We start from the raw sequence: 288,358 nt of genomic DNA on the forward strand, positions 1-288,358 counted from the left end.
GCGCTATGTGACTCCAGCTTAAATAGAGGCTGGGTCACATGGTGCTCTGGCCAATCACAGCCATGCCAATAGTAGGCATGGCTGTGATGGCCTCTTGGGGCAAGTAGTATGACGCTTGTTGATTGGCTGCTTTGCAGCCTTTCAAAAAGCGCCAAGAAAGCGTCACAAAAGCGCCAAGAAAGCGACGAACACCGAACCCGAACCCGGACTTTTACGAAAATGTCCGGGTTCGGGTCCGTGTCACGGACACCCCAAAATTCGGTACGAACCCGAACTATACAGTTCGAGTTCGCTCATCCCTACTCACTACATACAGATTATACAGCCACCACTAGAGGGAGCTCACTACATACAGATTATACAGCCACCACTAGAGGGAGCTCACTACATACAGATTATACAGTCACCACTAGGGGGAGCTCACTACATACAGATTATACAGTCACCACTAGAGGGAGCTCACTACATACAGATTGTACAGCCACCACTAGAGGGAGCTCACTACATACAGATTAATTATACAGCCACCACCAGAGGGAGCGCACTACATACAGATTATACAGCCACCACTAGAGGGAGCTCGCTGCATACAGATTATACAGTCACCACTAGGGGGAGCTCGCTGCATACAGATTATACAGTCACCACTAGGGGGAGCTCACTGCATACAGATTATACAGTCACCACTAGGGGGAGCTCACTGCATACAGATTATACAGTCACCACTAGAGAGAGCTCACTGCATACAGATTATACAGCCACCACTAGATGTACCTCACTACATACAGATTATACAGCCACCACTAGGGGGAGCTCTCCGCAGACAGACATTTAATGACTCCATAGCTTTAAGTCATTGCCGGTAGTGCTGTATCCACTATTGAGGCTCTTTTTTGGCTGCAGCGGTCACATGTTGACACCATCCCTGGACGCAGAATGTGGGATCAGCAGGGGATCAGTGCGGAGGGTTCTCTGCTTTAGAGATAGAAAATATTCCAAGCAGTGTTTTTAAAACTGTAGAATATTGAAGACCGCTAGTTAGCAATAATCATGACATTTGGCCGATTCTGCAGGAGTTTGGGGTAAATTCTGTCATTTCTTGTTGTTTATGCGCTAATTGATCGCTGGGGGGGCTCCGGTCGTGTCGCGGGGTCTCCATGTCTCCTGTTATTCTCTCTTTTTGGTGATTTTCGCTCAGGATTCTCAGTTCTTGTTTTTCTCACATGTTTTTGGCTTTGGTGCAGGAAGGGTTGATGGATCAATGTCTGGCGGAGCTGACGAGACGCGTTTCCTGCGCTGCTCACCTCTGACCAGGAAACCCTGTGTGCGGCCGCCATGGACCCCGCGATTAGCACAGTTCACATTTATAATGTCCTATTCCCAGGGCTGCGGAGACCTTAAACGCACAGTAACTGCTGTCACAACAGACAGGCTCCATTTGATTGTGACTAGCGCTGAGCATGTCCTGCTTCATGGACATTCACTGGGTCCCTATAAATCTGCTCAATACAAGGCCCTAGACAAATGGAGTGGTTGTCAGTTGTCACGGCCCCACCCCCTGTTAGTGACATCACTGAGTATAACCTTACGGGTTACATTGTATCACACGGATCTTCCTGCTTTTCTCATTTTTTCCGCTTTGTTGATGTCTGACCCTGATTCTGCGCCAGTTACAACCTTCTCCTTGATTCTCTGGATTAACCCATAGCGGTCTGCATCTCCCACACACAGTGCCCCCCTAGCACCTTGTAGAGATCAGACGTATACAGTGTTGATGTCGGCTCCCGTTCAGAGACTGAGAACGCAGCAGCGCCATTCATTTGTTTCAGGAAAAGCACCGATCGGGAGAGCGGCCATTAATGTCGCCGCCACCCGCGCGCTCTGACCTTTCAAATGTTTCGCGAAAAGCTCCGGCTATTTGTCGGCAGCAAATATTTTCATAGTTGAAAGTACATTAGGCCGAAAGTGTAAAGCGCCGCTATCCCCTGGAGACGCCGCGCGCTTCACAGATCTCCACATTAGCTTTACTCATTGTTTGCTCAGATCAGAAAAGGTCACGACGGATCAGAACCTCATCGAGAAGTCACCGACAACAGCGAGCAGCACCGAGCACTGGAGCGAGGCGGGAGAATCCAGAGCCCCTCATTAACTGGACGGGGGGCCTCTATATTAGGAGTGGGGGCCTCTATATTAGGAAAGGGGGCACTCCTAATATAGAGGTACTATCAGGGGCGGATTGGGAATTTAAAGTGGCCCTGAAAAAATAAAATAAGTGGCCCCATGTTGTAGGCGAGTCCAAAATCTGGGAGCATCAGATCTTTATGTACCTGGCTGGTGCATGAGCCCGCCGGGAAATCTCCCTGTAGGGTCTAAAGCCAGTCTGCCTATGGGTACTGTGACCCCATCCTCTATCACATGGAGATCTCCTATTGTATGAAATACATCTCTATAGTAGTTATATTCTTGTACATAGGAGGCAGTATTATAGTAGTTATATTCTTTTACATAGGAGCAGTATTATAGTAGTTATATTCTTTTACATAGGAGCAGTATTATAGTAGTTATATTCTTGTACATAGGAGCAGTATTATAGTAGTTATATTCTTTTACATAGGAGCAGTATTATAGTAGTTATATTCTTGTACATAGGAGGCAGTATTATAGTAGTTATATTCTTGTACATAGGAGCAGTATTATAGTAGTTATATTCTTGTACATAGGAGGCAGTATTATAGTAGTTATATTCTTGTACATAGGAGCAGTATTATAGTAGTTATATTCTTGTACATAGGAGCAGTATTATAGTAGTTATATTCTTGTATATAGGAGGCAGTATTATAGTAGTTATATTCTTGTACATAGGAGCAGTATTATAGTAGTTATATTCTTGTACATAGGAGGCAGTATTATAGTAGTTATATTCTGTACATAGGAGCAGTATTATAGTAGTTATATTCTTGTACATAGGAGCAGTATTATAGTAGTTATATTCTTGTACATAGGAGCAGTATTATAGTAGTTATATTCTTGTACATAGGAGCAGTATTATAGTAGTTATATTCTTGTACATAGGAGGCAGTATTATAGTAGTTATATTCTTGTACATAGGAGGCAGTATTATAGTAGTTATATTCTTGTACATAGGAGGCAGTATTATAGTAGTTATATTCTTGTACATAGGAGCAGTATTATAGTAGTTATATTCTTGTACATAGGAGCAGTATTATAGTAGTTATATTCTTGTACATAGGAGGCAGTATTATAGTAGTTATATTCTTGTACATAGGAGGCAGTATTATAGTAGTTATATTCTTGTACATAGGAGCAGTATTATAGTAGTTATATTCTTGTACATAGGAGGCAGTATTATAGTAGTTATATTCTTGTACATAGGAGCAGTATTATAGTAGTTATATTCTTGTACATAGGAGCAGTATTATAGTAGTTATATTCTTGTACATAGGAGGCAGTATTATAGTAGTTATATTCTTGTACATAGGAGGCAGTATTATAGTAGTTATATTCTTGTACATAGGAGGCAGTATTATAGTAGTTATATTCTTGTACATAGGAGCAGTATTATAGTAGTTATATTCTTGTACATAGGAGCAGTATTATAGTAGTTATATTCTTGTACATAGGAGCAGTATTATAGTAGTTATATTCTTGTACATAGGAGCAGTATTATAGTAGTTATATTCTTGTACATAGGAGCAGTATTATAGTAGTTATATTCTTGTACATAGGAGCAGTATTATAGTAAGTTATATTCTTGTACATAGAGCAGTATTATAGTAGGTTATATTCTTGTACATAGGAGCAGTATTATAGTAGTTATATTCTTGTACATAGGAGGCAGTATTATAGTAGTTATATTCTTGTACATAGGAGGCAGTATTATAGTAGTGTATTCTTGTACATAGGAGCAGTATTATAGCAGTTATATTCCCTGTACATAGGAGCAGTATTATAGCTAGTTATATTCCGTACATAGGAGCAGTATTATAGCAGTTATATTCTTGTACATAGGAGCAGTATTATAGTGGTTATATTCTTGTACATAGGAGGCAGTATTATAGTAGTTATATTCTTGTACATAGGAGGCAGTATTATAGTAGTTATATTCTTGTACATAGGAGCAGTATTAGAGTAGTTATATTCTTGTACATAGAAGGCAGCATTATAGTAGTTATATTTATGTATATAGGAGCAGTATTATAGTAGTTATATTCTTGTACATAGGGGCAGTATTATAGTAGTTATATTCTTGTACATAGCAGGCAGTATTATAGTAGTTATATTCTTGCACGCAGGAGGCAGTATTATAGTAGTTATATTCTTGCACATAGGGGCAGTATTATAGTAGTTATATTCTTGTACATAGGAGCAGTATTATAGTAGTTATAGTCTTGTACATAGGAGGCAGTATTATAGTAGTTATATTCTTGTACATAGGAGTAGTATTATAGTAGTTATATTCTTGTACATAGGAGCAGTATTAGAGTAGTTATATTCATGTACATAGGAGGCAGTATTATAGTAGTTCTATTCTTGTACATAGGAGGCAGTATTATAGTAGTTCTATTCTTGTACATAGGAGGCAGTATTATAGTAGTTATATTCTTGTACATAGGAGTAGTATTATAGTAGTTATATTCTTGTACATAGGAGCAGTATTAGAGTAGTTCTATTCTTGTACATAGGAGCAGTATTAGAGTAGTTATATTCATGTACATAGGAGGCAGTATTATAGTAGTTATATTCTTGTACATAGGAGCAGTATTATAGTAGTTATATTCTTGTACATAGGAGCAGTATTATAGTAGTTATATTCTTGTACATAGGAGCAGTATTATAGCAGTTATATTCTTGTACATAGGGGCAGTATTATAGTAGTAATATTCTTGTACATAGGAGTAGTATTATAGTAGTTATATTCTTGTACATAGGAGCAGTATTAGAGTAGTTATATTCATGTACATAGGAGGCAGTATTATAGTAGTTCTATTCTTGTACATAGGAGGCAGTATTATAGTAGTTATATTCTTGTACATAGGAGCAGTATTATAGTAGTTATATTCTTGTACATAGGAGTAGTATTATAGTAGTTATATTCTTGTACATAGGAGCAGTATTAGAGTAGTTATATTCATGTACATAGGAGGCAGTATTATAGTAGTTCTATTCTTGTACATAGGAGGCAGTATTATAGTAGTTCTATTCTTGTACATAGGAGGCAGTATTATAGTAGTTATATTCTTGTACATAGGAGTAGTATTATAGTAGTTATATTCTTGTACATAGGAGGCAGTATTATAGTAGTTCTATTCTTGTACATAGGAGGCAGTATTATAGTAGTTATATTCTTGTACATAGGAGCAGTATTATAGCAGTTATATTCTTGTATATAGGAGCAGTATTATAGTAGTTATATTCTGTTACATAGGAGCAGTATTATAGCAGTTATATTCTTGTACATAGGAGCAGTATTATAGTAGTTATATCCCTGTACATAGGAGGCAGTATTATAGTAGTTCTATTCTTGTACATAGGAGGCAGTATTATAGTAGTTATATTCTTGTACATAGGAGCAGTATTATAGTAGTTATATTCTTGTACATAGGAGTAGTATTATAGTAGTTATATTCTTGTACATAGGAGCAGTATTAGAGTAGTTATATTCATGTACATAGGAGGCAGTATTATAGTAGTTCTATTCTTGTACATAGGAGGCAGTATTATAGTAGTTCTATTCTTGTACATAGGAGGCAGTATTATAGTAGTTATATTCTTGTACATAGGAGTAGTATTATAGTAGTTATATTCTTGTACATAGGAGGCAGTATTATAGTAGTTCTATTCTTGTACATAGGAGGCAGTATTATAGTAGTTAGATTCTTGTACATAGGAGCAGTATTATAGCAGTTATATTCTTGTATATAGGAGCAGTATTATAGTAGTTATATTCTGTTACATAGGAGCAGTATTATAGCAGTTATATTCTTGTACATAGGAGCAGTATTATAGTAGTTATATCCCTGTACATAGGAGCAGTATTATAGTAGTTATATTCTGTTACATAGGGGCAGTATTTTATCATATTTTTATCCATATGTTGTAGTTTAACCTTTACTTCTTCCGCTTCTTACATTTCATTGCTCTGGACAGTTACTCGTTGAGTGTAGGGATCATTCCTCCTCCTCTGTAATCTCTGCTCTGTTCCGGGGTTTGATGACAGGGACATATATATTATCCATGATGATGGTTATAACTGGTCATGGTAGATTATACATTATTTTACTTTTATCATTATTTGTCTTATGTCCTTCTTGTTTATTACAGGATTTTAGGGTTTGCACCTCTGTATGTCACGTCTGCGGGGATCGTTCAGGCTTCGCTCCATATTATAATTCACTTTCTACTTATTAAATCACAGAATTGACAGATGTAAGTGGTGGACGTCTGTTCGCGCTGCGATTTGTCCTGTTGCGCTGACATTGTATTTATCATGTCCGTATTACTGGAAGGTCATAACGGCTGCAATCACTTTGCCTCCGGCGTCCATCTCTCTCCCTGTTATTTGTCTTGATAAGATATGATGATGGGGGTTTGAGAGGTGAATGGTTGGAGTGTTTGTCCAGTGCATTAAGAAAGAAATGACCTATCAGAAGACGGCTCCAATTTGCAGCGGTGACAGCCGGCCATGAAATGTAAGCTGCCGTTTGCCAATATCAGTTGGGTTTGTATGCAGCGTCCATTTTACACGGGGCCATTTATCCATTAACGTGAACAGCAATCACTAAATGTTCTCATTGAAATCCGCCCCTGCTAACTGGCAAGGAGGACGGGAGAATAATTAAAGCCATATTTTCCGAGCCATTCGTCTTATCTGTGTAATCTTCTCGCTCTTTGCCGTTTTGCCCTCCAGAAAGTCAGTGAATTAAGTATATGAGAATAAGAAAGTAAGATTTATCACCATTCCACATGGAGGCCTGGAGCCATAGATCAGCCGGATCGGGGCGCTCGTCACATGAAACCTGCATTATTCTCCGTGCCTAATATGAGGGAGCAGAGGGCCGCCCATATCTGGCAGGAGAAAACACCATTTGTTTGTGTCCTGGATTGGCCGACACATATGGATTGGACTCAATACAATATTTCATCTCTGGTCAATGGCTTCTTAATTCTGCCTCTTGGCTCCTCGATAGACACTGAGAAGAGGACTCCTCGGGAAAACTCCCATCAGATCTGTATTAAAGCCCCTTTATTGGGAGCATAAATCTCCAATTCTTCTGCTGAGTTACCGGAGGTTGAATTTCCAGCCTCCTTTGATATAAGATTCTCTGCCCCTATGACAACTCTTCCTGCTGCAGTGCCCTGTCAGATTTATGATAGGAATACTGGGCCTCCTGGTAACCAATCAAAATCCAGCTTTTATCTTGTTGCAAAGGAAATGGCGAAATGGATTTGATTGGTTGCAATGAAGCCCAATGCCCCTATGATAACACTTAAAGGGGTTGTACCCCCATTTTCAGCCAGGCAGCCCCCCTAATAGGAGTATCGCAGCATTTCCAATGCTCTCCTTTGCCCTGAGCTGAATCTTACATGGCAAAGTCTTTTTTTTTAGGAGATCTGGTGATGTACCAGCTCTCCATAAGGACTGCTAGGGGAAGGCTCCCGCCTAGCAGTGAGCCCGGTGACGTCTCCGGTACTAATTGGCGGCTTTAGCGCTGCCCTAGCCTATCAAACTTTTTTCTAAATTGTAACGTTTTGTAAATGTTCCAAAAATATTTATGTGAAAACTTCTTATATTTTTAACAAATTCCAAGTTGATATGTCTTGCTTTTGGTGACCCCGGGATGTCCCGCCTGGCTCGCCACTTCAGGCCTCTAGACGAGTCCGTTGGACTTCCCCGAGTAATATCGGTACCGCCATCACCAGTGGATCTGTATGTCCTGTCCACACAGGGGCCATAGATGGAGCGAGTGAATATTGCTTTGCTGCTCAGGGATTATGGGTTCCTTTCAATTCTTCTGGAAAAGAGATGAGCAAATCCTTCAAAATACTCCGATCCAGGGTTATTCCCCCTCCTTTAGTCCAGGACCCCGATACCTGTAAAGAACCACAACAGAAAAGTCATTTCTGCGGTGACAACCAAATCTGCAATCGCCCTGCTGCACACGTAGCGCTCACTCCAATCTCATAAGCCCCTTCTTGTTAGAATGACTTCTTCCCGCTTCCCTTTGTCGGGGTTCCGCTGATCTCACCCCTCCCCCGCTCCCCTTCTTGCTGATCTATTTCACCTTCTTCTATACAGTATTGAGAAGACACTTGAAATAAGCACGGCTTTGAATGTGACACGGATACACTGTATCCGTCCTCGCCGCCGCATTAAACACTTCTCGTCTCCATGCAGATAGAGAGTTTAATGTGTTCCTCAGGTTGAATAATTTCTTAAATTTCTTAAAAGCAAAATGAAAGCCATTGTGCGACTCCTGAGCAGCGAGTGTCAGACGCGGCACGATTTGTATTCATTCATCCTCCGTTCCGACCATTGAATTATTGCAGTGTTTTCAGATGGAAATTCAACGATATTCTTTTTCTGAGCGCGGGCGCATAATTCCTTCACGGTCAATACCGTGGCACGATATGAATTATTGTAACTGGATGGACTTGTGGCTGGGGCTGAGCGGAAGCTTTCCTGAAAGGAGCTTTGTGTGTGAGATAACAGAGAACCGCGGCCTGATGGCTTTACTATTCCCACCGGGGGCTGTGAAATCTCGCTCCCGGTCAAGGTTACTGCACGCTTTGAGCCGCAGCGACCATCTGGCGCTTTACGTTGACGCATAAACCTTTCCATTCAACTAAATTGTAGCACAAGTAACGTGGGATTTGGGGGTCCCACTGGGAACGTTCTTAATAGAAGGGGGGCAGTATTAATTGAAATTGTAACAGTTTACAATAAGGCTCCTGCCCTCGGCCCCGTCTATATTGTAACAATGTAACAGTTTACAATGAGGCTCCTGCACTCAGCTCCATCTATATTGTAACAATGTAACAGTTTACAATGAGGCTCCTGCCCTCGGCCCCGTCTATCTCGTGACAATGTAACAGTTTACAATAAGGCTCCTGCACTCAGCTCCGTCTATATTGTAACAATGTAACAGTTTACAATGAGGCTCCTGCACTCAGCTCCGTCTATATTGTAACAATGTAACAGTTTACAATGAGGCTCCTGCCCTCGGCCCCGTCTATCTCGTGACAATGTAACAGTTTACAATACGGCTCCTGCCCTCTGCACCGTCTGTATTGTAACAATGTAACAGTTTACAATAAGGTTTCTGTGTTTGGCTCTGTCTGTATTGTAACAATGTAACAGTTTACAATACGGCTCCTGCCCTCTGCACCGTCTGTATTGTAACAATGTAACGGTTTACAATAAGGCTCCTGCGCTCGGCCCTGTTTTGTTACAATGTAACAGTTTACAATGAGGCTCCTGAACTCGGCCCTTTCTGTTTTGTTACAATGTAACAGTTTACAATAAGGCTCCTGCCCTCGGCCCCGTCCCTCTCGTGACAATGTAACAGCTTACAATAAGGCTCCTGCATTCGGCTCCGTCTGTATTGTAACAATGTAACAGTTTACAATAAGGCTCTGGTGCTCAGCCCTGTCTGTTTTGTTACAATGTAACAGTTTACAATAAGGCTCCTGCCCTCGGCCCCGTCTTTCTCGTGACAATGTAACAGTTTACAATAAGGCTCCTGCCCTCGGCCCCGTCTTTCTCGTGACAATGTTACAGTTTACAATAAGGCTCCTGCGCTTGGCTCGTCTGTTTTGAGACAATGTTACAGTTTACAATAAGGCTCCTGCCCTCGGCCCCGTCTGTAATAAGACAATGTAACAGTTTACAATAAGGCTCCTGCACTCGGCCCTGTCTGTCTGTTTTGTTACAATGTATACCAAACAAGTAACCACGCATTGGTAAATAATAGTAAATATACACTCTTTATTCATTGCAAACATCACATAATATAATAACATCAATGCGGTTAAAAGCTGATCCTAAGTAGCAGCACATGGTAGGTCATGCACCAAAACAGCAGTACATACATATAACTATTATCATTGTAGCTCCACACAACCAACCAAAAGTACATCAATAGAACTAAGGTCCATTAGACAATGTCCAATGCAGTAATCAGACTGCAAAAGTGCAAAGTGGATAAAACATCAGACAAAGTATATAGTACCAACCGCAAGGTGGTGCAGCCTCCAATGACTAGGAGTGGAGTGGGTTGTTGTTCCCACACCTCTTTGGCCACGTCCAAGAGACCGCGAGGGTGTCTGCCATATAGCAGTTTGAAGGGCAAGAACCCAGTAGAGGCCTGGGGCACCTCTCGCACCGCGAACACGAAGTAGGGCAGAAGGAGGTCCCAGTCCTTCCCATCTTTAGACACCACCTTTTTCTTCATATTTTTTTATGTTTGGTTAAACTGTTCTACCAGACCGTCCGTTTGCGGATGGTAAACGGACGTCAATAGTTGTGTTATCTGCAGCAACTTACAGAGTTCCCTCATCACCTTGGACATAAACAGGGTCCCTTGGTCGGTCAGAACCTCCTTAGGTAGTCCTACTCGGGAAAATATATCCATTTAACTCCTTAGCTATGAGTTTGGCCGAGGTATGTCGCAGTGGCACCGCCTCCGGGTACCGAGTGGCGTAGTCTAGAATGACTAAGATGTGTTGATGCCCTCTGACAGACTTCGGTACTGGGCCTATGAGATCCTTAGCTATTCGGTCAATTGGTACTTTGATAATCGGGAGAGGCACTAGGGGACTACAGAAATTTGTCTGGAGCTAGCTATCTGGCAGGTCGGGAAAGACTTGCAAAACTCTTCCACTTTTTTGAATATGCTGGGCCAGTAAAACCGCTGCAGAATACGATCCTGAGTTTTCTGCAGCCCCAGGTGACCCCCGAGAACATGTTGGTGGGCTTGATCTAACACAAGCTTGCGATAAGCCTTGGGGACCACCAACTGTTCAATAGGCTCAACCCCGTAGTTGGTTTATCCGATACAACATATTCCTGATGAACCACAAAACGGGGAAACACTGACTCTGCCCCAGGTTGTTGTGGTTCACCATCTACTATTAACACATTTTCCCAGGCGTGGGGTAGGGTTGGGTCCCGACGTTGGGCGGTACCAAAATTATCCCCGGAGACATTGCGGTCTGACAATTCAGGACCCGGCGGCAAGTCCTCCATGTCTCCCACCATCACACTTAGCGCGGGTTGTCCCCCCCCTCTTCCACCAAAGTGGCGGTCACCCCTGCTGCTGGCCCTTCGGTCTCAGGTTCCTAGGGTCCTGGTCTCCCCCCTGAGTCAGGCAACTCTGCTAAGGTTACCCCTGTCTCATGGGTATCAGTCACTCTCATAGCAGACCACAGTGCTGGGAAGTCTCTCCCTATTATGAGTTCATAATGTAAATTGGTGGCGACGGCCAACTCATAGGTCCACCTGCTGGCCACCGTGGACAGAGACGCCAGGGCAGTGGGATAGTTCTTTAAGTCTCCATGGATGCACACAACCCGACTTTTAGCCAGTATACTCGGCGGGCTGCACCAGGGAAGCTCTTACCAGGAACACCAGACTCCCTGAGTCCAGCAGAGCTACCGCCAGAGTGTCTCCCACTTCCACCTGGCACAGGTGGCTATTGTCTCTAGTTTCCATGGGTTCGCCCCGATGGGGACAGTTGGCCCTTATGTGGCCAGGCTCCTGACACCGCCAGCAGACTATCGGAGCTAGGTCTGTAGGGGGTATATCCCGGGCGGGTTTTTCTGGCACCAGGCGCCGGGTCTGGGGTGGAGATTTCCGAGGTTTAACTGCCTCCCTCCCAAAAGAACTCCCCTGTAGATTTCTGGTGGTCTCATAGCGCTCCACAAGGTCAACCATCTCAAGGGCATTACCAGGAGACACCTGGCCGATACAGTGCTTGAGAGGGTACGGCAAAGCCCTCCAGAATACATCAGCCAATAGACCGTCCAGCATAGCAGTGGAACTCGGCACGTCAGGCTGCAGCCATTTTTGCAACCGGTGTAACAGATCATAATACTGAGGTCTCGCTGGCTCAGCCGGGTTAAACTCCCACTGATGAACCCGCTGGGCCAAGACCAACACATTCACCCCCAGTCTTGCCAGAATCTCACCCTTTACCATCGTTTAATCTGCTGCTTGATCATCTGGTAAGTCGAAAAACACTTGCTGGGTTCCGGATGCCAGGAATGGAGCAACGACTTCAACCCACTGATCTCGGGGTAGTCTCTCCCTCACTGCCACCTTCTCGAACACCGCCAGATAGGTCTCGACCTCGTCCAAGGGGGTCATCTTAGGGATTGCCGCACGGACCGCTTTTCGGGCATCGTGGACGTTCTGGGAAGTTCCTGCCGCTTATAAAGCCATCACATGTTGTAACGGCAGCTGGTTGGTTTCCTGCTGTTGCTTATTGGCCTCCCGCTGTTGCAGGTTAGCCTCCACGAGGGCTTTCACGACAGCTTCCATTTTGTCAAGAGACACGGGTTGTAATCTCGCTGGTTTGATGTAAGACATACAACCGTGCCCGGAAAAACAAAAATATTTTGGCCTTAACGCCAGCCTCACTGCTCTTGCCCGCATCCTCTACAAATTGTGGGGACTCGCTCTGGTAGACAGGATTAGCGGACACAGTATAGAGGCAACAACAAGTTCTTTGGATCAAAACAGTTCAGTGTTTTACTTACACTTCAGGCAAGTGACAAAACAAGCCGTCATTGTCAAGCAAAAAGTCACCTTGCTGTGTTGGTGGTAATTCACACCATGCGGCAATTCTGTCTCAAAGAGTTCCTGACCATAGCAGCACCAACCTGTTTTCACGCCAAACACAAGCCTTCATCCAGACACAAGGCTCCCAGATCCCAACACCGAGACCTGGCTTAGCAAGGTGCTACCAAAACCTGGACTGGCATTTAAAATCCGGTCCAGTATTTGACCTCACCTGGCTGTAAATCAGCCCAGCAGCACATGCTGGGAGGAAAATGCCCGTTTTCCCAAACAAAACCTCACTGAGTAACACAGTTTACAATAAAGCTCCTGCGCTTGGCTCCGTCTGTATTGAGACAATGTTACAGTTTACAATAAAGCTCCTGCGCTTGGCCCCGTCTGTATTGAGACAATGTTACAGTTTACAAACTACAAATTGGCGTGGTATTAAAAAGCAGGAAGTGCTCAGTGGTGCATCTATACTGGGGGGCAGATCCTGCACTTGCGGCCCGTTGCTAATGGCAATCCCCAGCAAAAATGCATACAATGGAGGATGCCTGCAGCGGACCACAAGTACCACAATGGACATCCTACACAGGATAGCAATTGTGTGGATGTGATAAGCAGTCAAAATAACATAACAAAAACAAAGACAGGTGCGCTCTGCGGTCTTACTAACCCTCGTACTGGTGTAAAATTGAGAATTAGCCAACATATCCTGCTTGGAGGACATGTCTGAGCCGGAGCACCGCGCCAAGGTTTCTCAAGTAGCTCGGGAACCTAACGCTAAACCTACCTGGGCTGTATGGGCAATACCAGGAGCCAGTGGGCGAATTACAGGTGCGCAAGGTCCGACTCAAAGCAATCTCACAGTAACCTCCAGCGTGTGACCATACATACAATGGGAAGAGGCAGAGAGCTCTGAGCCCCACCCAAGACTGGCTGATATAGCCCGGGCAGGATATGTTGGCTAATTCTCAATTTTATAACAAGACACGGAGGCTCGTATTGCATCACTCTTTTTCTTTACTGAAAATCCACAGCAGCAAAGAATTAACATAAAACCTTAAAGGGCCAACCCCCAGATAACCCCTCCCATAAACCAGTCCATAAATAGGTCCTCTCTATACAACTCTTCCTCTTTCTTTGCTGCTGCCCACAGCAGATAAGTGCCTATATTCTTGTCTTGTACATCGTGCCTTTTGTGTATTATATTGGGATTAACCTTATTATACCGTGGTTATTATTTTGTGATTAACCTTATTATAACATTCCTGAGTTGTTAATTGCCTGCTAGGGGCAACCTGTAGCTGTATACCCCTGTTTGCCTTCCTTTAGTGGTCACTGAGGACGCTTATTGTCTAACCCCCTTTATTTTAGGGTGTCGCTGTCTTTATTCTTGCGGCGAGGTGAACTCCTGTTTCGCCTTCACATCTCCGCTCCCTGTTGCGTTCGGCGCTCCCCCCCCCCCGTTTGCTTACTGTTCGGGCGCCATTTCTCCTTCCCCTTCCTTAGTTCGCGCCTTGCCGTCGGAAGTCTCGCGATTGCGAGACTTCGGCGCTCGCTTGCCTGGGGTGGGAGGAGCGCCGGGCCCGAGATTCTCGGGCGCCATCTTGGGACTCCCTTACCTACCACACGGCGGCCGGTTCAACGTTGCGGCCGCCATCTTACTCCTCCTGGTTTCCTGGGGGGGCGTTCCTCTACTCCGTTTCCGGTTGCCTCCGCCGCACGCATCGCCAGCTCCTGCGCTCGCCGGCTCTGTTACTGCGCCTCTGGTATTTCTCTCTCAGGAGTGACTAACTCCCTGCTATCATGTCTTCCCCCAGCGATATAGCCCCCCTGCCCTCTCCAATGGACGCCTCCACTAGCTCGGTGGCCCCCCCTGCTAGTACAATTCCCGCCCAAGCAGAATCACACGGGATGGATTTACAACAGTCCATTTCAGCTGCTATTGCACATGCTATGGGGAATATGTCATCGGTGATTTCGCAGTCTATATCACAAGCGCTTAGAGCGCAGACCCCTGCCCCTACTCCGGCTGTTACACCTACCCCTGTAACCTCCAGAAATGATTGTACAGATGGCTTAGCTCCATCAACAGACGACGTGCGTAGGTCACGTAAGAGAGCCTGCCCGCGCCAGGCGGAAAAAACGCGCGCGTGGAAGTCCGCTCGGGCCCGACCCGAACGCAGTTCTGACTCAGAGTTGGAGTCCGATGAGGAGGTTTTAGATGAGGATTACTATGCCTCTGACATGGACCTGGCCGGGGTCCGCGTAGCTGATGATTTTGACGGGTTCTCTCCACCTAGCCTACCCCCTTCTTCGACGGGTCCTGAGGCGAACACCCCGGGCCCTGACTCTGTCATTGATCCGCAGGGTGAACCTCTATTCGACCCGGACAGCCTGCACCATCCTAGGTCGGCTGAATGGTTACCTTTACCTCACGTGGCTCACTATTTGGAGAATAGGATCAGGAAGCCACTCTCCAAGGAGACCCGTAACAAATTAAAGGCTGAATGCCCCCGCCCCGTAATACCGAATAAGGTATGTGAGACACCAAACGTGGATCCGAAGATGATCCAATTCCTTTCGAAATCGGGGTTTAACCCCCGCAAGGGCCTGGATTCAGCCCTTAGGGCTTGTCAGGACAAGCTCTTAGACAGTCTAGGACCCCTGACAAAAAATTTTGAAATGGCTGAGACTGCCAGAACGGAGGGTACGGCCATAGACCCAGAAATCCTGAGTGGCTGGGCGCAGCGCGCCATTTGTTTGGTAGGGAATGTCAATTCCTCCCTCTCTATTGAACGTAGGAAAGCCCTTCTTATGAAAATTGAGCCCAAACTGTCCAATATGGCGCTTACCGAGACGGGTAAGGAGGCTCAAGGTCTTCTCTTTGGAGACAGTTTCATTAAGGACCTGGGCAAATTTGTGGGGGCTTTTACTACCCTTGATAAAGCGCAGAGCTCCATGCGCAGAGTATTCCACGGGCGTGTCTCTAACAGGGCCGGCAGCTTCAGGGGCCGTCTGTCCGGCCGTGTCCAGTTCCAGACGCGTGGAAACGCTCGAGGTCCCTACCAACAACGATCGGCAGCCCAGGACCAGAGGCCACAGTCCTCCTTCTTCCCATCCAGGGGCCAGTCGTTCCGCTCCAGAGGTTTCAGAGGCGGTGCTGGATCAAGACGCCCTCTCGGTAAGTCCACAACTCCATTGTCTTTCTTCCAGCCACTATATCGGGGGCAGACTCCGACATTTTTTGCCCGCTTGGAGCCAGGTCACCTCCGACCCATGGATACTGTCCACAATCCAAGGGTTTCAGATAGATCTCACGGTTTCTCATTTGTCTCTGCCAGACCCTCCTCCGCTGGAATTGCCAGAACCAGCTCGAGCTTGCATGGACCAAGAGCTTCACGCTCTGGTGGTCAAAGGAGCGATAGAAAGGGCTCCTCCCCACTCTGTCGGGGTTGTCAGCAATATCTTCCTGGTAGAAAAGAAAGGGGGTCAATTCCGACCAGTGATAAATTTAAGGAGTCTGAACAGATTTGTGTGCTACCGCCATTTCAAAATGGAGGGGATCCATTTACTCAGAGACCTTTTACTCCCGGGAGACTGGATGGGGAAGTTAGACCTGAAGGACGCCTACCTGACGGTTCCTGTCTCTCCCCTGTCCCGGTTACTCCTCCAGTTTCGTTGGCACAACCTCCTCTGGCAGTTCACGTGCCTACCGTTTGGCCTCTCATCAGCCCCTTGGTGCTTTACCAAGTTGATGAGACCTGTGGTAGCTTGGCTCCGCAGTCAGGGTATTCGTCTGGTGATTTATCTGGACGATATCCTGTTCATGGCTCAATCTCCATCGGAACTCCTAATACACCTGCATTCTGCGATGCCTCTTCTTACGGATCTTGGGTTCGTCATCAACACCGAGAAATCTTGTCTCCAGCCCTCCAGGTCGATAGAGTTTCTGGGGTTTGTGGTGAATTCCAGCGAACTAACTTTATACCTTCCAGGTGCCAAGGTCAGGTCCATACGCATGGAATTGCGTCGCTCGTTGAGACTTCCGGAGTTGTCTCTCCGTCATCTGGCGCGTATCATCGGGCTTCTCTCCTCCTCTATCCAAGCCATCTTCCCGGCTCCTCTGCACTATCGTGCTTTGCAGCGTCTCAAGATCGCCCATCTTCAAGCGGGAGCATCTTATGCGGATATGGTGACCCTGGACCGCGAGACGAGGGACGAGCTCAGGTGGTGGATCTCCAACCTGGATGCTTGGAATGGCAAAGCCATTGTGGGACCTCAGCCCGATCTCATCGTGGAATCAGACGCCAGTCTCTCCGGCTGGGGTGCGTACTGCAATGGGGTCTCCACCGGAGGTCCCTGGTCAGGCGACGAGTCTCACCTTCACATAAACGCTCTGGAGCTGCTAGCGGGATCCTTTGCCATTCGCAGCTTCACCAGGGACAGGATGTCAGCATGCATCAGACTCAGGATGGACAATGTCTCAGCCGTGCGTTATGTTAACGCCATGGGAGGCACTCATTCTTCGATCCTGACACACCTGGCGAAGGAATTTTGGGACTTTTGCCTCGACAACGGCTTCACAGTGGTTGCAGAATATATCCCAGGACTTCGCAATACTTTCGCGGACTGGAGCTCTCGCCATTCTTCGACTTCAGCGATTGGAGATTAGATCTGGCGGTATTCTCCTCTATCAGGTCGATTTGGGGACCTCTCTCTATGGACCTTTTTGCCTCACGTTGGAACGCCCAGCTTCCGCGTTTCTTCAGTTGGAGGCCGGACCCTCTATCGGAGGCTGTGGACGCCCTGCTGCAAGATTGGTCGGGGCTCCGAGCTTATGCTTTTCCACCGTTTGCGCTCATCCCACGAGTGCTGTCACAGGTACGGCTGCAGCTAGCGGAATTGGTGTTGGTAGTTCCCTTTTGGCAAGCCCAGTCGTGGTTCCCTCAACTCCTGGAGCTGTTGGTGGAGACTCCCCTTCTCCTTCCCTCGTTTCCGGATCTCCTTCGTGGACCCCTGGACCAACGTCATCCGCTGGTGGCAGACGGCTCTCTCCGTCTTCTTGCATGCAGAGTTTCGGGGAGCAGTGGACGACCCCAGGCTTATCGTCAACGACTCGTATCCTCTTGGAAAGCGCATGGGCCCCCGGCACCCGACGCGCCTATCAGTCAGCCTGGAAACGCTGGTCTGACTGGTGCATGGGGCGGAGTCTGGATCCCTTGGCAGCACCTGTGACGGATTTGCTCGAGTTTCTGTCGTCTCTCTTTGAGGAAGGTAAGGCCTATAGGTCCATTAACCTTTTTCGTTCGGCCATTTCGTCTCGACATAACGGATTCGCGGGCTGTCCAGCTGGTCAACATCCTTTGGTGTGCCGGCTTCTCAAAGGGTCTCGTTTGTCTCGCCCTCCTAGGCCTCGCTTCACTGGTTCCTGGGATGTAACGCTGGTCTTGCGTTTTCTCTCTGCTTGGCCCATCAATTCAGCCTTGTCTCTCCGCCAAATTTCAGCGAAGCTAGTCACTCTGTTTTGCTTGATCTCTTGCAAGAGGGTTTCAGATGTGCGGGCCTTGGATTTCGATGCCTTATCTTTCACTCCAAGTGGTGTTTCTTTCAACATCTCTCGACGCACAAAGACTAGTATTCGGTCGGTCTCCTATCCGGCCTTCCCAGATAATTCGTCCCTCTGCCCGGTGCTCTGTTTACGGGAGTATTTGAGCCGCACGTCTTCTCTACGGGATCCTGCGGCCCCGCAATTGTTTGTTTCCTTCCGCACGCCTTTTCGTCCGGTGTCCAGTGTCACCCTGTCCCGTTGGGTTAAGTGGATTTTGTCCCAAGCCGGAGTGGATACTTCTATTTTCACAGCTCATTCGGTTAGGGGAGCTTCGGCTACCTCCATGACGGTGGCTGGGGCTCGCCTGGAAGACGTGTTACGGGTGGCAGATTGGTCTAGGGCTTCTACGTTTCGGGAGTTTTATTTCAGGCCGCCTCCTCACGTTTTTTCCTCTGTAATATCGTCGCTTTAAACTTGCAATACGAGCCTCCGTGTCTTGTTATAAAATTGCATGATTTTCCTATTTTATGACGTAAAGTCATGATTTTATTAAAGACACGGAGGCGAGTATTGCCCCACCCTTATGCTGCCCTCCCTCCTGATGTGGGTGTTTTGTCATATGATTATTTAATTATGTGCATGACTGATAAGTAAAAATGTATACTGTTTGTACGCTTTATGATTGGACCGGTCGTTCATGTTCCGGGATTACCTGTGTTTGTTCTGTTTGTCTTCGTAGGTTGATTCCTGATGGGTCCCTGTGCGGTTTTTTCAAGGAGTTCTTAGTTCCGGTTGACCTCCGTTCCAGTTCCGCCATGGTTGCGCTTCCGGTTACACGTTCCCGGTTGGAGTTCGGTTGGAGAGTCCTCGGTCCGGTTTTTTCTCAAGTGGTTCGGCTTGTTGCATCAAAGAAAGAGGAAGAGTTGTATAGAGAGGACCTATTTATGGACTGGTTTATGGGAGGGGTTATCTGGGGGTTGGCCCTTTAAGGTTTTATGTTAATTCTTTGCTGCTGTGGATTTTCAGTAAAGAAAGAGTGATGCAATACTCGCCTCCGTGTCTTTAATAAAATCATGACTTTACGTCATAAAATAGGAAAATCATGCAATTTTACACCAGTACGAGGGTTAGTAAGACCGCAGAGTTCACCTGTCTTTGTTTTTGTAATGTTACAGTTTACAATAAGGCTCCTGCGCTTGGCCCCGTCTGTAATGAGACAATGTTACAGTTTACAATAAGGCTCCTGCGCTTGGCTCGTCTGTTTTGAGACAATGTTACAGTTTACAATAAGGCTCCTGCGCTTGGCCCCGTCTGTCTTGAGACAATGTTACAGTTTACAATAGGGCTCCTGCGCTTGGCCCTGTCTGTATTGAGACAATGTAACAGTTTACAATAAGGCTCCTGCGCTTGGCCCCATCTGTAATGAGACAATGTAACAGTTCACAATAAGGCTCCTGCGCTTGGCCCCGTCTGTATTGAGACAATGTAACAGTTCACAATAAGGCTCCTGCGCTTGGCCCCGTCTGTATTGAGACAATGTTACAGTTTACAATAAGGCTCCTGCGCTTGGCCCCGTCTGTATTGAGACAATGTTACAGTTTACAATAAGGCTCCTGTTCTCGGCCCCGTCTGTCTTGTGAATTGTTTAGGAGTTTTCACTTTCGTGGACACAGGAACATATAATCATTACATTCACATCACAGTTTTCAGTTTGCATCCCTCGAAATTTTATAACCTGCGCCAAAGCTAATAACTTATTTCACTGCAATTAGAATTATTAGGAAAATGAATTGAACGTTTCTTCAGATTTGTCTTTATTTTTCTCGGGTGTTTTGCTTTGGTCGGGAGCAGAGGTGACCCAGAGGACAGAAAACCTGGAATTCATTACTGATATTTTTATTACTTTTTGCTGGATTAAAAAATATGCTTTTATTGCGCCAAGTTGGATCGCCGGCGGTGGTAATGAATTAGCAAGTGGAATCTTGAAGCGGTGGTCATTCTATATAATGGAGGCTTTTATGGCAGAAAACAGGGGCTGCACTGAGGACAGAGGTTAGGAGCGCCCCCTGCTGGCTGTGGTTATAGCTTGTCATCCTGAACTTTCCCTTTATTTCTTGTTATAATCTTGGTTCCTTTAAGAAGCTCAGGACGGTCGTTATGTAGAACAGTGGTCCAACTTTTTTTGCACCAGGGACCATTTTCTTGCAAGACAAGAATCACGCACATAACAAAAGTGCATATTACAGAATACGTGGCCAACATTGCCATTAATAACACTTTATAAAGGCCAAATAATACCGCTACACCGTGACTAATTAATAATTCTCTTTAGGCCCCCACTCAGTGACTTACAGGTGATGTCTCCTCTGACTGGAATCATTCTCTTTCCTTTTTCTCGGTCCTGCACAGATCACCATGATGACGGCTCCTGAATACAACTTCCTCACCCAGGTTAGTTCTCAGTAAATATAATGCTACCACCTCAAATAGTGCCCTCTTCACATATAATGCCCCCCAGTAGTGGCCTCTTTACATATAAATAATAGTGCCCCCCAGTAGTGGCCTCTTTATATACAGTGCCCCCCAGTAGTGGTATCTTTACATGTAGTGCCCCCCAGTAGTGGCCTCTTTACATATAGTGCCCCCCAGTAGTGGTATCTTTACATATAGTGTCCCCCAGCAGTGGCCTATTTACATACAGTGCCCACAGTAGGCGCCTCTTTACATACAGTGCCCCCAGAAGTGGTATCTTTACATGTAGTGCCCCCCAGTAGTGACCTCTTTACATGTACTGCCCCCCAGTAGTGGCCTCTTTACATATCGTGCCCCCCAGTAGTGACCTCTTTACATATAGTGCCCCTCAGTAGTGGTATCTTTACATATAGTGCCCCCCAGTAGTGACCTCTTTACATACAGTGCCCACAGTAGGCGCCTCTTTATATACAGTGCCCCGCAGTAGTGGTATTTTCACATATAGTGCCCCCCCAGTAGGGACCTCTTTACATATAGTGCCCCCCAGAATTGGCCTCTTTACATATAGTGCCGCCCCAGTATTGGCCTCATTACATACAGTGCCCCCAGTAGTTTTTTGCATATAGTGCCCCCCAGTAGTGACTTTTTTGCATATAGTGCCCCTCGGTAGTGGCCTCTTTAAATATAGCGCCCCCTGTGTCTGGCGACAGGAGGTCGTGATGATGTCACCGTGACCTCCTGCATGTTAGCACTGCCTCATAGGTCTTAGGCCTAGCAGCCTTTGGCCTATGATGTTCCACTCCGGTGCTCCCTGCAGACCAGTTCCAGATGATTCCTAGCACTTTGCAGCTGATTCCTGTGAGTTTTTCCTGCAGAGCTTCGCTCTCAGTTCTCCGGGTTTCCATTGTAATAAATTCATTGTATGAAAAGAAATGCATTCAGTGGTTGACTCCCAACAGCCAGTGAGTGTCACTGCATGCTGGGAGTGGTAGTTTCACAGCAGTCATAATTCAGTGTCCAGCTTCTATTCTCTAAATGAGAGGGTACTTACCTGCCCCACTACTATCTCAGACATGTGGCTCTATGTAAGATTTTTTCCATGTTCTGTATTTTTCTAAGAATCTGATTACTAGAGCAGCCTGAGCAGAGTCTGGTCACTAGGGAAACATTGTAGCAGTTGTTTCAGTGGAATTGTCAGGTGGTTGTTCCCTAGCAACTCATGACATCAGCTAAAGGTCAAGCCCCACTGATGATGGTGAAGTCACCCACCCGGCTGCGCTCTCTCTTATAGCTGAATTAACCAGATTTATGGAAAATACATTTATGTAGATAACTACTGGGAGATTTCAGCTCTGAAGCTACAAACTTATGAATGCAGCTCTGGATGACTGGAAATCGATGAGAATGGAGAAATCCTTGTGTTTGATTTATAGTCACAGAAAGTTTTGAAACTAATATGGCTGACTTCACATGCGGCTTGTAGACCAAAAATCCATTCTATTCCATGGTGTGGATGGTTGACGGACATCTGCATGCCCCATTTAGATGAACAGGAGAATTGCAATAAATCTGCAGCGTGTGAATTGGCCCCAAGATGTGATGCCTTCATTGTCGGTACAGGTGGAGGATTAACACTCTCCTCTGCCGGGCTCGCGCTCCGCTCGGCGTGTTGGGCGCGTATCTCATGGTACCGGGGTGTAGGAACCTGGTCCTCGCTGCCGCGCTCAGGTACAGAAACATTCCCCACTTCTTCCATCACAGGTTTCATTAGTGCAAATCCCAGACGGACTTCGCCCGAGTGACCGAATTCTAACACGTGGGGCGAGCTGGCAGAGATAATGATATTTCGGGGCGAGGCAGACTCGGCTCCTGATTGGATAATGACTTTTGTGTTTTTATTCCTCTTTTTTCCTCATTATATTTAATTGAATAATGGTGCGCGGTTAAGTGCTGTGAACCGTTTGTTTTCGCAGCTGGACAATCTCAGGAATCGGAGTATGAGCGGCCGAGTTCTATTAACTGCTAATTGTCAGCTCTTGTGAGCCAATGAGTGACTGTGGCGTTAAGCAGCGGCTCGGAGCACTTGTTTTGATTAGAGCGGAGGCGATGGCGAGGTAGACATCATGTCATCTTCCTTCATTCCACTCAGCCATTACTGGTTAATTCATGGAGATCCCTGTATATAGGCAGCGTCCCCATCCTCCTCTGTTACTTTGTGTAGTGGAGTGCAAGCTCTGGGGACCAGTGACCTTACACCTGCCATCGTTACATCCATAATTAACCCCGTGTGCAAGAACGTTTTGCAACAAGATATCATATTGTAACTTACAACTTACAGTAAACATATACATAAATGCTGGCTGCTCCAGTCACATCTAGAGCTGCAGATGCCTTTCTGCTCTCGGGCTGCAGCTGGTTTAGTGTCTGTGTACGGCAGGCATGGCCAACCTGTGGCTCTCCACCTGCTGTAAAACTACAATTCCCACCATGCCCTGCTGTAGGCTGATAGCTGTTGGCAGTCCGGGCATGCTGGGAGTAGTAGTTTTGCAACATCTGGAGAGCCTCAAGTTGGCCATCCCTGGTGTACGGTTTTGCTGTGCTGCAGTTTTTATATTTTACAATTTGGTATAATGTATTATTGAACCAGCATAAAAATGATAGACTCTAGCGGCAGCAGAATTTTGATTGCAGCTCTGGAGATGAACTGGGTATGATGTGTATATGAAGTTGAGGTCCTTGAAGCAGTCACTGGTGGAAACATCAATTGTACCCCTTAATGCAACTTTCTAGAAGCAGTAGTGAGCCGGCAGGATTGTGAATGCAGCTCTGGAAGTGACTAGAACTCAAAACCAGCTGGGAGTGGCTGTGAGATGTTAGGTTATGCAGACTGGGTACGAACAGGAAGTAAGCAGAATTGTGAGTGCCGCTCTGGAGTGGACTCAAGTATATGAAACATAAATTAGTTCAGTCACTGAAACAGCAGGGAGTATCAGTGGAATGTTAATCCATGCAGACTGGGCGCTAACACAAAGTAAGCAGAATTATGAGTGCAGCTCTGGAGGTGACTGGAATATAAAACACAGTGCAATGGTGCAAGTAAAGGATTTACAAAGTTGCTGCTCATTAGCGGCGGATCTTCTGATCTGCGCTTGGAACCAGCTATTTCGCTGTGTCTTGCCGCATTGGTGTCGCCGGGATCACGGAGGTGCAGAATTAATAATCCATCTGACGTGTCAGATACAAATCTGTTTACAGCTGTTCTCAAGTCTCTGCTTTTGTAAAATCCTAACATCCTTCTGTAGGAAATCGCAAGTTCACGGCGGCTGATGAATTATTCAATGTCATGAACGCCGCCAAATCAATGTCTTCTGTCCCAGGAATGGCGCACTAAGCGCTCGCTGCTCCAGCGTCAGGCTCTAGGGACGTACGCACGGAGCAGGAGATTTATCCTAAGTCGCCGTTAAGGTCCGTGCACCCCCATCCCTCTATCTCTCACATCACTGACAGTCCGCACTTCCTCCTAGATTTTTGGGTTACCATTTTCAAGATCTTTGCTTGCAGTCAGTGAAGCTGAAACCCACCATAACCTTGTTCTTCTCACAGCTGAGGGTTTGTTGCAAGTATATCCAGTCTAAATCCTCCGTGAGCTTAACATCGTGGACTGCAGACTGATACATTTTACCTGCACTGATACATTGTAGCAGACTATCAGGACAGGAGAGATCAGTGGTGGGTTGTTGGTGTATGTACCCCGGTGGAGATGTCAGAGACACACAGGTCCTTATACTCTCAGTCAGTGCTAATTATGTGTAGATATGAATGGTGGAGGTCTCGCCGGGGCCCCTGCAGACAGATACAGACCCTGACTGACGGGGCCAAATAGCAGCATGATGTGGGTGAGACTCCTGAACACTGAGGTCAGCGAGACCTCCATAGATCTTTGTTATCTGTATCAACAAGTCTGAGGCTCCTTCCTGATGATGCTCCATCAGATGCTGCAGTGGCAACGGGAGGCCCAGAGGGTCATGAATTTAAAGGAGTCTGTTATCAGTTCAGACCAAGCTAAACTACTGACAGCACTAGGTAGGGGTTGGAGATAAGAGGACAAACACTTTTGGCGGAGCTTTTCTTATCAGGAGCAGTGTGAATATGAACTTTTATTCTGCCAGGATCTGCAGGCGGAGCTTCACTTTGAAGTGCTCTGTTCCTTGAGCTTCTTCACAGCACTTCCCCCTTTGCTCTGAATGACTGCGGTAGCATCCAACCAGAAGACCAATCAGAGCAAAGGGGCAGGGCTGTGAAGAAGGTCAATGCAGAGAGCACGTCACAGGGAAGTTCTGTCTCCTGGGCAATTCGCAGTGATGCTCCACCTTGGACACTGGCAGGAGGTGAACATGGCAGAATAAAAGTTCACATTCACACTGCTCCTGATGAGAAATGTTGATCTGTTTTGTTCTCTACTTCCCCTTCCTAGTGCTGTCAGCAGTTGAGCATGATTAAAACTGCTGATAGATGCCCCCAAAATACAAGTCCACCCCGTTAATGTGTCACTTCATAATACAGGTCGCAGGGCTCCTCTTATTTTCTTGGTGTTCTCATGTCCTTCTGATCACAGTTTCCCAAAACGGGGTCCGGGGATGAGTTGGGGGTTCTTATCAGTGGGAGAAGTTTCTTTGTTTCAGTGGGGGTGCCAGTTAGGAGTGGAGGACACAATGTAAAAGGCTTTGTCTAGAGCACAATGCTCTAATCTTATTTTGGAGTTGTCTTTGATATTTTACTCAAGTCATCTCCAGAGCTGTATTCACAATTCTGCCTTTTGCTGCACCTATCTGCTTTGCTAGCAGGCGGACCCCTCCCATCTTGCCTGAGATCCCATAAAGCAGTCTTTACCACTCTGGGCTCCATGGAAGGTCCTGGTCAGGGATTCCTTAGAGCGTAAGCATGTGAGATTGATGTGATTACTGTGGCATGCTCTTTGAAGACACTGAACCAGCAGGGAGTGTGAGTGCCAATATAAGCAGAATGATAGGTGCTGCTTTGGATGTGAGTGGAGTATAAGACCTGATGTACCTGCATAGTTTCTCCTGTTCTCTGCCACCCACCTAGCGCACCTTAGATGATTTGTGAGTGAGCGGAGTAGACCTGTAAGTGACGCTCCAACTGCAGAACGTCTCCTAAAATCCAGTCTGATTCCATCGCGCAGTGAACTCCTGATCTGCGTCCTCCTCCCCGAGAATCTAAGAATGTCCAAAAAGCCCAATTATTCTGACGGCCCTGACTCTCTGTGTTCCGGCTGCTTGTTGTGTTTGGCGTCGCCGGTTGAGGTTCCATTATTATTAGCGATCAATCACGCCGCTAATTCTTAATAACAGAGTCTAATTGCGCCCGTTTCCTTTGATTTGCGGCTGTGGCGATTTCGCGTCCCTGGTAGCCGTGTTATTCTTGCGCTCGGCCGCTGCGCTGGGATCTGTGATCTGATATTTTTATGAGGCATTGTTGGATTTATGGAGGGAGCGAGGTTTCCTGTCTGAGCGAATCCGCCGCGTCTCAGCTGCCGGGGTCACCGAGGTCCCCTCTAAAGGCGGTGAAAAAAATTACAACAACAGAAAGTAATCAGAACCAGGAATTCCGAAAACTGCATCGTGAACTCCTTACCTCAGGCTTCTCTACATACGAGTCCTGGCGTCACAAATCCAGCTTTTATCTGGATCTGGGAAAGCTGGGTGACAACCAATATAGACACAACATCACATAGGTTGTCACCCAGTATGGCTCCAGTAGAGGTTGTCACCCAGTATGGCTCCAGTAGAGGTTGTCACCCAGTATGGCTCCAGTAGAGGTTGTCACCCAGTATGGCTCCTGTAGAGGTTGTCACCCAGTATGGCTCCTGTAGAGGTTGTCACCCAGTATGGCTCCTGTAGAGGTTGTCACTCAGTATGGGTCCAGTAGAGGTTGTCACTCAGTATGGGTCCAGTAGAGGTTGTCACCCAGTATGGCTCCTGTAGAGGTTGTCACCCAGTATGGCTCCTGTAGAGGTGGATATAGTAGAAAATTCAGGCGGCACTGAAAGAGTCTCCAGCCAGCTCAGAAGTGGGAACTGTGTAGCTCAGACCTTGATTACTGATTAGCTCCAGCCTTGGAGACTGACCTTACTTGTTATAAGGGAGTATGCAGGTGATGTGATGAGGTCACAGGCCAGAGGAAGCGTGAGGTGCGCGAAACGGCCGTCGCCAGCTGACCACTCGGCACACACACGCCTGTATCCGCCCCAGCCTGCTGTAACCTTGTATACATTCTTCAAGGAATAAAGAAACTGTTTGCTACATTTGGTTGAGTGCCGCTATCATTTTCTTCCTCGCATACTTCATGTCTCCTGTAGAGATTGTCACCCAGTATGGCTCCTGTAGAGGTTGTCACCCAGTATGGCTCCTGTAGAGGTTGTCACCCAGTATGGCTCCTGTAGAGGTTGTCACCCAGTATGGCTCCTGTAGAGGTTGTCACCTAGTATGGTTCCTGGAGAGGTTGTCACTTAGTATGGTTCCTGTAACTTAGTATGGTTCCTGTAGAGGTTGTCACTTAGTATGGTTCCTGTAGAAGTTGTCACTTAGCATGTTTCCAGTAGAGGTTGTCACCCAGTATGGCTCCTGTCGAGGTTGTCACTTAGTATGGTTCCTGTAGAAGTTGTCACTTAGCATGGTTCCAGTAGAGGTTGTCACCCAGTATGGCTCCTGTCGAGGTTGTCACCCAGTATGGCTCCTGTCGAGGTTGTCACCCAGTATGGCTCCTGTCGAGGTTGTCACCCAGTATGGCTCCTGTAGAGGTTGTCACTTAGCATGGCTCCTGTAGAGGTTGTCACTTAGCATGGCTTCTGTAGAGGTTGTCGCCACGTATGGCTCCTGTAGAGGTTGTCACCCACGTATGGCTCCAGTAGAGGTTTTCACCCACCATGGCTGCTATAAAGTTAATCATGCAGTATGGTTCTTATAGTAATAAAGTTCTATCAATAATTTTAAGTTCTCGCTCTTCGAGTGTCAGTCTTTACTGCACATCAGATGTTTTGTTTGTGAACCAGGTGGCTCAGGATGAGCAGAGTTATAGGTTCTTTATATATGAAGTGTTCTGCTCATTAACATACGGCGGGTGAGAAACTATAAAAAGAGGGGAAGATGAGGAGAGTAGTTGGCACCTCACACAGACTGCCGCATAGATTTTCGCCATGACACGTTGGCTGCAAAGAAAGAAATGGCGCAGTCTGTAAATCCTGACTTTACACTTCACGTGAGAACGAACATCTAATGAGCAATCGTCACCGCAACGTGTAACAAGGGTGCAAAGTCTCCTCTTCCCCCGCAAACCTGACACGTGGGGCGACAAAGTCACAGGGAGAAAAAATGCTTAAAGGGCAAGACCACTAAATATCCTGTAAGGGATTAGGTAGCGGGGCTGTCGTCTCCTGGGTAGACAGGCACAGTTTAGCAGGCACACCGACGAAGTTACAGTCCACGCGGCAGGAACTTCGTTTAACTGACCTCAGCCAGTTTTATTGTCAGGTTGAGGTACAGAACATAAAACATAGCAAACAAAAATCCTAAGCCTGTCCGGCTCTAACTATACAGCATGAAACCTCCCTGACCAAGTGCCGGCCTAATACCAAGCACCTACACAAAATAGCAAAGTCCGTACCTCTTGTAGTGCTCTCACAGGCTCCATGCAGGTAACCTGTTCCCAGGCTGAGCGAGCTGTGTCTGCATTCTCAGCCTTATATCAGGCCAGCACACCTGAGGAGTAATTACCTGACAGCCCAAAAGCCGGACTGTCCGGATGGAGTGGGGCCCACCCTTCTCTCCCCACTCCAGCAACACAGGCCCTAAGAACAGGTTTTATGCAAACCCGAATTGCACAGACCTCTCCTGAACATTTCCCTGGTTGCTTTTAAATGACAGAAGTGAGAAATCTTGGGCACACATAGACCCCGTCCACTACTTCTCCAGACACTCTGTCACATATCCTCCCCCCCTGTTTCAGACCCGGGGCTGGAACACATCTGGACATCAGACAATGTACACGGGACAAGGCATCTGCATTTCCCATTTGGGTCCCTGGCCTGTGCTTTACGGTAAACTGGTACTCTTGCAGGGCTAAGAACCATCTTGTTACCCTCCTATTTTTTTCCTTATTCTCACACATCCATTTTAAGGGAGCATGATCCGTGACCAATTCAAAGTGACGGCCAAGCAAATAGTAGCGGAGTGCTTCCAGGGCCCATTTAATAGCGAGGCACTCTTTTTCCACAATTGCATATTTTTGCTCATGGTCATTAAGTTTCCTGCTCAGATACAGTACAGGGTGTTCCTCTCCATCCCTTACCTGTGACAGTACTGCCCCCAGTCCCACCTCAGACGCATCAGTCTGTAGGACAAACCCTTTCTTAAAATCTGGGGTTATCAGCACTGGCTGAGCGCACAGGAGGGTTTTTAAAGTCTGAAATGATTTTTCAGCCTCTTGTGACCACTTGACCATGACAGAGTCCTTCCCTTTTGTCAGGTCCGTTAATGGGGCTGCAAGGGAAGCAAAATTAGGTATAAATCGCCGGTAATAGCCTGTAATCCCCAAGAAGGCACGGACTTGCTTCTTGTTTACCGGTTGAGGCCACCTTTGTATGGCTTCGATTTTGTTTAACTGGGGCTTTACTAGGCCTCGGCCTATGATGTAACCTAGATACTTAGCATCTTCAAGACCAATGGCACATTTTTTGGGATTAGCTGTGAAGCCTGCCTCACACAGGGAATTGATAACCGCCTGCACCCTAGATAGATGGGATTCCCAGTCTGGACTTTGGATGATGATGTCATCCAGATATGCGGCTGCGTACTGTCTGTGGGGTCTTAAAATCTTATCCATCGCCCTCTGGAAGGTTGCAGGGGCTCCATGCAAACCAAACGGCAAGACCACATAATGAAACAACCCATCAGGAGTGGCAATGGCAGTTTTCTCTTTGGCCTCATTTGTCAGGGGAATTTGCCAGTATCCCTTGGTTAGGTCTAGAGTGGTTATATACCTGGCATTTCCGAGCCTGTCAATGAGCTCATCAACACGGGGCATTGGGTAAGCATCAAACTTAGATATGGTGTTCAACTTTCGGAAGTCATTGCAAAACCTCCAGCTGCCATCTGGTTTGGGGATCAGAACTATAGGGCTGGACCACTGGCTATGGGACTCTTCAATTACCCCAAGTTCCAACATTTTCCTCACCTCTTCAGAGATAAGCCCTCTCCTGGCCTCTGGTATTCTGTAGGGCCGCAGCTTAACCCTTTTCCCCGGTTCTGTAATGATGTCATGTTTTATGACAGAGGTGCGACCTGGGATCTCGGAGAAAAAATCCCTATTCTTAAAGAGGAATCCCTGCACTTCTACCTTTTGTGCCTTGGCCAGGGAGTCGGGAATTGTTACCTCTGGCAACAGGGGCTTCCCAGAGCACCGCTGCTCTGGTGGGAAGGAGGTGTCAGCTGCAAGTGATAGTCGATCTTTCCACGGTTTTATAAGATTAACGTGGTATATTTGCTCAGGCTTCCTCTTACCTGGTTGACGGATTTTATAGTTTACCTCATTTACTTTCTCTATCACCTCAAAGGGGCCTTGCCACTTAGCCAGGAACTTACTCTCTACTGTAGGGATCAGTACCAGAACCCGGTCACCTGGTGCAAAGGTACGTACTCTGGCACTGCGGTTATACACCCTTTGCTGTGCCCCCTGAGCCTGGGCCATATGTTCCCGTACAATAGGCATCACCGCAGATATACGGTCTTGCATTTGTACCACATGTTCTAGGACACTTCTATAGGGGGTAGCTTCTTCTTCCCAAGTTTCTTTTGCTATATCTAGCAGACCCCTAGGGTGGCGACCATATAGCAACTCAAATGGGGAGTAGCCTGTAGAGGACTGAGGCACCTCACGGATGGCAAACATGAGATAAGGGAGAAGGAAATCCCAGTTTTTCCCATCTTTGTCTACCACTTTTTTAAGCATGGCTTTTAGAGTTTTATTAAATCTCTCTACCAGTCCATCAGTCTGTGGATGGTAGACAGAGGTACGCAGCTGTTTAACTTTGAACAGTTTACATAACTCCTTCATGATGCGTGACATAAAGGGGGTACCCTGATCTGTTAGGATCTCTTTTGGTAGTCCCACGCGACTGAACACCTGCACCAACTCTTTAGCTATGGCCTTCGATGACGTATTACGTAAGGGTATAGCTTCCGGGTAACGAGTAGCGTAGTCCATGATTACGAGAATATGTTGGTGGCCTCGAGCAGATCTTACAAGGGGCCCCACCAGATCCATGGCTATTCTCTCAAAGGGTATTTCAATGATTGGTAGAGGTACCAGGGGACTACGATAGTGTGGCCTAGGAGCCGAAATTTGGCACTCGGGGCAGGTGTCACAATAGTCTTTAACATCTTTATGGACCCCAGGCCAAAAGAACCTTTGAAGGACTCTGTCTGTAGTCTTTTCAGCTCCCAAATGCCCCCCCCCATAAGGTGACCATGAGCAATGTCTAGTACCGTGCGTCGGTACACTTTAGGAACCACCAGTTGTTCCACCAGATCCTCTCCCCTTTTTACCACCTGGTACAACAAGTCATGTTTCACAGCCATATGCGGGAAACAAAGTCTGCCGTCCGGTTCCACCAGTTTACCATCAATAGACTTTACATTTTCCCTGGCTCTAGTAAGGGTGGGATCTTTTAATTGCTCAGCACCAAATTGCTCTTTCCGTACTGCCAGGTCTGGCAAATTGTCATTAAGTGAGTCTTCCCTCTCTGGACTGCTCTGACCCTCTTCTAACCTATCACTATGGTCAGAGACCTCAGGCTCCCCTACCATGACAGACAAGGGAAACGATTCACCATCAACAGAAGTCTCTCTTAAATACCCACACCTTTCGGTACCCTGTGGTAGGTCATCTCCTTCCTGACAGGCATTTGAAAGTTTATGTTCCCATAGCTGCCAGAAATGTGGAAAATCCCGCCCCATAATGACATCATGCATTAACTTAGGCACTAAACCAACCATAAATTTTTCTGCCCCGTATCGGGTATTTACATCTACCACAGCAGTGTGATAATTACGGGTGTCTCCATGTATGCAAGTTACCGCCATGGTTTTAGTTTGCCATTTCCTGGGGTTTACCAATTCTCCCCCGCAGTATTTAGTAATGCTACACACGCAGGCTGGGCATACAGTGATAAACGGCGGTTTATTTATGAGGCATCACATTGCATTGGTTCACCATACATTGGGCAATTGGCAACAACATGACCTGGCATTTGACATCTGAAACATTTTATTAAGTCCCTATTAAGTCTCTTATAGGCCACAGATCTCCCTGGCATGACTTGCCAGCTTCTAGAGCCTGGGCCTCCAGTCTCTCCACTTGCACCCACAGATACATCGCTTCTGCCAGCCCCCTTTTCCCTTAGAACAGTCTTACCAGGTAGTCCCGGAGATCTGCGCTGCAGGGCTGGGGGGCGCTGCGGCAGACTCAGTAGCTCCTCTGCGGATGTGTACCTCTCGACCATCTCCACCATCTGGTCAGCATTCTTGGGGTCACCGTGGCTCACCCACTTGCGCAAGGTAACGGGGAGGGCCCTTAAGTACCGGTCCATCACAACCCGTTCCACCATCTGAGGGCCTGTCAGGAACTCCGGCTGCAACCACTTCTTGGTCAGGTGTATGAGGTCGTGCATTTGGGAACGTGGAGGTTTATCCATACTGTAGTCCCAGTTGTGCACACGCTGAGCACGGACTGAAAGAGTAACCCCAAGGCGTGTAAGGATCTCCTTTTTTAGCATAACATAGTCCATAGCATCCTGATTCTCCAGGTCAAAATATGCCTTTTGGGGTTCACCTGAAAGGAAGGGGGCCAACAGTCCGGCCCACTGTGCCTTTGGCCAACCTTCTCGCTCGGCAGTCCTTTCGAAGGTGGTAAGGTAGGCCTCCACGTCATCTGCGGTTGTCATCTTTTGCAGAAAGTGACTAGCCCTTATGGCGGCATGAGGGGCCTCTGCCATCCCTGGGACCCGTCCAGCGACACTGGTCAGTTGCTGCACCACAACTGCTAAGGTCTCCCGATCTTTTCTTTGCGCCTCTTGTGCAGCCTCCAGTTGGGCCGTCAGCCTGCGGCTGGTTTCCTCAAGCGCATTTTGCTGTACTAGGGTAGCCTCCCGCTGCACTCGGGTAGCCTCCTGTTGAGATGCAACAGCTTGCAACATAGCTTTAACCACATCCTCCATTTTCCAAGAGGCAGAAAACAGTCTTTGGTGCACCACACAAAAATGGACTCTGTCCCTTTAAATGTTCAGTTTTTTTTTGTTTTTTTTCTTATGCCAGAATTTGGTGTGCGCGCATCCTCCACCACATGTAAGGGATTAGGTAGCGGGGCTGTCGTCTCCTGGGTAGACAGGCACAGTTTAGCAGGCACACCGACGAAGTTACAGTCCACGCGGCAGGAACTTCGTTTAACTGACCTCAGCCAGTTTTATTGTCAGGTTGAGGTACAGAACATAAAACATAGCAAACAAAAATCCTAAGCCTGTCCGGCTCTAACTATACAGCAGGAAACCTCCCTGACCAAGTGCCGGCCTAATACCAAGCACCTACACAAAATAGCAAAGTCCGTACCTCTTGTAGTGCTCTCACAGGCTCCATGCAGGTAACCTGTTCCCAGGCTGAGCGAGCTGTGTCTGCATTCTCAGCCTTATATCAGGTCAGCACACCTGAGGAGTAATTACCTGACAGCCCAAAAGCCGGACTGTCCGGATGGAGTGGGGCCCACCCTTCTCTCCCCACTCCAGCAACACAGGCCCTAAGAACAGGTTTTATGCAAACCCGAATTGCACAGACCTCTCCTGAACATTTCCCTGGTTGCTTTTAAATGACAGAAGTGAGAAATCTTGGGCACACAGACCCCGTCCACTACTTCTCCAGACACTCTGTCACAATCCAGAGACACACAATAAACGTCCGCTGCCACGAGGGCGGCTCCACAACAACCTGTCAGGACAGAAGTGGCGGGTGTGAAGGCCACAGTCTGATGACCTCATATAGTCCTGGCCCCAAACTGATGAATGATGAGAGGATTAGAACAAGGGTAAGGCTGGCCCCGCCACCCGTCACATGACTACACCCTGTGGTGCAGCCATTGAACTGAATGGGGTCACAGCGCGACTTGCAAATTATTGTAACCGCGACCCACGAATCGCAAAAAATGTCATTATAATCTCTGAATTCTCTGAGACGTCTGTGACGGTAACTATTAGCAACAAGGGCGTCGGCAGGTGTTACATTGTACCAGACCCTCAGCCTTTGCAGGCACGACAAACACATGTAAAGCTGAAAAAAGATATCCGTCCATCCAATTCAGCCTGTTATGGCTTGCAAAGGAACATGACAGGAAGCGGAGCTTTTGAAAAGGCTGATTAAAGAGGGGCGAAGGAAGTGAATAATTGTATAGAAGGGCCCACTGAAATCCGATGGGGATGAACCTCACCCCTGACTATCATGGTGGAGGGAGCTGACCCCTGACTACTATGATGGAGCTGTCCCTGACCCCTGACTATCATGATGGAGCTGACCCCTGACCCCTGGATATCATGATGGAGCATATTCTGACCCCTGACTGTTATGGTGGAGCTGACCCCTGACTATAATGATGGAGCTGACGCTGACCTCTATCATGATGGAGCTGACCCCTGACTATCATGGTGGAGCTGACCCCTAAATACTATAATGGAGCTGACCCCTAAATACTATGATGGAGCTGACCCCTAAATACTATGATGGAGCTGACCCCTAAATACTATGATGGAGCTGCCCCTGACCCCTGGCTATCATGATGGAGCATATTCTGACCCCTGACTGTTATGGTGGAGCTGACCCCTGACTATCATGATGGAGCTGACGCTGACCTATATCATGATGGAGCTGACGCTGACCTCTATCATGATGGAGCTGACCCCTGACTATAATGATGGAGCTGACGCTGACCTCTATCATGATGGAGCTGACCCCTGACTACTATGATGGAGCCGACTCCTGACTACTATGATGGAGCCGACTCCTGACTACTATGATGGAGCTGACCCCTGACTGTCATGATGGAGCATATTCTGACCACTGACTGTCATGATGGCGCTGACCTTGACCACTGCCGTGTCTGATCATTAGTCCATGCTGGGACTTGTAGTCCTCCTGCCGCAGGCCTCAGCTTTGTGGATCTCATTGTTTTCCTCGTCATGTTGGGTTTTTCTTTTGCTGATTTATTTGTCTCATTAAACCCTATTTATTAGCTTGGATTTCACATGAGATATCGCCGTCCGTAAATCCTCCGCTTTATGACAAATGTAGATTTTTATCTCTCGCTCCGCTCCCCGCTCGTTACCGCGCTTTTATGGCTCGGATTTTGGCTGATTTCCACCTTCTGTTCTAAGGCCCAACAAAGAGAAAAAATAAATGAGAAACAAATTGAAGGCAACAAAGTGACGACTGAGACGCTGAGCGCCTTCCCAGCTGGCTAGTCCAGGGGGCGTTACAATGTGTCAGTCCAGAGTCCTGCTGCTGACAGTTGTACCAAACCCTCAGCTGTGAGCAACAAAAACCGGAAGGTACTTTGTATTCCTTCCATTTCCGGATTTCCGTTTCTCCATTACGTTCAAAGATAGAACATGTCCTATTATTGTCCGCATAACGGACAAGGATAGGACTGTTCTATCAGGGGCCAGCTGTTCCGTTCCGCAAAAAACGGAATGCACACAGAGGTCATCTGTATTTTTTGCGGATCCGTATTTTGCTGACCACAAAATACTGAAAAAGCCATACGGTCGTGTGCAAGAGGCGTAAGTCTTTAGGCTCCCAGCCTGCCTTGGGGTGATGCCAGCATTCTTGTATCATCTAAACTTATGACATCATCAGATTGTCATAATGTGGACGCGTGACATCACGATGAAGGACTCATCGTGAACGCCTAATGTTCCCAGTGTCCGATGGTGGTTTCCCTCCATGGTACTGTTGATCCCATCATCTGTAAACATGGTGTGGTAGAGCGCCCCCGTCTGCCGGGTCTGGAGGGGCAGGCGTCTCTTCTCCTCCTCAGCAGTCACATTGTAGACTCCAGGGGAACAGACGTCTGTCTAAACATCTCGCGCCGTCTGATTTTTCCCGCAGATGGAACATTCCAGGCGGAAAAAAAAAGTTCTGTCCTATAAGAAACTGGATAGATTGGTTATTGTATGAGGGTCCGGGATGAGCAGCTACAAGGGGGGGCGCTATGTGAACAGCGACCGCAGGGAGGGCCCCATCTGCCAGCTTCTGTGGGGCCCATGTGTGCCGCCCTGTGGTGGAGAATGGGGGTCAACCAATGGGCCGTAATATATAGGAATTAGCTCCCGCAATTCTCTATTCTGATAAATCCATTAAAGAGGAAATTTTAGATGGAGTTGTCCTTTAAATTAGACTGTCTGTATCCATAAGCCCCCCCCCCAAGCTACATGACCCCCCCCCCAGCTACATGACCCCCCCCCCCAAGCTACATGACCCCCCCCCCATGAAATCAACTCAACGTCTCAGATACCTGTCATGAAAATGGGTTATCCGAACTTCACATATTACAGGGGCGGAGCTGTGACAACCTGCCGTTTCCTGTTGATAGAAGAATCTAATTTACTTTATGGGGTTGTGGGCGGGGCCTGTGTTACTATGTGGCCCTCAGTCTTTGGCGCGTTGTTACATTGTATCAGCAGCAGAGAATGAAGATACATCCCAGTATTCAGGAGCTCGTGTTCCTCCGTCGCCCCGAGAAGCGGTTTTCGCTCAGGTGTCATCAATCCTGGAGTGAGGATAATAACGCCTAATGAGGATAACTCCCCTCATCTTCTATTTTTCTGCTACAGAAGTAGTCTTATATCACAGCTAATCAGATCTTCTCGTCTGCTCAACAATGGCGCTAATCATGCTGAGCCGCGATAAGTGCTGTCTGCTCAGTGCAGGCGGTTCATCCAGGTGCCCGCTGCGCCAAAGATTTCTATCGGGAGAGTTGTGATCACAGAGTGGCACAGATAACAAACCGCAGACAAGTGATGGCACCCGAGCCCCCGCCGCTCCCTGCACCCCAAAACCTCGCCAGCCCCGAGGTTCAGCTGGTTCTTAGTTATATCTGTTTCTGGGGAAGCTGGGGGACAAGCGCCCATGGAATAGTGCCAAGCACAGCGCCCATGGAATAGTGCCAGGCACAGCGCCCATGGAATAGTGCCAGGCACAGCGCCCATGGAATAGTGCCAGGCACAGGGCTCAAATAATAGTGCCTAAAAAGTATGCATAGAATAGTGCCTGAAATGTGCTGATATAATAGTGCCACACAAAGTACTCTAATAATAATGCCTTAAAAGTGCTCATATAACGGTGCCAGACGCACAGTGCCCATGGAATAGTGCCAGACATAGGGCTCAAATAACAGTGCATGCAAAGTGCTCATATAATAGTGTCTGTAACAAAACCCCATACTAACCATACAGTGTAATATATAATGGTGACTAACCATACAGTGTATCTATTATTTACCATTCATCAGTATGTGTTCTAACATCAGTGCCGCCCACTTGAGTAACTAACCCTTGATTTGCATACATAATTGAAATGTACCACCCCTTATGGGCGGTGATGACACTGGGAGACTCCCTATCCTTAATCATTGATGCCTGTATATATATGTGCTTCTGATCATGTAAATTTACCTGTTGAAAAAGGCAGTTGCCGAAACGCGTCCTTGATGATGGGACATATTTGATTTGTGAAAATAAAACTCTTTGAAGACTAAAGTCACGTCTGCTGGGATTCTCTATTACAAGGCCTGTGTTAATAGCTTCATGCATTCCCCATGTAATAACCATTCTGGAGCCCCTATTCTTATGTCTCTATGTTGTGCCGTTCCCGTGTTATTTCTACTAGAAGTCATGAATGAATTGCCAGCAGTCTGCAGTAAGGGCACAGAGGGGCGGTAACCAGTTGGGGGCGTGTCTCTGCACAGTACGGATTGATGGATTGGATAGAGTGCAGGGACACGCCCCCAACTGGTTCCCTCCCCTCTGTACCCTTACTGCAGACTGCTGGCAATTCATTCATAACTTCTGGAAGGGGTTAATCTAGGGACTAACGAGGGCGAAAATATCCATCAATGGCAGAACGACGTGAAGACATGTCCCACAAATGCTGCATCGGAGCCGCTGTTTTCTGTCAGCGCAGCAATGCGTTGTAATCTCGGCGCACTGCTGTAATAAGTACCCTGCGCAGGTAATAATGGCGCTGTCATTCCCTCGCTGCTCCCTCCGTCACAAATGTCAGACGCTCCCAAGTACTCCATCAGAAAATAGGGAACACGTTGGGATGGTTTACTTAATCCCATCAAATACTGTTCGATGGGCGTAAAAAGCGCGCCTCCCCCCGACGCGTCCGTAACCCGTCATCGCGTTTGTCTGTAATTATCTCTGAGCGGCTCCATCCATTATGAAGATGAATATGAAATAACCTCCATTTATATGCAAAGTGCTTCCATTTACCCAGAAGGGTTACGCCGCGCCCCGAGGGCCACAGACCCCCCCCGCCCCATACCAGGGGGCACCGCTGGCACAAGTCAAGGGCGTCAAACTGACATGGCCCTAAACCTTGTGAACACGCGCCGAGAACAAAATCCGATCCCAGCCTTAAAATTATGTTTAATTCCTGGTGTGACAAGTGCCGGGGGCATCGGGGAGCTGAGGAGCAGCGGCAACATGCCACCGCTGAACAATGAGCCATTGTCTGCAGGGGGGGTGCTGGTATGAATAGAATGCCAGAGCTACAGTGAAGACTGACACAGGCAAAGAAAGGAGCAGAGCGGGAGGGGAATGTACTGGATATAAATGCAGATTTCTGTGCCATTCAGGACAATCCTTATGGGAGCGTTCCCCTTGTTTGTCACCCAGCTTCCCCAGAAACAGATATAACCAGTGTAGGGTTGTGTGTGCCTCTGGGGAGGGGGCCTTGTGCGGACCCCCTGCTCGACTCATGCGGCACATACTTATTTCATTTAGATAAATCTCCTTTTATAAACAGCGCCCCCCGCCGCCCCCGCGTCCTGCGCTGCCATCGCCTGGAATCTTCAGTGTTTAGCTTGAGCTTTGCGCGCCGCCCGCGCTGGGACTGCGGATGGAGACATCTCACGGACGGTTATTTTACCAAGTGTTAACAGCCGCATAAACCCACAACTCAAGTGTCACCGCGCCCTCCAAGAAATAATACAAGAGCGAAGCCCCCCCGGCTGGCAGCGCTCGCCATCATCTGGATATAATCGTCGTCTCTGACGCGCCCTGCGCTGTGGACGCCATCGCTGCTTTCATCTATCTCCTTCTAACATTTCACTCACAAACAAGCGGCTAATATCTGCAGACATTCCACAAGACGCCCCCCACCCCCACATCATTGTGCACCCAGAGATGATCACCGGCATCCAAAGCGACAGTAACCTTTCTGCTCTTACACCTATACTCCAGTCCTAGCCAAAGCTGCAGAGACACTTTATACTTTGGGCACATCCAAAGATTTCTTTCTGTGTAGAAGCATTGTATCCACCAAGATATTATTATTATTATTATTTTTTTTTTTACTGCTTCTGGAGCAACACAACCAGTGACTAGGAGGATGAACATTGCTAACCAAATTGGGGGTCATTTACAGAGCACGCCATGCCACTTATTGGTATAAAAAAAGTCAGAAGACCCTGTTTTGTGACTTTTTTAATTGCCTGTGCAAAAATATTTTGTCACATTGGCGTTTCTGCGCCATCCCCGCTTTTGTGAGTGGCAGGGGTACGGTGGGCCGGGACTTTAGACTAAATTTACCATCTTTTATGTCTTTGGGTAAAAGTGGAGTGAAAATTACTCGCTTCATGATAAATGAGTCGAATCCTTAGGCCTCATGCACATGACCGTTTTTGTTCCGTTTACGGGCCGTTTTTTGCATTCCGTATACGGAACCATTCATTCTAATGGGTCCGTCCAAAAAAACAGAATGTACTCCGTATGCCTTTTTGTTTCCGTTTTTCCGTTTCGTTGAAAGATACAACATGTCCTATTATTGCCCGCAAATCACATTCCATGGAAATGGAACACATATGGAAATGCATCCGTATGTCTTCCGTATCCATTCCATTTTTGCGGAACCATCTATTGAAAATTTTATGCCCAGCTCAATTTTTTCTATGTAATTACTGTATACTGTATATGCCATACGGAAAAACGGAACGGAAACGGAAAATCTGAACGGAAACAAAAAAACAGACCGCAAAACACTGAAAAAGCCATACGGTCGTGTGAAGTAGGCCTTAGAGGGGAAACAAAACCCAGTGTAAAACCAATCCCAACTGACCCCACTGTATCTAGGCAACAACAATATGTCAATGTTAAACTGCAACAATGTATCAATCTACCTCAATGTATCAGCATTCGATTGTAACAATGTATGTGGTGAAATAACATTCTAGTCTTGCTGGTTATAAAGCTGTGCAGGGCATGCTGGTCCTAGTAGTCCCCTGCCCCTCTCCCGGGACAGGCCTCGGCTGTAGTCAACGTCTGGCAGTATAAATGGCTTCCTCCGTGCGGGCGCATTAAGTGATATTATCCCCTCTCAGTTGTGTAATTGGTTGGTATATGGAGAGGGCAGCACAAGAGAGGAGCAGGAAATGAAGCAGCAAATGAGATTGTAATTTTCGATTCTTCTCCTTGTCTGAATATTGTACGAGAGGCGTCCCAGCTCCTATTAATATTACAGCGTCCTGGAGGCTCCATCCTCTGATCACACCGCTGGAGGTTAACGGGCTCTAAGTGCGCTCGGGAGACCGGAGACTGGGAAGGGGGGTCTGCGGAGCCGCAGTCAGGCTTAGTTCCCATCCATCCCTCGGTTGGGATATAATTCAGCTTCTGAATCTGCTGGCGGTTTCTTCTGCTTCCCCATTGACTTCAATGCAGAATCCAGTAACAACGCGCTTGTAAGAAGTATCGCGCCACTTCAGAAGCCGATCTCAGCGTAGGGGGCTTTCACACCGGCAGGGTTCAGCAACAACGCTTCCGTTACTGATAATACAGCCATCTGCATCCGTTATGAACGGGTCCGGTTGTATTAACATACCCAAGACGGATCCGTCATGAGCACCAGTGAAAGGCAATGGAGGACGGATCCGTTTTCTATTGTGTCAGATTTAACGAATACGTCCCCGTTGACTTGCATTGTGGGTCATGCCGGATCCGTTTTGCTCCGCATCCCATGACGGAAAGAAAACCGCAGTTTGCTCTCCGGTATGGGAGTTCAACTAAACAGAACGGAATGCATTTTGGAGCTCTCCGTTCTGTTCAGTTACGTTTTGTCCCCATTGACAATGAATGGGAACAAAAAGGAAGCGTCTTTCTCCGGTATTGAGATCTTCTGCCGGATATCCAAGAGATACGCAAGTGTGAAATAGCCTTAGAGGCTGAAAAAACGCCGGCATGGTGATGTTTTTTTTCAGTTGAAGTCAATGGAAAGCTGTTAGTGTTTTGTTGGCGGATTTTGGTGATTTGAAGCTGGGAATCTGATTCTGGCGGCTGGGAAAACCGTTTTCTGCAGCTGAACTGGAGGCTTTGACAGCTATGAGATATGACACTCGGCAGGGGTCGGCTCGGCGAGTCTGGGGCCTTGGTTCTGCTCCCAAATGATGAGTCCTCGATGGTGCGGTCATTAAAGCGTCACTAGTACCATGCCGGAGCCAGCAGGGCCCTTTACAGCGCACATCCGCCGCTGCGCGCCAGCATGTAGTGTATACGTACAGTATGAGGCCATTTATCAATCCCTGCACTCCCAAAAATGAGTGTTGAGCAAAGCAAGATTCGGATGCTTCATCCAAAGTCGTTTCATTCAAAACTTCGGAATAATACTGTACGGAGATACGTCCCGCACAGTATTAGAATACTCGCAAAGTCGCACGTGACTTCGTTGAAAAGCTTCGGTAATTTGAAACCGAACTCGGCTTCGGCTCTGACTACTACCTCAGATTCCAGTTTTAAAGTTATTCAACGAAGTGACGCGCAACTTTGCCAATAACTGACTTCGGCTCATCGGAGCCCATACATTCTAATACTGTGCGGGACGGATCTCCGTACAGTATTATTCCGAAGTTTTGACCGAAACGACTTTGGATGAAGCATTCGAAGCGAGCTTCGCTCAACGCTAATCAAAATCGCCACGCCACGCCTGTGTAACATCTTGTGACTTTTTTTTTTGGAGGGGGTAGGGAGTGGGGCGGCCACAGAACTGCCAGGGTAGTGGAAGGACTTGTGCACAACACCACAAAATCGCGGATCTGCAAAACATGGATCCTGGGCGAGTGTATGCCGCCATTTTTTGTCCACACTCCACTAGAAATGTCCTTTCCTTGTCCGCAAAATAGGCAAGAATTGGACATGTTCTTTTTTTCGTTGACGTGTGAATGGGGGCAGAAAACGCTGTCCACAACTTTTGCAGCCTCATTGAAATTAATGGGTCCACATCCGACCTGCAAAAGATAAGGACCGGAGGCGGACAGAAGCCACGGCCTTATTGTACTAGGGCCATGTGCACGGACGCACACGTTACACTGACACACGTTTTGTGATAAAAATGTTGGTGCACATTGTTGCGACTTAAGCCACGCCCCCTTGTCAAAGCAGGCAAGCTCCGCCTACTGGATCATTCTTCTCTGCCAGTCTTGATGCCACATTATGTAGCGGCACGGCATGAAATTTCTGTCAAAGTGCAGTTACATCAGTGACTCTGCCCCATAATATAGGAATATTTGTAGAATCGGTTCAGACGTTCCTGACAGCTGTTGCCTAGCAACACTGACAGTCCGAACAAACAACACTTTGATACATGTAGCAGTTTCTCTGTAACAGTGGAGATCGTACCATTCTTCTCATGGAGGGGGGAGGGTTAAAATAACAGAATGTTCTCCTTAGGGCTCATCCACACGACCGTGGTTTTGGGCCGTATCCGATCCAAATTTTTTAAGGATCAGATGTGGACCTATTCATCTCAATGGGGCCGTAAAAGATGTCCGCATCCGTAAAGTCTACAACCCATTTTGCGGACAAGGATAGGACATTTGTAAAGGAGTAAACACAAAAAATGCCGTCAGGCTCTCTGCCAGTATCCATGATTTGTGGACCGCAAAAACGGACATGGTCAAATGTGGGAGCCCTTAATGTGGCATCCTCCTGATGAGCACATGATACACCCAGCGCCCGCAGGGGCGTAGCTATAGGGGAAGCAGTGGAAGCGGCTGCTTTGGGGCCCTGACCCAGAAGGGGCCCATCCAGGACGAGAGGACTAAAAGATTTGGTCGGGGCCCCTCAACAGTATTACACAATGACATTATATACAGTGACAGTATAGACAGTGTAGAAAATGGATGGAACAGCGGCCGGCCTGGTCTGAGAGAGCGATCTTTACTAGCCACAGGAATGGCGGCGGCATGAAAGGAAGGGGGTGCAAAAAAATTACTGGAGGGTCCAGTCATTTCTAGCTACGCCACTGAGCCCCCGATATTACTGTGAGCGCTATAATGCCAGGTTGTGCCCCCGCTGCCCTCTCCATTGGATGTCTCTATGTCCTGGGTGACTATTAACCGCCAGAGGTCTCCTTCCACCTCCAGATCCTGACACGGCGCTAAAATCTGCTCTTCCTTTTAATTTTTAGCCATTATATTTAATTGCCACATAATTAGTCGCTGTGGCCGGATTGGAGCGTCGCCCGCTGCAACCTCTGCCATCCAGATGTAAGGGGAGAAGCAAGGACATAGGTGCTGGTGTGGGCCCCAGTGTGGGCCCCATGTCTCCCATAGTATAGACCAAGAAGCGATCCTCAGCCCTCAGTGTACCAGGTTTGGGGGGGGGGCTCCCTCCTGTAACCCCTTTATATGTAGTGTAGATCATACATAATATTAGGGAATGCGATGGAAGGAGGAGCCTGACAACCAGGTGTGGGGCTCATTCGAGGGCAGAGGGATGGTCACCCCAATAGTCACCCCTGTCCCCCCCACCTGCAGGACACTGGACTATAATACATGAATACTGGAGCACACTGCACAGATGTAGCAGAGCTGAATGAGTCGCTGATACATGGTGTGTTCTGGAGGCTGGGGTTCCTCGCGCTGTGATGGCTCCAGTGATGGATTCTGATGGCCAGAAATGTCCAGTGAAAAACTGTAGATGAAGCAGTAAAAATGACGGAAGCCCCCAATCTCCTGAGCAGAAGCATGAGGCCGAGCATGCAGGTGGATCAGGCTGCCGTCAGCAAACGTCAAGCACATGCATCCTCTGCGGGGAGGCAGCAGCCTGTCTTATGTAGCTTTCTATTATACTCTGTGCTTTAAGACCTTGTCAGATCTCTGCTTGCTGTCAGTAAATGGGAACATTCTTCTGATACTTCTCAGAGCTGATGGTTTGCTTTACTGTATCAGTATAAAAACTAAACGCAGCCAATTCCGCATCACAAATCTCTTCTGTCCTGGACTCCAGGCCGATAGCTCTACTACACTGACACTTAGTAACGACCCTTCAGCTGTGCAATCTTCTCATTATATGTTCCATTATTAGACTGGATGCTGAGGAGGTTTGCAGCGGAGTAAGTGCTGGCAGCAGTGTGTCGGCCATGTGTGGTCCTCGCCTCTAATGGTGTTTAGACAGCAGAGTAATGACAAGATTGTGCTTCACCGGGTGACACTATTATTATAATGACATAAGAGGGTCCGGCTGCAGACCACCGCCACTCTGCACAGATGCACCTCCTGGGCTCTGGATGCCACATGCTCCATCTGCAGTCAGGTCTTCAGGTGTTGATGTCCACATGGGATGCAGGAGAAGGTGGACCAGAGGAGAAAACAGCAGGGAGGAGAATGGAAAGTACATAGAACACAAGAATACTGCAATAATCCTTCATGGAACGACCCCTGTAAGATCCCAGAAGCCTCTAATCAGACCACACAATGAGTGAGACATCCATACTAACACTAATACATCAGTGGTGTAGATGATTGGTCAGTGATCTGTGATAATAGATCAGTGGTGTAGATGATTGGTCAGCGATCTGTGATAATAGATCAGTGGTGTAGATGATTGGTCAGTGCTCTGTGATAATAGATCAGTGGTGTAGATGATTGGTCAGTGCTCTGTGATAATAGATCAGTGGTGTAGATGATTGGTCAGCGATCTGTGATAATAGATCAGTGGTGTAGATGATTGGTCAGTGATCTGTGATAATAGATCAGTGGTGTAGATGATTGGTCAGTGATCTGTGATAATAGATCAGTGGTGTAGATGATTGGTCAGCGATCTGTGATAATAGATCAGTGGTGTAGATGATTGGTCAGCGATCTGTGATAATAGATCAGTGGTGTAGATGATTGGTCAGCGATCTGTGATAATAGATCAGTGGTGTAGATGATTGGTCAGCGATCTGTGATAATAGATCAGTGGTGTAGATGATTGGTCAGCGATCTGTGATAATAGATCAGTGGTGTAGATGATTGGTCAGTGATCTGTGATAATAGATCAGTGGTGTAGATGATTGGTCAGTGATCTGTGATAATAGATCAGTGGTGTAGATGATTGGTCAGTGATCTGTGATAATAGATCAGTGGTGTAGATGATTGGTCAGTGATCTGTGATAATAGATCAGTGGTGTAGATGATTGGTCAGTGATCTGTGATAATAGATCAGTGGTCAGTGCTCTGTGATAATAGATCAGTGGTGTAGATGATTGGTCAGTGCTCTGTGATAATAGATCAGTGGTGTAGATGATTGGTCAGTGCTCTGTGATGATAGATCAGTGGTGTAGATGATTGGTCAGTGCTCTGTGATAATAGATCAGATACATGTGTCAGTGTGATTTCCCGTTCTGACCTCTGCTACTCTGACAGGATTACTTTGCATTATAATGATTTATGATGCTGTGCTTCCCTGCCAGACCTACTGAAGTGCACTGACAATAGAGTAAATCCAAGGTCTGGCAGGGACACACAGCATTATAAATCATTATAATGCTGTGTGATGCAATTAGAGGAGCAAAGGTCAGAATGGGAAATCCCACTTGCACACAAAGCGTGTTTTCTGCCCTGGACACGCTGGTCTGAAAGTGCCCGTATACTACATGGAGTCAACATGTCTATGGGGGGGACACATGATACCTGGGATCACATGTGATTGTGGTAATCACAGAGATCACAGCTTTCCCTCACATTGCTGTAGCCACAGGAATGTCAGAGGTAACAGGTCTGCGCTGGTGGGATCTGTATCCCAGGAATGCAGCTCCGTCACTGACACATGAGCGACACACAGGGTGCACTCAAAGCGACCTAAGAAAGCCCTAATTGTATTAGTATATTACAGTGTTTGCTTCCATTTATTACATTTAAAATATAGTATTTTATACATTACTTATCTTGTACTGATCCTAAGTTGCATCCTGTATTATACTTCAGAGCTGCACTCACTATTCTGCTGGTGCAGTCACTGTGTACATACATTACTTATCTTGTACTGATCCTGAGTTGCATCCTGTATTATACTTCAGAGCTGCACTCACTATTCTGCTGGTGCAGTCACTGTGTACATACATTACTTACCCTGTACTGATCCTGAGTTACATCCTGTATTATACTCCAGAGCTGTACTCACTATTCTGCTGGTGGAGTCACTGTGTACATACATTACTTATCCTGTACTGATCCTGAGTTATATCCTGTATTATACTCCAGAGCTGCACTCGCTATTCTGCTGGTACAGTCACTGTGTACATACATTACTTATCCTGTACTGATCCTGAGTTACATCCTGTATTATACTCCAGAGCTGCACTCACTTTTCTGCTGTTACATTCACTGTGTACAGACATTACTGATCCTGAGTTACATTCTGTATTATACTCCAGAGCTGTGCTCACTATTCTGCTGGTGCAGTCACTGTGTACATACATTACTTATCCTGTACTGATCCTCAGTTACATCCTGTATTATACTCCAGAGCTGCACTCACTATTCTGCTGGTGCAGTCACTGTACATACATTACTGATCCTGAGTTACATCCTGTATTATACTCCAGAGCTGCACTCACTATTCTGCTGGTGCAGTCACTGTACATACATTACTGATCCTGAGTTACATTCTGTATTATACTCCAGAGCTGTGCTCACTATTCTGCTGGTGCAGTCACTGTACATACATTACTTATCCTGTACTGATCCTGAGTTACATCCTGTATTATACTCCAGAGCTGCACTCACTATTCTGCTGGTGCAGTCACTGTGTACATACATTACTTATCCTGTACTGATCCTGAGTTACATCCTGTATTATACTCCAGAGCTGCACTCACTATTCTGCTGGTGCAGTCACTGTACATACATTACTGATCCTGAGTTACATCCTGTATTATACTCCAGAGCTGCACTCACTATTCTGCTGGTTACTCTTATTGGAAACGGGGAAGAATATTCTGTGTCCTGGGGCGGGGGGGAAGGACCTGCAGTCTCCTCACGTTCTGCCTCCACCTCTCATAGGACTCAGTTCTGGAATATTCAGCCGTGTCTAAGAGATTTAAACCATTTAAGGTCAATTGAGGGGATGAAATGTCCTGCGCCGTTCATGCAGCTATGAATGTCACAAATATAAGACTGCAAATGAGAGCGCCTCTCCTCCTGATATCACCGGCAGCCGTATAAATGGAGTGCGTGGAAGCGATCCTGAACGCTCGCCTGGCAAAACTTGTAATTGGAAAAGCTTTTAATTCCAGGTTGGGTTCCAGTCGGATGACGATCGGCCTCTTGGCTGTTTGCTTTGCATCCTAATAATCTGGGTAATTGTTTGGCCAGGCAGTGCTCCAGGTGTTCGCTGGTGATAGAGTAATCCGACATATCGCCGTACGGTCGGACCCGGCCTGACTCTGGGGGCCTGCGACGTGTTCTGCAAATGCAACCGACAAAAAGAAGTCAAAGGCCATAAAATTCTCCATCACAACGAAGCCGCGCTGAGGTCCAGCAGATTGTGCTGTTTGTTACCTCCGAGGCGGATTCAGGCTGAGAAAATGCTGACTGGCACCGGGCACACGTGTTAATCACTGCGCGCAGGAGCCTGCAGTAAATACTCATTGTCATCTCTCTGCCAGGTGGCAAGATAACAGAGCAACGCACAGCGCGCAGGACGGTGCCGGAGAAGCGACTGCTCAGTATCATGGACAACATCCAGTGCTGTGTCCGGCTGCCAACCACTAATGCATCTAAGGAGAAAATAAAGCAACTTTGTAGTAATCTTCTGTTATGCGTCTCCATGGTTACAGACTACAAACTGAGCCTCTGTAGTCTGATCCTGCAGTGGTTGTTACCATTACCTGGCCTGTAGCACTCCTCCCCTCCATAAGGAGATCTTCTATTCCCCAAATCTCTTCCCTTAGGGTTCTGATGAAGAGGAAACAAAGGGAGTAACACCTGACTGCAGGATCGGGTCTGTTTGTAGTCTGTAACCATGGAGACACACTGGTCAGCACAGCCCTTTGTAGATCTATTACACAGCTGCTTTCATCCTTATTTTAGTTGTATTGCATCATCAGCGCTCTGAACGGACTGGAACATTAATCAACTTTCTAACAAACTTTCCGTTCATTTTCTTGCTTTTTTTCAAGGTCTCTCGTCGGTGAAGCAGGAGGATGCACCTAATTTATGGAGAGGCGTGCACCTTGTCATCAATTAGTCGCATCCTCCGCCAGTCTTCTTTTCAAATCTCCTCCAGTCCCTGAGTCCCTGGAGTTGATGTAAGTCGTCATATATTCCAGTCCCATGGGGTAAACTGGGCGTGCTCAACCTGCGGCCCTCCAGCTGTTGCAAAACCGCGACTCCCAAGCATCAGCCTACAGCAGGGCATTGTGGGAGCTGTAGTTTTACAACAGCTGGAGGGCCGCCCGCAGGTTGAGCATACCTGGTGTAAATGATAGCCCCGCCCCTGCCACTCCCCCACAGAATCGCTGCCACACCCCAGTGTCTAGGGCAGTGTAAAAATGTCACGTGCGACAATAGTTTGTGACATGAGCGTTAAAGTCACAAAATGTCTTGCGTCTTTTTTACTGTTGTAAGCATTCTTAATAAATTACCTCCAGAAACTGATCCCCACTGACTTAATGCTTTTTACAGCTGTGGGTTTGTTACAATTCCATCTAGTCTAGACAGTCCCCATGAGGTGAACGCCTGGGCGGCACAAATCCTCCTTTCCTACTGTTTCCTACAATGGATCAATATCCTTAGGCCTGTTCCACATTTACTGTAAGCAGATCCGGATCCGTGAGTACCGGGTACTACAGGGCACTGCCAAAATATCGTCCAGCCCCATTCACTATAATGGGGACCAGTGAAGATTCGGCTGCTACCTGGCAAATGTGCCGAGAAGCGGCTGCGTGCAGCGGTATGGGGCTGGAGATGAGTCCAGTGTTCACAGATCCGGCGGGCTGTTCCCAGATGTCCAGGCCGATACATTGTAGCAGACGACGCTGCTGTGAGAGGATTGTCTACACTGGATACAATTGTTGCAGATTTTATAACCAAACAGCAGTAGACGGGAAGAAGAAGTATCAATCCTTCCTCCATAGCCTCAGGCCACTGTCACACTAGCGTTTAAGTTTTCCGGTATTGAGTTCAGTTGTAGGGGCTCAATACCGGAAAAAAAACACGTCAGTTTTGTCCCTATTCATTGTCAATGGGGACAAAACTGAACTGAACAGAACGGAGCGCTCCAAAATGCATTCCGTTCAGTTTAGTTGCGTTCCCAGACCGGAGAGAGAACATGCTGCGGTTTGCTTTCCGTCCTGGGATGCGGAGCAAGTCAATCGGGAGGGATCCGTTTTTTCTGTCACAATCTGACACAATAGTAACCGGATCCGTCCCCCTCTGACTTTCAATGGAGTTCATGATGGATCCATCTTGGCAATGTTAAGGACAATACAATCGGATCCGTTCATAACGGATGCAGATGTTGTATTATCAGTAACGGAAGCGTTTCTGCGGAACCCTGCCGGATCCAGTACAGACACTAGTGTGAAAGTAGCCTTTATTCTTTTAAGAAGTAGTTCAGAATTTTAGTCTCTGAAAGTAAACAAATCATTTCCCCATTTATTGACAGCAAGCAAAGATCTTAAACATGATAAGAGAATGAAACACAGCAAGTATAGATTTGCAACTACTGAGTGCAGCCATGCAGCAGGGGTGATGACGCGGGCACCTCCACACCCTCTGCTCGGAGACGGTGCCACCTAGTAGTTGGTATCCGTTCCTCTGTGTCAGAATTGTGCACAGCAATGTTTCTATCCGCAGAAGCTTTATCCCGAGGACAGGGCTCTGATCGGGCACGTGGTCCTCAGGACGCAGACCCCGGGGACAGGAGTGGATGTGGCTCTGTAAATCTGAGAATCCTCTTTAACTCTCTGCTTTGATTGCAGCATGCGCTGGGGACTCTGCGCTAAGTGGGGCTCAGCAAGGTGGCGGAATCTCTGACCTGGAGGTCAGCGCCTGTATCAGGAGAGAGCGGCTGTGTCGGTGATGGATGAGGCGGATGTGGGGTTTAATGGAGGGGAGCCCACCTGGTGTTCTGGCTTTTACTGCGCCTCTAATAGGCCGACATTGCAACTCTCTCAGAAGACGGGTCAGAGGTTTAATGGGGGGAAACCAATTAACTAATTATCCCTTATGAACCTTGTTATTTCTGCCGCCGCTGACTGGGTCTCACCGCCAGGGGAACACCAAAGGCCATTAACAAAAATATTTTTCAAAAATTAAAACTCAGGCAAATTGACATGAACGTCGCTGGCGGCATCTTATTAGGGGAGTCGTCTACGTAGCGAGCGCTGAACTGGAAAGGAGAATTAGCTGCTAAGTAGGAGGTCCGAGCAGGTCACAACAGGGAGACTGGGCCACGGGGCCCCTGTCTGAGCCGCTCAGCGGGTGGACAGGGAGCTTAACGTGGCCCCACGATCTAGGCAGGTTCAAACTGACCGAAGAGCGGGCAGCACATGTAGGCGGGGACAGCAGAAGTAGGCGGGGACAGCAGAAGTAGGCGGGCCAGCAATACCCTAGTGCAGCACTAAATATCCACCCAGCAGAACCAGATACCACAGTGCAGCACTAAATATCCCCCCAGCAGGACCAGATACCACAGTGCAGCACTAAATATCACCCCAGCAGAACCAGATACCACCGTGCAGCACTAAATATCACCTCAGCAGAACCAGATACCACAATGCAGCACTAAATATCCCCCCAGCAGAACCAGATACCACAGTGCAGCACTAAATATCCCCCCAGCAGAACCAGATACCACAGTGCAGCACTAAATATCCCCCCAGCAGAACCAGATACCACAGTGCAGCACTAAATATCCCCCCAGCAGAACCAGATACCACAGTGCAGCACTAAATATCCCCCCAGCAGAACCAGATACCACAGTGCAGCACTAAATATCCCCCCAGCAGAACCAGATACCACAGTGCAGCACTAAATATCACCCCAGCAGAACCAGATACCACAGTGCAGCACTAAATATCACCTCAGCAGAACCAGATACCACAATGCAGCACTAAATATCCCCCCAGCAGAACCAGATACCACAGTGCAGCACTAAATATCCCCCCAGCAGAACCAGATACCACAGTGCAGCACTAAATATCACCTCAGCAGAACCAGATACCACAGTGCAGCACTAAATATCACCTCAGCAGAACCAGATACCACAGTGTAGCACTAAATATCACCCCAGCAGGACCAGATACCACAGTGCAGCACTAAATATCACCCCAGCAGAACCAGATACCACAGTGCAGCACTAAATATCACCCCAGCAGAACCAGATACCACAGTGCAGCACTAAATATCCCCCCAGCAGGACCAGATACCACAGTGCAGCACTAAATATCCCCCCAGCAGGACCAGATACCACAATGCAGCACTAAATATCACCCCAGCAGAACCAGATACCACAGTGCAGCACTAAATATCCCCCCAGCAGAACCAGATACCACAATGCAGCACTAAATATCCCCCCAGCAGAACCAGATACCACAGTGCAGCACTAAATATCCCCCCAGCAGAACCAGATACCACAATGCAGCACTAAATATCACCCCAGCAGGACCAGATACCACAGTGCAGCACTAAATATCCCCCCAGCAGAACCAGATACCACAATGCAGCACTAAATATCCCCCCAGCAGGACCAGATACCACAGTGCAGCACTAAATATCCCCCCTGCAGAACCAGATACCACAGTGCAGCACTAAATATCCCCCCAGCAGAACCAGATACCACAGTGCGGCACTAAATATCACCCCAGCAGGACCAGATACCACAGTGCAGCACTAAATATCACCCCGGCAGAACCAGATACCACAGTGCAGCACTAAATATCACCCCAGCAGGACCAGATACCACAGTGCAGCACTAAATATCACCCCAGCAGGACCAGATACCACAGTGCAGCACTAAATATCACCCCAGCAGAACCAGATACCACAATGCAGCACTAAATATCCCCCTGCAGAACCAGATACCACAGTGCAGCACTAAATATCACCTCAGCAGTACCAGATACCACAGTGCAGCACTAAATATCACCCCAGCAGAACCAGATACCACAGTGCAGCACTAAATATCACCCCAGCAGAACCAGATACCACAGTGCAGCACTAAATATCACCCCAGCAGAACCAGATACCACAATGCAGCACTAAATATCCCCCCTGCAGAACCAGATACCACAGTGCAGCACTAAATATCACCCCAGCAGAACCAGATACCACAATGCAGCACTAAATATCCCCCCTGCAGAACCAGATACCACAGTGCAGCACTAAATATCCCCCCAGCAAAACCAGATACCACAGTGCAGCACTAAATATCCCCCCAGCAGAACCAGATACCACAGTGCAGCACTAAATATCCCCCCAGCAGGACCAGATACCACAGTGCAGCACTAAATATCCCCCCAGCAGAACCAGATACCACAGTGCAGCACTAAATATCACCCCAGCAGGACCAGATACCACAGTGCAGCACTAAATATCACCCCAGCAGGACCAGATACCACAATGCAGCACTAAATATCCCCACCAGCAGAACCAGATACCACAGTGCAGCACTAAATATCCCCCCAGCAGAACCAGATACCACAGTGCAGCACTAAATATCACCCCAGCAGGACCAGATACCACAGTGCAGCACTAAATATCCCCCAGCAGGACCAGATACCACAGTGCAGCACAATATACTGCCCCAGCAGAACCAGATACCACAGTGCAGCACAATATACTGCCCCAGCAGAACCAGATACCACAGTGCAGCACAATATACTGCCCCAGCAGAACCAGATACCACAGTGCAGCACTAAATATCACCCCAGCAGAACCAGATACCACAGTGCAGCACTAAATATCACCTCAGCAGGACCAGATACAACAGTGCAGCACTAAATATCACCTCAGCAGAACCAGATACCACAGTGCAGCACTAAATATCACCCCAGCAGGACCAGATACCACAATGCAGCACTAAATATCCCCCCTGCAGGACCAGATACCACAGTGCAGCACTAAATATCCCCCCAGCAGAACCAGATACCACAGTGCAGCACTAAATATCACCTCAGCAGGACCAGATACAACAGTGCAGCACTAAATATCACCCCAGCAGAACCAGATACCACAATGCAGCACTAAATATCCCCCCTGCAGAACCAGATACCACAGTGCAGCACTAAATATCACCCCAGCAGAACCAGATACCACAATGCAGCACTAAATATCCCCCCTGCAGAACCAGATACCACAGTGCAGCACTAAATATCCCCCCAGCAGAACCAGATACCACAGTGCAGCACTAAATATCCCCCCAGCAGAACCAGATACCACAGTGCAGCACTAAATATCCCCCCAGCAGGACCAGATACCACAGTGCAGCACTAAATATCCCCCCTGCAGGACCAGATACAACAGTGCAGCACTAAATATCACCTCAGCAGAACCAGATACCACAGTGCAGCACTAAATATCACCCCAGCAGGACCAGATACCACAATGCAGCACTAAATATCCCCCCAGCAGAACCAGATACCACAGTGCAGCACTAAATATCACCTCAGCAGGACCAGATACCACAATGCAGCACTAAATATCCCCCTGCAGAACCAGATACCACAGTGCAGCACTAAATATCCCCCAGAAGAACCAGATACCACAGTGCAGCACTAAATATCACCTCAGCAGGACCAGATACCACAGTGCAGCACTAAATATCACCCCAGCAGAACCAGATACCACAGTGCAGCACTAAATATCACCCCAGCAGAACCAGATACCACAGTGCAGCACTAAATATCACCCCAGCAGAACCAGATACCACAATGCAGCACTAAATATCCCCCCTGCAGAACCAGATACCACAGTGCAGCACTAAATATCACCCCAGCAGAACCAGATACCACAATGCAGCACTAAATATCCCCCCTGCAGAACCAGATACCACAGTGCAGCACTAAATATCCCCCCAGCAGAACCAGATACCACAGTGCAGCACTAAATATCCCCCCAGCAGAACCAGATACCACAGTGCAGCACTAAATATCCCCCCAGCAGGACCAGATACCACAGTGCAGCACTAAATATCCCCCCAGCAGAACCAGATACCACAGTGCAGCACTAAATATCACCCCAGCAGGACCAGATACCACAGTGCAGCACTAAATATCACCCCAGCAGGACCAGATACCACAATGCAGCACTAAATATCCCCCCCAGCAGAACCAGATACCACAGTGCAGCACTAAATATCCCCCCAGCAGAACCAGATACCACAGTGCAGCACTAAATATCACCCCAGCAGGACCAGATACCACAGTGCAGCACTAAATATCCCCCCAGCAGGACCAGATACCACAGTGCAGCACAATATACTGCCCCAGCAGAACCAGATACCACAGTGCAGCACAATATACTGCCCCAGCAGAACCAGATACCACAGTGCAGCACAATATACTGCCCCAGCAGAACCAGATACCACAGTGCAGCACTAAATATCACCCCAGCAGAACCAGATACCACAGTGCAGCACTAAATATCACCTCAGCAGAACCAGATACCACAGTGCAGCACTAAATATCACCCCAGCAGGACCAGATACCACAATGCAGCACTAAATATCCCCCCAGCAGAACCAGATACCACAGTGCAGCACTAAATATCCCCCCAGCAGAACCAGATACCACAGTGCAGCACTAAATATCACCCCAGCAGGACCAGATACCACAATGCAGCACTAAATATCCCCCCAGCAGAACCAGATACCACAGTGCAGCACTAAATATCCCCCCAGCAGAACCAGATACCACAGTGCAGCACTAAATATCACCCCAGCAGGACCAGATACAACAGTGCAGCACTAAATATCCCCCCAGCAGAACCAGATACCACAGTGCAGCACTAAATATCCCCCCAGCAGAACCAGATACCACAGTGCAGCACTAAATATCCCCCCAGCAGAACCAGATACCACAGTGCAGCACTAAATATCACCCCAGCAGGACCAGATACCACAGTGCAGCACTAAATATCACCTCAGCAGGACCAGATACAACAGTGCAGCACTAAATATCACCCCAGCAGAACCAGATACCACAGTGCAGCACTAAATATCCCCCCAGCAGAACCAGATACCACAGTGCAGCACTAAATATCCCCCCAGCAGAACCAGATACCACAGTGCAGCACTAAATATCACCCCAGCAGAACCAGATACCACAGTGCAGCACTAAATATCACCCCAGCAGGACCAGATACCACAGTGCAGCACTAAATATCCCCCCAGCAGGACCAGATACCACAGTGCAGCACAATATACTGCCCCAGCAGGACCAGATACCACAGTGCAGCACTAAATATCACCCCAGCAGGACCAGATACTACAGTGCAGCACTAAATATTCCCCCAGCAGGACCAGATACCACAGTGCAGCACTAAATATCCCCCCAGCAGGACCAGATACCACAGTGCAGCACTAAATATCACCCCAGCAGAACCAGATACCACAGTGCAGCACTAAATATCACCCCAGCAGGACCAGATACCACAGTGCAGCACTAAATATTCCCCCAGCAGGACCAGATACCACAGTGCAGCACTAAATATCCCCCCAGCAGGACCAGATACCACAGTGCAGCACTAAATATCACCCCAGCAGAACCAGATACCACAGTGCAGCACTAAATATCCCCCCAGCAGAACCAGATACCACAGTGCAGCACTAAATATCCCCCCAGCAGAACCAGATACCCTAGTGCAGCACTAAATATCCCCCCAGCAGAACCAGATACCACAGTGCAGCACTAAATATCCCCCCAGCAGAACCAGATACCACAGTGCAGCACTAAATATCCCCCCAGCAGAACCAGATACCACAATGCAGTACTAAATATCCCCCAGCAGAACCAGATACCACAGTGCAGCACTAAATATCACCCCAGCAGGACCAGATACCACAGTGCAGCACTAAATATCCCCCAGCAGAACCAGATACCACAGTGCAGCACTAAATATCCCCCAGCAGAACCAGATACCACAATGCAGTACTAAATATCCCCCAGCAGAACCAGATACCACAGTGCAGCACTAAATATCCCCCCAGCAGAACCAGATACCACAGTGCAGCACTAAATATCCCCCCAGCAGAACCAGATACCACAGTGCAGCACTAAATATCCCCCAGCAGAACCAGATACCACAGTGCAGCACTAAATATCACCCCAGCAGAACCAGATACCACAGTGCAGCACTAAATATCCCCCCAGCAGAACCAGATACCACAGTGCAGCACTAAATATCCCCCCAGCAGAACCAGATACCCGAGTGCAGCACTAAATATCCCCCCAGCAGAACCAGATACCACAGTGCAGCACTAAATATCCCCCCAGCAGAACCAGATACCCTAGTGCAGCACTAAATATCCCCCCAGCAGAACCAGATACCACAGTGCAGCACTAAATATCCCCCCAGCAGAACCAGATACCACAGTGCAGTACTAAATATCCCCCCAGCAGGACCAGATACCACAGTGCAGCACTAAATATCACCCCAGCAGAACCAGATACCACAGTGCAGCACTAAATACTGCCGCCCACGCCACAGTATAAAACTGTATAACCGTCCTGAGGAAGGCAGTACAGTTTATCGCAGGAGGGGCACCCGCAGCCGCCTGCCAATTGCATAAGTACCTGATGCCCTTAGCATTAATTAATGCTGAGAGGATCAGATCATTATGTACCTGTGTGGCGGCCATGAATTAGGCACCGCAAAATTTTCCTTTAAGGTCTATGGCCAAAACGCCCTTAAAGAGTTTGGCAGAAGTTTATCAACTTCTGTAATTGTAGAAGCTAAATATTGATACAATGTATCCATGAAGGGATTTTTCACGAGTAAACATTTCTGCCTGATCAGCTAGCTGTGAGGAGCCGTGGCTGGTGTGCAGGTGTGAGGGGGGTTCCTGCTACCAGAATCCCACTTATCTAACACTTAAGATCTTGTGATTGTCCAGGGATTCAGTCATTTAGGACCAAGTTCCTTCGGCAGTCCTTTCCTCTGTATGGTGATCATTCATTATTACTACGATCCTTCATCCCCATACAGATTCTGATTGGCAGCACAGGTTTACACCTTACAATCTACTGTCCACAAACAATGGCTTTATGTACCACATGAACCTTTTCCTTATTTGTCAGGTAATCGGTGGCACATTTACATGGGCAATTATTGAATATGGGCGTTCGTAAGAATGCATGTTCCAAATAATTATCCTGAAAATATAGGCCCTTATTGTCCCTTGGAGACATATGAAGTCATCACTGGATGGATGGTGGCATACAAGGTTATAATTGAGCACATAGGTTGTGGCATATGATGTCACCATTGGGTAGGTTGTGGCATATGATGTCATCATTGGGTAGGTTGTGGCATATGATGTCATCATTGGGTGGATGTTGGCATATGATGTCATCACCATTTGGTATGTAGCAGCACGGTAGTCATGTTTTGGAATGGTGGCCCTTCAGGCCTGATGCCTCCAGGGGGGTGTCAGTGAACCCAGGAGAATGGATCTGGAGTCCTGTACACAGTAATTATTCTAGCAGAACACAGTGCAGTTTATAACGTGGCGGCGACCACGCGGCAGTGATGAAAGGTAAACCCTGTCGGTGGATTTGAACTCTGAGAATCTATCAATAGACACCAAAAATACCAGCGAGCGCCGCGACTAGTGGAGCAGAGGGAAAACGCGCGGGAGGGGGAGATTTAAAGCCAGAGTTTTGGAGCGTTTCTCCCATCTCTGATTGTTATGTACAAATCAAAGTAACATCTGGACGTGTTTAGTGCCTGAGCCGAGGCGACAAATCTCCAGGACCGCGGGAAATCCTGCCAGCCGCAACACACCGGTAACAACCCGGGAAATCTACAGCACTGGACGGTGGGGGACTACTACTCCCAGCATCCTATACTGGCAGAATACAGAAGTGATACATTTATAACATCTCACAATCTCATTCTGTGCCCTGAACCTCCAATACCTTGTGACACTGGACAAAGCAGTAAATGCAGCTCTGGATGTGACTGGAGAATGAGAACTGATTAGGGACGGTCCCTGCAAAGTGTTGATGGAACAACCAGAGTTGATTTGACTCAGATGGACACGGCGATGCTGACGCCACAGCCGAGTCTATTCCATGTCTCCCCTCCCCCATCATCCAGGTTGTAACCAATCCCTCATTCCCGTATCAAAGCCTCCGCCGGTCAGAACACGTGTATATTCGTGTCTCACCACATTACACGTGAGCCGGCTCTCGCTGCTCGTCATCACCTCTCGTACACGACACCCCAGCTCCCATGTTTCCTTTACTTCCTCAAAGGAAAGAAATCCGAGAAATGGCCGCCTCACCGCAGGACTGATAGCGTGATGTCATATTTATCCACAAAGTCCCATGAAAGTGTCCAGAACACGTCCGACCAACGTGTGGCAATCTGACTGCATGGATAACACCAGGGTGATGTCAGTCTCCTCGCAGGGCGCCATTCTGGATGGAACAGCCGTAGGTTCTGAATTCTGCTCTGATTCATCTCTTCAAATGTGTTTAGAGATCACATAGGATTACATGATAGAACTCTACCTGCAGCCACCACTAGAGGGGGATGAAGAGATGACCGCATACAGCACATACACTGAACCTAATAACAGGACAGCTCCCCCTACTGGTGACTGCAGTCAGATAGGAGGTAACTGTGAGACCGTGCAGAGGATACATCAGAAGAACAGAACCAAATGTCCGTGTGTCATCATCCTGTACCCCAAGTGTCAGTGTCATCATCCTGTACCCCAAGTGTCAGTGTCATCATCCTGTACCCCAAGTGTCAGTGTGTCATTATCCTGTACCCCGAGTGTCAGTGTCATCATCCTGTACCCCAAGTGTCAGTCATCATCCTGTACCCCAAGTGTCAGTCATCATCCTGTACCCCAAGTGTCAGTGTCATCATCCTGTACCCCAAGTGTCAGTGTCATCATCCTGTACCCCAAGTGTCAGTGTCATTATACTTTACCCCAAGTGTCAGTGTCATTATACTTTACCCCAAGTGTCAGTGTCATTATACTGTACCCCGAGTGTCAGTGTGTCATCATCCTGTACCCCAAGTGTCAGTGTCATCATCCTGTACCCCAAGTGTCAGTGTCATTATCCTGTAACCCAAGTGTCAGTGTCATCATCCTGTACCCCAAGTGTCAGTGTCATCATTCTGTACCCCAAGTGTCAGTATCCTGCCTCCCTATAGTCAGTGTCCTTGTCCTGCCCCCCTATAGTCAGTGTCCTTGTCCTGCCCCCCTATAGTCAGTTTCATTATCCTGCCCCCCTATAGTCAGTGTCATTGTCCTGCCACCCTATAGTCAGTGTCATTGTCCTGCCACCCTATAGTCAGTGTCATTGTCCTGCCACCCTATAGTCAGTGTCCTTGTCCTGCCCCCCTATAGTCAGTGTCATTGTCCTGCCCCCCTATAGTCAGTGTCCTTGTCCTGCCCCGCTATAGTCAGTGTCCTTGTCCTGCCCCCCTATAGTCAGTGTCATTGTCCTGCCCCCCTATAGTCAGTGTCATTGTCCTGCCCCCCTATAGTCAGTGTCATTGTCCTGCCCCCCTATAGTCAGTGTCAGTGTCCTGCCCCCCTATAGTCAGTGTCCTTGTCCTGCCCCCCTATAGTCAGTGTCAGTGTCCTGCCCCCCTATAGTCAGTGTCCTTGTCCTGCCCCCCTATAGTCAGTGTCCGTGTCCTGCCCCCCTATAGTCAGTGTCCTTGTCCTGCCCCCCTATAGTCAGTGTCCGTGTCCTGCCCCCCTATAGTCAGTGTCATTGTCCTCCATGTTTCGGGCATTGCTGTGGTGCATTGACTATGCCCTCGTTCCTTCAGCAGGTATATTCTGCACTCTGGTCATACAGGAAACACGTCTCTCTCAGTGGCTACAGCCCTGTTCTGGGGGCACACATAATATATGGTGTATTGGCAAGGGGCGTGCGGGCCCCGAGTAGGGTTGCCACCTTTTCTTAAAGCCAAACCCGAACAGAAGGGAGGGAGGGTCTGAAGTCAGCTGTGCCCGGGTCTGAGAAAGGCTTGTACTCGGGCACAGGATTACAAACCTGGACTGTCCGGGTCATTCCTGTACGGGTGGCAACCCTAGCCCCGAGGAGTCCATGTAAATAACGTACTGTGCTCAGCCCTGAAATAATCCATCAGTAACAGACTGGAAGAGCTCCAGCTCCGACCTGAGGAGAACTCCGTCCATGTTAAGTGAATGCATTGAGATTACAGCCGCGGTGGGCTATGCTGCTCACAACATGACAGCTCTTAAAGTTTATGGAAGAAGATAATAAAAGGAAATGTCAAGGACAGGAGCAGAAATGGCGGAGGAGATAACGACGCCAACTGCCCTGGGGATGAACATGGAAGACATCTCTGCCCCAGGGGGAACTCCACCAAAAAATCCTGTCATACCGAAGTCATATTGTATAATTACCGGAATCTAATCAATAGATAAGCATTCTGGTGGAGTGCCCAGAGGAGTCTGGAGAGGGCAGAGGAGTCTGGAGAGGACAGAGGAGTCTGGAGAGGACAGAGGAGTCTGGAGAGGAGATAGAAGAGTCTGGAGGAGAATAGAAGAGTCTGGAGAGGACAGAGGAGTCTGGTGGAGTGCCCAGAGGAGTCTGGAGAGGACAGAGGAGTCTGGAGGAGAACGGAAGAGTCTGGAGGAGAACGGAAAAGTCTGGAGGAGAATGGAAGAGTCTGGAGGAGAGCGGAAGAGTCTGGAGGAGAGCGGAAGAGTCTGGAGGAGGACGGAAGAGTCTGGAGGAGAGCGGAAGAGTCTGGAGGAGAACGGAAGAGTCTGGAGGAGAACGGAAGAGTCTGGAGGAGAGCGGAAGAGTCTGGAGGAGAGCGGAAGAGTCTGGAGGAGAGCGGAAGAGTCTGGAGGAGAGCGGAAGAGTCTGGAGGAGGACGGAAGAGTCTGGGGAGGACAAAAAAGTTTGACAGCGGCTTAAGGTCCCTTTACACAGGACAATACAGTAGCAGACTGTAAGGAAGAAAGCATTCCTTCTCAAAAAGGTTCTACTAGTCAAAAGAGGAGACATTTACATCTCTGATCTCCTCCACAGTATGGCGCGCAGCAATCACTAATACCATTGCTGGTCCCTGTACGGACTGGTTTACACAGCAGGATCTGCTGCCGGCAAATTATTATTTTTGTTACCCAATGAGCGAGCGTTTTTCTTGTTCATCAGGTAATCGGCGGCACATTTACACTGTTGTTTTTATGAATGCTCATCAGTGATTATCTGCTGGACTCTCTGCCCATGTAAGGGTCCCTTACCGTAGATATAATTTGTATGGGGGCCGACACTCCCATTACAGCTGATGTTGGGCGAGATAAGGATCGATCCGAGCGTGTATATATATATATCTATTGGAGGATAGAGAGAGGTTGCTGTTAGGCTGAACTTGCATCATGTGTATGGCCAGTGTAACCATGTGAGTTAAGGGGCGGAGCTGTGACTACCCATGGACAATTCTTAAAGTGACAGAGCCCTCTAGCGCCTCTCTGGCCAATGTTAGGACAGTGCTTCATGGAGTTGTGGCTCATACATGAATATTTCAGCCGAGGGTTGGGAGGACGGTTTGTCACTCATGATCGGGTTAGATTCTCCTGGTTGTCAGTCCTGATGACGTCCATAGAAGATATTGGCGCATAAACCTCAGCGTTCCGGGTCGTGAAGGGGTTAACACTGTGGAGATAATGCATGTATTTCAGTGACCGAAAATCGACACAATTAGGAATTTAATTTCTAAATGTTTCTCCTTTCCTGGAAAATTGCAGCCTCTGCCGTCACCCAGTCAGGTGTGCGGAGGGAGCGGCGGCTAATGGACGCCCTCATTACCCTTGGCTGGAGCAAACGGCACACAAATCTTCTCTGCTCCAGCAGGTCCCAGTAATGGTCGTATTAAGCAGCGGTCTAATGACAGGCCTGCGTCTAGAGCAATGTGCATTATCCGCCAGCGCTCTCGCCCACACCTGAGAGAATGGCGCTCACTTCTCCCTGTCTCTTCTGCTTCACCGCTGCCATGATGGACTCGGTGGCCTGGATGCCCCGGGGCCCATGACATCACCAGTCTCGAGCCCCATCGGCCATACAAGGAGCGACGACCGGCGCCATCATGAAGAGTTTATTCACATGTTGCACTCATGTCACGGTTTTCACAGCGATTTTCCAAGAAAAATAAAAACTGCAACATGTGAATAAACCCCAAGAACAGAAGAGTCGGCGCATACTGTAGATGGAAGCAAGGGGGTTCTATGCTCATCCCCCTCGTGGATCCGTTCTATCGTGGAGCCCTGTGGATAATGGATCCCATACATGTGGGGTGTGATGAGACATGACCCGGGGCCCACTCTCTCACTGGGGGCCCAATAGCTGCAGCTTAGATATGTCTGCCTGATGTGGATGCAGCAGATTTGGGTTTGTCATTTGGCGCAGTCGTGGTGATAACTATAGGGGGGCAGAGATGGCCCAGGGCTCAGGCCTGAGCTGCCCGGTCTCCCAGGATCTGGCCTTGATATAGATGGTTCTGTCTGTGGATATCCTAGTATGTGAGCCCCTCATAAATCTGAGTGGGGGTCTCCAGGGGGCTCTTAACCTGTCACTTGGAGGAAAGGCCTTGCCATGCAGCATCAGCTCTGAGGACCCCAGGGACATTGGTAAGAAAGATGAGATCTCTTCACAGCCCAGGACCTCCCTGAAATAGAAGAGTGGAGGAATGTAAAGGGCAGAGGGCAGGACGGGGACTCCATGATGCCTCAGGCTTGTCTGCTGGGGGGGAGTACAGTCAGGAGACAACTCTATCCCCCCCATAATACATCTAAATGCCTGCACTGCAGATGAGGACAAAGAGGCGACTTTACCTCTAAACATCAATGATATATGTGCATTATACTTCGGTCACATCCAGAGCTGCATTCACAGTTCGGCTAGCAGCCAAGGTCACATCCAGAGCTGCATTCACATTTTTGCTAGTGGCCAAGGCCACATCCAGAGCTGCATTCACATTTCTGCTAGCAGCCAAGGTCACATCCAGAGCTGCATTCACATTTCTGCTAGTGGCCAAGGGCACATCCAGAGCTGCATTCACATTTCTGCTAGCAGCCAAGGTCACATCCAGAGCTGCATTCACATTTCTGCTAGTGGCCAAGGTTAAATCCAAAGCTGCATTCACACTTCTGCTAGCAGCCAAGGTCACATCCAGAGCTGCATTCACATTTCTGCTAGCAGCCAAGGTCACATCCAGAGCTGCATTCACATTTCTGCTAGTGGCCAAGGGCACATCCAGAGCTGCATTCACATTTCTGCTAGTGGCCAAGGGCACATCCAGAGCTGCATTCACAGTTCTGCTTGCAGCCAAGGTCACATCCAGAGCTGCATTCACACTTCTGCTAGTGGCCAAGGTCACATGCAGAGCTGCATTCACATTTCTGCTAGCGGCCAAGGTCACATCCAGAGCTGCATTCACATTTCTGCTAGCAGCCAAGGTCACATCCAGAGCTGTATTCACACTTCTGCTAGCGGCTAAGGTCACATCCAGAGCTGCATTCACACTTCTGCTAGCAGCCAAGGTCACATCCAGAGCTGCATTCACACTTCTGCTAGTGGCCAAGGTCACATCCAGAGCTGCATTCACACTTCTGCTAGTGGCCAAGGTCACATCCAGAGCTGCATTCACACTTCTGTTAGTGGCCAAGGTCACATCCAGAGCTGCATTCCCACTTCTGCTAGTGGCCAAGGTCACATCCAGAGCTGCATTCACACTTCTGCTAGTGGCCAAGGTCACATCCAGAGCTGCATTCACACTTCTGCTAGTGGCCAAGGTCACATCCAGAGCTGCATGCACACTTCTGCTGGCTGCCACTTGAATCTATCAGCACCATGCTCAGCTTGCTCAGTCCAGGCACGTAACTAGCTGGACGCTCCATGGGAGTGGGCGCCCTAAGAATGGGAAGTTAGCTTCTTTGGATGTGATTGGAGTGAAACATAGGAAGTGCAAAGACTGGAAGATTTCCATTGTAACTGTATGCGTGTAACATCTTATATCTGTTTTTCCAGGGACACGCACACGGGTGACCCCCAGCCCTGTGTCACATGACTGCTATCTCATGGGGCTGAATAAACCCCACGCGTGTGAAGTGACTGACATGGATGGAGTCTCCTGTCTGGACGAGTGAGGCCCCCCATCACTGCGGCGGACTCCGGCTCGGGGTATTGTATAGCGGACTATTGACAGGCTTCACCATGATGGATGATGTATAAGCAGATGTCTCACAGAGAGACAGCAGGCACATGGTGGGCACTCTCACGTATCTCCTCCGCTCTGCCGGCGTCAAAGATGAATTCATTCCATATGTGCCTGTGACATCTGAAAAATGGGAATTTAAAAAGTCTTAAAAATGTGCAAATATTTAAGGAGGGTTTGACCCGAGCGCTGAATCTGCCACTAAAATAAACAGTTTAATGACCTCACTGCTCAGCAGGACGTGGGACGGTCGCGGCTCCGCTCCCCGGGCAGGACTATGGCGTATGGCGAGTGTCTGTTCAGCTTAGATACCGATTTATATTGTGTTTATGACACTTGTGGGCATTTTTCTATATCATTTTACCACTAGGGGGCGCTGAGCTCGTCAATAGGATGTGGGCCGTAGAGGCGGCTCCAGCTCTGCCATGGGGTTCAGTGAGGGCCCAGCAGAAGGGTCAATAAAGTTGGGGTGAACTAGTTTTAGGGTCACCATGGAGGATGTTGGGTGAAATCGGGAAAATGGGAATTAATGAATGATGGGGGTCATGCTGTAGCAGCTGCAGGGGGTGGCGGGTGATCTGCATGTTATATGAGGTTAGCTGCGTCTCCGCTTTATTGATGGCGTCATTTAATGTGTCAGCCAGTCACAAGAATGCGATGCTCTGCATAGCTGCAAGGCGAACGGTGCCCTACCATAGCTGCCAGCGTGGCGTTATACCCGCCATCACTCATCATAAACGTCCGCATCATAACTATATATCTGAATGAAGAATTTGTGGCGATGAGGGTAAAATGAGCGGCTGGTTAGGATGTAAGAGTGATGAACGGCGGTGCCTTATATCACCCAATAAACCGCTCAGTCATCGCGCCCGCGTCTGCCACAAGAGCGCTGATTAACATCTCGTTTCTTGTGTAAACAGCCACATTTCATTCCATCATCTTTATGAGAATCTTAATTAGTGAGAGCACAATGGAGCGAGTGCCGGGGTGATCTGTGCACTATGTGTCACCTATAGGCAGGCATCTCATCACTACTGGTGGGCGCCATGACATGAGCTTAGCTCGCCACTTCAGTACCCAGATGGAACATGTCACCACCATCCTCTCTGCCCATTCCTCTTTGATCTTATCCTGAAAGAGTCTTAAAAAAAATTTCTATAGCCACATAAAGCAGTGTAATACACAGCAGATCAAATGGGTCTGTGCAGCATGGAGGAGCAGTGTATTGTACAGCAGATAGAACAGGTGTGTGCAGCATGGAGGAGCAGTGTATTGTACAGCAGATAGAACAGGTCTGTGCAGCATGGAGGAGCAGTGTATTGTACAGCAGATCAAACGGGTCTGTGCAGCATGGAGGAGCAGTGTATTGTACAGCAGATAGAGCAGGTGTGTGCAGCATGGAGGAGCGGTGTACTGTGCAGCGGATAGAACAGGTCTGTGCAGCATGGAGGAGCAGTGTATTGTACAGCAGATAGAACAGGTCTGTGCAGCATGGAGGAGCAGTGTATTGTACAGCAGATCAAACGGGTCTGTGCAGCATGGAAGAACAGTATATTGTACAGCAGATAGAACAGGTGTGTGCAGCATGGGGGAGCAGTGTATTGTATAGCAGATAGAGCAGGTCTGTGCAGCATGGAGGAGCAGTGTATTGTACAGCAGATAGAACAGGTCTGTGCAGCATGGAGGAGCAGTGTATTGTACAGCAGATAGAACAGGTCTGTGCAGCATGGAGGAGCAGTGTATTGTACAGCAGATAGAATGGGTCTGTGCAGCATGGAAAAACAGTATATTGTACAGAAGATATAACAGGTCTGTGCAGCATGAAGAAGCAGTGTATTGTACAGCAGATAGACCAGGTGTGTGCAGCATGGAGGAGCAGTGTACTGTGCAGCGGATAGAACAGGTGTGTGCTGCATGGAGGATCAATGTACTGTACAGCAGATAGAACATGTCTGTGCAGCTTGGAGGAGCAGTGTATTTTATAGCAGATATAACATGTCTGTGCAGCATAGAAGAGCAGTGTATTGTACAGCAAATAAAGAATGCTGTAAAACACAGAGAAAATAACATTGAAGTAAATCAGCAAATAGATTTTCGCTGTGAATGCAGCTGGGTGGTCAGCGCTGGCAGCTCGCAATTCTGGGGTCCTGGGTAAGATTCCAAGCAGGCATCTAGAACTTCTATACATTGTCCTTTATTCCGTACATTGGTTATTTTTATTGAATTGTTAGAACAATCTAAAACAGAACAAGCAAACAAAGGGAAGAAACCATCAGTGGCGGCATAACCATCCCATCTAATCCCCTCAATCCCTGTATGGCAGAAACGTGGCGATTATTAAATAGAAAATAAACAACTGCCTTTTATGCAGTAGTGAGAACAGAATGGTAACCGTCCATATCTCGCCGGTCATCCTAATATTCCGCACGTCGCAGTTTGAGCTCGTATCCATGGACCCCACATGTGAAGGAGGCGATCAGGGGTCCTCTATTCTCCTGAACCAGTTTATATAGTGTCCAATCTGGGCCGGTCAGTTTTATCCAGAGTTGGTTAGTTGGGAATTTGGGGGCCTTCCAGTTAAGAAGTCTAGTTTTCCTGAATTAGAACATAAGCAGATGATATTGTTTTCCACCATATTTAGTAGGAATAATATCAGCTGCTGGACCCAATAGGCGCCACTCAGAGGGGAACAGACACCCGGGAACCCAAGTTTTGCATGAATCTCTGTTCAGAACATGTGTATGACAGGGCACCGCCAGATAATATCAAGAAGAAAACTGTTCTCATTCCTACACCCCAAGCAAGTTCGGGTTGGTAATTTATGCATCTTAGATTCCGAGCTGGGGTTAGGTAAACTTTGTGAGTTGATCCCTGGCACAGGGAGGAACCCCGACTGCACAGTTATTACACTGTGGACCACCAATGATAAGTCCACTATATCCCGCATCCACCTGGCAAAGGATCTCAGTTGGAGAGTCTTGCCCAGTCATTATCATCACATACAAGGTCGAGATAGGTTTTGTAAATCGGACGCTCCTTGCCACAAACTCCACAGGCCCAAATTGTAACACTAAGGGCCCTGAGCTGAAGGTACCTGTAGAGACTATGTGGTAGCAAAAGACCTGACCTTGACATCTGGGTGAGATAACGTAGACCTCTCTGGGGCTAAAATTCTAATTCTGGCAGATAAAATAGTTCTGACAAAGTACGATTGCGCCAGGTTGATGTATAGTGACCAAGCTTCTCCATCGTCTTTATCCATATGCAAGTCAACCCAGGTAGCCACAGTAGCTGCCAGGGGTGGACTGGGAACTTAAAGTGGCCCTGGAAAAAACTAAGGTGGCCCTAATGTTGTAGGTGGGCCCAAATTGACAGAAGATGGGGCTACACAAATAGATGGGGCCAATAAAAATTGGCAGGGTCAGTAAAACCATAGTTTAGCACAGAATATAATCCCAAAGAGGCAAATACCTCCATGGAAGCTTGTGCCTCTCTGGTGGCCATCAATAGTAACCATGTTCTGTCCTTCTTCTACAATTAGGATATGGAGCAGAACGCTTAGGAGGTGAGATGTGGGCCACAGCATAAAGCCAGCTCTACTTTTACATGCTGCCTGGACTTCCTCTAATAATGACCCCTATAGTGTCCTCAGTGGTATATACCCGGCCAGCGGCAGTGAGGAGGGTTTGGGTGGACCTGTAAAATTCCCTGTAATGTCTATGGCCAGTCTGCCCATGGTAGCTGTCATAGTAGAAGTATAGTGGATAAGCCGAATAAGCCCCTTTCCTGTAGAGCAGATTCGCAAGCGCTTCAAATGAGCCCACTAGGGCCATCTCCGACACTACTGCCTAGGGCCATCTCCGACACTACTGCCTAGGGCCATCTCCAACACTACTGCCTAGGGCCATCTCCGACACTACTGCCTAGGGCCATCTCCAACACTACTGCCTAGGGCCACCTCCAACACTACTGCCTAGGGCCACCTCCAACACTACTGCCTAGGGCCACCTCCAACACTACTGACTAGGGCCACCTCCAACACTACTGACTAGGGCCACCTCCAACACTACTGCCTAGGGCCACCTCCAACACTACTGATGGCGGGAGGGATGGCGCTGAAGTATATGTTGCTGCTATATACAGGCCTAGGGCTGTGCTCCAACACTACTGCCTAGGGACATCTCCAACACTACTGCCTAGTCCATCTCCTAGGGCCATCTCCAACAATACTGCCTAGGGCCATCTCCAACACTACTGCCTCGAGCCATTTCCAACACTACTGCCTAGGGCCACCTGTAGCACTACTGCCTAGGGCCACCTCCAAAACTACTGCCTAGGGCCATCTCCGACACTACTGCCTAGGGCCATCTCCGACACTACTGCCTAGGGCCATCTCCGACACTACTGCCTAGGGCCATCTCCGACACTACTGCCTAGGGCCATCTCCAACACTACTGCCTAGGGCCATCTCCAACACTACTACCTAGGGCCATCTCCAACACTACTGCCTAGGGCCAGCTCCAACACTACTGCCTAGGGACATCTCCAACACTACTGCCTAGGGACATCTCCAACACTACTGCCTAGTCCATCTCCTAGGGCCATCTCCAACAATACTGCCTGGGGCCATCTCCAACACTACTGCCTCGAGCCATCTCCAACACTACTGCCTAGGGCCACCTCTAGCACTACTGCCTAGGGCCACCTCCAATACTACTGCCTAGGGCCACCTCTAGCACTACTGCCTGGGGCCATCTCTAACACTACTGCCTAGGGCCACCTCTAGCACTACTGCCTGGGGCCACCTCTAGCACTACTGCCTAGGGCCACCTCTAGCACTACTGCCTGGGGCCATCTCCAACACTACTGCCTAGGGCCATCTCCAACACTACTGCCTAGGGCCATCTCCAACACTACTGCCTCAAGCCATCTCCAACACTACTGCCTAGGGCCACCTGTAGCACTACTGCCTAGGGCCACCTCCAATACTACTGCCTAGGGCCACCTCCAACACTACTGATGGCGGGAGGGATGGTGCTGAAGTATATGTTGCTGCTATATACAGTACATAACAAGAGATAGATGCCGCGGGCGCTCATGGTGACTGCAGTGGAGGCATGCAGTCACTGATTCTACTCAGATGAGACCAAAATCAACATTTGACTTTTTAACTTCAGATTAAAGTCAAAGAAAAACAGAAAGATGAATGGTGCGAAGATGAGAACGATTCACATGAAACCTGCCAAATTATAAGGTGTCGATGGCAATGTATTAGCCGCCTTCACCTGGTTGAGGGCATGGTGAGGATGTGAGGAGGACGTAGTGAGGATGTGGGGAGGACATGGTGAGGATGTGGGGAGAACTTGGTGAGGATGTGGGGAGGACCTGGTGAAGGTGTGGGGAGAACATGGTGGGGATGTGGGGAGAACGTGGTGGGGATGTGGGGAGAACGTGGTGGGGATGTGGGGAGGACATGGTGAGGATGTGGGGAGGACATGGTGAGGATGTGGGGAGGACGTAGTGAGGACATGGTGAGGACGTGGTGAGGATGTGGGGAGGACGTGGTGAGGATGTGGGGAGGACATGGTGAGGATGTGGTGAGGACATGGTGAAGATGTGGGGAGGACGTAGTGAGGCTGTTGGGAGGACGTGGTGAGGATGTGGGGAGGATATGGTGAGGATGTGGGGGTGACATGGTGAGGCTGTAGAAAGGATGTAGTGATGATGTAGGGAGGACATGATGAGAAGGTGGGAAGCACATGGTGAGGGGACAGGGAGGATGTAGTGATGATGTGGTGAGGACATGATGAGGATATAGGGGGGACCTGGTGAGGATGGACATGGTGAGGCTGTAGGGAGGATGTGGGGAGGACATGGGGAGGATGTGGGAAGCACATGGTGAGGGGACAGGGAGGATGTAGTGATGATGTGGTGAGGACATGATGAGGATATAGGGGGGACCTGGTGAGGATGCGTGGAGGACATGGATAGGATGTGGGGAGAAAGTGGGTAGGACATGATGAGGATGTGGGTAGGATCTTGGAGGACATGGTGAGAAGGTAAGGAAGATGGGCATGCTGATTCTGGAGGTGAGGGAAAAAGCCCAGGTGAGATCCAAACCCAGGATTGCAGAACTGAAAGGCAACAGAGCCAACCACTGCACCACCACTTCTTCTCCACCACTGGCTCCGCAGACCATTAACGTCTTACTGTTATTGTGACAAAACCAGCATTTCATAAGTTTTGACACCTTTTGAAATGCTTTTTTATTTTTCATGCAAGTAGGAGGTAAAGGGCAGAGGAGAAGCAGTGACATCCGGACCCAGTACCTGAGAGGCCCAAACACCACTTCAGATGAGACTGGAATTATACGTGCCACATGGTGACCAGTGCCTCCCACAAGCAGTGGTGACCAGGTCCCGCTATCGTGGCTCCTCTACTTACTCTTCTCCTTGTTTTAAAACAGTGGACTCTGGGAGTTGTAGTTTCACAATGTCTGGAAAGACACAGATTGGAGACCACTGGTCTATAGGCACAAGTAACGAGGTGTCATGGCGGAGGGAGCCGGATGTTTGCGTTCTGCGGTACGGACGCCATCAAGGTCACATTGCTTTGTGTTGTCAGTTAAAGATTTTCCAGTTGTTTGCATGAAAGTGGTGGATGTCGCGGAGCGGCGCCAATTAACACCTCCTAATAGCTGCTAAATACCCGCTAATGACTTGTTTCTTCACTGCAGAAATTCATGGCAGCTTCTAATAGAGCATTATTAGCTCATAACGAGCCCCGCGCTGCTGACAACCGATCATTAACCCCTCATGTACCAGCAAGGTCAGTGCAAGAGGGTAGAGAGTAATATGGTGGTCATTACCTATGGAGGGATCCACACATCACAAGAGGAGTGCCTCTGTGTAAATAAAGATGTAACAGGGGGCGGGGCTGTGACAACCTCTCAGACAGGATATACAGGCAGGTTGTCAGCAGTAATAGATGTTCCTGTAGTATAAGGTGTGGATCTCATGTCTGATCACATGTCATTATATCATGATGTCATCAGCAGGGGGCGGGGCTGTGACAACCTCTCAGACAGGATATACAGGCAGGTTGTCAGCAGTAATAGATGTTCCTGTAGTATAAGGTGTGTGATCTCATGTCTGATCACATGTCATTATATCAGTGATGTCATCAGCAGGGGGCGGGGCTGTGACTACCTCTCAGACAGGATATACAGGCAGGTTGTCAGCAGTAATAGATGTTCCTGTAGTATAAGGTGTGGATCTCATGTCTGATCACATGTCATTATATCAGTGATGTCATCAGCAGGGGGCGGGGCTGTGACTACCTCTCAGACAGGATATACAGGCAGGTTGTCAGCAGTAATAGATGTTCCTGTAGTATAAGGTGTGGATCTCATGTCTGATCACATTGTCATTATATCAGTGATGTCATCAGCAGGGGGCGGGGCTGTGACTACCTCTCAGACAGGATATACAGGCAGGTTGTCAGCAGTAATAGATGTTCCTGTAGTATAAGGTGTCTGATCACATGTCATTATATCAGTGATGTCATCAGCAGGGGGTGGGGCTGTGACAACCTCTCAGACATGATATACGGGCAGGTTGTCAGCAGTAATAGATGTTCCTGTAGTATAAGGGGTGGATCTCATGTCTGATCACATGTCATTATATCAGTGATGTCATCAAGAAACTTATTATATATTTTTTTGAATACCCTGTATTTTTCGCCCCTGGGTCTTATTCATTTTGAAAGCGCTTCATTAGTACCAGAGGACCGGGAAGCGGTGAAGGATCTGTACTCACCGCTTCCTGGTCCTCCGTTCGGCTTTCTGCTGTAAAGGGCTGCGCGTCATGTGACCTCACTGTGCGCTGCCCTCACATCTGACCGCCGAGAACCAGGAAGAAGAGAGAGATCGCTGGTGGTGAGAAGCGGCGGCGTCCAGGAGCAGGAGAGGTAGGTTATTTTATTTTATTTGCGCTGATGACTGACATGGGGGCGGGGGCATGATGGCTAACATTGGGGGCATGATGGCTAACATGGGGGGCATGATGGCTGACATGGGGGGCATGATGGCTGACATGGGGGGCATGATGGCTGACATGGGGGTCCTGATGGCTGACATGGGAGGCCTGATGGCTGACATGGGGGGCCTGATGGCTGACATGGGAGGATGATGGATTACATGGGAGGATGATGGATGACATGGGGGGCTTGATGGCTGAAATGGGGGGCATGATGGCTGACATGGGGGGCATGATGGCTGACATGGGGACATGATGGCTGACATGGGGGGCTGATCTGAGGCATTGGGGGTCTGATCTGAGGTCTGATTAACATTGGGGGTCTGATTGCTGGTCTGACCTGAGGTGCAATGGAAAATATTTTTTCTTATTATCCTCCTCTAAAACCTAGGTGCGTCTTATGGGCCGGTGCGTCTTAGAGGGCAAAAAATATGGTCCTCAAACCAGCGATTGTCTGAAGCAGAGAGAAGATACCAGGACCACAGAGAGGAGAAGCCAGCTGCTGCAGATGGACCAGGGCCCGGTGAGCTGAGAGGGGGGGGGGCGCCAAAATGTAGCTTCGCTTGTGATGGCAAAAATCCTTCCACTGGCCCTGGCTAAAGGAAAGGGGTTAGGTGAAGAAATTGACATGGGGAGGGGGTTCAATTTTTGCCTCAGACAGCAGAAAGGGTAGGTGCACTCCTGCCCCCACATATCACAGATTGGAGCTAGGTGCTGAAAATGTCATCATCTGCAGATCTTCATGACGTCTGCTACTTCCTCGGTTCCTTATGGCTCATCCTTCTTGGTGCTTGAATTTCAATGTTGAGGAGTGTACATGCATGTACATGGGAGCGGTATGAGATATATATATATATATATACATAGAGTATGAGGCAGAACCAAGGATTTTTCATCCTGTGTTTCCATGAACTCTGCATGGATGACCCAGAAATTGATGAGAATTGTGTTTCACGGCATCAAGTATGACAAACACAACTCTGCGCCGCCTGTGCTCAAGGTCAATAGGATTGTTCTGCTCAGTAGAATGGTAAATGACCTGAAAATCTTCTTCTCTGCTGCTCAACTAACCTTTACCTACTCCATCCACGTCCCTGCAGAATTCTGGAGATCTCCCCCATGCAATATAAATATTAATGTAACTCAAGGACATTGACAGCTTCTATGGGGATCAGTCGTGGCATAAGTTTTGAGACATATTTTGGTTTTCACACAGTTTACTGCTCCAGTGTTTTTGGATCTTTTTGTCAGATGGTTATATGGTATATTGAAGTACATCATTTCCAGCATTTGTATATTTCTGTTTATTCTGCAGTTCGCCCAGGATGCTGGATATCAGCTTCTGGGTCAAATCCTGACTGATAGCAACCCATTCTTGTCCATTCAGTGCTTGGAGTTTATCGCAATGTCTGAGTTTTTCTTTGTTCACCTACTGTTTGAGGTTTGACCACAGGTTCTCAATGGAATTGAGATCTGGGGGGAGTTTTATGGCCATGGACCCAAAATTTCAATGTTTTGTCACCAAGCCACCTAGTTATCATTTTTGCCTTGTGACTTGTTCTCCATCATACTGGAAAAAGCCTTGTTTATCACCAAATTGCTTGTGGATGGTTGGGAGAAGTTGCTTGTGGATGGTTGTGAGAAGTTGCTCCTTGATGGTTGGAGGAAGTTGCTCTTGGTCTTGGATAGTTGGGATAAGTTGCTCCTAAATGGTTGTGAGAAGTTGCTTGTGGATGATTGGGCAAAGCTTCTTGTGGATGGTTGGAAGTTGTTCCTGGGTGGTTGGGAGTAGTTGTTCCTGGATGGTTGGAGGAAGTTGCTCTTGGATGGTTGGGAGAAGTTGCTTCTGGATGGTTGGGAGACGTTGCTCCTGGATGGTTGAGAGAAGTTGCTCCTGGATGGTTGGGAGAAGTTGCTCCTGGAAGCTTGGGAGAAGTTGCTCCTGGAAGCTTGGGAGAAGTTGCTCCTGGGTGGTTGGGAGAAGTTGCTCATGGGTGGTTGGGGGAAGTTAATCTTGAAGATTTTGATATAATTATTTATTCATGGCAGTGTTATGCAAAATTATTTTGGATGAGAAGAAACCCACAGATGATGTTTTATTGCTAGCAGGACACAGGACTCAGGGTGCTCACCTTTTGTCCTCTGCAGTCGAGTTCCTGTACTTCCTGCAGAATATCTCTGTCCTTGATGTTTTCCCGGAGAGAAGTGGATGGATCTCTGGATATAATGGTACAGCTCACTTTATTCTGATGTTTTCTATAATATCAGTGGGGTATTTAATCTCCCTGTTGGTATCAGGTGTAAGTTCTGAGAAGTCTCTACGTAGAAGTTCAACCTGTACGCGAGAGGCATCATAGTGGGACTTGGATTAGAGCTGAGGCTCTTCAAAGCCTCTCGGTTCTCCTCTCATATGTGACGATTTATTGAGGCTGCCGGCGGAGCAGCAACGCCGTGTACAAAGCGACACTCCAGAGAATGTGCAGAGGAGCTGCGTCCGGCGAGTCGCCTTCTGCGGAGACATTCTCCTACTTTCCTTTTCATGGCTGTCCCTTTGGACAGTTTCCAGGATGGAGCTGATGATGGTTGGATTTGGGGAAGTGACGTGGACACAGCCGGGCTCCTGCTACAATGTAATTACGTGAAAAGGAAATGCAGAACAATCATTTATCTGAGGAAGGGAACAGTAAAGGTGGACACGGGGCGCAGGGAGATGTCATAGTCACTGAGCATCATGTGGTTTATCTGTGGTACAGGACTCCTGGAGAGAAGTGTTGTCACAGCCCCGCCCCCTGCTGATGACATCACTGATATAATGACATGTGATCAGACATGAGATCACACACCTTATACTACAGGAACATCTATTACTGCTGACAACCTGCCTGTATATCCTGTCTGAGAGGTTGTCACAGCCCCGCCCCCTGCTGATGACATCACTGATGTAATGACATGTGATCAGACGTGAGATCACACACCTTATACTACAGCAGGGATGTCAAACTCGTGGCCCTCCAGCTGTTGCAAAACTACAACTCCCATCATGCCTGGGCATACTGCAGCTATCAGGGAATGCTGGGAGTTGTAGTTTTGTAACATCTGGAGGGCCATGAGTTTGACATCCATGTACTACAGGAACATCTATTACTGCTGACAACCTGCCTGTATATCCTGTCTGAGAGGTAGTCACAGCCCCGTCCCCTGCTGATGACATCACTGATATAATGACATGTGATCAGATATGAGATCACACACCTTATACTACAGGAACATCTATTACTGCTGACAACCTGCCTGTATATCCTGTCTGAGAGGTAGTCACAGCCCCGCCCCCTGCTGATGACATCACTGATATAATGACATGTGATCAGACATGAGATCACACACCTTATACTACAGGAACATCTATTACTGCTGACAACCTGCCTGTATATCCTGTCTGAGAGGTAGTCACAGCCCCGCCCCCTGCTGATGACATCACTGATATAATGACATGTGATCAGACATGAGATCCACACCTTATACTACAGGAACATCTATTACTGCTGACAACCTGCCTGTATATCCTGTCTGAGAGGTTAGTACGTCAGTGATGAGCGCGGCGCCGCAGTCGTATGTTTTACTCGATTCCCGTCCATACATCAAGTCTGTGCAGGGTTTGTGGTTGGCGATTACAATGTAAGTAGATATTACGCCGTCTGGGATATTTCTCCAATCTGCAGGGAACGACTCGTCTGGAACATCAACAACATCTTGAGCAAGTTGCTTTGTGTAGGCAGAAAAATAAAATCCATCTCTGATATGTGTCAGTGAACGTAACGCTGCAGAAAGCTGATTTGCATGAGTGACAATTATACCGCGCTCCTTCCCACACAGAATTACTGGAGCAGCAACAACAGATCTGCTCCAAGACGGCGGCAGACGGCGAGCGCATGACAGGATGAGGCCGCAGCGCTCACAATTACCGATATGTAACCATGAACGGGGATTACTATGTGCCACGGTTAGGGATGAAATGCTGGGAAATGTGAGATTACTTCAGAGATGTCGCCTCGAATTCCTGAGCCCCAATGTGAAATCTGTACCGGGCCCCTCAGCTGCCATATGGCCTTCATAATACATGTGCAGCATTTATCTTCTGACCATGATGAAGCCCCATGTGGTCCAAGCTTGTGCAGCCCAGGACTTATACTTACAGTGCTACTGATCCTCAGGGGTAGGGCACAGGGGAGATGGCTAGGGAGAATTTTGGGGGTTGCTTTCATAGTCTTCTTTGGTGGTCGGCATTCTGAGATATGTCCCTGGAATGAGGGTGGGCGATGGCCTTGCAGGGGTTAATAAGCAGCAAATACGAGTGGGTGACACAAGATGAAAGAGACAAGAGTGAGAGATTTATGAGGCACTAGAGAAGAATCCACAAAGGGAAAATGCAGGAAAAAAACAAAAAAGGAAATCTAGAATTTCAGAGAAAAAGCCACAAATGGGACACGAGTGAGAAATAAAAGATGAAACATTTGTCTGCCAGGAATGATGAAAGCGAGAGAGAAATGTGGAAGGATACAGCGTCTCGTCTCCATGCTGCAGAGGTCACTTATTTTATGGACAGAACTGAGCAGATTTATCAGGATTTTGGGAAATTTGTACCTTGAATGTGCAAAAATTAGAAAAAACCCAGATGATGATTTAAAGGATAACTAATCTTTCAAAAAAGTCTGCATTGATCAATAGTACAGTGTGCGTACATGAGGGAAAGCACAACACTGTCTGCGTGCATCTGGCAATGTTTAGCAGTTCTCCTCTGGCACGCTGAACATCCTAGGTCTGGTGGGTGGACACTAGCTGCTAAACACTGCACACAGAAAGTAGAGGAGAATCTGCTCATAACCTTCTCTTTATCACGGACTTACCGAGACATATGGACATCCCGGCGACAGTGAGTGGCAGGAGATCTGTGAGACTGGTAACATGTGGTTTAATCTTACAGGTTTTCCTTGTGGATCAATAGGCGTGTAGCTGGCCAGCTAAGACCTGTCCTATGTTGCTAGTATAGCTTATATGTGTATTCAGTTAGACCTGCCAATAACCTTAATACAGTTCCTATGTTTGAGTGTTAAAGACAAAAGCAGAGTTATTTACAGTGACTTTATGTTTGGATGCCATATAACAGTTATATATATTGTGTTAACAGAAGCAGAAAAGATAATATGTCTTTAAGATTCATTATATAATGTAAGGTAAGCTCAATGACACAGCAGAAACAACAGAAAGCATAGAGTTAAACTGTTGTTGCTAGGCAGGAGTCTTGACCAATCACAGCCAGCCTCACACACAGCAGGAGTTTTGACCAATCCCAGCCAGCCTCACACACAGACTGTGTGGAAAATTCCCCTAGCAGGAGCTGCTAGAATAATTACGCCAGAGGAGAGGAGCTGAACAGACATTCACTCCACTAAGAGCTGTGTTTTATGGAAGCAGAGAGGCCAAAATAGCTATTTATATTAACTGTAGGAACATTATATAACTGTTTTAGTGATTTAGAACTGTATACCGAACCAGTTATATATGTGTTTACTTACAGATCTACTAATTGCAACCATTCAAATTTGATATTGCAATCCAAATGGCATACAACCATACCAGATCATACTGCAAATAGTTACTGCTAACTGCATACTGCAAATTGCAACCAAATTCAGCAAGTGAACTATTAGTTTAGCCCTCAGATATACCTCTCAGAGAGATAATAAAGTGCTTAAATAACTTAAAGTGAGAGTACAGATACTGAAGAGAGAACTATATCCACCATTTTATGTTGAATGACAAGATTGAACAGTTGAACCACCATCTCAAGCATACCGCCATTTTGTGATATCTTTTCAACACTTGTTATGTACATGGACTATCTGCTGCAGAGGCGGCAGTGTTATATATGAAGAAAAGTTGACGTTAATAAAGAAGTTATTTCAAGCATTTGTTGTGCTCTATACACCTACTCTTTCCATAGAACGGCGCTAGAGGAATTACAGAGTAACAGACAGTCTGGTTAGACTAAAAGTCAGAGATACTAAAATTCTTCTAATGCCACAGCGCAAAATGCACTTCATAGCGCTGCGCCTGCGACAAGGCATCTGTGTTGTTTCTGGTAATGGCCACACCCCTTGCATCAGGTGTTGCTTATGTGGTCATTCAACCTTCCTTATTTATAGTTGCGTCTCACACTATGTTGTGCGGTTTATAGCTTCTGTGCTTGTGAATTGTTTGTAGTTGGATCTCGGCTGAGTTCCTGGTGCTTCCATAGCCTCTTTGAAGTTAAGTCTTTCCTTTCCCTTTTGCATTTTGTTTGGGTTCTGTGTGTTGCATTTCACTATTGTTTTGTATTAGGCCTGAAGTAGACTACTGTTTGTCCTTCCTTTTGGAGGAACAGGTAGTCTGGTACCGCCATTAGTACCAGGGTCCTATAGGGCTAGATAGTACTCTAGGTATTCCTGCGTATGAACTCTGCTACCTTTGGGGTCTGTTCATACTGGTTAGTCAGTCAGGATTTTGGCTAGGGTTTTCACTAGGAGGTGTCCATCTTCCTTACTAGTTCTCAGGCCTGATTCCCTGTTGCCCCTTCCTTCTATGCTCGGTGTGGTGTTTCCCTCCCAACCGAAGCGAAGCGTGACATTCTTAGCGAAGCAGCCCCATGATCACTGAGGTCATTACAGATAGATACTGACCTGTACTGGTTGTGAAATTAGCACTTGTGCTGAGATATAAACTGTCTTTGTAGCTGTGCTGTTTCTTTAGTATCTCTCCTTGGGTCCAGTCTCACTCATGCTCCTGCTCACTCCTCCCCATCCCATCTCCATAAACTTTTATTGATATATGAAATATTATTCTTCTGTGAGCTGGCCGGTCTCCAGATTCAAAGCATATTTCGAACAGACAAGCAATTAGCAAGGGAAGGTGAAGGTAATCTAAGGCCGCTTTCACACGAATGATACGGATTGGCTCTGGATGCGTTCAGTGGCCCAGATTCAAGAAGCACTTGCGCGGGAACAAGTGTGATTTGCGCCGCGCAAGTACTGATTTGCTCCTATGCAAATTTGCGGCTGATTCTGTAAACCAGTTAAGCCTGAAATGCGGCCATTTTCCCGCGCACGCAGCCTAGCTGTTCCTGCGCAATTTGCGTGCAATTTTGCGCGGGGTGTAAGTTGCGCCTTCATGGAATTCCCTCAGCGAATATGCAAATTAGGTACTGCCGATGATTCAGAAACATGCGCGTGTGATGCGCATCTTGCGCTGGAAGCGTGCAAGCTTTTTTCCCTGGGCAAACTTGCTCCTGTTAAAAGCAGGGGCAAGTTAGCAAAAGATGGCCAAATGTCATCCCAGGTACGCACTTCATTACCCAGGGCATTGATGTCCAGGGCAATGGCTTCATATATAGCCCTCCTTTGGGCAATGGTGGTGTTTGCCCGCTGGGCACCATATAGGACTTCCTTATGCTGCTGGAGTGCAGCAATCAGGATGTCCATCTCTGCAGCCACAAAGTTGGCCTTCCTTATTTTGGTCCCTTTGGGAGGTGCCATGTCTTGCAAAAGGGCTGAATTTCCTTGCTCAGGGGGGGGTAGGAAAAAGCAGGATGAAATTCAGCAAAGAACCTGCGCAAGTCTGCTCCTATTTATTTGCTCAGTGCAAGCAGCTGAGCAGGATTTGCCCTGAAATTATGCTAGCAAACCTCTGCTGAGCCGAAAATTCCTCATTTACATAGGGGCACACCCACTTTGACTTGCACGGCCTTGCGCCCTCAGCTTTGCCTTAAACAGGAGCAAATTAAATGAACAAACGATTCCTGAATCAGGTGGCAATTTGGCAAAATTGCTCCAGCGCAGAGAAATTCAGCTGAGCGGCTCAGGTGTAAGTAATGGGCAAATCTACCTGAATCTGGGCCAGTGTTCGTTCAGTGAAACTTGCACCATTTTGCAAGCACGTTCAGTCAGTTTTGTCCACGATTGCGTTCAGTTGTTAAATTTTTTCGGCTCAGGTGCAATGCGTTTCGATGCGTTTTCACGCACGTGCTAAAAAACTGCTAATTTACAAACATCTCTTAGCAGCCATCAGTGAAAAATGCATCGCATCAGCACTTGTTTCCCGGATGCAATGCGTTTTCACTGAAGCCCCAGTCAGTTCTATAGGGCCAGATCTGCGTTAAAAAACGCGCAATATAGAACATGCTACGTATTTCACGCAACGCAGAACTGATGCATGGAAAAAAAACGCTCATGTACACGGACCCATTAAAATGAATGGGTCAGGATTTAGTGCGGGTGCTGTGTGTACACTTCACGCATCGCACCTGCGCGGAAAACTCGCTCGTGCGAAAGAACCTAAGAACTGTACCCTATGGACAAAATTTTAACTATGATTATACTACAATACAAGTACTATAATACTGCTCCTATGTACAAGAATATGACTACTATAATACTGCTCCTATGTGCAAGAATATAACTACTATAATACTGCTCCTATGTACAAGAATATAACTACCATAATACTGCCCCCTATGTACAAGAATATAACTACTATAATACTGCTCCTATGTACAAGAATATAACTACTATAATACTGCTCCTATGTACAAGAATATAACTACTATAATACTGCTCCTATGTACAAGAATATAACTACTATAATACTGCCTCCTATGTACAGGAATATAACTACTATAATACTGCCTCCTATGTACAAGAATATAACTACTATAATACTGCTCCTATGTACAAGAATATAACTACTATATTACTGCTCCTATGTACAAGAATATAACTACTATAATACTGCTCCTATGTACAAGAATATAACTACTATAATACTGCTCCTATGTACAAGAATATAACTACTATAATACTGCTCCTATGTACAAGAATATAACTACTATAATACTGCTCCTATGTACAGGAATATAACTACTATAATACTGCTCCTATGTACAAGAATATAACTACTATAATACTGCTCCTATGTACAGGAATATAACTACTATAATACTGCTCCTATATACAAGAATATGACTACTATAATACTGCCTCCTATGTACAAGAATATAACTGCTATAATACTACCTCCTATGTACAAGAATATAACTACTATAATACTGCTCCTATGTACAGGGATATAACTGCTATAATACTGCTCCTATGTACAAGAATATAACTACTATAATACTGCTCCTATGTACAAGAATATAACTACTATAATACTGCTCCTATGTACAAGAATATAACTACTATAATACTGCTCCTATGTACAGGGATATAACTGCTATAATACTGCTCCTATGTACAAGAATATAACTACTATAATACTGCTCCTATGTACAAGAATATAACTACTATAATACTGCCTCCTATGTACAAGAATATAACTACTATAATACTGCTCCTATGTACAAGAATATAACTGCTATAATACTACCTCCTATGTACAAGAATATAACTACTATAATACTGCTCCTATGTACAGGGATATAACTGCTATAATACTGCTCCTATGTACAAGAATATAACTACTATAATACTGCTCCTATGTACAAGAATATAACTACTATAATACTGCCTCCTATGTACAAGAATATAACTACTATAATACTGCTCCTATGTACAAGAATATAACTACTGTAATACTGCTCCTATGTACAAGAATATAACTACTGTAATACTGCCTCCTATGTACAAGAATATAAATACTGTAATACTGCCTCCTATGTACAAGAATATAACTACTATAATACTGCTCCTATGTACAGGGATATAACTACTATAATACTGCTCCTATGTACAAGAATATAACTACTATAATACTGCTCCTATGTACAAGAATATAACTACTACAATACTGCTCCTATGTACAAAAATATAACTACTACAATACTGCTCCTATGTACAAGAATATAACTGCTATAATACTGCTCCTATGTACAAGAATATAACTGCTATAATACTGACTCCTATGTACAAGAATATAACTGCTATAATACTGCTCCTACGTACAAGTATACAACTGCTATAATACTGCTCCTACGTACAAGTATACAACTGCTATAATACTGCTCCTACGTACAAGTATACAACTGCTATAATACTGCACCTACGTACAAGTATACAACTGCTATAATACTGCTCCTACGTACAAGTATACAACTGCTATAATACTGCTCCTACGTACAAGTATACAACTGCTATAATACTGCTCCTACGTACATGTATACAACTGCTTTAATACGACTCCTACGTACATGTATACAACTGCTATAATACTGCCTCCTACGTACATGTATACAACTGCTATAATACTGCCTCCTGAAGACGAGGCATTGCAGTGGACATGCAGGTACAGTGATATACATAGGGTGCGGTTAGTGTTATTTTCAGCTGCAAAGATGAAGGGATTATATGCAGTGATATTTATGGAGAAATGTTTGGGGTTGTAGTTCTCTGCAGTCGTTGATCCTGATGTTCACATCAGACTTGATTGCCTATAAATATCCTCCCCTGTTCACTGCTGTGCCCCTGTGGGGCGTGTTGGCACAACCGCCCGGGCACACCTGCAAGCTGATTATACCCCATTAGAACTGGCACTTACTAGATCAACTTCCGACAATCCAGACTGCAGCCGGGGCCCCGGGGAGCCCTCCGCATCTCATGAGAGCTCAATTAACAGTCCTCAGCCCGGAGCTGTCAGGAGCCCAGCAGTCAGTCTTTTCAGGTTAGGGCCAGATGCCCCTTCAGACATAGGAAAACATCGACTCCTGCCCGACCCTGAGCTGCCGCGGAGCCTCACATGTATCCAAATGTATCACAGTGCACAACTCTGCGGGAAACGGGGTCCTCCAGGAGATACAGCGTCTGTAGAGGACTGCGGAATATGGCAGCGCTCCTGCAGATTATTACACCTCTGACCCCTCTAGGGATCGGCAGAACATCGCTCTGTCCTCTCTACCACCTGACAGATACATAGTGATATATCCTGCAGATTATTACACCTCTGACCGCTCTAGAGATCTGCAGAATATCGCTCTGTCCTCTCCACCTCCTGACAGATACATAGTAATATATCCTGCAGATTATTACACCTCTAACCTCTCTAAAAAATGTACTCTACATCCTGACAGATACATAGTGATATATCCTGCAGATTATTACACCACTGTCTCTAGAGGTCTGCAGATCATTTCTCTCTTTATCTCCTGACAGATTCACCTCTGTTCTGTATTTTCTACTTTTGATGGGATCGGTTCATATTTTCATCCTCTCGTCGCCGCGGTTTCCAGGGAAAAATCTTTTGAATAAGCAAATGGAGAAGCGTCTCATGACCAGAGCGGCAGCGAGTAATCAAATCTCCTCATCTGCGAGTGAGGAAGGAATGAGATCTCTCCGGAGCTCTGACAGATGGGCATAAGAGGCTGTCACACCGAGCGGCGCCGCTCATCTCTTCAGCTTACAGCTCTGACTGATGAATAGTGAGGGGAAAGCTTCATGTGAAATGCATGAACCTAACAACAAGTGTCCACTCCCCGAATCCAGAGAGAGGACAACTCCCATCATCTACTGGCAGCCTGTGCAGACACTGAGCAAGAAGGGGATGCTGCAAGATCCCAGACCTGAATCCACAAGCCAGTGAGCGCAGCTCTGGAGCATAATACAGGATGTAACTCAGGATCAGTACAGGATAAGTAATGTATGTACACAGTGACTGCACCAGCAGAATAGTGAGTGCAGCTCTGGAGTATAATACAGGATGTAACTCAGGATCAGTACAGGACAAGTAATGTATGTGCACAGTGACTGCACCAGCAGAATAGTGAGCGCAGCTCTGGAGTATAATACAGGATGTAACTCAGGATCAGTACAGGATAAGTCATGTATGTACACAGTGACTGCACCAGCAGAATAGTGAGTGCAGCTCTGGAGTATAATACAGGATGTAACTCAGGATCAGTACAGGATAAGTAATGTATGTACACAGTGACTGCACCAGCAGAATAGTGAGTGCAGCTCTGGAGTATAATACAGGATGTAACTCAGGATCAGTACAGGATAAGTAATGTATGTACACGGTGACTGCACCAGCAGAATAGTGAGTGCAGCTCTGGAGTATAATACAGGATGTAACTCAGGATCAGTACAGGATAAGTAATGTATGTACACAGTAACTCCACCAGCAGAATAGTGAGTGCAGCTCTGGAGTATAATACAGGATGTGACTCAGGATCAGTGATGTTATTTTTATGCCCTCTGTATAATGATTTGCTGTGTGATCCTGCCGTGGCGCCTCGCCACATTGCAGGGAGATATCGTTCTGGGGGAAGGACCACGGACCCGCATGTCTCGGCCTGAAAAGTCGAACAAATTACTGTGACTGTTTATTGCATCCAGAGACAAGTGCTGCTTGTTTTTTGATGAGAAGCGGCGCCTTCTTTCCTGGTAACTACTTCAGGAGCAAGCGATAAATTACAGGGATATAAAATCTATATCTTTCTCATTAGCTCGGTGATCGCAGGTTCCCGGCCCCGCGCTCGGCCTCGCTGTGTCCACAACATTTATTTATGATAATGGTCGAATCAGCCAATTTCTTTTGGGGGATTTAGTCACAAATGTAGAGAGCGTAGGTAGCGCTGGCGAGAAGACTCGGAGCGGAATCCTTCTACCTGAGTGCAATGTGGAGCAGCGCCCTAAATGATTACCAGACCCATGGGCAGCTATACTGTGTAAAGTATGTGCCCCCTTGCAGGGAGTGCAAAAATCTTCTGCAAAACAACTGAGGTGCGTTGTGGTATGAATCTGATTATAAACCCTCCATAGAGGAGAGGGATGTGAATGCGGCCACCAAGCCCCAAGGGTGTAGTGGTTGAGTGAGTGTACTAGTGATGAGGTGCCGAGGATAGTAGTACTCACAGTTCAGTTGTTTCCTGGGACTAGCAGTGGATGGGATGACAGCACGAAATCCTCCGGGGCACTCTCTAATGCAGGGAACACCAGCCAGATGGTGGTTGAGGTGCCCTTGGTGGTAATAGATGTTTATGATGCTTTGGTGGCTGGGCCCCTCTGTTCGTGACTAGGGATGAGCGAACTCGAACTGTATAGTTCGGGTTCGTACCGAATTTTGGGGTGTCCGTGACACGGACCCGAACCCGGACATTTTCGTAAAAGTCCGGGTTCGGGTTCGGTGTTCGTCGCTTTCTTGGCGCTTTTGTGACGCTTTCTTGGCGCTTTTTGAAAGGCTGCAAAGCAGCCAATCAACAAGCGTCATACTACTTGCCCCAAGAGGCCATCACAGCCATGCCTACTATTGGCATGGCTGTGATTGGCCAGAGCACCATGTGACCCAGCCTCTATTTAAGCTGGAGTCACATAGCGCCGCCCGTCACTCTGCTCTGATTAGCGTAGGGAGAGGTTGCGGCTGCGACAGTAGGGCGAGATTAGGCAGATTAACTCCTCCAAAGGACTTGATTAACTGATCGATCTGCAGCTGTGGATCATTGAGCTGCTGATCCTCAATTGCTCACTGTTTTTAGGCTGCACAGACCGTTTGTCAGTCACATTTTTCTGGGGTGATCGGCGGCCATTTTGTGTCTTGTGGTGCGCCAGCACAAGCTGCGACCAAGTGCATTTAACCCTCAATGGTGTGGTTGTTTTTTGGCTAAAGCCTACATCAGGGTGAAGCTGTCACACCAAGTGCATTTAACCAGCAATAGTCTGTTCATTTTTTGGCCATATACAAAATCAGGGGCAAGCTGCGCCTGTCACCAAGTGCATTTAACCCTCAATGGTGTGGTTGTTTTTTGGCTAAAGCCTACATCAGGGTGAAGCTGTCACACCAAGTGCATTTAACCAGCAATAGTCTGTTCATTTTTTGGCCATATACAAAATCAGGGGCAAGCTGCGCCTGTCACCAAGTGCATTTAACCCTCAATGGTGTGGTTGTTTTCTGGCTAAAGCCTACATCAGGGTGAAGCTGTCACACCAAGTGCATTTAACCAGCAATAGTCTGTTTATTTTTTGGCCATATACTACATCAGGGGCAAGCTGCGCCCGTCACCAAGTGCATTTAACCCTCAGTAGTGTGGTTGGTCAAGCTGTGACACCAAGTGCATTTAACCAGCAATAGTCTGTTCATTTTTTGGCCATATACTACATCAGGGGCAAGCTGCGCCCGTCACCAAGTGCATTTAACCAGCAATAGTGTGGTTATTTTTTGGCCATATCCCAGTCTAATTCTGTCACTAAATCCATACCGGTCACCCAGCGCCTAAATACTAGGCCTCAAATTTATATCCCGCTAAATCTCTCGTTACCGCTGTCCTGTTGTAGCTGGGAAAGTTATTTAGTGTCCGTCAAAGCACATTTTTTGTTCTGGGTTGAAGTACAATTCCCAATTTAGCAATTTCATAATTTAGTGGTTTCTGCTATATCAGAGCTATTTGAAATCTATCCCTAAAAGGGTATATAATATTCAAGGTGCACATTGGGTCATTCAGAATAACTTCACACACACCCGCTACTGTGTATTTTCAAGTCTAATTCTGTCACTAAACCCATACCTGTCACCCAGCGCCTAAATACTAGGCCTCAAATTTATATCCTGCTAAATCTCTCGTTACCGCTGTCCTGTTGTAGCTGGGAAAGTTATTTAGTGTCCGTCAAAGCACATTTTTTGTTCTGGGTTGAAGTACAATTCCCAATTTAGCAATTTCATAATTTAGTGGTTTCTGCTATATCAGAGCTATTTGAAATCTATCCCTAAAAGGGTATATAATATTCAAGGTGCACATTGGGTCATTCAGAATAACTTCACACACACCCGCTACTGTGTATTTTCAAGTCTAATTCTGTCACTAAACCCATACCTGTCACCCAGCGCCTAAATACTAGGCCTCAAATTTATATCCTGCTAAATCTCTCGTTACCGCTGTCCTGTTGTAGCTGGGAAAGTTATTTAGTGTCCGTCAAAGCACATTTTTTGTTCTGGGTTGAAATACAATTCCCAATTTAGCAATTTCATAATTTAGTGGTTTCTGCTATATCAGAGCTATTTGAAATCTATCCCTAAAAGGGTAGATCATATTGAAGGTGCACATAGGGTCATTCAGAATAACTTCACACACACCCGCTACTGTGTATTTCCAAGTCTAATTCTGTCACTAAACCCATACCTGTCACCCAGCGCCTAAATACTAGGCCTCAAATTTATATCCCGCTAAATCTCTCGTTACCGCTGTCCTGTTGTAGCTGGGAAAGTTATTTAGTGTCCGTCAAAGCACATTTTTTGTTCTGGGTTGAAGTACAATTCCCAATTTAGCAATTTCATAATTTAGTGGTTTCTGCTATATCAGAGCTATTTGAAATCTATCCCTAAAAGGGTATATAATATTCAAGGTGCACATTGGGTCATTCAGAATAACTTCACACACACCCGCTACTGTGTATTTCCAAGTCTAATTCTGTCACTAAACCCATACCTGTCACCCAGCGCCTAAATACTAGGCCTCAAATTTATATCCTGCTAAATCTCTCGTTACCGCTGTACTGTTGTTGCTTGGAAAGATATTTAGTGTCCGTCAAAGCACATTTTTTGTTCTGGGTTGAAGTACAATTCCCAATTTAGCAATTTCATAATTTAGTGGTTTCTGCTATATCAGAGCTATTTGAAATCTATCCCTAAAAGGGTATATAATATTCAAGGTGCACATTGGGTCATTCAGAATAACTTCACACACACCCGCTACTGTGTATTTTCAAGTCTAATTCTGTCACTAAACCCATACCTGTCACCCAGCGCCTAAATACTAGGCCTCAAATTTATATCCTGCTAAATCTCTCGTTACCGCTGTCCTGTTGTAGCTGGGAAAGTTATTTAGTGTCCGTCAAAGCACATTTTTTCTTCTGGGTTGAAATACAATTCCCAATTTAGCAATTTCATAATTTAGTGGTTTCTGCTATATCAGAGCTATTTGAAATCTATCCCTAAAAGGGTAGATCATATTGAAGGTGCACATAGGGTCATTCAGAATAACTTCACACACACCCGCTACTGTGTATTTCCAAGTCTAATTCTGTCACTAAACCCATACCTGTCACCCAGCGCCTAAATACTAGGCCTCAAATTTATATCCCGCTAAATCTCTCGTTACCGCTGTCCTGTTGTAGCTGGGAAAGTTATTTAGTGTCCGTCAAAGCACATTTTTTGTTCTGGGTTGAAGTACAATTCCCAATTTAGCAATTTCATAATTTAGTGGTTTCTGCTATATCAGAGCTATTTGAAATCTATCCCTAAAAGGGTATATAATATTCAAGGTGCACATTGGGTCATTCAGAATAACTTCACACACACCCGCTACTGTGTATTTCCAAGTCTAATTCTGTCACTAAACCCATACCTGTCACCCAGCGCCTAAATACTAGGCCTCAAATTTATATCCTGCTAAATCTCTCGTTACCGCTGTACTGTTGTTGCTTGGAAAGATATTTAGTGTCCGTCAAAGCACATTTTTTGTTCTGGGTTGAAGTACAATTCCCAATTTAGCAATTTCATAATTTAGTGGTTTCTGCTATATCAGAGCTATTTGAAATCTATCCCTAAAAGGGTATATAATATTCAAGGTGCACATTGGGTCATTCAGAATAACTTCACACACACCCGCTACTGTGTATTTTCAAGTCTAATTCTGTCACTAAACCCATACCTGTCACCCAGCGCCTAAATACTAGGCCTCAAATTTATATCCTGCTAAATCTCTCGTTACCGCTGTCCTGTTGTAGCTGGGAAAGTTATTTAGTGTCCGTCAAAGCACATTTTTTGTTCTGGGTTGAAATACAATTCCCAATTTAGCAATTTCATAATTTAGTGGTTTCTGCTATATCAGAGCTATTTGAAATCTATCCCTAAAAGGGTATATAATATTCAAGGTGCACATTGGGACATTCAGAATAACTTCACACACCCGCTACTGTGTATTTCCAAGTCTAATTCTGTCACTAAACCCATACCTGTCACCCAGCGCCTAAATACTAGGCCTCAAATTTATATCCTGCTAAATCTCTCGTTACCGCTGTACTGTTGTTGCTGGGCAAGATATTTAGTGTCCGTCAAAGCACATTTTTTGTTCTGGGTTGAAATACAATTCCCAATTTAGCAATTTCATAATTTAGTGGTTTCTGCTATATCAGAGCTATTTGAAATCTATCCCTAAAAGGGTATATAATATTCAAGGTGCACATTGGGTCATTCAGAATAACTTCACACACACCCGCTACTGTGTATTTCCAAGTCTAATTCTGTCACTAAACCCATACCTGTCACCCAGCGCCTAAATACTAGGCCTCAAATTTATATCCTGCTAAATCTCTCGTTACCGCTGTACTGTTGTTGCTGGGCAAGATATTTAGTGTCCGTCAAAGCACATTTTTTGTTCTGGGTTGAAATACAATTCCCAATTTAGCAATTTCATAATTTAGTGGTTTCTGCTATATCAGAGCTATTTGAAATCTATCCCTAAAAGGGTATATAATATTCAAGGTGCACATTGGGTCATTCAGAATAACTTCACACACACCCGCTACTGTGTATTTCCAAGTCTAATTCTGTCACTAAACCCATACCTGTCACCCAGCGCCTAAATACTAGGCCTCAAATTTATATCCTGCTAAATCTCTCGTTACCGCTGTACTGTTGTTGCTTGGAAAGATATTTAGTGTCCGTCAAAGCACATTTTTTGTTCTGGGTTGAAGTACAATTCCCAATTTAGCAATTTCATAATTTAGTGGTTTCTGCTATATCAGAGCTATTTGAAATCTATCCCTAAAAGGGTATATAATATTCAAGGTGCACATTGGGTCATTCAGAATAACTTCACACACACCCGCTACTGTGTATTTTCAAGTCTAATTCTGTCACTAAACCCATACCTGTCACCCAGCGCCTAAATACTAGGCCTCAAATTTATATCCTGCTAAATCTCTCGTTACCGCTGTACTGTTGTTGCTGGGCAAGATATTTAGTGTCCGTCAAAGCACATTTTTTGTTCTGGGTTGAAATACAATTCCCAATTTAGCAATTTCATAATTTTAGTGGTTTCTGCTATATCAGAGCTATTTGAAATCTATCCCAAAAAGGGTATATAATATTCAAGGTGCACATAGGGTCATTCAGAATAACTTCACACACACCCGCTACTGTGTATTTCCAAGTCTAATTCTGTCACTAAACCCATACCTGTCACCCAGCGCCTAAATACTAGGCCTCAAATTTATATCCCGCTGAATTTGAATACAATACATTGGGCCAAATAATATATTTGTTGTTGTGGTGAACCATAACAATGAGAAAAACATCTAGTAAGGGACGCGGACGTGGACATGGTCGTGGTGGTGTTAGTGGACCCTCTGGTGCTGGGAGAGGACGTGGCCGTTCTGCCACATCCACACGTCCTAGTGTACCAACTACCTCAGGTCCCAGTAGCCGCCAGAATTTACAGCGATATATGGTGGGGCCCAATGCCGTTCTAAGGATGGTAAGGCCTGAGCAGGTACAGGCATTAGTCAATTGGGTGGCCGACAGTGGATCCAGCACGTTCACATTATCTCCCACCCAGTCTTCTGCAGAAAGCGCACAGATGGCGCCTGAAAACCAACCCCATCAGTCTGTCACATCACCCCCATGCATACCAGGGAAACTGTCTCAGCCTCAAGTTATGCAGCAGTCTCTTATGCTGTTTGAAGACTCCGCTGGCAGGGTTTCCCAAGGGCATCCACCTAGCCCTTCCCCAGCGGTGAAAGACATAGAATGCACTGACGCACAACCACTTATGTTTCCTGATGATGAGGACATGGGAATACCACCTCAGCATGTCTCTGATGATGACGAAACACAGGTGCCAACTGCTGCGTCTTTCTGCAGTGTGCAGACTGAACAGGAGGTCAGGGATCAAGACTGGGTGGAAGACGATGCAGGGGACGATGAGGTCCTAGACCCCACATGGAATGAAGGTCGTGCCACTGACTTTCACAGTTCGGAGGAAGAGGCAGTGGTGAGACCGAGCCAACAGCGTAGCAAAAGAGGGAGCAGTGGGCAAAAGCAGAACACCCGCCGCCAAGAGACTCCGCCTGCTACTGACCGCCGCCATCTGGGACCGAGCACCCCAAAGGCAGCTTCAAGGAGTTCCCTGGCATGGCACTTCTTCAAACAATGTGCTGACGACAAGACCCGAGTGGTTTGCACGCTGTGCCATCAGAGCCTGAAGCGAGGCATTAACGTTCTGAACCTGAGCACAACCTGCATGACCAGGCACCTGCATGCAAAGCATGAACTGCAGTGGAGTAAACACCTTAAAACCAAGGAAGTCACTCAGGCTCCCCCTGCTACCTCTTCTGCTGCTGCCGCCTCGGCCTATTCTGCTGCTGCCGCCTCGGCCTCTTCCTCCGCCTCTGGAGGAACGTTGGCACCTGCCGCCCAGCAAACAGGGGATGTACCACCAACACCACCACCACCACCTCCGTCACCAAGCGTCTCAACCATGTCACACGCCAGCGTTCAGCTCTCCATCTCACAAACATTTGATAGAAAGCGTAAATTCCCACCTAGCCACCCTCGATCCCTGGCCCTGAATGCCAGCATTTCTAAACTACTGGCCTATGAAATGCTGTCATTTAGGCTGGTGGACACAGACAGCTTCAAACAGCTCATGTCGCTTGCTGTCCCACAGTATGTTGTTCCCAGCCGGCACTACTTCTCCAAGAGAGCCGTGCCTTCCCTGCACAACCAAGTATCCGATAAAATCAAGTGTGCACTGCGCAACGCCATCTGTGGCAAGGTCCACCTAACCACAGATACGTGGACCAGTAAGCACGGCCAGGGACGCTATATCTCCCTAACTGCACACTGGGTAAATGTAGTGGCAGCTGGGCCCCAGGCGGAGAGCTGTTTGGCGCACGTCCTTCCGCCGCCAAGGATCGCAGGGCAACATTCTTTGCCTCCTGTTGCCACCTCCTCCTTCTCGGCTTCCTCCTCCTCTTCTTCCACCTGCTCATCCAGTCAGCCACACACCTTCACCACCAACTTCAGCACAGCCCGGGGTAAACGTCAGCAGGCCATTCTGAAACTCATATGTTTGGGGGACAGGCCCCACACCGCACAGGAGTTGTGGCGGGGTATTGAACAACAGACCGACGAGTGGTTGCTGCCGGTGAGCCTCAAGCCCGGCCTGGTGGTGTGTGATAATGGGCGAAATCTCGTTGCAGCTCTGGGACTAGCCAATTTGACGCACATCCCTTGCTTGGCGCATGTGCTGAATTTGGTGGTGCAGAAGTTCATTCACAACTACCCCGACATGTCAGAGCTGCTGCATAAAGTGCGGGCCGTCTGTTCGCGCTTCCGGCGTTCACATCCTGCCGCTGCTCGCCTGTCTGCGCTACAGCGTAACTTCGGCCTTCCCGCTCACCGCCTCATATGCGACGTGCCCACCAGGTGGAACTCCACCTTGCACATGCTGGACAGACTGTGCGAGCAGCAGCAGGCCATAGTGGAGTTTCAGCTGCAGCACGCACGGGTCAGTCGCACTACAGAACAGCACCACTTCACCACCAATGACTGGGCCTCCATGCCAGACCTGTGTGCCCTGTTGCGCTGTTTCGAGTACTCCACCAACATGGCCAGTGGCGATGACGCCGTTATCAGCGTTACAATACCACTTCTATGTCTCCTTGAGAAAACACTTAGGGCGATGATGGAAGAGGAGGTGGCCCAGGAGGAGGAGGAGGAGGAGGAGGAAGAGGGGTCATTTTTAGCACTTTCAGGCCAGTCTCTTCGAAGTGACTCAGAGGGAGGTTTTTGGCAACAGCAGAGGCCAGGTACAAATGTGGCCAGCCAGGGCCCACTACTGGAGGACGAGGAGGACGAGGATGAGGAGGAGGTGGAGGAGGATGAGGATGAAGCATGGTCACAGCGGGGTGGCACCCAACGCAGCTCGGGTCCATCACTGGTGCGTGGCTGGGGGGAAAGGCAGGACGATGACGATACGCCTCCCACAGAGGACAGCTTGTCCTTACCCCTGGGCAGCCTGGCACACATGAGCGACTACATGCTGCAGTGCCTGCGCAACGACAGCAGAGTTGCCCACATTTTAACCTGTGCGGACTACTGGGTTGCCACCCTGCTGGATCCACGCTACAAAGACAATGTGCCCACCTTACTTCCTGCACTGGAGCGTGATAGGAAGATGCGCGAGTACAAGCGCACGTTGGTAGACGCGCTACTGAGAGCATTCCCAAATGTCACAGGGGAACAAGTGGAAGCCCAAGGCCAAGGCAGAGGAGGAGCAAGAGGTCGCCAAGGCAGCTGTGTCACGGCCAGCTCCTCTGAGGGCAGGGTTAGCATGGCAGAGATGTGGAAAACTTTTGTCAACACGCCACAGCTAACTGCACCACCACCTGATACGCAACGTGTTAGCAGGAGGCAACATTTCACTAACATGGTGGAACAGTACGTGTGCACACCCCTCCACGTACTGACTGATGGTTCGGCCCCATTCAACTTCTGGGTCTCTAAATTGTCCACGTGGCCAGAGCTAGCCTTTTATGCCTTGGAGGTGCTGGCCTGCCCGGCAGCCAGCGTTTTGTCTGAACGTGTATTCAGCACGGCAGGGGGCGTCATTACAGACAAACGCAGCCGCCTGTCTACAGCCAATGTGGACAAGCTGACGTTCATAAAAATGAACCAGGCATGGATCCCACAGGACCTGTCCGTCCCTTGTCCAGATTAGACATTAACTACCTCCCCATAACCATATATTATTGGACTCCAGGGCACTTCCTCATTCAATCCTATTTTTATTTTCATTTTACCATTATATTGCAAGGCTACCCAAAGTTGAATGAACCTCTCCTCTGCCTGTGTGCTAGGCCTAAATATATGCCAATGGATTGTTGCAGTGGTGGCTGACGTGAAGCCTCATTCTCTGCTATGACATGCAGACTGATTCTCTGGTGACATGAAGCCAGATTGTCTGTTACGGGACCTCTCTCCTCTGCCTGGGTGCTGGGCCTGAATTTATGACAATGGACTGTTGCAGTGGTGGCTGACGTGAAGCCTGATTCTCTGCTATGACATGCAGACTGATTCTCTGCTGACATGAAGCCAGATCCTCTGTTGCGGGACCTCTCTCCTCTGCCTGGGTGCTGGGCCTAAATTTATGAAAATGGACTGTTGCAGTGGTGGGTGACGTGAAGCCTCATTCTCTGCTATGACATGCAGACTGATTCTCTGCTGACATGAAGCCAGATTGTCTGTTACGGGACCTCTCTCCTCTGCCTGGGTGCTGGGCCTAAATTTATGAAAATGGACTCTTACAGTGGTGGGTGACGTGAAGCCTGATTCTCTGCTATGACATGAAGACTGATTCTCTGCTGACATGAAGCCAGATCCTCTGTTACGGGACCTCTCTCCTCTGCCTGGGTGCTGGGCCTAAATATCTGACAATGGACTGTTGCATTGGTGGCTGACGTGAAGCCTGATTCTCTGCTATGATATGAAGACTGATTCTCTGCTGACATGAAGCCAGATTGTCTGTTACGGGACCTCTCTCCTCTGCCTGTGTGCTAGGCCTAAATATATGCCAATGGATTGTTGCAGTGGTGGCTGACGTGAAGCCTGATTCTCTGCTATGACATGCAGACTGATTCTCTGGTGACATGAAGCCAGATCCTCTGTTACGGGACCTCTCTCCTCTGCCTGGGTGCTGGGCCTAAATTTATGAAAATGGACTGTTGCAGTGGTGGGTGACGTGAAGCCTGATTCTCTGCTATGACATGCAGACTGATTCTCTGGTGACATGAAGCCAGATCCTCTGTTACGGGACCTCTCTCCTCTGCCTGGGTGCTGGGCCTAAATTTATGAAAATGGACTGTTGCAGTGGTGGGTGACGTGAAGCCTCATTCTCTGCTATGACATGCAGACTGATTCTCTGCTGACATGAAGCCAGATCGTCTGTTACGGGACCTCTCTCCTCTGCCTGGGTGCTGGGCCTAAATTTATGAAAATGGACTCTTACAGTGGTGGGTGACGTGAAGCCTGATTCTCTGCTATGACATGAAGACTGATTCTCTGCTGACATGAAGCCAGATCCTCTGTTACGGGACCTCTCTCCTCTGCCTGGGTGCTGGGCCTAAATATCTGACAATGGACTGTTGCATTGGTGGCTGACGTGAAGCCTGATTCTCTGCTATGATATGAAGACTGATTCTCTGCTGACATGAAGCCAGATTGTCTGTTACGGGACCTCTCTCCTCTGCCTGTGTGCTAGGCCTAAATATATGCCAATGGATTGTTGCAGTGGTGGCTGACGTGAAGCCTGATTCTCTGCTATGACATGCAGACTGATTCTCTGGTGACATGAAGCCAGATCCTCTGTTACGGGACCTCTCTCCTCTGCCTGGGTGCTGGGCCTAAATTTATGAAAATGGACTGTTGCAGTGGTGGGTGACGTGAAGCCTGATTCTCTGCTATGATATGAAGACTGATTCTCTGCTGACATGAAGCCAGATTGTCTGTTACGGGACCTCTCTCCTCTGCCTGGGTGCTGGGCCTAAATTTATGAAAATGGACTCTTACAGTGGTGGGTGACGTGAAGCCTGATTCTCTGCTATGACATGAAGACTGATTCTCTGCTGACATGAAGCCAGATTGTCTGTTACGGGACCTCTCTCCTCTGCCTGGGTGCCGGGGCCTAAATATCTGAGAATGGACTGTTCCAGTGGTGGGTGACGGGAAGCCAGATTCTCTGCTATGGAACCTCTCTCCAATTGATTTTGGTTAATTTTTATTTATTTAATTTTTATTTTAATTAATTTCCCTATCCACATTTGTTTGCAGGGGATTTACCTACATGTTGCTGCCTTTTGCAGCCCTCTAGCCCTTTCCTGGGCTGTTTTACAGCCGTTTTAGTGCCGAAAAGTTCGGGTCCCCATTGACTTCAATGGGGTTCGGGTTCGGGACGAAGTTCGGATCGGGTTCGGATCCCGAACCCGAACATTTCCGGGATGTTCGGCCGAACTTCTCGAACCCGAACATCCAGGTGTTCGCTCAACTCTATTCGTGACGCCAGCACCACAAGGTGCAATCAAGAGATGGAGCAGAAGAATGAGGAATGAGGCAGTAGTTAAACCAAACAGGAACTTTACTTGTCAGATGTAGTAAGACCTCCAATATCGTCACTTTGTCTTGCATACAGATGGCAAAAAGGGCAAAGTATCAGACTCCTTATGGTGAAGTGTAGAGGTTAGCTCCAGATCACTATAGTAAAGGTGATGTTCTTACTTGTACTTGGTTCCTGATCTTGCTTTTGTTACTCAGCCTTTCAGTAGTAGTTCAGATCCTCTGTAAGTGAGTATTCTGACAGCTGCCCTTTCTGTCCTTGGTTACGGTGGGCAGCCTGTAGCTTAGAATCTCTCCACCTGATGCAAAGGTGACTAAAACCTGATAAACGGCAGTTATCTTCCTTCACCTATATTCTTTAGTTCAATGATCCAACGCTCTGCTTCATTATTTAAACAGGTTGTAATAATCCACTTGATACCCCGGAAGGGTAATCTACAGTGTAGTATCATACAATCCCAATCTTGGATTCAATAGTTGAGGTAAATTCATTTCTCCGGGCTAGGCCCAGGAGGACGACGGAGACAAGCCTGTCTTCTCCTCTCCTTCCTCCTAACTCCTCCACTCAACCCTTCATCTCGATCTCGCTTCCTGTGTCTGCACTATATTAGTGGTGTGATAGAGACCTCTAGTGGTGAAAGTATGTAGTGCATGTTACCAGCCTGTAATATGGATTCAGCAGCACAAAGGAATAGTGCAAAATAACATCATAATACACAACAATTTGGAGTGGACCATACACACATATGTGGGACACTGCATGAATACTTTTGCACAGTAAGCACTGTCGGATTCCGTTTCATCTTTGCTTCGCAGCTGCAGAGTCTCCTCTGTTCTCTACTGAATACTCAGGAGCCGAGCGCTTACTTTTCACTTGACACATAAATATTGGAAACAAAGGTAAAAAATGATGGTTTAGTGGACTAAGCGGTGTCTGTATCCGATTGATGGACCCGCAGTCCTCCAAAAATCTCCTCCTCCGACCACGTCACCTACATGTTTCATACATGTAACCAGTGGGGGCCACACAGTGGGCGACATTCCCTGCTATGGAAGCTACAAAGATGAGGATGTGGCCTGATATGGAGGCTGCGGCCTATGACGGAAGCTGCGGACAGACATTGTGGCCTGGTCTGTTATGGAAGATGCAGAGAGGAGAAAGTGGCCTGTGATGGACAATGAAGAGAGGAAGACGTGGCCTGTGATGGATGCTGCATAGAGGAGAAAGTGGCCTGTGATGGACAATGAAGAGAGGAGGACGTGGCCTGTGATAGATGCTACAGAGATTAGGACGTGGCCTGTGATGGAGACTGTGAAGAAATAATTAGCACGTGTCATGTGATGGCCACTGCAGAGAGGAAGATGTGCCCTGTGGTGGATGCTGCATAATGGAGGATGTGGAATGTGACAGACCCTGCATAGTTGAGGATGTGGCTTACGATGGACACTGCAGGGAGGAGGACGTGACCTGTGATGGACACTGCAGAGAGGAGGACGTGACCTGTGATGGACACTGCAGAGAGGAGGACGTGACCTGTGATGAACACTGCAGAGAGGAGGATGTGACCTGTGATGGACACTGCAGAGAGGAGGACGTGACCTGTGATGGACACTGCAGAGAGGAGGACGTGACCTGTGATGAACACTGCAGAGAGGAGGACGTGACCTGTGATGGACACTGCAGAGAGGAGGACGTGGCCTGTGATGGACACAGCAGAGAGGAGGACATGGCCTGTGATGGACACTGCAGAGAGGAGGACGTGGCCTGTGATGGACACTGCAGAGAGGAGGACATGGCCTGTGATGGATTCTGCAGAGAGGAGGACGTGGCCTGTTATAGACACTGCAGAGAGGAGGACGTAGCCTGTGATGGACACTGCAGAGAGGAGGACGTGACCTGTGATGGACACTGCAGAGAGGAGGACGTGACCTGTGATGGACACTGCAGAGAGGAGGACGTGCCCTGTGATGGACACTGCAGAGAGGAGGACGTGCCCTGTGATGGACACTGCAGAGAGGAGGACGTGACCTGTGATGGACACTGCAGAGAGGAGGACATGGCCTGTGATGGATTCTGCAGAGAGGAGGACGTGGCCTGTTATAGACACTGCAGAGAGGAGGACGTAGCCTGTGATGGACACTGCAGAGAGGAGGACGTGACCTGTGATGGACACTGCAGAGAGGAGGACGTGACCTGTGATGGACACTGCAGAGAGGAGGACGTGACCTGTGATGGACACTGCAGAGAGGAGGACGTGACCTGTGATGGACACTGCAGAGAGGAGGACGTGACCTGTGATGGACACTGCAGAGAGGAGGACGTGACCTGTGATGGACACTGCAGAGAGGAGGACGTGGCCTGTGATGGACACTGCAGAGAGGAGGACATGGCCAGTGATGGACACTGCAGAGAGGAGGACGTGGCCTGTGATGGACACTGCAGAGAGGAGGACATGGCCTGTGATGGACACTGCAGAGAGGAGGACGTGGCCTGTGATGGACACTGCAGAGAGGAGGACATGGCCTGTGATGGATTCTGCAGAGAGGAGGACGTGGCCTGTTATAGACACTGCAGAGAGGAGGACGTAGCCTGTGATGAACACTGCAGAGAGGAGGACGTGACCTGTGATGGACACTGCAGAGAGGAGGACGTGACCTGTGATGGACACTGCAGAGAGGAGGACGTGGCCTGTGATGGACACTGCAGAGAGGAGGACGTGGCCTGTGATGGACACTGCAGAGAGGAGGACTTGGCCTGTGATGGACTCTGCAGAGAGGAGGACATGGCCTGTGATGGATTCTGCAGAGAGGAGGACATGGCCTGTGATGGATGCTGCAGAGAGGAGGACGTGGCCTGTGATGGACGCTGCAGAGAGGAGGACGTGGCCTGTGATGGACACTGCAGAGAGGAGGACGTGGCCTGCACAGGATTTTCATGTTTGCCCACTGTCCCTGCCTCGTTCTCTCGGTCACTGCTTTGTGTCCTTCCGGCCGTCAGCGTGGACATCACCTCCTGTATAAGCACCCGGCAGCCATGATATCCTGCTTCCAGATGGAGAACGCATTCCTCCTTGTCTGTAAGATTATTTGGAGAGATAAACCCCCAGTTACGTTTCTGGCGCTCCCATTACATGTGTAATATCGCCGGGGGCGCTGCCAATCTCCCTGCATGTTTTTGGCATTTTAATATAAGAACCAGGAACGTTCCAGATCTTTTCATGATGGAGCAGTCTTCGCGCGTCTGCCAATTGCGTCCTCCGCGGAATAGTCAGGACACGGCCTGTGAGGCTGCCACATCTCATTGCGTCTCGTGTAGACGGCGGCTAATCAGAGCCTGCGCTGCAGTGCTTGCGCCTCCCCCCCCCCCCTCCCCCAAGGGGCTCGTCTCGCAGTTTGCCCCTTTTTCTTGGCCGGTTACAGAGTGAAGCAAGTTCTGGATCTGGGCCCAGTTGTCATGTACCAGCTGTGAAATCGACCATATGGCGACCAGAGTGCGGATTATTCTGACCGCACGTGAACGACACATCTGAGGTTGTGTATCCTTCACGTCATTCGTACCAAACGTTGTAAATGTAACGGTGATCCTGCAAGAAATGTCAGAAAAGGAGAGAATCCGCTATAAATCTTAATATGTTAATATGATGGGTGAAAAGTGCTGAGAAAATGGTTCTGGTCCATGTTGGAAGGATGTGGTCTACAGGGAGTGGGTGTGGTCTACAGTGTGTAGGTGTAGTCTGCAGGGAGTGGGTGTGGCCTACAGTGTGTAGGTGTGGTCTGCAGGGAGTGGGTGTGGTCTACAGGGAGTGGGTGTGGTCTACAGTGTGTAGGTGTGGTCTACAGTGTGTAGGTGTGGTCTACAGTGTGTAGGTGTGGTCTGCAGGGAGTGGGTGTGGTCTACAGGGAGTAGGTGTAGTCTGCAGGGAATGGGTGTGGTCTGCAGGGAGTGGAAGTGGTCTACAGGGAGTGGGTGTGGTCTACAGTGTGTAGGTGTGGTCTGCAGGGAGTGGGTGTGGTCTGCAGGGAGTGGAAGTGGTCTACAGGGAGTGGGTGTGGTCTACAGTGTGTAGGTGTGGTCTGCAGGGAGTGGGTGTGGTCTACAGGGTGTAGGTGTGGTCTACAGGGAGTGGGTGTGGTCTACAGTGTGTAGGTGTGGTCTACAGGGAGTGAGTGTGGTCTACAGTGTGTAGGTGTGGTCTGCAGGGAGTAGGTATGGTCTGCAGGGAGTAGGTGTGGTCTACAGTGTGTAGGTGTGGTCTACAGGGAGTGGGTGTGGTCTGAAGGGAGTGGGTGTGGTCTACAGTGAGTGGGTGTGGTCTACAGTGTGTAGGTGTGGTCTAAGGAGTAGGTGTGGTCTGCAGGTAGTGGGTGTGGTCTACAGGGAGTGGGTGTAGTCTACAGGGAGTGGGTGTGGTCTACAGGAAGTGGGTGTGGTCTGCAAGTTTAGCCAGATTCTCCATCAAGTCTTGAGACATCAGCAACTCAAGTCCTGAAAGTTTGTTACAATGTATCAGTCTGGCGTCCGGGATGTTTATCTCACAGGGGATTTGATACAACTGTAGCAAAGCGTCAACAAATATTAGATCAGGATGGTGCTTCAATTCACTGTCAGCAAGCATGGGTTTGGGGATTATTATGGACAAACTGTCGCAGAAGTTGCAGGGCGTTTCATCATACGATGATTGGTCTTTATTAGGCCCTGTCCTATTGTAATATCAGCTCCATATATGATGACAATGAAATCCATCAGATCAGTGAAGGCGTGGATGATGGGAGTAGTTCTTATGGCTCGGCGTGGTGTTAAGTCACCCTATGTAACCCCCTCCATCATCTCTGGTCCTGGTTATGATGCCGATCACCCGTCATCCCGTGGAGCGGACATTAATGGGGCGGTTTTTTGTGTAATCGCTGCCAGGATCATTATAAAGGGAGATTTAAAAAAATGTGAAATGAGCTGAAAACGGTTCTCACCAAATCAGCTCAGATTCAGGGACCTTTAAATGCTGCTATTAAAGGGCCAGCGCGCCGCAGCCAAGTTCCTGTAGATATAATGGAAACACATGGGCGGAAGATGACATGACAGGAGCCATGAACCTCCACGTATTTCTTTCGCTGTTGGTATTATTGCTGGCAGCGCCTAATTATTAACTGATGACGTTATAAAGCGCAAAATAGCTGATTTGGCCCCAGACTGCAAACTGTCCACCAACCACAGATGAGCGAAGACGAAGGAGGGTTCTCTGCAGTCACAGCAGCCTGAACTAAGGCCGCGGATCCAAAGGCTGAGCGATTCGTAAACCACAGAAAATCTCACAAACGTCGTGGTTATTATCAGAAGTGGCAACATTATTACTGGCTGTTACTGGTTGTTACTGGTTATTACTACCTGCTACTAGTTGTAGCATTTTCATGCATCACTCATGGGCAGTATAAAGGTTTCTGACTGTATTATAAAATATCATCATATAGAAATCTGATTAATATCCACATATAACGTCCATAGAGACCAGGAGCCGCCACAGACCCCTGAGAGGAGAGGGTCTGCAACCTTCTAGGCTTCAGATCTCTGGGGATTGAATCCTCTCCTGAAATCCTCTGTGCTGCTGGGGACCCTGCTCCTTCCACTATGTAACTCTCAGCCTGTGACCTCCACAAGATCAGCACACTCCTCTCCTGAAATCCTCTGTGCTGCTGGGGACCCTGCTCCTTCCACTATGTAACTCTCATCATGTGACCTCCACAAGATCAGCACACTCCTCTCCTGAAATCCTCTGTGCTGCTGGGGACCCTGCTCCTTCCACTATGTAACTCTCAGCCTGTGACCTCCACAAGATCAGCACACTCCTCTCCTGAAATCCTCTGTGCTGCTGGGGACCCTGCTCCTTCCACTATGTAACTCTCATCATGTGACCTCCACAAGATCAGCAAACTCCTGTCCTGAAATCCTCTGTGCTGCTGGGGACCCTGCTCCTTCCTATGTGAATAGCCCGGTCTTGTATTTTTATAAACCTCATTAGATTTCTGCGATTAATTAGAATTCTGCAGACGGGGTTAATATTTGCGCTGTCGTCACCTGAGCGGAGCGCTGGGGAGAATGGGGGTATTTAATAAAGTTCAGTGTAATCATCCTGCGGCGCCGTGAGCGCGGCTCCGGTGAATGTGAACAGTCAGAGTGAAATGTACTTTTAATTACGGGAATTAAGCCTCTTAATGTTATTAGCGCAGGATTAGTCGCCACTGTTCACACAACACGCCACGTTTACAGCCGCTGCTGCACTAAATTCTGCTCCTCTGCGAATTCCATGGCAGATTCAATATTCTCCCACATTTCGGTTTTCAGCAAATTTTATTCAACTTCAACCCCGATGGCTCTAGTGACGTCACCGAGGACGAGGGTCATGAGACTTGCCAATATACTCCAATCACATCCAGAGCTGCAGCCACAATACTGCTGGTGTCTCACTGCCGCCCCCTCCTGGCTCGGTGCCCGTACAGACCATGCATAGCAGAAGGGGTTTTCTATAGCAGCCAATAAGATTACACCTCCCGGAGAGGCAAGAACACGATTGGTTGCTTGTGCGGCGACTTTTCTACTGCTCTTTTGCGCAACTTTTCCTAATATGCTTTTCCGTATAATTGTCTGATGGAGAAAAACATTACTGATTATGAATGACTCCAGCAGAATTGTGAATGCAGCTCTGGAGGTGACTGGAGTGTTCCCTGCAGCATAAGAGACACTCTGGAATTAGGGGAAAGTGGGATCTGGGACTTGTTAATGGGAGAGGAGACGCAGCGGCATGTAAAGTGGCGGGGACCATAAAGCCACGTCCATTATTGACCCCATGGCGACCTGCAGGCGACATTCAGATATTTGGACACCTGTTGCCTCCATTAGATCCCATTGAAGCGCTGATGTGCGTGTAATCCGCTCCTCCATCATCAGCGCCGCCGCCGCTTCACATGTTCCATTACTTTGTTTATGTTGTAAATGACGGATAAAGTTATTCTGATACCAGACGCCATAACCCGCGGGACTGGAGCTAGCGCCGGCAGCTGGCAGGGACGTGCAGTTGTTACTGTGTATAATGGGTATATTGTTTCTCCATTCACTCGGAATAATGGCCGCCATATTGGTTGTCACCCAGCTTTCCCAGACACAAGGGAAGAGAGGACCTGCGGAGGCGTCCTGCGGGGTCACGTGACAGGTGACCTCCGTCCGCCTGCTTTGCCTTCTGTGGAATCTTTTGTTGAGTCTCCTGCGCAGGCGCTCAGCGCAGCGTCACCTTTTGTCCGTACAGGAATCAGTCAGCTCTTTGGACGGAGGTCCCAGCCGCTATAAACAGCCGGTTATACGGTACCTTTATACATCGTGACTAGCGCTGTGCGAATCAATGACAAACGAATTGACTTCGATACGAATTTCAGGACACAATTTGATTTGCAGCGAAGCTGAATTTCCTCCCAATTTGTGTTAATGAATCAATTTTTCCTGAAATGACGATAAAAAATAAAATTCACACTCATCTTATTTGTGTGCGTCGCGGCCATCATGATTGAAGATACTGCGTGAAATGTCGTGTGGGGTAACGTATGATGTCATCACGCCAGAGCGCTGGTCAGGTGCAGTGACGTCATCACTGATCGCCAGCAAGATTTTGCGCTGTGTTTTCATCGAAGATGGTCGCGACGGCCCCTACACGAGCAAATGGATAAGGTGAGTTTTTTTTTTTTATTCTTTTTCAGTCTGATACTGAGATAAACCCAGGGGCGGAACTGCCACAGCGGCCGACCATGCGACTGCTATGGGGCCCAGGCCAAGAGGGGCCCAGTCTCGGGATCATCTCCTCTTCTACTGGAGGTGAACACTTGGTCAGGACTCTATCCTCTGAGTCTAAAGGAACAACATTTAGCAAATGAGGCCGTGGAAGAAATGGCCCACGGGTCATAGAAAAGGGTCCAGGCAGAAACCCCTCTGTCCTGTGGGGGCCCTAGTTTGGTCCTTGCTATGGGGCCCTTACTTCTCTGTGTACGACACTGGATATACTAGTATCATATCAGTACGGTACTATTATACACTGTGACCTGTGCCGGTGAGATATACCAGTATCTTATATTGACGCAGTACCGCCATAAACTGTGCCGGTGAGCTATACGAGTATCATATATTTGTGCAGTACCGCTATACACTGTGCCGGTGAGCTATACGAGTATCATATATTTGTGCGGTACCGCTATACACTCTGACCTGTGCTGGTGAGATATACCAGTATCATATATTTGTGCGGTACTATTATACACTGTGCCGGTGAGATATACCAGTATGTTATATCAGTGCAGTACTATTATACACTGTGGCTTGTGCCAGAGAGATATACCAGTATCTTATATTGGCGCAGTACCGCTATACACTGTGCCAGTGAGATATACCAGTAACATATATTTGTGTGGTACCGCTATACACTTTGACCTGTGCTGGTGAGATATACCAGTATCATATATCGATGTGGTACCGCTATACACTGTGCCAGTGAGATATACCAGTATCTAATATCAGTGCGGTACTATTATACACTGTGCCGGTGAGATATACCAGTATGTTATATCAGTGCAGTACTATTATACACTTTGACCTGTGCTGGTGAGATATACCAGTATCATATATCGATGTGGTACCGCTATACACTGTGCCAGTGAGATATACCAGTATCTAATATCAGTGCGGTACTATTATACACTGTGAGCTGTGCTGGTGAGATATACCAGTATCTTCTATTGGTGCAGTACCGCCATACACTGTGCCAGTGAGATATACCAGTATCTAATATCAGTGCGGTACTATTATACACTGTGAGCTGTGCTGGTGAGATATACCAGTATCTTCTATTGGTGCAGTACCGCCATACACTGTGCCGGTGAGCTATACGAGTAACATATATTTGTGCGGTACCGCTATACACTTTGACCTGTGCTGGTGAGATATACTAGTATCGTGTCTTCTGTCATTTCTTTCTATGTTTTGTCATCTTAGGGGCCCGGACTCTGCACTGATACATTTTAGCTGCACTGATACACTGTAACAAGCTATTAGGAGGGATCCGTGCACTGCTATGTACAAAGAGGTTATGCCATTATAATGACTTATTCCCTAGCCACAGGATAGGGGGTGTCTGATCACTTGGGGGCTGGCCGCTGCCCCCCCCCCCGTCAGGTATTGGGAGGCAGTAGTGAAGCCTCCGCAGAGATCAGGTGGAATGGAAGGATCCTCGTCTGTGTTCCTGCCCCGCACTCAGTAACGGAGCAGCACGGATGTAACGACTTCTCCCATCACTGGATACAATGTAACAACTTCTGTTTGTAAACAGGACACTTTGTAGACAAAGGAGAGGCTGAATGTATTTTGCCCCCTGATTACCAGCGGCTGATGAGGGACAGATGCAGCTGCCAGCCTAATGCCACAAGGCAAACCCCCATCATCCTCTCACAGCTGACGCTCACCATAAGGCCTCATGCACACGACCGTATGGCTTTTTCAGTGTTTAGTGGTCTGCAAAAAACGGATCCGCAAAAAATACGAATGACATCTGTGTGCATTACGTTTTTTGCGGAATGGAACATCTGGCCCCTAATAGAACAGTTCTATCCTCGTCCGTTATATGGACAATAATAGGACATGTTCTATCTTTGAACGGAACGGAAATACGGAAACGGCATGCATACGGAGTAACTTCAGTTTTTTTTGCGGCTCCATTGAAATAAATGGTTCCGTATACCGAACGCAAAAAACGGAACGTAGACGGAAAAAAAACCTTTGTCTGCCAGAGGCCTAACCCTTATAGTGTTAGCTTCTGGAGCTGCTCGGGACCCCGGCCGCCATTGTATTTTATTTTCTTCTAACCAAAAACTTCAAAGCCGCAGGAGACCTGGAAACATTCTTTCATCATCTTTGGTTACGAGGTGTTGGGGACGTGCCCGCTCCGAGGGCGACATTAACCCTTTCAGGCCAAGGCCACTCAGCCTTGACAGCAGCTTGTTATTTTGTTAGCCTTTGCAGGCATTATGGGGTTAAAGACTTCATATCAAATTTGATACTTGAGCGCTCATTTGCATTCCAATTACCCAGAATTCCCAGCGGCGGCGAGAGAATTGTGCGCTGTTTAATTACAGCGTTAGGCGGCGGTGGGAGATCGCTTTCCATCATTGTGTAAAGCTTTCTCATAAGAATTTGTCACTTACAGCGAATGCGTCGTGATCTTATCCCACAGAGTTTAATAATGTTTGCAGGTCTTACAACTAAAATGAAAAAATAGCCTTAAAGTACGTGCGGAGGGGCGGGGGTGGGGTAGCTGAGGGGTCGTGGCCCCCAGGACGAGATTACTGGCTCAATGAACGGTAAATGGATAAGCTAATAAAGTAGTTTGCCCTGTTTATCCTGAAAATCTTAGTTCATGAATCGAATGCCAAACCTGCAGTGGAGACTGACACACTGCATGCAGTATAGTTTAGTGAGCAGTTTTAAACTGTAAGGCCCCTTTCACACGGGCGAGTATTCCGCGCGGATGCGATGTGTGAGGTGAACGCATTGCACCCGCACTGAATCCGGACCCATTCATTTCTATGGGGCTGTGCACACGAGCAGTGATTTTCACGCATTACTTGTGCGTTGCGTGAAAATCGCAGCATGGTCTATATTGTGTGTTGTCGTGCAATAATTCACGCAACGCAGGCCCCATAGAAGTGAATGGGGCTGCGTGAAAATCACAAGCATCCGCAAGCAAGTGCGGATGCGGTGCGATTTTCACGCACGGTTGCTAGGAGACAATCGGGATGGAGAACATGGTTATAAGGGAAAATAATAGCATTCTGAATACAGAATGCATAGTACAATAGCGCTGGAGTAACTTTTAACTCACCTTAATCCACTTGATCGCGCAGCCGGCATCTCCTTCTGTCTTCATCTTAGCTCTGTGCAGTAACAGGACCTGTGGTGGCGTCACTCCGGTCATCACATGATCCATCACATGATCTTTTACCATGGTGATGGACCATGTGATGACCGCAGTGACGTCACCACAGGTCCTGTTCCTGCACACAGCTAAGATGAAGACAGAAGAGATCTTTAGTAAGGTAGACTCACCCGTCCGGCGATGCACAGGTAAGCCCTTACAGCTTGGCTGCCGGATGTCAGTGAAAGCGCATTTCTTACATTCCTATCTTGACTTTTTCCCACCCAATATGGGACACGTAAGTGACAAACACAGAGAGCGGTTCTATAAAGATATTCCTACAATGGAGATCAGGTATCAAGACCGCAGGAATCCCAACACGATGGCGACTACTGATGGTTTTTGCAAGGGGAAAAGCAGACGCCTGAAGCACTTTAGCAGCAGAAGCCTGAAGCACTTTAGCAGCAGAAGCCTGAAGCACTTTAGCAGCAGAAGCCTGAAGCACTTTAGCAGCAGAAGCCTGAAGCACTTTAGCAGCAGACGCCTGAAGCACTTTAGCAGCAGACGCCTGAAGCACTTTAGCAGCAGACGCCTGAAGCACTTTAGCAGCAGAAGCCTGAAGCACTTTAGCAGCAGAAGCCTGAAGCACTTTAGCAGCAGACGCCTGAAGCACTTTAGCAGCAGAAGCCTGAAGCACTTTAGCAGCAGAAGCCTGAAGCACTTTAGCAGCAGAAGCCTGAAGCACTTTAGCAGCAGAAGCCTGAAGCACTTTAGCAGCAGAAGCCTGAAGCACTTTAGCAGCAGAAGCCTGAAGCACTTTAGCAGCAGAAGCCTGAAGCACTTTAGCAGCAGAAGCTTGAAGCACTTTAGCAGCAGAAGCCTGAAGCACTTTAGCAGCAGAAGCCTGAAGCACTTTAGCAGCAGAAGCCTGAAGCACTTTAGCAGCAGACGCCTGAAGCACTTTAGCAGCAGAAGCTTGAAGCACTTTAGCAGCAGAAGCCTGAAGCACTTTAGCAGCAGAAGCCTGAAGCACTTTAGCAGCAGACGCCTGAAGCACTTTAGCAGCAGACGCCTGAAGCACTTTAGCAGCAGAAGCCTGAAGCACTTTAGCAGCAGACGCCTGAAGCACTTTAGCAGCAGACGCCTGAAGCACTTTAGCAGCAGAAGCCTGAAGCACTTTAGCAGCAGAAGCCTGAAGCACTTTAGCAGCAGAAGCCTGAAGCACTTTAGCAGCAGAAGCCTGAAGCACTTTAGCAGCAGAAGCCTGAAGCACTTTAGCAGCACTGGGCCTCGCTCAAGTCAGACTTTTAAACTGAAAAACGAGACTTTTTGACATTTTGTCATTCCATTTTCAGACACTGTTTACTGCACAAACGTTTGATGTAGATCAGGAAATTGTTGGAGTAAAACTTGTTCTGTTCACAATGATTCAATGCTTTCCAAGTGCTTCATTCATCTAGTTATACTGATGAATAGCAGAAATTAGTGACGTGTTACAGCAATTCTGACTTCGGATTTGTGATTCGCACACTTGATTTTAGTATAGGACAAATGGTTTTTGGCCAGTAGCGGACACATTTTTTGTTGTTGTTGCGTGGTGAATCCCTCCATCTACATTATCAATAAACATCCACCTGCGGTCCAGAGGAAATGGGCCATAACCCATGTGTGGCTATGGGCGGCGTCATCCCACGATGTAGCGCTTGGTTCCCGGCCTGCTCCCCCTTGGGTGCGCATGTGCAGTATCTTAGTGATGGGAGTGAGCTGCCCTGGCTGATAACGCGAAGTCTGGTCACATGTCCGAGATTTCGGATGGGATCCCACGTTACATCGTAGGATTTCCCCGCCATTCCATGAGACGCCGACCATAGCCACACATGGGTTATGGCCCATTTCCTCTAGACCGCAGGTGGATGTTTATTGATAATGTAGATGGGGGATTATCTGGATTTTATAGGGTATATATAACACGGGTTCAGTTCAGATGGATACGCCCCAGAGGGAGCGAGGCGAAGCGTACGTCGGGGTTTTTCTGCCTCCCCGGCTCCTGGTCTGTATGTCTCCGTTATTTCCGTGCTCCTTCGCTGTTCGTTTTGGTTTTATAGCGAGGCCATCCAGACCCTTGGATCGTTGCGGCAGTGGTTTGGTCTGATTATTTCCTATTATACATTGATATTTCTTACAATATGATAAAGTGCTGGGGACTGGATTTAAATCCGACTTCTCAGTTACCATTGCACGGGTGTTAGTGAGGGGCTTCGCTCAGATCTCTGATTGAATATTTAATACTAGTAACTACACGTGCAGACCTGGACTAATGCGTGCGGACGGAGCTCGGGGGCTGTCATTCTCACAGCATTGATCTGCACTGCTATTTATTTATTATTCCTGATATTTACGTATTGTATGCGCTTTTGGATACGACACAATAAAGATGATTTTTGTACGACATGTGGGGTTTGTAGTTTGGTCTTGTTGATCCCACTGGAGTCATCACGATTTAAAGCAGGGATGCCCAACCTGCAACCCTCTAGCTGTTGGAAAACTACAACTCCCAGCATGCCTGGACAGCCTACAGCTATCAGAGCATGTTGGGAGTTGTCCTGCCACTGGAGGGCCGCAGATTGGATACCCCTGATTTATAGTAAAATGTGATGTAACATCAGGTCCACCCCTCCCCCATATTGTACACATCACATGTCTGAGACCGAAGAAAGATGAAAGTTCTCTAAGACGACTTTCTAGACAAAACCAAACATTTCCTTTGTCAAGGAGACGTCTTTCATCTTCCTGCTGACAGGAATCATCTCCAGTCCAGAACGATGGAGCCTACCTGTGCGGATAACAGGATCGGCCGCGACAACACATCTAATCCAGAAGACGTCAAGATCAGCCTCACCCCATCATCCTCATATCACTATTCCAGAAACTGAAGGGTTAATGAATCCCCAGGAAATATAAGTCCTTGATTTGTCCAAATTGCTACAATGTATTCAGCCAATTGCATCATTGTATCTGTTTCTGGGGAAGTTTGGTGACGGCCTATATGGCCTACAAATGGATTTTTACCCAATATTTCAATACATGATATGACCTCTAGACTAATTGCACCATTACTACTTCACCACAATCCTATAAAATCCTATCATGGGGGGGGCAATGGGTTTTCCTTCTTCAGCTGACTGTATACGGGGTGCACTGTGAGTGACACACAGGTCCCTGTGACGGGTATTAAGTGTACGCTTTCAGCTGGGCCATTATGTTCTCTACACTGACCTGCAATGTTACCTGCCGCCACTAGATGGTGCTGCAGCACCGCTGACCATATATAGAGGCTGCAAGCAGAAAGAAGTCAGTGTGCGGCTGAAGCCACATGGGCAGATCAGACATAAGGCTGTGGTCCAGGCCCTTTATAACTACATGGAGCCCCTGGAAAGACAACACTTCCCAGAATGCAACTCGCCAGAACAAGGTGTGTGCAGACACGGAAGAAGCAAGGAATGCTGGGAGATTTCACCTGTGCAACTAGAGCTGTAACTGCAGCTGTGGATTGTAATGGACGCTGAAACCCAGCAGTATCCAGTCCAGACAATCCTCTGTTAGCTAAAGAGTCTGGATACCTTTCCCCTGCACTGATACATTGTAACAAACTCTATAATAGAACCGAGCAATAACCCCACAATAATACGCATGAGATAAGATATAAAATATGACACAAAAATGTATTGAGCATAATTAGACAGATACATTGGTAAAAACAAATTATGGGGGGGAAAAGGGGACCCCCGAGGGTACCTCCACCCAGAACCCTGTTATACAAGGACCGGCTAGGAGCACCAACTGGACACAAGCCCACCAGATGACGCCAGTGATTTGGCGAAACGCGCGTCGAGGTAGCAGTAGTGCCGGGAGCGCCAAATAATTTATACTGATTGCTGTACTTATGACTACCATTTATCTTTATGTAAGGCTACTATTACACTAGCGGCAGCATAGATCCGACAGGCTGTTCACCCTGTCGGATTTGTCCTTCTGCTATTTCGTCCTGCCGCCGGGCCGCCCCTATTGACTATAATGGGGACGGGCGGAGCTCTGGCGCAGCACGGCAGTTCGCGGTGAGAGGCCGCCGGAGTAAAAAGTTGGACATGCAGGACTTTTAGTCCGGCGGCCTTTTGCCATGCACTGCCGTGCTGCGCCCGAGTTCCGCCCCCGTCCCCATTATAGTCAATGGGGACGGATCGGCGGTCCGGCGGCATGGCAAAATAGCGGAAGGATGGATCACACAGGGTGAACAGCCTGTTGGATCCGTCCTGCCCCTAGTGTGAAAGTACTCTTATCTGACTTCTGAGTCCAGTCTTGGTGTTATATGTAGTTGATGTCTATTCAATTGAGATTTGGGAATTTTTTGATACCCCCTCATCTATCCCAGGACTGGGAGCAGGGTTCGGGATTTACAATTTGACTGTCCCTGAATATTTCCTATTCCCTTTTCCGTACAGGATTGGGTTTAGGATAATGGTGTTTGATTGTCATTTCCCATGGATCTGGCGGGCTTCTGTCTAGTTGGTGCTCCTAGCCGGTCCTTGTATAACAGGGGTCTGGGTGGAGGTACCCTCGGGGGTCCCCTTCCCCCATCATTTGTTTTCACCAATGTATCTGTCTAATTATGCTCATATTTTAGATCTTATCTCGTATTATTGTGGGTTATTGGTCGGCTCTATAGAGGTTTTGTTGTATGATTTACTCGACCCCTTAGGATAATGAGGATTGTTGTCTGGTTGTAACAATGTAACAAACTATCGGGACAGAAGAGAGGTCTGTGCTGCGGAGGTGATTAGCTCACACAGGATTGTCTACATTGTAGCAAACCCTCAGATGTCTGAGCAGGGCTGAAGGCCTGGACACGTTTTAAGTCTCTGGATATAAACTGGAATGTTCCTATTCATTGACAGTTAGCAGGGATTTTGAAATGGGAAAAAAAGGAATCACTGAACTCTGGATCCAGATTATTTATCTGGTGTTTTGTTGTCTCCTTTTAGCTCCAGATGCGTCTGCGTTCCTGGAGCAGAGAGAAGGTAAGTGAAGGAGATGCTCAGATTCCCATCATCCTCGGCTGTGATGGCGCTGTGCATGCGCCGATCACACCGCGCTGCTGCCGTCACAGGTGAAATATTGCCTGTAGGTCGGCTGTTTCCCGGATCTATCAGTCATTACAGTCAGTGATTTGCCGCCTTGGCTGATGGTCGGATGGTGTCTCTGCAGGACCCAAAGCATCAGTCCTGAGCATGACCTCTATGCAGAGGCGTCACTGCGCCGTCAGTCTGTCTCTGCGTCTGTCAGTCCGCTCATTACTGGAGCGGCTGCGACGCTGATGTCCGGAGGTCAGCACCGGATGTGAGAGAATAATACGGACCCAGATCCAACATCGGTAGAAGGGCCCCAAATACCAGGTGCCATTTATAACACGACCATCCTCTTGTGTGGCCCCTTCCGCTCCCAGGATCCATGCTCTCTATGGTGCAGGCGCTTGGGTTGGCTCCTCTGATGGAGGATGATATGGGACAAGTCTTGTGGTGCTGAGGCCTCCCGTCCGCATTGGCCTTGGTCGTTGCCAGAAGTTCCTAGGTCTCCTCCAGGGTCTTCAGCCCGGGATCCCGCACACAGGTCTATAGGGTCCAGGGCGGGGGTGAAGGCCCTGCTGCACTGTGATCACGCCCAAGGTTTGGGTCCGCACCCAATCAGACCCATTCACTTCAGCACCCCGCACAATGGAACATGTCCTATTCCTGTCCACAGACCGCAAAACAGCCAACGGTCGTGTGCATGAGCCCTAAGGACAAGGGTATCCTGAGGATGATGAGAGTTGTCAGCAGACATGCTGAGGCTCCTGTCCCATCAGGCGTCATTGGCAGGAAGCTCTTGTTACATTGTTGCCGCCTGATGGATTGTGTGGATTGAGTAGGTTCTATGTATCGCTTTCATAAATCCGTCTGAGAAGCCGTACGCGTCCCGTCAGGTGCGGGATAACGTTACCCGTCATCACATTCAGCCCCAGGCCGCGCCGTCCTATCTCGCTCCTCATCTGCAGGTGACATCATGGATTTGTCCGCATCGGGCTCCGGATCGCTGCTTTCTTCTACCTTTCAGGGGAGATTATGATCTCATTATCCAAATATTTGCAAATGCTTAAAAGGGTGTAATGTTCTGCGAGGGCCGAGAATGGAGGCGCCCCAGTCCCGGCAGCGGCCGCCGCTCTTATCGCCCACATCTTACACGTTACTAATCACCTTCCAATTCACCTCATATAAAGTCATGGCCGGCAGGACCCCCGAAAGGCAGAGTGGGGATCATTCCAAGTGTGCAATATGGGGGCGCCCTACTCCATGTGTACAGTATGGGGGCGCCCTACTCCATGTGTACAGTATGGGGGCGCCCTACTCCATGTGTACAGTATGGGGGCGCCCTACTCCATGTGTACAGTATGGGGGCGCCCTACTCCATGTGTACAGTATGGGGGCGCCCTACTCCATGTGTACAGTATGGGGGCGCCCTACTCCATGTGTACAGTATGGGGGCGCACTACTCCATGTGTACAGTATGGGGGCGCCCTACTCCATGTGTACAGTATGGGGGCAACCTACTCCATGTGTACAGTATGGGGGCGCCCCACTCCATGTGTACAGTATGGGGGCGCACTACTCCATGTGTACAGTGTGGAGGCACCCTACTCCATGTGTACAGTATGGGGGCGCACTACTCCATGTGTACAGTATGGGGGCGCCCTACTCCATGTGTACAGTATGGGGGTGCACTACTCCATGTGTACAGTATGGGGGCACCCCACTCCATGTGTACAGTATGGGGGCACCCCACTCCATGTGTACAGTATGGGGGCGCCCTACTTCATGTGTACAGTATGGGGGCGCCCGACTCCATGTGTACAGTATGGGGGCGCCCCACTCCATGTGTACAGTATGGGGGCGCACTACTCCATGTGTACAGTATGGGGGCGCCCTACTCCATGTGTACAGTGTGGGGGCGCCCTACTCCATGTGTACAGTATGGGGGCGCACTACTCCATGTGTACAGTATGGGGGCGCCCTACTCCATGTGTACAGTATGGGGGCGCCCTACTCCATGTGTACAGTATGGGGGTGCCCCACTCCATGTGTACAGTATGGGGGCGCCCCACTCCATGTGTACAGTATGGGGGCGCCCTACTTCATGTGTACAGTATGGGGGCGCCCCACTCCAAGCGTACAATATGGGGGCGCCCCACTCCATGCGTACAGTATGGGGGCGCCCCACTCCATGTGTACAGTTTGGGGGCGCCCCACTCCATGCGTACAGTATGGGGTCGCCCTACTCCATGTGTACAGTATGGGGGCGCCCTACTCCATGTGTACAGTGTGGGGGCGCCCTACTCCATGTGTACAGTATGGGGGCGCACTACTCCATGTGTACAGTATGGGGGCGCACTACTCCATGTGTACAGTATGGGGGCGCCCTACTCCATGTGTACAGTATGGGGGAGCCCTACTCCATGTGTACAGTATGGGGGAGCCCTACTCCATGTGTACAGTATGGGGGTGCCCTACTCCATGTGTACAGTATGGGGGCGCCCCACTCCATGTGTACAGTATGGGGGCGCACTACTCCATGTGTACAGTATGGGGGCGCCCTACTTCATGTGTACAGTATGGGGGCGCCCCACTCCAAGTGTACAATATGGGGGCGCCCCACTCCATGCGTACAGTATGGGGGCGCCCCACTCCATGTGTACAGTTTGGGGGCGCCCTACTCCATGCGTACAGTATGGGGGCGCCCTACTCCATGCGTACAGTATGGGGGCGCCCTACTCCATGCGTACAGTATGGGGGCGCCCTACTCCATGTGTACAGTATGGGGGCGCCCTACTCCATGTGTACAGTATGGGGGCGCCCTACTCCATGTGTACAGTATGGGGGCGCCCTACTCCAAGTGTGCAATATGGGGGCAACCTACTCCATGTGTACAGTATGGGGGCGCCCTACTCCATGTGTACAGTGTGGGGGCGCCCTACTCCATGTGTACAGTGTGGGGGCGCCCTACTCCATGTGTACAGTGTGGGGGCGCCCTACTCCATGTGTACAGTGTGGGGGCGCCCTACTCCATGTGTACAGTGTGGGGGCGCCCTACTCCATGTGTACAGTGTGGGGGCGCCCTACTCCATGTGTACAGTATGGGGGCGCCCTACTCCATGTGTACAGTATGGGGGCGCCCTACTCCATGTGTACAGTATGGGGGCGCCCTACTCCATGTGTACAGTATGGGGGCGCACTACTCCATGTGTACAGTGTGGGGGCGCCCTACTCCATGTGTACAGTATGGGGGCGCACTACTCCATGTGTACAGTATGGGGGCAACCTACTCCATGTGTACAGTATGGGGGCAACCTACTCCATGTGTACAGTATGGGGGCAACCTACTCCATGTGTACAGTATGGGGGCGCCCTACTCCATGTGTACAGTATGGGGGCGCCCTACTCCATGTGTACAGTATGGGGGCGCCCCACTCCATGTGTACAGTATGGGGGCGCCCTACTCCATGTGTACAGTATGGGGGCGCCCTACTCCAAGTGTGCAATATGGGGGCGCCCTACCCCATGTGTACAGTATGGGGGCGCCCTACCCCATGTGTACAGTATGGGGGCGCCCTACTCCATGTGTACAGTGTGGGGGCGCCCTACTCCATGTGTACAGTGTGGGGGCGCACTACTCCATGTGTACAGTATGGGGGCGCCCTACTCCATGTGTACAGTATGGGGGCGCCCTACTCCATGTGTACAGTATGGGGGCGCACTACTCCATGTGTACAGTATGGGGGCGCACTACTCCATGTGTACAGTATGGGGGCGCACTACTCCATGTGTACAGTATGGGGGCGCCCTACTGCATGTGTACAGTATGGGGGCGCCCCACTCCATGTGTACAGTATGGGGGCGCCCCACTCCATGGGTACAGTATGGGGGCGCCCCACTCCATGGGTACAGTATGGGGGTGCCCCACTCCATGGGTACAGTACGGGGGCGCCCCACTCCATGGGTACAGTATGGGGGCGCCCCACTCCATGTGTACAGTATGGGGGCACCCTACTTCATATGTACAGCACCCTCCATGTATCTCAGTTACTTCAGTCCTGGCTGTAGGGTGAGAAACGTCAGGCGGGGCCCTTATAATGGCTGAGCCCCCCTTACAGCTAATGACTGCGGTGGGTTCCATGTGCGTGAGTGGGAGCGGAGGGATAATTTGGGGTATTGGGAATCAGTGGAGCCAGGTGTCAGACTAAACCGCCCGTTCCCCGCGGCTTTCCTCTACAGCCCGGGAATTATCCGCAGAGCCTGAAATAATAGATCAAATTAGGAGGAATTTCTCCCTGAGCTAATGGAGGATTAGCCGTCCTCCGTGTGGCGGGCAGCGCCGCGGGCCCTTCATGTGCTGCGCTCACAGGAACGGCCTGCTGACAGCTTCATCCTGGGGAGAACGGGGACTGTGACCACCTCATCAGGGACTACTACCCCCCCCAGACACCAAGATACGTAATACATAATCTGATAATCCAGACAGTCTGATAATCCGGACAGTCTGATAATCCGGAGAGTCTGATAATCTGGAGAGTCTGATCATCTGGAGAGTCTGATCATCTGGAGAGTCTGATCATCTGGAGAGTCTGATCATCTGGAGAGTCTGATCATCTGGAGAGTCTGATCATCTGGAGAGTCTGATCATCTGGAGAGTCTGATCATCTGGAGAGTCTGATCATCCGGAGAGTCTGATAATCCGGACAGTCTGATAATCCGGAGAGTCTGATAATCCGGACAGTCCAATAGTCCGTCATTTGTATCCAGCACAGAACTACATTAAACAATGTTCAGAAATATCTATAGGGTGCGGCTCCAGGGGCCCAGCGGCAGAAGTCACACCCGGGCCCCACATAAGACACCAGTGATATAATTGGCACATGGTTTGTGGGGGCCCCGTTACATTGGGGCCCAGTAGCTTCACATTTCCCGAGGTCCCTGTAACAAGCTGTGTTTGACCCTGAGACCGCCGGACCTTCCAGAATTCCTTCATGTCTGACAGTCTGCGGCGGCGCGGTCTGTATACGGTCGTAGGTTCTCGCTCTTCATTCCCATAAAGCCTCAGTAACGGCCTAAATAATCAAATTACTCCGCGATAATTGATATTAAAATTGATTAACTGCTCGTCACGGCGCTAATGTAATTAAAGAGGAGATTATTCATGGCGGGAGCGGCGGGCGCTTCATGAAGTCAGCAGAGATTGTCAGGACAATAACCAGCAAGAATCTCAAGCTTCACAGCTCCAGCGCAAGCGCCGATCCACGGGGGCCCTGGGATACAAGACACCCGGGAGCGGGCGGCACCAAGTGCCCCTACATATGGAAAGAAAACTGTGCCCCCATAACGCTGAAATCCACAGTGACATCCACAGTGCCCCCATAACAGTGACATCCACAGTGCCCCCATAACAGTGACATCCACAGTGCCCCCATAACAGTGACATCCACAGTGCCTCCATAACAGTGTCATCCACAGTGCCCCCATAACGCTGACATCCACAGTGACCTCCACAGTGCCCCCATAACAGTGACATCCACAGTGCCCCCATAACAGTGACATCCACAGTGCCCCCATAACAGTGACATCCACAGCACCCCAATAACACTGACATCCACAGTGCCCCCATAACAGTGACATCCACAGTGCCTCCATAACAGGGACATCCACAGTGCCCCCATAACAGTGACATCCACAGTGCCCCCATAACAGTGACATCCACAGTGCCCCCATAACAGTGACATCCACAGTGCCCCCATAACACTGACATCCACAGTGCCCCCATAACAGTGACATCCACAGTGCCCCCATAACGCTGACATCCACAGTGACCTCCACAGTGCCCCCATAACAGTGACATCCACAGTGCCCCCATAACAGTGACATCCACAGCGCCCCCATAACAGTGACATCCACAGCCCCCCAATAACACTGACATCCACAGTGCCCCCATAACAGTGACATCCACAGTGCCTCCATAACAGGGACATCCACAGTGCCCCCATAACAGTGACATCCACAGTGCCCCCATAACAGTGACATCCACAGTGCCCCCATAACAGTGACATCCACAGTGCCCCCATAACAGTGACATCCACAGTGCCTCCATAACAGGGACATCCACAGTGCCCCCATAACACTGACATCCACAGTGCCCCCATAACAGTGACCTCCACAGTGCCCCCATAACAGTGACATCCACAGCGCCCCCATAACAGTGACATCCACAGTGCCTCCATAACAGTGACATCCACAGTGCCCCCATAACAGTGACATCCACAGTGCCCCCATAACAGTGACCTCCACAGTGGCCCCATATCGCTGACATCCACAGTGCCCCCATAACAGTGACATCCACAGCGCCCCCATAACAGTGACATCCACAGTGCCCCCATAACAGTGACATCCACAGCTCCCCCATAACAGTGACATCCACAGTGCTCCCATAACAGTGACATCGACATTACCCCCATAACAGTGACATCCACAGTGCCCCCATAACAGTGACATCGACAGTGCCCCCATAACAGTGACATCCACAGTGCCCCCATAACAGTGACATCCACACTGCCCCATAACAGTGACCTCCACAGTGCCTCCATGACAGTGACATCCACAGTGCCCCCATAACAGTGACGTCCACAGTGCCCCCATAACAGTGACATCCACAGTGCCCCCATAACAGTGACACGCACAGTGCCTCCATGACAGTGACATCCACAGTGCCCCCATAACAGTGAAATCGACAGTGCCCCCATAACAGTGACATCCACAGTGCCCCGACAACAGTGACATCCACAGTGCCCCCATAACAGTGACACGCACAGTGCCTCCATGACAGTGACATCCACAGTGCCCCCATAACAGAGACATCCACAGTGCCCCCATAACAGAGACATCCACAGTGCCCCCATAACAGAGACATCCACAGCGCCTCCATAACAGTGACGTCCACAGTGCCCCCATGACAGTGACATCCACAGTGCCCCCATAACAGTGACATGCACAGTGCCTCCATGACAGTGACATCCACAGTGCCCCCATAACAGTGACATCGACAGTGCCCCCTGTGGCATTTTCTGGGTGCTCTATTTGAGAGGATCGGATTGAGAAGCATCGAACTGAGATTTTACAAGCTCTGAAATATAATATTATTTCTTGCCGACTAACCAGCAGCGGGTGCAGGGCACTTACCGAGGTCCAGAACCAGTAGCGGGTGCAGGGCACTTACCGAGGGACAGAACCAGCAGCGGGTGCAGGGCACTTATCGAGGGCCAGAACCAGCAGCGGGTGCAGGGCACTTACCGAGGGACAGAACCAGCAGCGGGTGCAGGGAACTTATCGAGGGCCAGAACCAGCTGCGGGTGCAGGGCACTTACCGAGGGACAGAACCAGCAGCGGGTGCAGGGCACTTACCAAGGTCCAGAACCAGCAGCGGGTGCAGGGAACTTATCGAGGGCCAGAACCAGCTGCGGGTGCAGGGCACTTACCGAGGGACAGAACCAGCAGCGGGTGCAGGGAACTTACCGAGGGCCAGAACCAGCAGCGGGTGCATGGAACTTATCGAGGGCCACAACCAGCAGCGGGTGCAGGGAACTTACCGAGGGCCAGAACCAGCAGTGGGTGCAGGGCACTTACCGAGGACCAGAACCAGCAGCGGGTGCAGGGCACTTACCGAGGGACAGAACCAGCAGCGGGTGCAGGGCACTTACCGAGGGACAGAACCAGCAGCGGGTGCAGGGCACTTACCGAGGGACAGAACCAGCAGCGGGTGCAGGGCACTTACCGAGGGACAGAACCAGCAGCGGGTGCAGGGCACTTACCGAGGGACAGAACCAGCAGCGGGTGCAGGGCACTTACCGAGGTCCAGAACCAGTAGCGGGTGCAGGGCACTTACCAAGGTCCAGAACCAGCAGCGGGTGCAGGGAACTTATCGAGGGCCACAACCAGCAGCGGGTGCAGGGCACTTATCGAGGGCCAGAACCAGCAGCGGGTGCAGGGCACTTACCGAGGGACAGAACCAGCAGCGGGTGCAGGGCACTTACCGAGGGACAGAACCAGCAGCGGGTGCAGGGCACTTACCGAGGTCCAGAACCAGTAGCGGGTGCAGGGCACTTACCAAGGTCCAGAACCAGCAGCGGGTGCAGGGAACTTATCGAGGGCCACAACCAGCAGCGGGTGCAGGGCACCTATCGAGGGCCAGAACCAGCTGCGGGTGCAGGGCACTTACCGAGGTCCAGAACTAGCTGCGGGTGCAGGGAACTTACCGAGGGCCAGAACCTCCTGTACGAGTTTTGGGCCCAATGGGAGAAATCTTCTATTATTCTCCTTTTTTCTGACTTACATTAAATACAGCAAAGAAAAAGCCCAAAAATCCAACAAATAAAAGGAAAGAGGGACAGAGCAATGAGTGCAGATAGAGACACACTGACCGCCCCGAGTATTGCAGGAGCTGAGCTCAGCTTGCTGACTGTTTCCAGTGGAAACCATCATCATCTTCATTACTGTCCCAGCACCATCATTATCGCCCTCCCATTAAGAACCATCTTCACCATTATGTGAGGTATCTGATCCCATGTGATCTGTTATAATCTCCGATCTATAATATAAATCCGGATCTCGAGAGGAGTCGCAGTCGCCGCCATTATTCTGTCGATCAGTCATTTGCAGTCGATCGATAAGGAATCAATCTCGTCAGATGTTACAGAGGAGAAGCCTCTTTATGGACCAGTAATGAGGCTGGGGACCTCCTCCACTGTGCACAGCGACTAATGGGACGACACCCCAGGGAGATGGATCTACAGAAAAGCCATATGTAAGACGGACCCCCCGCCTATATACAGGGGGCAGCACTGCTGTCATAGGACCCTCCGCCATCACCCCTGCACACATTCATGTGATCAGCGCCAACCCCCCAGTCTCCTGCAGGTAGGCTCTCATGCAGTACCCAGCATAGCCACTACACAGTGGATGGCGCCCTCTGCTCCCGGCTCCATCCACTGCATAGTTTCTGTCCCTGGCACTGTACAGCTGATTGGTGGGGTGTCAGACCCCCACTGATCTGATATTGAGGACCTGAGGATATTAGCCCCGCTGTGCTCCCCGGCGTCAGGAGTAAGAGGCAGCTTGCAGCCCGTACCCTCCGGCTGACTTTCAGTGCGGCTGCCAGTGCGGTCTCGGTGCCAGGTGGCGATGAGCCTGGAATGAGCCCGTTTGGAAGGCTGCAGGGACGGTTTGCGGGGACTGATTAACAGATTTTATGTAATTGACATATTTCTAAGCGAGTGACTTTCAATGAGAAGACAAGGTTCTGTGCGGGGAGCGGCCGCGCCGCGCAGCGTCCCCTGAGCTCTCCGCTGTTTACTCGTTACTGATCAGTCCACAAATTGACTTTGGGGCGAGGAAAAAACCGCTCGCGTGCGGACATTAAAAATCATAAAATTATTCTTTATGGCTAAAAACTCCAACATTGTAGAGAACTGCGGAGCACGGGCGGCAGAGGTCGTTTCCACGGATCGCGGAGCGTTATAAAGACCTGCATGATTAATCTCGCACTGACCATCAGAACTGTCATGGGGACCGCAGTGGGATGAGAAGAAGGGCTTTATGATCCAGACTCTCCATTCTGCAGCCATCTGCATACATTACCGGAGCCTCCGTGAACTGCGCCGCCATACGCCGCTGCAGTAGAGAACGGCATGAAAGGCGATCCCCCGACACCCTGTCATTAGGGGGCACTGATAAAGCGTCAGATTACAGGCTGCCGCCCCCTCAGTGTTATCAGTGGATTCCTAGGGAAAGTTGAGAGAACGGAACTTTATCCACACATGGACCTCTGTGTCCCCTGAGATCTGGGGCCCCTGTGACCTCCACAGCCTCTCTCCTCATACAGAGGAGTCCTCCACTATGGCTGTTATCAGGGAGCAACTGCACCGATCTGCACAGCAAATGCTCCTGATCTCCTCCACCTTCTCAAAGCTGACCCGTATGGACCTCTTCGAGGACCTCGGCCTGGATCCTTCCAGGAGATTGGAGGAGATGGAAGCTCCTGGAGATTGGTTACCTGCCCATAATGATGAAGAGAGATGACCAAGACTCTGGAGGCACAGAACGCCCTCAGAAAGAGTGTTCCCATTCAATGACAGCAAGCAAGGGTCATGGAAATGAATGAACAATAAAATGCAAAGTCTATTCGAAAGCTGTAGAACTTCTAGTAATAAGGACGTCCACCTACTGAGGAGGTCACACCTGCTGACTGCCACCGGCTATATCAGAAGATGTTACTGGGAGAGAGCTGCTACAGATAGGACACACCTCCTGAGAGAGGACACGCCTCCTGAGCTCTAATAGGGAGAGAGCTGCTAAAGAAAGGACACACCTCCTGAGAGAGGACACGCCTCCTGAGCTCTAATAGAGAGAGAGCTGCTGCAGAAAGGACACACCTCCTGAGCTCTAATAGGGAGAGAGCTGCTACAGAAAGGACACACCTCCTGAGAGAGGAAACGCCTCCTGAGCTCTAATAGAGAGAGAGCTGCTGCAAAAAGGACACATCTCCTGAGAGAGGACATGCCTCCTGAGCTCTAATAGAGAGAGCGGTGCTGCAAAAAGGACACACCTCCTGAGCTCTAATAGGAAGAGAGCTGCTACAGAAAGGACCCAACCCCCAAGTTGTAATGGAGAAAGAACTACTGCAGAAAGGACACACACCCTGAACTGGGATACAGACAGCGCTAAATCAGAAAGTACATGACTCCTAAGCTGTGATAGAGAGCTGCAGTAGAAAGGACATGCCCCCTGAGCTGTGACAGGAGGAAGAGAGTGCGTGCGGGGTGGTGCCAGCTCAGTGGGTACCATGTTCTAGGTGGAGAACGCTCCATGTTTTTGGAGTGGGGCTGTGCTACGCCGGCGACACGTCATCCAGTACGACAGGGGTTACTGTAAATGACTCTGTGATTATAAATCGCTGCATAAAGACGAACCCCAGGGAAACGCAATAAAAAGCAAATTTCATTAGTTGATAAATACACTTGCTTATGAGAGGTTTTTAGCAGATTTAGGAGAAAGTTCAAATTTGCATATCAGTACGAGAACACTTCAGAAGAAAATACTGCATAACAGCGCAATTACCCCTAAGGCAGCGGGGCGGCCCGAGGAAACTGCCAGAACCGCTCCATCGGCACCACGACCCGTCCCTGCGCCTGTCAGCAGCCATTTAAAATGCGGCAGGGTGCGGTTGACGTGGCCCATGTATGCTGGGTGTGGCGGGTTGTCCCGTGTATGGTAGCTGTCGTGGGGTGGCCCATGTATGGTGGCTGTGGTGGGGTGTCCCGTGTATGGTGACTGTGGTGGGTTGTCCCGTGTATGGTGGCTGTGGTGGGGTGTCCTGTGTATGGTGGCTGTGGTGGGGTGTCCCGTGTATGGTGGCTGTGGTGGAGTGTCCCGTGTATGGTGGCTGTGGTGGGGTGTCCCGTGTATTGTGGCTGTGGTGGGGTGTCCCGTGTATGGTGGCTGTGGTGGGGTGTCCCGTGTATGGTGGCTGTGGTGGGGTGTCCCGTGTATGGTGGCTGTGGTGGGGTGTCCCGTGTATGGTGGCTGTGGTGGGGTGTCCCGTGTATGGTGGCTGTGGTGGGGTGTCCCGTGTATGGTGGCTGTGGTGGGGTGTCCCATGTATGGTGGCTGTGGTGGGGTGTCCCGTGTATGGTGGCTGTGGTGGGGTGTCCTGTGTATGGTGGCTGTGGTGGGGTGTATCGTAGGTGACCCTGGATCTAATCCTCTGCTATTTCTGACAGTGCAGTAATTATTTGGCTTCGTACAGTGATTGTCACAGCTCAAACTCTACTAACCAAAACCTACCAGCACCCCCTGGTATGACTGCCATGCCTCTCGTCTTGAAGTGAAGCCAGCAATGGTGTTCTGCAAGGTGAAAAGGCCTGGCTATGAAGAGCTGTAGTATCGAGAGGTAATGGATCATGTTCCTCTACCAAATAGTCACATGTATTATGGTCTGAGGTCTGCAGGTTAAGGGTCTGGTCTGGGGTCGGAATTTATTGGTGTTGCTTTATATGCTGGGAGTTTCTCTAGTAGTGAAGGACCAAAGATGTTTTGACAGTAATCTCTGCAGTTATCAGGAGAAGTTGACATGGGGGTCTGGGCTGGATGGAGAAGAAAAGAAAATAGAGCGTCTGCAATCAGTGGAGATTTCATCTGTGATAAATATGGAAACAACAGAGAAATCGTAGCGGTGGCCCCTGGGGCCTCTCCCCTGGGCAAAGATATATTTATTTGAGAAAGTTTCTAGAAGTTTCAACCTTTTCCAGTTGAGTTTAGAGGAATTTCTAATACCTTGGTGTGATATTAAACTGACCTGTGTGGATGGCGGTGTCACAGAAACATGAAGATGTCGCCATTAAATCTGTTAAGGATAATTAGTGACATTAACGGCGACATTTCTCCGACTTGTAAAAAGTCACCTTTACAGAAAATACCTTCCAATAAAACCTCCATCCCCGGCACTTGGCAATGTCACCGCCATGCCGACCGTAAAATGTATCCATGAAAACTCAGCTCATCTGTCCCATGAATCATTAATTACATGAGGGATCTCATAAGAGACAAATAATAGGATGTGCGCACGCCCTGTGATTAGCCGCGCTCACCTCCCGGCACCGCGAACATCTGCCATCTCACCGGGGCAAATTCTCTGACTTGTCACTTAATTTTCATTCCTTCCCATCAGAAGAACTTCATCCCAATGATTAATTGATTAATTCTTTGTTGTTCGGCTCCTCTGAGCTGTTTTTGTACATGTCAAGTGAGGCCGTGCAGAAAACAAGCGGAATCGATCTGCTCCATCCCCGGCGGCTTTTATTATTTCGACTTCTTTTCTGCCTCTGTAATGAAGTTTCCATTTCCTTCTATATAATATGTGTGGGGAGATACAAGAGGTGATACGATGCAGCGACAGATTCTGGACACTGATGTAGGGTTACATTGTTGCCTTCCTTATTCATGTAAAGCTCCTTTGTGGTAGGAGCCTGGAGGCTTCTCTATCCACCCTGGTCTCTGCTCTGGTAACATGTGGTCCTGTTCTCGGTGGATTCTGGGATTTTATACGCCGTTCTGGGGATTTTTAGAACTGGACACAATGATTGTTTCTAAAGAGATCATGGTCCTCCTCATCTTCCTCCTTCCCTTCCTCCTTCACTTCCTCCTCTTCTTCCTTTCCACTTCTTCCTCCATCTCCTCTTCTGCCTCCTCCACTTCCTTCTCTTCTTCCTTTTCCACTTCTTCCTCCACCTCCTCCTCTTCCTCCTACACTTGCTCCTCTTCTTCCTTTCCACTTCTTCCTCTATCTCCTCTTCTGCCTCCTTCACTTGCTTCTCTTCTTCCTTTCCACTTCTTCCTCCATCTCCTCTTCTGCCTCCTTCACTTGCTTCTCTTCTTCCTTTCCACTTCTTCCTCCATCTCCTCTTCTGCCTCCTTCACTTGCTTCTCTTCTTCCTTTCCACTTCTTCCTCCATCTCCTCTTCTGCCTCCTCCACTTCCTTCTCTTCTTCCTTTTCCACTTCTTCCTCCACCTCCTCCTCTTCCTCCTACACTTGCTCCTCTTCTTCCTTTCCACTTCTTCCTCTATCTCCTCTTCTGCCTCCTTCACTTGCTTCTCTTCTTCCTTTTCCACTTCTTCCTCCATCTCCTCTTCTGCCTTCTCCACTTCCTTCTCTTCTTCCTCCTCCCCTCCTTCTTCCTTCTCCTCCTCCTCCTCATCATACATAATGATGCTATCTGATTTAAGGCTTCGTTCACATCTCTGGCTGCAGATTCGGCAGGCTGTTTCGGCAGAGAGCAGGATGCCGTTTTTCTGCATTGCTGGACTCTATAGTTCACTGCTGGACACCTTTTACTGTAATGAGGTTGGGTTGAGCAGATGCGAATGCGGACTAAAACTCCTATTCATATATAATCTTTCTCATATCGTTATCTATCAGTTTTTCTCAGTTTCAGATCTCAGGGAGCCACAAGAGCCCACATTTTAAAGATATTCCTAAATTGGATTAAAGAAACATTGCTGCTTTCCACTGGACCCAGCGCCACTATTGTCCATAGGCCGTTCATGGTATCGTGGCTCAGCCCCATTCACTTGAACATGACTAAGATGCAATGCTATACACAACCTATGGACAGGAGTGGCGCTGTGTCTAGAACGCAACAGCCATGAGAATTTGAGATCCTGAAATTCCCTGGAGACATTTATTGTAACGACCTTTGGTAAACTCCTGCTCACCATAATGTGACTTCACTGACTCCATATAGGACACAGGGTGAAGGGTGTCCTTCTTAATCGCACACAGAGGTTGTCTTCCCCTTCCCCCCATAGCTGATATCATACATGTTCCTCTGTAGGGTGTATCATAGGGCAGACTCCATCATTTTCCGAAATGGCAGTCGTCCAGCAGTGGCTACAACTATGTATAGTATAGACCCCAAACAATAGATAGGACGACGGGAAGATTAATGACCACATGACACTGGACCTTAGAGGAAGCCGTGTCCTATCAGCTTCCAGGAATTGTGCACCTCCACTGGAGGACCAAGGACCCGTCCATCAACCCTGCAAATATGTAAGAATTGGGCGTCAAAAGTAGAAAAGAGACATGACCTGCTCATAAATCATAACTGTGATTAAGCAGGAAGCGTTACAATGTATCAGCGGGACTTCTGCTCATTAGGTGGGAGAGGTCGTGGTAACTGAGAGATATGATAGTATTTTCCAGCCCATTATAATCTTGCTATAGGTCTCCTCTTATCCATTATATATATATATGCTATTCCTGGCCATGTCAGACTGGGGGGCCGGGGGCCCCATCAGCCCCAGTAGAAGTGACTCGGGGGCCCACCAGTAGAAGTTTTATGCCTTCAGGAAGCATCATTCCAAGTGCCATGACTTTTAAATTTTTCCATTAGCATAGCTGTATGAACCAAGTAATGAAAACATGCGGTGTGTATAGATGCAGAACCAGAACCGAGCTGTGTGTATAGATGCAGAACCAGAACCGAGCTGTGTGTATAGATCCAGAACCGAGCTGTGTGTATAGATCCAGAACCGAGCTGTGTGTATAGATCCAGAACCGAGCTGTGTGCATAGATACAGAACCAGAACCGAGCTGTGTGTATAGATACAGAACCAGAACCGAGCTGTGTGTATAGATACAGAACCAGAACTGAGCTGTGTGTATAGATACAGAACCAGAACCGAGCTGTGTGTATAGATACAGAACCAGAACCGAGCTGTGTGTATAGATCCAGAACCGAGCTGTGTGTATAGATACAGAACCAGACCCGAGCTGTGTGTACAGATACAGAACCAGAACCGAGCGGTGTGTATAGATACAGAACGAGAACCGAGCTGTGTGTATAGATACAGAACCAGAACTGAGCTGTGTGTATAGATACAGAACCAGAACCGAGCGGTGTGTATAGATACAGAACCAGAACTGAGCTGTGTGTATAGATACAGAACCAGAACTGAGCTGTGTGTATAGATACAGAACGAGAACCGAGCTGTGTGTATAGATACAGAACCAGAACCGAGCGGTGTGTATAGATACAGAACCAGAACCGAGCGGTGTGTATAGATACAGAACGAGAACCGAGCTGTGTGTATAGATACAGAACAAGAACCGAGCTGTGTGTATAGATACAGAACCAGAACCGAGCGGTGTGTATAGATACAGAACCAGAACCGAGCTGTGTGTATAGATACAGAACCAGAACGAGCTGTGTGTATAGATACAGGACCAGAACCGAGCTGTGTGTATAGATACAGAACCAGAACCGAGTGGTGTGTATAGATACAGAACCAGAACCGAGAGGTGTGTATAGATACAGAACCAGAACCGAGCTGTGTGTATAGATACAGAACCAGAACTGAGCTGTGTGTATAGATACAGAACCAGAACTGAGCTGTGTGTATAGATACAGAACCAGAACTGAGCTGTGTGTATAGATACAGAACGAGAACCGAGCGGTGTGTATAGATACAGAACCAGAACCGAGCGGTGTGTATAGATACAGAACCAGAACCGAGCGGTGTGTATAGATACAGAACGAGAACCGAGCTGTGTGTATAGATACAGAACAAGAACCGAGCTGTGTGTATAGATACAGAACCAGAACCGAGCGGTGTGTATAGATACAGAACCAGAACCGAGAGGTGTGTATAGATACAGAACGAGAACCGAGCGGTGTGTATAGATACAGAACCAGAACCGAGCGGTGTGTATAGATACAGAACCAGAACCGAGTGGTGTGTATAGATACAGAACCAGAACCGAGAGGTGTGTATAGATACAGAACCAGAACCGAGCTGTGTGTATAGATACAGAACCAGAACCGAGCTGTGTGTATAGATGCAGAACCAGAACCGAGCGGTGTGTATAGATACAGAACCAGAACCGAGAGGTGTGTATAGATACAGAACCAGAACCGAGAGGTGTGTATAGATACAGAACCAGAACCGAGCTGTGTGTATAGATACAGAACCGAGCTGTGTGTATAGATACAGAACCAGAACCAAGCTGTGTGTATAGATACAGAACCAGAACCGAGCTGTGTGTATAGATACAGAACCAGAACCGAGCTGTGTGTATAGATACAGAACCAGAACCGAGCTGTGTGTATAGATACAGAACCAGAACCGAGCGGTGTGTATAGATACAGAACCAGAACCGAGCTGTGTGTATAGATACAGAACCAGAACCGAGCTGTGTGTATAGATACAGAACCAGAACCGAGCTGTGTGTATAGATACAGAACCAGAACCGAGCTGTGTGTATAGATACAGAACCAGAACCGAGCTGTGTGTATAGATACAGAACCAGAACCGAGCTGTGTGTATAGATACAGAGCCAGAACCGAGCTGTGTGTATAGATACAGGAACAGATGCAGTCAGGCTTTGACATTCAGACTTTTACACACATACTTGTTTATATGCAGGCTGGCTATTATACTTCTGCACATGCAGGCTGGCTATTATACTTCTGCACATGCAGGCTGGCTATTATACTTCTGCACATGCAGGCTGGCTATTATACTTCTGCACATGCAGGCTGGCTATTATACTTCTGCACATGCAGGCTGGCTATTATACTTCTGCACATGCAGGCAGACTTTTATACCCATACTTGCACACATGCATGAAGAGAGATGGGCTTTACTGTGCTGACCTTACTATCACTCAGGGGATGGCGCTTGTTGGTTCAGGGGCCCATCGGAGAATTCATTGGCTTCCCAGGGGGCCAGTTCCGATTCCAGGTCCCTGTGATGGTGAGTGCTCCGGCCTGTTCCTCTACTCACGCACTTCCAAGAGCGCTCTTCTCCAGAATATCTTCTGGAGTGGCCTGTGAGACATCTCAAGCACACTGCCCATTAACATTCATCAGAAGGATACGTTGTATCTCCTAATCAAGTGTTCTCATCATCCCTCTGCCTGATAGGAGTGTGCTCTGTGGTCAAGTGTGAGGTGAAGAGGGCTCTAAATCACAGGCGTCCATCCAGATGATAATGTAAGGACACGATCTGCCATATGAAACCCATTCACATGTTCTGCCTCCATTCATATGTCTCATTGCTGAAATTTGCTGCAAATAATTCTGCAGATTAGATTCTTAAAATTAAAGCAGCCGCGAATGGTGTAAAGTAACTCCACTCATGTCTTCTATCTTTTACAGATCCAGCGCTGACGCTTCAGTGGACCTCCAGTCTTTGCTTAGAAGTACCTGACATGTGACATACTACTGACATCACTGCGATCGTAGACCTCATTATCAGGAGGAGGCAACCACAGAGGAAAGGTTTCTATAGTTAATCATATGGTCATGGGGCACATGGGATTCAAACCTGAGGGTTGACTATTTTATTCACTGGTGCCTAAACACACAAAAGAACAGGAGAGGACCTAGAACTGAACCCTGAGGAACCCCAATGAACAGAGGAAGAAGAGAGGACCTAAAACTGAACCCTGAGGAACCCCAACGAGCAGAGGAAGAGGAGAGAACCTAGATCTGAACCAAGTTAACTCTAACAAGCAGTGGAAGAGGAGAGGACCTAGAACTGAACCGTCCCAATGAGCAGAGGAAGAGATCAAAGAAAGAGGAGAAGACCTGGGGCTGGACCCTGTGAAACCCCAACAAGCAGAGGAAGAGATCAGAGGAAGAGAAGAGGAAATAGGTCTGAACCCTGAAGTCTAACAGGAAGAGGAAGACGAGAGGACCCTGGGCTGAATCCTGAGGAACCCTGACAAGCAGAGGAAGAAGAGAGAACCCAGGGCTGAATCCTGAGGAACACTGACAAGCAGAGGAAGAAGAGAGAACCCAGGGCTGAATCCTGAGGAACACTGACAAGCAGAGGAAGAAGAGAGGACCCTGGGCTGAATCCTGAGGAACCCTGACAAGCAGAGGAAGAAGAGAGAACCCAGGGCTGAATCCTGAGGAACACTGACAAGCAGAGGAAGAAGAGAGGACCCTGGGCTGAATCCTGAGGAACCCTGACAAGCAGAGGAAGAAGAGAGGAACCAGGGCTGAATCCTGAGGAACCCTGACAAGCAGATGAAGAAGAGAGGAACCAGGGCTGAATCCTGAGGAACCCGGAAAACAGAGGAAGAAGAGAGGACCCAGGGCGGAATCCTGAGGAACCCTGACAAGCAGAGGAAGAAGAGAGGAACCAGGGCTGAATCCTGAGGAACCCGGAAAACAGAGGAAGAAGAGAGGAACCAGGTCTGAACCCTAACAGCAGGAGGAAAAGAAGATAGCACCTAGTACTAAACCCTGAGCAACCCCCAGAGGTAGAGGAAGAGGAGGAGATGTGGGACTAGCAAATAATGCACTGAATAACTGGTCAGAGAGACAGGAAGAAAACCAAGACAGAACAGTGTTCTTAATGATGCAGAAAGTGATCAGTAGAGATCTTGATATATCCAGAGGAATCAGTAGAGATTCAGAGAGATCCAGAAGAATCAGTAGAGATCCATAGAGAACCCATAGAGATCAGTTGACACGTTAGCAGTTTCTGTAGGGTGAAGAAACCAGATTGTAATGCTGAGAGTTATCAGAGAGGTTGGGGATGAGACGAGAGTCGCCCAGCTGTTCTAATGAACCGTATATTGCATGAGCTTTATGTACACCGGCCCTTTAACTACAGTAATCTCTCCAGCAAGACTCCCAGCATCAGCTCCATGTACACAGAGCCTGTACACAGCAGCGCCCTCTAGTGATGTCACTTGCTTTGCGTTTAGTAGTCACATGACCTTGGCCGTCTTCTTGGTGTCATATAACTTTAAGGAATAATTAACATCTTGCATTTTTCACACTGTGACGGCTCCAAGGTTCTAAAATATCCATAAATCATATGCAGAACACCTTGGAGAGCGTCCCCGCGTCACCCCCGCTTCCTCAATGCTGCTGATTTGCTATTGTGCCTGTTTTCCTTGTGTGTTTCTAATCACAGTGTCAGACAATACGCGATGATGTGAAGCAATGAACCATTGAACATTCCCGGGCTCATTCATTGGAGACCAATTGTAGCGTTGCAGCGGCTGCCGCCACTTTCTGCTCACGCCATCTCCGTATTAATGACGACGCTCAGCAAATTTATGATTCCAGCCGTCCCCCAGATTTAATTACTGCCAATATTTAACCTCTTCATATGATCTCCATGACTGGTGTCATCAGGGGCCCTTGGAGCAGAGGGGCCCAGAGCAATAATCAGTATGGAGTCTCATTCTGGTCTGAAAGGGAGTCTGTCACCACCGATGACCATTTTTAACCCATTGCATCACAGTGCAGATCTCCTGTTGGGATTTCCAGATAAATCTTTATGTCCCACTCCCTCTGCTAAAGAGGAATAAAAGAGCCCAAGAGTCTGTACTTATCCCTAAAGGAGTCCGGCCGCAGCCATCAGAACAGAGCCCTGCTCCTCCTCTTCTTCTCTCCACCTCCTCAACGCCATCATGATGCACATCTCCTGTACAGTGCCTTGCAAAAGTATTCACCCCCCCCCCTGACTTTTTTCGGATTTTGTTACATAGCCTTAAGTTCAATGTTTTGTTAATCTGAATTGTATGTGATGGATCAGAACACAATCGTCTAAGTCGGTGAAGCGAAAGGAGAAAAATATATAAATAAAACTATTGTTTAGAAATAGAAAACTGAAAATTGTCCTGTGCGTATGTATTCACCCCCCTTGTTAGGAAGCCCATAAAAAGCTCTGGTGCAACCAATTACCTTCAGAAGTCACATAATTAGTGACATGATGTCACCTGTGTGTAATCTGAGTGTCACATGATCTGTCATTACATATACACACCAGAGGCTGCAACACCTAAGCAAGAGGCATCACTAACCAAACGCTGCCATGAAGACTGAGGAGCTCTCCAAACAAGTAAGGGACAATGTTGTGGAGAAGTACAAAAAAAATCCAAATCTTTGATGATCCCCAGGAGCTCCATCAAATCTATCATAACCAAATGGAAAGAACATGGCACAACAGCAAACCTGCCAAGAGACGGCCGCCCACCAAAACTGACGGACCGGGCAAGGAGGGCGTTAATCCGAGAGGCAGCACAGAGACCTCAGGAGACTCTGGAGGAGCTGCAGAGTTCCGCAGCAGAGACTGGAGGATCTGTACATAGGACGACAATAAGCCGTACGCTCCATAGAGTTGGGCTTTATGGCAGAGTGGCCAGAAGAAGCCATTACTGTCAGCTAAAGACAATAAGGCGCGTTGTGAGGTTGTGAAAAGGCCTGTGGGAGACTCCGAAATGTATGGAGGAAGGGGCTCTGGTCTGAGGACACTAAAATTGAACTTAAGACCTGGTGGTGGCAGCATCATACTGGGGGATGGGACTGGGAAACTGGTCAGAGCTGAGGGAAAGATGGATGGGGCTAAATACAGGGATATTCCTGAGCAGAACCTGCCCCACTCTGTGCGTGATCTGAGGCCAGGACGGAGGCTCACCTTCCAGCAGGACAATGACCCCAAACACACGGCTAAAGCAACACTTGAGGGGTTTAAGGGGAAACATGTAAATGTGTTGGAACGGCCGAGTCACAGCCCAGATCTCAGTCCAATAGAAGATCTGTGATCAGATGTAAAGATTGGACAGTACAGGGACCCCCCACTGAACTGTCCACAGTCACCCAGGACCCCCACTGTACTGTCCACAGTCACCCAGGGACACCCACTGTACTGTCCACAGTCACCCAGGGACCCCCACTGTACTGTCCACAATCACCCAGGGACCCCCACTGTACTGTCCACAATCACCCAGGGACCCCCACTGTACTGTCCACAGTCACCCAGGGACCCCCACTGTACTGTCCACAATCACCCAGGGACCCCCACTGTACTGTCCACAGTCACCCAGGGACCCCCACTGTACTGTCCACAGTCACCCAGGGACCCCCACTGTACTGTCCACAGTCACTCAGGGACCCCCACTGTACTGTCCACAGTCACCCAGGGACCCCCCACTCTACTGTCCACAGTCACCCAGGGACCCCCACTGTACTGTCCACAGTCACCCATGGACCCCCACTGTACTGTCCACAGTCACCCAGGGACCCCAACTGTACTGTCCACAGTCACCCAAGGACCCCCCACTGTACTGTCCACAGTCACCCAGGGACCCCCACTGTACTGTCCACAATCACCCAGGGACCCCCCACTGTACTGTCCACAATCCCCTGGGACCCCCTAATGTACTGTCCACAATCCCCTGGGACCCCCTAATGTACTGTCCACAATCCCCCGGGGACCCCCAGTCCCTTTGTGTAAATAAACAGTAATAAAGTATCACATCCTGGATGAGGAGACTTTGTATCCAGAAGAGTTCAGCTCTGCCACATCTGACCCTCATTATCTATCTGCTGATGAGAGGAGATGTAAGCAGTAAACACGGAGGGGTTGGTGCGGCCGCCCTTGTGGCAGACATGTTGGTGAGGTTGGGCGCACCTTCAGCCCACCTTTCCTGGTGCTCCGAGTCTTCAGAAGATGTTATGTGTTTCTTCTTTGAAGAGGAAAAATGGACTAACAATCCAAGGAGCCGCAATCACTTTGATATTTCTCTTCAAACACTTCTGTCCCACTGATTCCTAATGCCAGCTCCGTCTGTGGGGACCCGCGCATCTTATCTCGCTGCGGGGTGAGGCAACAACATGTTTTGATCCTGCGTCCAGCTTTTATCAGCAAAAATGTTTTTATGGAACGGCGACAAATTTATTAACTCTTCGGATGCCGCCATGCAAACAGCGACGTCCAGTTCTATAAGAAGGGAGGAGACGCTTTCAGATGTCATCCTCGAGATTCTCAACTTGGGAAAGAAGGAAATTCTGGAGGAATCTCTAGGATAATGTTATCATTAGTGAGACGTCGGCCTTTTGATGTCCCCCACCCCCCGGGGCTCTACGTAGATGGTAGATGCATCTGTCGGAGACGAAACACAACAACAGCTTGAAACCAAGAAGAGACGCAACGAGGTCTCAATCTTCAGTCCCATCTCTCAAGGCACAACAGAAATGGGGCTCGTGCTAAGAAGGGGCCCACAGGGCCGTCTTTATTATTGATTGGACCCTGGGCAAGAATTTACTTGGGCCTCCTGGTTCCCGCATTGCCACACTCCAGCATGCAATCGCGCCCTCCACCACAACACACACATACAAAAAAAAATCCACACACCTCGTATACAATGCAAAGGAATGTGCAGTGTGTGAGTATATCATAGCCAACCACTGCTGTCCCATAGGGAAGTATTGCGAGGCTACTGCGCATGCGCGGATTCATAGAGATGCTTTGAATCAATGTATTTCTATGAGGATTGTTTAGCGTGAATGCCAGGGTTGCACGTTGTGCAGCACTGGACTAGGAAGCACCTCTGGTGGCCGCCTGATGAGTGGCCGCCTGATGAGTGGCCGCCTGATGAGTGGCCACCTGATGAGTGTGGCCGCCTGATGAGTGGCCGCCTGATGAGTGGCCGCCTGATGAGTGGCCGCCTGATGAGTGGCCATCTGATGAGTGGCCGTCTGATGAGTGGCCACCTGATGAGTGGCCGCCTGATGAGTGGCCGCCTGATGAGTGGCCGTCTGATGAGTGGCCGTCTGATGAGTGGCCGCCTGATGAGAGGCCGCCTGATGAGTGGCCGCCTGATGAGTGGCCGCCTGATGAGTGTCCTTCTGATGAGTGGCCACCTGATGAGTGGCCGTCTGATGAGTGGCCATCTGATTAGTGGCCGTCTGAAGAGTGGCCGTCTGATTAGTGGCCGTCTGATAAGTGGCCGTCAGATTAGTGGCCGTCTGATTAGTGTCCATTTCATGAGTGGCCGTCTGATGAGTGTGGCCGTCTGATGAGTGTGGCCGTCTGATGAGTGTGGCCGTCTGATGAGTGTGGCCATCTGATTAGTGGCCGTCTGATGAGTGGCCATCTGATTAGTGGCCGCCTGATGAGTGGCCACTACAGGTGTTCCTTGGCAGTGATGTAAATACTTACAGTTCTGTAGACTCCAGCGGCTCAGGATCAGTGCTCTGGGCAGCTGGGCTCAGGGCTGGAAGTGGGCACCGCGTTGCAGTGCCTCCGCATGATGTCACGGCGAGTGGCGTACACAAAGGGCAGGGGAGGTTGGGAGGAGTAGCAAGCAAATAACGTATTTTTCACACTGGCCCATAAGACGCACCTAGGTTTTAGAGGGGGACAATAAGAAATAAATATTTTTCATTACACCTCAGGTCAGACCACCAATCAGACCCCCAATGTTAATCAGACCTCAGCTAACAGCCCCAATAAGATCCCCAATTTTAATAAGACCCCAATCAGACCTCAGCTCAGACCTCAATATGAATGACCCCCAATCAGACCTCAGATAAGAGCCCCATGCCTCATATCAGCCCCCAATCAGTGGCCAGGTGCCCACAGTCATGTGACACTTAAGCCCCACCCACTGGATTTATTTCCAGTCTACAATTTGCACTGGTCTTGTTATGGGTTCATTGGGGTAACACTGCAGGGGCACAGGGGGCTACACACAGAATAGATGATTATTTCTATGGGATGAACTTCTGGGGCATTTCCAGGGCCCGGTGGCCCCCAGCGACTGGAGTTTTAATATTCCCGTCTCTGCTTCTTAATGACATTAATTCCTGCAGCCGGGAGGCAGATTGGAAAGTCTAGAATCCTGAATTCCTTCTTTTCCAGCTTTTACTGCACATTTGTATCATTTGAAGGTTACGGGCCCTCCGTGACTGGATATACAGTCCGATCCTGGGGGTCCTCATCACAGGGACATCACCCACAATGCACCGCTGCACCCCCTATACTGCTCATCCTCAGCCCACGTTTTGACCGGCAGCAGGGCTGTAACTTACAAACTTCCCTCCTCACTTCCCTTTCCTACCTTTTCCTCTTCCTTGCTTCACTCCACATCTGGTTCCTTCCCGCCTCTCACTGCCTTCCCTTTTCTTCGCATCCATTACCTCCTTTCCTATTCTTTGTCCTCTTTCTTACCCTGTTCCTCGGCCTCTTCCCCTTCTCTGCTCCACTACCTTTTCCTGCACTGCTTTCCTCCTTCCTGTTCTTTTTCTCTCCTTTCTCTTTCCCCCTCTCCACCCTCTGCCTCGCGCAGGTTACCCCTCTACTCCTTCACTACTCTCCTCTTCCTTAACTTTATTCTCTTATTTTTTCTTCTCTCTCTATTTCCTTCTCTTCCTTTCTCTCCAGGGGCGGATTAAGTGCATGATAGGCCCGGGGCCCTCTACCCAACGTGGCCCCCCCCCTCCATTTTAGTCTAAGTTTTTTTTTGTATGAACCGGCTGCGATGTTTCGTGAGCGCCACAGTCTCTTCTTAGGCCATATGACCTCTTCAGACTAGAAAAAATACCCCAAATTGGCTCCTAAACTGAAAAATTTGGTTGACAAATTTAAAATACATATAATTATAATAAAAAAGACTTGGAGGAGAATACAGCACCACATACCTCTTACATCCAGTGACATCTCCTGTAGACCTTCTCTTTCCTCTTCTCCTCCGTTTGACCCAGACCGCCATGACAGATTCTTTCAGCCGCATCTCGTCTCTACAGTTTGTAACACAGACACGTTAGATTTCTCAGTTTTTCTATCAACCTCCCCATCCTGGTGTCCCCACAGTGTCATCCTGCTGCCACCCCCAATACTGTGCCCGTTGTGCCCCCCAATGCCCCAGGTACTGTACTGCTGAAAATATAGTGACCCCAGGAGACATAATTGGGGTAATTTATCAAACTGGTGTAAAGTAGAACTGGATTTCTAAAAGAGCTGCCAAATATGAAAGGTGGAACCCGGCTGGCTGTTAGTTTACACCAGTTTGATAAATTACAGCAGTTATAATGTCCTCTAGAGACCCCCAGTAATACTAACACCTTATATTATGCTTCAGGCAGTAAACCCTGTATAGTGTCTCCAAAAATAATTGAATTGCCCCTACAGTGCCTCCCCAATAGCAATGCCCCCCACGCTGCCCCCATATATTAATCCCCCCATAGTAATTTGCCCACCACACAGTAATTTCTCCCACCACACTGCCCCATAGAGTAGTTTGCCCTACACAGTAATTTCCCCTACATTGCACCACACAGTAATTTCCCCCACACTGCCCCATATAGTATTTTGCCCCCACATAGTAAAACATGGCCCTTAAGGTCCTATAGACACAGAGGGTGGGCCCTCAAAATAACTTCTTCTTTTGGGCTTGAGGGACTTTAGTCCAATGCTGGTGGCGGTGCTTGCTCTCCTTCACCTTGCAAATAGCGGTGCTGTTCTGGTAGATAGGGGATGCTGTTCTGGTATATAGAGGGTGCTGTTCTGGTAGATAGGGGGCGCTGTTCTGGTAGATAGGGGATGCTGTTCTGGTATATAGACGGTGCTGTTCTGGTAGATAGGGGGTGCTGTTCTGGTATATAGAGGGTGCTGTTCTGGTATATAGAGGGCGCTGTTCTGATAGATAGGGGGCACTGTTCTGATAGATAGGGTGCTGTTCTGGTATATAGAGGGTGCTGTTCTGGTAGATAGGGGGTGCTGTTCTGGTATATAGAGGGTGCTGTTCTGGTAGATAGGGGATGCTGTTCTGGTATATAGGGGGTGCTGTTCTGGTAGATAGGGGGCGCTGTTCTGGTAGATAGGGGATGCTGTTCTGGTAGATAGGGGGCGCTGTTCTGGTATATAGACGGTGCTGTTCTTGTAGATTAGGGTGCTGTTCTGATAGGGGGCGCTGTTCTGGTAGATAGAGGGTGCTGTTCTGATAGGGGGCGCTGTTCTGGTATATAGAGGGTGCTGTTCTGGTATATAGAGGGTGCTGTTCTGGTAGATAGGGGGCGCTGTTCTGGTAGATAGGGGATGCTGTTCTGGTATATAGAGGGTGCTGTTCTGGTAGATAGGGGGTGCTGTTCTGGTATATAGAGGGTGCTGTTCTGGTAGATAGGGGGCGCTGTTCTGGTAGATAGGGGATGCTGTTCTGGTATATAGAGGGTGCTGTTCTGGTATATAGAGGGTGCTGTTCTGGTATATAGAGGGTGCTGTTCTGGTAGATAGGGGGCGCTGTTCTGGTAGATAGGGGATGCTGTTCTGGTATATAGAGGGTGCTGTTCTGGTAGATAGGGGGTGCTGTTCTGGTATATAGAGGGTGCTGTTCTGGTAGATAGGGGGCGCTGTTCTGGTAGATAGGGGATGCTGTTCTGGTATATAGAGGGTGCTGTTCTGGTATATAGAGGGTGCTGTTCTGGTAGATAGGGGGCGCTGTTCTGGTAGATAGGGGGCGCTGTTCTGGTAGATAGGGGGCGCTGTTCTGGTAGATAGGGGATGCTGTTCTGGTATATAGACGGTGCTGTTCTTGTAGATTGGGGTGCTGTTCTGATAGGGGGCGCTGTTCTGGTAGATAGAGGGTGCTGTTCTGATAGGGGGCGCTGTTCTGGTATATAGAGGGTGCTGTTCTGGTATATAGAGGGTGCTGTTCTGGTAGATAGGGGGCGCTGTTCTGGTAGATAGGGGATGCTGTTCTGGTATATAGACGGTGCTGTTCTGGTATATAGAGGGTGCTGTTCTGGTAGATAGGGGGTGCTGTTCTGGTATATAGAGGGTGCTGTTCTGGTAGATAGAGGGCGCTGTTCTGGTAGATAGGGGATGCTGTTCTGGTATATAGACGGTGCTGTTCTTGTAGATTGGGGTGCTGTTCTGATAGGGGGCGCTGTTCTGGTAGATAGAGGGTGCTGTTCTGATAGGGGGCGCTGTTCTGGTATATAGAGGGTGCTGTTCTGGTATATAGAGGGTGCTGTTCTGGTAGATAGGGGGCGCTGTTCTGGTAGATAGGGGATGCTGTTCTGGTATATAGAGGGTGCTGTTCTGGTATATAGATGGTGCTGTTCTGGTAGATAGGGGATGCTGTTCTGGTAGATAGGGGATGCTGTTCTGGTAGATAGGGGGCGCTGTTCTGGTAGATAGAGGGTGCTGTTCTGGTAGATAGGGGATGCTGCTCTGGTATATAGACGGTGTTGTTCTGGTATATAGAGGGTGCTGTTCTGGTAGATAGGGGGTGCTGTTCTGGTAGATAGAGGGTGCTGTTCTGGTAGATAGGGGGCACTGTTCTGGTAGATAGGGGATGCTGTTCTGGTATATAGACAGTGTTGTTCTGGTAGATAGGGGGCGCTGTTCTGGTAGATAGGGGGTGCTGTTCTGGTATATAGAGGGTGCTGTTCTGGTAGATAGGGGATGCTGTTCTGGTATATAGAGGGTGCTGTTCTGGTATATAGAGGGTGCTGTTCTGGTAGATAGGGGGCGCTATTCTGGTAGATAGGGGGTGCTGTTCTGGTATATAGAGGGTGCTGTTCTGGTATATAGAGGGTGCTGTTCTGGTAGATAGGGGATGCTGTTCTGGTATATAGAGGGTGCTGTTCTGGTATATAGAGGGTGCTGTTCTGGTAGATAGGGGGTGCTGTTCTGGTAGATAGGGGATGCTGTTCTGGTATATAGACAGTGTTGTTCTGGTAGATAGGGGGCACTGTTCTGGTATATAGAGGGTGCTGTTCTGGTAGATAGGGGGCGCTGTTCTGGTAGATAGGGGGTGCTGTTCTGGTATATAGAGGGTGCTGTTCTGGTAGATAGGGGATGCTGTTTTTGTAGATAGGGGATGCTGTTTTTGTAGCTAGGGGATGCTGTTCTGATAGGGGGCGCTGTTCTGGTATATAGGGGGCACTGTTCTGGTAGATAGGGGGTTCTGTTCTGGTAGATAGGGGGCGCTGTTCTGGTAGATAGGGGGTGCTGTTTTTGTAGATAGGGGGCACTGTTCTGGTAGATAGGGGGCGCTGTTCTGGTAGATAGGGGGCGCTGTTCTGGTAGACAGGGGGTGCTGTTCTGATAGGGGGCGCTGTTCTGGTAGATAGGGGGTGCTGTTCTGGTAGATAGGGGGGCGCTGTTCTGGTAGATAGGGGGTGCTGTTTTTGTAGATAGGGGCACTGTTCTGGTAGATAGGGGGCGCTGTTCTGGTAGATAGGGGGCGCTGTTCTGGTAGATAGGGGGTGCTGTTCTGGTATATAGACGGTGCTGTTCTGGTAGATAGGGGATGCTGTTCTGGTATATAGAGGGCGCTGTTCTGGTAGATAGACGGTGCTGTTCTGGTAGATAGGGGGTGCTGTTCTGGTATATAGAGGGCGCTGTTCTGGTATATAGAGGGCGCTGTTCTGGTATATAGAGGGTGCTGTTCTGGTATATAGAGGGTGCTGTTCTGGTATATAGAGGGTGCTGTTCTGGTAGATAGGGGGCGCTGTTCTGGTAGATAGGGGGCGCTGTTCTGGTAGATAGGGGATGCTGTTCTGGTAGATAGGGGGTGCTGTTCTGGTAGATAGGGGGTGCTGTTCTGGTAGATAGGGGGTGCTGTTCTGGTATATAGGGGGGCGCTGTTCTGGTATATAGGGGGCACTGTTCTGGTAGATAGGGGGTGCTGTTCTGGTAGATAGGGGGCGCTGTTCTGGTAGATAGGGGGCGCTGTTCTGGTAGATAGGGGATGCTGTTCTGATATATAGAGGGTACTGTTATGGTAGATAGGGGGCGCTATTCTGGTAGATAGGGGGTGCTGTTTTTGTAGATAGGGGTGCTGTTCTGGTATATAGACGGTGCTGTTCTTGTAGATTGGGGTGCTGTTCTGGTAGATAAGGGGCGCTGTTCTGGTAGATAGGGGGCACTGTTCTGGTAGAAAGGGGGCGCTGTTCTGGTATATAGAGGGTGCTGTTCTTGTAGATAGGGGGCGCTTTTCTGGTATATAGAGGGTGCTGTTCTGGTATATAGAGGGTGCTGTTCTGGTATATAGGGGTGCTGTTCTTGTAGATTGGGGTGCTGTTCTTGTAGATTGGGGTGCTGTTCTGATAGTGGGTGCTGTTCTGGTAGATAGAGGGTGCTGTTCTGGTAGATAGGGGGCGCTGTTCTGGTATATAGAGGGTGCTGTTCTGGTAGATAGGGGGCGCTGTTCTGGTAGATAGAGGGTGCTGTTCTGGTAGATAGGGGGCGCTGTTCTGGTAGATAGAGGGTGCTGTTCTGGTAGATAGAGGGTGCTGTTCTGGTAGATAGGGGGCGCTGTTCTGGTAGATAGAGGGTGCTGTTCTGGTATATAGAGGGTGCTGTTCTGGTAGATAGGGGGCGCTGTTCTGGTAGATAGGGGGCGCTGTTCTGGTAGATAGAGGGTGCTGTTCTGGTAGATAGGGGGCGCTATTCTGATATATAGAGGTTGCTGTTCTGGTAGATAGGGGGCGCTGTTCTGGTAGATAGGGGGCGCTGTTCTGGTAGATAGGGGGCGCTGTTCTGATAGACAGGGTGCTTTTCTGGTAGTCGGGGTTCTTGTCAGTCTGGAAGGTCCACATTAGATTCCAATGATTAATCTGTGGAATTCCTTTACTAATATAACGAGTCTAATGAGATTTTCGCAATGTGACTTATGTAATAGGGGAGGAGAACTTTTATTGTACAGGACAAGATGTCACAATGAGTCACGTCTGGTGTCTGTTTTTTTCTAATGATCCGTTATAGTAAACAACCATGAGTCATCGACTCCCAGATATCTCATTTACGTGGAAGACTGCGGTCTCTAATCAACCCTTCAATGAAGAATGAAGATTATAATCCTATGGACATGTGCTGGCCGGGTCACAAGGCACAGGACTCAACCATGTGATCACCAGCAGCTTCCTCATCAGGCCACTAGGGGTAGTATACTATCGCTCCTCATCTTCAGAGACTCTGTGGAATTGGTTCTGTCACATGGAGTAGAAAAGTTATTCTGGCTCCAACAGGCTGGTAATGGTAGATCGGGCCTCATGAACGGCATATTCCAACTGGGTCAATCTGAAGACATGTTCACCGGGTCCAAGCAACAGAAAGCTTTCTTGTTGGCCACCAAGGACTTCATCCAAAATTACTGGACCATCGTGGACTCCATGCTATCTCAGTGTATTACCAGTGATTTGACCCTATCCATTCAGATGATTAGGTTAGGATAGGATGATGGTCCACCATGTAACTAGGAGGAGGATGTTTTCCCACTGGGACACTAAGGACTTGACTGTATAGTGCCGATATTTGCAATAATAATTCGGGATTAGAATATTCTCGATTAACACAACTTGCCACCAGATCATGTGGTTAGGACACTTGACCACTATGTCAGTACAGAAAAAAATCCAACCAGACCACCAGTGACTTGACCCTATACCTCTAGACCACCTGGGACTCAATGCTTCCTTCTTAATTAGGGATTTAATTCCTTCCCACTAAATCACCTGACTAGCACACGTGACCACTATGTCAGTAAAAAGGAAAGCTTTTCCACTGGGTCACCAGGGACTCTTTTCCATCACATCACTAGACTATGACACTTACCAACAGTGTTAGCAGCAAAGAAAAGTTTACCCACTAGGGTGACTATGTGACTATGCTCTTGTAGATCACCAGGTTGGAACATTTTCCTACTATGTCACCAGGTAGAGGACTCTTTCTCGCTTTACCTCTGTGGACTCATGGATCCTTTACCTTGGGGTGATCGTAGCGCGGCCTTTTTTTGCCATGCTTTGTTTTGTCTATAGGGGTGCGCTGACCTCTGGATTCCTGGGCTGACATTGGTGACCTCCTCGGTTTCTGGTGCAGGACTCCTGCATCCGATGACATTCTGCACAGTTGTCACCTCATTAGTTTTCTGCAGTAGTTTTATGGCCTCATGTGGCGGAGGAGCCGGTGAGATCACCCCTGGAATCCCGCTCATCTGCATCTAATGTGCAATTAACAGATTTGTAGAAGTATTCATGAGAAACTGGAGACATTGTCCGGGCCTGTGCTGGAAGGTGATGTGTCACAGATACAACGTGCTGGCGTCCGCCCCTCACCGCCCTGTGACCCGTGCTCGCCACCTTCATTAATGAAACATTGCAACTGCTTCTAGGAAAGCTGGGTAGTAACAGGTGTGGCTGTGATGACAGAGGTGGACACCCAGCTTTCCTAGACTTCTGAATGGTAAATCTCCTAGTAATGTGGCAGCAGGAGATGTATGAATATGAGGTTCCAGGAAATCGACAACCAATATGGCCTCCATCCCAGCCCCCAGAGCTGCATAAGTGCTCACACCCTGACAGCAATCCCATCTGTCCATAATAAAGGACACTGCGTCCAAAATAATAACATAAAATGGTTTATTGCCAAATTTATAGAAAATCGAAGCTGCACCCGGAGGATCCATCAGTCAGTGACTAATGTGCGCAGCTCCCAGGGAAGGAAACTGACATGTGCAAGGGTTGTGTATAATATATAATGTTGTGTTATATGGTGTCTGCTGTTACATTGTGTCCAGTGTTGTGTTATATTGTTTATTGTCTTGTGTTATAGTGTGTATGTGTAATGCCCTAGAACAAGGGGACTCTGGACTATGGACTACTATGCAAAGCCATCAACTAAAAGGTTAACTGTGATTTATGCTGTTGTTTACACTTATACTGTTTTCTATTGTTGGACTACATTTTATATGTTTATTGTAATATATCCTGTTCATATGCACTGTAATTGCACTATATTCGCAATGCACTGAGGAAAGGGTTAATGCACAGCCAGATAATACTGAGAGATCTTTGGGACTTTCTATCTATGCACTGAGAAGTTAGAAATTTCCACAGTTATTATAAAGGACTATTTAAAGTTCTGGAGGGGAAAAAAGACACACTGACCTTCTGACTGTCTGGTTAAACTATGTTGTTTATGTCTGAAGACTTGTTCGTATGTGGACAAGATGATTAGTAATTTCCATAGACTTGTATTGAATACAAGTCTACAGCAGATTGAAACTGAAACTTAGTTTAGGCTGTGCTTCTCCACTTCACCCTTCACTAGGTTCTAGTTCAATTATAAACTGTATATACGGAGATCAGTCCATATTCTGCAGATAGAGACCAGAGTTTAGTAGGACAGGCTCTGCCAGACTGCACAAGTGACCAGAAGAAGATGCCGAGATGCCTGTTGACCAGGGAGCCAGCCGGATGACTGAGACACAGACTGTGGACCTCCAGCCTCTGACCAGGGTACCAGCCTTCTGAGAAAGAGAGGGACAGCTAGCTCAGGCCGTTTTCTGCCAGGGAGGAGACTGGAGAAGCCGCTCAGTGCACTGTCTGTATTGTTTTGCACCTGAATCCTTCTAGTAAAGAAGCCCCCTGGTTACTGCAGACCCTGACTCTCTGAACTTGTTTCCCATTGGGGTGCACCAATGTTGCGTGACAATTTTTATAATGGCAGTCTATGGTGTTGCACTGCAACATGCGACATGCCGTGACTGCGACGCAACAGTTGCAGAAAAATCCATCTCGAATGGATTTTCTGCGACTGTTGCATCGCAATCGCAGCATGTTGCATATTGCAGTGCGACACCATAGACTGCCATTATAAAAATTGTTGCGCGACAAATGTCGTCGTGTAGACCTCGCCTAAGTCCTCACATAGACAGAGGCGCCTGAAACGTACATTGTATCAGTCCTGACATAAATAGAGGTCTGAAACGTACATTGTATCAGTCCTGACAGAGATGGAAGCGCCAGTTTCTCCTCATGGTCTCAAAGACTTTGTCATCCTTTGGTTATTGGGAGACACAGAAGGTTATAAGGAGACTCCAGACTATGGTGCAGGACACTGCCAGGGGTCCATGAGTGGAAGGGGCCCAATACTGAATCTATGATGACATTGGTGCCCTCTTGTTTGGTCTTACTGTCTGGACCTGCAGGAGATGCAGAGGAACGTAGCTGTGAATATGCAGAATCTAGAAACACTATTATTTCTTGATGAGGAACTGAGAAAAACTTAAAGGGCCGGCGTTCTGTAAATAAAGCTACTGAAACACTCTGCAACTTTGTAATACAATTTTTGGGGGAATTTAATAAGGTTGCCGTCTCAGATGCATCAAAATGATTTTGCCATTTTTGCCACCATTTTAATTTCAGGGCATCTCAGGAGGTCCCTGCATCAGAAAAGGAAATCTACACCCAGAAGGAGCTCCCATGGATTTGTAGTGTAACGTACACCAATTTTTTCGGATAATGTTTTAATGAATATGTAGGCTCCTCCCACAAGCCCTGCCCAGGACCACCCACTTTCTTTTATAAATACGGCAGGCGCGGCATAGAAGCGTAAAAAATGCCAAGTTTTGCATAAAATTTGACTTGCGCCAATATTTGTGACCTTTTTACGCCAGTTCTGGTGTAGAAGCTTTAATAAATTCCTCCATTTTGTTTATATGTTTTATCCCTTTCAAGATCTCTGCTTGCTGTCAGAACATAAAAACACTCATGTTTACATCCTGAGGTTGGAAAGCTGTATAGATATTATAGTTCTCACAGCTGAGAGTTTGTTGCAGTTGTCTCCAGTCTAGACAGTGCTCTATGCAGTAAATATCCTTGACTCCAGACTGATACATTGTAATAAACTATTATTTATTTATTTTATGCACTTATATAGCGCTACTATATTCCGCAGCGCTTTACAGACATTAGCATCCAACTGTCCCCAATGGGGCTCACCATCTAAGGTCCCTAGCAGGAAACCCACGCAAACACGGAGAGAACATACAAACTCCATGTAGATGTTGTCCTTGGTCGGATTCGAACCTAGGACCCCAGCAGTGACCACTGAGGCACCGTGCTGCCCCAACTATCAGGACAGGAGGGAGGTTTGTGAAGCTGGTGACATCCGTGCAGGACTAGCATGCGGCTGACCTTGTATGAGCTCCCATAATGCACTGCACTCTGGGTGCGATGCATCTTCCAGGCCAGGATAGGGGGCACTACGCCTATGACAGATACCTAAGCCATTCTCTCTGCATCCAGCAGACAAGCAGGGGTCAGCAGCATGAAGCGACAAATCCTGAGAGCTACCAGTGAACCAGCAGAATTGTGAATGCAGCTCTGGATGTCACTGGAGTAAATGACAGCCCTTAATGCTGTGTGTAAGTTATTTTCCGACCGTGCCCTCTGCATTTCTGACATATTCGTCTCCTAGACACGGATAATTCTCATTGTGTCATTCATTTGGTGTATGAGGAGCATTAATATGTGGGGCGTTCCCAGGCGGTGTCCCTGAGTTTCATGGTTTGTTTCCAGGAGACAACAAACACTAATCTGCGGTGGGACCAGCGAGCTGGGGAGGAGCCTGGCGGTCCTGACACCCCGCAGACGGGACCTTTTCACTTTCTGCCGGTCGCTGTCACCGCTGTCACCGCGCTCGCAGACTGCCACACGTTCTGGGTGTGTCACTGACATCTCACACTAATTACATGCGGTGGGAAATGTCATGACGTTGGAAGTCATGAATTATTCACAGGCCATGGGAATTGCATGTCGTTAGGACAGGGCCACATGATGTCTGCGCTGACACCTCCGAACCGCACGCTGTCCATTCTAGCACTGTCAATAACAGCATTCCAGCAGACAGGGGGGTGCAATGCTCTGCAGGAGCCGCACACAATGCTCTGCAATCTCCAGATCAGACATGAGGAGGTGATGACAGCGTCATGTTTCTGCATTGTTGCTATAGGAGCAAAATAATCACAATGGAAAAGAACAGGGCCGGTGCTACCATAAGGCAGACCAAGCGGCCGCCTTAGGGCGCACCCTGGGGGAGGGCGGAAAAATGTGACATGGAGGGCTGATGGCTGATGGCTGGGGGATGATGTCTGACATAGGGTTCTGATCTGAGGTCTGATTAACATTGAGGGTCTGATTGGGGCTGTGAGCTGAGGTCTGATTAACATTGGGGGTCTGATTGATGGTCTGACCTGAGGTGTAATGGAAAATATTTTTTTCTTATTATAAAGATACCAGGACCACAGAGAGTAGAAGCGTGGGGGGGGGGGGGGGGGGGGGGGGGGGGCGCCAAAATGTAGCTTCGCTTGTGTTGGCAAAAATCCTTGCACCGGCCCTGGAAAAGAACCAGAGCTGATGAGGCCGGCAGCAAGATGGCAGCGGAGACTCAACATGACATGCTGCATCCTGAGAGGGGAGCGCTACCCCGAGCCTGCAGGGACTCCAGTGACCCCTTCATTACCCTAGACCACTGATTAACCAGTCCATTGTCTCAGACTTCCTGGGACTTGATCATTAACCCTTCACTGCCCTAGACCACCGCAGACAACAATTAGCCCCATCGCTGCCATAGACCACCACGGACTACCATTAACCCTATCACTTCCCTAGACCACCAAGTACTCTACCGTAAATATTTTCACTTCTTTAGCTCACCAGGTGTTTTGCTATACTGCTCTAGACAACCAGATATTTGACTATTGATTTCTTCACCTGCCTTAGATCACCACAGGTTCTACTATTTACCTCTGCACTGCCCTAGATCACCACAGGTTCTACTATTTACCTCTGCACTGCCCTAGATCACCACAGGTTCTACTATTTACCTCTGCACTGCCCTAGATCACCACAGGTTCTACTATTTACCTCTGCACTGCCCTAGATCACCACAGGTTCTACTATTTACCTCTGCACTGCCCTAGATCACCACAGGTTCTACTATTTACCTCTGCACTGGCCTAGATCACCACAGGTTCTACTATTTACCTCTGCACTGCCCTTGTTCACCACAGGTTCTACTATTTACCTCTGCACTGCCCTTGTTCACCACAGGTTCTACTATTTACCTCTGCACTGCCCTAGATCACCACAGGTTCTACTATTTACCTCTGCACTGGCCTAATTCACCACAGGTTCTACTATTTACCTCTGCACTGGCCTAGATCACCACAGGTTCTACTATTTACCTCTGCACTGCCCTAGATCACCACAGGTTCTACTATTTACCTCTGCACTGCCCTAGATCACCACAGGTTCTACTATTTACCTCTGCACTGCCCTTGTTCACCACAGGTTCTACTATTTACCTCTGCACTGTCCTAGATCACCACAGGTTCTACTATTTACCTCTGTACTGCCCTAGATCACCACAGGTTCTACTATTTACCTCTGCACTGCCCTAGATCACCACAGGTTCTACTATTTACCTCTGCACTGGCCTAGATCACCACAGGTTCTACTATTTACCTCTGCACTGCCCTAGATCACCACAGGTTCTACTATTTACCTCTGCACTGCCCTAGATCACCACAGGTTCTACTATTTACCTCTGCACTGCCCTAGATCACCACAGGTTCACTATTTACCTCTGCACTGCCCTAGATCACCACAGGTTCTACTATTTACCTCTGCACTGGCCTAGATCACCACAGGTTCACTATTTACCTCTGCACTGCCCTAGATCACCACAGGTTCACTATTTACCTCTGCACTGCCCTAGATCACCACAGGTTCTACTATTTACCTCTGCACTGGCCTAGATCACCACAGGTTCTACTATTTACCTCTGCACTGCCCTAGATCACCACAGGTTCTACTATTTACCTCTGCACTGCCCTAGATCACCACAGGTTCACTATTTACCTCTGCACTGCCCTAGATCACCACAGGTTCTACTATTTACCTCTGCACTGCCCTAGATCACCACAGGTTCACTATTTACCTCTGCACTGCCCTAGATCACCACAGGTTCACTATTTACCTCTGCACTGCCCTAGATCACTGTGGACGTTATTACCAACCCTTTTTACTCTTCTAGACCATCAGGAACTCTTTAATGTCTTCACTGCACTAGACCACCAAAGAATCTAGTATTGTTCCCTTCACACCCTTAACCATCAAGGGCTATACTGGTAACCCTGTCAATGCCTTCAACCACATGGGTTTCTCCAATTTACCCCATCACTGCCCTAGACCACTAGGAACTCTACCAGTAATCCCTTCACCACTTAGATGTTGTATGACAGTACTTTTTGAGTTGTGGTTTTGTGTACATACTGTGTACATGTGAATCTGCACTGGTACATTGCCGGAAAGTGTCAGGGCAGAAGAGAGATTTGCACATCTGATGTGTTAACCGCACAGTCTCTGATCCTAGGCAGAGCGGCGCGCCCTCATGCAGCATGGGACCATCGGCTCGTTCATAGCGTCCTGCTGCCCCAGAATAAAGTGTTTGTGCAGATATTAGTGTTACATTGCTGTGAATGCTGTTGCGGCACTCCAGGCTCCTTTGATGCACAGCAGGGTACGTTTGGCAGTAATTTGTGCAGCGTCGTTCCCAGCGCCATCGCTTCTGTCTCTCATTCAGTTTCAGCATACTGTAAAGTTCCATCTAATCATCGCCTTTACCAACAGAAACCCCGCAGAGATGACGGGCATTGCCCGGCAATCCAGAAGACACCGCCAGTGCACACAGACCTATAGATCATGAGTGATTAGTGATCTAGGTGTATGGTAACTACATGAAAACGTTAGGAGTAATAGTTCTTCCACCGTCCTCCAGGGATGATTACACTTATTAGGATCCTTCCTGAAGACGACGAGGACAGTTTATGACGGCTAGAACGTGGAAACACTTTGGCAAAGGCAACAATTGTTTTCTGTTTGGGAAAATTGTTACATACCTGAAAAGTAGGGCCAGATGAGAATGCGGAAAAATGTGGAGACCGAGGTGATGGGAAAAGCGAGAATTTAAAGGATCACTCCTGGACAAACTGAACACTGAGTTGTGCACATAGCAAAACTGGGAGGAAGGGCAAAGCACAAGTATCTCTCATTGGTGTTTGTTAAAGACCTTTGTCAGGCTCCGCCCCCGAGGAGCTGCATTAGGCATAACTGGCATACATTTGGTCTGGAGTGTCAATAAAAAATAAATGGAAAGCTCCTGATCTCTTCTTCCTTCCAAAAGTAAAAATTTCTTAAGTCCTGGAGTCGACATCAATCTACTGCTAAAATGTATGTTCTGCTATTTCTATCGTTATATCTGCTTCCAGGAAAGGTGGGTGACATCTGACATGTCCACCTTCACAGCTCCCACGAGGCCTGTCACTGAAAGTAATGTGTAAGTAGTGACATATAACTGGATACGGATAACGGTGCACAGGAGAGGGCAAGTCCAGGATTTTGGAGGAAGCAGCGATGTGTGGGGGGTGCAGCCCCGGAAACCCATTAGTGCTTATTCACAGAAAACCACTGCGATCTTCCTGTGACTTATGAATATTGCTACAAAAACCGTGACTGCAGTGTGTGAATAAGCCCTCCTAGTGAATAATGGGGGTTTCCTATGAATCCTGGGAGTCGGGGTGACTTCTCTAAGGACTGTGGAGCAGCTGTGATGGCGGACGTGACCGGCATGATTGTGCTGCGTGTTGCAGGCCGTGATTGAAAGGACACATTAAAGTGACAGAGCGGCGGCGTTCTGGGGTCACCGCTGACATCTAGATGGGGCGTTCTGAGCAGCCGAGCGGCTTTTCACAATCACCGAGCTTCAGAATCTGCAGACTGGAAACAAGAAAACACACAAAAAAGAGGGTAATGTAATCCGCTCCTCCCTGGGGACTGCGCAATATTTACTGCGCTCCAGGGGGACGAGCTCCTCCCCCGACCTTCCTGCGCGCCCTGTTGTTTTACCAGCGGGTCAGACATACATTACTGGAAATTGACTGGTATCTCCGCTCAATAAACAATTACCCGCTGCTCGGACTGCAGAATGGATTCATTTCATCCAGTATATAAAACACCAACAAAAAGAAATGCAAAAGGCAAGAACACAAATATAAGATACACTGTATATACAGAGCGCACACAACACACATACACAGTATATACACACAGTACACATATACAGTATACATACACAACACACATATACAGTACACACACAGTGCACAACACACATATACAGTATACATACACAACACACATACACAGTATATACACACAGTACACATATACAGTATACACACAGTGCACATATACAGTATACACAGTACACATATACAGTATACATACACAACACACATATACAGTATACACACACAGTGCACAACACACATATACAGTATACACACACAGTACACAACACACATATACAGTATACACACACAGTACACATATACAGTATACATACACAGTACACAACACACATATACAGTATACATACACAGTACACAACACACATATACAGTATACACACACAGTGCACAACACACATATACAGTATACACACACAGTACACATATACAGTATACATACACACAGTGCACACACCACACATATAGAATATACATACACAACACACATATACAGTATACATACACAGTACACAACACACATATACAGTATACACACACAACACACATATACAGTATACATACACAGTACACAACACACATATACAGTATACACACACAGTGCACAACACACATATACAGTATACACACACAGTACACAACACACATATACAGTATACATACACAGTACACAACACACATATACAGTATACATATACAGCGCACAACACACATATACAGTATACATATACAGCGCACAACACACATATACAGTACACACACAGTGCACAACACACATATACAGTATACATACACAACACACATACACAGTATATACACACAGTACACATATACAGTATACACACAGTGCACATATACAGTATACACATACAGGACACATATACAGTATACACAACACACATATACAGTATACATACACAGTACACAACACACATATACAGTATACATATACAGCGCACAACACACATATACAGTACACACACAGTGCACAACACACATATACAGTATACATACACAACACACATATACAGTATACATACACAACACACATACACAGTATATACACACAGTACACATATACAGTATACACACAGTGCACATATACAGTATACACATACAGGACACATATACAGTATACACAACACACATATACAGTATACATACACAACACACATATACAGTATACACACACAGTACACAACACACATATACAGTATACACACACAGTGCACAACACACATATACAGTATACACACACAGTACACAACACACATATACAGTATACATACACAGTACACAACACACATATACAGTATACATACACAGTACACAACACACATATACAGTATACACACACAGTACACATATACAGTATACATACACACAGTGCACACACCACACATATAGAATATACATACACAACACACATATACAGTATACATACACAGTACACAACACACATATACAGTATACACACACAACACACATATACAGTATACACACACAGTACACAACACACATATACAGTATACATACACAGTACACAACACACATATACAGTATACATACACAGTACACATATACAGTATACATACACACAGTGCACACACCACACATATAGAATATACATACACAACACACATATACAGTATACATATACAGCGCACAACACACATATACAGTATACACACAGTGCACACAACACACATAGAGTATACATACACAACACACATATACAGTATACATACACAACACACATATACAGTATACCCATACAGTGCACAACACACATATACAGTATACATACAGTACACATATACAGTATACATACAGTACACATATACAGTATACATACACAACACACATATAGAGTATACATACACAGTACACATATACAATATACATACACAGTGAACACAACACACATATACAGTATACCTACACAACACACATATACAGTATACATACACAACACACATATACAGTATACCTACACAACACACATATACAGTATACCTACACAACACACATATACAGTATACCTACACAACACACATATACAGTATACCTACACAACACACATATACAGTATACCTACACAACACACATATACAATATACATACACAGTGAACACAACACACATATACAGTATACCTACACAACACACATATACAGTATACATACACAACACACATATACAGTATACATACACAACACACATATACAGTATACACACAAACAGTGCACACAGCACACACAGTATACATACACAGTACACACAACACACATATACAGTATACATAGACACAGTACGCTATAGTAAGTGCCCACACAGTACACCACATATACACCCAGTACACTATATACACACACAGCACACTATATATATACACCCAATACACTACATATACACACAGTACACTATATACACACACAACACACTATATATATACACCCAGTACACTATATACACACAGTACACTATATTTATATATATATATATATATATATATATATATATATATTTATATATATATATATACACAGTATACTACATATATACAGTACACTATATATACACACAGTACACTACATGTATACACAGTACACTATATATATATATCTATATATATATACAGACAGTACACTACATGTATACACAGTACACTATATATATATACACAGTACACTATATATATATACACAGTACACTATATATATATACACAGTGCACTACATGTATACACAGTACACTATATATATATATACACAGTACACTACATGTATACACAGTACACTATATATATATACACACACAGTACACTACATATATACACAGTACACTACATATACACAGTACACTAATTGTATACACAGTACACTACATATATATATATATATACACACAGTACACTACATATATACACTGTACACTACATATATACACAGTACACTACATGTATACACAGTACACTATATATATACACACAGTACACTACATATACACAGTACACTATATATATATACACTGTACACTACATATACACAGTGCACTACATGTATACACAGTACACTATATATATACACACAGTACACTACATATACACAGTACACTATATATATATACACAGTACACCACATGTATACACAGTACACTATATATACACACACAGTACACTACATGTATACACAGTACACTATATATACACACACAGTACACTACATGTATACACAGTACACTATATATACACACAGTACACTACATGTATACACAGTACACTATATATATATATATATACACACAGTACACTACATGTATACACAGTACACTATATATATATATATATATATATATATATATACACAGTATACTACATATACACAGTACACTATATATATATATATATATATACTCAGTGCACTACATGTATACACAACACACCTCATATTACAGAGGTTCTGGGCTCCATGTTGGGGTTGTCCGCTCTTCTCAAACAGATTTGCCCCCGAATGTTAACTTTTTCTGTTCGGTTACGTTTTGTCCCCATTGACAATGAATGGGGACAAAATGGAAGCGTTTTTTCCAGTATTGAGACCCTATGACGGATCTCAATACCGAAAAATGGTAACGCTAGTGTGAAAGTAGCCCTAGGCCTGAGGCTTGTGAAGTTGGACAGCCTTGAGTGCTCCCCCCCTTTTTGGGTAGCGAAGTGGCACCCCAGGCGGATGACTACCCTCCACTATCCATCATCCCGGCCCTAATTCAGAGCACATTACTGCAGGAGGTATAACAGGAGAGGACTATAACTACCAGCATGTCTAAGCCATTATTATTTAATATCAGAGCACATTACATGGGGATGTATAAGAGGATGGGACTACAACTCCCAGAATGTCCAAGCAGTCATTATGTAATATCAGAGTACATTACAAGAGGAGGTATAAAAGACTACAACTCCCAGCATGTCCAAGCCGTCATTATGTAATATTAGAGTACATTACAAGATGAGGTATAAAAGAAGACTATAACTCCCAGCATGTCCAAGCAGGTATTATGTAATATCAGAGAACATTATAAGAAGAGGTATACAACTCCCAGCATATCCAGGGGTGTTGTAATGTACCCTGATATTATATAATGATGGCCTGGAAATGCTGAGAGTTGTAGTCCTCTCCTCATACCTCCTCTCGTAATGTACAGTATACCTCCCAGCATTTCCCCGACACTTACATTGAATCCATACTTCTTCACAAGCATGGCTGGTCTTCTTCTTCATTACTTTACTGCACAGTTGAGCTCCGCCTCCTGTTCTGGTCACATGATGGTGAGGTCATTGCAGGTCCTTCATCCCCTCTTCTCTGCTGAGCTCCGCCTCCTGCATCAGATTATTGCAGGTCCTGTCAGCCCTGGGGTAATGATTTCTCTTATATGTGAGGGGGGAGACCGTACACTTCTGCTGTCCACCCGTTTGCTTCCTCGGACGTTCAGCTGAACAGCAGCACTGAAGCTGGGGCCCCTTAGACAATGGGGCCCCTGGGTAATTGCCCAGTTTGCCCCCCTGCCTGTACGTCACCCTTCTCCTCTGCAGCTGCCTCTAATATCGGAGATTTCAGTTCTTGCACCGCAGAGAAACATAAATGTCGTATAATTCTGAGGAATTATAAGTATTTGTGAGCACAATAAATAAAATGTTTTTGCGGGAATTTTTGTCTGATGCCGCGAGTTACACGCTGCAAATAAGTCGCCATTAATGTATAAAGCTGTAATTTATGTCTGAGGAGCTGAGCGCAGGGCGATGGAGACGTAGTTTATAATAACAGCTTCGTTACACTGTGGGGGTGGAGTACGAAATCCGAAAAGCAGAGGCGATGGCGCTGAGGAGGATACGGGGGTGCATGAAGGAGCCCGCGGACGCTATGCTGCAGGGGGCGCTATGATTTATGATGTTTATTGCACAGTGATGTCATGTGGGCTTATAGGCCCTGCACAAGGTGATGTCATCATAGATTTCAATTTATGATGTCATCGGTGGATTATATTATTGGCTGAGGCATAGATTACCCTGGTGTTTGACGATCAGCTGTTAGTACATTCCGAGGCCGATAATCAGCGCTGTTCACAGCTGAGATTCTGTTATAATGTATCAGTGTCGGTAAGGGCTCATGCTCACAACAGTATTTTGCGTTCCGTATACTGTCCGTTTTTTTAGTTCAGTATGCCGTACATATACTGAACCATTCATTTCAATGGTTCAGCAAAAAAAAGTGTCTCCGTGTGCATTCCGTTTCAGTATTTCCGTATTTCCGTACCGTGAAAAGATAGAACGTGTCCTATTCTTGTCCGCAAATCACGGTGCTTGGCTCCATTCAGGTCAATGGGTCCGCAAAAAAAAAAAGGAACACATACGGAAATGCATCCATATGTCTTCTTTATCCGTTCCGTTTTTGCTGAACCATCTATTGAAAATGTTATGCCCAGCCCAATTTCTTCTATGTAATTACTGTATACGGCGTACGGAAAAACAGAACGGAAAAACAGAAAGGAAACGGAAACAAAAAACGGAACAACGGATCTGTAAAAAAACGGACTGCAAAACACTGAGAAGCCATGCGGTCGTGTGCATGAGCCCTAAGTGTGAACAGCTGGAGAGCTTGTCTACACTTATACTTTGCATTTTCCACCGATCCTGAACGTGCATATAATTTGGCGCAACAAACCGGATTAATTGTGAATTTTACAAAAATCCTTCTTTCAAACAAATCCAAAGTTTTGACAATTCACTTTGGACAAATCACGCAAACCTGTGCCCGCCATTTTACTTTTACAATTCAGTATTCTGGCGGCAGGGAGGAGTAAGATGAAGGGCACATAACCCTGGCCGGGGCGTGCCCACAATGCATTGCAGTTAGCCTGACAGCCAATCAGGAGGCAGGACACTGGCTGGTCTATCAGGCCTTATACTAGCAGTGACGCACAGACGCCATTGTGAGCTCGGCCTCTGATGTGAGAGGACACGGCGGCCATGTCTCTGACAGACAAGTAACCATTACAGGGTCCGGCAGGGACTGCGTCGGGATAGATTTAGTTAGATTGAATTACTAGCTAGAAAGTCAGGTTTTATCATTAGGGACAGGCTGGGGCAGACAGCGCACTGTGTGTTTTACAGTCAGGATTGGAACAGTTCAGGTCTTGCACTGGCTGCAGAGAGATAATTTAAAGAGACAGTACACGTTTTTCTGTGCAGGAGACAGCCTTTTCTTGTCCAAAAACCTGTTGCAATATTTCTACTGCTTAGAAGTGAGCCTCAACAGCAGTGTACAATATGGGATGTGTTATTGTGTCTGTTGAAATTTTCCTACCGTGAGCAAATCAGCATAAGTTAGTGCATCCCTGGGCAGTGACTTATGTTTCAGTTGCAGGAGTTGTCTGATTGGGCTTTTCTTTCCCCAAAGACCTGTGGTAAAGTTCAGAACAAGGCACTGTTTCTTCTGATACCACCGCGTGTGTATAAAGACTGGCATGCATCTGCCCTCAATAAGGGATCATTTTTGGAATGTTTCTAATATTAAAAAGCATAACAAATGCTACGATGCAGGGTGATAGTAAACAGCCAACCGCGCCTTTACCTATAGCTACAGATGTCGGACATTATTTACTATTGCTGTCTCACATTAAAAATCTTAAATTGGGGGGAGGGGAAGAGAAAATTCTGATGCCCAGATCACACATTAGTGACTGTGAGCCAAAACCAGGAGTGGAGGCTCCACAGAGATCAGGTATAAGGGAAAGGTCTTCACTTGTTCTGTGTTCCTGACCCGCACCTGGTTTTGACTCACAATAACTGATGGAAATAACTGACCAAATAGCTAAAGTGTAAACTCGTCCGAGGAGCCCTCAGCATCACACTGCAGTTCTCATTCAGATAGAATTGATTCAGGCCTGAATAAAAATTTTGGACTGATTCATTAGAATCTGACCCAAAATAAATTTTCAGAAAATCATTCCTCTCTAATTCTGCCTTGTTATATTATATAGCATCTTTCACCCCCAGCAGGGGGCAGTTGTGCCCTAGTGAGTGTCTGGGTGCCCGGATATCACATACCTGTCTGTCTCCATTGTATCAGGAATGAGCGACACGTTCAGAACTTTCAGGTTTTTCTAGTGAGTTATAAATGAAAAACTATTTACTCATAATGAACCGTCCAGTGCCCCACCCTGGATCTCACTGCTGATCTCTGGAGAGATGCTGTAAACACTGGGGGGGGGGGGGGGGGGAGTGGCGCTGTAAACTTTGCCGGAGAAGGGGTACTGTAAACACTGGGGAGAAGGGGCACTGTAAACATTGAGGTGGAGGGTGTGCTGTAAACACTGGGGAGAAAAGGGGCACTGTAAACACTGGGAATGAGAAGGGGCACTGTAAACACTGGGGAGAAGGAGCACTGTAAACATTGAGGTGGAGGGGGTGCTGTAAACACTGGGGGAGAAGGGGCACTGTAAACACTGGGGATGAGAAGGGGCACTGTAAACACTGGGGATGAGAAGGGGCGCTGTAAACATTGAGGTGGAAGGGGTGCTGTAAACACTGGGGAGAAAAGGGGCACTGTAAACACTGGGGATGAGAAGGGGCACTGTAAACACTGGGGAGAAGGAGCACTGTAAACATTGAGGTGGAGGGTGTGCTGTAAACACTGGGGAGAAGGAGCACTGTAAACATTGAGATGGAGGGGGTGCTGTAAACACTGGGGGAGAAGGGGCACTGTAAACACTGGGGATGAGAAGGGGCGCTGTAAACACTGGGGATGAGAAGGGGCGCTGTAAACATTTAGGGGGAATGAGCACTGTAAACACTGGGGTAGAAGGAGCACTGTAAACATCGAGGTGGAGGAGGTGCTGTAAACACTGGGGAGAGAAGAAGAACTGTAAACACTGGGGGACAAGGGACGCTGTAAACATTGAGGGGGAAGGAGCACTGTAAACACTGGGGGAGAAGGAGCACTGTAAACATTTAATAAAGAAAGAAGAAAGAAGAGGAGATCTGCTACGCGACCAAGTGGATGGGGGTGAGTTAAATTTGTTTATTATTTTTAACCCCTCCATCCCTATTGTACTATGCATTCTGTATTAAGAATGCTATTATTTTCCCTTATAACCATGTTAGAAGGGAAAACAATAAATTCTACACAGCATCTAACCCAAACCCGAACTTCTATGAAGAAGTCTAGGTTCAGGTCTGGAAACATGCCGATTTTTCTCACGTGCGTACAAAACGCATTAAAACGCTTTGCACTCGCGCTGAAAAATCTTACATTTTCCCGCTGCGCACTTTCTTCCTATCCAGCCCTCACACGCGATTCCCGTGTGAAAGAGGCCTAAGGATTTCTTGGTGTTCCATAATTTACAACATTGATCCTCTACTTTGAAACAACTGAATTCACAGATTGTGAGTAAAAGTTTCCTTTATAAGAAAATCTACAAACCATGAGTAGAAAGGAAACAACTGTTACCCCACCTTTTCTGTATATAGTTTTTTACCACTAAATGCAACTGTTGATGACATTGATTACTATAGTAACTATATGAGGGGTTGGATTTCTGGATATTTTAATTGAATTTATTAAAGGTAAATTTTTAATAGTGGAAGGGTTTTGGTGTTGAATAGGCTTTATACTTCCCAATATATAAATCTCTAGCTTTGTCTAAGATGCGTTGTACGATTTAATTGTTTTGGGGGGGGGGGGGGAGAAGGGGCGCTGTAAATACTAGGGTAAGAAGGGGCGCTGTAAACACTACGGTGATAAGGTGTGCTGTAAACACTGGGGGGAGAAGGGGCGCTGTATACACTGGGGGGAGAAGGGGCACTGTATACACTGGGGGGAGAAGGGGCGCTGTATACACTGGGGGAGAAGGGGCACTGTAAATACTGGAGGGAGAAGGGGCGCTGTAAACACTAGGGTGATAAGGTGCGCTGTATACACTGGGGGGAGAAGGGGCGCTGTAAACATTGAGGTAGAAGTGGCGCTGTAAACACTTGGGGAGAGAAGGGGCGCTGTAAACACTGGCGGAGAAGGGGCGCTGTAAACATTGAGGCAGAATGGGCGCTGTAAACACTGGGGGGAGAAAGGGCGCTGTAAACACTGGGGGGAGAAGGGGCGCTGTAAATACTAGTGGGGAAGGGGCGCTGTAAACACTGGCGGAGAAGGGGCGCTGTAAACATCGAGGCATAAAGGGCGCTGTAAACACTAGGGTGATAAGGGCCGCTGTAAACACTGGGGGGAGAAGGGGCGCTGTAAACATTGAGGCAGAAGTGGCACTGTAAACACTGAGGGAGAAGGGGCACTGTAAACACTGGGGGGGTGCTGTAAACATTGAGACAGAAGGGGCGCTGTAAACGCTAGAGTGATAAGGGGCGCTGTAAACACTGGGGGGAGAAGGGGCACTGTATACACTGGGGGGAGAAGGGGCGCTGTATACACTGGGGGAGAAGGGGCACTGTAAATACTGGAGGGAGAAGGGGCGCTGTAAACACTAGGGTGATAAGGTGCGCTGTATACACTGGGGGGAGAAGGGGCGCTGTAAACATTGAGGTAGAAGTGGCGCTGTAAACACTTGGGGAGAGAAGGGGCGCTGTAAACACTGGCGGAGAAGGGGCGCTGTAAACATTGAGGCAGAATGGGCGCTGTAAACACTGGGGGGAGAAAGGGCGCTGTAAACACTGGGGGGAGAAGGGGCGCTGTAAATACTAGTGGGGAAGGGGCGCTGTAAACACTGGCGGAGAAGGGGCGCTGTAAACATCGAGGCATAAAGGGCGCTGTAAACACTAGGGTGATAAGGGCCGCTGTAAACACTGGGGGGAGAAGGGGCGCTGTAAACATTGAGGCAGAAGTGGCACTGTAAACACTGAGGGAGAAGAGGCACTGTAAACACTGGGGGGGGTGCTGTAAACATTGAGACAGAAGGGGCGCTGTAAACGCTAGAGTGATAAGGGGCGCTGTAAACACTGGGGGGAGAAGGGGCGCTGTAAACACTACGGTAAGAAGGGGTGCTGTAAACATTGAGACAAAAGAGGTGCTGTAAACATTAGAGTGATAAGGGGCGCTGTATACACTGGGGAAGAAGGGGCACTGTAAACACTGGAGGGAGAAGGGGCGCTGTAAACACTAGGATAAGAAGGGGTGCTGTAAACATCGAGACAGAAGGGGTGCTGTAAACACTGGGGGGATAAGGGGCGCTGTATAGACTGGGGAAGAAGGGGCACTGTAAACACTGGAGGGAGAAGGGGCGCTGTAAACACTGGAGGGAGAAGGGGCGCAGTAAACACTGGAGAGAGAAGGGGCACTGTAAACACTAGGGTGATAAGGTGCACTGTAAACACTGGGGGGAGAAGGGGAGCTGTAAATACTAGGGTAAGAAGGGGCACTGTAAACACTGGGGGGAGAAGGGGCGCTGTAAACACTGGGGGGAGAAGGGGCGCTGTAAACACTAGGGTGATAAGGTGCGCTGTAAACACTGGGGGGAGAAGGGGCGCTGTATACACTGGGGGGAGAAGGGGCGCTGTATACACTGGGGGGAGAAGGGGCTCTGTATACACTGGGGGGAGAAGGGGCACTGTAAACACTGGGGGGAGAAGGGGCGCTGTAAACACTAGGGTGATAAGGTGCACTGTAAACACTAGGGTGATAAGGTGCGCTGTAAACACTGGGGGGAGAAGGGGCGCTGTACACCCTGGGGGAAAAGGGGCGCTGCATACACTGGGGGAGAAGGGGCACTGTAAATACTGGAGGGAGAAGAGGCGCTGTAAACACTAGGGTGATATGGTGCGCTGTATACACTGGGGGGAGAAGGGGCGCTGTAAACATTGAGGTAGAAGTGGCGCTGTAAACACTGGGGGGAGAAGGGGCGCTGTAAACATTGAGGCAGAATGGGCGCTGTAAACACTGGGGGGAGAAGGGGCGCTGTAAACATCGAGGCATAAGGGGCGCTGTAAACACTAGGGTGATAAGGGCCGCGGTAAACACTGGGGGGGAGAAGGGGCGCTCTAAACACTAGAGGGAGAAGGGGCGCTGTAAACACTGGAGGGAGAAGGGGCGCTATATACACTGGGGGAGAGAAGGGGCACTGTAAACACTGGGGGAGAGAAGGGGCGCTGTAAACATTGAGGCAGAAGTGGCACTGTAAACACTGAGGGAGAAGTGGCACTGTAAACACTGGGGGGGTGCTGTAAACATTGAGACAGAAGGGGCACTGTAAACGCTAGAGTGATAAGGGGCGCTGTGAACACTGGGGGGAGAAGGGGTGCTGTAAACACTAGGATAAGAAGGGGTGCTGTAAACACTAGGATAAGAAGGGGTGCTGTAAACATCAAGACAGAAGGGGTGCTGTAAACGCTAGAGTGATAAGGGGCGCTGTATACACTGGGGTAGAAGGGGCACTGTAAACACTGGAGGGAGAAGGGGCGCTGTAAACACTAGGATAAGAAGGGGTGCTGTAAACACTGGAGGGAGAAGGGGCGCTGTAAACACTGGGGGAGAGAAGGGGCGCTGTAAACATTGAGGCAGAAGTGGCACTGTAAACACTGAGGGAGAAGTGGCACTGTAAACACTGGGGGGGTGCTGTAAACATTGAGACAGAAGGGGCACTGTAAACGCTAGAGTGATAAGGGGCGCTGTGAACACTGGGGGGAGAAGGGGTGCTGTAAACACTAGGATAAGAAGGGGTGCTGTAAACACTAGGATAAGAAGGGGTGCTGTAAACATCAAGACAGAAGGGGTGCTGTAAACGCTAGAGTGATAAGGGGCGCTGTATACACTGGGGTAGAAGGGGCACTGTAAACACTGGAGGGAGAAGGGGCGCTGTAAACACTAGGATAAGAAGGGGTGCTGTAAACACTAGGATGAGAAGGGGCGCTGTAAACACTAGGATAAGAAGGGGTGCTGTAAACATCGAGACAGAAGGGGTGCTGTAAACACTGGGGGGATAAGGGGCGCTGTATAGACTGGGGAAGAAGGGGCACTGTAAACACTGGAGGGAGAAGGGGCGCTGTAAACACTGGAGGGAGAAGGGGCGCAGTAAACACTGGAGAGAGAAGGGGCACTGTAAACACTAGGGTGATAAGGTGCACTGTAAACACTGGGGGGAGAAGGGGAGCTGTAAATACTAGGGTAAGAAGGGGCACTGTAAACACTGGGGGGAGAAGGGGCGCTGTAAACACTGGGGGGAGAAGGGGCGCTGTAAACACTAGGGTGATAAGGTGCGCTGTAACACTGGGGGGAGAAGGGGCGCTGTATACACTGGGGGGAGAAGGGGCGCTGTATACACTGGGGGGAGAAGGGGCACTGTAAACACTGGGGGGAGAAGGGGCGCTGTAAACACTAGGGTGATAAGGTGCACTGTAAACACTAGGGTGATAAGGTGCGCTGTAAACACTGGGGGGAGAAGGGGCGCTGTACACCCTGGGGGAAAAGGGGCGCTGCATACACTGGGGGAGAAGGGGCACTGTAAATACTGGAGGGAGAAGAGGCGCTGTAAACACTAGGGTGATATGGTGCGCTGTATACACTGGGGGGAGAAGGGGCGCTGTAAACATTGAGGTAGAAGTGGCGCTGTAAACACTGGGGGGAGAAGGGGCGCTGTAAACATTGAGGCAGAATGGGCGCTGTAAACACTGGGGGGAGAAGGGGCGCTGTAAACATCGAGGCATAAGGGGCGCTGTAAACACTAGGGTGATAAGGGCCGCGGTAAACACTGGGGGGGAGAAGGGGCGCTCTAAACACTAGAGGGAGAAGGGGCGCTGTAAACACTGGAGGGAGAAGGGGCGCTATATACACTGGGGGAGAGAAGGGGCACTGTAAACACTGGGGGAGAGAAGGGGCGCTGTAAACATTGAGGCAGAAGTGGCACTGTAAACACTGAGGGAGAAGTGGCACTGTAAACACTGGGGGGGTGCTGTAAACATTGAGACAGAAGGGGCACTGTAAACGCTAGAGTGATAAGGGGCGCTGTGAACACTGGGGGGAGAAGGGGTGCTGTAAACACTAGGATAAGAAGGGGTGCTGTAAACACTAGGATAAGAAGGGGTGCTGTAAACATCAAGACAGAAGGGGTGCTGTAAACGCTAGAGTGATAAGGGGCGCTGTATACACTGGGGTAGAAGGGGCACTGTAAACACTGGAGGGAGAAGGGGCGCTGTAAACACTAGGATAAGAAGGGGTGCTGTAAACACTGGAGGGAGAAGGGGTGCTGTAAACACTGGGGGAGAGAAGGGGCGCTGTAAACATTGAGGCAGAAGTGGCACTGTAAACACTGAGGGAGAAGTGGCACTGTAAACACTGGGGGGGTGCTGTAAACATTGAGACAGAAGGGGCACTGTAAACGCTAGAGTGATAAGGGGCGCTGTGAACACTGGGGGGAGAAGGGGTGCTGTAAACACTAGGATAAGAAGGGGTGCTGTAAAACTAGGATAAGAAGGGGTGCTGTAAACGCTAGAGTGATAAGGGGCGCTGTATACACTGGGGTAGAAGGGGCACTGTAAACACTGGAGGGAGAAGGGGCGCTGTAAACACTAGGATAAGAAGTGGTGCTGTAAACACTGGAGGGAGAAGGGGCGCTGTAAACACTAGGATAAGAAGGGGTGCTGTAAACATCGAGACAGAAGGGGTGCTGTAAACAGTGGGGGGATAAGGGGCGCTGTATACACTGGGGAAGAAGGGGCACTGTAAACACTGGAGGGAGAAGGGGCGCTGTAAACACTGGAGGGAGAAGGGGCGCTGTAAGCACTGGAGAGAGAAGGGGCGCTGTAAACATTGAGGCAGAAGGGGCACTGTAAACACTGGGGGGAGAAGGGGCGCTGTAAACACTGGAGGGAGAAGGGGCGCTGTAAACATTGAGGCAGAAGGGGCGCTGTAAACACTGGGGGGAAGGGGCGCTGTAAACACTGGGGGAGAGAAGGGGCGCTGTAAATACTAGTGGGGAAGGGGCGCTGTAAACACTACGGTAGGAAGGGGCGCTGTAAACATTGAGGCAGAAGGGGCGCTGTAAACACTAGGGTAAGAAGGGGCGCTGTAAACACTGGGGGGGGAAGGGGCACTGTAAACACCTGGGGGGGGGGAAGAGGTGCTGTAAACACTGGGGGGGAAGGGGTGCTGTAAACACTACGGTAGGAAGGGGTGCTGTAAACACTACGGTAGGAAGGGGTGCTGTAAACATTGAGGCAGAAGGGGTGCTGTAAACACTAGGGTAAGAAGGGGCGCTGTAAACACTGGGGTAAGAAGGGGCGCTGTAAACACTAGGGGGATAAGGGGCGCTGTAAACACTAGGGGGATAAAGGGCGCTGTAAACACTGGGGGGAGAAGGGGCGCTGTAAACACTAGGGTGATAAGGTGTGCTGTAAACACTGGGGGGGGCGCTGTATACACTGAGGGGGAGAAGGGGCACTGTATACACTGGGGGGGAGAAGGGGCGCTGTAAACACTAGGGTGATAAGGTGCGCTGTAAACACTGGGGGGAGAAGGGGCGCTGTATACACTGGGGGGAGAAGGGGCGCTGTATACACTGGGGGAGAAGGGGCACTGTAAATACTGGAGGGAGAAGGGGCGCTGTAAACACTAGGGTGATAAGGTGCGCTGTATACACTGGGGGGAGAAGGGGCGCTGTAAACATTGAGGTAGAAGTGGCGCTGTAAACACTGGGGGAGAGAAGGGGCGCTGTAAACACTGGCGGAGAAGGGGCGCTGTAAACACTGGGGGGGGAGAAGGAGCGCTGTAACACTGGAGGGAGAAGGGGCGCTGTAAACACTGGAGGGAGAAGTGGCTCTATATACACTGGGGGAGAGAAGGGGCACTGTAAACACTGGGGGAGAGAAGGGGCGTGGGAAAAATTGAGGCAGAAGTGGCACTGTAAACACTGAGGGAGAAGGGGCACTGTAAACACTGGGGGGGTGCTGTAAACATTGAGACAGAAGGGGCACTGTAAACGCTAGAGTGATAAGGGGCGCTGTAAACACTGGGGGGAGAAGGGGTGCTGTAAACACTAGGATAAGAAGGGGTGCTGTAAACACTAGGATAAGAAGGGGTGCTGTAAACACTGGGGGGATAAGGGGCGCCGTATACACTGGGGAAGAAGGGGCACTGTAAACACTAGAGGGAGAAGGGGCGCTGTAAACACTGGAGGGAGAAGGGGCGCTGTAAGCACTGGAGGGAGAAGGCGCGCTGTAAACATTGAGGCAGAAGGGGCGCTGTAAACACTGGGGGCAGAAGGGGCGCTGTAAGCACTGGAGGGAGAAGGGGCGCTGTAAACATTGAGGCAGAAGGGGCGCTGTAAACACTGGGGGGAAGGGGCGCTGTAAACACTGGGGGAGAGAAGGGGCGCTGTAAATACTAGTGGGGAAGGGGCGCTGTAAACACTACGGTAGGAAGGGGCGCTGTAAACATTGATGCAGAAGGGGCGCTGTAAACACTAGGGTAATAAGGGGCGCTGTAAACACTGGGGGGGGAGGGGCACTGTAAACACCTGGGGGGGAAGGGGCACTGTAAACACTGGGGGGGAAGGGGTGCTGTAAACACTACGGTAGGAAGGGGTGCTGTAAACATTGAGGCAGAAGTGGCGCTGTAAACACTAGGGTAAGAAGGGGCGCTGTAAACACTGGGGTAAGAAGGGGTGCTGTAAACACTAGGGGGATAAGGGGTGCTGTAAACACTACGGTAGGAAGGAGCGCTGTAAACACTGGGGGGAGAAGGGGCGCTGTAAACACTGGGGGAAGAAGAGATGCTGAATGTATACTATAGGGGTAGAGGGGCCTCTAACTGCAGGGTACTTATCTGGGATCTCATTTATAACTGAATTCATATACTAATTATAGGCACATGTCCTCCCACAACTCCTTCCACTGTGGCAAGAATTCTTCATCCTGAGCTACCTGATTCATGAATAGGATGCAAGAATTACAGTGAAATCTGACACATAGCAAAGTAGCAGAATACAGTAAGCGATGAATATAGCACAGATCTATATCCTATTTGGGGTCTGTGGAAGGCTGTGTAACATCCTGCAGGGGTACAGTAATGGCCGCCACTGGTGCTGGTGTGCCCTTTAATCTGTTACAGAGGGTATAGGAAGCCATACACGATACAATGTATCATAATATCTAAAAAATATATCTTTTTTGGGGGGGAGGGGGGCTTGTGTCTCTATAAGGTGCTGCTGTTATTCAATGACTGGTGGATACATAAAGCAGCGTGGCCGCCATTACTCCCCTGCCGCTGTCCAGTCCCTCTGATTCTCTGCCTGTGTCTCGCCCACTGCTGCCACCTCTGAATGTACGAGGCCATCTGTTTTCCTGCGCTGGCATCTGTCTGCTCAGGACATTTGTTCTACTGATGTAATTTAATGGAGTCTTTCCTACGGTGAAGGCACAAATATCCGGAAACATGGCATTAAAACAAAGTAATGGCGAATACTGCGCGGCGCTGGCGCCATTGTCAGGTTCTCCCATTACATCTTGTTTACTTAAATGAATGGAATCTTGCAGCATTTCATTCGAGAAGAAGGAGACATGCTGCGACCCCCAGAAAATACACCACAAAGTAAACTGCGGGGGGTGGAAGGCGTCCAGGAGCGCAGCGCCACGTGTGAGAGCGCAGGTGGCACGACTCATTACTTCTCTAAGATCACGTTTAGGCTTAGACAGGACTCTGGAGCGACTCCGCGGCTTAATTGGCATCTCTAATTTAGAAGCTCATTACTTCCTTTATCGCAGCGGGCCCGGCGGTATTCCATGATTGACAGCGCTGGGAATTTTGCATTTTGCGTTATGTTACCGAGTAACAATGAAGAAATCAGAGGTATCAAATGTACTGAAGAAATTTCTCCAATGTGACGACGCGCAAAACATGATACGGGTCAAGTGTCGCATGTATGACACGTTACTCCGCGCCATTGTGTGATGCTGACGGCACAGGACACATTCGCAGCGGCTTGTACTGAGTCTAACCAGTCACTGGAGGGTTTCCACCATATTTGTGTCATTTTCAGTAGTCCTACATAGCAGCTAATGTAAAAAAAGCAGAGCTGCAGTATAAAGCATGGGGGCAACACAGCAGCAGCTGGAGAATTTGATGAGACATAGAGTGAATTTTAAACTTCATACTCTAGTGTGATTGTTGGTTAACAGTCGGCTCAGTGGTTATAACTCATGGGCTTATTGATTCGATTTTACCTCTCTTGGTTTGGAGAGGATCACATAATATTAACCCATGCCCTGCCAACCATAGGTGCAGCATATCCCACATTATGAGCCTGGAAGGTGGAGGACTATTTCCGCCTCCCTGGAGAGTTCTGCAGAAGGGAAGGGGTCGCAGCTTCCCTCTCTCTGTGAGTTCCCTGCTGTGAGAGGGGAGGAGGAGCAGCAGAGGAAACATCCGATTGGCTCAGTTCACACGGGACAGTTCTGACATCAGCAGGAGGACAAAAATGAAAGATCCCACACGGTTGACGCTCTGGCTGCCATGTGTGAGGGGGGCAGATGTTGAGCCAAGAGGTCAAGAGGACAAAGTCATATGAAGATTGGTATTGATTTGGGGGAGCGATCCTCCATGGTAGGGGCCCTATACTGATCCAAGATGAAGGCAGACAGTAAATAGCGGCTGATACGACCCTGTTCTCTGAAGTTCATTTCCCTGACACCTCAGAGACCCCGATCTGCCATCCACCGGCTGCTCTATTGATCGCCCCAGCACCGGCTGCAGATTACATTGATTTACCCTTTTCTATGTTGGTTACTGTTCACACGGAGAGTGCATGATGTTAGATGTCAGAGCCCCGCGCGGTCCCCGTGCTGTCAGGTAGTCATATGGTCGGCTGCTCCGCGGCCCCGGCCATGAACGTCTCTGCTGCTAATGGAAGAATCTGTTTCATGTTAAACGAGTGATGAGACGGTTCCTGCAGAAAGAAATCTTCCATGAGATTCCCATGTGAATGGCGCTAAAAAGTGGCCGCATCAGCGCGAAGAAACGACGGAATGACTACACCTCCAGCCAGGTAAACAAATGGTTAACAAGAGACTCGCCAGAGAAGTAAACAAACTGTACCCTAAAATCATGAGCCCCAAACCCCAGCCATCATGTATGTATAGCATGTAGAGACAGAAGGGATGTACTGACCTGTACCCCGAAATCATGAGCCCCTAATCCCGGCCATCATGTATGTATAGCATGTAGAGACAGAAGGGACGTACTGACCTGTACCCCGAAATCATGATCCCCAATCCCCGGCCATCATGTATGTATAGCATGTAGAGACAGAAGGGACGTACTGACCTGTACCCCGAAATCATGATCCCCAATCCCCGGCCATCATGTATGTATAGCATGTAGAGACAGAAGGGACGTACTGACCTGTACCCCGAAATCATGAGCCCCAATCCCCAGCCATCATGTATGTATAGCATGTAGAGACAGAAGGGACGTACTGACCTGTACCCCGAAATCATGAGCCCCAATCCCCGGCCATCATGTATGTATAGCATGTAGAGACAGAAGAGACGTACTGACCTGTACCCCGAAATCATGAGCCCCAATCCCCAGCCATCATGTATGTATAGCATGTAGAGACAGAAGGGAGGTACTGACCTGTACCCCGAAATCATGAGCCCCAATCCCCAGCCATCATGTATGTATAGCATGTAGAGACAGAAGGGACGTACTGACCTGTACCCCGAAATCATGAGCCCCAATCCCCAGGCCATCATGTATGTATAGCATGTAGAGACAGAAGGGACGTACTGACCTGTACCCCGAAATCATGATCCCCAATCCCCGGCCATCATGTATGTATAGCATGTAGAGACAGACGAGACGTACTGACCTGTACCCCGAAATCATGAGCCCCAATCCCCGGCCATCATGTATGTATAGCATGTAGAGACAGAAGGGAGGTACTGACCTGTACCCCGAAATCATGAGCCCCAATCCCCGGCCATCATGTATGTATAGCATGTAGAGACAGAAGGGACGGTACTGACCTGTACCCCGAAATCATGAGCCCCAATCCCCGGCCATCATGTATGTATAGCATGTAGAGACAGAAGGGATGCTACTGACCTGTACCCGAAATCATGAGCCCCTAATCCCCGGTCATCATGTATGTATAGCATGTAGAGACAGAAGGGACGTACTGACCTGTACCCCGAAATCATGAGCCCCTAATCCCCGGCCATCATGTATGTATAGCATGTAGAGACAGAAGGGAGGTACTGACCTGTACCCCGAAATCATGAGCCCCAATCCCCGGCCATCATGTATGTATAGCATGTAGAGACAGAAGCGACGTACTGACCTGTACCCCGAAATCATGAGCCCCAATCCCCGGCCATCATGTATGTATAGCATGTAGAGACAGAAGGGACGTACTGACCTGTACCCCGAAATCATGAGCCCCAATCCCCGGCCATCATGTATGTATAGCATGTAGAGACAGAAGGGACGTACTGACCTGTACCCCAGAAGCATGAGCCCCAATCCCCGGCCATCATGTATGTATAGCATGTAGAGACAGAAGGGACGTACTGACCTGTACCCCGAAATCATGATCCCCAATCCCCGGCCATCATGTATGTATAGCATGTAGAGACAGAAGGGATGTACTGACCTGTACCCCGAAATCATGAGCCCCTAATCCCGGCCATCATGTATGTCTAGCATGTAGAGACAGAAGGGACGTACTGACCTGTACCCCGAAATCATGAGCCCCAATCCCCGGCCATCATGTATGTATAGCATGTAGAGACAGAAGGGGCGTACTGACCCGTACCCCGTAATCATGAGCCCCAATCCCCGGCCATCATGTATGTATAGCATGTAGAGACAGAAGAGACGCACTGACCTGTACCCTGAAATCATGAGCCCCAATCCCCGGCCATCATGTATGTATAGCATGCAGAGACAGAAGGGACGTACTGACCTGTACCCCGAAATCATGAGCCCCAATCCCCGACCATCATGTATGTATAGCATGTAGAGACAGAAGGGACGTACTGACCTGTACCCCGAAATCATGAGCCCCAATCCCCGGCCATCATGTATGTATAGCATGTAGAGACAGAAGGGACGTACTGACCTGTACCCCGAAATCATGAGCCCCAATCCATGGCCATCATGTATGTATAGCATGTAGAGACAGAAGGGACGTACTGACCTGTACCCCGAAATCATGAGCCCCAATCCCCGGCCATCATGTATGTATAGCATGTAGAGACAGAAGGGAGGTACTGACCTGTACCCCGAAATCATGAGCCCCAATCCCCAGCCATCATGTATGTATAGCATGTAGAGACAGAAGGGACGTACTGACCTGTACCCCGAAATCATGAGCCCCAATCCCCGGCCATCATGTATGTATAGCATGTAGAGACAGAAGGGACGTACTGACCTGTACCCCGAAATCATGATCCCCAATCCCCGGCCATCATGTATGTATAGCATGTAGAGACAGAAGGGATGTACTGACCTGTACCCCGAAATCATGAGCCCCTAATCCCGGCCATCATGTATGTCTAGCATGTAGAGACAGAAGGGACGTACTGACCTGTACCCCGAAATCATGAGCCCAATCCCCGGCCATCATGTATGTATAGCATGTAGAGACAGAAGGGGCGTACTGACCTGTACCCCGTAATCATGAGCCCCAATCCCCGGCCATCATGTATGTATAGCATGTAGAGACAGAAGGGACGTCACTGACCTGTACCCCTGAAATCATGAGCCCAATCCCCGGCCATCATGTATGTATAGCATGTAGAGACAGAAGGGACGTACTGACCTGTACCCCGAAATCATGAGCCCCAATCCCCGGCCATCATGTATGTATAGCATGTAGAGACAGAAGGGACGTACTGACCTGTACCCCGAAATCATGAGCCCCAATCCCCGGCCATCATGTATGTATAGCATGTAGAGACAGAAGGGACGTACTGACCTGTACCCCGAAATCATGAGCCCCAATCCATGGCCATCATGTATGTATAGCATGTAGAGACAGAAGGGACGTACTGACCTGTACCCCGAAATCATGAGCCCCAATCCCCGGCCATCATGTATGTATAGCATGTAGAGACAGAAGGGACGTACTGACCTGTACCCCAGAATCATGAGCCCCAATCCCCGGCCATCATGTATGTATAGCATGTAGAGACAGAAGGGACGTACTGACCTGTACCCCGAAATCATGAGCCCCAATCCCCGGCCATCATGTATGTATAGCATGTAGAGACAGAAGGGACGCACTGACCTGTACCCCAGAAGCATGAGCCCCAATCCCCGGCCATCATGTATGTATAGCATGTAGAGACAGAAGGGACGTACTGACCTGTACCCCGAAATCATGAGCCCCAATCCCCGGCCATCATGTATGTATAGCATGTAGAGACAGAAGGGACGCACTGACCTGTACCCCGAATCATGAGCCCCAATCCCGGCCATCATGTATGTATAGCATGTAGAGACAGAAGGGACGTACTGACCTGTACCCCGAAATCATGAGCCCCAATCCCCGGCCATCATGTATGTATAGCATGTAGAGACAGAAGGGACGCACTGACCTGTACCCCGTAATCATGAGCCCCAATCCCCGGCCATCATGTATGTATAGCATGTAGAGACAGAAGGGACGCACTGACCTGTACCCCGTAATCATGAGCCCCAATCCCCGGCCATCATGTATGTATAGCATGTAGAGACAGAAGGGATGTACTGAATGAGAGGGTTTGGTTCACACAGAGTGGTTGTGTTCTGCACGGTGTGGGTGTGGTCCATAAGGTGTGGGTGTGGTCTACAAGATGTGGGTGTGGTCTACAAGTTTTGCTTAAATTCTTTAAGCAGAAAATCTGAAAATGGCAGAATTCACGCTTCCCGTTACCTCCAAATTCACCAAATCTATTAAGAGGCGCCTTTCACTAGATGACTCCATCCCCCTCTCTTAGATCGGTGTAGGACGCGGCAGTGTAAGTAAACCTGCGCCTCCCTTCATTATGATGAGACGGGACGCCGGCCCTTTAACCAGGTGATGGTATATGAAGGGTTAATGTCGTCTCTTTTCCCTTTTCTCTTGTTCCAGCGTCGCCATCGATTTCCGTTTCACCTTCACTCAGGATAAATTTGCGTATTTGTCCCGGTGACATCCTGACATTTTGCGCACAGTCCGGCGATGCCCCCGACCTGCGGCTGACCGCTGCGCTCGCCCCCTGGCGCACAGCGCCCTCCGTATAACTCCCAGCGAATGAACAGAGGGAGAGGAGATTGGAGACAATTAACTCGACTGCAGAAACTAATAATCATGGATTTCCGTGAGATTAACTGAGATTTCTGTAAGAACTCTCCAAATGTCAGCGAGGACGACGGACGAGACGCTGCAATGTCTTCATCCGGGCTGCGGAGGACGGGCGCTGCGCTCGGCGTCTGTGTCTCCATGTGTCATGTCGGGTGACACAACCAATGTCGCCACAGTGAAGGAAAAGAAACATTGTAACGAGGAAGAGACAACAAACAGATACATTGTATTCAGAAGTAAACCGCGACTGTGATCGCCTTTTCGGAGCGACATTCGATAATTTGCGCACCTGTTTTCCCTTCACCGCCATTAAAATTTCATCAGAATTTCTCCGTCTTTTTTAAATGAACTTTTGGAAAATTTCGCCAAAAAGAAGACAAATAGATTCCTTTATTAAAATCTACCGTCCAGGATTCCGAATGAAGATGTATAGCAGACAGCAGTTGCCTAGCAACCACCATGGCAGGACCACGCTGACCACGCCCACTCCCAGTTGTCATCCGATGCTGCTGTTTTTTTCTGTGTGTTATGTCGCAGGTTTTCGCTGTCTGGCCGCCATTTTGTTGCTCCCACCATGGCTCCCACCATTTAGTTTGGGGGTGTCAATAACATTGTCTACTTGTCGTCCCCCCAACCCTCGGCCCCCCGCTTCACCCTCCAGTAAATTGCTTAGGGCTCATGCGCACAGCCCTATTTTTCTCCACGGATCCACGTGCCGATTGGGAAATGCACATGGAAGCTATCCGTTTTTTAAGGATCCATTTTTGGGGGACTGAATGCTGGGTACGGCCACGTGACTGAACCTTATCTTGTGGTTTGGAAGCTTTAGTCCGTTAACTGGAACCAGTGCCAACCATCCTGCTCCCCCCTCGCCCTCTTAAAGGGCCCAATGCAATCCAGTAAACAGCGAGGAGGTAGATTGGGTTTCCTCTCAGCCGCCCCTGCACACACCTGGCTTATAATGATTCGGGGGGGGGGGGGCGTCTTTAATCTCCCGTGCGTTCTTGTCAGTGACTCATGTTAAGAATAGCGCGGTGCATTTCAATGTCCCGGCGACAAGGCTTCCTCGTGCGACCGCCGGATCCAGGCTCCTGCCCTACTTTCCGCCAAGATCTGCGCTATTCTGTCAGATCAGACAGAGGCGTCCAATTACCATAATTTAGCATTCTCGCCTCCCTGGTCAGTGGCAGCTTCCAGCAGGAACAGACATTCGCCGAGATAGTCTTGTTCTCCCAAACAAACGCGGCGGCAGCGGGATAAGTCAAGTGTAGCAGGATGCCAGGCGGGTGCTGTGCCCGCTAAAGCGGCAGACACCAATAGACTGGCAGCTTCTCCGCAGAGAGAGACGAGCGCGATTTGTGCACCTGCTAGAAATAAACCACGTTCTGAGACAAATCCAACAGGAAGCTTCAATTATTTCCCTTCAGTGATGCAAGAAGCAGCAGGTAGCGAAATCCGGTGAGAACAAACGCGGGAGGGGCGGCCGCCGAAGAACCGTCCACACTTAGGAAAGATTCTTTACTTAGAGACAAGAGAATCGATCCGCGAGATTCGCCAATTTGCTGATTTTAAGGCCCTTTAAATACAATAGGGAAATCCGATCAGCAATCCATTCACCCAACGTATCCGATCTATCCTAATGTATCACAATGTATCCAATATAATAGATCCTGAAGACATCCGGGGCAAGAGCCACGCCCCCATCCCGTGAAGCCACGCCCTCATCGGGGGGAGGGGGGGGGGCCTTTACAGTAGTTATCAACCCCTTTTGGCAGTCCCCTCTTCAGTGAATGGGGTTAATAACTACAGTGAAAGGCCTAGCCATCTGGGCAACCCCACAGATCATCCATAACTGTGCCATCCACAGATCCCCCTCCCCAAAACAGTGCCATCCACAGATCCCCCTCCCCATAACAGTGCCATCCACAGATCCCCCTCCACATAACAGTGCCATCCACAGATCCCCTCCCCATAACTGTGCCATCCACAGATCCCCCTCCCCATAACTGTGCCATCCACAGATCCCCCTCCCCATAACTGTGCCATCCACAGATCCCCCTCCCCATAACCGTGCCATCCAGAGATCCCCCTCCCCATAACTGTGCCATCCACAGATCCCCCTCCCCATAACTGTGCCATCCACAGATCCCCCTCCCCATAACTGTGCCATCCACAGATCCCCTTCCCCATAACAGTGCCATCCACAGATCCCCCTCCCCATAACAGTGCCATCCAGAGATCCCCCTCCCCATAACTGTGCCATCCACAAATCACCCTCCCCATAACCGTGCCATTCACAGAACCCCCTCCCCATAACTGTGCCATCCACCACAGATCCCCCTCCCCATAACTGTGCCATCCACCACAGATCCCTCTCCCCATAACTGTGCCATCCACAGATCCCCTTCCCCATAACTGTGCCATCCACCACAGATCCCTCTCCCCATAACTGTGCCATCCACCACAGATCCCTCTCCCCATAACTGTGCCATCCACAGATCCCCCTCCCCATAACTGTGCCATCCACCACAGATCCCTCTCCCCATAACTGTGCCATCCTCAGGACACATGGGAACTGCAAAATTACTGTGAAGCGGCATTATCCTGCTCCATGTCATTTTGTATTGTAACACCTGTTGTATCCCTGTTCATAGGCTGGTCTGGTGTCATTTATACATCCCACCACTAGAGGGGGATAGCACGCAGGTCATATGAATACCTAGGTCAGGCCTAGTAGTTGGTTGTAGGAATCAGTCAGTCTGCAGTCAGTTGTGAGACAGTGCAGATCTAGAACGTCTGCTCAGCAAAAAGTCTAGTCCTGGAAGGGACAACAGAAAGGAAAGACTAAAATCCAAAGGATAAAAGCCGCTATCCGGGCATCAGAGACCTTTGGGAGTCCAGGTGAAGGACACTTCAGCCACAGGCAGCCTCTGGTTTCCTAGGGACCTGAAGCAGAGTCGCCTACTAGAAATACTGCCACAGAACCACAAGCCACGCTGCACCCGGCCAGACCTGTTGCCAGCGGATCGGCAGGATTCCTCTAAATTACAGAGGACTGTGTTCTGTCTGATGTATCTGCCGCAACTGGAACCAGTAACAGCCGTGTCCTACCACTGTCTACCTCGTTCTTACCACTGGTTGTACCACCATTAACGGTACTGGCGTCACGACAAATACCACCAAGTGACTCAGCCGCCACAAGCACCCTAAACACCACTGCCATCAAGGGCACCTCCACCTCCATCTTGGCTGATGCTTCCTACCGCAGAGCGTGCCCCGGAGGATATCGTGCCGTCCACCTCACACTGCGCTGCCGGCCCCGGGGGGCTTCTGCTAACCGTGAGTAACTGATGAACTGTGTGTTATTATCATCGGCCCACCGGGCACCTCACGTGTCGCCCCTGCGGTTCTGGCTGCATATCCACCACAGATCCCCCTCCCCGTAGACGGCCCACGTAGCCCCAGAGCCTTGGCCATCCCACAGGATCCCCCTCCCCATAACCAGTGCCATCCACCACAGATCCCCTTCCCGATGAACCGTGCCATCCATCCAACAGAGCCCCTTCCCATGACGGTGCCATTCCACCACAGATCCCCCTCCCCATGACGGTGCCATCGCATCCACAGATCCCCCTCCCCATGACGGTGGCACCACCACGAGATCCCCCTACCCATGGACGGTGCAACCCACCACAGAATGCCCCCTTCCCCATGACGGTGCCACCAACCACAGATCCCCCTACCCCATTGACGGTGCCACCCCCACAGAATCCCCCTCCCCATGGACGGTGCCACAGATCCCCCCATGACGGTGCCACCCACCACAGATCCCCCTCCCCATGACGGTGCCACCCACCACAGATCCCCCTCCCCATGACGGTGCCACCCACCACAGATCCCCCTCCCCATTGACGGTGCCACCCACCACAGATCCCCCTCCCCATGACGGTGCCACCCACCACAGATCCCCTCCCCATGACGGTGCCACCCACCACAGATCCCCCTCCCCATGACGGTGCCACCCACCACAGATCCCCCTCCCCATGACGGTGCCACCCACCACAGATCCCCTCCCCATGACGGTGCCACCCACCACAGATCCCCCTCCCCATGACGGTGCCACCCACCACAGATCCCCCTCCCCATGACGGTGCCACCCACCACAGATCCCCCTCCCCATGACGGTGCCACCCACCACACGATCCCCCTCCCCATGACGGTGCCACCCACCACAGATCCCCCTCCCCATGACGGTGCCACCCACCACAGATCCCCCTCCCCATGACGGTGCCATCCACCACAGATCCCCTCCCCATGACGGTGCCATCCACCACAGATCCCCCTCCCCTGCAAGTGCAGCTTTTAACTTTTGCTCATCCTAGTCTTACTCAGAGAAGAGTCTCTCTCTCAGCCAGTCAGCTCCAGGCAGTTGGGCGGTGCTCACCCGCTGACATCTTGCGCCTGCGCCGCCTAGTGGGAGGAGCAGGCACCTGACGTGAGTTAGCGAGCGCCGCCTGCACTGCCGGCTGTTACCGGAGGCAGAGCTCCAGTAAGAAATCTAGTTAGATGAGCGGCGTCGGCTGCAGATGATTTGTTAAGTCTGCAGGCAGGGCAGGCGGAGATTAGGATTATTTACACATACAGTTTTGGAGTGAGGTGAGCGGCGTAGCGCAGGAGAGTCAGAGCGCCGGCCCTGCCAGTGCCAGCAATACATTCGGGGCACTGGTCAAAACATCCGGGGCTCAAGCCCCGAATGTTTTGATCTAACGACGCCCCTGCTTATAATATATGCTAATGCCTCCAAAGTATCTTAGTGTATCCTGATCTGTATATAATGTATCTGATTTACCCTAACTATATAATATGCCCTAATATATCCAATATAATCTAAAGTATCCTGATCTGTCCTAATCTATGCAATGCATCGTAGTATCCAGTGTAATTTAATGTGTCCAGATTTATTCTAATACATATAATGTATCTAATGCACTTAGAGGTATCCAATGTCTTGTATTGCATGTTGATCTATCCTAATGTATCCTGACCTATTCTAATCTATGTTAAATATATTTCCTTATGTATCCAATGTATATTAATGTATCCAGATTTATGCTAATATGTATATTGTATCCAATGTAAGGCATCCTGATCTATCCTAATATATTTATCCTAATGTATCCTAATCTACAGCTCACAATGTGTCCTAATGATTCCAATCTATTCTAATGTATCCAATGCAATCTAACGTATCCTGATCTATCCGAATATATATATTATAATTGAATGCATTCAACATGTCACAGTAAATCCAGTTTACTCTAACATATCCTAATTGGATCCTAATGTATCTTAATCTAGTTCAGGGTATTCAGTGTAGCCTGGTATATGTAATGGGGCAGGGTTACTAATCCTCTCTTAGGGCACTTTCACACTTGCGTTTTTCTTTTCCGGCGCTGAGTTCCGTCCTCGGGGCTCAATACCGGAAAAGAACTGATCCGTTTTATCCCCATGCATTCTGAATGGAGAGCGATCCGCTCAGGATGCATCAGGACGTCTTCAGTTCAGTCATTTTGCCTTTTCAGGACGGAGCATGCTGCGGTTTTATCTACGTCCAAAATTCCAGAACACTTGCCGGAATGCCGGATCCGGAATTTTTTCCTATTGAAATGCATTAATGCCGAGTGTTCCGGCAAAATGGATCCGGCATTGCGGTCTGCGCATGCTAAGACCTCAAAAAATGTGGAAAAAAAATAAATCCTGGATCCATTTTTCCGGATGACACCTGAAAGACGGATCTGGCATTTCCAATGCATTTATCATACAGATCAGGATCCTGATCCGTCTGACAAATGCCATCAGTTTGCATACGTTTTTACGTATCTGGCGACGGAACTGCCTGCCGGAATCCTCTGCCGCAAGTGTGAAAGTACCCTAATATATAACGTATACATTTAGACCACAGAATCTGGAGATGCGGCAAATTGTATCAAAGTGTTAATGCATATTTAGACAGTTTTCGGTCGGCTTGATTTTTACCAAACCTTTGGCACCATATACGGTACCTTGTTGGGTGGAATAAGGGTCTAACACACATGATAAAAGTCATACAAAGCACAGATGACAATGTTTCTGGTACAAATTAAGCCAGAACTGGAAATATCCCTTATTGTATCTAATGGGCAGATGACTAATAATGATGATGAATTACATCAGGGGCCCTTATAATCCAACCTGCACAGAGTCTTTACAGAAAAGAGGCTCCATGGAAAATCAATATGGGGACCTCTTTTTGGGTGACCTGATGTGCCCCTCTTGCCTCCCTCAATATAAGCTCCAAATCAAGCAGATGAATCGTCAGACTCTACTCAGGACCCCAGAGCTCTCACCGACTGTGCCCCATACAGGTGGCAAATGTGACACAGGGTAAGACATTTACATGCAGGAAGTTTGTCGTCTCTTCCATCCGGAACCTGGAAACACAGAGAAGTTTATTTGTGGGATAAATCTGCATTTTCATGAAAGAGCCGAGTGATGCACGACTCCCAGTCACTCTCTGTAATTCCAGATTTTCAGCTTCCTTTGACCTCAGTGCAGCGCTCTCACCGATCCTAATTTTAATTTCAGAGTCAGAGTGAATACTTCGCGGTGACAGCGACCGTGCCGGATTCAGATTTACACTCATATCCGGCTGAATAATAAGCAGGGGCTCAGGAGTAAATATGAACTGCTAACACTTCACAACACAGCGCAAAAGCAATTTACATAGTCAATGAACTGACATCTCCCAGCAATCCTCTGAGATCGCAGCGCTGTTCATCATAGAAACACAGGACCCAGAGAACTCTCTGCTAAGGAAGAGAGACCGACAGGTAAAATACAGAGGGGCATCTATAACACCGCAGCGCAACAACTGCCCCTATGTATATATCTACTATAATACTGCACCTATGTACAAGAGTATAACTACTATAATACTGCCCCTATGTACAGGAATATAACTACTATAATACTGCTCCTATGTACAAGAATATATCTACTATAATACTGCTCCTATGTACAAGAATATAACTACTATAATACTGCTTCTATGTACAAGAATATAACTACTATAATACTGCTCCTATGTACAAGAGTATAACTACTATAATACTGCTCCTATGTACAAGTATATAACTACTATAATACTGCACCTATGTACAAGAATATAACTACTATAATACTGCTCCTATGTGCAAGAATATAACTACTATAATACTGCCTCCTATGTACAGGAATATAACTACTATAATACTGCTCCTGTGTACAGGAATATAACTACTATAATACTGCCTCCTATGTACAAGAATATAACTACTATAATACTACCCCTATGTACAGGAATATAACTACTATAATACTGCTCCTATGTACAAGAGTATAACTACTATAATACTGCTCCTATGTGCAAGAATATAACTACTATAATACTGCTCCTATGTGCAAGACTATAACTACTATAATACTGCTCCTATGTACAAGACTATAACTACTATAATACTGCTCCTATGTACAAGACTATAACTACTATAATACTGCTCCTATGTACAAGAATATAACTACTATAATACTACCCCTATGTACAGGAATATAACTACTATAATACTGCTCCTATGTACAAGAGTATAACTACTATAATACTGCTCCTATGTGCAAGACTATAACTACTATAATACTGCTCCTATGTACAAGACTATAACTACTATAATACTGCTCCTATGTACAAGACTATAACTACTATAATACTGCTTCTATGTACAAGAATATAACTACTATAATACTGCTCCTATGTACAAGAATATAACTACTATAATACTGCTCCTATATACAGGGATATAACTACTATAATACTGCCTCTGGTGATGCATGGTTCCCTGTAATATTAATATATAACTTTGGGCTCAGTGTCTCTTCTTCACTTTCTGCTGCGGTATAAGCCAAGCTACTGTTCTCTCTGTGGCGGTGTTTGATTTTTAATGAAGGTTGGGGGCGCTCTGTCCTGACGTCGTCTGTCATGCTGTAATTAAAGCAGGAGGACGGATTGATGTTTGGAGATTGAAGCTTCTAAAATAGAACGATTCAGAGGAGAAAATTTTCCTTTTTAGAATTGCTGTTTTATCATTTTTAGGAAAGTTCAGTAAAAAACCTCAAAAGTAAGAGAAGAGGAGGAGAATCCTGTCTGCGGTACTATGAGCGGTGTATCTAAGCCTTTTTTGTGTGATACTGCCGGCTGTTCCTTCTGCCTCTGATGCGTTTTTTACTTTCTGCTTGTTGTCGGTCTGAATGGCACTGTTCCGCCGGTGACGTACAGGAGTGTACGTTCATATGAGCGGTATATTTAATATGCGGTTTTATTCCGTTTATGCAGTGATCATCATTGCCACTGTCTGTTTTATCGTCCTCTTTCAGGTGTTTATAGAAATCCATAAAACTCTAAAATTATTTCATGGATCGGAAAAAAGCAAAAAGCTCAAACTCCTAAAAACAACATAAAAAAGAATATTGCATCCCCTAAATTGTGAGCGGCAGTGGCGCACACAAAAGCGCTTCTTAGGAGAAGACAATTGCGGTTCAGTGATGCAGGAAATGCCAAGATTGGTTCTGGTAGTGCAGATAGTGATCAATAAAACATGGAAATAAAAACGACAAGAGGAAAAGGAGCAAAAATCCACAGAGTGGAAACATTCATTCACAGTGCGCGCAGAGCACCCCCTGCAGCGCGCGCAGAGCACCCCCTGCAGCGCGCGCCGAGCACCCCCTGCAGCGCGCGCCGAGCACCCCTGCAGCGCGCGCCGAGCACCCCCTGCAGCGCGCGCAGAGCACCCCCTGCAGCGCGCGCCGAGCACCCCCTGCAGCGCGCGCAGAGCACCCCCTGCAGCGCGCCCCGAGCACCCCCTGCAGCGCGCGCAGAGCACCCCCTGCAGCGCACCCCCTACAGCGCACGCAGAGCACCCCCTACAGCGCAAGCAGAGCACCCCCTACAGCGCAAGCAGAGCACCCCCTACAGCGCAAGCAGAGCACCCCCTACAGCGCAAGCAGAGCACCCCCTACAGCGCAAGCAGAGCACCCCCTACAGCGCAAGCAGAGCACCCCCTACAGCGCACACAAAGAGGACTTGTACAGCGCACACAAAGAGGACTTGCACAGCGAACACAAAGAGGACTTGCACAGCGAACACAAAGAGGACTTGCACAGCGAACACAGAGCACTGAATACCCACAAGAGCACCTCCCCTTTGCACACAGAACCCCCCCCCCCCCTCACAGGGCACACAGAGCACACAGAGCACACAGAGCACCAGCAGAGCATTGTGTGACTGTCTACGCAGAATTTCTTTTGGAATCATTGGATTTCAGACTTAAAAGAATTGGTTGCTAACCAATAATTTTCCTTTTTCTGGACAACTTATCCCAAAATCACAAACGGCGTTTTTTTTTTTTTTTTACCATAATGAGTGTTAAAAATTATAAGTAATAAATGTAATATAATATAGTGATAAGACCTCATTACCAACATACATGTACTGTGAGCTGCAAACTGATGATCATGGACTCATCCATTTTTTTTCCTAGACACAGGAAAAAAGTTGCCGATTTTTATGGACTGTCCTGAAATTTCTGGTCGATTGGCAACCCTGAGCCGTGCAGTGCTCGATATTGTGCATCATCCCTAGAATATGGATGAGGAATGAGGGGCTGGGGCGGTGGCGGTGCCAGCTCTGCATCCAAGGCCTGGGAATTGGAGTTTTTATCAGTGGAGCTTTGACTGTGAAGCTCCCACTCCATGCAGGGGGGGCACCTATTAAAGAGAATCTTCTCCAGGCAGATTGAGTAAGTGCTCGCTGTTATCTGCTGGAATCTGCGCAGGATCCTGGAACTGCTCATAAATCATCATTAGGAGGCGCTATCTGAGGGGGAGGCTACAAACCCATTAGTCATATGTTAGGTATTCTCATCAAACCTTCACTGCAAAGCCCAATATTATCTCAGGGGTCATGAATCTGCCCCCAAAAGAGACTCCCGAGGAGATGGATGGGGGTTCCTGCCTCTGAATCACACATACCACAAAGGAGGAGCCTTATCCTGCTACATGTCTTATTTTGTACTGATCCTGACTTACATCATGTCTTATACTTTAGTCACTTCCAGATCTGTCACATAACCTATTAGCTTTCAGGATGTAGGACCTCACATCTCACTACTGCCCCAGCAGGTTCAGTGTCTCGGCCCAACCTGGAGAGGGCAGATCTAAAGTCCCAGCCCAGTGGTCAGTCTTGGGGATGCAGCCCCTCGACCTTCTTGAGTTTCCTGCCCAGTGGTAACTGTTGGTGGTCAGCTCCTTAGCTTCCTTGAGTTTCTCAGACCAGTGGTCAGTGTTGGGGGTGCAGCCCCTTGGCCTCCTTGAGTTTCTCAAATCAATGATCAGTATTGGAGGCATAGCCCCTCATCCTCCTTGAGTTTTCCAAGCCGGTGGTCTATGTTGTGGATGCAGCCTCTCGATCTTCTTGAGTTTCCAACGCTGGTGGTCGGTGTTGGGGATGCAGTCCTTCGATGTCTGAGTTTCTCAGGCTGATGGCTAGTATTGGGGATGCAGCCACTTAACCTTCTTGAGTTACCCAAGCTGATGTTCAATGTTGCGGATGCAGCCTGATGGCCTCCTTGAGTTTCCCTGGCTGGTGCTCAGTGTTGGGTGTGCAGCCCTTCTACCTCTTAGTTTCTCAGGCTGGTAGTCAGTGTTAGGGATGCACCCCTCAACCTCCCTGAATTTCCCAGGCTGCTGGTCATTGTTATTTGTGCAGACCCTTGACCTCCTTGACTTTCCCAGGCTGGTGGACAGTGTTGAGGATGCAGCCCTTAACCTCCTTGAGTTTCCCAGGCTGGTGGTCAGTGTTGGTTGAGCAGACCCTCGACCTCCTTGAGTTTCCCAGGCTGGTGGTCAGTGTTGGTTTTGCAGCCGCACGACCTTCTTGAGTTTCCCAGGCTGGCGGTTAGTGTTAGGGATGCACCCATTCAACCTCTCTGAATTTCCCAGGCTGGTGGACATTGTTGGTTTTGCAGACCCTCGGCCTTCTTGAGTGTCCTAGGTCTTTGGTTAGTGTTGGGGATGGAGAAACTCAACCTTCTTGAGTTTTCCAGGCTATTGGTCGGTGTTGGGGATGCAGCCCCTCTATCTCCTTGAGTTTCCGAAGTCTGTGGTCAGTGTTGGGGATGCAGATCCTTGACCTCCTTGAGTTTCCAGGCTGGTGGTCAGTGTTAGGGATGCAGACCTCCCCCAATGTCATACAATGGTTCATTCCTATTATCTGATGGCATCTGGCACTTGGCAGTCTCTTGTCTCATCCGGTTATGCTCACATTGAGGATTTCTCCTGCCTCCACCGTGGCAGCTCATTCCCTTTGAAGTGAGGGCTGCTGGTCAGGATCAGGACGCAGGGCGGATTATCACAGGTCTCTGCTGCAGTGTTTTCAAACACAACTAACAATTCACATCTCGCTTGTTAGATCAGATCGCGCCACTGGGCCGGAACGGACGTGAAGCCGCGTGACTGCTGGATGTGGGAAGACGCATTATACATCCTGTAACACAGAGAAGGAAAATCCAGAAAATACCCGTCCGGGAGCCGAGAACGTCAAGTTATACAAAGTCCAGTACACGTTTCTTACTTATATCTGCCTCTGGGAAAACTGTGTAAACCAATAGAGCCCTCACCGGGGTGATCATTATAGTGGATATAGCTGCTGTACAGTGTGTGATGTCATAATTATAGTGTATATAGCTCCTGTGCGGTGTGTGATGTCATCATTATAGTGTATATAGATCCTGTGCGGTGTGTGTGATGTCATAATTATAGTGTATATAGATCCTGTGCGGTGTGTGTGATGTCATCATTATAGTGTATATAGATCCTGTGCGGTGTGTGTGATGTCATCATTATAGCGTATATAGCTCCTGTGCGGTGTGTGATGTCATCATTATAGTGTATAAAGATCCTGTACGGTGTGTGATGTCATCATTATAGTGTATATAGCTCCTGTGCGGTGTGTGATGTCATCATTATTGTGTATATAGATTCTGTGCGGTGTGTGATGTCATCATTATAGTGTATATAGATTCTGTGCGGTGTGTGATGTCATCATTATAGTGTATATAGATTCTGTGCGGTGTGTGATGTCATCATTATAGTGTATATAGATTCTGTGCGTTGTGTGTGATGTCATCATTATAGTGTATATAGATCCTGTATGATTTATGTTGTTGATGTTATACTTTATACAGATGCCCGGCGCAGCCCCCTCCTTTCCTCCTGGGTACACTGCCAGCCACAAAGTCTCCTTGGGTGTCATGAAGAGTCTGATTGGCAGCTGTGCCCATTACGAGTCTCTAGCTCCTTCATCTGCCAGTAATGAGCACTTCACGTTCAGAGGCTGCGGGCGCTTGTCCTGCCGTGCCAGCTGATGAATGTACTGTGTGTTCTACCACCTTGGAAGGCTCAGAGGTAGACGAGCTCCAGAGATGATGAAGCTCTCTGTGCCCGGAGCAGGATCAGCTCAGCGCTTGTCAGGAATATGAATGAACCTCCGATGGATCTGTATGTCCACGGTCTGTGTCATATCTGCCGGCAGTGTGCGACGCACAAGGCTCCGGTGCAGGGGGCGCTGTGCGACATTTGTGCATTTGTCCTTCATTTTGGCTTCCGCCTCCAGAGTAAGGATGTGATACTCCTCCTCCTTAACATGAGGGACCCCTGACCTCACCCCCTCGACCATGGAGCAGCCTGAGATCTGTTCTGGGGGGACCCTGAGAAATACAAGATGAGGAAAGAGAAGGCTGAGGATGAAGAAAAGGAAAGAGGAGAGGAATGAACATAGGGGAAGGAAGAAGAAGCAGAAGAGGAATGAGATAAACAAGAGGAGAGAAGAAGAAAAGGAAGAATGAGAAGGAGAGAAGAAAAGGAGGACTACGAGATGAAGAAGAGGCGAAAAGAGAGGAAAAGCAGAAAGTGACTGAAGAGGAAGAAGAAGAGTATTGAGAAAAAGAGTTAGAAGAGGGGGCGAATAATGAAAGGTGGAAGAAGAGGATAAGAGAGGATGAAGAGAAAGCAGAAGAAGGGGACAAAGAGGGAGAAAGAGAGAAAGAAGAGGAAGAAAGGAGAGGAAGAAGAAAGTGAAGGGAAAGAGGAAAGGAAAAAGGAGAAAAGGGGGTCAAAGAGGAATGAGAAAAAGAAGAGTAACCATAAGATGGGAAAAGAAGGAGAATGACAAAAGAGAGGAAGAAGGAGGAGGGAAGGAGGGACAACGAGACGAAGAGAAAAAAGAAGATGAAAAACAGGAAGAATTAGAAGTAGAACTCAAGAAATTAGAAGAGGAGAAACGGGAAGACATAGAGGAAGTTGCAAAAATAAAAATAAAAGAAGAGGAAATTAAGAAGAAAACCACAGGGGAGACGTATCCGTAATGCTGTGAAATGTTTTACATTGAGTCAAATGTAAGGAAACCGCACAGAATGATACACTTGGTGCCATGCTGACAGTTTCCTTCTGCTTAGTGGTTTTCCTTTCCTATTCTGCTCCGTTTTATTGAGAATAGTCCTTTCTATCGATGGGAGAGACAAAAACGGAAGACACACGGAGGGGATTTTTTTTAAGGATCAGTTTTTTCGCAGGTTGAATATCAGACATGGTCGTGTGCATGAGACCTAACGCCGCCTCACAGGCGCAGTCCTCTGCACTAAGAAACGGTGGCTTTATCTGCTGCGTCCTGTTTATACATCGTTTCCATTGCTGTCAGGGTGAAGCTGCAGGGGTTGTGGCATCAGCACATGCACTATAAATGATACTGGTGATAGTGGTTATACTGGTAATTGGATGATGATGTGTTCTTAGTAGAATCTGTGGAGGCAGAGTGATGAAAGATGGGTGATTCTCCATGGCCTTTAGGTCCACCCTGGAGGCCTATCACATCAGGACTAGGATCTGTGCTACAGACTATCGATGTTCTGTTGCAGGTTCATTGTCTCAGTGTTTGATGGACACCAATGATTTTCTCCATAAGGTTGGTGATTTGAGGAGTGAGGGGCTTAGACGCTGGTGCACTTCAGACGTTAAACTCTTGTATCCCCGTACACCACAGATGGAGGATTAATGTGATCCGGGATTCTTCCTGGAGCAAAGAAATGATCAGATTTTCTCTTGACTGTTAAATTTCAGGCTGAAGAGAAATGACTTCAGGTTTGATGACATATTTTCCTTCCAGCCGCTGGGACCTTCGGCAGCTCCAAGGATTACAGATATTTTCATGAATGTGATTGGGAGTAATTTTGTGTCTTCATCTGGATTCATGATGTAAAACAATGGGTCGGCTGCGTGGACCATGTCTTCATTGTTTGAGAAGAAGAATTCCAGAAGAATAATTACATTTGCTCCAGTGGGGACACAGATGATATCCGCCTGATAACATGATATTCATTGAGTGCTGATCGTCATAATCCTTCTCATTTCATGTGCCACATATTGCTAAGAGCGTATTGAAGAGCCACGAGCAGGGGCCTAGCTAGTATTCATAGGGCCCCATAGAAAAATTAGAAGGGGCCCCTACCATCTAGTGTAAATCAATACAGTAGCAATAAGTAAAGGTATGTCTAATAGCTAGTGTTGGGCGAGCATGCTCGGCTGAACACCGCTATGCTTGAGTCAGTGTATTTACATCTAATTTATAATCCAATAGTCAAAAGACTAATAATTCCTGTTTGAGGTCTATTTAAAACTTAACCTTTAATATTTCTTATTTATTATTGACATACATAACACATAATTCAAAAAAAGAAAAGGACTTTAAAAATATATATGAGGGGGATAGTGTATACGGGGTAATTTTGTGACACTGTGTCATGATTATAAAAAAAAAAAAAAAAAAAAGCCTTTAATAGGGCTAAGATCACTGATAGAGGGGATTTACTTAAATCGACCCCTATAAAAAGGAATGAGACCATTAGATGTATCGGTACGTTTGATGGCTATAATAAAGAGATTTGTCGGATCCTAGACAAATATTGGCATATTATCCAGACAGATAGAGACTTAAAATCAGTACTTACCTTACATCCAAGCGTAACCTACAGGAGAGGTCCCAACCTGAAGGACCAATTAGTCCATAGCCATCTAAAAGAAAGAGAAACGGAAATTACTTCATTGAGGGCAAAATATAGTGGCTCAACTCCATGTGGAGACTGTTCATTTTGTAAATATATCCCCCGTATCAAAAAATTCACCAACCCCGGAGACGGGAAGGAATATAATATCAGAGAGCTGATTACATGCAAAACTACGGGGGTTATATATATAGCTTCATGTCCTTGCCCCCTGTTATACGTAGGCAAGACCACGCAGGAGCTTAGACGTCGCATTTCCGGTCATTTGAGTGCTATCGAAACAGGTAAAGACACCCCAATCGCAATATAAAATATATACATGAGAATAAAATATCAGTATTGCGTTTTTGGGGGTTAGAAAAATTGCACCTAGGCCCCAGAGGTGGTAATCTAGATAGAAAGCTCCTGCAGTGTGAAGCACGGTGGATAGACAGACTAAATACAATGAGCCCTAATGGCCTCAATGAGGGTTTTTCCTTCACAGCGTTCATATAAACAAAAATGTTGAAATATCATCCTCTCTCCCCTTTTTCCCTCCCCCCCCCCCTTTCCTCCTTCCCCTTCCCAAGTTGCAAATATTGCTAAAAGAACTAATATTTGAATATATCTAAAACTATATACAGATTTAGCTCTCCTGCAGTTATTAATAATAATATATATGAATAACTATAGAGAACAGACATATCAAAGAGAGATATAGCAGTTGAGAATAATGTGGGCATATATATCCGCCGTAATAGTTGTCTAGGATAGACCATTTTTAGGGTCTGAAAAATACGTAGTAACGTCACAAGAATAGAGAGATGTACCGTTGCAGGTAATTTTTTGGTGATGATGGCCATTTAGAAGTATAATGACTATAATATCATTAAGGCCATATCCAGTCCAGCAGGATAGAAAAATATGGGACATCTAGAGTTGTCAATCCTACCCTTATATATTTTTCCCCCTTATATATTGATCTAAAGGAATATAAAACGTTCTGTGGGGTTGGGATTTCATTTGTGCCTGATCTGGTAGAGGGCACTATTGTACCTCTGATGTCCCAGCATGCTGTAGTCCTGAGTGGACTCCCTGCTTCAAATTCTCTGACATACCTGCAACGATAACTCAAACGATAAAATCAAAGTCCCGGCGCATGCGCAAAGAGCGGCTTCAATTCATTAAGTTCTGGCGCATGCTCAGTGATATACTAGAAACCAGACAAGCCGATTTCAAAGTATTTGCGCATGCGCATAGGTCTGTCCCGGGCCTTGACCTTGTCGGATGACATCATAAAGGAGAGACAAAGCGGTGATTGGCCCTAATGACGCCGGCAACACGAATACGTAGGTCCTGAGTGGTTGAGAATATCTGATGACCCACCCTAGGACTATAAAGTATCATGCATAGCAAACGCTCGTGTTGCCTGTAGCTCCATTCCCCTGAAGAAGCCGCCGTGTGCGGTGAAACATGTCGGGGGAGCTGCGTTGTGAAATCTTTTAAGAATATGTTGGGGATAGTGTTTCTGTAGCGCTGTGATCTGCAGACACAGTGCGCTTCAGATTAGTTATACGAGGGTAGTGTAGATATAGCTGACTGTGCTGGCAGTGAATAGGATGTCTAACAACAGAGTGGGCTCCTAATAACTACAAACGATACGCTGGAACAGCACAATCAATGTATCAAAGGAATGATAGTTTGTAACCTGGTGGAAAATAACATCAGTAGATATCAGAAGTGAGGATATGCCAGTGGCAAACTTCTGATATATATTTACTACATTCAAGAAACGTCATTCATAAAAAGATATAACTGTAATATAGTGACACAGTGTCACAAAATTACCCCGTATACACTATCCCCCTCATATATATTTTTAAAGTACTCTCAACAGAGTCCTTTTCTTTTTTTGAATTATGTGTTATGTATGTCAATAATAAATAAGAAATATTAAAGGTTAAGTTTTAAATAGACCTCAAACAGGAATTATTAGTCTTTTGACTATTGGATTATAAATATTGATATCCTGGGTTCAGTGGATCTTTTGGATCTAATTACATCTAATTTAGCCTCCATTTCTGAAAAGCTTCTGATGGGATTCGAGCTCACAACCTTCTACATTACAGCCCAGAATGTTAACCACTACACTATAGAGCTGCATCGCCAGGTACTTAAAAAAATAAAATATGAGACTTCTGCTGTATAGGAATAATTATCGTCTCATATTTCATTTTTTATTTGTATTTTTTAAGGGACTGGCCTTGCATCTCTGTATAGTGTAGTGGTTAACATTCCGGGCTGTAATGTAGAAGGTTGTGAGTTTGAATCCTGTTGGAAGCTTTTCAGAAATAGAGGCTAAATTTAATTTAAATATATATATTTGTAGAGGGTTCAGGGCAGCACACCTTGTTAACGCAGCTGTGTAGCGATGGGTGCCAGCGGTATTGCACTTTGCCAAAGTGATAGTCAATAAAAATAAATGAATGCACCGCAGCACTTCCAATAGGTGAAAAACAGTGGGATCCTTTATTCACCCATGCAACGTTTCGATCTGTTTGCCTCGACCAGCAAACAGATCGAGTGCTGGGGTGTATATATACTGTATATCTATATATATCCTGGTGGCTCTGACACTTGGTTGACATCTTAAGAGGGTAAAGTATCTCTCTTCACCTCCCTGAGCTGGCAATTAAGACCCGACAGGAGCAGTGATGGAGCGAGGGCCGCGGATCCAGATTTCAGTAACACCTGATAAATACCGAGGTCATGGGAAACGACGACCTGACCGATGATGTCACCAGTGACCCCAGCAACGAGAGGAAAGAAGTTACAACTGTTACCACTGTCCCTAATTATCTGTATATTAATAAGGCCTCATGCACGCATCATGGGGACCCAATGCACGAGCAACATCCGTGCGGCGCCGGGACGGATCGAGACCCATTTAACTTGAATGGGTCCATGATCCATCCGCACATGTTCTATATATATATATATTTATTATGTGTGTGTGTGTTTTTAGCCATAATATATTTACATATATATATTTAGAATATATAATTATATTATAATATATGTAAATATATTATGGCTAAAACATCAGTAGTAGTTTCCCACATATTATGCATTCATATATATCAGAAGTATGATTTTTTTTATATATATATATATATATATATATATATATATTACTAATTAGTGTGTGTGTGTGTGTGTGTGTGTGTATATGTATATGTATATGTATATATATAGATATGTGGGAAACCACTACTGATGTTTTAGCCACGTTTTAGGCTTAATTATATTTAAATACACTGGGTGTCCCCAAGCACTGACTCCACATATGGACATAGCTATACATGGAGTCAGAGCAGGGACTCCTAGAACAGGGGGGGCCTGGTTTAATGTTCGGGTTCTCCCATTGACTTCCATTGTGCTCGACCAACACTAATAATAGCGCTATATTTCAGAAAACTACATTATAGAATAGATCCGCCGTATTGTTATACCCCACAAAAAGGTACAATGGTCTTGCACCTGATTGGGCCCCTCCAATCTCTGGGCCCCATAGCAAGTGCTATAGTTATACCCATGGCCACAAGAACCTGGGAAACCCCTAAACAAAACACTTAGGGGGCTCCAATGCCAGCTCTGTAGCAGGGCCCCCACCTACCAACTGCCATTTATAATACTGGAGTCGTCTTATGTAGGTCACTAAGGGCCCAGGTGCGACCCTCTGACCCACCTCTGGCCCCTGCATCCAGACCGATCAAGACTAAAGGCAGAAACGTCAGCCATAACAATGTATTAGGAAAAGCCCCTGAAAGGAAGGGGTTTGGGGAGGACAGTAGCTCAGCATCATGTCAGCGAATTGTTGACCTGGCCTCCTGTGATAAAAGGGTTAATACAAACAGGGAAGTGTATTGGATTGGAGTCCAGATTGCCTCAAAGAGGTTTGGAATTATAGGTTTGACTTGTTCTGAGGGAGATGTGATCCCTGTTCCCATGATTGTTGGGGTCTCAGCACTCGGACCCCCCATCCGATAGGAGTCACACGCCTGAGGATAGGGGTATTTTATGTGTAACCAGAATATTCCTCTACGGTTGTTGCATTTCTGTTTGATATCGCGGTGACGTTTGGGAATGATGGGGGCCCAGTAGGATATAGTAGGAGGTACACTACTGAGATACAAAAAGGCCGAGGGTATTGCTCAGCATTAGCCGGGATCTTACTGCTTGAAGTGTATCTGCCCCAGAACACCGACGTGTACGGTGGGACCAACGTGAGGAAGGAGAAGCTATTGTCCTGGGGTCTGCCGCAGCCGCTGCGCACTTGTTCTATACCTTTCTGCTAATGAATGTTCTAGAAGGGGCTGGGGGAGACCCTGTATATCCCGTGGGGTAGTCACCAAGAACGGATCTGCAGGAGACGGCAGCATCAGCCAACCTCTATGTATCAATATGATTATTCTGTTTGTTACATTTCAGATTATTTGTATCATTAACATTGTTGTATCTTTTTGGACAATATTTTTTCTTCCTTTTATTGTCATCGTGAATATTTCAGCTTTCAGAAACACCTTTAAAGGAGTCTGCAGTTCCTTTAAACTGATGATCTGTCAGGGGTCCGGGGTGTTAGACCCCCGCCAATCAGATGCTGATCATCTATCCAGAGGATAAAGAACTGCAGAATCCCGTTAAGTTTAAGATGTGATGTCGCTCTGTCTCGGCAGGACTTGAAGGGAATCCCTGAATCTTTTCTTTATTGTTCAGTAGCTGAAGCTGCCGAGGTCTCATCCACCTTTATGATGCCGAAGAGTTGAGGTTCAGATCCAGAGGCCTAAGGCCTTCAGTAAATGGCGCCGCTTTGAGGATTGCGTCCAAATAGGTGAAATATAAAACCCCAGGACGCGTCGGTCTTGGCTAAACACGATTACAAGTGTCATCATCGTCCTCCATCAAACAGAGTGATGGAAAGTGAGAGGAACATTTCACAAAGCGATTTCCTGAAATGGTCGATACGTCCTAGTGACAATTCTCTCGGCTTGAGGCAAATCTTCTCCTGGCGCAGCTATTGGCAGGGCTGACGAATGGCGGCTGTGGGACTGGAGAGGGAAGGTGGGAGCGAGGCCTCATTACACCTGCAAACCCTCCAGCCATACAAGGGACACAGCGTCCTTAACCCGTTACCTGCCAGCTGCCACATGAGAAGGTGTCCTGTATTCACCGCTATCAGTTCTCTGGTACATGCACTGTATGCCAGCCATGATGGAGCTGTCCTGGTCTGATGAGCTTACAATCTAATTTATCACTTATGCAGATGCAAATTTTGGCAATTTTTATGGTTGATTTTGCTATATTATACCCATTATTATGACATAATGTAGAGTCCTCTGATGTAGCATAGGGTGGCGCCGCTTATCATCTACACAGTCAGCGCTGTGGAGTTTTAGACTCACTTTTCAGCAATGCAATTTTTTTTTTCAAATGTAAATGTTTTCCACTAAGAAAATAAAGAAAACATAATGTAAGAAATCCACTTTTTTTATCAGTCCCGAGGCTGCTTTCTGGCGGATAAAACCTCTCCCGGCCGACACTTGTGTTTCTCTTGGCAAAATGAGAACCAACTGAGAAAAATTCCAGAATCAAAACAGATAGAAAATAAGGATGAGAAGCAGGAATCGGAGGAGGCCCAAGCCGTCTGCAGTCACTCAGCTCCTGGTGGCTCTGACACTTGGTTGACATCTTAAGAGGGTAAAGTATCTCTCTTCACCTCCCTGAGCTGGCAATTAAGACCCGACAGGAGCAGTGATGGAGCGAGGGCCGCGGACCCAGATTTCAGGAACACCTGATAAATACCGAGGTCATGGGAAACGACGACCTGACCGATGATGTCACCAGTGACCCCAGCAACGAGAGGAAAGAAGTTACAACTGTTACCACTGTCCCTAATTATCTGTATACTAATAAGGCCTCATGCACGCATCATGGGGACCCAATGCACGAGCAACGTCCGTGCGGCGGCCGGGACGGATCAAGACCCATTTAACTTGAATGTGTCCATGATCCATCCGCACATGTTCTAATTTATTGCGGTGCAGAGGCACGAACAGAAACACCCCAGAAGCACTCCGTAGTGAATGGGTCCGCATCCGTCACAGCTCCCGATGCTATAGATGGAGGACATTTCATGGTGGTCAGACAATCGGGGGATGCTGGCTCTGTCTCCATCCTGATAAGGTCTGAGTGCCGGACAGACGACTCTCTTAATCTTCTGTGATAAGCGGTGGCAGCGAGCATTGCCTTGGTGAAGCCGCTCATCCCAGGACCATTACCACGGCTATTATCCGAGATGGATTGACACGTCTCTGCTCTATTCATTATCAGCAGTCTATTTCTAGAAGAACCAGGGTCAGAAGGTTCAGGCCACACAGCTTTGATTTTCACTGAAATCTTCTGTGTGGACCTGACAACTGCGGAGAAGTGAGTCCAAGGGGAGAAAAGCTGCATCTCCACCACCAGGATGTCTCGACCGGGATGTCTCGACCGGGATGTCTCGACCGGGATGTCTCGACCGGGATGTCTCGACCGGGATGTCTCGACCGGGATGTCAACACCGGGATGTCAACACCAGGATGTCTCTACCATGATGTTATTATTAGGATGTCACCACTGGAAATGTCTCTACCGGGAGTCACCACCAGGATGTCTCTTCTGGGATGTCAACACCAGGATGTCTCTACCATGATGTTATTATTGGGATGTCACCACTGGAAATGTCTCTACCGGGAGTCACCACCAGGATGTCTCTTCTGGGATGTCACCACCAGGATGCCTCTACCAAGATTTCTACTAGGAAGTCACCACCCGGATGTTACCACCAGGACATCACCACTAGGAGGTCTCTACTGGGAAGTTACCATTGGGATGTCACTACCAGGGCGTCACCATCAGGATGTCACCTCTGGGATGCGGCCATTGATGATCAGCCTCCTGTTAAAACTTCATTCATTTGCAAACCGAATGGACAAGTTTTTTTGGCTGCGCTGTGGCTGTAGCCTGGTGCTGTGCCGGCCGCTAGGTGGGTCATGACTTCAGGTGGGCTGCGATGGGTGGACGATAGGACGTTGTTGGGTCAATCATTGTGGACACCCAGCACATGATGTCTGATAGTCCAGCACCTACCAGGCCCCATAGATGACGGATGATAGGAATGTGGCGGTATCCATGCTGCGTCTGGGTCTCACGTTCCACAGTTCAGAGTAAATAAAAGATGTCAATCAGCCCCCCCATCCCCCCCCCCCCAATACTTCTCTCCTTATCATTGTCTCTGAATCTTCTTCTGTCTCTATGTTAATCTCTATTTTGGATGCGTCCTGTGCACAGCGGCCCCTGAGATTGGAGACTGATCCCCAGAAGAGAAGCTCCGTCTCCAGCGCGCTCCATTAGACGCCAGATCAGAGAGTAATTAGTTTATGTATTAATTACTTTTCCATCTGTGTTCCTGAACGGGAAGTCGACGCTGCGATGGCGAATAATTAAGGATCATGAAGTGCTGGTCCCAATATTCAGAACTGCGGCTCGCGACTGGGGAGACTGGAGCTGAGATCTGAGGGGGGGGATGGTCCAAGGACATGGGATAGGTTATTAGTGAGGCATGTTCACACCCCTGATATGGGGCCCCTGGACAGTGGGGCCAACCATCCCCTAGAAACAGGGGGGCGGTAGGCAGAAGAGCCCTGAGGGGAGTATAAGGGAGGGGGCAATAAGAACAGGGCTCCTAAGGGGAGTATAGGGGAGGGGGCAATAAGAACAGGGCTCCTGAGGAGAGTATAGGGGAGGGGGCAATAAGAACAGGGCTCCTGAGGGGAGTATAGGGGAGGGGGCAATAAGAACAGGGCTCCTGAGGGGAGTATAAGGGAGGGGGCAATAAGAACAGGGCTCCTGAGGAGAGTATAAGGGAGGGGGCAATAAGAACAGGGCTCCTGCAGGGGAGCTATAGGGAGGGGGCAATAAGCACAGGGCTCCTGAGGGAGCTATAGGGGAGGGGGCAATAAGCACAGGGCTCCTGAGGAGAGTATAGGGGAGGGGGCAATAAGCACAGGGCTCCTGAGGAGAGTATAGGGGAGGGGGCAATAAGCACAGGGCTCCTGAGGAGAGTATAGGGGAGGGGGCAATAAGAACAGGGCTCCTGAGGAGAGTATAGGGGAGGGGGCAATAAGAACAGGGCTCCTGAGGGGAGTATAGGGGAGGGGGCAATAAGAACAGGGCTCCTGAGGGGAGTATAGGGGAGGGGGCAATAAGAACAGGGCTCCTGAGGGGAGTATAGGGGAGGGGGCAATAAGAACAGGGCTCCTGAGGGGAGTATAGGGGAGGGGGCAATAAGAACAGGGCTCCTGAGGGGAGTATAGGGGAGGGGGCAATAAGAACAGGGCTCCTGAGGGGAGTATAGGGGAGGGGGCAATAAGAACAGGGCTCCTGAGGGGAGTATAGGGGAGGGGGCAATAAGAACAGGGCTCCTGAGGGGAGTATAGGGGAGGGGGCAATAAGAACAGGGCTCCTGAGGGGAGTATAGGGGAGGGGGCAATAAGAACAGGGCTCCTGAGGGGAGTATAGGGGAGGGGGCAATAAGAACAGGGCTCCTGAGGGGAGTATAGGGGAGGGGGCAATAAGAACAGGGCTCCTGAGGGGAGTATAGGGGAGGGGGCAATAAGAACAGTGGTACTGAAGGAGGGTGTAAGGGAGGTTGCAATAGGTACAAGGGTCTAGAGGGGAGGCTGTATCAAGTGTATCAGAGGGGGCAATAAAGACTTTCGGACATTTGTATGGAGAGAGAAGTGATGTCATCTGTATTATATAATAACTCTGGAGTGTAATATGCCAGTTGTCCTGTGATCTGAGTGGACGGTATAAATATCGGGGGGTATAATGAACCTTTGCTTTACAGTCTCGTTATATTAGATGCTTCATGAATCCTGTAGCAATCTCTGCCCCTGTCATTCTATTATTGCTCAGCCGGGTTGTTACAATGTATCGTGTTGTTTATAAACAATGTATCTTAGTGATTCGTCGCTGACATTTCAGTGTGCACTGAGCACATCCGGATGATTCTGAATGGATATTAATTCCATGTGACAGTCGCCGGCCGGGACATTTAGTATGCAGCGTGCTCGCGTTGTAGAGCAATTTTTACAAGTGTGCAGCAACAATCAGCCGCTATTATGTTATTACCGAGGAAGAGATACTTAACGATAATGTGCAGATTGGAGCAGTGGATGCGGGATAAGCGGCTGACATGGTACTGCAATAAAAGCAGGAGGCAGCCGGGCCTAGGAGCTGTGAGGGGGTCAGGAGGAGGAGAAGGCGATGGGGGCAATTACTTGGATTGATGATGAGTTAACAAGACATTTAACACGAGCGAGTATTCCACGCGGGTGCAATGCGTGATGCAAAAGCATTGCGCCCCCACGGAATCCGGACCCATTCATTTCAATGGGTCTGTGTACATGAGTGTTGGTTTTCACGCATCACGTGTGCGTTGCGTGAAAATCGCAGCATGTTCTATATTCTGCAATTTTCACTCAACGCTGGGCCTATAGAAGCGAATGGGGCTGCGTGAAAATCGCATCCGCAAGCAAGTGCGGATGCCATGCGATTTTTCACTTATGGTTGCTAAGAAATGTTGTTTGTAAACCTTCAGTTTTTTATCACGCGCGTGCAAAACGCATTAAATCACATTGCACCTGCGCGATAAAAACTGAACGCGATCACAAACAAAACCGAATGGTTTTGCTTGCGAAATCGCGCAGTTTTCACTGAATGCACCTGCAACACATCCAGACCTAATCCGGACACGCTCGTCTGCAAGGGGCCTTACATTGGAAGACTCGCCCAATCTTATACTTGTACCATGCAGACCCGATGTAAGCTGCGGAGTGTCGGGGCAGAATTCCAGATGAATTAATACTGACTATCTTATTTATTATGTTTGTATTGCTCCATTAGGGCACGCCTATGATCATCGGCTCCAGCTCCGCGGCACTGTCTGTTAGCGCCTCAGGTAGTCTAAACGCCCCTTCCTCTCTCCTCAGGGGTCAGACTGCTGCCCTCTCCTTCATGATGCTTTACACTGCAGTTCTGCTACATTAGGACACAGTTATTATCAATGACTAACTTATCTGCATTGCCTATTGGAGACTGATGTATCTGCAGCCCTGGCCCTGTGATACGGTGCGTGATCTGCATTTTACTCTTGGATCCAAAATACTGTGCTGATTATAGGTTCTAGAGGTCGGCTTCACTGGTACCGAGATCCATATCTTCTGCATAGACATAGTGTTATGTGATAGCATCTGGGTTACCTGCAGCTAGAGATGAGCGAATTTTCACTCATGAAATTCGTTCACACTTCATTTGGTGGTAAAAGGTGAATTGCGTTATGGATTCCGTTACCCCGGACCATAACGCAATTCTATGATGGAACGCCTTTAGATGCATTCCGTTATTCATTCCGTCATAATAGAAGTCTACGGGCTGCATAACGGATCCGTCCCGCTTCCGTTATGCAGGGGATTTGGAGCTTTGTGTTTAAAAAACTGAACTTAATAGAAGGAAAGAAAGATGTTCCTTGTTAGATTTGGGGCCTCGGACGTCTCCCCTCACATCTCTGCTGCCTGCGCCAGGCTTTACAGATTTGCCCCAATTTTTTCTGATTTGCTTCATTTAATTTTGCAATGAAGATCTGTGAGATGGCGATGATACATTCTGACAGAGTAGTGATAATCAGAAATACTAGACATGAGTTTGTGTTTCTGTTCAAATATTCATTCATTGTCAAGATCTCTGCTTGCTCTGAGAATATTATTACTTACACCACTTTTGATTTAATATATTTAACTGTTGAGGGCGTGTTGCATTTTTTCACAACCCTTTGTACGCTCAGCAACCTGGAGTCTAGACTTTTCAAGACTTCTGCTTGATGTCAGGGAATGGTAAAACTAATTGCTCATGTGGAGAGGTTGGAAGCTTGTCCTGACCTAGTCCTGCTTATACAGCTGATGGTTTTGTTACACTGTATCAGCCTGGATTGTCTATGCTGATACATTGTATTATCTGTGCTCAGGCTTATAAGGATTTATAAAGGAATGAGTTAAATGACAAATTCCGCTCTGCTGCATCTGTAATTCAGCGGTGACGGGTTGGAAATGAGTCCACATTATTGAGCTGACAGTCTCTTGGTAAAGTTGTCTCTCTTTAGTGTGAAGTGAGCTCCTGCTGACTAATAATCACTTACAGTAGTGTAATAACCTCGCTATAAAGTTTAATATTTGCTGAATGTAATTAGAGCATCATTACTCATTAATAACAATCAGCTGCGCAGCAGAGGTGAGGTGGAGGGGCCCGGAAGAGGTGAGGCGGAGGGGCCCGGAAGAGGTGAGGCGGAGGGGCCCGGAAGAGGTGAGGCGGAGGGGCCCGGAAGAGGTGAGGCGGAGGGGCCCGGAAGAGGTGAGGCGGAGGGGCCCGGAAGAGGTGAGGCGGAGGGGCCCGGAAGAGGTGAGGCGGAGGGGGCCCGGAAGAGGTGAGGCGGAGGGGCCCGGAAGAGGTGAGGCGGAGGGGGCCCGGAAGAGGTGAGGCGGAGGGGGCCCGGAAGAGGTGAGGCGGAGGGGCCCGGAAGAGGTGAGGCGGAGCGGTGCAGCAGAGGTGAGGCGGAGGGGCCCAGAAGAGGTGAGGCGGAGGGGCCCAGAAGAGGTGAGGCGGAGGGGCCCGGAAGAGGTGAGGCGGAGGGGCCCAGAAGAGGTGAGGCGGAGGGGGACCGGAAGAGGTGAGGCGGAGGGGGACCGGAAGAGGTGAGGCGGAGGGGGCTTCATGGCCATGAAAGTGTTAAGAAATAAGTGCAGGTTCTGCACCGTGTAATTATATCAGCAGGAGATGGAGTCATGAAAGATACAGATTTAGCTCAGATCTGTCATATTCGTCGGCACAATGACACTGCTGTCACTTTCAAGGCGCTGCGCAGGCAGGATCTGCACCCCGGCAGCAAAAGTGCACATTTAGGAAGATTTTATTCAGCTTTTTCTAAATTAACAATCAAATTGAAAAAGACAAATTTCCAGCACAGAAGAGAAATGATGAAGAGGAGGTCACAGGGATCGGGGGGTCACAGGGATCGTGGATGAGAAATCCCGGAAAAGAGGCGACATAGAAGAGAAGCCCCCCGACCCCAGGAGAGAGGAGAGGGCTCAGCAGACTGAGGCTACATTCACATATGGCTTCTGGTTTCAGGTTTGGAGATCCAGCAGAGGAACAAAATGGGTCCCTTTTGATTACACATAAGGATGCGTCCGTTCCGTTCAAATGCAGGAATGTTAAATCAGAACGGAACAAACCGGATCCGTCACTAAATACATTGAAAGTCAATGGGTGATGGATCTGTTTCTTAGAATCTAAAAAAACTAATACGTCTCTATTGACTTACATTGTTTTAGTGACACATCTGATTTGTTCCGTTTCGATGACTGGACAAAAAACCGCAGCTTGCAACGATAACCAAGCGGAATGCTGACGGAATAGAAGGTATCCTGATGCATCCTGAATGGATCTCTTTCCAATTAGAATGCATGAGGACAAAACGGAACCATTTTGGGCCGGTTTTGAGATCCTTTGCCGGAATGTGAAAGTAGCCTAAAGAGATGCCTATCATCTGTCTGTCTGTCTGAGGCCTCTTTCACACGGGCGTCGCAGGAAAATGCACGATTTTTCTGCGCGAGTGCAAAGCACTTTAATGCGTTTTGCACGCGCGTGAGAAAAATCTGCATGTTTGGTACCCAGACCCGAACCCGGACTTCTTCACAGAAGTTCGGGTTAGGTGTTGTGTAGATTTTATTATTTTCCCTTATATCATGGTGATGGACCATGTGATGGACCATGTGATGAGCGCAGTGATGTCACCAAAGGTCCTTTTCCTCCCAGGTCATCAAACAAGAAGAAAGAAGACGAGCCGGGCTGCGCAAACAAGTGAATGAGGTGAGTTTAATTTTTTATTTTTTTAACCCCTCCAGGTCTATTGTACTATGCAGTCTGTATTCAGAATGCTTTTATTTCCCCTTATAACCATGTTATAAGGGAAAATAATAAAGATCGGGTCCCCATCCAAATCGTCACCTAGCAATCATGCGTGAAAATCTTGCTTGCGGATGCTTGCGATCTTCACGCAGCCCCATTCACTTCTACGGGGCCTGCGTTGCGTGAAAAACGCACAATATAGAGCATGCTGCGATTTTTACGCAACGCACAAGTGATACGTGAAAATCACCGCTCATGTGCACAGCCCCATAGAAATTAATGGCTCCGGATTCAGTGCGGGTGCAATGCGTTCACCTCACGCATTGCACCCGCGCAGAAAACTCGCCTGTGTGAAAGAGGCCTTACTGTCATATCATCTGTCATGGAGGTTCAATGGTTAGTACTGTCGTCTTTAGTACTGGGATCCTGGGTTCACGTCCCGCCAAGGGCATCACCAGGATGGAGACTGTATGTTCTCCCCATGTTCCTGTGGGGTTTCCCACAGGAGGTAAATTGCCTCCCTATGAAGGTGTTGGGGATAAGTGTCTATTCGGCAGCCCCTGCTCCACAGAAGTCCCTACACATTTGAGTCCCTTGTGTGAGAAGTAGTGTTGATCGAGCACCAAAGGGCTCAGGAACTTTTGCCGAAAACCTCGAGATGCTCGGGGGCTCTACAGAGCACAATGTAAGTCAATGGGAGAACCCGAGCATTAAACCAGGCAGCCCCTGCTCTGAAGAGGGGAGGGCGTCTGGTTCATAGGAAAAGGTCAGAAATTGATGGACCACTGAGATGGTTCGGGAACAGCATGGCGAGGATGTCTGGATGCATCTTGGACTCCCAGACTGACAATAATACTCACAAAACCGAAGATTAAATCGATTTTAGAGGAAAATTTGTTAGGAAACATTCTTTCCTGTATATTTACTTGTATATAAAGTGCAAGTGCTGCCAAAAATTACAAGGAAGAGTCACTCCGATACAACCTGTATATCACATAAAGGAGGGACTCCTACACTATTGTTCAGGTAGTGGGACTCCTACACTTATAAAGCCTATGCACTAAGTGAAAGGGCCTGCCAAAAATGACAAGGAACCGGCGCTCCAATACACCCTTTATTACACATAAAGAAGGGCATCACAGACAGCCTTGGAAAATTATGATTGATCGCCTGCTGGTGAGCTGAACCTGTAAAACATTATATCCGAGGGCCTGCAGGTGAGCTGAACCTGTAAAACATTATATGCGAGGGCCTGCAGGTGAGCTGACCCTGTAAAAGATTGTAGGCAAGGGCCTGCAGGTTAGCTGACCCTGTAAAAGATTGTATGCGAGGGCCTGCAGGTGAGCTGACCCTGTAAAACATTATATACGAGGGCCTGTAGGTGAGATGATCCTGTAAAAGATTGTAGGTGAGGGCCTGTAGGTGAGATGATCCTGTAAAAGATTGTAGGTGAGGGCGTGTAGGTGAGATGATCCTGTAAAAGATTGTAGGTGAGGGCCTGCAGGTGAGATGATCCTGTAAAAGATTGTAGGTGAGGGCCTGTAGGTGAGATGATCCTGTAAAAGATTGTAGGTGAGGGCCTGTAGGTGAAATGATCCTGTAAAAGATTGTAGGTAAGGGCCTGTAGGTGAGATGATCCTGTAAAAGATTGTAGGTGAGGGCCTGTAGGTGAGATGATCCTGTAAAAGATTGTAGGTGAGGGCCTGCAGGTGAGATGATCCTGTAAAAGATTGTAGGTAAGGGCCTGCTGCTGAGCTGACCCTCTAAAACATTATATGCGACAAATAAGCATGTTGATATGATGGAAGAGGAGGAGGAGGATGAGAAAAGGAAGATTCAACCATATACCCCTGTTTGTGGTGGAAGGGGTGCAGGGAATACAGTGTATTCAGTACATTATAAACAACACATGTAAACTGCCTTTATGTTCGGCCGCTTTCCTCTGGTGGAGCAGAGAAGTCAGGGGCAATCCAGGCCTTGTTCATTTTGATAAGTCAACCTGTCAGCATTTTCAGTTGACAGGCGGATGCGCTTATCAGTTATTATGCCCCCGGCAGCACTAAATACCCTCTCAGACAAAACCCTGGCGGCAGGGCAGGCCAGCACCTCCGAGGTGTAGAGCGCCAGTTCGTGCCACGTGTCCAGCTTGGACACCCAGTAGTTGTAAAGCACTGAGGGATCATTGAGGACGCTGACACGCCCTGCTACGTACTCCACTATCTTCCAAAAATGTTCCCTCCTTGTGGCAGTAGGCCGCACATCAGGGTGAGGGTGCTGGCGGGGTGTCATGAAACTGTCCCGGGCTTTGGAGAGTGTTGCCCTGCCTCTGTTGGAACTGCTGTGTGTTCCCCTCGTCTCCCCTCCTCGGTTGCCCAAGGAACTACGGACTCTGCCGCCAGCGTTGTCAGATAAAAAATTTGGAGCAATTTTTCAACAAGGACCTTCTGGTATTGCACCATTTTGCTCGTCCTCTCCACCACAGGATAAGAGATGAGAAGTTCTCTTTGTAGCGGGGGTCGAGAAGGGTGAACAACCAGTAATCGGTGTTGTCTAAAATGCGTATAATGCGTGGGTTGCGGGAAAGGCAGCCTAACAAAGTCAGCCATGTGTGCCAGAGTCCCAACAGGCAAGACTTTGCTGTCCTCATCAGGAGGATGACTCTCAATCTCTTCCTCCTCTTCTGCCCACCCACGCAGAACAGGTTTAAACTTCCATGGGTACTACCCTCTGTAGTGGAGGCAAACGTCTCCTGCTCCTCTTCCTCCTCATCATCCAATTCGCGCTGAGAAGACGAATTGAGGGTGGTCCGGCTATCACCCTGTGTAATGTCTTCCCCCATTTCCACCTCTTCCATATGCAAAGCGTCCGCCTTAATTGTGAGCAGCGAGCGTCTGAGTAGACACAGAAGTGGGATGGTGACGCTGATAATAGCCGCATCGCCGCTCACCATCTGTGTCGATTCCTCAAAGTTTCTTAAAACCTCACAGAGGTCAGACATCCATGCCCACTCCTCGCTTGTGAAGAGCGGAAGCTGACTGGAAAGGCGACGACCATGTTGCAGCTGGTATTCCACTACTGCCCTCTGCTGCTCACAAAGCCTGGCCAACATGTGGAACGTGGAGTTCCAGCGTGTGCTCATGTCGCACAACAGCCGGTGAGATAGCAATTGCAAGCGCTGCTGCAGCGTTGACAGACCGGCTGAAGCTGCTGATGACTTGCAGAAATGGGCACACACTCGGCGCACCTTCACCAGTAGCTCAAGCAAATTGGGGTAGGTTTTGAGAAACTGCTGAACCACTAGGTTGAAGATGTGGGCTAGGCATGGGATGTGTGTGAGCTTGCCAAGCTCCGAAGTCGCCACCAAGTTACGGCCATTATCAGACACAACCATGCCTGGTTCTAGGTTGAGTGGCGAGAGCTCAGTCGGGTCCCTTATCCCCTGCCACAGCTCTGTGGCGGTGTGCTGTTTGTCACCTAAGCAGATCAGCTTCAGCACGGCCTGTTGACGCTTCCCCACTGCAGTGCTACACTGCTTCCAGCTACTGACTGATGGCTGACTGGTGCTGCACGCGGATAATTCTGAGGTGGAAGTGGAGGAGGAGGTGAAGGGGGGGGGGGGGTTAGGGTTAGGGGGGGGGGGGGGGTTAGGGTTGGGGGGGGGGGGGAGGTTGGAGCCACTAACGTAGGTGGTTGCGGAAACCCTGATGGAATTAGGGCCCGCAATCCTTGGCGTCGGTAGCACTTGTGCCATCCCAGGGTATGACTCGCTCCTGGCCTCCACAGCGTTCACGCAGTGTGCCGTCAGGGAAATGTAGCTTCCCTGGCCGAATGCACTTGTCCATGTGTCCGTGGTTAAGTGGACCTTCCCAGTAACTGCGTTGGTCAGGGCACCTGTGATGTTACGGGACACATGTTGGTGTAAGGCTGGGACTGCACATCTTGAAAAATAGTGGCAGCTGGGGACTGCGTAATGCGGGACGGCCGCCGACATCAGGCTGTGGAAGGCCTCAGTGTCCACAAGCCTAAATGGCAACATTTCCAGGGCTAGTAATTTGGAAAGTTGCGCATTTAGTGCTATGGCCTGTGGGTGGCTGGGTATTTGCGCTTGCATTCAAAGGCCTGGGATATGGACATTTGTACGCTGCGCTTGGGACACGAAAGTGGATGTGGTTGCTGATGGTGCTTGTGAAAGTACAGGTGCAGGGCGGGAGGCATCCGGGCCTGCGCCTTCGACAGGGGATTGGCCACCAAGTAACACAGGGGAAGAGGAGGCAGTGGTGTGACCCGCAGACACAGATTGTGGACCCAGGTGTTTGTCCCACTTATTACGGTCCTCTTCCACTTCCTCACTCTGCTCATCCTCCTGACTTGTTGACCTAACCACTAGCTCAGTGATTGACAACTGTGTCTCATCCTCTTCATCAACCTCTTGAGACAGTAATTGCCGTTGACTTATTGGCAACTGTGTCTCATCATCATCATCCACCTGGTGAAAGACTAATTGCCGTTCCCCACCATCTTCTTCTGACTGTGGATGCTCCAGAGTTTGGTAATCAGTGCACAAGATCTGTCCCTCTTCAAGCGTGCTTGACGAGAGGCCCAAATCAAGGAATGGCGCTGAAAAGAGCTCCTCGGAATATCCGAGTGTGGGATCACTTGTTTGCCAAGACTCTCCATGGTGGGAGGAAGGAGAATCAGGGAGAGGATTGTGTTGACCAGACTCTTGGCTACTGAGACTGGACTTGGTGGAAGACAGGATGGTGCTTAACCGACTGGAAGCATTATCTGCTGCAATACAACCGTCTGACTTCGAGAGTGGTGTCCTGCGCCGCCCTGCAAACTGGGACATGAAGCTCGGTATCGTGGATGAGTGTGTTTCTTGTGCTCTGGCAGCAGGCACAGTTTCACCGCACCCAGGGCCTCTGCGTGCACCATCAGCAGCACGGCCACTGCACATCCCTTACTGCTCGCCTTCTTCATATTAAATGTTATATATGCTTGCAAGTCTGTCACACGTACGGTAGCGCAGGATTTGGAAGTGTATGCGCAAAAAAATGTAAAAAGGTATTTGTGATGTGGAAGCGTCACACAGGAGATATCCCGCAGATAATGTCGCTAATGAAATATTACAGGGAATGTCACAGGTATTTGGGATGAGGAAACGTTATACATGAGAGGTACCACTGGTAATGTCACTGTCCGCAGCGTCTACGGAAAAAGTACACTAGATGTCACAGATATTTTTGGGATGCGCACACGTTACACTGCAGATGTGGTGTAGATAATGTCGCTGTCTGCAGCGGCCTAACTAATGCACGCTATTGAGCGCAGTTGGTGCTACAAATAGATATTGCTGCTGCCACAAAACAATAGTCCTTAATAGGACTTTTGGGTCTCTGAAAAGTTTTTCTAATAAAAATATTCCTATTTTACTCCCTACACTTTCTGTCCCTTCCTCAGCACAGCTCTCGCTGACTAAGACTGAGCCGAACATGCGTCATCAGGTGCTATATAGGACCCAATGACGCGTTCCGGCCAGCCAATCACTGTACTGTCAGTAACCAACATGGCTCCGGCATTACAGTGAGTGGCAGTACTTACCTGCACGTTTATTGGCTGCGTAACAGCCAAGAAACGTGCGGGGAGGAGACTCGAGCATGGCACTAGAGCACATGCGGTATTCGGCCGAACATCGCCATGTGCCGAGCATGCTCGATCAACACTAGTGAGAAGCACATTACAAAGGTCTCTCATTGTCTTCTTCTTGCTCCTCGGGGTAGAATGAAGCTGCTTCTGTTTTCTCTGCTTCTCCTCTGAGATCAAAGCTCCCAAATCCTGTGCCCCCCTGGACTCTGACCCCATAATCCTCGCTGTGACCCCCGGGCAGCTGTACCAGGGGGCAGCCACCTATGGCAGGATGTACTGTGCCCATATGACTGTCTGATGACAGATCTATCGCAGTCAGAGACACCTGCTCCATGTCAGCGAGTGAAAGTGACCGGCCAGCCGGAACCGCACCTCATTTAGAACTGCTTAAATCCCTCGCTGGGAATTCTATTAATTAACCATCTCATTAAAAGTGTCATGTGATTGGGCAGCTAGAATAATATTAGAGAGGACAAGCCAGCGGCCATTAATGAAGACGGTTACATGATCTGCCTCCAGCAGGTACGGCTCAGTCCCCTCTACAGCTCCTCCTGTCAAAGGCCGAAATCTGCTTTTTGACAATCATTACGTACACAAGATGGCCAATGAGTGGTCAATGTATGGCAACTACAAGCAGCCTCCCCTCCATGTGCCACTGGCTTGTGTCATCCTGGCAGTGGCCGGGTTTGGGGTGGCCCCAATGTTACGCAGGTCCCCCTGACACCGTCCAGGTGTCACCACATGTTGCTGCTCTCTGGAGGGGATGGTAAGATGGTGCACCCCAGTGGGACATAAGTCCAGAGAGTCGGGGTCTGCAGTAACCAGTGTGCTTCTTTACTGGAGGAACTCAAGTGCAAAGCAATACAGGCAGTGCACTGAGCTGGTTTCTTCAATCTACTCCCAGGCAGAAGAAGGTTCTGTGCTGAGGAAAGGTCTAAGCTAAGCTGTCCCTCTCTTTCTTAGAAAGCTATACCCTGGCCGAAGCCTGGTGGCCCAGAGTCCACGCTCAGTCATCTGGCTGGCTTCCTGGTCACAGGCCTGGTGACTCAGGGTGTGTGGCTTGGTATCCTTATCTCAGCTAATTTCTTCTAGTCACTCGTACAGTTTGGCAGAGCCTCTCCTACTAAATACTGGTCCCTATCTGCAGAGCTCTAGGCTCTGACTGCTCTCCTTATATACAATTTCTAACTGAACTAGAACCTTCCGGTGGTAGCCTAAAAACAACCTTGCACTTTACAGCTGCCATAAACTTTTATTGGGCCTCAAGTCAATGGGAATGACTAAGCAGTTTTCAGTCATGAACAACTGTCTGACAGAACCGAAACAGATGGTGAAAAGTTCACTGTGTCTGGTATTCCCTCCAAAATTTAGCTCTGCATAGTCCCTTACGACAGCAATGGAAAGTTACCAGCTCCTTGGTGCACAAGCTGGAAATTCCCAAAGTCTCTTAGTCTGAACAGGCTGTGCATTAATCCTTTCCACAATTAAGTGCAAATACGATGCAACAGCAGTGCAAATAAACACGATATATCATATAAAATACAGTTCTAAAGTAATCCAGTAAAAGTGTACTGAGGTTATTGCTTTGTGTAGTAGCAATAGGGGCAAATGTCCACAAACATCCAAACTCCAAAGTACTCTTGCTCCAGGGCACTACACATGTTGCACAGGATTTTATTTTTTACCTGCTGCACAGTAGCCCTTCCCTCTATGCTGCACTGGCTTGTATTATCTGCAGCACAGTAGTCTTCCCCTCCATGCTGCACTGGCTTGTGTTATCTGCTGCACAGTAGTCTTCCCCTCCATGCTGCACTAGCTTGTATTTTCTGCGGCACAGTAGTCTTCCCCTCCATGCTGCACTGGCTTGTATTATCTGCAGCACAGTAGTCTTCCCCTCCATGCTGCACTGGCTTGTATTATCTGCAGCACAGTAGTCTTCCCCTCCATACTGCACTACCTTATATTTTCTGCTGCACAGTTTTCTTCCCTTCTATGCTGCACTGGCTTGTATTATCTGCAGCACAGTAGTCTTCCCCTCCATGCTGCACTGGCTTGTATTATCTGCAGCACAGTAGTCTTCCTCTCCATGCTGCACTGGCTTGTATTATCTGCAGCACAGTAGTCTTCCCCCTCCATGCTGCACTGGCTTGTATTTTCTGCTGCACAGTAGTCTTCCCCTCCATGCTGCACTGGCTTGTATTATCTGCAGCACAGTAGTCTTCCTCTCCATGCTGCACTGGCTTGTATTATCTGCAGCACAGTAGTCTTCCCCCTCCATGCTGCACTGGCTTGTATTTTCTGCTGCACAGTAGTCTTCCCCTCCATGCTGCACTGGCTTGTATTATCTGCAGCACAGTAGTCTTCCCCTCCATGCTGCACTGGCTTGTATTATCTGCAGCACAGTAGTCTTCCCCTCCATGCTGCACTGGCTTGTATTATCTGCAGCACAGTAGTCTTCCTCTCCATGCTGCACTGGCTTGTATTATCTGCAGCACAGTAGTCTTCCCCCTCCATGCTGCACTGGCTTGTATTTTCTGCTGCACAGTAGTCTTCCCCTCCATGCTGCACTGGCTTGTATTATCTGCAGCACAGTAGTCTTCCCCTCCATGCTGCACTGGCTTGTATTATCTGCAGCACAGTAGTCTTCCCCTCCATGCTGCACTGGCTTGTATTATCTGCAGCACAGTAGTCTTCCCCTCCATGCTGCACTGGCTTGTATTTTCTGCTGCACAGTAGTCTTCCCCTCCATGCTGCACTGGCTTGTATTATCTGCAGCACAGTAGTCTTCCCCTCCATGCTGCACTGGCTTGTATTATCTGCAGCACAGTAGTCTTCCCCTCCATGCTGCACTGGCTTGTATTTTCTGCTGCACAGTAGTCTTCCCCTCCATGCTGCACTGGCTTGTATTATCTGCAGCACAGTAGTCTCCCCTTCCATGCTGCACTGGCTTGTATTATCTGCAGCACAGTAGTCTCCCCCTCCATGCTGCACTGGCTTGTATTATCTGCAGCACAGTAGTCTTCCCCTCCATGCTGCACTGGCTTGTATTATCTGCAGCACAGTAGTCTTCCCCTCCATGCTGCACTGGCTTGTATTTTCTGCTGCACAGTAGTCTTCCCCTCCATGCTGCACTGGCTTGTATTATCTGCAGCACAGTAGCCCTTCCCTCCATGCTGCACTGGCTTGTATTATCTGCAGCACAGTAGTCTTCCCCTCCATGCTGCACTGGCTTGTATTATCTGCAGCACAGTAGCCCTTCCCTCCATGCTGCACTGGCTTGTATTATCTGCAGCACAGTAGTCTCCCCTTCCATGCTGCACTGGCTTGTATTATCTGCAGCACAGTAGTCTTCCCCTCCATGCTGCACTGGCTTGTATTATCTGCAGCACAGTAGTCTTCCCCTCCATGCTGCACTGGCTTGTATTATCTGCAGCACAGTAGTCTTCCCCTCCATGCTGCACTGGCTTGTATTATCTGCAGCACAGTAGTCTTCCCCTCCATGCTGCACTGGCTTGTATTTTCTGCTGCACAGTAGTCTTCCCCCTCCATGCTGCACTGGCTTGTATTATCTGCAGCACAGTAGTCTTCCCCTCCATGCTGCACTGGCTTGTATTTTCTGCTGCACAGTAGTCTTCCCCTCCATGCTGCACTGGCTTGTATTATCTGCTGCACAGTAATCTTCCCATCCATTTACTGCTCACTATAGTGCATGGATATAACTTATAACTAGAGTACAGGGGCACTGCCCCTTTAATATCTAGACTGTGTATGAGCACCGTCTCTTCCTACTGAAGCTCCATAGCGTGAGATTTTATGCAAAATGCTATAAACCAGTTCTAAGGGGGTTATTACTTAATCCTATATTCATCCACTGACCTGACCCTATAAAGCTGCTGAGACGCACGTGTTCAGAGCGGCAGGTGTTACTCCACCACATCATCCCCGACGCCTTCAGGTGCTCAGCACCTGCTTTACTCATCATCCTCCGTCTGTTCGGTCATGTCCTTCCCATTAACTTCAGGTCATAGGATCATAAAGGAAGGAGCCATTGGAAATATTAAACCTGTATGGTTACTCGTTCCCCCTTTAAAGACGCTGCCCCCCCACCCATCAGGACATTCCTGGGCTTTTATTGGATAGCCCCCTGGAGAGAGACTGACGAGATCTGCAGACGTTCTCCTCCCGATCCAGCCTATACAGGCATTATGTAGACACAAAGAATCGAGTCCTCGCCGCTCTCCGGAAAGCGAAATATAGATGCTTTATATGGAGAGCGTGACAACCGCGTTCAGATATGAGTCACAAAGGGGAGACGTCGAATCCGTCAGAGTATCACAGCGCCTCTGGTTTTATTATAAATCTGGTGCATCTATAGAGTTCTCTTTCTTTGAGATTTACAACAGAAATTTTGGAGTAATTTTGTGTAAAAAGTTGCAGTTTAGGGCATGCTCCACAGTTTAGCATGGTGAAAAACACAAAATGTGACATTTTGGGGGTAATGTTCACAACACAAAGTCAATAGTCAATCAGGAGGTAAAGCTGGATGACATCACAAGCTAAAACTGGATGACATCACACGATAAAACTGGATGACATCACACGATAAAGCTGGAGATTAGTGACACAATATCTGTCTCATTTGTCCACCTCCAGTAATGGATCTAATATTTGCATGGATCCTCCTGGGACATTGCAACACGCCAGACCTGCAGGGTATGACGAAGTGAGGTCACAGTTATGGGCAATCGAGGGTACTCACTATATTTGCGGAACCCTGGGCAGGCGCGTGGCAGTGAAGGAGAGGTAGACACAGTTCCTCTGGGGCACGCTCTGTAGATAGGGACCAGGCCTGATGGTAGTTGAGGTGCCCTGGATGTTACAGGTATTTTGTGTGCCTGGGGCAAGGTCCCTGTGGTATTCGTGACGCCAGTGCCTTTGGACGGTGGCAGGCCGGTGGGTGGTTGGAATGACGAAGGTACACAAGTATGCAGTGAACCAAACGTAAACTTTACTGGACAATCCAACTATGTACAGCAGGTGTAGCACAGTCTCTGTATTACAGTTCCACAAAAGGGGCTTATTCACAATACGGCAGGCAATAGTCATGCAAGTTACACTGAGGGTAAATTCCACAAGCACTCAGCAGCAGGTTGTACCTTTCCCAGAATCACTGTACACTGTCCTTTCTAGAACTCCTGCTCTGGCTTTATATCTCCCAAGGCCCGGATGCCTAAAAGGGTGGCTTATATCCTTGGTTACTTCCTTCCTCAGGTATTATACTGCTTGCAATGGTTCCTAAGTTCCTCTGCCTATCAGGGGCACTTGGCTTACCCTGGGACGCCTCCTCCCATCAGGTGGATACTGTCGGTTTCTCCCAGGAGGTTGAATCCTGCAACTGGGGTGTCTCTTCAGAGCTAACTTAGGCTCTCTTGTTCTCAGGCGGCTGGAGCTTCTCAACAGCCTCCTGGACATCACTAGCAGCCAGGGCTATCCAGCTGCATGTCAGGAGCAGGCTTCTTAACCTGTGTCTTCTCAGACTCCTGGCTCTGCACTCCTTCCCCTGTCTGGGCCTGGACATTTATACTAGGGGCTCCCTATCTCCCTCTAGTGTCTGGGATGTCTAACTACACCCAACTAGGCCTGCTGCTGCATCATACAGGGGTACATTGCATATAACAACACATTAACACATACATTAAATGCAGAATTAAATATGACATTTCTGTTCCTTGTGAATAGGAGTAACGCGCACACCAATTGACCCTTGTGTAGTGCCCACCCATACCTAGTGGGACACTACAACATGACATGAAGATCTTGGATCCTTTGTGATCTTATGGCTACAGCCTTAGCAGCCCCAGAAAAGCTTCTACTCAGAGGGGTAGCCTCCTGATTCTGGGTCCTAGTTGAAAATCTATACCAGGGCCCCCATCTATCACGTACTATTTAAATACTGGGTCCTATGTGACAGAGGAGCCTCTGGACCCTCGAAGGACTAGGACCGGGTGTGGCTGTCACCTCTGCCCCCTATAGATACACCTGGGCCTTAGTCATAATGGCGACATCCATCTATGGGCAGTGCTGATACCAGTGCCTTCATATGTGAGCTGGGGATGATGATGGTGGTAGTACTAGGGCTTCTCATTATCCAGTTGTTATATCACACAGATAATGATACCTGAGACGTGACCTCATCAGACTCCCTGAATGGATATGACCTCAGAAGATGGCAAATCCAAGGTCAGAAGATTTCCTCAATCTGTCTTTGAGTGATTTCCACTCGGTTTAGGTGTCTCTTCCCATGCTGGTGGTCTAGAGGGTCCTAGGGACGGTCAGTGAAGACCATGCCTCAGTCACTGCCCCTGTACCATTCTGGGTGAGGAGAGCATCCCTGCCCCTAAGATGAGGATACCTACTGGAGGCTTCTGCTCACACTGGATCAGGTATCAGAAGGGCGCAGTGGGGCCCTAATTGACAGATGGCAGGGTCAACATAAGTAGACAGGGCCAGCAATACTGTGTTGCGGCACATTACACGACCCCAGCAGAGCCTTATAACACAGTGCATCACAAAATACCTCCCCAAAACTGCCCCTCTGTGGTGGCAAGGGCCAGCTGCCATGTTCTGTCCATCTACTCCAGTTGCCTTGGGATAGCAATACAGGTAAATTCAGGAGTCAGAAGGGGAGCATCAGATCATTACTTACCATGGCTGGTGGCTGTGAGGAGGGCCAGTCATCGGCCCACCAGGAGGTTTCCCTGTAGGTTCTATGGCCAGTCCGCCCCCCGGTTTCCACCCTGTTGTTAGTGCCCACCTTCATGAGGTGGTGGTGTGACAAAGTAGGCTATGGAACCTGAGGCTGTCCTCCAATTTCTGCAAATGCAGGATGGATTTGAGAAGGGGCTTAGGCCTGGTTATGGGCAGAACGAGCTTGAAGAGCGTCCGCCAGGCATATCGTGGCGCACAACCAGCACCTTTCTCATTGCTACCAGGCTGGATTCCCAAGTGACTGAAAATCCAGCATTTCTGCAACAAAAAGTGCAGCAAAACCGCATGTGTTGTCTGCATTAGAGATGAATGAAGTTTAGAAAAATTCGATTCGGCTGATTCACCGAAGTTCACCAAGAAATTTGATCAGTTATGAATTAGTTAGTCATGAAATCAGGTATACCCAGGCCACTCTGCCTAATCATATTCTGCCCTCTTGGTGCCTAATCTCAGCGTGAAGGTTGGAACCTTATCCATTCCCATCGGCAGACGGGCATTTAAAAATGGCCGCAGGGTGTCTGCTGTGTTAGAGTAGGCACCCGGCACTAATGTCCGGCGGTAATGCTGGTTCGGGTGGGTGTGCTCCGGCGAGGATCGGGGTAGCTGGAGCGTGTAAGCAGCAGCCCCTGTCCTCCTGTGTGATGGTACCAGAGATGAAGAGGCAAAACCTTCCTCAAAGCAATGGAGCTGAGGGATTCCCAAAAGGATGACCATAATCCCATGTGGATCCCTCCATAAGGTCCGGGATCCCTCCGTACTATGAACCTAGTGGTATGTTGCTGCTAATTATTAGGGTTAAGACCAGATACCGAACATGGTGGATGGATCAAAAATTGCCGCTGGATTATTGCAGCAACACTGTCCCTAGCGCTGCAGCGCTTCCACGTCTCTCCGTAAGCTCAGCTCGCAGGACAATGGCGGAGACCGCGCAGGAGGAAGATTTTTTATAGGGCTGTGACATCACAGGGGATGGCTCTCTGCGGATTGGCTGGCTGCACGGCATTATGGGGGGTCTCATGTTCATGAGCTTCTTACTTTCACTTTGTAACACGTGCAGCCGCCATTTTAGGAAAACCTGATTCATTACCACGAAGTGCGAGGAATGTCGACTTTGTTGAAAATAGAAGTTTATCCTAAAACTTCGGACAGAATTTGGCTTCAAATGCTTCGCTCAACACTAATGTGCAGTTTTTGCTGCGGAAAAACACAAGATTTCATCATCTCCAGATGTGAAATCTGCAAAATGACAGTATAAATTGACCAGTGATGAGCGGCAGAGGCAATATTCGAATTCGCGATATTTTGCGAATACTTGGGCGAATATTCGAGATCAACACTACTCCTAAAGTCAAAGATATTGCGGCCTTCTCATTGGCTCACAAGCTAGAAGCAGTGAGGGATCATGGGTACTGATGAAAATAAATCTAGAATATTCGTGATTACGAAGATATAGCGCTATATTCTAGAGATTCGCAAATTCTCGAAGTGCCGATATTTACGATAAAAATTTGCAATTTGAATATTTGCGGTCAACACTAAAATTGACGTGCTGCAGACTTGAAATCCGCAATGCGGCACCTTTTCTGCTGCATTATTGTGTGCGGCATGTGGATGAAAATTCTGAAATTCTCTTCACTTTGCCGTTACTGTGCAACGCAGCGGAATTGCCACGCACACATCTGCAACGGCATATCCGCAGCTAATCAGTCAGGTGGGACCCCGGCCTCAGTCTTTCTTTGGTTGTTGGGTTTTGTCTTCTGGTTCTTCCCACCCCTGAGGGATTTTGCTGCACCCCAGTATATACAGTGGATATAAAAAGTCTACACGCCCCTGTTATAATGTCAGGTTTCTGTGATGTAAAAAAAGGAGACAAAGATAAATCATTTCAGAACTTTTTCCCCCTTTAATGTGACCTGTAAACTGTACAACTCAATGGGAAAACAAACTGAAATCTCTTAGGTGGAGGGAAGAAAACAAAACTAAAACTAAAATAATGTGGTTGCATAAGTGTGCACACCCTCTTATAACGGGGGATGTAGCTGTGTTCAGAATGAAGCAATCACATCCACAATCCTGTTAGATAGCAGTCAGCGTACACCGGCCATCATGTAAAGGGCCTCTGATTAACCCCAGATAAAGTGAAGCTGCTCTAGTTGGTCTTTCCTGAAATGTTCTTAGTCGCATCCCACAGCAGAAGCCACGGTCCACAGAGAGCTTCCAAAGCATCAGAGGATCTCATTGTTAGAAGGTGTCAGTCAGGAGAAGGGGACAAAATAATGTCCAAGGCATTAGATCTACCATGGAACACAGTGGAGACCGTCATCATCAAGTGGAGGAAATATGGCCCAACAGTGACATCACCAAGAACTGGACGTGCCTCCAAAACTGATAGAAAGACTAGAAGAAAACTGGTCTGGGAGGCGACCAAGAAGCCTACAGCAACATTACAGGAGATGCAGGAATATCTGGCCAGTCCTGGCTGTGTGGTCCATGTGACAACAACCTCCTGTATTCTTCATATGTCTGGGCTATGGGGTAGAGTGGCAAGACGAAAGCCTTTTCTTATGAAGAAAAACATGTTGGAAAAGGAGTTAAGGTCTGATGAAACCAAGGTTGGACTTTTTGGCCATAATTCCAAAAGATATGTTTGGCCCAAAAACAGCACTGCCCGTCACCAGAAGAACCCTATCCCCTCAGTGAAGCATGGTGGTGGCAGCATCATGCCAAGGGGCTGTTCTTCTTCAGCTGGAACTGGGGCCTTAGTTAAGCTGGAGGGAATTCTGAACAGTCCCAAATACTGGTCAATATTGGCCCAAAACCTTCAGGCTTCTGTTAGAAAGCTGAACATGAAAAGTAACTTCACCTTTCAGCATGACAACGACCCAAAGCAGACATCCAAATCAACCAAGGAATGGCTTCACCAGAAGAAGATTAAAGCTTTGGAATGGCCCAGCAAGAGCCCAGACCTGAATCCGAGGAGATGCCCTCGTGAGATGCCCTCGCAGTCTGACAGGTTTGGAGTTTTTTTGCAAAAAGTCAAAATGTGCCATGCTGATAGACTCAGAGCCAAAAAGACTGAGTGCGGGAATATCATCAAAAGGTACTTTAACAAAGTATTAGTTTAAGGGTGTGCACACTTATGCAACCAGATTATTTTATTTTTATATTTTTTCTTCCCTCCACCTAAAAGAATTCCTTTTGTGTTTTCAATTGAGTTGTACAGTTTATAGGTCACATTAAAGGTGGAGATAGTTCTGAAATGATTCACCTTGTCTCATTTTTTTTTTTATCCGGGTATCGGGAAAAGTCACACATATGTACACGATGCATCGGGAAAGAAGAACTTCAGGCTTTACTTTTCCAGATCAGCTACTAGTGTATCCAGAGCAACCTGGACTCCAGACTGATACATTGCAGCCTGGACTCCAGACTGATGCATTGCAGCCTGGACTCCAGACTGATGCATTGCAGCCTGGACTCCAGACTGATACATTGTAGCCTGGACTCCAGACTGATACATTGTAGCCTGGACTCCAGACGGATACATTGCAGCCCGGACTCCAGACTGATACATTGCAGCCCGGACTCCAGACTGATACATTGCAGCAAACTACTGGTACAAGTTGAGAAAGAAATGTAGCTGCTCTATTAAGACCCCTGGGGATTACTTGAGTGGATACATGGTAACAAATCTTCAGATGTGAGAATTATTAGGTCAGGTCAGCCTCTAGAGATCAGACCAAAACCTTAAAGATGAGAGGAGCTGCGAAGTGGAAGAAGGAAAAGCCTCAGCCCTGGCGGAGACGAGATCCGGGAAGAGCCTGCAGTGTGACCGGGGATGCGCACCTCATCCTCATGTAACAGCGAAGACGAGGAGAATGCTTGTTTCATATCTGCTCCGGCCAGAAAAACCGACGACCAGATGGATGCGAGTCTGCGAGCCAATTTCATGCTATAAATCCTGCGAAAAAACAAAACCTCAGAGCTCAAAGCGGAATGTCAAAAGAAATAGACGGGTAAAAGAAGACATCTGTGAAATGTGGCGAGACCACAAGGACAAGGCGAGATCACTCCACAAGCACACACTGGGAGCCTGGTGAGACTGGCCGCATCCACTGAGTGTAAGCTCATGGGACAAGATCAGCTCCAGCATCATAATCTCAGAGCAGGAGAATGCTACTATAGAGCATCAGAAATGTAACTGCAACAGTGTAACTGTAAGGGTACGACCACACGGCGCGGTTTTGTCGCAGTCCCGCAGCAGTTAAGGAACGCACGCAGCTGACCGTATATTTATTTTTGTCCATAGGGGGCAGTTTTTTGCCTTTGATGGTTTATGGACTGTTGTTTGAAGTGTTGCGAATTTTTGAGCTTCTTTAGCATTCTGATTGACTTAAAATAGTGACACGTGGTAAAATATGTTAAATATATAGCGCAAGCGGCTCCTCAGCTGTATGCCCCATGTGGTCCGCAGCCGCAAGCAGCCGGACATGTTTTACATGTGGTCGACCTAACGTACACCAGGTGCCGTCATCACAACGTGGAAGACGCCAGGTCTGACTCAGAAAACTGTTTTCCCATTGACTTCTTTTGGGAAATGAGATGCTGCAGTCCCTGACCGCGTCACGACCGCGCCGTGTGGTCGTACCCTAAGACTGAATCTAACAGTGTGACTGTGACAATAAAAGTGTAACTGTAAAAATCCAACAGTTACAATGTAGCAAAGTAACTGCAACATTGTAACAGTGTAAGGCCTCATGCACACGACCGATGTTTTGGTCCACATCCGAGCCGCAGTTTTTGCGGCTCGGATGCAGACCCATTCACTTCAATGGGGCCGCAAAAGAAGCGGACAGCACTCCGTGTGCTTTCCGCATCCGTTGCTCCATTCTGTGGTCCGCAAAAAAAATATAACCTGTTCTATTCTTGTCCGTTTTGCGGACAAGAATAGGCAGTTATAATAACGTCTGTCCGCGCTGTTCTGCAAATTGCGGAATGCAGACGGACACCATCTGTGTTTTGCGGATCTGCAATTTGCGGACCACAAAACACACAGCGGTTGTGTGCATGAGGCCTAACGCTAAGGCCAATTTCACATGTGCTTATTCAGTCCATGTGACTAAACGCTGCTCCTGTGATACAAACTCACAGCATTACGATGATTTATAATGCGGGGTGTTCCTGCCCGACCGCGGCTGTACTGAACTGTACTGAGAGCATTATGTGACTGCAGTTCAGTACAGCTGCGGTGGGGCAGGAGCGCACAGCATTATAAACCATTATAGCGCCGTCACACCGAGCGTATTCCAGACTGCGCATGCTCGTGTACTCGTGGCCTAAAGAAGTGTCTGCACCGAGGTCCCAATGTGACTGTAAGAATGTGACTGCAACAATGTAACAAAGCAACAGCACCCATGTAACAATGTAGCTACAGAATAATGACATCAATGTAACTGAACCATAAAAAAGAAACTAGAAAAGTGACTAAACGCAACAATGTATCTGCAGTAATGTAACGCGGTCAGTGCCGTCCTGGGAACTTCTCTCGTCTCTCTTGTGTGGAGTCTTTTCATCTTCTACTCCTACATGGGTACCGACCACTAATGCTGCCATTATGGCGCTCATCCAGCTTTCCAGACTCTCTGAATGGCAGGTAGACCTGCACTGATGGATCTGCTTCTTCTTCTGTGCTGCCTGTGTAAACTGTAGTTCAGGTATTTTATTCATGAAGCAGAAAGCTCAGGATGAACAGGGCCATGAATTCATGCGTTGCTGCGGAGCAGGGGATTGTGGGAGTGACTATAATAGGATTCCATGATATGAAATGGCTGCGTGCCGCTGCGCTCCTCATGTCGGCATCCATTTATCCTGTGACATGTTCCTTTCCTCGCTGTAACTGAATCACGTCAGATCTCCGTTCCTAGATTTTATTGATAGAGACCCGCGAGGCGGAGGTTCCCGCCATCCCTCGTCTGATGTGACAGCGGATCTCGCTCTGATGAGGTTTGATCGTTCGCATGCAGCAGTAATACCGGCAGCAGACGCTTCCATTCCATTTATCTGCGCCTGTTCTACGTTTCTCTGATAATTGCTGTGACAAGAACCGGCAGAACGTCGCGTCCCCCGCGCCCGCTGCAGCGACACCACCCACCCCGCCAGTGACGGATGGGGGTGCAGAATTGTGATGGTTACAGAATGGACAATCTCAGCGCCGACTGCGGTCTAATCGTACAGGAAAAACAAGACCTTTTACATTTCAGGAATTTTTCTTAAATGTTTCAGTTCTTTACCATTTTCAAGATCTCTGCATGCTGTCAGTGAATAGTGATGAGCGGGAGGTGCCATATTCGATTTTGCAAATATTCGATTGAATATTCGTCGAAATCGAACATTCGTAATTTTTCTATTTATCTCGAATTATATGCGATTAATTTTTCGCGTATTGCGATTTTCTTTAAACTGTATAAGGCAACTTTCATATTGGTTGGCTAATATGTGTATTTTACGAATATTCTAAAATACAAAGTTATAGCAATATATCGAATATTCGTAAAATACACATAATTTAGCTAATCTAGTGCTATATTCTTTTTTTTATAGTCTAATTTTTTTGTCTCTTCTGAACTTCATTTTTGGAAAAAGTTGATACTATAAAAAAAAATTACTACAGCCCTATATTGGCTAAATTGCAGTCTATATGTGCATTTTATGAATATTCGCTATATCGCAATAACTTCGTTTTTTCGAATATTCGTAATATACACACAGACTGCAATTTATCTAATACAGTGCTGTACATAAGGAGGAGAATTATAAATCCGTAATGAGAATCGTTACTGACTTGTGCTTTCCCTCTTTATGTAGGATAGTTTGTTATGCGACAGGCAGTTACATATGCGAGTGAATCGGGGGGCAGGGCTGTATGCTATTGGGATGGCTTGGTCAAATAGACGAAGATAGAGAATATAGCGCTATATTCGACAATTCTACCAAGTGATAGTAGTCATATTTACTATCACATTATTTGTGATCCTAAATTACTAGCACTAATTTAGTGATATTAACGTAAATTACTAATATGACTAATGGGTTCAGATGGAAAAAAAAGCTAATATTCGTTAGAACGAATATATTTTAATATATTTGAATATTCGCGCTCATCCCTATCAGTGAACAGGAACATGCTTCCTTGCAGTGTTGTGGCGTTATACTACTCACAGCTGAGGGTTTGTTACAATTGTAACCAGTCTAAACAATTCTATGTAAGCACAAATCTCTCCAGTGTTGAAAGCTTGTTACAATGTATCAGTCCAGATTATTCCCATCACAGACCAGAGTCTAGACTGGATACATAGTAGCAAATCCTCAGCTGTATGGTCGTCATGCACTAACATGCAATGTGGGTTTTGGTAAAATTTGGCGCGTCTCACGATCATTTTGCGCCGTTTTTGCAGACAAGCATTGAAGAGCGCCCCTTTTTTGTGCCCCCTCGCCTCCGATAAGCTGCAGTCTTCCTCCTGTATTAATGAGCCGTCATGATTCCTCTTGTATCTGGCTCGTGGACAACAGAAACATCATGGAGTCAGTGACTGTAAATATCTGCGCTCTCCCAGCGCGTCCGCCGTCCACTGAACAGAACGGCCATTCATAGAAGGATGAGTAGAAGACCGAGACGATGGAAAAGAAATATTGTTGTAAGTGGGACGCTGGAGGTCACATGACTGTTTATACATCGGGGCGATGGATTCCGACTACCCAGAAGTGATGACTGACAACTGCATGGAAACAAGAGTCGTGTTCACTGCAAGGAACAACATGAGAGGGGAAGGTAAATTGTGTGGAACCCCTGGAGCAGAGGCCGCCACCGACAGACAGGGATGTTATCACAGGCTGCGGCCTCTATCAGCACCCACGAAGCATCAGGCGGCGTCATCGCGCGGCTGCAGAACCAGGAGAGGAATATTTAATAAATCAGAGGCACACAGCATAGTAACATAGTAACATGGTACATACTGCACAATTCTATCCACCAAAATACATAACACTGGGAGGCACGAGGCGCAAACAGCAGAAAGGGGAAAATAATGTACACAGAAAGGAGAAAAGCCTCACCAGCAAGAAAGGGGTTAATCAGGAGCAGAAAAGGAAAAGGGAGAGCAGAAAAGTGCGCCAATTTCCAGCAATTTTCACTAAAATCACTAAAGCACAATTACCCCATTACCTGATTACTGGGTGACCATAATACCGCTGTCACTGGGAGGGCTGAATGTAGGGACACTGCACAGTACCACTCCTGTGTATATATATATATACTGCCCAGTACTCCTCCTGTATATATACTGCCCAGTACTCCTCCTGTATATATACTGCCCAGTACTCCTCCTGTATATATACTGCCCAGTACTCCTCCTGTATATATACTGCCCAGTACTCCTCCTGTATATATGGACACTGCACAGTACTCCTCCTGTATATATACTGCCCAGTACCACTTCTATATATACAGTACAGACCAAAAGTTTGGACAGCACCTTCTCATTCAAAGAGTTTTTTCTTTATTTTCATGACTATGATAATTGTAGATTCACACTGAAGGCATCAAAACTATGAATTATCACATGTGGAATTATATACATAACAAAAAAGTGTGAAACAACAGAAAATATGTCATATTCTAGGTTCTTCAAAGTAGCCACCTTTTGCTTTGATTACTGCTTTGCACACTCTTGGCATTCTCTTGATGAGCTTCCAGAGGTAGTCACCTGAAATGGTCTTCACTTCACAGGTGTGCCCTGTCAGGTGTAATAAGTGGGATTTCTTGCCTTATAAATGGGGTTGGGACCATCAGTTGGGTTGTGGAGAAGTCAGGTGGATGCACAGCTGATAGTCCTACTGAATAGACTGTTAGAATTTGTATTATGGCAAGAAAAAAGCAGCTAAGTAAAGAAAAACGAGTGGCCATCATTACTTTAAGAAATGAAGGTCAGTCAGTCCGAAAAATTGGGAAAACTTTGAAAGTGCCCCCAAGTGCAGTCACAAAAACCATCAAGCGCTACAAAGAAACTGGCTCACATGCGGACCGCCCAGGAAAGGAAGACCAAGAGTCACCTCCGCTGCGGAGGATAAGTTCATCCGAGTCACCAGCCTCAGAAATCGCAGGTTAACAGCAGCTCAGATCAGAGACCAGGTCAATGCCACCCAGAGTTCTAGCAGCAGACACATCTCTAGAACAACTGTTAGGAGGAGACTGTGTGAATCAGGCCTTCATGGTAGAAGATCTGCTAGGAAACCACTGCTAAGGACAGGCAACAAGCAGAAGAGACTTGTTTGGGCTAAAGAACACAAGGAATGGACATTAGACCAGTGGAAATCTGTGCTTTGGTCTGAGGAGTCCAAATTTGAGATCTTTGGTTCCAACCACCGTGTCTTTGTGCGACACAGAAAAGGTGAACGGATGGACTCTACATGCCTGGTTCCCACCGTGAAGCATGGAGGAGGAGGTCTGATGGTGTGGGGGTGCTTTGCTGGTGACACTGTTGGGGATTTATTCAAAATTGAAGGCATACTGAACCAGCATGGCTACCACAGCATCTTGCAGCGGCATGCTATTCCATCCGGTTTGCGTTTAGTTGGACCATCATTTATTTTTCAACAGGACAATGACCCCAAACACACCTCCAGGCTGTGTAAGGGCTATTTGACCATGAAGGAGAGTGATGGGGTGCTGTGCCAGATGACCTGGCCTCCGCAGTCACCGGACCTGAACCCAATCGAGATGGTTTGGGGCGAGCTGGACCGCAGAGTGAAGGCAAAAGGGCCAACAAGTGCTAAGCATCTCTGAGAACTCCTTCAAGACTGTTGGAAGACCATTTCAGGTGACTACCTCTTGAAGCTCATCAAGAGAATGCCAAGAGTGTGCAAAGCAGTAATCAAAGCAAAAGGTGGCTACTTTGAAGAACCTAGAATATGACATATTTTCAGTTGTTTCACACTTGTTGTTTGTTTGTTATGTATATAATTCCACATGTGATAATTCATAGTTTTGATGCCTTCAGTGCGAATCTACAATTGTCATAGTCATGAAAATAAAGAAAACTCATTGAATGAGAAGGTGTGTCCAAACTTTTGGTCTGTACTGTATATGGACACTGCACAGTACAACTTCCCTGTCCGGTATACTGGGTGTAATCCTCAGTATATTGGGGTCAGTCGACGGGTGTGGTTGAGTTTGGAGGAGCTCCTGTTGATTGCAATCAGACTTCCAGGGATTTTTTTTCCATCTCTCCCAGCCCAGGCCCTGCCTCTCTCTCCCCAGGGAGTTGGTGGGGTCCTGGGCCATGAAGCGACTGAAGACCCAGGATCCTGCTTCCCGGGGTAGGCCTGCGGGAGGTGGACTACCGGCCTCAGTTCCATCTTCTGGCCCGGGGGTCAGAAGATCCAGCAGGAGTTGTGGTGTAGCGGCCCCTGCAGCCCGCGGAGGTGAAGCTGCTGCGTCTATCGCTGGCAGTTCCAGGAGGGCGGACAGTAGCCCTCCAAGAGGTACGCGGAGGGCTCCTGGGGGTGGGCCGGGCTCGGTTGAGGCTGACTGGGGCAGCATGAAGCCCCAGGAACTAATCGCCATTTACAGCTCCCGGATCATGGCCTACCTTCGGGAGTATGAGGAAGCGAAAAGGACCCTCAAGAAGCTGAGGGAGAACCTAAAGCTTGAGAGGGTCAAGGTGTACAAAGCGGCAAGAAAAAACAGGCCAAAAATATAAAAAAAAATAAAAGGCCTAAAAGAAATCGTTAAAGAGCTGGAAGATAGAAGGGCGGACGTTCTGGAAAACAATGGTCCCTTTAAAGAAAAGCTAAAGAACGACGAAAGGTTCAATGAAATGGCTGGAAGCCAAAAACACTAGTGAGGAGGAAGAGTCGGACATGGGGAGGCAACTTGCAGAAACGGGTATCACCACAGGTATCGCCGCAGAGCAGGTATGCCTGCCCCCCACTAGTTCAGATGAGGAAGGTGAATACAGTGAGAACAGCGGAGTTGGGGGGCAGCTTATGGCTGAAATACGCCACCTGGAGTCCCCCAAAATTCGTGAGGACATTTGCTTTGGTGATGAATTACCTGAAGATGAGCCGATGGAAAAGGGGAGAAAGAAAAAGGAAAAGACAGTAAAGTCAGAGGTGAGGTATGTCTATGTGACCCACCCTGCGTGCCCTGGGCCAGCTGCAAAGCCAGCTCAGGGCACGAACCCCATTATCCTCCCTGGCCCGGTCTCTGCTGTGGGACCGGTACGTAGGAGTGGGGATAAAGACGTGGCAAAGATGGCGCAGGACGCCGTCACTGTGGTAACAGGGGCGGTGAGGACAAACAGGAGGGGCCAGACAGGAAGGCTCCCGGGGCGGGCGGCGAGGAGGACATGGCTGGTTGTCGGGTGACTCCGCCCACCTCTGCTAGGGCACTAGACAGGTGCCAAGTAGAGGTGCGGCGGGGCGATGTGGCTGCCGCTGCCCCCCTTGCAGAGTTGTTGCCGGGATCCCTGTCCTGGGGTCTGCGTCCTCTGCCCCGGTCTGCTTCCCCTCTCCCATGTGCCTTGCAGTCCCCCCTGCCGGTTTAGGCATGGCAGTGGGGGTGGCTGTGGGTGGAGGGGGCGGGGCCCCAATTACAACGGCGTCCCGATCCGGAGTTACAGGGGGAGGGTGCGAGGTGGCTGCCTCCGCCCCTCCCAAGTTGTATGTCCAAGTGCTTGCCCTGTCCCGGTCTGCTCCGCTGCGCCGATGCGATCTTCAGTCCCTTCCACTGGTGCCGCTGTGACGGCGCGGAGTGAGGGAGTGGTGGGAGTGGCTGGAGGTGGAGGGGGCGGGGCTTTAGGGCTTCAGAAGGAGGCTCAAAGCAGTGTGTCTGCAGGTAAGCAGGGAGAGGGCGGTCCTGATGCGAGTGTGGTGCGCACCGCCCCTCCCTCCTGCACTGTCCATCAAGTTGATAAGGCCGGCGTGGCTGGGACCAGTGGTTCTACAGCCCGCCGGCCGGAAAAAAATGAAAAGAACGTTAAAAATGTGTCCAGCAAGATGATACTAGAGTGGGGGAGGGGAGAGTGTGATAGTGACCACTGAAGAAGTGGTCACTTCTAGTAGTGTGTATACAGTTTCCCTAAATACAGTTTGTTAGTGGTGTTGCCCCGGGCCCTGATGGGGGGTGAATGTTGGGGGTCGGCCGGCCACTGTACAAGTGGCCGGTGCGCCTCATGTAGCCCCTTCAGAAGGGTCTGCAGTTGCACCTGCTATAGATGGGGGTGGGCCCGCTCTGGCTGCCCCTCCTGCTTAGGTTATGCCTGGCAGAAGTTATGCTGGTGTGGTCGCCGAAGCGGGGAGGGAGGGGCGGCCCCCATTGTCCTCCCCTTTACCAATGTCTAGTGATGGTAACTTGCAGCGGCAACTTCTAGAGGCTCTTAGGAGAGGGGAGAATTCCATTACAGTAGGGGGGCAGAAGGTTGATCTAGCCTTCTGGATAGACAGGCATGGCTTGCGTGCCTTCCGAGAGCAAGGCGGGGGTGAGACCACCTGGTCCTCACCCACAACCGGCCCTGGGTCAACCAGACGGAATGTTGTCTGTCTGAAATGGAGAGGTAATGAAGTGTGTCTTACTAGGAAGAGGGTGGCAGAGCTTCTCTTTCAGATGGGCATCAGGGCATGTGACATCTTTGCCCTGATACATCCGTATGGCACCCGTGAATTTGATGTCTGTTTTGCCCGGCCAGAGGGTCTTGACCTTTTCTGGTCTGGGTATGAACTGGCAAAAGACCAGCCGGACTGGCAGGGTTTTTTTGTGCAAGCGATAACCCGCCAGAATGAGGTCAAGAAGGTGACCGCTCTGACCCGTAACGAGTCACTTTCTTGTGTTGACATCTTGACCTGGTTGAGCAGGTACCGAGGACGTCCAGGGTCTCCTACTAAGAACCTGGATGAGTTTGGCATCTGGTTGGGTGCCTGGACATTTCAGATTAAGTTAAAACATTCAGAGGGGTCGGTTTCCCACATACCATCATCTGCTTTCCTTGGTCGGGATAGGATCATGGTGTTCTACAGGGGGCAGCCTAAGCTGTGTTACAAGTGTGCCAGCTGCCAAGTGCAGAGGTGCGCGTTGTGTGGGGTGAAGGCCATCTAACTGCATCTTGTGGGCAGATTAGATGCAACCTGTGTGGTGAGCTAGGGCACCCGTTCAGTCGTTGCCCTCGCTCTGTCGCCAACGTGGCTCGTGCATGCGCGGAGGCGAGCCGGGAGGCCCCCACCGCTGAGGTGATTGCTGGCGAAGGCGACAGGGCAGTGGGGTTGAAGAAGAGAAAAGACGACCCGTCCCAGCAGAGACGGAGGGAAAGGGCGTCAAATGGAGAGGGGGCAGGTGGAACCCCGCCCTAGGGTGATGCCTGCACCCTCCCAAGAGAATGCCTCTCCTAGAGCTGAGACCCTGGGGGATAACGAGGTGAATGAGGAACTCGGGAGACTAGACCGTTCCGAGGTGACTGTCCTCTTGCTACGAGAGTGCAACAGAGGGGAGTGTGACAGAGTCTAAAAGAACAAGAAGGAAACTTCTGACCAAAAAAAGATCTAGCCCGACTAGAGTGCCTGTGGAAGGTGAAGCCAGCTCCCCCCTGGACCTCTCTGATCCTAACTCTCTTCCCCTGGATCTTTCCAACCGGTACCTCACCTTGGATGAGATCTCCACTTCCTCTTCTTCTGGGGAGGGGCTCAAAGGTGGGGAGCCAGAGGGGCAAGCGAAGGAGCCTCTGGAAGGGCCCGTGCCCCCCTCCGGTGAGAATGCAAGGTCCTCAGGAGGTGTGGCGGGTCTGGACACTGGTAATGGGAATGACAAGGGTGGTGCGAAGGGGGAGGCGGTGGTGACTAATGAGATGGACACCACTGTCTCCTTCAAAAGAAATCGTGCCACCTTAGGGGGTAGCCCCGGGAGGGGTAGGAAGAAAAAAAAGGGGAAGGGAAGGAAGAAGGCCGTCTAACTTAATCACTCTGTATGGCGGCACTCACACGGTTAAAACTGGCGACCATTAATGTCGCCAGTATTAAATCGGATGCGGCTAGGTTTGCAGCCTTTGATTTTCTCAGCCTGGTTGAAGCTGACATTTTATTTTTGCAAGAGACCAGGCTGCCAGATTTGGCAGCTGTATATAAAGCAAAAAAGGAGTGGAGGTGTGGTCCATCATATTGGTCTCTTGCGGCCGAGCCGTATAGCGGAGTGGCGGTTCTTTTTACCGCACCAGTAGAAAGCCGACGAGTGATTGAGTTAGAAATGGGGAGGTGTTTGATTTTAGATGTCCTCATGAAGGGTCAAGAGCTTCGCCTAATAAACATCTATGGTCCCTAAACCAGGTGGGATCGGAAGCGTCTCTTTATGAGGATCAAATCTTTCCTTTTTACGAGTCGGCAGGTGGTCTTTGGCGGGGACTTTAATACAGTCACAAGGTCCCAAGACCGGGGAGGCGCCAGAAACCGGCTGGCTTATGATAGTGTATCCCTGAATAGCATAGCTAGCGAGGCTCGCCTGGTGGATGTCCACATTAGGCACACCCCAGGCCACGGTGGTTTCACTTATTATAGAGGTAGTCAGATTATGTCCAGAATAGATAGGTTTTATTTAAAGGAGGAGACTACTTTTTCACCTTTAGAGGTGGTAGAGGTGGAATTCTCTGATCACTGTATGATCATGTTCTCTTTGAATGTTGCAGAATCTTCCCAAATGGGAAGAGGCTATTGGAAGCTAAATTCGGCCCTCCTGGAGGAAGCAGAGGTGAGACAATTCTTTAAGGACTTCCTTCAGAGTCAGGTAGAATTGCTGGATCTTTGTGACACTAAGTCTGAGTGGTGGGAGATATTCAAAGATCGGGTGGCAAAATTCTTCCGCCAGCTCTCGAGCCTCAGGTCCCTGGACAGGTACCGCTTGTATCAGGGTCTGAGGAGAAAACTTGAACTGGTCTCGACTGGAGGTAGCTGAGAGGATATCTCCAGGGTGAAATCTTTGCTTAGGAGGTGCCAGTATGATAGGCACACATCTTTGGTTTTTGAGAGGTATTTCGTGAAGTACCGCTCGCCCGATCCTTACAGAAACTGTAAGATGTCAGTGAAAAGTAAGTTGGTGACGGGACTGGTCGATGGTATGGGATCTCTGGATAGGTCCAGATCAGGGATCTTGGAAATCGTCCAGTCCTTCTACTCTAGCCTCTTGAGGAAGAAGGATCTGAATCGGGACAGGATTTCGGCTTTCCTGGCTGAAACCATCCCTGAGTCAAGAGTAGACCGCTCTCTTGGCGTTTTGATTGAAGAAATCAGAGATGAGGAAGTCAGCCTGGCGAGCGAAGGGCTTGCCTTAAAGAAGTCACCAGGCCCGGATGGCTTAACATCCGAGTTTTATAAGACCTTTAAGGACTCCTTGGTTCCCCTCTTGACTAAGGTATTCAATGAGTGCCTATCCTCGGGTGCTCTGCCGAGGTCAATGAGGAGGTCAGCTCTGATCCTTATATCAAAGGGTAAAGATCCGAGCCATATTGAGAATTGGCGTCCCATAGAGCTTCTCAATACGGACAGAAAGATTCTGGCCAAGATACTGTTTAATCGGTTGGTGCAGTTTGCACCCCGGCTACTTTCAGAGACCCAACATTGCTCAGTTCCAGGCCGAAGCACATTTAGTGCTGTGCTCTGTGTCCGAGAGGCAGTGGAACAGAGTAGGGTGGATAACTGGAAGGGGTACATGCTGGCTTTAGATCAGGCAAAGGCTTTTCATCGGGTTAACCACGAGTACCTCTGGGCAGTCCTTCTGAAATATGGCCTGCCAGGAGGGTTTGTTGATTGATTAAAGATCTTGTATGCAGGGGCAGAGAGTTTCCCGCTGGTGAACGGTTGGTCTGGCAGCCCTTTTGAGGTTGGGTCTGGAGTCCGCCAGGGTTGTCCATTGAGCCCGCTCTAATACGCGTTTACGATTGATCCTTTTATTAGGAGGATTGATCGAGGACCGTTAGCGGGAGTCTGGAGGAGCCAAAAGCCATTCTGAAGGTGGTGGCGTATGCCGTTGACATCACTGTTTTCGTGTCCTCGGGAGGGGGAGGCGGAATACGTAATGTCGGAGGTAGAACGCTACTCGGAAGTCTCCGGGTCCATGATTAACCGGGATAAGTTTGAGAGTCTCTGGCTGGGAGGGGGTGATCCATCTTTCGGTCTCCCAGACACCCTCCCAGAGCCCCAGTCGTCAGCCAAAGTCCTAGGCGTTCAAACCGGCCATGGGGATTATCCCACCCAAAATTGGGACAGCAGGTGTCACCACCAGACATCTGAGAAGCTCTGACAGATGTCTTTCAGAACCTCCTCCTTGAGCTTCCTTTTGTTTTACTTTCATTTTCTCATCTCGTTAGCCTCTTTCAGCTGTCATGTAGTTGCACTGATTGCATCCCTTTAAATCCCTTCCCAGACTGCTTCACTTTGCGGTTTATATTCCTTCCTGGAGGGTGTGCATGCTGATCCTACTTCTGAGTCTTCTACAGATAAGTTTTGTTAATTCATTTGTGTTTTTCTGTTTGCTGGATCCCAGGTGACCCTGACTCCCTCCGTATCAAGTGTAGGGAGCCGGTGACCGTGTCCCCTCACTATTATAGGGTGTTCAGGTGTTATACAGTCGAGGTACGAGGATATGCGATCATCTACCATTGGGATTTTCGCATAGGCTGAGCAGTCAGGGAGAGAGCCAGGTCTGATGCAGGGCTCTCCCTTTTGTTCCTTAGTTTTGGATCCAGTGAGTCGGATATTCATTTTGTGTCTTCTAGTTTCCTGTACACCTTCCGTGACAGCAGGCTCACAATCGCCGCTGAGAAGGTTGACCAGTGGAAGGGTTGGTCTTTGACCCTCAGGGAAAGGGTGAACCTGATCAAGACTTACCTTCTCCCTTTGCTTATCTATTTGACCAGTGTACGTGTCTTGCCAGAACCTCTCTGGACTCGGGTTTACAGTCTGTTCTTCCAACTGTTATGGGGGAATAGGCTGAACCTAGTCAAGAGAGAGGTGACATACCGTACGAGGAGATTAGGGGGGTTGGGTATGGTCAACCCTGTGGTGTTCCTTGTGAACACCTTTGTTAAGATCAACCTGGCAAACCTCTGGAAAGAGAGGGCTCCTCCATGGGTAGTCTCTTGCAGGGGCTGGTTTCGGGCTTTCTTCCAGGAGTGGGAGACAGGAGGGCAAGTGAAGGATTTGCGTACACCTCACTGATATCTTCCGGCTTATGTCACCCAGATTCTGAAGGTGATCCACTGGTGGGGTTTGGGAGTGAGGGAATTCAAGACCCAGTCAAGGAGATTCCTTGACGAGAGGGTCTTGTTGACCCACTTCCAGAAGCCCCTGGCCCTTAAGGATTGCCCAAGCCGGGATCTAGATAAGGGGTTACAGTTGTTAAATTCGGCAAGGATCCCCTTGAAGTTTTGGGACTTGGCTTGGCGCTGCTTTCACGGGAAGCTGTATGTTAGGGCCAACTTGAAGTACAGGAAGTCTGATGAAAGGGGTTGTCCCCGGGAGGAGTGTGGCGACATACTGGAAAGTATGGAGCACTTCCTGCTTCAGTGTCCCTTTTAATACAGATGTATACAAACGGGTGGGCGCATCCATTGGCTGGCCTAGGCTAGCCAACCTCTCCTATGCGGAATGGGCTTATGGAGCATTCAAAGGTTTGGGAAGAAGGGACCCATGCACAGCTTTTATAGTTAGCATAGTGATCAGGTACTTCACATGGAACGCACGGTGTTTAGTTTCAACCCAGCAGAAAGTTCTCCCTGTGGAAGAGGTGTGTAGGAACATTCTAGGTGACCTGGGGAAGATTCATTATCTTGGGTGCAAAAGGGTGGGTACAGATGTGCCTTAGCCTTAGCCTCAGTAGCACTTTTCCTGGTGTTGGGCTGAGGCTTTCACACTAGGTTTTTGTTTTGTATTTAAGATGAGTTTTTTGAAGAAAGGTTTGCAGATGACTGAACTTGGGCCTTCGGGTGGATTTTAATATTGGTTTGTATAGATTGATATGGTTGTTATAAGATGTATATGTATGATAGGGTAAGTGGGGTGTAGTTAGGGTGGGGGGGTTCATATTTTCATGTAGGGAGGCCTGCATCCAGCCCTGGACTATGCGGACATAGGAGGAGGACATGAGGCGAGGGGCTGGGTGTGGGTGGTGGAGGAAGGGCTGGCCTCATGGAGGGACAAGAGGCGGAGGTTGGCCCTGGGTGAAGGTGATGGGATAGATAGATTGGTAGGGTTAGTATAGGTTTGTGTGTGTGTAAAAAAAAAATTATGTATTGTTATTTGACATTTCTATTATGATTATTTAATTTGTGTTGATTATTATTTATTGTGACAAGTTGTCATTTATTTTCTGTTATAAACAATTTGTATATAGTCGGGGTTCAGCCGGATCAGATGTTTACGTTAGGCTAGGTTTCATTTTCTCTTTTTAGTAGGTATGAATGAGATAGTATGCATGGAGCTGGGCCAGTGGGGTAAGTGTATATACTTTATACCTTGTTTTATATCTTGTTCGGAAATTTTTATGGCAAAGTTTTTGTATTTTTGTATAAAATTAAAAAAGAGTTCCTTAGTATCTGCTCTTATTCTGTATATATGGACACTGCACAGTACCACTTCTCTCTATATGGACACTGCACAGTACCACTTCTCTCTATACGGACACTGCACAGTACCACTTCTCTGTATATACGGACATAGCACAGTACCACTTCTCTCTATATGGACACTGCACAGTACCACTTCTCTCTATACGGACACTGCACAGTAGCACTTCTCTCTATATGGACACTGCACAGTACCACTTCTCTCTATACGGACACTGCACAGTACCACTTCTCTCTATACGGACACTGCACAGTACCACTTCTCTCTATACGGACACAGCACAGTACCACTTCTCTCTATATGGACACTGCACAGTACCACTTCTCTCTATATGGACACTGCACAGTACCACTTCTCTCTATACGGACACTGCACAGTAGCACTTCTCTCTATACGGACACAGCACAGTACCACTTCTCTCTATACGGACACAGCACAGTACCACTTCTCTCTATACGGACACAGCACAGTAGCACTTCTCTCTATATGGACACTGCACAGTACCACTTCTCTCTATATGGACACAGCACAGTAGCACTTCTCTCTATATGGACACAGCACAGTACCACTTCTCTGTATATACGGACACAGCACAGTACCACTTCTCTCTATATGGACACTGCACAGTACCACTTCTCTCTATATGGACACTGCACAGTACCACTTCTCTCTATATGGACACTGCACAGTACCACTTCTCTGTATATACGGACACAGCACAGTACCACTTCTCTCTATATGGACACTGCACAGTACCACTTCTCTGTATATACGGACACAGCACAGTACCACTTCTCTCTATATGGACACTGCACAGTACCACTTCTCTGTATATAGGGACACAGCACAGTACCACTTCTCTCTATATGGACACTGCACAGTACCACTTCTCTGTATACGGACACTGCACAGTACCACTTCTCTCTATACGGACACTGCACAGTACCACTTCTCTCTATACGGACACAGCACAGTAGCACTTCTCTCTATACGGACACAGCACAGTAGCACTTCTCTCTATACGGACACAGCACAGTAGCACTTCTCTCTATATGGACACAGCACAGTACCACTTCTCTGTATATACGGACACAGCACAGTACCACTTCTCTCTATATGGACACTGCACAGTACCACTTCTCTGTATATACGGACACAGCACAGTACCACTTCTCTCTATACGGACACTGCACAGTACCACTTCTCTCTCTATGGACACTGCACAGTACCACTTCTCTCTATACGGACACTGCACAGTACCACTTCTCTCTATACGGACACAGCACAGTACCACTTCTCTCTATACGGACACAGCACAGTAGCACTTCTCTCTATATGGACACAGCACAGTAGCACTTCTCTCTATATGGACACAGCACAGTACCACTTCTCTGTATATACGGACACAGCACAGTACCGCTTCTCTGTATGTATGGACACTGCACAGTACCACTTCTCTCTATACGGACACAGCACAGTACCACTTCTCTGTATATACGGACACAGCACAGTACCGCTTCTCTGTATATACGGACACAGCACAGTACCACTTCTCTGTATATACGGACACAGCACAGTACCACTTCTCTGTATATACGGACACAGCACAGTACCACTTCTCTGTATATACGGACACAGCACAGTACCACTTCTCTGTATATACGGACACTGCACAGTACCACTTCTCTGTATATACGGACACAGCACAGTACCACTTCTCTGTATATACGGACACAGCACAGTACCTCTTCTCTGTATATACGGACACTGCACAGTACCTCTTCTCTGTATATACGGACACAGCACAGTACCACTTCTCTGTATGTACGGACACTGCACAGTACCACTTCTCTGTATATACGGACACTGCACAGTACCACTTCTCTGTATATACGGAAACAGTACCACTTCTCTGTATATACGGACACAGCACAGTACCACTTCTCTGTATATACGGACACTGCACAGTACCTCTTCTCTGTATATACGGACACAGTACCGCTTCTCTGTATATACGGACACAGCACAGTACCACTTCTCTGTATATACGGACACAGCACAGTACCACTTCTCTGTATATACGGACACTGCACCACTTCTTCCGTGGTGTGACACTGTTGTTGGGAGGGTCTATTCGCACATTCGCCGCTCCGTTCTCGTCCGATCTTTGCACCTTTTATGTGACATTTATAAGACTTTCTCGGAAATATAAACATATAAATAGATGCAGCCGGATTTACAATGTCACGCTGGATCGGGGCGCACTCTGCTGCCATTTCCCGACTACAGTAAGCTCCTTTTTTGCTGTGGGGGCAAAGTCTTTATAAAGGACGATTCTAAATCTCATCAATAAACATCTGCATTATAATCTCCGGGAAATCCTATTATTAGCTGGAGGGAACATGGAATCATCATACAGAAGGCGCGGGGGAGGGGGATTAACAAGTGGAATCCAAGAGAAGCTTCGGATCATTGTCAATGGATGGGAGGAAAGTGCAACAGAGGAATCGGACTTATAGGACATCACAAAATATTACACTGAACCCCCCCCCCCCCCCCAACACACACAGTAACTCCACCAGCAGAATAGTGAGTGCAGCTCTGGAGTATAATACAGGATGTAACTCAGGATCAGTACAGGATAAGTAATGTATGTACACAGTGACTGCACCAGCAGAATAGTGAGTGCAGCTCTGGAGAATAATACAGGATGTAACTCAGGGTCAGTACAGGATAAGTAATGTATGTACACAGTGACTGTACCAGCAGAATAGTGAGCGCAGCTCTGGAGTATAATACAGGATGTAACTCAGGATCAGGTACAGGATAAGCTAATGTATGTACACAGTGACTGCACCAGCAGAATAGTGAGTGCAGCTCTGGAGTATAATACAGGATGTAACTCAGGATCAGTACAGGATAAGTAATGTATGTACACAGTGACTGCACCAGCAGAATAGTGAGTGCAGCTCTGGAGTATAATACAGGATGTAACTCAGGATCAGTACAGGATAAGTAATGTATGTACACAGTGACTGCACCAGCAGAATAGTGAGTGCAGCTCTGGAGTATAATACAGGATGTAACTCAGGATCAGTACAGGATAAGTAATGTATGTACACAGTGACTGCACCAGCAGAATAGTGAGTGCAGCTCTGGAGTATAATACAGGATGTAACTCAGGATCAGTACAGGATAAGTAATGTATGTACACAGTGACTGCACCAGCAGAATAGTGAGTGCAGCTCTGGAGTATAATACAGGATGTAACTCAGGATCAGTACAGGATAAGTAATGTATGTACACAGTGACTGCACCAGCAGAATAGTGAGTGCAGCTCTGGAGTATAATACAGGATGTAACTCAGGATCAGTACAGGATAAGTAATGTATGTACACAGTGACTCCACCAGCAGAATAGTGAGTGCAGCTCTGGAGTATAATACAGGATGTAACTCAGGATCAGTACAGGATAAGTAATGTATGTACACAGTGACTGCACCAGCAGAATAGTGAGTGCAGCTCTGGAGTATAATACAGGATGTAACTCAGGATCAGTACAGGATAAGTAATGTATGTACACAGTGACTGCACCAGCAGAATAGTGAGTGCAGCTCTGGAGTATAATACAGGATGTAACTCAGGATCAGTACAGAATAAGTAATGTATGTATACAGTGACTGCACCAGCAGAATAGTGAGTGCAGCTCTGGAGTATAATACAGTATGTAACTCAGGATCAGTACAGGATAATGAATGTATGTACACAGTAACTGCACCAGCAGAATAGTGAGCGCAGCTCTGGATGTAAATCAGGATCAGTATAAGAGAAGCAGCTTGCAGTGACTGTACTGAGGGTCACCTATGATAAAGCTCAGAAGATCTGGAATATATATTTGCTGCATCATATGTAAGGATTCCCGCTGATCTCACTATTTTGCTTAGTTTTTTCAATTTTTCTTGTTTTTAGGCCTCATGCACTCGGTCGTTGGGCGGCTGTATTGCGGCCCACAAACGGCGGGTCAGCAATCTACGGCCACCAGCAATGCGCACCCCGCATCACGGATGAGGACCCATTCACCTGAATAGGTCCGCAATTCTGGAGATGCGGAACGGAGTCAGGAAACGGAACACCGGAAGCACTACTCCGTGGTGTTTCTTTTTGTTTTTCCGTACTGCAAATAAATATGACATGTCATGTTTTTTTACGGTGCGGACAGACCACGGACCATTCAAGTTGAATGGGTCCGGCCCGCTGCACGGATGTTGCCCGGTCCCCAATGCATGGAGCGGCCGCACAAGGCCTAAGGCTGCATTTTAAGTTTCTCTTTCTGGAGTTAATTGCGGATGAAAGTCTCTTATGTAACTCCAGGAATATTGATGGGTTTCCCAGAATGCAGCCGCTCTTGCTTCTCAGTCATGTCAAGCTCAAGCAGCTCAGCAAAGTAGGTCAGTGAGACATTAGTGTTTTTGCAGCGTATTTTTAGGATTTCTGTTCTGCCTCACATTAAACCTCTTCAGCGCGATGTCCTCTGTTAAATATATATGACCCACGATCGGGGCGAATCTATCGGCTCAACGGCGAGAAGGACAAATGGCCATTAGATACTTTACCTCCGGGGCCTCATGTCCACTGAAAGCACCAAGAACCAGGAGGAATCTTTTATATTGGGGGAGAAAGAACAGGAAAAAATAGAAGGGGAAAGGAATGAGGGAGGAAATGAATGGAAAGGCATAAGAGAGGGAGAGAGGAAGGGGAAAGGAGCAAAGCAGAAAAGATACCAAAAAGAATGAATGAGAAGGAAAGGGGAAGAATGAAAACGGAAAGAGAGGGGATTGAATATGGAAAGAAAGCAAAGCAGATGGGAAAAGAACGAATGGGGAGATAGAGAAAGAAGAGAGGAAGGGAAGGAAGTGATAAGGAAGGAGAGCATGGAATGGAAAGGAAGGACAGGGGAAGTAAAAGGAAGCAAATGGGGAAAGAGGAGGGAGAGAAGAATGTGCCTTACAGAAAAAGGTTAGGGAAAGAAGGGAAATGGTAAGAAAAGAGTAGAGCAGGGGAAGAAAAAGAAGGAATGGGAAGCAAGGATTCATGGAAATAATGGAAATGGAAGGAGAGAAGAGTGGAGCGGGAAAGGGGGGGAGATAGGAAGAAAGAAGAAGAGACTCTGGAAAGCAAATGATAAGGAAGAAAGGAGGGAAGAATAGGTGTCATGGAAATGGAAGGAGAGAAGAGTGGAGTGCAAAAGAAAAGAGGAAGAAGAAAGGAAGAGAGGCAGGAAAGTAAACTATGAGGAAGGAGAGTGTGGAAGAGAAGGAAAGGAGATGGAAAGGGTGAGACGGGAAAGGAAAGCAGAACAGGAAGCAGAGAAAATACGGAAAGGGAAGAGAGAGTCAGAATAAGGAAAGGGATGAAAATGGAAGGTGAGGATGAAGAAAGGAAGGTAGAGGGAAATGGAAGATAATGGAAACAGCAATGAGAGGAAAGCAAAAGAAACAGATGAGAGTGGAAGACGACAGAAGATGAGAGGGTAAAGGAGGGGAGCAGAATGCACACTGTGTCACTTCAGTTTTTTTGCGGCCCCATTAAAGTGAATGGTTCCACATACCGGCCCCCCCAAAAATGGAACGGACATGGAAAAAAAATAAGTTGTGTGCATGAGCCCTTATTATAATACAGATAATAAATCCATCCGGTATCACGGGAAGTAAATTATAATGCTACTGACACTACTATTACTCCTACTAATAAATCCATCCGGTATCACGTAGGGAGTAAATTATAATGGTACTGACACTACTATTACTCCTACTAATAAATCCATCCGGTATCACTGGGAGTAAATTATAATGGTACTGACACTACTATTACTCCTACTAATAAATCCATCCGGTATCACGGGGAGTAAATTATAATGGTACTGACACTACTATTACTCCTACTAATAAATCCATCCGGTATCACTGGGAGTAAATTATAATGGTACTGACACTGCTATTACTCCTACTAATAAATCCATCCGGTATCACGGTGTCACAACCAGACAGCTGAGAAGCTCTGACAGAAGCCTTTCAGAACCTCCTCCTTGAGTTTTCTTTGTTGTGGTATTCAGTTCCTCATCTCGTTAGCCTCTCTCAGCTGTCATGTAGTTGGACTGATTGCATCTCTTTAAATTCCTCCCCATAATGCATTAGTGTGCGGTTTATACAACTTCCTGGAGTGTGTGTGCATGCTGATCCTATTTCCCAGTCCTCTACAAGATAAGTGTTGTACATTCATTTCTGTTTGCTGGATCCCAGGTGATCCTGACTCCCTCCGTGTCTAGTGTAGGGAGCCAGTGGTTGTGTCCCCTCACTATTGTAGGGTGTTCAGGTGGTATATAGTCGAGGTACGAGGATATGCGATCATCCACCATTGGGATTTTCGCATAGGCTGAGCAGTCAGGGAGAGAGCCAGGTCTGATGCAGGGGTCTCCCTTTATGTTCCTTAGTTTTGGATCCAGTGAGTCATATATTCATTTTGCATTGTCTTGTTTCCTGTACACCTTCCGTGACACACGGGGAGTAAATTATAATGGTACTGACACTACTATTGCTCCTACTAATAAATCCATCCGGTATCACTGGCAGTAAATTATAATGGTACTGACACTACTATTACTACTACTAATAAATCCATCCGGTATCACGGGGAGTAAATTATAATGGTACTGACACTACCATTACTACTACTAATAAATCCATCCGGTATCACGGCGCAGCGTTTAGGTTTCGTCGCCCTCCTCCTCGTGCACTGACACCGGTTTCCTGTGTTTCCTGCGTCTTCGGGGGTCAGACAGATCGGGCGGCAGAGATAAGAGTCGGTTTATTAGAGCGCGCTCAATTCCTGTCATTAGGAGAAGCTTATTTCAGGAGGGAGCAATGAATGGAAGCTGCAATTAATGTCATTTCCATCCAGACGAGGCTCGTGGAGGTAATTACCTGGAGCAAGGTTTAGTGATTAGCTGCTCTGTCAGATAATTCTTACATAAGCGCCTCATTTCCATGTAGAGCTCCCACCCTGCAGCGGGCCGGGGCTAATTACCCCAAAGCTGCTGTCATCTGGGAGGCCTCGTGCCTTCCTGCCCCGGGGTTCAGCACAGTCAGGGACCTTCTCCAGTCCTGCTCTTCAGGGGCTGTTTGTTTATTTATTTTCTTCCCCTATACATTGTTGCTCTATTCCGCAGACATTCTCATCACTCTGTCCCCAGTGGGGCTCACCATCTAAGGTCCCTATCAGTCTGGCTTTGGAGTGTGGGAGGAAACTTGCCCCAGTTTTTGTGTGGTTTAAGTCAGATTTATCAACTGCGATTGTTTAAAACGCAAACATTTCTGCAGTCTCTTCAGTAAAGGGGCAGAAAGTGGAGGAACATCTGGAGGCCGGAGCGCTAGACTTCAAGATGATCCAGATTTATCAGACAGTTGCAAATTATGACAACGCAGACTGAATGTAATGACTTCCCCTCATGACGAGTCTCCTCCATTTTGCTTCAATTTGTCGAACATTTTTAAGATCTCTACTTGCTGTCATTGATTAGGGACATTTCTATGCCGGTACAATGTGTCAATACAGGTAAAATGTACCAAATGGACCACTGTCTAGACTGGATACTATTGCAGCAAACCCTCAGCTGTAAATATATTAAAGTTTGGAAAAAACTGTTGAGAGATCCGCTCACCTCTATTCCCCCACGGTAGGTGCACCAACCACTACTTGAGTACGCCCCTCAAAATGTGGATTTAAATGGAAAAAATATGTGGATGGGCACTCATATATGGAGGTAAATAGGGACACAATTTATTATTAAGATTTCATTAAAATACAAATAATGTAAAATAGATAAATGCTATATAAAAATGTAATACACTCGGAAAAATCAAGGTTGTAATAGGAAGCAATTCAATTTCTGTGTTACTTTATGGAACTGGGGCTGATAACCCAATGCAATCCCCACTTTACATCACAGGACCAATTAGTCCTGGAATTGAGTTTTTATGTTGGGTGGGATGGATAAGGCAATCAGTCCCTGTTGCAGACAATATTATTTCTCCAAATGTGCATAGACATGCTTAAAAAAACATATATATCGTTTCACTGATAGTGATAAGTGGTCCTAATTGGTATCGCCACTTATATTTCCTGTTTGGAATCGTTGATGTGTTTAGGAATAATGTTCTCTATGTAACAAATTTCTGCTGTGATTGATATTCCTTGTAGACAATAACCAATCTCCTTTTATGTCCGCAAGAAATTCGTTACAGATATAACCAGTCTCTCCAGTGTTAATCTTTTAAAGGATTCCAATATTAACATCCAGGTAGAGTCTTTGATAATATAATAGTTCGTTCTTTTCCCCGTTATTACTGTATGTTACGTCAAGGAAACTTTACCCACCGTGTGGGCTTACCTTTGCCTATGACTTGCAGGAACTTGCGAGTGAGTCCGTCCTCCACATAACACGCCGGCGTCCCGGCTGCAGAGTTGGTCGCGTCCCACGTGTCTCTGGCTGCTGATTACAGAGGCTGGTTCGGTATAGAGACCGCGTCCCTTTCAGGCGCAGGTGAATGACGTCTTTCCAGTCTTTTTAAATAAGATAGAGATATTTCCTTTTCTTTGACTCTATAAAACCTAATGAAATCTTAATAATAAATAGGTGCCCATCCACATATTTTTTCCATGTAAATATATTAACTCTGTGCACAACTTCTGTTTAAGAGTTTTTTGTGCCTCTTTTGCCTATTTAGATTTTTTTAGACCAATGCTAGGCGCTACACGACGACATGTGTCGCGCAGTATTTTGTCGCACCAATGTCGCGTGACAATTTATAATGATAGTCTATGGTGTCGCACTGCGAAATGTGACATTCTGCGACACGATAGTTGCAGAAAAATCCACTTTGGATGGATTCTTTGCTACTGTCACATCGCAGTATGTCGCATGTCGCAGTGCGACACCATAGCCTGTCATTATAAAAATTGCAGCGCGACACATGTTGTCGTGTAGTCCTGGCCAATGGCCTCATGCACACAAACTTATTTTCTTTCCGTGTCCGATCCGTTTTTTTTGCGGATAGGATGCAGACCCATTCATTTCAATGTGGACAGCACACCGTGTGCTATTCGCATCAGTATGTCCATAATGTAGCCCCGCCCAAAATATATAACATGTCCTATTCTTGTCTGTTTCAGGCATTGTTACAATGGATCCGTAAAAAAAAAAAAAAAAACGGATGGCATACGGATTTATTTGTGGACTGCAAAACACATACGGTCGTGTGCATGTAGCCTAATTCTGAAGTTTTCTAACTTTTGTGACTTTTTTTCCAACCGATTTATGTAGGTGCCCCTTTTTTTGCACCTGACCAGTCTAATCTCTGCTCCACCCCAGCGCTCGCGGACTTTTCTGTCTGTTTTCGGTGGTGAAGTGTGAGTTTTTTACATTTACATTTATTTCTGGGAGACGTGCAACTTTTCTCTGCACAGATTTGACTCTTTTATTCACAAATAAGTGAGATCAGTCTAAGTGAATATGAATCTGTCATACTGAAAAGCAACCACCAGGGGGCAGACTAGACTAAGGCCTCATGCACACAGTTGTTGCCGGGCCGTGGCCGTATTGCAGCTCGTAAAACCATTCACTTTTTAATGAGTCCGCAATCCGGAGCTGCGGTGCGGAATGGAGGCACGGAACCCCACAGCAGCTCTACGGAGTTTCTGGCCCTGCCAAGTTGAATAGGTCTCAATCCGTCCCAGCCGCCGCACGGATGTTGCCCGTGCATTGGGGACGCTGCAAATTTCCGCACAACAGCCGAGTGCATGAGGCCCAATAGGCCGAGTCTAATTCATCAATAACTGGGCGACTTTTAATAAATGCTCAGCAAAAGAAAGACAGAGAAATGAAATACACCAGTCTAATTGATGAATGTACCGCGGTGCGTATAGAAGAACGCTGCAGGGAAGTGGCCTGAGCGTAAATCCCAAGTGCACGTGACCTCATGGAGCAGCGGGATATGTCTTATTGGGGTGCAGTGAGGGGTCCTGACCTCCGGCAGCCTGTGCTGCCCCTCCCTGCCCGGAGATATCCAGAAACCTCCTCAATCACCAGAAAATCCATCTAGAATAATACAGCAATAAAGGGGGAGGAGGGGATGTGGCTGCAGCTTCTCACACAGTGGGAGGGGGAGGGGACAGCACGGAGATATCTGATTGGCTCAGAGCACACAGCACAGCTCTGACATCACAACAGGAAGTGTTCAACCAGCCAATAGGAATGGAGATAAAATGCACGCTTCCAGAAACCCACAGAGGGAAGGAAAAAGACCCCAAATCTATAGGTACAAAAACAACATTTCTGGCCCCACTACATCCAATGCACATCTACAGCTGCAGGATTGCGGCTTCTTCTCATAACCATAAGTGCGCTTTATGCCCCTTTAAGGACCCTTATATGATCCCCCATATGAGCCGCCCATATGAATAGCAGCCAGTGTAGATGAATAGACTCTCATGATGTAGCAGAGCTGAGCGGTGTTTAGGTTTCGGTTTTCTTTCTTCATGATGTGGTTATGGTGGCAGCTCTGTCGGTCTCGGCAACATGGACATCTGAGCAGCGCAGGAGAGAGATCCAGCACCGGACAAACATAGTCAATATTAGATAAAATCTCATGGGACTGCCCCAAAAATGTCCCCACCTGCCCGGTATTAACCCTCCATGAAAATAGACCCCAGGAGATTCAACAGTGACATTTAAAGGGCCGGTCCAGTCTTCTTTACGTTAAACCTAATTCTAAATCTCCAATATATATTTTTTTTTTGTTTCAATTCTTTCTCATTTTTAAGATCTCCGCTTTCTGTCAGTGAATGGCAACCTTGTTTGCATTAAGAGGCTAATAATTTGTACAGAGGGCTTGACCTGGGGACTGTGCTGTCACTATTCCCAGGCTGGGATCGAGCCCTGAGTATAAGGTCAGTACCGGTAGGTGGTTGTCCTTTTCCTCTGATTCACCTGTTTGGGTGAGAAGACGTTCACGTAGATCTGTCAGGGGTGGGGATTCAGCTTTCAGCCCACACACAGGCCTCATATCTCAGCAGAGGTTCACACAGCTCCAGTGTCGGAGAGGAGTCATCCACCCACCTGACACTGCTGGCTGTTTTTTTTTTTATAGGCCGGTCAAAACCCGGCCTGGACCGTGGGGAGTAGTCACCCACCCAGCACTTTGACTACTCCCAGTAAGAGCTGTCCCGGATCAGCTATTTACAGCCATACCAAATAGCAAGGTGTCAAACGGCAACCGCTGCTGACACATGAAAACCGGCTCTTACTCCACCGAGGCCAGGTGGACACATACCGATCATCCACGATGATTCCTTGTACTTTCTTATACAGGTCATTCTGAGGATCCTCCCAGAGGATTTTATTGGTTGCGACCGTAACCGACTTGAGTGGGCAAATGCTCACATTTAATGGCGTCTGGCACGTTGGAAAGGCGTTCTGTTCACGGATGAATCCCGGTTTTCACTGTTCAGGGCAGATGGCAGACAGTGTGTGTGGCGTTGTGTGGGTGAGCGGTTTGCTGACGTCAGCGTTGTGGATGGAGTGGCCCATGGTGGCGGTGGGGTTATGGTATGGGCAGGTGTATGTTATAGACAACAAGCACAGGTGCATTTTATTGATGGCATTTTGAATGCTCAGAGATCCCGTGACGAGATCCCGAGGCCCATTGTTGTGCCATTCATCCACGACCATCACCTCATGTTGCAGCAGGATAATGCACGGCCCCATATTGCAAGGATCTGTACACAATTCCTGGAAGCTGAAAACATCCCAGTTCTTGCATGGCAGCATACTCACCGGACATGTCACCCATTGAGCATGTTTGGGATGCTCTGCATCGGCGTATACGACAGCGCGTTCCAGTTCCTGCCAATATTCTGCAACTTCGCACAGAAGAGGAGTGGACCAACACTCCACAGGCCACAATCAACAACCTGATCAACGCTATGTGAAGGCAAAACTGTGCACATTTCAGAGTGGCCTTTTATTGTGGGCAGTCTAAGACACACCTGGGCAATATTCATGCTGTCTAATCAGCACCTTGATCTGCCACACCCGTGAGGAGGGAGGGATTATCTCGGCAAAGGAGAAGTGCTCACTACACAGATCTAGACAGATTTGTGAACAATATTTGAGAGTAATGGGTCTTTTGTGTCTGTAGAAAATGTTTCAGATCTTTGAGTTCAGCTCATGCAAAATGGGGGCAAAACCGAAAGTGTTGTTTATATTTTTGTTTAAAGTAGAATCCAAAGAGTCCACAGAATCTACAAAATGTCAGGATCCATGGAATTTATTTACAGTATTTATTATTTTATGCACTTATATAGCGCTACTATATTCCGCAGCACATTACAGACATTGCATCCATAAGATCACAGGATCTGCAGAATATACAAGATCACAGGATCCACTAAATCTTTCCGTTGTTCTATGGACTATTAGCCTGACAGGATCCCGCCGTCTATTCTATCCAGCAAAATCGCCAGAAATAAACAGGGCTCCTTGGACTGTGTCTTCCTTCCCTTCGCAGACCAGTCTGGACGCTGCTTTTGAATATTTAGATGTATAACTCAATGGAAAGCGGAGCAGCAGCCGCACAGTGTGAACCCGGCCTTACAGTAGTAAGTAAATCCTAATCACTATATAATGGAAGCTAATGGACTTCACATTTACTAATGTGTCTGAGCCAAACACCTGTCTGCAAAGTGGTGAGAATTGGCGCATCCAGGGTTCCTGCACTATTTTCTGAGATGCTCAACAAGGAGGTGGAGCTTAGTGGGAAGGGGCGGGCTTTTTAAAGGGGCGGTGCCTGGGATGAACCATAAAGGGGCGGTGCCTGGGATGAACCATAAAGGGGCGGGGCCTGGGATGAACCACTGTGCTTTAAAATTGTACCACAATTCTGGTGTAAACTAAGAATAATTGTACAGAGAAGTCTGTCCCTGCACCGGATTCATCCTCCAAACCGCCGCGCTAAGCCTACGCCATCTTTGCGATTAGTGAATCAGGGCCTTTGTGTTTCAATTCCTCATCACTTTCAAGATCTCTGCTTGTTGGCAGTGGGGGGGATCATTCCTGTGTCCATCCAGAGGCTGAAACCAGACATAGTATTTATAATTGCTGAGTGTTTGATACAATTGTGTCCAGTCTGGAAAATCCAGAACTCCAGACAGATACATTGTAACAAGCTATCAGGACAAAAGAAAGAGGTGTAATGCTAGTGTGCTCAGCCCACTGAGGATTAGCAAGACTGATACACTGTAACAAACCCCCAGCTGTGAGGAGTATTGGTATGGGTTTTCAGTCTCACTGTCAGCAAGCAGAGATCTTGAGGAGTTGAACACAAAGTCTATGTGAACATTGCAGAAGGTTTCATTAGAAGTGGATTACGTGATGGTTCTAGAAGGCTGAGCGACTTTAATTCCCTTCATATAACGTGTCTGTGGGAGGAAATCCCTCCATATTTGTATAAGATGTGGCATCACCTTCACAGATCATCCGCCGGGAACTAAAGACATGAATTTCCGGGAACCATTTGCAGATTCGCCATCCTGACGCAGTCAGCAGATCCCTGGTATCGTCATCATGTGTTCTGCTCGCTGGCGTCTCGTCGCCCTGACATCTGATCCCGCTTTAAGGACTAATTGTAATAGAAACACGACCCAAATGAGGTTCTGCTGCCCCTGCACAACGTGACAAATGACCCCCAAAGGTTAAATGAAATCCTTTAGTGTTGCCGTCGCCAGCCTGTGATTTACGCCGCGGCGGATTGTAAATAGACTTCAATTAAGATCTTAATATTTAGTCAGTTTTATGTTGAGTCGATGCCAGGAATAACAGCTCCCAGTCTTGAGGAATCGCTGCGGCCTCAGCTGCGCGGTCTTTGAACAGGCGAGTAATGAAAATCTGGAATGTTTAGTCCCTGCGACTCTTTCAGCTCTCTGCAAACACCTAGAGTCGGAGTCATTATGGCCGGAACGCCCCGCTTTAATCCCGGCCTCATCTGGGAATAGGAAAGCAGAAAGCTCTGGATTGTGACCTGGGAAATGTGCAAATGGAGAAAGAATTCACTAATCTCCTCATAGCATGACTGCGCGGCAACATCTGGCCATGGTGCCCCTCCGATGGCTGAACGGCCTCCAGGAGTCGAGCCCGGCAAAAGAGCCTTCATATTAAAGGGAACCCAACACCCAGGGGTGCACCTAGCCTAAACTGAAACGGCGCCCCTCCTTCCCCAATGCCAATTTCTTAATCTAACTCTTTCCCTTCAGCCCATGGCCTTATGGCTGCCCATCTCTTGCCCCTACCTGCCCCTCACCTGGCCTCATTGGTGGTGCACCCCTGTCGACACCAGGGGCAGCTCCTCCTTATCAGGGCATCTTAAGGTTTCCAGTTATCATTACGGTGGAGGGTGCAATTGTGCCCGGGATCTCGGCCCATCTAAAGCCAAAGTGACCCAAGGTCAGCAGGCAGCGGCAAAAGGGCTGAAATGCAAGGTCACGTTTAGGCGTGAAAATAAGAGGGGCGACACATAGGGCACAACTACACTGTGACATTGATGTCACACGCCAATTTTTATCATGATAGTCTATGGGGTCGCACTGCGACATGCTAATAGTCGCAGAATAATGCATCTTGGACAGATTTTTTGCTCCTGTCATGTCGCAGTACGACACCATAGACTATCATTATAAAAATTGTCAAGCGCGTTATAGAGGAGAACCTCGCACCTTCTGTGGGACCCATGAAGGGCAGTCCCAGCGCTGTGGAGTCGGTAGATAAATGCTCCAACTCCGACTCCTCGACTCCGGCTCCACAGCTCTGGGCAGTCCTCAGCTTGCCCTTCTGTATTTCCTGTGGCTGGTGAGAACTTCACTTCCTAATGGAATAATAGACTCTGGACTGGTGGCCACCACGAGGGGGGCTCACCTGAAGTGGCTGCAGAAAGGGTCTCAATGTAACTAACTGGGAAATCAATTGGTGGGAGGTAAGTGACTCCATAGGATCATCAGTCTATATGGTGGGGGGAAAGGGGAAGCACAAAGAGCATTCCTCATGTTGTTGGTCCTTAGAAATGGGGGGGTCATTTTTCAAGTTGTTTTTTTTTTGGCAGGGTGGATGGGGGCACTTTGTCCCCAGGAAAAGTAAAACTTGCCCATCACGTCCATTGATCTTACCTAGGGCCTACAGATGAAGCTTATGTAAGGGGACCAAGCGAGTGACAGATGTTTGGGATCCAGACATTAGGTAAGGATTTGAACCTTTTGGCCTTTAGTGGTATACATTGATTTCCACTCAAGTATGGTGGAAAATCAGCAGGACACAGGGGTATCTCGGAAATAAAGGTCCTCAGGTGTGACTCTGCAATGCAGCGGCAACGGCCAGGGCCCCTTTTGTAATTGGTGGTGGTACCCAGGTGTAGGACTGGCCGAGTAGTATAGGGTGGCCTACAATGTCCCATAATGTTTTGTGTCATGGTGCTCCTACCTGAATACGGCTGGACCCAAGTGTTGGCTCCAAAGAAGACAAGCGGGGGGGAGTTGAGGAATTTGAAGAAATAATTGAGTCCAGACCTTGTGATGAAGTTAAATAGCAGCTTTACTTTGATAAACTTTCATCAGACACAATCTTCAAACTTTGTCTTGGTCCCAGCAGGCTTTGGCATTAAAACTCTGGCAGGCAAACTCAACTGTGCTACATCTGTTGCTCTCTGGCTCTGCTGTACCGACAGCTTCTTCTTTATGCTGCAAATTCTCTCTTGGTATTCTGTCTCTTAATTATGCCAGGGAACTCTCCTCCTGGCTCCTAAAGGCTCTAAGCTGTGGCCTCCACATCCAGCAGAGCTGAAGGTGCTCTAGCTGGCTTGGATTGGCCTGGGCATGTCTAGCAGAGACGTGCCCAGAACCCCCTTCGCTAGACTGCCACTAAAATTGGAGCCACCCCTCCTGCAGGAAGTGGGATTCGCCCACTCCTCCATAAAGGGGGGTGTTAGAATGGAATAGAAGGTTCCATTCTACCTAACTGTAGCTCTGCCATGTTTGCTGCCACCTGCTGGTGAACCATGCACATTACATTTGAACATAACAGTTACAAACAGATTAGGAATGCACAGTGTAGTGGACCCAAAATACATAAAATGACCCCATATTAGCCCATTAGAGACAGTAGCAGGGTGAAGAAGTGGTAATGCCACTCTGGGGTGTTACAACTCTATCAGACACAGCTCTCTGCACCGCTCTCTACACAGCTGGCTGGTCTGCCCCTCCTGACCTGGTTTGCCACAGGTCCTCTGAACATTGACTGGTACGAGGGCTGTGGTGGACGGCACCTGCTCGGTGCTCCCTTTTGTTCTGCTCTACCCTCTGTCCCTGGGGTGGCGCGCCCGTGGACAAGTGACTCACTCCCACTTGCTAGCTAACTACAAGGCAGTGCAGCAGGTCCTCTATGTACCAGTGACTGGTGTTCCCCGAGCACTTACTCCTGGTTCTGCAGCATGGTGTGTCCGATCTGGAGGTCCTCTCATCCCTTTTATTTATAGATTTAGTCCCTTAGATGACCGCTTGTTGGCCTGAGAATTGTGGTGTCCATGGCGAGTATTCCCTTACTTCTAGACAGAAGCCAAGCAGTTATAGCGCATTTCACATCCATCACAGTTGGTTCCAGATATAGATATCTGCAGCGCCCATCAACCTCCTGTTTGAGGGTATATGGCTCAAATGGGCGTTATCCGGGTATCGCGGGCAACATGAGGGTCCAACATAGTGGAAAAGTCACTGGGGCAATTTACTAACGGACTTGCGACTATTTTAGTCCCCTTTTTAAACCGTCCTCGAGACAATATCTAGTTGCACGGCTGGTTTTACACGGCTTCCGCTAGTTGGGTGCGATGGGGGAGGGGAGCGTGTTGGGGCCGCGCTGGTGCCGAGACTCCAGCTTAGGAAAATTTACTAACATTTAAACTGCTGGAACGAGGAGTAAATGTTAGGGAAAAACTGGGCTTTATGATGCGGTGCACAATTCCTCATAAATCAGGCGAGGGGGGGACTAAGAGGGGCGTAAAAAGCCGCCCTTAGTAACTGTGCCCCACTGAGTATAAGGGCTCATGTACACAAATGTATTTTCTTTCCGTGTACGTTCCGGTTTTCTTCGCTGACCCATACCTTTCAATGGGTTCGCAAATACAACAGAAGTGACTCCGTCTGCATTTTGTTTCCGTATGTCCGTTACGCAAAATAATAGAAAATGTCCTATTATTGTCCGCATTACGGACAAGGATAGGACGGTTGTATTAGGGGCCAGCTGTTCTGTTCTATGGACGTCATCCATATTTTTTGCGGATCCATTTTTTGTGGACCAAAAGATACATACGGTCGTGTGCACGAGCCCTAACTGTGGAAGGATGTCTGTTCTCGGAAGAGGGGGCGCGAGCAGACACAGCAGAGCCCACCCCGTTGGTTCTGATTGAGCCTCCATATTGCACTTTACTAGGAGACAAGAACTTCTCCTGAAAGAAAGTTTGCAGACGCTGCTGGGCGCTCGGGGAGATACATCACGTCTGCGCGCGATGGCTTCCAATCAACATGACTCACACTTATGACTTTGTGAGGGAAGACAATATGATGCGCTCCCCAGCTGTATATTAGAGCCGCTAACTTGTTCCACAAGATATATGAACTCTGCTGCCGTGATTTGTGCTCCGCCATGAGCGGTGCCAGCATTAAGGAGGACGCCGGCGGCAGTAATAGGGTGTTACAGACAGGCCGGTTATAGATGATGGACACACACAGGGTCATTTATAGGAGGGAGAATACAGATGTCACCCATCCCTCTCCGCGCTACGTGCCAGCCGCCCTCCGCTCCTGTGTGGATCGGGTCCAGCCGCGTCTTCTGCCGCTCCGTCCAGAGATGATCCCAGCTGTAAATAATACATAGCGCTAAATGGGATCTCTGCAGAAAATGCTTCAAAACAAAAATATCAATAAAAACGTAATCTCCGGCGGCGAATGAGACGGAAAGGTTATTATTACCGCTGTGTTACAGGAGAAGCTGAGCAGAGAAGAGCGCCAGGATTATACCAATAATGAAAAGCCCTGCACCTATCTCATCTATGAATCCCTCCCCGTTCTCTTATGTCCTGATAGTTTGTTACAATGTATCAGTGCAGGTTCAATGTGTCAGTCTGGAGTCCAAATTGTGGAAGAGGAGCTGTCGCCTCTCCTGATGTCTGCAGCAAAGGTCTGTCTGGGTGTTATCAGTGGCAGGTGGGTCCCTACAGGTGGGGGGGGGGTGTCCCTACAGGTGGAGGGGTGTGTCCCCCTACAGGTGGAGGGCTGTGTCCCCCTACAGGTGGAGGGCTGTGTCCCCCTACAGGTGGAGGGCTGTGTCCCCCTACAGGTGGAGGGCTGTGTCCCCCTACAGGTGGAGGGGTGTGTGTCCCCCTACAGGTGGAGGGGTGTGTGTCCCCCTACAGGTGGAGGGGTGTGTGTCCCTCTACAGGTGGAGGGGTGTGTGTCCCTCTACAGGTGGAGGGGTGTGTGTCCCTCTACAGGTGGAGGGGTGTGTTTCCCTCTACAGGTGGAGGGGTGTGTGTCCCTCTACAGGTGGAGGGGTGTGTGTCCCTCTACAGGTGGAGGGGTGTGTGTCCCTCTACAGGTGGAGGGGTGTGTGTCCCTCTACAGGTGGAGGGGTGTGTGTCCCTCTACAGGTGGAGGGGTGTGTGTCCCTCTACAGGTGGAGGGGTGTGTGTCCCTCTACAGGTGGAGGGGTGTGTTTCCCTCTACAGGTGGAGGGGTGTGTTTCCCTCTACAGGTGGAGGGGTGTGTGTCCCTCTACAGGTGGAGGGGTGTGTGTCCCTCTACAGGTGGAGGGGTGTGTGTCCCACTACAGGTGGAGGGGTGTGTGTCCCTCTACAGGTGGAGGGGTGTGTGTCCCTCTACAGGTGGAGGGGTGTGTCCCACTACAGGTGGGGGTGTGTGTCCCCCTACAGGTGGAGGGGTGTGTGTCCCCCTACAGGTGGAGGGGTGTGTGTCCCCCTACAGGTGGAGGGGTGTGTGTCCCCCTACAGGTGGAGGGGTGTGTGTCCCCCTACAGGTGGAGGGGTGTGTGTCCCCCTACAGGTGGAGGGGTGTGGTCCCTCTACAGGTGGAGGGCTGGTGTCCCTCTACAGGTGGAGGGCTGGTGTCCCCTCTACAGGTGGAGGGGTGTGTGTCCCCCTACAGGTGGACGGGCGTGTGTCCCTCTACAGGTGGAGGGGTGTGTGTCCCCCTACAGGTGGAGGGGTGTGTGTCCCCCTACAGGTGGAGGGGTGTGTGTCCCCCTACAGGTGGAGGGGTGTGTGTCCCTCTACAGGTGGAGGGGTGTGTGTCCCTCTACAGGTGGAGGGGTGTGTGTCCCTCTACAGGTGGAGGGTGTGTGTCCCTCTACAGGTGGAGGGGTGTGTCCCTCTACAGGTGGAGGGGTGTGTCCCACTACAGGTGGAGGGGTGTGTGTCCCCCTACAGGTGGAGGGTGTGTGTCCCCCTACAGGTGGAGGGGTGTGTGTCCCCCTACAGGTGGAGGGGTGTGTGTCCCCCTACAGGTGGAGGGGTGTGTGTCCCCCTACAGGTGGAGGGGTGTGGTCCCTCTACAGGTGGAGGGCTGGTGTCCCTCTACAGGTGGAGGGCTGGTGTCCCTCTACAGGTGGAGGGGTGTGTGTCCCCCTACAGGTGGAGGGGCGTGTGTCCCTCTACAGGTGGAGGGGTGTGTGTCCCCCTACAGGTGGAGGGGTGTGTGTCCCCTACAGGTGGAGGGTGTGTGTCCCCCTACAGGTGGAGGGGTGTGTGTCCCTCTACAGGTGGAGGGGTGTGTGTCCCTCTACAGGTGGAGGGGTGTGTGTCCCTCTACAGGTGGAGGGGTGTGTGTCCCTCTACAGGTGGAGGGGTGTGTGTCCCTCTACAGGTGGAGGGGGGTGTGTGTGTCCCTCTACAGGTGGAGGGGTGTGTGTCCCTCTACAGGTGGAGGGGTGTGTGTCCCTCTACAGGTGGAGGGGTGTGTGTCCCCCTACAGGTGGAGGGGTGTGTGTCCCCCTACAGGTGGAGGGGTGTGTGTCCCCCTACAGGTGGAGGGGTGTGTGTCCCCCTACAGGTGGAGGGGTGTGTGTCCCCCTACAGGTGGAGGGGTGTGTGTCCCCCTACAGGTGGAGGGGTGTGTGTCCCCCTACAGGTGGAGGGGTGTGTGTCCCTCTACAGGTGGAGGGGTGTGTGTCCCTCTACAGGTGGCTTTTGACTATAATGGGGGCGGGCCAGAGTTTTGGCGACAGCACGACAAACATGCCCGAGAGGCGGCCGGAATAAGGCTCCATTCACACGTCCGCAATATCGGGAACAGGTGTGTACCCATTCATTCTCAATGGGATGCAGCACATTCCTGGCCCTATGAATGATGAGAGTCCTCCGGCAGCTGCTGATTTCCCAGGTGATCAGTGATGGCGAAGCCTCGGCCATTGACCTACATGGTCACAGTCACATGGAGGACTCTGAAGGATGAAAGGTTTGTGGAGAAGACAGCGGCGGATCCGATCTCCAGCCGCGGATCCGATCTCCGGTCTGTCACAGGAGCCTTTTATCTCGAAGGCCTTTTCATGTTTGCAGAAAATGTCATAAGTTGGATGAGAAAGGAAAAGCCAAAAAGGACATTGAAGATCTTCTATTTCTGGGCATTTGAGGCCGAGGTGCGGAGTCTTTGTGCTGCCGGCCTCCCGCGGCCTCACATCCCGCAGACGTCTTCAGCAGGTCAAAAATAGCAGCGAATTTGGAGAATAAGATGAGAAGGTTTCGTGATGAGAAGCTGAAGTGCTAGGGAGGAATAACTATTGTGCGTCCCCCGTTCCCCAGGCATGAAGGGGTTAAGAATTTGTCTCCGTCTTATGGACAATTTTATAGATAAGAAGTTGTCAGAGCGGCCAAAAGTCTTCACGATGTTGCTGAATGTCTCTCCCGATGTTTAAAGGGGGCCTCCACCCTTGAGCTGGGGATCTGCCCTATGTCTCTGCCCCCCCCCCCTTCCCTGTTGACAGCTCTGTCTGACAGTCTGGTTGCCGTGGATACATTGTAACAATCACAGTCTTTACAACTGAGGTTGTCAGGTAGCGAGTTCCTAGCAACCAGTCTGTCTCCGTGTTAGGGCTCATGCGTACGAACGCGTGCCGGCCGTGCCCATATTGCAGCCCGCAATCGGGAAGATACAAAGCGGAAGGCCACGGAAGCACTACGGACCGTGAAAAAATACTCTGTGTGCCGGGCATGCCATGCATTGGGGACAAACTGCGGTCCCAACGCACGGGCACCGTCCGTGTCGCCGGCACTGACTGATGCAGACCCATTCAACTTGAATGGATCCGCAAAACCGTCTGCATCCCAGGATCCCATCCCTTCCGCTCTGTATCTTCTAGATTGTGGACCCATTCAAGCCAATGATACGGTGCACACACAGGCGGTGCCCGCTGTTTGCGGACCCGCAATATGGGCATGGCCGGCACGCGTTCGTGTGCAGGAGGGGCAGGAGGCCCAGCAGACTCTTCTTATCCCAGGGTCATGGATAATGGGAGTGATACACCTTGTGGAAGATTAGATTATAAGTGTCTGGGGATACAGATGATGGGTGTGATATGTGTGACATGGTCAGAGATGATGAGAGTGATTGTTTATGAGTTAAGAAGATAATATTATAAGCTCCTGGGATCAGCGGGGTACATGGTGTGCAATAAAGGGAGGCAAGAGTTTAAGTTCATAGGGTCAGAGATGATGGGAGTTATACATTGTGTGATATAAGGAGATTAGATTGTGAGCACATGGGGTCAGGGATGATGGGTGTGATACATTATACAATATAGGGAGATTGGATTGTAAACTCATGTGGTCAGGGATACATCATGTGAAATAGGGATGATGGGAGTGATGCACTGTGTGTGACTGAGGTTTATCCCACCTTTGATGCTGTCGCCCCCAATAAACCCCTCACCTTATATCCTCCTGATGAAACACAAGTGGAAGGTGGCATCATCTACCCATGTCCTGGAGGGCACCCCTGAGGTGAGGGCGCCACGTTCTCCTGGGCATTACTCCACCTCTGCAGGATTCATCGTATCCGTCCACTGTTTCTCTGCTGAAAAACGCAGAAGGCGCAATGTGTGAATGGCCCCCAACCACAGAGCCGCCTGGACTGGTTTTCTGGTGTTTTCATTCCTGGATTCCTATAAATCCTCTCCTGTCAGGTCCTGGCTCTGGTCCAGGCCCCATGTCCTCTCCCACACTTCTCCATCCCAGCCCCCCCCCGGTACCTGTCATCACCCAACACCCTGAAACCTTCCCAAAATGCAGGGTGCACAGACATGGCTTCCGGTAAATCAGCCGCACCCAGCTCCCAGGCCGCAGGCTCTCCTTTAGATTGTCAGTTCTGGGGGTTGGGGTTTGTGCAGCTCCTGGATCCTGTGACTGGATAACAGACAATCTGTGGATTATATTACATGGTTATGAGATGATTTTCAGTTGTCAGCATCCCTTCCCCCGCTCCTCCTAACACATTACATTACCAAGGGGGCGACACTGAGCACAGGGGAGGCTAAAGAGAATATGAGATCTCCAGAGGCAATGATGGGGGCCGCGTCCATGGTAGAAAAAGGGGATGTAGAAGGATGGATTCTGCTAAAAGTCCTTGTCGTGGCTCAGGGTTCATTGCTGCCCTTTAAGTGGCTCTCAGGGCCACAGAGGCTGAAATCCTGCAGAGAATGGTGGGAGGTGGGCAGTGATGTGGACAGCGGGGTCTGCAGGTTGATACATTTAGTAAATATTGTTATTGACTGATACATTGTAACAAGCAGGAGCAACTAGTGAGGCCGAGGTGTTAAAGGGTCTTCAGCAAATGGCATTTATAATGCAGATAGAGTTAATACCAGGCACTTCCTAATGTATTGTGATTCTCCATGTTGCCTCCTTTGCTGGTCTCATTCATTGTCCCATCACATTATACACCCGGGGTTACGACCACCGCTGCAGCGCAGATATGAAGCGTCCGTGACAGCAGTTGCTGTGCATGCGTTCCTATGTGCACAGTCATGGCCACCAGGGAGGCTAGTGCTTTTTTCCTACAGTTTGCAAGCACGACCACCACTCCTGGATTGCAGGGTGGTCGTAACCCCTGGAAACGAGCCGTGTATAATGGGATGGAAAATATGGAGAATCACAATACATTAGAAACTGCAGCATCTACATGATAAGTGCTATTTGCTGAAGTCAGAGAACCCCTTTAAGCTCACGCAGGATTGTCTAGACAGGATACAACTGTAGCAAACCTCAGCTGTAAGAAGTAGTAGGGCAGAACAGGTGCCATCCCTGATAGCAAGCTCTTGAAAATGGTGGAGAATCTGAAAGTTGCAGAACTTTCCTTGGTGCAGACATTAAAGGGACGGTTTCCTGGGAGGATTGTGTGATGCTGCATCCCTGCACCCACAGGGCAGTCATTACCTGCTGGGCAAAGTGCCCACAGAAGGCGCTGCCAGGTGCCTGAAAGCTTTTAGACGGCCGAGCGGCACATGATAGGGGGTGGATTGTGCATTATGGATTGCAGCTCTTAGCCGAGGCCTCGGGTTGAGTCTCAGATGTCGTGTGACTTGTAATTTGTCCGTTTCCACTTCAAGGCTAAGCCGACGCGCCGCAGAGCTGAGGAGCCGGCCGCGCGTTACTGCGAGGGCCGGAGAATCGCTGCTGCCGCTTTTCGCCTCCATCTCGCCTCTTCTCTTCATTCTGTTCCCTCTAAATAGCAGCAGAAAAGTCTTCAGGACTCCCACAGGGGAATCCGTTCACAGCTCGAAAAACCCCAGCGCGCCTCATCTCTGGTGCCAGTGGTGCAATATGCTGCCCCATGGGAGAGCGGACTGGACTGTTATTCCGACTGGTAAATATAATAACTCTGAGATGGCTCCATCCGTCCTGCTGCTCTGCGACACACTGGGGGATGAGGGGGGGAGTAGTTGTCATTCTCACATATACCTTTTCTGCGGGTAGAATGTGAAGTCGGGTGGTAGTGTATTTATAGTGAGGAGGGGGCCCTTCTGCTGATAGCACCCCAAAATCAGGGGGGGGGGGGGGCTGGCCATAGATCTTACAGGGAAACTACCTGGTGGACCGATGCCCAGGGGGCCCTCCGAGCGGCCGCTGGCCAGGTACATAATGACTGATGCTCACAGTATTATTTATTATACGCACTTATATAGCGCTACTATATTCCGCAGCGCTTTACAGACATAAGCAGTCCAACTGTCCCCAGTGGGGCTCACCATCTAAGGTCCCTGTCAGTCTGTAGGGAGACACGGGGACAACATACAAACTCCATACAGATGTTGCCTTTGGTCGGATTCAAACCTAGGACCCCAAGTGCTGCTAGTGCTAACCACTGAGCCACCGTGCTGCCAGGACCATCAGGAACGCATGCACCTAGCCGGCGGACGCAGGTCCCTCCGGAATTCATCTGTATCCCCGTCCTCAGTAAGGTGACAGGGCGGTATTTTGTGCTGCACTGTGGTATTTGGTTCTGCTGGGGGGGTATTTTCTGATGCACAAAGTTCCCAGTCCACCCCTGTCTGATTTACACCCTCAATCCAGGAATGAGGCCTGACAAAAGAACCATTGCTGTCAGTGAATGGAACCTTCTTATTTTATCCAAATGTTCCTCGCCCCACTGATCTCATGGTGGGTGTTCGTGGTCTGCAGGTATGAGGCCCTCTGATCCCTGCGGCCATAGCAGGATTCCTCTATGGACTGGCTCAGAGCTCACCATTGCGTTGCGGCCTCTGATGAGCCGGGAGTCGATGTCCTGTGAGATATAATCTGCCGTCATCTACAGAAGAGTCAATTGTCTTCTCGCCTCGATAAGCAAGTTCAATGGGAAATAACGACTCTGTGGACGCCCATGTTATAGGAACAATTTTATGGCTCGGTGATCCCCTGAGATGTATGGGACACGTAGGGATGTCACCGTCAGGGTGGCCAGGAGGGACAACCTGTGTGTATGGGTGGCTGGGACAATAACCACCAATAGCATTACAACCAGGCAGCATTACAACACCCAAAGGAACCATCAGCCAACGTTCCTCGGCTCCTGGATGACGCATAAGTCTCCTTAGTTCTACAGAGCAACATTCGTGCTCTCCCTCATACTCTGCCTGCTTCGGTGTCAGCCATCACTGTATATCTTTCATTCTATTCATGAAAGAAGGGGCTGATGATCGGCAGAGCTGTAGCCGCCTCTAATATAGGGCAGCGCTGCATTAAAAACTGCAAGGCCTAGGTTTAGGGCCATGTGCTGGGATCTGTGGGGGCCCTAAACCCCCTCTATAACTGGTGAAGGGACGTGGGGAGGTTCACCCCAGAAGACGTCGCCCCATGTTGCATCTGTGATAGAAAAAGCATGGCTTCCCTGACTGCTTTCCTGTGACATAAGCCCTGAGGGTGAGGGGTGCACGGACCTCTGAAGTGTGAAGTGTTTCTTCTGTAGAAGCGGAGATGATGGGGGTTGTCCATGTTATTATAACAGCAGCAGACATCCCTCCGCTCCGAACACCGAGCCTCTCGCTCTGTAATTGTCTATTTCAATCTCTCTGCTTCAGGGAAGATGGCCGCATAAATGCCCTTCATTTCCATCTGACATGGCAAAGCTTTTAACCGTTACCTGCTGCAGACACGTTGTACGATTCGCCGCTGATGCGTGAGATTCCGGGTTACGATGATCTGCACAAACACTGCTAACAATTCAGCTTAATGCACCGGGTGTAAGGTCAGAGCAGAGCTGGGAGAGGTAGGAAAGGGGCAGCGCCCGCTCCGGAGTGCCAGGGATGGATATGGAGTGGAATCTAATGGGACAGCTTGAGTTACAAAGCTCTACTAAGTGCAGCGGTAAAGGGAGAAACCGGAGGCAATGGAGGATCTAATGGAAGGTGCCGTAACCTATGTGAATGCCAGGAAAAAAATCCTAAATACTGGGGAGTAAGGAACCAGAGAACTGAGCACCAGGGACTGAGGAACTAAACCACTGAGCACCAGGGACTGAGGAACTAAACCACTGAGCACCAGGGACTGAGGAACTAAACCACTGAGCACCAGGGACTGAGGAACTAAACCACTGAGCACCAGGGACTGAGGAACTAAACCACTGAGCACCAGGGACTGAGGAACTAAACCACTGAGCACCAGGGACTGAGGAACTAAACCACTGAGCACCAGGGACTGAGGAACTAAACCACTCAGGGCCGTCTTTACCAAGGGGCAAAAGGGGCAGCTGCCCCGGGCCCAGTTGCTCCTGGGGGGCCCAAGGCAGCTGCCTCTTGAGCCCTGCTAGCCACTGCCCTGGGTGTCAGGCTGTCAGCTTCACAGGGGGTGCTGCCATGCCATGCCTGCTGGCACTCCAGGCACCGTACTGTGTTAGAGCTGTGAATGTGATCTAGGACCTTAATGACATCATCACCATGTGACCAGTAACCTAGCAATATCACTGGTCACATGGCTATGAGGTCATCACAGGTCCTAGCAGGAGTGTTGCAGGTGAAGTTTGCCTTAACTGTGGAGCTTTTTTTTGTGAAGATTATATCAGAAAAAGGTGACAATCAGGGGCTGTTATGCTAATATACTGTAAACTATTGTATAGTGGGGTGCTGTATACTGTGTGGGGACTGTATACTGTGTGGGGCCTGTATACTGGGGGGTTGTATAGTGTGGGGGGCCTGTATAGTGTGGGGGCCTGTATATTGTGGAGTGCTATACTGCTGTACTGTATACTGTGGGTGATGTATAGTGTGGAGTGCTAAACTGCTGTACTGTATACTGTTGTATACTGTGGGGTGCTGTATGCTGTGGGCTGCTATACTATATACTGTGGGGTACTGTATAGTGTGGGGTGCTGTGCTGTATACTATAGGGTGCTATACTGCATACTGTGGGGTGCTGGGGTGCACTGTAACACTATGGTGAGCCGAGCCCCGGTCTCCTTCCTGTAGAGCGGTGCCCACTTCCAGCCTGAGCCCAGCTGCCCAGAGCACTGATCCTGAGCCGCTGGAGTCTTCAGAACTGGAAGTATTTACAGTCATTCACTGGACTCTACCAGATGTGTAGATTTGTTGTGTGTGTGTTGTGGTGGAGGGCGTGATTGCCTGCTAATGTGTGGGAAGGCGGGATCCAGGGGGCCCAAGTCAATTTTTGCCCAGGGTCCAATCAATATTAAAGACGGCCCTGAAACCACTGAGCACCAGGGACTGAGGAACTAAACCACTGAGCACCAGGGACTGAGGAACTAAACCACTGAGCACCAGGGACTGAGGAACCAAGGCACTGAGCACCAGGGACTGGGGAACTAAACCACTGAGCACCAGGGACTGAGGAACCAAGGCACTGAGCACCAGGGACTGGGGAACTAAACCACTGAGCACCAGGGACTGAGGAACCAAGGCACTGAGCACCAGGGACTGGGGAACTAAACCACTGAGCACCAGGGACTGAGGAACTAAACCACTGAGCACCAGGGACTGAGGAACTAAACCACTGAGCACCAGGGACTGAGGAACCAAGGCACTGAGCACCAGGGACTGGGGAACTAAACCACTGAGCACCAGGGACTGAGGAACCAAGGCACTGAGCACCAGGGACTGGGGAACTAAACCACTGAGCACCAGGGACTGAGGAACTAAACCACTGAGCACCAGGGACTGAGGAACTAAACCACTGAGCACCAGGGACTGAGGAACTAAACCACTGAGCACCAGGGACTGAGGAACCAAGGCACTGAGCACCAGGGACTGGGGAACTAAACCACTGAGCACCAGGGACTGAGGAACTAAACCACTGAGCACCAGGGACTGGGGAACTAAACCACTGAGCACCAGGGACTGAGGAACCAAGGCACTGAGCACCAGGGACTGGGGAACTAAACCACTGAGCACCAGGGACTGAGGAACCAAGGCACTGAGCACCAGGGACTGGGGAACTAAACCACTGAGCACCAGGGACTGAGGAACTAAACCACTGAGCACCAGGGACTGAGGAACTAAACCACTGAGCACCAGGGACTGAGGAACTAAACCACTGAGCACCAGGGACTGAGGAACTAAACCACTGAGCACCAGGGACTGAGGAACTAAACCACTGAGCACCAGGGACTGAGGAACTAAACCACTGAGCACCAGGGACTGAGGAACTAAACCACTGAGCACCAGGGACTGAGGAACTAAACCACTGAGCACCAGGGGCTGAGGAACTAAACCACTGAGCACCAGGGGCTGAGGAACTAAACCACTGAGCACCAGGGGCTGAGGAACTAAACCACTGAGCACCAGGGGCTGAGGAACCAAATCACTGAACACCTGGGACAGAGGAATGAAATCACTGAACACCTGGGACAGAGGAATGAAATCACTGAACACCTGGGACAGAGGAATGAAATCATTGAACACCTGGGACAGAGGAACGAAATCACTGAACACCTGGGACAGAGGAACGAAATCACTGAACACCTGGGACAGAGGAACGAAATCACTGAACACCTGGGACAGAGGAACGAAATCACTGAACACCTGGGACAGAGGAATGAAATCACTGAACACCTGGGACAGAGGAACCAAATCACTGAACACCTGGGACAAAGGAACCAAATCACTTAGTACCAGGAACTGAAGAGTTAAACAAGGAGCTCCAGGGAGGAGAAACCAAACCATTGAGCACTTGGGACTAAGGAGCTCTAGGGACTGAGGAATTAAACCACTGAGCCCCAGGAGATGAGGAGTCAAACCATTGAGCATCATGGACTGAGGAACTAAACTACTAGACACCAGGGCACTAGACTAATAGACAAAAAAGATCGGAGCAAATGGACAGCAAGATGCTCAAGAGTCTAGGAATCTAAAGCTCTAGAAATAAGGCAAAAACAAAGGGTGTGATGAAAACATGAAACTTTTTTCTTCTTTCTGCTTTGCATCTTATTTTCGTTGAAAGACGGTTCATCACAATTCATACTCCAGAAATGGCGACCTAAAGGAAGAAGAGCCATTTCATTATCCAGGAGCTTCTGGACTTCTTGTTCCTCCTGATGATGCAGTAAAGGGAGCAGCTTAGAATTACCAAATGGAGAACCGACTGCCCCCGGCCACTGAATGCTGCTCATATTTCCAAAAATGTTTAACAGAATTTGGAAATGAATAATAAACTTTAGGAAGTTGTGCAACAGAAATTCTGCAATTTATGACCGGAGCGAAGCCAAGAATTTCCAGCTCCTAAGGACAGATCACTGCCTGGAAATGTGTTATCTCTGCTCCTGAACACTCTCCAGGCGTCCCACGTGTTACACTCATGGCCACACCTAATAGCTGGTTACAATGTATCAGTCTGGGCTCATTCTGTTTACCTCACAGAGGATTGTCTAGACTATGTAGCAAAGTCTCGGCTGGGAGATGTATTCGGTCAGGACTGGTTTCAGCCATTGGATGTGTATATTCACTGCAGCAGGCTCGGACTGGCCCATAAGGGTCCAGGTAAAACCCCCAGTGTGCCCCTGAGCAAGGTGGGCCCCTAGTCTCCCACCCTCTGCACAAGTGGCACATAACACAGTAGACTTACTGTACATCTCCGCAACCAGCCTATGTTCATGTAAAAAACTGGGTAGATCATTTAAGAAACTCCTCAATTTCTTATTACTGACACGATCGGCTGAGATGACCTCTTGGTACAGAAGCCACCAGCCAGAATCCTCTTTTCCCAGGGGCCTTCCTCCTCAAAGTCACTGTAGGTACCCCATAATCAATCATCTTGAATCTATCCGTACAGTTGGCCCCCAAAATAAGGTTTACTGGTGGCCCCAGGCCCCCCAGTCTGACACTGCACTGCACACTGGATTTCTGCAGACCTGTTACTTCTGTCTAGGTTTCCTGGCGTCTCTTGACCTGCTCAACTAGTGGTCTTGACGCTGAACCCAGGAGGACGTGGCCGCCAGGTAATTTATGGACCTCTGCTATTCTAATCCTGGCAACATTTTGCCACATCCACTGAGGAAGCTTAGCTTTGTGTCGAGTTCCCATTCCGACCGACCCCGCACTGCGGCCCCGGTAACAAGCTTTATTATGGCAGAAGGAAATGAAGAATTTTAAGCCTTGTGGGGCGGCCCCCAGCCCAATGTGAAAGCTAATTTTACCAGAACCTCAGGGCTGCATGGAGGGAAATGGCTGTTATTGGTCCCTTGGGGTTAATTTGAGGGACATAATCAGAGTCATTAGAGGGGGCTCCTCCGATATTTCTCCATGCAGCCGGAGTTTATGTACTGCAGGTTCTCTAGGATTCCTGGAGTATATTAGGCTGATGTCAGACATTATGTGTGGCCCCCGGTGCTCATATAAACTGGATATCAGACCTCAGAGAAGCTGTAAATCAGTGTACAGACTGGCAGCAGCCGCCCAGAGGACGTCAGAGGGGGCAGAGAGCGGCAATATGTCCAATAACCGGTCACCGGCCGCCATGATGTCCTCATCTGTCTGGGACTGCAGAGCAAATATGCACAGCTGGAAATACTGGAAATGAGGACTTTCACTATATATATAGTAGAGTGGAGCACAAAATACCATCCCATACAATACTGAACCATCCCATAACGGCCCAATGCTATTCCATATCAGACCACCCTAAACCATTCTATACTGTACCAGCTTATTAATTCCATATTATGTCAGATCATAGTCACATTTCCATACTGTTTGCCACATCACATGCTTTAAATATCAAATCATCCTATATACCCTATGTCATACACTGGACCATCCTATCCAATACTTACCATATCAGACCACATACCACCTTCCTACACTATATACCAGGTCACATCCCATAATATACCATATCATCCTATATAGTACAGTATCACACCGTCATATCCACTTCATACTGGACTATTCTATATCATACCATCTGCTGTCCATACATACATGCAGACCTGCTAAAATGCGAAATTTCACGTATTGCCCCAAAATATGCGCATCATTAGTGCCGATTAGCGCAATCATGAATATATTGCATATAAAGTTATTGTAACGTTCTTCCGCGCCGACCATTGTCTCCAGTCTCAGGAAACTTCTAGCAGCTTGGAGAATGTGGCAAAAGTGACCCGCGCCGGTATTGTGTGCGCAATACGTGAATATTACATTGCCGATTTTTCGCAATCAAGAAAATAATCTTGAATTTGCGAATATATGATGAATATTCGCCCAAATATTAACAAAATATCGCAAATTCGAATATAGCCCCTGCCGCTCATCGCTATATATTATACCAGCCAGCCTGTGCTATACTTTCCCTTTTCGTCCTTGGCAGCACATGAAGGGTTAATCTTGCCTCGTTCTCCCCACTAGGACCGCCCACTTAGATTGAACATACAATTAGTATAATGACTTACGTAGTATATAAACTCGCCCCCAACAGCCATACTCCTCCTTCCTGTGGTGTGCTGCCGCCTATACCGTGGGGTGTGTCCCAGGTTACATGGCTTACCGTTCAGCATAGCCAGGGGGTGTGTCCTTGGCGCTGCTCTGTATTGATGTGTCCGCTCTGTTCGGGCATGATCCAGGCGTCCATCGGAAGAGTATCGCATGCCGGGAGTCGTGTCTACATTCGCATGTCGTGTCTACATTCAAAGTCAGCATCCTGTGCAAGGCGGTGGAACGCACATCGTTCTGCTCATTCTTCTCAGAAGTCCTCTCCTGCCAGACCTCTAAAAAAACAACAGAGAAAACATGCTCTGTGCATCTCCTGTATCCAGGGCCGTCTTTACCGCGGGGCAAAAGGGGCAGCTGCCCCGGGCCCAGTTGCTCCTGTGGGACCCAAGGCAACTGCCTCTTGAGCCCCGCTGGCCACTGGAGGACCTTTCATGGGTCCATACTTTATTAACTAAGTAGCAGGACATGTAGGGCATACATGGGGGATGTCCCTGCACTTACTATTATTTTTGGGCGCAGCTGTGGCCCCCGTTACATTCTCCCGCGCTGTATGCTAAGTAGCAGCATCGGAACACCAGGGAGGAGACATCAGTTTTTCTCTGTGGGCGTTCCTTCTCCCTGGCTGTGACATTCGGTGCTGCGATTTGACAGCGCTACAACCAGGGAGAAAAGCGAATGTCTCCTCCCTGGTGTTACGATGCTGTTGCTTAGCATACAGTGTGGGAGAATGTAACGGGGGCCACAGCAGCGCAGCGCAACGGAGCGGCACCCAGAAATAACAGTAAGTGCAGGAAGATCCCCCATGTATGCCCTACATGTCCTGCTACTTACATAATAAAGTATGGACCCATGAATGCGGCAACGGCTCTTGTGTTCTCCCTCTTGCCCAGGGTCCAATCAATATTAAAGACGGCCCTGACTGTATCCAACCTCTGCCTGATGACTGCTCCTCTAAGATTGTGTGGATTGTTCTCAGCCTGAAGGAGCTTCTGATGATGAAACTAAAAAGTTGTTGATACTTTGAAAATCTATTTGTCACGTTCTCAAAAGAAAAGAAAGGCAGTAAAAAAAGAAGCCGGACCCATTACCCTCCTCCTCCTCTGAGAAATCTGCTCGCTCTGAAGGAGAAGTGTCTTCTGGCTCCGACGATGACTTGACCATTGCTGAAGATCATTTTCTTTTCAGAAAGGAAAATGCTAATCGTTTAATGAAGGAGGTAAAGAATATAATACCTACCTGGCTTCACTCAATAAAGCCGCCATGGCTGCAGTACCAGTAGCCCGTGTGCTTAGAGTCTGGTTAAGTCATTTTGGAAAAGATATAGAAGACAGAGTATCAAGGAAGGAATTACTCCAGTAATTGCCAACCATGGAGCTTGCAGTAGATTTCCTCTGCAATTTTCCTGTAGATTCCTTAACGGGTTCTAGCAAAGAACATGGCACTTTCTAATTCTGTTAGAAGATCCAGGAGATGTGGCATCAAAGAGTAATCTATGTTCTCTTCCTTTTGAGGCAGGAAGATTGTTTGGCTCTCAGCTGGACAAACTGCTAGAAGCCAACAAGGGAGATAAAGCTCTAGATTTACACATTCCAGGCGGAAAAAAAATTGGACATGGTTTTTTCGTCCCTTCAGAAGACAAGGATTCCAGAGATCTGGCTTCCGTGGACGTTCTGACAGAGGGAGAACAGACGGTAGATTCCGTGGAGTATCGTCAGAAAAATCAAGGAGAAAAACGGATAAAAATAAGCCATCCAAATCAGAATTCTGACTCCAGAAGTCAAAGAGTAGGGGTCGCCTTACTCAATGTTACTTGACTTGGCAAAAAACGACTTCAGACAAATGGGTTCTGGAAATCATAAAAGAGGGTTATGCTCTGGAATTCCATTGCTGTCTAAGAAATAGATTCCTTCTAAATCAAAAAGAAGACCCGCGAATTATACAACTATAGAAGAATTTCTACAAAAAGGAGCTTTAGAACCGGTTCCAAGACATCAAGAAGGGGCAGGAGTTTATTCCAGGCTGTTCCCAGTTCCCAAGCCAGGGGGAAGATGGCATTTGATCATAGACCTTCGTTATCTGAATCGCTATATCAGGAAAAATCCACTTCAGAATGTAAACCATAAGATCGGTCCCTGCAGTGCTTCAAGAGGGTGAGTTCAGGGCTTCGTTAGACCTGAAAGATGCGTACCTTCATATACCAATAAGACAGTCTTCAAGAAAACTCCTGAGAGTGGCTATTCTCAAGAATGGTAATGGTCTCTTCTGCGCCCAGGATATTCACAAAGATTGCAGTCGTAGCAGTGGCGAGTCTTCGTCTCCAGGCCATACAAGTGTTCCCATATCTGGATGACTGGCTCATAGTAGCTCCATCCGAGTGCCTGTTAAAGACTCATCTTCAGGTGGTCACCAACCTTCTCCAATCATTAGGGTTCCTGATCAACTGGGAAAATCGGACATCCTCCCTACCACTTCCGAGCTGTTTCTGGGATTCCAGATAGATATGTGCCATGACCCTGTACTTACCTCTACCGAAGATCAATTCTCTAAAGAAAGAAGTAAAAGCTCTAATCTCTTCTCCGACACCTTCGGTCCGCAGTCTGATGAAGACTCTGGGTCACCTAACTGCAGTGCTAGATGCTGTTCCCTGGGCAAGAATTCATATGAGAGATCTCCAAGACATGTTACAAGTCTGGCATTACAGTCATCACAACTTGGGAGCCCGGGTCAAATTAAGAGTATCCACAGTTCAAAGTCTCAAATGGTGGTTACAGGACAGAAATGTATCCAGGGGGAAAACGTTCCGGTTCTCTTCACCTATAGAAGTTACCACAGATGCTTCTGCCCTGGGATGGGGAGCTCATCTTCAAGACCGGTGGATTCAGGGTTGGTGGTTCTCTTTGGAGAAGCAACAGTCGTCAAACTTCAGAGAACTAAAGGCAGTCAAGCTTGCTCTACGTCATTTTAAAGTAGATCTGATGGGAAAATCTGTGATGATTCAGTCGGACAATCTTCCTTCTGTATTTTATCTGAACAAACAAGGAGGGACAAGAAGTCAATCCCTTCTGAGGTTATGCAAGGAGATCTTTGCCTGGGCGGAATTGTATCTTCTAGACTTAGGAGCAATGCATATCAGAGGCTGGTGCAATATTCAAACGGATCATCTGAGTCGGTGGAAGATCAATCCTGGCGGATTGGGAGCTAAACCCACGTTACTTCCATCAGATTACAGCCAAGTGGGGCATGCCAGCTATGGGATTTGATGGCGTCCAGACAGAACAGAAAACTACTTGTTCCCCTAAACGAGTTCGACAGACCTACGATAGTGGACGGATTCTCAGTCAGATGGAAAGGCCTGTCTGTTTACATATTTCCTCCAGTCCCTCTCATCCTGAAGGTTCTACAGAAGATTCTAGTGGAGAAGCCTCAGGCTATACTAATAGCCCCGTTTTGGCCCCGCTGGGCTTGGTTCCCTCTTCTGCTCCATTTGTCGAAGGGAGAGTATTGGAAAGGTCCGCTTGTTCCCGATCTGTTATTACTGTATCACCAAAACCTGGACAGACTTCATCTTACAGCTTGGAGACTGAAAGGTCCAGATTAGAAGAAAAAGGTCTCTCGGAGTCGGTGATTAATACTTTACTCTCTGCCCGTAAAGACTCTACAAATATTAAATATGCAAAGATATGGAAAAGATGTGCATCCTGTCTGACGGAGGCTAATGGTACAGACATCCGTGTTTCTTCCATTCTCCAATTCCTTCAAGACGGCTTCCAGAAAGGTCTCAAACCGAATACATCGAGAGTCCATATGACAGCAATCAAGGCGATGACTGAGAACAAGTTCCGTTAATATTCAGATTCTTTAAAGCAGTAAAAAGGTTAAAACCAACAATTAAGTCCCAGACAGGTAGCGGGTCTCTATCACTGGTACTAAAACAACGGACAGGTCCTCCTTCTGAACCGTTGGCACAAGCTGAACTAAAATGGCTCTCCTGTGAAGTATCATTCCTGGTCGCCATTACATCTGCAAAAAGGCTTGGAGAATCACAGTCTCGTCCTCTAGATCTCCGTATCTGAGATTTCTTCTAGACGGAGTACTATTGGGGACCATGCCACCCTTCTTGCCTAAGGAACCATCTTCTAATGTGAACAGGGAATCTTTCCTTCCGGTATTCTTTTCAGAACCTTCCAATGAAGACCAGGCTCTCTTACATACCTTAGATGTCAGGAGAGCTACTGAAATGTATCTTCAGAGAACAGAAGAGATCAGAGCTGTTGAAAATCTATTTCTTTTGTTTGCTGGACCAAGAAAAGGGCAGAAAGCATCTAAAGACTCGCGAGATGGATTAAAGCCATAATCATGGAATCCTATTCCTTAGGCCTCATACACACGGCCGTTGTGTGGCCGCTCCGTGCATTGGGGACCACAATTCAGGGTCCCCAATGCACGGGCAACTTGAATGGGTTCGTTATCCATCCGCACGGCAAAAAAATAGAACATGTTCTATTTTTTTTGTGGTGCGGAGACACGGACAGAATCACCAGGAGAGTACGCCGTAGAGCTTCCGTGGGGATCCCTGCCTCCGTTCCACACTGCAGCTCCAAATCGCGGACGCATTCAAGTGAATGGGTCCGCATCCATGATGCGGGGAGCACACGGCCGGTGCCCGCATATTGCGGACCCGCTATTCGCAGACCGCAATACAGCCACAGTCGGGCAATGGCCATGTGCATGAGGCCTTAGCGGGCGTATCGGTTTCCGCTTAGAGCCCATTCGACAAGATCCACAGCAGCATCATGGGCAGAGCGAGCACAAGTCTCAGTAGCGGATATCTGTAATGCAGCCTCCTGGTCCACGCCATCAGCTTCCGTGAAGCATTATCGGCTGGACATCAATGCTAAGAGCTCAGCCTTTGGCACGGCCGGACTAAGTGCAGTTCTGTGTTGAAGTACCCACCCTTTGCTATCTATTCTAATCGCTTCATGTGCTGCCGAGGACAAAAAGGGAAAGGGAAGACTGGTTACCTGGAATTTTGCTTTCCTTGAGTCGGAAGGCAACAACAAATCATCCAGATTTTCCAGAAACAATAACTCTCATCATATCCACTGGTCATGGCGATACCACTCGTAGCACAATTGACCGGTTACATTTTAGGAGAACTTTGGTCGCCGCAGGGATCCGCCATGATGAGTCTGTGGCCTGCAGAGCGGCTCATAAATCATACTGATGATTCCTGGGTTTATGTAAGGAAAGTAAACACTGTAACGACTGCAGTACAACCCCCACCGTCCAAGACAAATACAACTTCCCTCTATTCTCTGCTGGAGGCTGAGGAGCACAAGACAGATGAGAAGCTGTTCCAGAGCCTCCCACCCTTGTCCTCCCTCTGCTCCCTACAAGTGGCTCCATGACCCTCTGCTTTCATGTGTCACAGTGATATGACCCCAGCACTTCTGAGAAGATTGTCAGCTCTTCAGCTCGTCACCCCAGAGTCTGCCCCCCACCCTCTCAGCTGTGACCTGCCTCCATTATAACCCTCTGCTTTCCATAATGTGCAGCTCTTTACTGGGACTGGACAGGTCCTGGATGATGAAATACTCTGGATTATTGGAAGCTCATGGAAAGGTCTGAGCAGAGAACCTTCAGGAGGAAAGCGAACCCTGAAAATGTCGCCTCAACGTCTGCAGCCGAGAACATTGATCCCCGGCATCGCCTGCTGCTTCTCTGCTTCCCGTCCGCGCTGGAAGCAAGGGCCGGACAACATAATACCGTAAAATACCCATATAATACTTCATGCAGTGCCCATATAATACCACAATATAAAGCCCATTTAGTACTTTCATACAGTGCTCATATAGTACCACAAAACAATGCTTGTATAATACTCCCATACCGTGCTCCTACTATACTTCAATACAATGCTCATACAATACTCTTATACAGTGCACATGTATAATACTCCCATACAGAGCTCATATAATACCACAATACAATGCTCATACAATACTCTTATACAGTGCACATGTATAATACTCCCATACAGAGCTCATATAATACCACAATACAATGCTCATACAATACTCTTATACAGTGCACATGTATAATACTCCCATACAGAGCTCATATAATACCACAATACAATGCTCATACAATACTCTTATACAGTGCACATGTATAATACTCCCATACCGTGCTCCTACTATACTTCAATACAATGCTCATACAATACTCTTATACAGTGCACATGTATAATACTCCCATACAGAGCTCATATAATACCACGATACTCTTATACAGTGCACATGTATAATACTCCCATACAGAGCTCATATAATACCACAATACAATGCTCATCTAAATAAAATTGAATTGTCCTGAAATGTAATGTAATGGGATATAGCAATTATCAGGGACCCCTCTCAGAGATGAGTGCGGGCGGCTGTACTGCGGCATCCGATAATCCGGAAGGTCTGATCCAGCACAGAACAGCAATATAGGGGCTCATGCACATGAACGTGCCATGTTTTGTGGTCTGCAAATTGTCGTCCGTGTGCGTTCCACAATTTGCAGGATGGAACTGGCAGCCTAGTATAGAAATGCCTATGGACAAGAATAGGACATGACTAATTCTTTTGCGGAGCAATGGATGCGGACAGCACACGGAATGCTGACCGCATTTTTTGAAGCCCCATTGAAGTGTCAGTGCGCCCTAATAATGTATAAGGCTTCTCACAAGGTCAGACGCAGAGAAGCGATGGTGACTTTGTGCTCTCGGCTCCCGGCCTTTCTAATGGTTGTTATATTAAAGGAATCCCGTCACCTAGAACATGGTGTCCGATCTGCAGGCGGCAGCCTATGGCGCAGGAGGAGCTGAGCAGTGCGATATATCGTTTGTGGGAAATGATTCAGTGTAACTTGTATTTCATTCATTTAAGTTCTGGGCTTTGGAGTCCAGTGGGCGGTCCTACCAGCAACTGGCAGCTGTCAATCACAGATAGGACCGCCTCCTGGACTCCAAAGCCCAGAACTTAATAGAATGAAATACACGTTACTAGTACAGATATCAGAGATATTATACGAGTTGTGTTGTATCTCTGTATATATGATGTATTGTTAGAATAGATTGTGCGGCTATTTGTTACTTTGTGTCACATGTTATATTGCAGGTACCTTATGTTACAGTTTGTTATATTTTGTGGCTATTATGTTATAGATTTCCTTACATTGTATACTACGCGCTGTGTGCTTTATGTTACATTGTATACTACGCGCTGTGTGCATTATGTTACATTGTATACTACGCGCTGTGTGCATTATGTTACGTTGTATACTACGCGCTGTGTGCTTTATGTTACGTTGTATACTATGCGCTGTGTGCTTTATGTTACGTTGTATACTACGCGCTGTGTGCATTATGTTACGTTGTATACTACGCGCTGTGTGCATTATGTTACGTTGTATACTACGCGCTGTGTGCTTTATGTTACGTTGTATACTACGCGCTGTGTGCATTATGTTACGTTGTATACTACGCGCTGTGTGCATTATGTTACGTTGTATACTACGCGCTGTGTGCTTTGTTACATTGTATACTACGCGCTGTGTGCATTATGTTACGTTGTATACTACGCGCTGTGTGCTTTGTTACGTTGTATACTACGCGCTGTGTGCTTTATGTTACATTGTATACTACGCGCTGTGTGCATTATGTTACGTTGTATACTACGCGCTGTGTGCTTTGTTACATTGTATACTACGCGCTGTGTGCATTATGTTACATTGTATACTACGCGCTGTGTGCATTATGTTACGTTGTATACTACACGCTGTGTGCTTTATGTTACGTTGTATACTACGCGCTGTGTGCTTTATGTTACGTTGTATACTATGCGCTGTGTGCATTATGTTACGTTGTATACTACGCGCTGTGTGCATTATGTTACGTTGTATACTACACGCTGTGTGCTTTATGTTACGTTGTATACTACGCGCTGTGTGCTTTATGTTACGTTGTATACTACGCGCTGTGTGCTTTATGTTACGTTGTATACTATGCGCTGTGTGCATTATGTTACATTGTATACTACGCGCTGTGTGCATTATGTTACGTTGTATACTATGCGCTGTGTGCATTATGTTACATTGTATACTATGCGCTGTGTGCATTATGTTACATTGTATACTACGCGCTGTGTGCATTATGTTACATTGTATACTATGCGCTGTGTGCATTATGTTACATTGTATACTACGCGCTGTGTGCATTATGTTACATTGTATACTATGCGCTGTGTGCATTATGTTACATTGTATACTACGCGCTGTGTGCATTATGTTACATTGTATACTTCGCGCTGTGTGCATTATGTTACATTGTATACTACGCGCTGTGTGCATTATGTTACATTGTATACTTCGCGCTGTGTGCATTATGTTACATTGTATACTACGCGCTGTGTGCTTTATGTTACGTTGTATACTACGCGCTGTGTGCTTTATGTTACGTTGTATACTATGCGCTGTGTGCTTTATGTTACGTTGTATACTACGCGCTGTGTGCTTTATGTTACGTTGTATACTACGCGCTGTGTGCATTGTTACATTGTATACTACGCGCTGTGTGAATTATGTTACGTTGTATACTACGCGCTGTGTGAATTATGTTACATTGTATACTACGCGCTGTGTGAATTATGTTACGTTGTATACTACGCGCTGTGTGCATTATGTTACATTGTATACTACGCGCTGTGTGCATTATGTTACGTTGTATACTACGCGCTGTGTGCATTATGTTACATTGTATACTACGCGCTGTGTGCTTTATGTTACGTTGTATACTACGCGCTGTGTGCTTTATGTTACGTTGTATACTACGCGCTGTGTGCATTATGTTACGTTGTATACTACGCGCTGTGTGCTTTGTTACATTGTATACTACGCGCTGTGTGCATTATGTTACATTGTATACTACGCGCTGTGTGCATTATGTTACGTTGTATACTACGCGCTGTGTGCATTATGTTACGTTGTATACTACGCGCTGTGTGCTTTGTTACATTGTATACTACGCGCTGTGTGCATTATGTTACGTTGTATACTACGCGCTGTGTGCATTATGTTACGTTGTATACTACGCGCTGTGTGCATTATGTTACGTTGTATACTTCGCGCTGTGTGCTTTATGTTACGTTGTATACTACGCGCTGTGTGCATTATGTTACGTTGTATACTACGCGCTGTGTGCATTGTTACGTTGTATACTACGCGCTGTGTGCTTTGTTACGTTGTATACTACGCGCTGTGTGCATTGTTACGTTGTATACTACGCGCTGTGTGAATTATGTTACGTTGTATACTACGCGCTGTGTGCATTATGTTACGTTGTATACTACGCGCTGTGTGCATTATGTTACGTTGTATACTACGCGCTGTGTGCTTTGTTACGTTGTATACTACGCGCTGTGTGCATTATGTTACATTGTATACTACGCGCTGTGTGCATTATGTTACGTTGTATACTACGTGCTGTGTGCTTTATGTTACGTTGTATACTACGCGCTGTGTGCATTGTTACGTTGTATACTACGCGCTGTGTGAATTATGTTACGTTGTATACTACGCGCTGTGTGCATTATGTTACGTTGTATACTACGCGCTGTGTGCATTATGTTACGTTGTATACTTCGCGCTGTGTGCTTTATGTTACGTTGTATACTACGCGCTGTGTGCATTATGTTACGTTGTATACTACGCGCTGTGTGCATTGTTACGTTGTATACTACGCGCTGTGTGCTTTGTTACGTTGTATACTACGCGCTGTGTGCATTGTTACGTTGTATACTACGCGCTGTGTGAATTATGTTACGTTGTATACTACGCGCTGTGTGCATTATGTTACGTTGTATACTACGCGCTGTGTGCATTATGTTACGTTGTATACTACGCGCTGTGTGCTTTGTTACGTTGTATACTACGCGCTGTGTGCTTTATGTTACGTTGTATACTACGCGCTGTGTGCATTATGTTACATTGTATACTACGCGCTGTGTGCATTATGTTACGTTGTATACTACGTGCTGTGTGCTTTATGTTACGTTGTATACTACGCGCTGTGTGCATTGTTACGTTGTATACTACGCGCTGTGTGCTTTATGTTACGTTGTATACTACGCGCTGTGTGCATTATGTTACGTTGTATACTACGCGCTGTGTGCATTATGTTACGTTGTATACTACGCGCTGTGTGCTTTATGTTACGTTGTATACTACGCGCTGTGTGCTTTATGTTACGTTGTATACTACGCGCTGTGTGCTTTATGTTACGTTGTATACTACGCGTTGTGTGCTTTATGTTACGTTGTATACTACGCGCTGTGTGCTTTGTTACGTTGTATACTACGCGCTGTGTGCTTTATGTTACGTTGTATACTACGCGCTGTGTGCTTTGTTACGTTGTATACTACGCGCTGTGTGCATTATGTTACGTTGTATACTACGCGCTGTGTGCTTTATGTTACGTTGTATACTACGCGCTGTGTGCTTTGTTACGTTGTATACTACGCGCTGTGTGCATTATGTTACGTTGTATACACGCGCTGTGTGCATTATGTTACGTTGTATACTACGCGCTGTGTGCTTTATGTTACGTTGTATACTACGCGCTGTGTGCTTTATGTTACGTTGTATACTACGCGCTGTGTGCATTATGTTACGTTGTATACTACGCGCTGTGTGCATTATGTTACGTTGTATACTACGCGCTGTGTGCATTATGTTACGTTGTATACTACGCGCTGTGTGCTTTATGTTACGTTGTATACTACGCGCTGTGTGCATTATGTTACGTTGTATACTACGCGCTGTGTGCTTTAAGTTACGTTGTATACTACGCGCTGTGTGCTTTATGTTACGTTGTATACTACGCGCTGTGTGCTTTATGTTACGTTGTATACTACGCGCTGTGTGCTTTGTTACGTTGTATACTACGCGCTGTGTGCATTAGGTTACGTTGTATTGGCGATATCTTCTTACATTGTGTTTGTGTGTATTGTATTAGGTCACATCATATTCTGTTGTACATTGTATATATTTGTCGCTCTATTGCTTTCCGCCGTGTAGATGTTGCACATATTCCCATTTTGCCGCTTCTCTTGTATTGTTTCGCTGTACGTCATTTTCTTTCTCGTGTCTGCGGCTCGTGGAGGTGGAAGTTGATGTGTTTTCTCACTCCCCGGTGCATGTAGTAATGTCGTCTGGTCTTGGGAAGCTGTGAGATGTAACGAGCCATCCTGCGCTGACACGCGCTCTTATCAGACAGCGCATACGAGAGTCATCGTCGCACCAGAGTCGTTCGCAGTAGAATCATTTATGTGTCAGGATGAGGGATCCGACGTCTCCTGTGGAGATTCCTTCTTAAACGTCTCTTCATTTACCACAAATTAAGGATTTCTATGGAGAACAATTGCTGTTTTTCTGGCCTGGTCGCGTTCTGAGCCGCTGATCTCCTGCAGCGCCGCATTACAGCCCTGACTCCGCTTGTTAAGTCTTTGCCTCGGGGCCGACATTATCCAGCAAATGTGCAAACCTCTAATTGTCTTATAACCACAAGAAGAATGAGCATTGTAGTTATTAGCGGATCAGCCGCGTATCCGGAAGGAGGCGCTCCAGGGCCTGTATATAGTTATAAGGGTGCAGGCGGGACCTGAGCGGGCACCACGGCTCCTCTGCCACATAACTCCCAATTTAATGAGGACCGGTCGCCCCTCTTCTGACATCTCAGTTTTAGTAACTACTCTCATCCTCCATGTAGTAACAATTCTGGAGCTTCTATTCTCATGGCTCTATGTTGTGCCATTCCTGTATTATTCCTGCTAGAAGTTTACAAATAATTAGCTAGTACTGCTGGGTGTTACCAGGAGCTGGTGTGTCTGACTGTGTCCAATCAGTGCTGCCGGTGCCAGACTGTGCAGGGACACCCCCTAACTGGTAACACCCATCTGTACCTTTACTGCAAGCTGCTGACCAGTCAGAACTTCTAGCAGGAATAATAAAGGAACGGAACAATGTAGAGTCATAGGAACAGATGCTCCAGAATTGTTATTACAAGGAACATACAAGTAGGTACTACAACTGACAGTCAGGAGAGGTGAGAGGTCCTCTTTAAGCCCCTACCCCAATTCTCTAGAAGAGGCACAAACTCTCATTTTGGGATACATTTGCAGAAGTCCTGCCCCTCTGAGCTAAATTATGAGCAAAGCAGGCATAGGGTGCCCTGCCCTGCAGTGCCAAGAACCACATCGGGTATTATTGACTGCCTGCAGTGTAAAGAATGGAGGTTTTCTTTCTGATTGCCATGGTTACATCCAGGGTCATATCAATACTCTAGCGTGTACTGTGTATGATACAGTATATATATATACACATTGGGTGCAGTGGAGAAATTAGCAGAAGTGTTAGTAATACTGTGACCCATACACTGAGAACTACACTGAAAACCCCCATTCTTTACACTGCAGGTTGCATTCTGAAAACGGAAAAATTGTCCTAAACAGATCGATGGTTGATATGATGCAGTGACTTGTTCTGCAGTTAATGTCAGATGAGAGTATTGGGGATCCCTGATACCTGTGACCGCGCACTCCCCACGTCTCCTTATTTATCCGAGGACACAAGGAGACATTTATAGGTGTCAGTGACAGGTTTATTATTGCTGCTGGCAAATCCAGAGACGCTTTATACAATACGTGGTAAGCATACCCTGGGGGGAATCTTTAAGGGGCCCCCTAAAATAAAGACCCCTCTCCCCCCAATATGTATAAGCCCTGGTGCAGTGGGGTCCTGAATGTGTTATTCTTAGTGATATCTGAATCTGAAAGAACTGGCTGCAGCCCAATGCGGCCACCACAGGGATTGTCACCCAGCTTATCAGTACTGTGAAGAGGAGCTGGGTGTCAGTCTGTGCCAGCTGCCATATTGTTGGTTGTCACCCAGCTTTCCCAGAAACGGATAAGCAGTTGAGAGCCCCTGACGCCCCCTCTCTGCAGTAACACCTTCCACATGTTGCCATCTCTGTGCATGGTACAATGGATGCGGTTGGTGACCTCTGCGGTCCTCGCTCTCCACCACAAAGCAGGTCCCATCTGGAGACACTTTGCAGGAAGCTTCGGATAACTTCATCATTTACACAGCGCGCAGACCCCTCCGGCCAGAAACGGGTTAATTAGAACAAAACATCACACTTTGGGAATTCTGCCCACAGCAGGTCAGATGCAGTTCATGTCCAGCATGGCAACAATGGAACAAATGTATCAACTTCACAAAGTAAACATCTGATTGTGGGAGAGCTGGGTGACCACCAGCATGGCTGATCCTACAATTCCCAGCTTTCCTGGACTCCTGAATGGTAAATCTGCTGGATCTCCTCATGTCTTATGGAGTCGGCAGCATCGGTGTCACTGGAGTAATCCCAATAGGATCTCAGCAACTCTACGGAGTGATGACGGAAGCCATATTGGTTGTCACCCAACTCTTCCAGAAACAGATATAACATATATTCACATCCCCACCCATCACTTGGCTGAACTTGATGGACTTACGTCAACTGTACCATGTAAGAAATGGAGAGTGCTTACTGGGAATTCTCATTCTATAGAGCCCAGCCCAGCAGATGAAGAGTTAAAAGACCCCTCCAGTCTTCCCATAGCCCCCTGAGGCAGGAGATGAAGAGTTAAATGACTCCTCCAGATCTGCTCACGGCACATTTAGGTTAGGCCTCCTGCATGCGACCGTATGGCTTTTTCAGTGTTTTGCAGTCTATTTTTCACGGATCCGTTGTTCCGTTTTTTGTTTCCGTTGTGTTTCTGTTTCCGTTTATTTTTTTCTGTTCCGTTTTTCCGTATGGCATATACAGTATACAGGAATTACATAGAAAAAACTGGGCTGGGCATAACATATTTTTTTTATAGATGGTTCTGCAAAAATGGAACAGATACGGAAGACATACTGAGTACATTCCGCATGTGTTCCGTTTTTTTGTGGACCCCTTTGACTTGAATGGAGCCACGGAACGTGATTTGCGGGCAATAATAGGACCTGTTCTATCTTTCACTGAACGGAAAAAAGGAAATACGGAAACAATGCATACGGAGTACATTGCGTTTTTTTGCAGAACCATTGAAATGAATGGTTCCGTATACAGAACACAAAAAACAGCCCGTAAATGGAGAAAAAAAATGGTCGTGTGCAGGAGGCCTTAAAGGGGTTGTCTAGGTTCAGAGCTGAACCTGGACATCCCTCCATTTTCACCCCGGCAGCCCCCCTGACATGAGCATCGGAGCAGTTCATGCTCCGATGCTCTCCTTTGCCCTGCGCTAAATCGCGCAGGGCAAAGGCATTTTTCTGAGTTCCGGTGACATACCGGGGCTCTCTATGGGGCTGACAGGAACCCCGGTGACGTCACCGGCACTGATGGGCGGGATTTGGCTCTGCCCTAGCCAGTAAAACGGCTAGGGCAGAGCTAAAGCCCGCCCCTCAGAGCCGGTGACGTCACCGAACACACTGCTGGGCGGAAGTTACCGCCCGGCAGTGTGTTATTGTAAACACAACAGCCTGTGCCCTGCGCGATCTAGCGCAGGGCACTGGAGCGCATCGGAGCATGAGATGCTCCGATGCCAGGCTCAGGAGGGCTGCCGGGGTGAAAATAAGGGTATGTCCGGGTTCAGCTCTGAACCCGGACAACCCCTTTAAGGTGTGTGACCCGCAGCCCTGGTTGCCCCCTTCACACAGGGGGACCGCTCCCCACAAACCGCAGCGCTGCTGACCAGGCCTTATATCGGTTGCAGCTCCCTTATAGACTTGGTGATCTACCTCTGAAGCATTTTCAGGATCTCTGCTTGCTGTCAATGAATAGGAACATTCTTATTCCCATACAGAGGCTGAAAACATGATGACCTCACAGCTGAGGGTTTGTTACAATGTCGCAGTGCAGGAATGAGCCTGGAGTAGAGGACAGGAGAGAGATGCATGTGCTGGTTCTGTCTTTGGATCTTCATCTTCTATCCTATATGTCTATTGAGCTGTGTCTTAGTTACATCTGTTCCTGGGAAAGATGGGTGACAGTCAATATGGCTGCTATAACATCTCAGGTCTGGGAAAGCTGGAGGGAAACCCTGGGAAAAGTGTAACAGCAGCAATTTTGGTGGACACCCAGCTTTCCTAGAAGCAGAAATAAATACTGACTATGTAGCAGGTTAATTTCCTTGTTTATCTGTTTCTGGGAAAGCTGGATGAGAGCGAATGTAAAAGTCATTACCTCTAGGACTGATCTACAACTACATAGGAGCCGAAGATAACCAAGCAAATTCAGGGTTCTGGGAAAGCTGGGTGACAACCACAATGCGATCTTTAACGGTGGCCATATTGATTGTTACTCAGCTTTCCCAGGAACAGATAAGCAAGGGATGGCTGGAGAGAATGTCATCAGTCTGGGGTTACTTTTCTGTTTGGGGGGGTCTGATTTCAGTCGTCCTGGCAGTGTTGGGACGCCCCTGCATGGCAGAGAGGGGGTCAGCACTCCATGTGACCCCCAGATGCCCATCTCCCAGGACACTTGTGTCAATAAGCAGAAGTGTATGGGAAGGAAAACACAAGAGCTTTCATGTGAGCGGGACCCTCCTGAGAGGCAGCACCCTGATGAGCACCCACAGAGCACACTGTGTACACAACTGTGGGGACACTAATGCTATGATGACCCCCATCATCCGCTGGGTGACGGATGACAACCACAGGGTTCAAATCAACTACTCATAGCTGGTATTTTTGGAAGGGACTGAGCTCTGTTCATCCTGAGTCTCCTGGTTCATGAATACAATCCCAGAACTATAGTGAAGACTGACACTAATGCAATAGAGAAATAGCAATGCATGGTCTGTGTGCTGGGATTTTATCGACAAGGCCCCGAAGGGAGTTCTTGGTTTGTGGGTAAGCAGATCAGTAAAGTGTAATGTTCTAATCACTGAAATCCCCTCTGCGATCATTTGTTCCCTGTTATCAGCCAGTTTAAGAAGCTGACTGCAGGGTGGCGGTGTCAGGGGAGATAACGTATCCAGAAGGAATCTAGAGCTCTAATAACCAGCGCACCGACCTCCGCACAGCCGTAAAGAGCGCGGCCTCCATGCTTGAAATGCCAGGACTCTGCCAGCAGCATGGAAAAGGCGGATGTAGTGTCCTGTGGTGCCCAGAGCTCCAAACCTCCAGCTCTGACACATACAGTTGTGTTCAAAATAATAGCAGTCAGACATCACTAACCTGATCAATCACTGTTTTTGGTAGAGATGATATTTCTACATGGCAAATAATTTACTAGCAGGTGTAGTAGAGTAATAGAAACCCAACAGTCATGACATGCCTGCTGCTGATTCTGTGTAATTCAATCACTTATTGAAAGGGGCATGTTCAAAATAATAGCAGTGTGGAGTTCAATGAATGAGGTCATTCATTCTTTGAAAAACAGGTGGCAATTATTGCCCTTATTTAAGGAAGGAAGGCAGCAAATGTACCTGCCGGTTACAGTGCATTTCTGTCATGGAACCATGAACCAGACGTACAACAGAGATAGGTGGAATAAGAAGGCTTTATTGAAAATCAAGCCGTAGCTAAAGTCCAAACGGATGGCTAAACTGAAGCAGGGTCTTGCGTAGACGGAGGTCAGGAACCAGGAGGGTAGTCAGACGTAGCCAGGATCAGGAACCAACGGGGTAGTCAGACGTAGCCAGGATCAGGAACCAACGGGGTAGTCAGACGAAGCCAGGATCGGGAACCAACGGGGTAGTCAGACGAGGCCAGGATCAGGAACCAGAAGCAGCAGCAGTCTTTGAAGCATGTGCACACAGGAGGACCAAGCAAGGAACTGAAGCCACAGACCTTCTATATATATGAGCTAGGCATCCAGCTCCTCCCAGTGGGAAGGAGGAGCCGCAGGGTGGGAGGCTACAAGAAACCCAGAAACCAAGATGGCCGCCAGCACATGTCAAACGAAGGAGAACAGTGAGAAGGTAAGACCATGACAGTACCTCCCCCTCAAGGGCCCCTCCTCCGCGGAGTAAGGAACGGTTTCAGAGGGAAGCGTGCGTGGAAGGCTCGGAGCAACGCAGGAGCATGGACATCTGTGGAGGGAACCCAGGAACGCTCCTCTGGACCATAACCACGCCAATGGACCAAAAACTGCAACCGACCGCGGACCAGGCGTGAGTCCAGGATATTGCTCACCTCATATTCCTCACGATTGCCCACTTGGACCGGACGGGGCCGAGGAACCGAGGAAGTGAAACGATTACACACCAATGGCTTCAACAGGGAGACATGAAACACGTTGGAGATCCGCATGCCAGGAGGAAGCGCAAGGGCATAGGCTACCGGGTTTACCCTGTGAAGCACTCGGAAGGGACCAACAAAGCGAGGCGCCAGCTTGGGAGTGGGCACTCGAAGGTTGAGGTTGCGGGTGGACAACCATACACGGTCTCCGACCTGGTAGGAAGGAGCGGGCGCTCGTCTGCGATTAGCCTGGAGTCTCTGGCGTTGCGCAGAGACCTCAAGGGACCTCTGGATCTGTACCCAAGAAGTACGTAGGACGGAAAGGTGATCCTCCACAGCCGGAATATCCTGGGGAGAGAATACCTCCGGTAACACGGCAGGTTGGAACCCATAATTGGCCATGAAGGGAGACGTCCCAGAGGAAGAGTTCACCGCCGTGTTCCTGGCAAACTCAGCCCAAGGCAGGAGGTCAACCCAATTGTCTTGGTGATCGGAGACATAGCAACGAAGGAATTGCTCCAAGGCCTGATTGGATCGTTCTGCGGCCCCATTGGACTGAGGGTGGTAGGCCGAGGAGAAAGAGAGATGAATCCCCAACTGGGAGCAAAAGGCGCGCCAGAACCTGGACACAAACTGACTCCCCCGATCCGACACAATCTCCTTGGGCAAACCGTGCAACCGGAAGACCTCCCTGGCAAAAATCGAGGCCAACTCTTGTGCAGAGGGTAACTTCTTGAGAGGAACACAGTGGCACATTTTGGAAAACCGATCCACAATCATGAGAATGACCGTATGGCCTCGGGATGCAGGAAGGTCCACAATGAAATCCATCCCCAGGTGTGACCATGGACGCTCCCCGGTGGCTATGGGTTGCAAAAGGCCCAACGGAAGGTGCCGAGGGGACTTACTCTGGGCACAAACGGAGCATGCCGCTACATATGCGGCGATGTCGGAACGTAGAGAAGGCCACCAGAACAGACGTGAAACCGCCCAGGACAGCTGATTCTTTCCAGGGTGCCCCGCGGCCTTGGAGTTATGGTAGGTTCGCAACAACCGAGTGCGCAACTCCTCAGGCACAAAACATCTGCCGTTGGGTCTCCCAGAGGGAGCACCAGATTGAGCCGCCAAAATCTGCTCACCCAGAGGAGAGGTCAGGCTGGTGCGAATAGCAGCCAGGATCTGATTCGGGGGTATGACCGTAGTCGGAATCGACTCCTCCCCGGACAGCTCGGAGTACTGCCGTGATAAGGCATCCGCTCTGATGTTCTTGGAGCCGGGTAGGTAGGAGACCACGTAATTAAAACGTGACAAGAACAGAGCCCATCTGGCCTGACGTGGTGTCAATCTCTTGGCCTCAGAGAGGTAGGTCAGATTCTTGTGGTCCGTCAGGATGAGAACCGGAACCACCGAGCCCTCGAGCAAGTGCCTCCATTCTTTAAGGGCCTGCACGATGGCCAATAACTCCCTGTCACCAATCTGATAGTTGCACTCCGCGGAAGACAGTTTCCGGGAGTAAAACCCACAAGGAAGCAGAGGACCCCCTGGTGTTCTACGCTGAGACAGGAGGGCGCCTACTCCCGTCTCAGACGCGCCCACCTCGAGGACAAAAGGCAACCCAGGGTTGGGATGCGACAGAATCGGAGCCGACACAAAGGCGGACTTTAGAGCCTCAAAAGCTCGGATGGCCTCGAGCGGCCAGACCTGAGGATTACTGCCCTTCCTGGTCAGATCCGTGAGAGGCTTGGCTAGCATGGAAAAGTCCCTGATGAACTTCCGATAATAATTGGCGAAGCCCAAAAAGCGCTGCAGGGCACGAAGCCCACTGGGCTGGGGCCACTGTAAGACAGCCGAAACCTTCTCAGGATCCATGGAGAACCCCTCAGCGGAAATGATGTAACCTAAGAAGGTTACCTGGGATCGGTGAAATTCGCATTTCTCAAGCTTACCGAACAGCTTGTTCTCTCGTAAGCGTTGCAACACTCGTCTGACATCCAGAATGTGGGCCTCCATGGATGCAGAATATACCAAGATGTCATCCAAATAGACCACCACACACTGCTGCAACAGGTCACGGAAAACATCGTTGATGAATTCCTGGAAGACTGCGGGCGCATTGCACAACCCAAAGGGCATAACCAAGGATTCATAATGACCGGTCCTGGTGTTAAACGCGGTCTTCCACTCATCGCCCGCCTTGATCCTTACCAGGTTATATGCCGCCCTCAGGTCGAGTTTGGTAAAGACCGTGGCCCCTTTGAGGCGATCGAACAGCTCGGAAATCAAGGGTATCGGGTAAGCGTTCTTGATCGTGATGCGATTGAGACCCCTGTAGTCGATGCAAGGCCTCAACTCACCGCCCTTCTTTTTCACAAAGAAAAATCCAGCCCCTGCCGGGGACGAGGATTTGCGAATGTGTCCGCGTGAAAGCGCCTCCCTCACGTACTCCTCCATGGCCTCATTCTCCGCTACCGACAGTGGATAGACTTTGCCACGAGGAGGAACGGCACCAGATTGTAACTCTATGGCACAATCGTATGGGCGGTGCGGAGGTAGGGCAACCGCACGCACCTTATCGAATACATCCCGGTACTCCTCGTATTCAGGAGGCAACAGAGAGTCCGAGGAAGTACACAGCAACTTGACAGGCCCATGGATGCAACTAGCCCCACACTGCGGTGACCACGAGAGGATCTCGGCCGATCTCCAATCGAAAGTCGGATTATGCTTCTGGAGCCAGGGGTACCCCAAGACCACCGAGTAGTGTGGAGACGAAATAACCTGGAGACAGACCGACTCTCTGTGAACGGCACCAATGGCCATCCCCACTGGAAGGGTCTCCTGAGTCACGTGTGGCGGCAGAAGGGGTCTGCCGTCTATCGCCTCAAGAGCCAGTGGGGAACCTCGAGGCTGCAGAGGAATGGAATTGGCGGCGGCGAACACACTATCAATGAACAAGCCACCAGCACCAGAGTCCACCAACGCCTGGGTCGTCACCGAGCCCCCGACCCAGGAGAGGACAACAGTAATCAGTGGTTTGTCAACACGGGAAACCGGGGACGAGGAGACTCCACCCAAGATCTGCCCCCGACAGGATCTCAGGTGCGAGCGTTTCCCGGACGGTTCGGGCATGCCAACCGAAAATGCCCACCGAGACCACAGTACATGCATCGGCCCTCGCGTCTCCGGAGTACCCTCTCCCCCTCGGACAGGCGAGCAACCCCCAGCTGCATGGGTTGACCCCCAGACCAGTCATCCCCAGGAGGCGTGGGAGGAGAGGGAGGCACGGGTGGGACAGCAAACGTAGGCGCCAATCTGTTAGAAGGCCTCCGCAGGCTCTCCTTAAAGGAAGGTCTCTCCCTGAGTCTGGTGTCAATCAAAATCAGGAAAGAAATAAGGGACTCGAGCTCCACTGGTAGGTCCTTGGCTGCAATCTCATCCTTCAAGGCATCCGAGAGACCATGAGAGAAAGCAGCGACCAGAGCCTCATTATTCCAGCCCACCTCTGCTGCCAGGGTACGAAACTCAATGGCGTATTCAGCTACGGATCGTGAACCCTGTCTGATGGACATAAGGAGCTTCGCAGCAGAGGCAGCACGAGCCGGCACATCGAATACCTTCCGAACAGAAGCAACAAAACCGGAAAACTCGGCAACCACCGGATTGTTGTTCTCCCATAAAGGGCTGGCCCAGGCCAAGGCCTTGTCCGAGAGCAGCGAGATCAAGAAGCCCACCTTTGATCTCTCAGTAGGAAAGGCATGTGGCAGCAACTCGAAATAAATGGCCACCTGGTTAAGGAAACCTCGGCACTGAGTTGGCTCTCCCCCAAAGCGCTGTGGAAGGGGGGCAGAACCGGTCATACCCCGAAACACCGCAGGTGCAGCAACAGGTGTCGGGGTAGACTCTGGCGCAACAACCGGAGCGGCAGTAGGAGCGGGCCCAGGAGCGACAACCGACCCATCGGCAACGGAAGCTAAATGAGCCGTGCGTTCAAGCAGGGTTTGTAACGCCACAGCGAACCGACCCAACAGGTGATCCTGCTGATCAAGTCTGGCAACCAGCGTAGGTAGCGAGGATGGCCCTGTACCGTCAGAATTCATGGCTTGGTCCTAATGTCATGGAACCATGAACCAGACGTACAACAGAGATAGGTGGAATAAGAAGGCTTTATTGAAAATCAAGCCGTAGCTAAAGTCCAAACGGATGGCTAAACCGAAGCAGGGTCTTGCGTAGACAGAGGTCAGGAACCAGGAGGGTAGTCAGACGTAGCCAGGATCAGGAACCAACGGGGTAGTCAGACGAAGCCAGGATCGGGAACCAACGGGGTAGTCAGACGAGGCCAGGATCAGGAACCAGAAGCAGCAGCAGTCTTTGAAGCATGTGCACACAGGAGGACCAAGCAAGGAACTGAAGCCACAGACCTTCTATATATATGAGCTAGGCATCCAGCTCCTCCCAGTGGGAAGGAGGAGCCGCAGGGTGGGAGGCTACAAGAAACCCAGAAACCAAGATGGCCGCCAGCACATGTCAAACGAAGGAGAACAGTGAGAAGGTAAGACCATGACAATTTCTCTCTGAAATTTGGAGGAAAATGGGTCGTTCCAGACATTGTTCAGAAGAACAGCGCACCTTGATTAAAAAGTTGATTGGAGAGGGGAAAACATATAAAGAAGTGCAGAAAATGATAGGCTGCTCTGCTAAAATGACCGCAAATGCTTTAAAATGGCAACAACACCTGAAAGATGTGGAAGAAAGCGAAAAACTATCATTCAAATGGATAGAAGAAAAGCCCAAATGGCGAGGACTCTGCCAACAATCAGCTCCAGGGAGATGAAAGAAGGTGTGAAGTTCCCTGTGAGTCCTGTTACAATGAGAAGACGCCGATGTGAAGCCGAGTGATCTGCAAGAAGCCCCCGCAAAGTCCCGCTGCTGGAAACAAGACATGGGCTGAAGAGCTTACAATCTGCCAAAGAGCACAGTGACGGCCTAAAGAGACATTCTGTGGACTGATGGAAGTAAGATTGTTCTTCCTGGGTCTAGTGGCCGGAGACAGTTTGTCAGACGACCCCCAAACACTGAATCCAAGCCCCCGTACACTGTGAAGCATGGTGGACAAGCATCATGATATGGGGATGTGTCTCAGACTACGGTGTGGGGCCTATTTATCGCAGATCAGGGATCATGGGTCAGTGTGAATCCATCAGAATACTGGAAGAGGTCCTGCCGCCTTATGCTGGAGAGGAAATGCCCTTGAAATGGGTGTCCAACAAGACAACGACCCCAAACACACCAGTAAACGGGCAACATCTTGGCTCCAAACCAACAAGATTGACGTTATGGAGCGGCCGGCCCGATCCCCGGATCTTAATCCAATAGAAAACTTGTGGGTGACATCAAAAATGCAGTTTCTGGGGCAAAACCAAGAAATAGAGAAGAACTGTGAGAACCTGGTCACAGGGGCAGAA

This window comes from Bufo gargarizans, chromosome 11 (genome assembly GCF_014858855.1).
Source record: "Bufo gargarizans isolate SCDJY-AF-19 chromosome 11, ASM1485885v1, whole genome shotgun sequence".
Classification (NCBI taxonomy): Eukaryota; Metazoa; Chordata; class Amphibia; order Anura; family Bufonidae; genus Bufo; species Bufo gargarizans.